At 43.2% G+C, this 288,358-nt stretch overlaps 2 protein-coding genes and 1 long non-coding RNA gene across 19 annotated transcripts; 1 reads left to right on the forward strand and 2 right to left on the reverse strand.

The window, feature by feature from the left end:
- Positions 1 to 4,736: 4,736 nt before the first annotated feature.
- On the forward strand, positions 4,737 to 23,309 carry LOC146766220 (uncharacterized). The gene is made up of 2 exons (XM_085590278.1): positions 4,737 to 8,819; positions 9,469 to 23,309. The coding sequence occupies exon 2, from the start codon at positions 20,315 to 20,317 to the stop codon at positions 21,248 to 21,250; it is 936 nt and encodes a 311-aa protein (XP_085446404.1). The 5' UTR covers positions 4,737 to 8,819; positions 9,469 to 20,314; the 3' UTR covers positions 21,251 to 23,309.
- Positions 23,310 to 55,717: 32,408 nt separating this feature from the next.
- On the reverse strand, positions 55,718 to 73,213 carry LOC110469859 (uncharacterized). Its single transcript, XR_002465326.2, has 3 exons — positions 62,667 to 73,213; positions 57,206 to 57,278; positions 55,718 to 55,734 (listed from the first exon to the last, which is right to left on the reverse strand). It is a non-coding gene; the product is annotated as an uncharacterized LOC110469859 (long non-coding RNA).
- Positions 73,214 to 93,166: 19,953 nt separating this feature from the next.
- Positions 93,167 to 233,182, reverse strand: CHL1 (cell adhesion molecule L1 like). 17 transcript variants are annotated; one of them, XM_085590279.1, is made up of 30 exons: positions 232,581 to 232,732; positions 198,812 to 198,892; positions 167,720 to 167,784; positions 163,702 to 163,842; positions 150,287 to 150,476; positions 148,269 to 148,374; positions 146,436 to 146,626; positions 137,800 to 137,922; positions 136,749 to 136,919; positions 134,324 to 134,371; positions 132,350 to 132,470; positions 129,157 to 129,341; positions 123,286 to 123,417; positions 122,581 to 122,718; positions 121,123 to 121,234; positions 120,302 to 120,468; positions 118,560 to 118,725; positions 117,285 to 117,409; positions 115,441 to 115,542; positions 115,047 to 115,244; positions 113,844 to 113,914; positions 111,312 to 111,534; positions 109,988 to 110,103; positions 109,592 to 109,796; positions 109,240 to 109,362; positions 107,669 to 107,848; positions 101,589 to 101,750; positions 100,832 to 100,963; positions 100,039 to 100,111; positions 93,167 to 98,185 (listed from the first exon to the last, which is right to left on the reverse strand). In XM_085590279.1, the coding sequence occupies exons 5-30, from the start codon at positions 150,375 to 150,377 to the stop codon at positions 97,969 to 97,971; spliced, it is 3,678 nt and encodes a 1,225-aa protein (XP_085446405.1). In that variant the 5' UTR covers positions 150,378 to 150,476; positions 163,702 to 163,842; positions 167,720 to 167,784; positions 198,812 to 198,892; positions 232,581 to 232,732; the 3' UTR covers positions 93,167 to 97,968. The 17 variants fall into 17 exon arrangements, with proteins under 17 accessions (XP_085446405.1, XP_085446407.1, XP_085446406.1 ...); XM_085590281.1 differs by lacking the exon at positions 167,720 to 167,784; XM_085590280.1 differs by lacking the exon at positions 163,702 to 163,842 and having other exon boundaries at positions 167,689 to 167,784.
- Positions 233,183 to 288,358: the final 55,176 nt, after the last annotated feature.

Consider the following 288,358-nt stretch of genomic DNA (forward strand, 5'->3'; position numbering starts at 1 on the left):
GGGGCAGGACTTGTGTTTTAAATAGGTTCATTTAATTCAGGTTAATTCAGGTTAATTCTGGGCTGTGATTCTCAGGGCTGAGCTGGGTCTCCTGATCCAGGAGGTGGGAGCAGGCTCCTGGTTTCCCATTGTGCCAGCTCTAATGGCAGGGTTTAAGAGGGGGAGCACATTTTCCCTCTAGGAGGATAATGAGACAGCTAAAATCCACAAATCCACGTGTTCCTTCATCAAGCAGAGCAGATCCTGCTCCAGGTGTATTTTAGCAGGTAACCTTGGTTAATTTTAGCAGATAACCCAGATGGCATTTTCTTGGGGAGATAGAATTCACGGATCAACTCTAAATCAAACTCCTCACCCTCTTCCATCAGGTTTGTGGGGCCTGGAGGGGAGGAGCTGCTGGATTAGGAGCAGCTGGCACAGGCTGGATTTGGGGAAGATGGGAGTGATGATGATGATGCTGAGGGAGGAACTGTGCTTTGGGCACTCAGCCAAGCAGCAGAGCCCAGGATCTGCTCCTCCAGTGCTGGGAGGGATTCTGGAGAATTAGGTGGCACCAGCTTGGATAAATGCCCTCCAGGAAAGTTTTAGCTCTTCTTTCAGGTGGAATCTCTGCACAGCCACCCACAAATTCATCATCTTCAGCCTTCACCCAGCATTTTGGGATCACCAGGTATGATTTGCTCCTGGTTTCTGCAGTCCCAGCTCCACACACAGGTGCCCGAGGAGAACTGAGCTTTTCAATCAGGCTTTCCATGAAGCTCTGGGGTAATTCTGTGTGACACAGTTTGGAAATCCCTCCCTGGGCACACTGGAGCAACAGCAGAGTAATAAACTGGACAGGAAACATAAAGAGTGAAATAGAGTTGGCTGCACAGCACTTTGAGAGGAAACAAGAGCACTGCTCCACTCTGTCCTGGGAGAATCTGTATTTATGTCTTTGAGGGCTCCTGCTAAGCCAGGAATGGGATTTTAAGTTTGAATGGCTAAATGCAAATAGGGGGTAGATGTTCCTCCAGCTGCTTTCCTTCTGCTCCCCTCTCCTGTAAAAACAAGGCATCAAAGCTGAAACGATCCCCCAGGCCCCCAGGTTTTAGTGCTGTAGGACAACTGGTGCCTAGAGAAGACAGATCTGTATGGCAGCAATAGTAATGATTTTTAATTTGCATTTCAGCACTCAGGTTATTGCATATATAAAACTTCAATTATAACTTTAAAAGGCTGTTGGGATGTGATCCAGCGCGTGGTGCAGAAGAGGGAACAGCCCTTGCCCCAAACCTGTTGGTGCTGCAGGTGCAGCTTTCCCTCAGGAGCCAGCAGGAGGCAAATCTTGGTGTTTCTGGGATTTTGGGATCAGATGTTGATATCTTGTATGTTTTACAGAAGAAGGAAATGTTGTTACCCAAAGGAGGAGGAGGAGATTTCCACTTTACAGTTAAATGCAGGATATGCCTTTCCAAGGTGGCCTCAGCAGAGATAAAGTAGTTTTTCTCTTTTTTATTCCCCAATGTCATTTGTTACCACGTGCTCTAGTTTTGATATTATAAATACCTCTATCTCCCCTTTCCCTTTGCTGGGATTGGATTCTAATTTGAGATAAGTGGATAACAGTGAGACCTTCTTCTTCTTAAAGGCTTAGTGAATCCATACGTGGGTATCTCAGCTTTCCAGCACATCCTCCAGCATATCTGATGGACAGCAGAGAGTGCAAAGCTATTTTCCAGAAAAACAGGGAGCAGGAATAAAAACATCTCCCAGGGGTGGTTGTGGCACTGAACACTAAAACAATTCTGTTTGCAATTGAAATATTTTTATTAAATGGAGGAACATCACAAGGTTTATGGGGTTTTGAAAGCTAAAATGTTTTGTTAAAAGGCTTTTTATGTTGTATCCATTCTGCCACGTGTGTCTCAGATTTCACAGATTTTATGCAGCAGTAAAAATCAGAAAAAAATGCCATTGCGAGTCCCCACATTGTTGCAAACACCACCCTAAATAAATAACTTACGGGGTAATTAATATAATTAGGATTTTTCATAAGGTAAAGCAAGACTAAAGCTTGATGCTAAAGAAGGTGAAGAATTTTTTATTTAGGCTAGAACTTCAACTGTTAAACTCCCAAAATTCAGGAAAAGAAACTACTAAAATTTAAGAATATTTTACAAAAAGAAGGAGAGGGGATTTAGATGGTAATTTCATTTTTATGTTTGATTAGCAGGAAGACCTGGAGGGATTTATATCCTGATTAAACCTCATTTTGTGAATTGCCCATCAGAAGTTCATGGAGTTGTTTTTATTATTATCATCACTAAATTTTGACTGTCCTTCAGAACCTGATTCAGTTGGGATTTTCCTCCTTTTATACAGAATATAGCATTTTATTTGTTACTTAATATCACATGAAGCAGAGCTGAGATGAGCAAAAAATAATGGCCAGATGCCAGTTGCACTTAAAATTTAATATTTGAATTGTATCTACTACATCCATTACATTCCTGAGTTCATCTCTTTGAACAAAGTGTGTAAAATACCTTATTTTTGTGCTTGCTAGAAGTAACTATTGGCTTGAAATTTCAACATAACTATCCAATACACACTTCATATTGCGTAATTAATACTACAAAGAAGCAGGGTGGAGGTGTGCTCAGTAGAAGTGAGTTTAAAACACATTATTCATTAAGAAAAAAAAAAATTCCAGTCTATTCCATTATGTAACTGAAACAAAAAAATATGCTATTTCTTATTTTATCAATTTTTATACTGAGCTAATTCATGGGGAAATTTATTAATTGAACATTATTATGAAAGAATGGAAAGACTGAAAATACTGGGATTCAGAGCACTGAAACACAGTGGACTATTTTTAAAATATCTTTTAAAAAGAATTTCTGGTTAATAATGGCATATTCCCCTCTCAGAAGCTGTTTGTGTATTCCAAGTCTGTGACACACAAATGGAGGTTGATGTGTCAATATGATTCATTAATAAAAATTATCTTGTCTGTGGGTACAAATTGAGGCTTTTTGCAGGCATCTCTAAACAACCCCCATCTACCCAAATGGCTGCAAATGTGGCTGTGAACAGATCTTAAACCTTCACCACCCAAATCACAGGCTGGAAAATTCCACATTTTCGCATTTAATGGACTTGCAGCAGATGGGAAACTTTTCTAAGTTGTGCTGTTCAAGACATCCCTGTGGAATGCACTTTTTCTGGATATTTTTTTTCTACAGATAAATGGCAAAACTGGCTTTTGAGAAGCCCAACTCAGCAACAGCTCTTTTTATCAATATAACAGCAAGCCTGAAAGTGAACACAATTGGAGTTCTCACAGATGTTTTTCCTGAAGGGCAATAATAATAATGGTAGACTTTGAGCAGCTTCCATACCTGGGAGCTTCAAACATCCTTCCAGAAAATCTCCTCAGCTGTGCCACAAGTACTGTGGCACCTCTGCCAAAAGATAAGCATAAAAAGAAAAGATGGGAACACAAAGCAGCGACTTTTTGAGTGAATTCTGGGGCAAATTCAACATTTGAAGCTTATTCCATCCCTTGCCCAACTGGCTCCCTAACCTTTGGTTCGTGTAGGAGTTGTACTGATGGAAAACAGAAAATCTGGTAATTTATTTTACCTTTTCCTTGTCTTTTTTTCCCAGTGCTTTCCAGATTACCACCCTCTGCTCTGCTTAATTAAAACCAGGTGAGGTATTTTGGAGGGTGAGTGAGATAAGGGTTTGTTCCTTGGTTCCTCTGCAGATCACATCTGGCCTGATCTTTGGAGCAGCATGGTGCTTGAGTTACTGAAATTATTTTTGCAAATAGTTTTGCTCACCTGTGTGTTTGGGAAGGGGATTTCTGGTTGTTTGTTTGTATTTTAGGTGTTTAAACTGATGCCTCAGGTTTTAGATTTTATGTTTTTCACATTCTGTGCTGCTTTAGAGTGTGGGTCTGGGATTTATACCAGGGCACGGTGAGCTCTCTGCACAGAGCAGGGAGACAAAACAATTCCTGCTACAGCTGGGCACCAAGGACAAATGATCCAAACCTCAGCCCAGGAGCACAAACACCGTGGGCTGGAGAGAGAAAAACAAGCAGGGTGGGACTGATGGGCTGGAGCTGGAATGGGACAATGAACTCCAAGGTGCCAATGGAGCAGAACTGATCCCAGGGAGAGCCCCGGGAGCGCTTGTGCATTTTGGGACCATTTTGGTTCATCTTGGGCTCATTTTGGGACCATTTTGGTTCATCTTGGGCTCATTTTGGGACCATTTTGGTTCATTTGGGTGCAGCCCTGTCTGGGCTCTGGTGCTGCCCAAGGTGGATCCATGGAGGAGATCCTTGAATAAATCCCTGCTTTATTCTGTGACTCTGCCCAGCCTCTGCTCCAGGCCAGCCTGCACAAGGCATCAAAACCATCTGTGGGCAATGACCACAAGTTCCCAAAGGATGCTCCTTCTCCAAGCAACCACAACAGAAAACAAACATCTCACAGAGAGCCCTGAAGGTGCAGGAGGTGGCATTTGGCACTTGGAATAATTCCTTCCATTTTCTGGAAAGGAGCAAGCCAGCAATATCCATTTTTTTTTTCTAGATTATCACTGCTGCAGTAATTTCTGATGCAATGCAATTCCTAATAAATTTCACAGAGCTGAGCAGTTTGGGGCTGCAGTGGCTGTTGTCACCCAGCCCCAGGCTGAGCCACTGTGCTCTTCATTCTTCCAAAAGTGAGGGCTCTGGCACGGGAATTGTTTTTGCTGGAATTAGACAAATGCAGGTGGCAAAAAGAGTTAATTATGTAACAGTGGGAATGCGAGAGCTCCTAAAGGATTTGAGCATTTTCCAGTGATCCTAATCTGCTGGGGAGCAAGTGGCACCTGTGAGGGAACATTTCACAGGAAAATGAGACTTTGGGGATGCATGTGGCCTTGTCCCAAATTTTTTTTTTTTTTTTTTTTTTTTTTTTTTTTTTTGTGCTGAATTTGAGCATGAAAAGTGGGAGAAAACAGCTGGACAAGGACTACAAAAAGTGATAGCACAGAGAAAATCATAGAAGCCTTTATGTTTACAGGAAAATAATCTAAAATACATCCCTGGGAGTGCTCAAGGTCAGGTTGGACAGGTCTGGAGCAACCTGGGACAGTGGGAGGGGTGGAGCAACCTGGGACCATGGCAGGGGTGGCACTGGGTGGGATTTAAGGTCCATTCCAACCCAAACCAGTCTGGGATTCACCTCAGCAGCTACAGAATCAGTGCTCCAAGAGCTGCTGTGAAAGAATTCATGTTAAAGCAGTAAAGAATCATTCTCGTGTGTGTGTAACCTTGATAAACAAGAGCCAAAGGTGATCAGAAAACAGGAGCTGGTTTTTGGTACAGGTAACAGAAGGGTGCTTCCACCTCTGGAAATGGAAAACACCTGGAAGTTTGTGACACTGACAGGAAAAAAACTCTTCTGCCAGTGCTGCTGTCACTGCCCTGTGGTGTTCAGGGTCACTGCAGTGTCCTCACCCCCAGCATTCACCTCCTAAATCTTGTGCTGTGCAGCACCCAGTGTTTTATGGCCACCAGCTCTGCCCTGGCAGTGGCTGTATAGATTTGAAGTCTATTTAGAGCTCTGGGCAGTCTGCTTCAGCAGCTGATAAATGGGTGCCAGCAGGACCCTCTGCAGGCTCGGGGTCAGCACTGCTTGAAGGCAGTCCCTGAATCAACCTGGATTTCAGCAGCTTTAGGACATCTTGCTGCAGTCCTGCTTATTCCATCTGCTTGCAGATCTCAAACCTTCCATTCTTGCTGCTGCTGCTTCTGAATCTCCATTAGGATATAAAAATGCAGGGGGAGTGTAGGAATATAAAAAGGTAAAAGATTTTAGAAAGTGTAAAAAGGTTTATAGAAAGTAGACATAAAGCTGAGAAAGTTCTTATTTTCTTAACTTCTCACGAAAATGTTTTAAAATTTCCCAATCTAAGTGAATACATTTATATTTATCATAAAGAATAAGAAAGAACAAGAACTTATTGCTAGTTTGAGATGTGAAAAATCTTAGGGTGCAGTGGCCCCCTGGCTGCTGGGCAGAGATGCCCCATGAGCTGTGGTGTCACAGTGGGCTCAGTGTTTCTGTCACCTGCCAGTGTAAGGCTGCCCCCCTTTGGGGAAAACTGCTGATATTTCTCCCAGGATAATTGGCTGATTTCTGCTTTGCCAGTACATAATATTGAGGGGAAAGTTACTTTTTTGGATTATTTTTTCATTCTGGGAAGCGGGTAAAGCATTGCTTCTGTTGCCTGAGTCTGTAAATGACAGTGTGGCACTTAAATCAGTTTTTTTATTTTCAAGAAAGGAGCATCTTGGGATGCAGAGATAGAAATTCAGAATTAGACCTTTTTAACCCTTTTATCATAAAAATGCACTTCTTCCTTCAGTGCTTTTCGTTTTTTTTTTTTTTTTACAAAAATCATCCTCTTTTTGGCACCTGTTTTTCATGCTGGAAGGAGGAATGGTGCTAGCTGACAGGGAGTGTAAAGTCACAGCTAAAAAATGGTTCTACCTCCTGTTCAAAGGATTATCAAAATTCTTCCTGAGAGCTCTCTCTGTTTTTAAAACACCTTTTTGAAAATCTTTTGAAATCCACAGTGTTTTTTCCTTAGACCCACTGGGGAGATGGACCCTTAATGGTGTCAATTTTATTACAAGGACACAAAATGCATTAAAATCACAGAATGAAAAAGGTTGGAAAAGTTCTCCAAGATCATGAAGTCCAACCTTCACCACCATTTGGCAGCACAGGGTGAGTTCTGCCAGCAGATTTGTTGTTACCTCTTCTGAATTGTCATTTTTGAGGTGACCAGCACTTAAAAGCCACTGCCCATGATCAGCCTTCTCCTACAGGTACCTCACACTTGTTCGGTTTTTTAAATATTCACATTTTCCTCAAAACTTTTTGATCAAAATGAGTAATTGGATTTTCCTGGAAGCTCTTGGAAAGCTCTTGATGACTGCAGCTCTTTGGGAAGCCAGAACCTCCACGCAGCCTCTGCAGAGGCAATTCCAGCACCTCTCTGCCCTCACTCATGAGATTTCTTCCAGCTTGATCATTCTCTCATTTTCACAGTGAAAGAATATCCTTCAACTGGTTTCCCAGTTTTTCCCAGTTTTTCCCAGTTTTTCCCAGTTTTTCCCATTGTCTTACAATTAAAAAAAATAAGCTTTTGTTGGTGTTTCTGAGAGCGGGAAACATCCAAACTGATGTAGTTTTAAATGGGGTAAAACAAATTTTGCTCCAGCAGCGTTTAGTGGTGGCACTTTGTGAGGTCAGGACCCCAAAAGGTCACAGATAAGAAGTGGGGAACACCCCCCCTGAATCCACAGAGCCAAGTGTGCATTAATAAATATTAAATCATGTTTCTGGCTAGGAGATGATTTGTATTCCACAGCTGCATTTCTTTTATTCAAGACAGAGAAGTGAATTTGTATCCCATGGAGATGTTTTATTTATGCTTTCTTATTTCCAAACTTGATAAACACAAACACCAAACTCAGAAACATAGAACTCCTCTTAGTTCATCCAGCTTTTAATGTAACTTTGCTAGAATTAATAGTGTGAGATGAAAATAGAAAAAAATCCCCAACTCCTTGAACTTGCCATGGTCTGGGACTGGAAATCTGTGGGGTTTTTTAGCATCCACTAAAGACCAGACGACTAGAAAGGCCAGGAGAATTTTTAAAATTCCATATTGCAGAGAAATGGGGAAAACTTTAATTAGAGATGAGTCTCCTCACAGATTTTGGGTTCATTGCAGCCCAACTAAAAATTTCAGTGGGCTTAACCCTGTTTTACCATATTGCAATTAAGAGCAAAACAGAAAAAAACAACAGGGGCTGGCATCCAGCACTGGAGGTGCTCTTGCTTTAAGGGACACCTCTGTCTATAATATGTTCACATGGACATGATGTTCATCCCTGGTCTTCAGGGAAATCCTGAGGAATATTATTCCCAATCCAGCCTAAACACAACATCTGGCCTGATGCTTGGAGCATTGTGGTTCCTGAGTTACTCTGAGTATTTTTACAAATAATTTTGCTCACCTGGGTGTTTGGGGAGGGGATTCTGTTTGCTTGTTTGTGTTTGAGGTGTTTAAACCATCTGTGGGCAATGACCACAACAGGGCAGGGATGCCACTGGTCCCAGTTTAACCTGCTTCACTGGTTCTATAAAATGGGAGAAGTGTTCAGGATTGGAGCTGGAATAGTGGAAAGTGTTTCTGTCCTTGGCTGGGGGTTGGGATTAGATGATCTTTAAGGTCCCTTCCCACCCAAAGCATTCTGTCATTCTGTGATATGGAGGGTATTTAAGGGATTTCTTGCTGTTATAAAGCTTTTCCTGGTGTTAGGGGGTGAATGGTGTCAAATAGCCTCACTGGAAAAAAGGCTGGGAGCTCTGGGAAGGAATGATAGCAGAGGATGGAGCAGGAAAACCTGATGTGGTTTTTTTTGTTTTTTTTTTTTTTTTTTAATCTTTTTAGGACCTCAGATTTGGAGATCTGGCACCCATCAGCTGCTGGAGAGCCACAGAACCACCTCTTGCACATTGCAATTCTCCTGCAAAGTGCACCAAGCATGGCCTGTGTGCCTCCAGGTTCCTGGGCTGGCTCTGAGAGTTCCCTTGGCTGCAGGGAGGAGTCATGGCTGGGACTCAGCTGGCCTCTGACTGCCTGCAGGTGGCTTGTTTTCCAAAATATCCTTGGAACTGGAGCCTGCACACATCTGCCTGATGCTTCCCCATAACAACTTCCCAGTTCCAGTGATGCTCTTTGTGTTCACATCCAAGGTGAGGCTGTGGACAAGTTGTTGGGAGGCTGGCCCAGCACAGAGTGGAGATTACTTGGAAAATGTTGAACCATTGGTCATCTGCAATCCATTCCATTCCTAGCAGGGAAAGGCAGAGCAGAGAGCTCCAATTAGCTGCTGCTCATTTGCAACCATGTCAGTTAATTAGCTGAAGACCGACCAGATGGGGAAGGATTTCTCACAGAGCTTTCAGAGGCACTTCTTGTTGCCCAGTTTTGAGCACTGGGGATTTTAATTCTTTCCATTTTTCCAGGAGGCTGAACACAGGAAGGGAAATTGGGCTCCCAATCCTTTTTGGGAAGGGTTGGGTTCTCCAGGCTTCAGTTTGCAGGGCACTGATGGAGCCCAGGTGACTTTGGGTCAGCAGAGATCCAGCCCTGCTCTCTGCCATCATGGATGGGAGCTGGGAATGAAGTCAGTCCTTCAGGTCAGCCTCTGCCCACTGCCCTGGTGGTCCCAGAGCCAGAGGGGACAGACACAAGCAGGCAAATCCTTTCTCCCAAGCTGGCCATTGTGCATTCCAGGGCACCTCTGTGATACAGATGGGCATGGAGCTGTCCAGCAGCACTGGGGCAGGATTTGGGGATTGCAGAAGGAGCTGGAAATCTGTCTCCTCTTTCCTATTCCAGCACAGCTGCAAGGATCTTGGGGGAATGGTTATCTTGGACTGTGGATGCACCCAGGTGAGTCCATGTCCTACATTACGATGATACGTGAATCGAATGTCACATTGGCAGTGTCACCCATTCTGATACCTGTCTCCAAGAGCACTGATCAGGCCTTGGCCCCATGGCAGAGACCCATCTGCACCTTCCTGCCCCATATTTACATTTTTAGAGAGCTCTGTTTTCCAGCCTGTGCCCTCCTTCCCCAGACTCTTGTTTGTGCCTCGCTCAGCTCAGGCTCCTCCGCGATTCCTCGCTTCCTCTGACATTTCTTTTATTGCTCTCCCGTGCAGCAGCTCACATTAACACATGTTAGAACAGCAGCATCTTTTTGTAGCACTGGTTTTAATTAGTCTGCACCTTCCCCTGGGATGGCTGTTTGCTCCACAGCTTTCTGCAGGTGCTGTTCTGTGCTCTGTGACTGCATTTCCTGTAGGTGATACAATACAGGAGGTGGTTGTGCTTTAGGTGACTCCAAAATTCCTCCTCGGCGTGCAGAATCCTCTGATCTTGGCTGATGACAACCACTGGCAATGTGGAAGAATGTTTTTAATGCTGAGGGAAGGGAAGGATGAAGGTGGGCAAAGCCACTTCTGTGGGTTTGGTGTTCAGAGCCCACTTGTTTGAAGGGAGCCGGTGTCTGAGTGCCATCGATGTCTTTCAAGGATTCTTTGTTTCAAAATGTGTTAAGAGCAGGACTGGAGGAGCAGTTTAGAGGATCAATAAAGCAGGAGCTGATACAGTGCAAATAGGCTGCTTTATCCACGTTTTGCTGTGCTTACAATGACTAATCCCAGGAGTAACTGCAATGAAGTTGTATTAGTTGTGCTACGAGGCCTGCACTTCTCTCTCTGAATCTACCACGCCACATTTTCCTATTATCACACCCTGCACAGAGCCTTTGATAACTCCACAGTTCCCTGGGTTTCGCTGGTGGGCTCCATAAACCCTGACTAATTATTTTCACGTCCTGCATCTCCTAATTACAAGGTTTGCCTGACTCGGTGCCGTGCTGCTCGCAGCGAGGTCTGTGAAACACATCAGCAGCAGTTCTGCTTCTCCAAGCCATAGAAAACCTAAAACTGGCACTTCTTTCTCAGTTTGCTTTCTAGCACCTGGGATCTTGACTTTGATTCTGTGAGCTGTATCCTGTCCTAGTTAATTATTCTTCTGATTGTATGGAGCTGATGCTCAGCTGTACTCAGAGTATTTATTACAACTGACCATATACCCCAGTTCTGTGCAGGATCCCAGAATGGTTTGGGGATGGGAGGGACCTTAAAGCCCATCCAGTGCCACCCCTGCCATGGCAGGGACACTTCCACTGTCCCAGGTGCTCCAGCCCCAATGTCCAACCTGGACTTGGGCACTTCCAGGGATTCAGGGGCAGCTCCAGCTGCTCTGGGCACCCTGTGCCAGGACCTGCCCACCTCTGGAGTAAAGATTTTCTTCCCAAAAACCAATCCAAACATGATGTGAGATGCTGTAATATTTCCTTATGCCAAATTCCTGTTGATTTTAGCAGGATTTTCCAGTAGATTAGATGAGGATACACTTCCAGCAGTATGTGGGGAGGGTGCAGCTGAGTTGTCTCTAACAGAGCTTGAGTTGTTTCTAAGACAGAGCCACAGAGCCAATATTTCCATTGAATTATTGCCTTCATGAAGATTAATGTTGGTTTGAGGCAAGGGTGTAATCCTGGTTTATTTCTGGCTTAATTCATAATTTACTGTTCCTTCCTTGCCTGGTGGTATCTGCTCTGTTCTCTTGTTGCTTCCATGAAAAACAGATGTGAAAACCAAAACCTGAGATTGGAATTTAAGTCTTCACTGCTGCTCCTTTCAGCATTATTGATCACTTCCATTAATGCCCTTCCAGGAATGAGGCCTGGAAAGGCTCAGAGCAGCAGCTGAGAAGGGGTAGAAATGAGGCTTTGAAATTTTGAAGCTTTGGGAGTTTTCTCCACGAATAAGGGTCAAAACCAGTGTTTTCCTGGGAGGCAGAGTCCAGGAGTAGGATTTTGTCCTGTCCTCCTCCAGGAGAAGGAAACAACCCCACACGTGAAGCATCCTTCAAAAAATTTCACATTTCCTTGGCATTCCCTGCACTCTGTCTGTGCCACACCTGGGGAATGTGGATTGAGCTCTTGCCTGCACAAGGGCACCTTGGAGACGCTCAAACACTCAGGAAAATCGGCATTTTTCGACACTGAATTCTGAACCTACACCTTATTATTCATCTTGGATGTATCAACTACCTTTTTAAACTATTGATAAACCACCAGAGGAAGGAATGTGCTTCGGGCTGGACTGGGGTGCAGGAAGGTGGTGAGATTTGTCCTGAAATACAAGCACCAACAATTTTCCTGCACATCCTTCAAGAGCATTCTGGCAGAAGTCCCATGCCTGATTTCAGCAAGGCTGCCTCTCCTGGCTCTCCTAAGGTGGCTTAGCTAAAGCTGCATTGTGTGTCCCCTTGACAGGGCTGAAAAGGGAAAAGGCTGCGAGCAGACAAAGAATGAAACAAAGAATTAAACTGGCTGTGTCATTAAGCCTTCAGCATTTGCACACAGAGCTTTGGCACAGCTTGACTTCCCAGTGCTAAGCACTTCCTCTGCTTTTGGTCACTGAGTGACTTATTAAAGCCCTCAAAGCTTTTTCAGGATTTCTGCTTTTGTTCACTTCTGTCACACAAAGTGTTTTAATGCTTTTCTCTCTTTTCCCATATTATAGCCCTGCAATATTCAGATTAGGTGAGTGGAAAGAGCAGTGATTTAATTATGGATGTGGAAGAAGAGTTTGCAGGAGTTCCCCGTGACACGCAGACAGCAATTTTCCTGATGTGAGTGGAACATTAGTGAATCTGCTGTTATATTTAGAGGTAACCAAACCTTTTCAGCTGAGGGAACCTTCTCAGCTCAGCTCCACAATTGTTTTTGTGGGTGATGATCTATCATTTGAAAACCTTGCAAGTGGAAATTAGTCCACAATAACCCACCCACAGTCCAAAGCAGCTCTGTGGCTTTTTAAAATAGCATTTTAGCTCTTCTGTGATGGGAGTTGATGGGGTTTTGTCTTTGGACAGTGTCCACCCACATTATTTTTTGTCATTCAGACACTTAAACACCAGCTTGCTGGGGCAAAAGTGTAGCTGAAAGACTTAGCTGGTGCTTCAGTGATTCTTCATTAATAAATGCAGCTGGGATGGGCCTGTGAGGGAGGTGAGAAGCTGAGAGGAACTTTGCCTTTCCAAGTTCAGTGGGAGCAAAGCCACATCCTAGGAGGGCTGCAGATCATGGAGAAACTCTCTCTTCCTGAGAGATTTCCACCAAAAAAGGCTTTTTGTCCAGCAGCTTTTCTGCTCTCAGGTGAGGAGGGCTGATCCCAGGGAGGGCTGGGGGTTGGGGTGGCTCAGGATGGGTTATCCCTGCTCAGGGCATGGCTCTGCCTCCATCCTGCTCCTCCCTGGCTCTCACTTTGCTGGGACACTGCAGCCTCATCCCTGTCACTCCCTAACTCCAGGGAAGGGATTGTGGCCACCACCACCAGACCTGACACCTTCAGAGCATCACCCTGCTGGTTTAATAAGGATATTTTACAGATCTTATTCTGTGGTCTACAGCAAGCAGCCACAAAAAAACCCAAACCACATAATAAGTCCAGAAATATTATATACTAGGTGTTTTAATTAAAATTTTTATTTATTATATTTTAGCCCATTTGAAATGTTGAAAGTAGCTCTGGGTTTAATGCAGGAAGGATTTTTTTTTTTTTTTAAATCTGCATATTAAAAGAAAAAGGAAAAGTGTATAGTTGTTCTAACATTTTAAGTGCATTTATACCAAGTATAAACTAGAATCCTGGATTTTATTTTTTAATGAAACTTAATTCAGCCTACTTAGGAAACCAATAACCATATCTCCTAATTCAGTTTATTAAAGTAATAAACACTGCTATTCCAGGAAATGAAAAAGTTTCAGGGAATGAAATACAGAGTTCTCTGAAGAAGATACTCAAGTGGGGGTACCAGGCATTTCACAGCTATTTTGGTACTGATCAGAGTTCTCTGTGTCTAAAGATTCTGGGTATCACCTGGTCTCGCTGGGGCTGTGGATGTAAGAGATTCTCAGCATTTTGAGAACTCCTCTGGCTTATTTGGGTGTGTAAGGTGGATTTAGATGTCTGATTTTAAGCAATGAGACATTCAGGTGCTTGTCTTGGGCCCTGACTTTCAAAGGCAGCGTCAGCTGCTTTAAGCCTGACAAGACAGAGGTGGAATTATGTTTAATAATGGACTAAACTCTTCCCAGGCTACAGAGCAGGAATAGCAAATGGAGCAGATTGGGTAGGAGAGGCCATCAGTCAGTGCAGCAGTGTTTGCTCTTCATCCTCATCAGCAGTGTTTGCTCTTCATCCTCATCACTGGATTCCTGGAGATGGAAGAAACAGCAAAGCTGAAAACACAGAAATTGGTGTTTTGCCATCAAACTGGAATGGGAATGTCTGGCGACTTTCTCAGCTCATTAACTTGAAACCATCAAGAATTGTTTGGGTTGGAAGGACCTTAAAAATCATCCAGTTCCTTCTGTGGGCAGGAACACCTCCCACTATCCCAGGCTGCTCCAGCCCCAGTGTCCAGCCTGGCCTTGGACACTCCCAGGGATCCAGGGGCAGCCCCAGCTGCTCTGGACAAAACCTGTTCCAGATTTTGCAACTTTATCTCCCAGGTCACAATGGTGTTTTACTCAGTCTGGCATCTTGGAGCTCAAAAGGAAAGGGGGAGAGAAGTCCAGGGCTAAGGATGAGATGAAAATGTTTCTTTAGGAGCACAGGCAGCTTTAACCTGCTTTCTTATAAATCAACACACTGATAATGGAGATAAATCATACAGCTATGGAGAGATCAAGACAGCATTTATGGACCCATATTGATTTTTGAGTATTGATCCCAAATCAGCCAGTTCTTGATATTTCCTGCCTTCTTTTCTCTTTCTCTCATTCCAGCAATCCAATCGTCCTAGACGGTGATGCTGCGGTTTCTTATCATGCACATTAGACAGCTATTAGCAAATACCAAATTAAAATTAAAAGTGAGCTATGGAGAAGGGGATTCCATGGTTGTTGAAGAAGTTTGTTTTCAGCAGAGGTCACTTTCACTTGCCTTTTCATATTTTGAGGGAACTGCAGCTGCGAGAGACATGAGGTTTCCCAGGGAAGCCGCATTGGCGGCTCCGGAGCCTTCCCGGTGCTGCTGTTCCAGGTGGCTGATCCTTCACTTCTTGTCTCAGGAACTGGGCTGGACTTGACAACCTCCCATTCCCCAGGACCTACAGGAGCTGTGGTTAATTAATCTTCTCTTTTTTTTAGAGGTAATTACTCTGCTTTGTAATGAAGGATGTTTGGAATTTTTTTTTTTTTTTCCCCAAAGAGGCACCGTTTGATTCTGGGGTCCCTAGCATGGCAAGGACAAGGGGCACAGCTTCCATATGACAAAAGGCAGCGATGGATGGGATATTGGGAAGGAATTATTCCCTAGCAAGGTGGGCAGCCCTGGCACAGGTGCCCAGAGCAGCTGTGGCTGCCCCTGGATCCCTGGCAGTGCCCAAGGCCAGGTTGGACAGGGCTTGGAGCAGCCTGGGACAGTGGAAGGTGTCCCTGCCATGGCAGGGGTGGCACTAAGTGATTTTTTTAGAACATTTCCACCCCAAACCAGGGATTCTCTGGAGTTCCAAGCTCCCAATTATTTTCTCCCTCATAAACCTCTATTGTTTCATCTTCTGGCTCTCTAAGATTGCTTGATTTCCTTTAAAAAAAGAGAAGAGGGAAAGGGAATGAGCAGCTCTTGCCACGAGGCAGCAAAATCTGTCCTGGCAATGCAGCGTGGCACAAGAAAGCTTTTCCAGCTGCAGTGAGCAGAAATATTCAGCAGAGCTATGGATTTGGATCATCCAAGGAGACTTCCAGTTATTTCCAGGGTCAGTTACCAGCCAGTGTGTTTTTATGGCAATATTTAGGAATTCAGTTTTCTCTCCCCCTCTAGGCAGAGCAGATCACTTGAGTGTGCTGGAGAGGAGCACTCAGAGGGAAATGGGAGCAGAGGCAGTCACGAGGAGCAGGCACCTGGAGAAAGGGTTTGAAGAGAGAGCTCGCAGGAAAAATGATCCTTTCTCAGCAGCTGCTGAATGACCCAGCCCTGCTGCCAGCCCTGCAGCACCTGCTCTGCTCAGGGCAGTGCTCAGCAGTGTCACTCGTGTCCCTGCAGCTCCTGCAGCAGTGCCCTGTGCAGGGAAGGATGCTCTGCTCCCAGGAGCAGCACTTTGACTGCATTAGGAATTTCATCTGGCTCTGGTTTTTCCTAACCTGAGCTTTGGCTTTTTACCCCAGAACTTTCTAAAGCCCCATGCTGAGGTCACTCCCTGTTTGTGTTTGGGTGTTTCTGTCAGTTTATGTTCTAACAAACAGCATTAACGTGCTGTAATACATTGGAATAAAAGTGCTTTATTTCCTACTGGAATTTCATGCTGCTTGTGGATTTATGAATTGGATTTCCAAGGGATAGTGCTAAGCTCAGAGCCATTTTCAAAGGGGCAGGCAGAAAGTCATTAGCAACACTTGGATAATAAATTCTTTCTGTTCTGCATCAGTGAGATTTGTGATCCCCTTTACATATATATTATTATGATCATTCATTGGTTATCTTTCTGGCACTATTAAAGTAATCTGGAAAAGTATATTGCGTATTATGACCACTACTTTTTTTATAGCAGGCTCCTAAGTAGGAACACAGGAACACTGAAGGGGAAATAGAAGAGGGAAAAGATCTCCTGGGCTGATATATCCTGTCTCCTGCTGGCACATCACATCACATAATTCCTGTCATAAATACAAGTAATCTAAAACTCTACAGTTTTGTTCAGTTTGGAAAGAAAATGTTTTCCTAGTGTGTCTAAAGAAGATTAAAAAAAGCCAATCATAAATGTAATTATTGTGAGTTATAACAGATAACAAGATTTTAGCCCTGTGGTTATTTTCTTTTGGGGTTTGGGGAGGAAGAGTTGGTTTTATGCTGTTTGGGTTTATTTCTTTCCCTGGGAGGGTTTTGTTCAGGAAGCTGCAATAACTTGGATCATTTTCTCTTGCACAGCCAGGCTGGCTCTGGGTGCAGTCAGGCTCCTGCAGGTGCAGCCTGGGGATGTTGGACCTCCAGCCCAGCTCTGTCCCATGAAAAATGGAATTTCCTAGGGAAGATTTCTGCCCTGTGGCTGCCCCTGGATCTCTGGCAGTGCCCAAGGCCAGGTTGGACAGGGCTTGGAGCCACCTTGGACAGTGGGAGGTGTCCCTGCCATGGCAGGGAGCTGGAATAGGATGGGCCCCTTCCAACCCAAACCATTTTGGGATCCTATTCTTCTATTTCTTTCCTGTTTTCTGATTTTTTTTAATCTATTTTTTATTTTTAATCCAGAAGCACAAGTGATGTTGTTTATTACCAAACAGGCATTTTTTGCCGTGACATATTAGAGATATTAATAACATTAATTATAATTTTACTTTGGTGTGCCCCAACACCTCCTTTTCATTCCAAGACATAACTTTTTTTTTTTTTCATTCTCTAAACAAAATTCAGGTGCTGCCTGCTAAGCAGCCTCCCTTCACGAAGCTGAAATATTTTGTACCATTCTGCACAAGCCTGAGTGGCACCAAGAAGGCTGAATTCATTCTGTCACCACACAATGCACAACACCATCTTTTAGCTTTTCACAAACCTGATAAATCCTTCACAAACCAGCCCAAAATAGAAGCAGCCATAGAATTCTCTGAAGCTGTCAGCAAGATTTCTTGAATGAATTTAAACACATCTCTCTTCCTGGAAAAGGTTTCTACAGCAAAGGTTTCTGCAGCAAATTCCAACTTTCCACTGCCTATTAAAAACAGCTTGCAAATATGTATATTTCTATATGAACACAATCATACATTTACATGTCATTGTTGAGTAATCCACTTTTTGTCTTTTTTATTAGAGTAGCTTGCACTTAAAAAGCCAAGTCTGGATGTTCCCAATTGAAATGCAGAAATTCAGGAGGTGAAGAGTTACTGAAAATATCAGTTGAATTAATATTTTTCACGTAACATTAACTCCAGCTGTCGGTTAGCATTTTAAAAATAAGTTTCTGAACAGCCAAATGCTCAGACACACAGATAAGCACATGAATAATTCTGGTGGTTGCAATAAGGAAACTAATTAAGGATGCCCAAATCCAGAATGTAACAAGCTGGAGCAGGAGTGATCATTACTAAATTAGTGTTGCTTGATGGGGTTACAAATAACAGAATGGTCACCCTCCACAAAAAATGAAGAGAGACAGAAATTCAAGAGGATATTAGCCCAAAATGAGTTTGTTTTTTTTTTTTTCTAGATTGATCCTAGAAGCAAGATTTGGTAAATCTGAGCTCTTAGGCACTTGAAAACTTGAGCAGCTGAAAAAAAAATTCCAAATAAACCAACGCTGAAGTTGCAGCTCCACAGAAATTAGAGGGAAGTCAAATTTCTGTTTTTTCCATGATGTTGGGGTGCTCCATGCTGGAATTGCAGGTGAAATGTTCCACCAGACTAAGGGTTTTACTCCAGGTTGGAGCAGAGGAGTTAAATTCACCTCAAGGCTCAGTTCTGCACCAGGATTGTTCCTCCAGCTCCTCCCTGTGTGCTGGCAGAGTTAAGTCAAAAAGTCGTGGGGTGTGCATGGAATGTTTAGGGACTTTGTACTCCCTGGTTTCAGGGTTTTTCAGGTTTTTCAGGATCGAAGCAGCTGCTGATTGCTCAGAGCAAAGGCAGAGGAAAGGTTGTTCTTGATTTGTCACTTCCCTTTGGAAGCACATTCAGCCTCCAAACCTAAATCAGGTAAATCGAATGAATGGAGGATTTTAAATACATTTAAGTGAAATGACAGCTAAATTTCCTTAGTGCAAAGAAGAATCAACCAGCATTCTTTTCATAGCATTAGGAACAATATTTGAAGTTCCATCAGCTGCCTTTTAATTAGCAACACTTCAGGCCAATTCTGACGTGTAAAACTCACCTGGGATTGTTGTTGAGCTCCCAAAATGGGTGCTGTGTTTTTCCTGCTGCAGCTGGGACTTTGACTACTTTAATCATTGATGAGTAACCTCAATATTGGGGGTGACAGCGGCCTTGAGTGGTTTAATAACTCAGAGGAGCCCTGGCTTTTGAGTGAAGTTCAGAAAAGTGCTGTAGAGTTAAAGAAGTTATCTCCAGATGAATATAGGCCATAGCCTTGAAGGATAAGGAAAAGCAGCTTAAACAGGGAGATGCTCTGGAGAAATAAAATTTAGTTTGGGATTGTTTATGTTACCACAGCCCCAGATGCATTGCTGCTCACAACAGATCTCTTCCAACCTGACGCTGAATTATTTTGGCTTTTTATGCTGTCAGAGGAGACAGGAAACTCTACTATCAGAAAAAATGCTTTTCTATCCCCACGTGTGAACATCTTTGTGTAAAACTCTGAGTAAGGATGAAAAGGCATTTTCTGAGTCTGCATTTCTAGCCATGATATATTATTTAATTTATAAATTATGCAGCCTCTGGGTATTTTGAGGATGTTGCAGCTGGTGGTGCCATGGCACAGGGAGAATGTTCATGGCACATTATTGGGTTGGGAGGAATCTTAAAATTCATCTCATTCCACCCCTGCCATGGCAGGGACACCTTCCCCTGTCCAGCCTTCCAGGGATCCAGGGGCAGCCCCTGCTGCTCTGGCAATTCCATCTCAGCCCCTCACAGGGAAGGATTTTTCCTCAATTTCCCATCCAAACCTGTTCTTTCATTTTACAGCATTCTGGGCTGGTTTTCATTGCCCTTGTGCTGATCTTCTCTCAGCCTCGTGTTTAAGTTCTTTTTAAATCTCATCTTCCCAGGCTGCTTCTGGTGTCCAGACAATTGATGATGATCGTGTTTAAATAATAAATGCAATTTCTCAGTTCAAATAAAACCCTTCACCTCTATTTTTCCATGTTACTGTTGCTTTTGCTTGTAAATCTCATCTTACTCAGCCTAATGATTTTGATCTTGATAATTTTGTCAACAAATAGAATGGTCAAATAATCTCTCTCCATGATGTGTTTCTGCTCTGAGGAGAGCTGTGCTTTGTGGGGTTTGTTGATACCATTTTTTTTCAGTGTCAGCACTACATGTTGCTCTGCTTCCTCCTTATTTTTAAAATAATTTTAAATACTTTTAATATTTTAAAATCTTTGTAATATTTTAAATTTATTTTAACATTTTTAATGGCATATCAAAAACCAGATCACAATGGTTGTACTTAGTGATGTTTTATTTGCTTTTTGACAGGAGTTTTTCTATTTCATTGACAACCTGATCTCTTTAACCTTCATTTGCTGAAAAGCTTCTGGTATCTTGTAAAATACACTGGGTTTGGTTCAATGCGTATGTGCAATCTCAACCTGCATATACATATATTTATATAAATTCATATCCAGTGACCTGTACATATGTTCATATAGAAATGTTTGTGTACAGTTTCACAGCACATCTCTGGGGAAGGCCCAGAAGAGAGCAGCAGAGCTGAGCAAGGTCAGAAAATCAGATCCTTGGAGGCAGCTCTGCCGAGCTGCAGATGGGACTGGACCTTTGGGTGAGGAGAAGACTCAGGAAGAGGTGAGGTGCTGCAGGAGGATCTGATTTGGTGGCTTTCCCTTTCAAATGAACTGTGATAATTCCCCAAATCCCAAGTTTTCCAGCTCTTTCTGTGTCTGATACACATCTTCTGTTATGTTATGCACAGCCTGTGTTTTACACAGCCTGTGTTTTACACACACTGCTTTTACACCCTCTCTATTTTGCATGCCCTGTATTTTACACACCTTACCTTTTACACCCCCTGTATTTTACACCCCCTGTATTTTACACCTCCTTTATTTTACACACCCTGTGCTTTACACCCCCATGCATTACACACCTTGTATTTTGCACGCCCTGTATTTTACACACCCTGTATTTTACATTCTGTACTTTATACACCCTTTATTTTTACGTACCCTGTATTTTACACATTGTGCTTTACACCCTCTGTATTTTACACACTCTGTGCTTTACACACCCTGTATTTTACACCCTCTGTATTTTACACCCCCCATACTTTACGCACCTTGTGCTTTACACACCCTCTATTTTCACACTGTACTTTACACCCTCTGTATTTTACACACTCTATACTTTACACACGCTGCATTCTATACCTCCTGTATTTCATACACCCTGTGTTTTACATCCCTTGTATTTTACACACCCTTTATTTTACACCCTCTGTATTTTATACACCCTGTACTTTACACACCCTGTATTTTACATACCCTGTACTTTACACACACTACAGTTCACACACCCTACATTCTAACCCCTTGTATTTTATACACCCTATCTTTTACACCCCCTGTACTTTATTTTACACATCCCTTATTTTACACGCTGTGTATTTTACACTCTCTGTACTTTACACACCCTGTATTTTACACACTGTACTTTACACACTCTACTTTACACCCCCTGTATTTTACACCCCCTTCATTTTACACCTGTATTTTCTGTCCCTTCCAGCTCCTCTCCACAGACTGGGACCCTACAGCCTCTCCCTCCATCACTGGCACATCACTTTGCTTTTAGATTTTCATCAGGTGAGTAAAGAAACATCAGCTGGTATTTCTCTGAAATGATTCTTTCCTCTCATTCCACCAGGTTTTATTGTTAGGAAAATTGTCATTTTATTGCTTGTAGGACTGTGATGCTGCCTAAGGGATTGTCCATAGGAAAATCTGAGGTAGCCATGGGAATTTTGGAGCGTAAGGACAGTTGGTTGTTTTCCATGCTCAAGAAAAAACAGATTTATAATCATATGGAGTGTAAAGGTTGATAAATGCTAATAGTCCACTTTCCCCCTCTCTGAAGTGCTCAGGAAAAGATCTGTGGAAGTCAAAAGACGTTTTGTCACTGCTTCCATGATTGGGCTCCCAATAAATGGTGATTCATGAAGCCACTTAATAGGAAATGTGAAAATTAAAAATGATCTCTCCATTAACTTCCTCCTCACTCCAGGAAAATCAAGGGCTGGATGGGGGCTGATGTTGTTGTCATTGGGGTCTTTTTTTTTTATTATTTGAAGGGCCCAATTTCTACAGGTCATTGATAGGAAATCATTCTTTAAAGTGTGAATATTGATGGGTGAGTAAAGTGAGTCTGCAGATGGATTTAAATAAATTTAAAAAAAACCCAAAAAACCAAATTATGGGTCAAATTCTTGTCTCACTCGAGACACTTTAAATCTGAAGTCATCTGTTGCAATCATTGACTCCAGGGTAAATGAGGGCACAGCCCTCACTGGAAGGAGCTCCAGGGTTTTATCCTCACGGAGAAGAGCAGAGCAAACCAAAATTTGCCGTGATTTTGCCAAGGTCCTGATGGAAGCAGAGAGAAAAAATCAGAGAAATCCCTTTAGAACCTCCAAGCCTCACCCAGAGAGGAGGGATTATGCTAGGGAGTGTTTTAAGGTATTTTTGGAAGTTTAGAGACAGGGGCAGAGGTGAGCTTTTAATTTTTTAGTTTTGAGAACCAGTTAGATCTAAATATATAATTTTAATAAATATATATTATATCTAAATATAATTGTAGTACTTAAAATACATTTAAAAAATACATATCCCCAAATAGGTCTGGCTGTTTGATATTCAAATATCATTTTTACATGAGAACAATCCCCCCACAAAAATAAGAGCAATCTGTGCTCGCATTTATTATGTGCTTCTGTTATTTCTATGAGACATTTGAGCTTCTGTGGTTTCTATTAGGCCTTGAGAATATATCAATATATTTTATTTGCACATTATTAATAAGTATTTATATAGATATCATCCAGATTTATAGATGTAATATCCTCAACAAAATCTTACACAGATTTTTAGAGCAAATGTTTACGGCTACTGGAAACTTGTGAAGGATGTCGTTTGTAATATTTTTGTGACACAGCCTCAGCTGTCAGAGCACAAACAGTGCTACTAAAAATCACCTCCTTTGGACTGTGATACCTGGCAGAGAGAAAAAAATCAAAGAGAACAACCAGGAATGAGATAAAAAAAAAAAAAAACAAACACAAGTAACAGCTAAAATAAAATCTATCCAAAAAAATTAAAATGATGCAAAATAAAAAAATAGAGTAGGTCAATTAAGTTAGTCCTGAGGAGAATTTATAGCCCTAGTATCCAGCTCGTCTCCAGGCAGAAAAAGAAGATAAATTTGCCAACATGATGGGGAAAAAAGTGTGGATCAGTGATGGGGGTGATGCTGTGTGATTGCAGTGCCAGAGGGATGGAGGGCAGGCTGGGAGCGGGACAGTCAGGGAGTGTCAGAACTCAAAATGTCCCTTAGACATTTTTGGATGTTCCAGGCCCAGGTCAGAAGCATTTGAGACCCTGGCAGGCAGCTGGAAACAGCTGTGATTTTGGGTTTGAGCCATGGAACGATTTACCAACCTTGCAGGGAGAACAAGAAGTCACAAAAGTTTAGATATTAGAGTAGAAGTAGTCACAAAGTAGAGGGAAGAATTTCTGAGTGCTGTACAGGGGGTTTTGGTTTTGTACATGGGGGTCAGAGGTTTTAAGATGGATTTGGGATTTGGGCCTGCCCTGTCCTCCCTCTTTCTCCTTCCTCACCTCCATGTTCTTGGTGATGTTGGCACTCCCAGATTGGTTTAGAGTAGAAAATCCCCATTTAATATAGGTAATAGGCATTGGGGAAAACTGTAACCATGTAACACGTAATGTACCATATAAAAGATAGAAAATCACCATTTAATATAGGTAATAGGCATTGGGAAAAACTGTAACCATGTAACATGTAATGTCCCATACAAAAGACAGCAGCAACCCTGGGTGGGAGAGAAGAAGCAGTCGGGGTCAGAGAGGATGTCAGGGTGTGTGTGTGCCTCTGCCTGAGCTGTGAGCAAACCACAGCAGCCCCAGGAGAAAATCTTTGAGATAACTTGCAATAAACTGCCTTGAGACCAACACCAGAGACTGCTGAGCCTTTCCTTGGAAGCTCGGGTTGGAGGATGGATTTTTCCAGCACACAGAGGTGAGCTCCGGCAAGGGAGGAGCTGGCAGGAGCAGGGATTGTCACCCTGAGGAGTGGTGACAGTCTGAGAAACGCTGAGCCAGCATCCAGCAGGCACAGACAGCCCCAAAAGAGCAAGGCAAGGGAGCTTGGCAGGGACTGAGCAGATCATTCAGCCAGCAAAACGAATGCAGATGGCGTTAAACCAGAGAGAAAATCCAAACCTGCTCTTCCCCAGGCTCCTCCTTCCCAGCTCAGGCTTGCAGCAACGTTCCTAAGGCAGGGAAACAGGAATTATTTTCATCAATTCTCTTTCACCAGTTTGTGGCCAGTCCAAAATCCAAACCTGCACTTTCCAAGGTACCTCATTCCCAGGTCAGGCTTGGAACAGCTGGGTTTGGTAGGGCAGGAAAACACAAATTAACTTCATGAATTCTCCTCCACCAGTTTGTGGGAACTCCTCAAAGACCAGCAGATGATGCTTTCAGGAGTTTTTACTACACAACACTTTGGTTTGATTCTGGGAGCAACACTTTGTGCCAATCTTCCGAATAGTTGTGAGAAAAACCTCCAAGCCTTTATAGAATGCTCCAGTTTTATCAGCACTCCAGTGTTCCCCTCCTAGTAAAATTTCTTATTAATATTGAGCAAAAACCTACACAAAACTCACAATTATATTGGGTTTTTGCAAGTTAAAACTTACTTAGGCTTAAAAAATGCTTCCCATGTAACAGTTGCTTTGCAGAAATCCACTTCTCAGAAACAGAAATGCTGTTTCAAATGTAAATAGCTGTTTGTTGTAAGAGGAAAGGATAAATATTGATTGACTGTTTTTCATAAATGTCTCCCTTTTACTACAGGGATCAAATTTTCCCACAGAATCTGGTCAAAGAGCACCCTCAAAATCCCTGCACCTTTGTTTTTCTTAGGAAATTTGATTTTGGTTACTAAAAAGGGCCTTTTGCCCATTATTGGTCAGAAATTCTATTTTGTAGCTGCTGATGCAGAGCTTGTCTGACAAATAGGAGAGAGTAAAAACTTAAGAGGGAACTAAACTCAAGAATAGGATTAGCAGCATTGTAATTTTAATTTGATTGAGATTTCAGAATTGCCATTATTTAAAAAAACAAGTAATATTTGATTTAATCTTTCTGCCCAGAGGAGATCCCTTTTGGTCATGATTTTGGTGCAGAATCACCTAAATTTGAACTGAATTCACTCATCATACACTTAACACAACACTTAGAGACGAGCAAGGAGCCTGCAAGCTTCAGTTCATTTTCAACGTGACTAAATCTGCTTTTCAGGCACCTGTAAATATCAACAATCTGATTTTGCCACAATTTTGAATATTTCTGTTTGAATTAAGACAACTGAGCTCACCCACAGGACTTGGGGTGGCAGTGGCTGTGATCCCACTCGAGTGAGAGCTGCAGCTCAAACAGATTTTGCCTCCCTGAAGCCTGTCTGGAATGACTTGATACTGATTATTATTTTTATTATTCTTAGGCTGTCCTGTTGGCCTTTTTCCACTGACACATTTCTGTGAGTGCAAATAGAAACATGCAAAATGTTTAACCTCCTCTCCAAGCAAAATCCCAGAGAGTTGTCTCCCATTCCATCCCTGGCTCTCCCAGCCTGTCCTTCACACCTAAACCATCTGTTTGTCATCTCTTGGCTCTGCCACAAACCAACCATCTGCTGGGAGCCTTTCAACTTCTATTTACAACCCAGGCTCTTTTATCTATCTTACAACTCCTTGCATATGTCAAAATTTTAATTACACAGCCACACATTAGGATGTCGTGGGCTCAGGGGGCTTTTTCTAACAGTGATGGGCTGGAAGGCTTTGAAAATGTGGTTTATGGCTTGTTGATGGATGGTGTTCCTGAAGAGTGCAACTGGTTTGGAAGGGAGGGAATAGCTGGTGCATGAAGTCAATAATTGTTCCAAGATACCTTCAAGTAATTGATGTCTGCATAATTCCATAAATGCCGTGGCTTTATTAAAATACAATAACAATATTAATTTATATGAAAATTCGCCCTGGCTAACGGCTAATGCATTTAAATTTCAGATAATTTAATGCAGTCCTTTCTCTTGTTGGGATGGGGAGGGAAAAAAAGATGATTCTCAGTAGAAATTCTCTACATGCCTCAGATCTCATAAAATATAAGGTTTGAATGACTTTTATAAATGCTATAAATATGATTAAGATATCTCCCTCCCAAGGCAGAAGGGTGAAACGGATCTCACTGAACAAAAACCAGCCAAGAACATTAAAAATTACCATTTCAATTATGAATACTGTACATAATATACAGATAAAAACAAAGCCTTGCCTCTCTCCTGCCAGCTGGAGGGACAGAGGATGAATCCCCAATTTTTATCCACAATTTTGATGCAAATTGCTGAGGAGTGTTCCCTGTTTTGTCAGGGTGAGTTTGCCGAGTTGATACCATTTTAGGGCAGAGCCTATTTTGCATGGAGATGGAGGATGGAAGGGAATTTTAATAACACGAGATGAGAGAGGAGAAAAGAGCAGCAGGGCTTTTGCCACATGGTCTAAAAAACTAAATAAGGGAATTACTGCGGATTAGCAGAATCAGATCTCCTTTCCCTAGAGCAGCAGGGCTTTTGCTTGTGTCTCTCTATTCTGCCTTTTCTGGTCAACTTCTCTGTAAAAAGTAAGGATTTTCCACACTGAAATCCAAGAACACACAGAAAACAGATTGGTGGGGAAGTGTTACAATTTCTGGCCTTGAAAAAAAACCACATTAAACAATTTTGAGAGAGCCCAAAGAGGTTCAGCATCACCAAAAGGGTCCCAGTGCAGCACTGGTGATGAGTCTGGTGAGGCAGAGCTGGTTTGATTGATAGGAAATCATCCTTTAATATGTGAATATTGATGGTAAAGTGAGTCTGCAGATGGATGATGCAAGAAAAATGCTCATAAATTAAAAGAAACAAATGATGGGTTAAATTTTTGTCTAACTCAGGACACTTTAAATCTGAAGTCATCTGTTGAAATAATTGACTCCAGGGTAAATGAGGGCACAGCCCTCACTGGAAGGAGCTCCAAGGTTTTATCCTCACAGAGGAGAGCAGAGCAAACCAAAATTCACCATGATTTTGCCATGGTCCTGATGGATCAAAAATCCCTTTAGCACCTCCAAGCCTCACCCAGAGTGAGGGATTGTGCTAGGGAGTTGTAAGGTATTTTTGGAGGTGGCCCAGCTGTGCCAGCTGCACCCAGCATTTCCCAGAGCCAGGCTGTGCTCCAGACTCCTCTGAGCCCCACCTGCCTTCAGGAGCAGATCCCAATCCTTCCCTGGTTTTACACCTGGAATTTCTGAGAGCACAGGGAACTTTGCTCAAGGCATGGAGAGAAATTAAGCATTTTTATGCTTTTTTGCCTTCATCCAGCTCTATACACAATGGGGTGCTTTTTTTTTTCTGTGAAATTTTATTATCTTGGTTAGAATGAAGAGCTGTCTTAAGTCTAAAACTACACAGAGTATTGGAGCAATTCCAAAAGATCTGTTGGAGGAGACAATCCCACCTTTTCTTTTTTTTTCTTTTTTTTTTTTTTTAATTGATTAAGGTAAGCAGCTAAAGCCTGGAACAACTCGAAAGGAGCCCCTTCCCTTTTAATTAAACCTCTTTTTAACAATGTAGGTTTTGAAATCACTGCTAGGAAGTTTGCTGTGTGCACCTGATGCTGCTGTGGAACATACCTGCACTGACAGCTTCTTTAGAGAAATCAAGGTACCCAAGCTCCTGAGAATATTTTTAAAAAATCTTTTAAAAGATTAGCCCTCATGATCCCTCAATTTACCAACTGCTCTTCTGCCACCAAACCGGGGCTGCACAAATGAAGAACAGCTTTAAGTCATCTCCAGGCACTGAGCTTGCTCCTCTCCACCTCTTCCAGCAGTGGGGATTATGCTCATAATGCAGATCAATACTGGCTGCTTTCATGCTCTGTGTTCACTTGCTTTCAAATCCTCCAATTTAATCATGCAGCCTGAACGAGCAGCTTCATTGTTCTGGAGAAATGTCAATGTTTTTAAAAAGACATTGGCTTTGGAAACAGGCTTGAGGAACAAGACAGCACATTCTTCACGGAGAAGATCGTGTAAATTTTCAGCTGAAGGGTTTTAATGTGACTGTGGTTTAAATGATTGAGCTGGAACTGCTTTTCTGGTTTTCTCTTGTTGATAAAGAATAAGAGATGACAAATTTAATTTCGTTCAAGGTGGCATTGTATGCTGCAGATCCAAGTGGAGAAAACTCATTAGGCAATAGCTCTTCCTGTGGTCAACATCAGTTACCCAGTGCTTTTTGTGCTGTTCCAGTCCCAGAAAACAGTTTAGAATCAATTGATCTGTATTTTCTCACCAAAGACGACACAAAAATATGATCTGCTGTGATATATCTGTTCTCCTTTTGCTGTGTGTATACAGTGAATTCATACATATTTTATGGAAACCTTTCACCAAACCTCCTGCAATCCTATAAAAACGCTGGCTTCTGGAGCATGCTGAGGTGCAGGAAGATTGATATTTGGGAAAATGATTGACTTCAAAAATAACTGTGGGTTCTCTGAGCTGCTTCTTTCCTTCAGGGAGGGGGGAAATTCCAAGGAAGGGAAGTTGGAGGAATGATCATGGAATGAGCACGACCTGCTAACCCTGGTGAGAGAACACATCAGCCCCAGCTGCCTTAAACAAACAAATCTCAGCTTTTAAAGCTTCTGTCTCCTGTTTTCTGACTATTCCTATCATAATTTCATCATTTTCCTGCTTTCAAGCACTCTGTGATCAAAGAATCATTTGTTATTAATGTTTTTTTCCCCAGACATTCAGGTTGCCACAATAGCTCCATCATCACCAGGCTTGAATAAGGAACAATTAGATCATGATTTTCTTTAAGCCTGTCCCAACCATCACAAAAATCCAGCTGTGTGAATAAAATACAGAATCCTCTTGGAGAGCAAACGCTGTTTGCATTCTCACAATTTGCAGACTAAAAATTAAATGACTATTTTATCCTCCCTTTTCCGCCAGACATTAACTAAATTTGTCAATGTTAGCATGCTTAGGATTAAAGTTTTATTGACTTTTTAAAATGTTATTTTAAGGCAAACTTAAGATAGAGAACATAAAGTTTTCAGAGATGCATTAGAAGATTTCCTGGCCTTGATTCCAGCTTCCAGTTCTGCTGCTCCTGATCCAAATCCTGGTGACAGCTTCAATCTGCTGCTACCTGGCTCACAGCTTGGACACAGCACCCAAATTTGGGCTCAGAAAAAAGGGGAAGTGAGAGAGATGGAGCATGAGACAAACTTCTGTCACAGAAAAAGGAAGATCCAGTGGTGGAAATCATCCACAGGTTGATGGGAATGGTCCCCTGGAATCATTCCTACAGGGAAGAGGTTGTAATCATGAAGGAAAATTGGTTTATTCGCCGTTCACTCTGAAAGGCTCCTGGCAGGTTATTTTATGCTGCACTCCTGTTTTTATCCCTGGGTTTGAGGCATGAATTAAGGCCTTTCTCTGTGTTTCCATTACCCCTGGCTCTCATTGCTGTGAGTTCTCCACCCATCCTTAGCATTTGCCACATGCAAATCTGCAGCTTTGAGGTCAGAGGAAAAGCAGAATTATTTTAGGAATTGCTGTTTTAACACGTTCCCTTGCTAAACTGCTTTCTGAGGTCATTACCACCCATGTCTATGAGTTTTTAATCATATTTTCTTTTATTCAAGAGAGACCCCTTGTCTTCAGTCACCCAGACTGACCAGGCACGAATTTTTAACTGTTTCGCTACCTGAAATATTCCAGTAAAGGCTTAGATAACTATTTTGGTCATGTAAAATTAATAGATTTTTCTCATATTGTCATTTATTTGTAATTAATATGATAGAATTGGGCTGGAAGGGACCTTTAAAGACCACGAGCAGGGACACGTTCCTCTAGACCAGGCTTCTCAGAACCCTGTCTAATTCCATAGTGAAGGGGTAGATTTTAAATTACAACTTTTTACCTGTGTTCCAGGAGATGAAAGAAGAGTCCTTGACCCTTTTATGATGTATTTCACTGAACACAGCTGAATTCCTGAAAATTTCTGGGAATTTAGTTGTGTGGGATCTGTAGCCATAGCTGCTAAAGGGTGAAGGGAATAAATAATCATTTTATGGTGTTATTTGGAAAAGATAGGAGAAATTCTTGGGGCTGGCCTGTGCAGGGCCAGGGATGATCCCTGTGGGGCTCAGATTATTGAAAATCAGGTGAACCCAGTGGGAAAAAATAATGATGTCTGACTCCAGCTCAGAAGGCTGAATGATTTCTTTATTATAACTATACTATAATACACTTAAAGGAGATATTTAAACTACAAACCTACTTTTTCTAACTCCCATATCTAACTCCTCACAACTCATGCCCCTCTCTGAGAGCCCAGCCTCAGGTGGGTTGGATTGGCCACCAGCTCAAGCAATCCTCACCAGAATCCAACCAAGCATCACCCCAGGTAAACAATTCTCCAAACACATTCCACATGGGAAAAACAAGGAGCAGAAATAGAAATTGTTTTCTCTTTCTTCTCTCTGTGCTCCTCTATGAAAAATCTTGAGAGAGAGAAGAATGTGCCTGCCACACTGAGATTATTGGGAATACTCTGATTTTGTGGCTTTTGGTGCCATCCAGAGAGAGGCACCAATGTGCAGCATCTGCTGAGCTGCCAGCTCCACCTGCAGCAAAGGCTGTGTGTGGCTCTTGCACAAACAGCTGGAGCAGACACTCAAAATATCAGCCTGGCTGTGGATGCTGGAGTTCAGAGCCATTCCACTCCTGTGAGGAGCTCCAAACAAGCAGCACATTAAAGAGGACTGCAGGGAATTACCCAGGACTCCATGGAGATGAATTTTAACAGCAGGAGCAGATCACTCCCAGGAGGTACCTGATTATGTGGAGCAGGAGAACACCATTTACAGGTCTCCTTCCTGAAGCAATCAGAACTGTTGCTATTTCTGCTGCTAATTGAAAATAAGATAAACCAAACCCCACAGTCTGCCTGTTGGAATCCAGGGCTTCCCTCTGGCTGCCCTGGCAGGTCTGGGACCCTGGCAGGGGTCAGGAACCCCCCTGGACAGAGCCCCCAGAGACACTGGCTGTGATCTCTGCCCATGGAAAAGAGTTTGCAATCTTACAGGATCAATTACCAGCTCTGAGTGTTTGATATAAGGAATAATTAAGTGTGGCACGGGTGAAAAAGTAAAATTTTAGGATTCTAGATGAGGGACCCAAAGGGGACAAGCTGGAGGAAATTGGGTGTGCCTTGTCCTTTTTCTCCTTCTTCATGCCCTCCATGTCTCACTGTGGTGTTGGCATTTTTCTGTTGGTTCAGGCTGGGGACACACTGTCCAACGTAGGTGACAGATATTGGCACATTCTTGTAAATGCAGCCCAGGGAGTTTCTGGTATTTAATGTTTGTCACATCCCACTGAGGGCAGAGCCCCACACGCTGCCCTGCAGGACAGAGCTGGGCAGGGCAGCAGAACATGTGAGAGATAAACAGAATAAACAACCTGGAAACAGCACAGACCAATTATGGCTTCTGCTTTGGCAGGGGGCTGAAAGACAGAGACTTTCTACAATCTCAGAATCATCAATACCTCAGATTCCGACATCTGCCCACAGCAGAGCCCCAGATAATTCCATCTCATGAGCACTGAGATAATCTGAGGTGTTGGTTTTGTTGGGTTGGGAAAGGAACTTCCCATGCAATGATCCCAAATCTCAATTTCCAATGCTGCATTTACCTCCTGGTGCAGCTGGGAGTGGAGCAGGCAGCTCTGTCCTGCAGTCACAACGTGTCATGAGCACATCCTCACACACAAAGCCCATCGTGGAGTGTGTTTGATTTCCTGGCTGCCTTATTTGTTTACAACAATGCTCTTAAAATTGTCTCTCCCATCTGTGTAGTTCCTACTTGTCTGAATGAGAATGAGATATTAAAATGCCATCCAGATGTCTGGATGCATATCAGCATTAACATATTATGCAAATTGTCACCAGGATGGGGCTTTTTTTCCTCCTTAAACAAAACAATATTTGGAGGTGGAATGTAAAGAAAGGAAGCTGTGAAGGATGACAAGTGAAAAAAAAAATGCACTGAGCATATTCAGCTGAACTTTTCAATCACTTTGGATGAAAGGGTTATGTACAAAGTGTCCTCAGTTGTTTTCACTGTAAATCTAGAGAAGGACAATTGGATGAAAACAATCTTGAAAAGCAAAACACACAAATAAGCAAGGAAACAACACCAAGCCTGAAGAGCTCATAAAATTAATTCAACAAAGGGAAATATAAAAGTTGCCTCTGATCTCATGAGAACAGGACTTTATAAAGAACAGTAACAAATATTTGTTGCCTACTAGGCATTTAATTTAAAGAAACCTTTGTCTCTGCCTCTGCAGAATGAGTTACGTCCATGGAATTAACAGTGCAAGATCATACATGAGTCTTCATTGCTTTAAAAGTAAAAAAATTAAGATCAATATCTTTAATTGAGGTTGGGTTTGAGGGGATCCTTCCAACTAACAATAAACATGGTGTCTCTTGAGTTTCCCCTAACAAAATAGAAACCACCAAAAATTTTAGATTTGTTACTTGGCTTCAAATATTTTAATTACTCCAAACTTAAGCTGGATGTCAGGGAAAAGATGAAAATGCGTAGAAAGCAGGGATAATAGAAAAACATTTTTTTTAATTAAGTCACTCACATTATATTTATCTCAAGATAACATAAACCAGACTTAAATTGTATCTGGCAGGTGTCTGCCTAACCTGGCCTTCCACAGATCCTACACTATTTGCTTCAGTACCCAACTGGCCTTTGGGCTGGACATTTCCCTGGTGTTTAACCTCAATTTCCCTTGCAGTTTCATCATGGAAATCCCCCTGTTCCCTCACTGATGGCAGGACACTTCCCAGCCTTCCTCCCACAGAGGACAGAGCTGGAAGTGATGCCATGGAGGTTCTCAAAGAGCTTTCCACATGTGAAGATATTTCCCCTCCCTCCCCACCCCCCTTAGATTAACCCAGCTCCATCCTGCCTTTCCTCATGCTCCTTTTTCTCTGCAGTTTTGGCCACGTTGCCCCCGGAATTCCCTTCAGTCCGAGACAAGGCAGATATTCCAGCTGTAGAGTAAAGTAGCCTTGAAGAATTGCCTCACATTGAAAATGTGCTGTTCCTGCTGATTTATCCCGATTTCCTCTCTGCTTCTCTGTGTTACTAACCCACCAGCACAGCTCCTGTTCACATCTTCCCTTCTTCCCCATCACCTTATCTGCAGAAGGTAGCTTGATGTGATTTGTTCCCAGAAGATCCATGCTGGTTCTTCTCTTATCATCCTTTATCTTCGGAGTGCTTAAATGCATTGGCTGACTGTTTATCCTGGTGTCTTCCTGGGCACAGAGCAGGAAATGATCAGGCTGTTATTCTTCACCATTTTTAACAACATATCCCTTCATTACTGTCATTTTTTTTTTTCTTTATTACCAGAGGCACATTATCTTCTCAGAGAGTGTCTATTATGTGTGTCCCAGGGTTTAATCCACAGAGGGATGGAGAAGAAAGGATTGAATTTCAGCTGCTCCTGAGTGAGGATGACAATCCCAGTGTGCAGGGGATCAATGATATCACAAAAATTGATCTTTAATAAATAGACTGAGAGCTTGACTGTATCCTGTAGCAGACAGAGAAAGCAGAGGCACTGTTATGTTATGTACATTATGGCAGAGGATATGCACAATCCCATCCTGAAAATAGATTTTATATCTTTCACTTCCCTGCGGTTCCTGGGATTCAGCTCCAGAGACTTCCAATGATAACTCTCAAATGCCAGTCCAATGTCACAAGAGAATAAAAAGAAGGAAATCTATTAATATAGTTTAGTTTCTTCAGTCATTAATCCAGGAAAAAAAATGCTGGTTCAAGGATTGCTAAGTAGTCAGCGAATAAATCTGTTTGTGGATTATTAATCACAAAGCAAAAGCTAATTTTCCAATGGGTGAACAAGATCTGCTTTTTGTGTTGGTGTTTTTGGAGTGGCTGAAGCCAGAACTACAAACATTTGCAAGCCATCCCTGCATCCTGCCTTACTTTGAATTCCCGTGAGTTATGAACTAACACCAAGAGGATAATAAATAGACCACCAGATCATTTTCTACATCTGATTCTTGCATGGAATTAATGGAGTTTAGTCACACTTCTTTAACCAGAAGGGTGAACATTAACTGCAAAACGAAGTTCCTTTTGGTGGCACCTTCCAGATGCTAAAAGGAGAATCCCAGCTCAAATAGACTGGAGCAGGGGCCAAAACTCAACACATCCCGAACTTCTGCAACCCCAACTTTCACAAAGAACCTGGCAGGGAAAATTCTGGTTTAGGAAGGAACCAATGGAAAAAGCTTGCTTGGATCACAGCCCTACAGTCTGTAAGGAAGGTGAGATAAACCAAGCCCTGCTGGGTGGCAGCTCTTATTTACAGGATAATATTGTGCTAAAGCTTATTTACAGGATAATATTATCCTAAAACTCCCATCCAATGTCAGCTCGTTCAGCTGCAGTGGGGATGTGATTTTTGATGTGTGATTACAGCAGGACAATCTCTGAAGAACAGTTTCTTCAGTCTCTGAAGAACATTTCCCACTCCAAAGACCAGGCCAGGTACTTTGCAGCCCCTCACATGAAATTTTGGATTCATCCTCTCCCAATTCTGAAGCGTGAATTATACAGTAAATTCATTATTTTAGTTGTGATTCTCCTGGGGTTGGTGGTGGCCCTTGGTGGCCAGCCTGTTTTCAGGGGCTGCAATCTGCACTCCCACACCTTTCCACCCACAGGAGAGCTTTGCTCTGAGCTGCTGTGACACTTCCAAGACTGGCTAATTATGCACATTTAAAAGTATTTCAAAGCCTTACCCAAAATTTATTGATCTCCCTTGACTCTCATTGCCCTTCGTAGACTGGGGGCAGCCAGGCTGTTGCTGCCTGATTTGATCTCTGCTGCTTGCCAGAAATGCAGTTTCTTCTCCAAAACAAAGATCTGGACACACTTTGCATCTTCTGTGCTCCTGCATTCCCTCAGGAGATCTTTTCCCTGCTATTTGAACCTCCTGCACAGAGACCTTTGAAAGAAAAAATGGAATTACATCAAGGGAAATGAAAGATTTGCTGTAATCTGGAGGCAAGTTTAGCTAAAGATGCACAGTTGGTGTTGGAGCAGTGCAATATCTGGATATTTTCTACATCTGAGGTGATATTGTCTATCTCACAAAGCTGTGACTCTGCCAATTCAAGCAGATCTAGTGACAGCAATCATTTTACTGGCATATTAAGAAATATTTAAGTTTTACTTGGCCCTGAGTCCTTCACAATGACTCTCCTCAAGAACATCAGTGAGCTTCAGGTGCACAAAATGGTCCCAACACACTGATTTTAGCTATAAATATTTTCTCTGAAGCTATTTCCTAAATATTTCTCAAAAACTACCTGGAGAGGTAGTATTAGACTTCCTCAATTTACAGCAGTACCTGTTTGGTTGGAGTATCATGAGCAGATAAAATATCTGCTGATTTGTTTTCAGGTACCAGTACTTTTTACAAAGGAATAGTAATAAATCTAGCCAGGAACATTTCACAGAGTAAAAGGGATGAAATTAGGTTAATACATTATTTATAATGAGTGATTTGCTCAGCTCTATGCAAAATAGAGGACCATTTTTAACCAGTTAAATCAGATGAGGAGAGGTGAGAGACATTGTTTCCCTCATTTTTCTCGTTGTTGTGGCAGACTGTCTTAATTAATTATTAAGCTCTAACTTTGCCACTTGTGTGGCAGCTGACAATAAAAATCTGTGCCTGAGCAGATGAGCAAACATCTGGCCAGCCCTGGGAGCAGTGGCATTGCTGCTTGTTCTCATCCCCTTTTTTCAGCCACAAACTCCTTTCCTTGAGGTTTTCCTGTCTCCTCTCCTCTTTCATTCCCTTTGTACACGGTTCTAACAAAGAAATTGCAACTGGAGGAGCACTGGAGTGCAGAGTGGAGAATGGATTCTCATTAATCTTGCAGGTACAGCTCACTGGATAATTCATAGCACATCTCCCTGCCACATGTAGGACTTCAGAAGTGATTAACCAGCAGCTCTCTCTGCTGTCCCACCACATAAGAAAGCGTGGCAATAAAAGAGGATTCAGCTTCACAGCACCACAGAAGCTTAAATTTCCCTGATAATAACAACGTGAACATGGAATGGGAGAGATGGGGAAAATATCTCAGGGAAGGGAAAAAAAAAAAAAAGAAAATAAAACAGATAACAGTTCTTCAAACCTGAAAATAAAAATGCAGGAGAACATCGTACCAGGAAATGTAACAAATTTCCAAAGAGAGGCTGCAAGAGAAAACATTCCAATCCCACAAGAAGCAATTAGAAGATCCTGTGGAAATGGTGCATTAAAAAGATGAGTCTCCAAAGGAATGAGCTGCTTTTTTCTCATCTCTTTTTTTTATTGTTGTTCCAATGGAATTCATCTGCCTGCACGCTCTCTCCGCAGCGTTGGAACAGTGCTTTCCCCTTCCAGAGGATTATCTGGCCTCTGTTGTCAGGGGCTGTGAATAAGCAAAAGCTTTCAAGGCTGCTGAAGAGGATGAAGCACGTTTTTATTTCTCTTTGTAGAACACAAAGCCTGTAGGAGGGAAATTGCAAAATATTTTTCTTCTCTAGCAGGCGTTAAAAGCACTTGGTTTATTTACTCATCTCCCACCTGAACCAACCTCCAGCTTCATTTCAACAAATGAGCTCCCACTTTGTGGTTTTTATGTGAGGAGTGGGGCAAAGAGAGGAAGGGAAGTGAAGGGAAATGATTTTGTGGAGTGGCTTGTACCTCTCCTTCTTTCTCCCCCTCCTTCCTGGTGTTTCTCTTGCCTTGTGGAGAGGCTTTGACCTGAAAGAATTTGGGTGTCTCATAAACCAGGGCACTCAGCCCTTGGGTTCAGACATCCATCACCTTCTAGATCAGTTCATGTCTTGTTTAAAATGCAATTCTTCAGTTCCACTCACCTGGAATCTGAAAAAGCCTTTACAGAGTCTGCTCCCTGCAATCCTCAGTGATTCCTGCTCCTCCTTGGAGGGAACTGAAGGCAGCACAAATCTCAGTTAATGGGTTTTATGATCAATCAGCTCATACCTGTCCTATTAATAATGTAAATGGGATAGGATTATTGAGTTATTAGGAGCTTATACACAAATATTAAACACTAATACATTCATTAAGCTGACTAAAGTATTAATTAGCTTTGATGCTGCTGGATTGCAGACTACCAGATAGTTTTACCAAGGCCTGCTCAAATTGATTAGAGTGATCCCATGCTGTGCACTGTTTCCACAACAGAATTGATCTTTCTCCTGGATGAAGACAAACAACATTCTGAACCACATCTGGGGATGTTTGTGACTAAGCTTGGTTAGGGAAATTAGGAATGGAAATATCCTGCTGGAGTGGCTTATCTTGGATGGGATCTTATTCTGAAGGTAATCACTTTAAATTTGATGTGATTTGGCTTAGATCCAAAGGAAAAGCAGAATAAAAGATCCTCCCATTTCACTGCTGTAGAGATTTAGGCCCATAACTAAATGAGCTTTAAGGTCCCTTCCAACCCAAACAACTCTGGGATTTTTGCTCTCACCCTGGAGAAATAAAGGCAAAAACCCTACAAGGAAAATCATCATCCTAATGAGGTGGACACTGTGGATTTCTCTGCAGGTGAAAATCAAAATAAATTGGCGTTCCCAGCATGCTCACCACAACTTCAATGAGAAGGGTCTAAATATTGATACTTTACATTACAGGGGTTTAATAATCATGATTGATTTTTTTCGTGTGTCATTGAAAGGGTCCAAGATAAGCCAATGAAAGATATTTTTAAAATATCACTGGCCTAAACTGCCATGGGGTCATTTCACTGCATGTCTGGAGGGTTAGGAAAGCTCTTCAGGGCTTGATATGAGTATTCTCAAAAGGGTCTTGATCAAGGAAAAATTCAGTTTCCCCCCCAACTCTGGATGCTCATTGTCTCTGTAATATTCTCTCATTTCTCTGACTTCTGAAAGTGCCTTTTCCTTCGCAGCACTTCACTGACAGTGAGTGGCAGTTGTTCATTAACCATTATCTCTTCTAATTTTCTGTGAACTAATTGCAAGGAGCATAGAAAAGCTATTAGAATAGCAAAGCTCTGAGGGATAAGAGGAGAAAAAGAGCAGGTCAAGATCACTGCAATTTACAGCAATATTTCTTTCAAGAAATGTGGGGGTCTGAAAGTCAATTGTTAAAAAGAAAGCAGAAAGAGACCTGCAAATATCAATTCAAAAATCAATAGGAATGTCCAGTTTGATACAAAGTTTTACAACAATTTCTAGGGGAAAATGCTTACCTTATGACATGACAAGCATCTTTATTGCATCGGGTAAATGAGCCAGTAAAAGCAAAAATATTGGGAACATATTGAAGCAGAGCAGTAGGACTGAAAACCAGGAATACTCAGGCACAAAGATAACATAGGGAAAAAAAAAAAAAACAACCAAAACCAGCTCACAAAAGAAACCCCATTTGAGGTAATTCTTGCAGACCAAAGCTGTTTTCTGAAAGAGGGAACAGGCTTGGTAATCAAAAGGCATCATTATCTGGCTAATGTTTCCCAGAATTCGGAAAGAAATAGAAATAAAATTATTAAAAGTGCCACAGGTTATGAGCAAAGCAATTTTGCTCCTGTCTGTGTTGATGTGTAAGCCCAGCAGGAGATTCCTTATAACCTGAGCTGCTGATGATTACAAATCATCAGGTTCATTTCTGCATCACTCGTGGTTAAAATTCACTTTGGATAGCAGTGAAGGAGGGCGGTGAAAATTGTAAATTAAAATATCTACCCGAGCTGTTTTGCCAATACAACTTCAATAGCTCATGATAAAAAAGGTAGAAAAACTTCAATGAACGTTGTGGAAAGAAAAATTTTCATATTTCCCTCTCTTAAAATTGTGACTAATAGATGGATGTAGCATGCAAAAAACCAAGAGTGATGAAAAAATAGCTGCACTGGTCACATGTAGGCAACAAGTAAGATCCAGGAACCTTCATAAATCACAGCACAGACAGATTAACAGGTGGTGAAACAACAGCTGACACATCCAACGTGATGGGCAAGAAATATGACCAGGGTGAGGAGTTCGGACAAGCTTTAATTCAGCACAGCACACTTTGGAAAATTGATGGCTTCTCAAATAACTTGAGAACGTTTCTGCCCTCCTCATGGTGCCTGCTGGCCCTTGGGGCTGGGAATGAATCCAGCACCATTGCTGGGACAACAGAGGGAAGCTGAGCAGGTGCTGGTGACCACTGGTGCCAGTCTGAGATGATTCCCATGGCCAATTATTCAATTACTCAATTAGAGCTGGTCTGACGACACCGCCGGCTCAGGAGTTAAAATAACGTTAGGGAAAGGATTTATTGGCATGCAAAAATCCTCCTGCTTGGGTGGGGGATAGCAGGAAGGGTATTCCTGAATTCCTTGTGGATGAGAATGAAAAAACCAACCTCTATTAGCCTTGGAGCAGATGAAGGGCAGGTAAACAGAGCATCAGAGAGATCCGTCATCGGAAGGACACGGCTCTGCCAGCTTCGTAACCTTCAGCAAAGAGATGCAGGATGAGATCGTTTGAACACAGATTGGAACAATTATGAGATGAAAAATTAGTTAAATAAATCAGCAGGCGTGCCAGGTGATCCTCTGCACCAGAGATGGATGTTTCTTTTTTAATTTACTGAAAAGGCACAATCCCGTGGCTTGGACTCGAGGCTCTTGAAGGTCTTTTCAGCCTCAAATTTTCTGATTCTCACAGGGACTGCAGGTTCAAGCAGCCACCTTGGGAAAAAATAAACTACTCCAACGAGTTTATGAAGACTTTGTAGCAGTTGAATTTATGGAAGCTGAATAACTTTGAAAGATCCCTGAGAAGCTGTTGGTGACCTGGTCCATGGAGGACATCCAGAGGATGAAATTCCATGAAGCCCATGGGTTGGATCCTTCAGGAATCACAGCTGGGGGATTCTTGCTCTGTTTCAGGCTCATCTGCATGGCCATGTAGCACCCAGTGACTCCAGGGCTTGGTGGCATCTGAGCTGAGGCTCTGAGGGCTTTAATTGAAATATTTCATCAAAACCCACAGTTAAAATTATTGAAATCCTCCAGTGGGTCTAGCAGGTGGCACTTAAACTGTATAAAAGTTACTCTTTTGGTGATGCAAGTAATACAGATAAAAACTAATCCAGGAGAAAGAAGTAGTAAATCTGTCTGGGTTATTACAATTATTTTCTAAGTCCTTCTGCAAGCTGTAGACAACTCCACATTTTTACGGAGTTCATTTTATTTTCCACAATCCCTTAACTGTCAATGAAAATCCAGGCGAGCAAATTAAAATAAACCCATGTTATCACTCAGATTTAATGATTTCCTGCTGGTCCTCTTTAATGTTCAGGACTGACCTTTTTTTTTTAAATACTTACAGCAAATTTGCTGTCAATCTTTGGTTTCTTCTCCCCTGGAATGGTCACCTTTTCCTGCCAGGTGTTGCTGGGTGAGGCTGAGCATTCCCAGCACGAGCAACTTTTACCTCTCCTTGAGCTCAGAGTTTGTAAATATTGTCAGCCCTGAAGTCCTGGAACAAGGGGAATAGTCAGCTCCAGAAATTTCCATTCCAGGTGATGTCAACTTGCTGATTAACTCTGTGGATGAAAAGAAGTGCTTTAGTGCAGTGCTGAGATGACAGCAAATTAAAATCTGTCCTAAAATACAGCAAAACCTGCAGGAAATTCCAGGTACCTGCTGAGGAAGCAGTGTTCTCATGAGCTGAAATGTTTAAATTAGTCTTTTTGACTCTTACTTTGCTCTTCTGGGGTGGAGGAACACGGGTCCATGTGGTGGCCATGGCACCAAAATGCCCCTATTAATCTGGATTTTCTGCTCCCTGGCTGCTGGCAGGAAGGACAGTTAACATTCCAATATCATTTCCCCTTCAAGGAGACTGAAGAGCATTGGAAGCATTAAGCTCTGAGGTCGGTAATTCACTAATGAGAAAACTGATTCAAAGAGAAATTAGGAGCTGATTCTCTCCTCCACTGAAGCCAGTGGAAATCACTTTGTGGTTTCCCTGGGCAGACAAGTGTGTGGCTTGTGAAAGGTCACACAAGAAATCACAGAAAAATTGGACTTAAAGTCCAACACCTTTTTGCTTGTTCAGCACAAGAATAATTGTTCCTTATCCAGAGCCTGAATCCTTTGTATCTGAATCCCTTTTCCTTAATGCAGCTTAGAAATATTTCAATAAATGCAGATTTTCTAAACCTACATTTTCAAGTTCTTGGAAGTAGTTGAACTTCATTAAAAAGCCGCTGCTCAGTATTGCGGAGACCTTTCTGAGGTGTTCAGTTTTCATCAGGACACTGAAGAAGACACAATTTAATTCTTCAAACTTGTTCCTTTAGAGGTTGTGCTCTCCAAGGGGCTGATCCGAAGGGTTCTGTACTCAGCAGCCTCGAGGCTCCTTGGGATATTTTTCAAGACCCTTCTCCCTGATACTTCCAGCAGTTGTTGTATTTTCATGCATTACTTGTGTGGCTGGAAACATTTTTATACCAAGAGTACAGATAAATGCTAGTTCTGCCATCATAATACACCTCAACCCAAGTAAGAAACACAGTGTTGTGTTTATAAATCTGATTCATGCAGGGCCTGGAGCTGCAGTAATTCAGATATAGGAGAGTTTATGCACAGAATCACCAGAGCATACACAGAATTATTTATCAGCATGGCCTGTGCAGAGAGCTGGTGTGGGGCATTAGCACCCACCTGACAGAACAGGAATAAACATTTCCTGAAAGGACTCTGGCAAGGTTTATCACAAACACAGCTCTGTAATGAACCCGTGGAATATTTATGCTGTACATTCCACGTGAAATATGTGAGAGCTGGCCAAGTAAAGCCCTCCCAAAACAAGGCAAGCAGGACACTTTTATAATGGTGATAAAACTGCAGCAGCATTTCTGGACTTTTATGAACCTTATGCTTCCTATCAGTGTTCCTTCAAATTATTTATCACTTAAACATCATTCCAGCACAATTGAAATGAATGCATTTCCATGGCAGACAGAACAGATTAGAGTTTTTGCTCTACTCTGGGCTTAACAAATTCCAGTGTGCAGTGAGTGGCAAAAGTATTATTCTACTGTGTCATATAAAGGATTATTTCAGATGTTTGAAGTAATGCATACAGTTAAAGGTTATGGGAGAATAATGTTAAAGAAATTCATTGTTTCAGGCTTGGCTGGTAATCTGAATGATAAAAAGGTGATGACTGTTACAGCCTTGAAGCATTACAGTCATTTGGCTATGATAATAGTTCTCAGATTTGGTTATGGCCCTAATATGTTACCTGAAAGTTAAAATCAGATTCTCAGCTCTGTTGGCACATAATGATCACTTATTGTCTAGAATGTAATTTCTGAAAGAGAATGAGAGTTGATCTTGAGGATAAATCCTGGTTTATTTTATGGTTTTCTTTTTTTTTTTTTTTCTTTTTCAGAAGAGCTAAACATGGAGTTTGTATTTCAGAGAAGGAATCAATTCAGGATCATCATTTCTTGAAATACACGGAGATAAATCTGTCTCCTGCTCCCTGCTTTTATAGCTCTTTGTTCCAAGCTGTTATGGACCATGGGCTGGCAATGTTTCTGCTGCTAGAAGCAATCCCCCAGAGCTGTGAGGTGACAGAGCTTCAAACCAGACCCTACAGATGGTTTGGGCTTTGCTTTTGGAGCACTTTAACCACACAAATGCAAAGGAGCAGCTCACAGAAACCTGCCCTGGCTTTTGGGCTTGCCTGGGGGCTCAGTGGGAAGGACACAGCCCCAAGGTGATTTTGCTGTGAGTGAAATAATCCCAGACTGGTTTGGGTTGGGAGGGACCCTAAATCCCACCCAGTGCCACCCCTGCCATGGCAGGGACACCTTCCACTGTCCCAGGGTGCTCCAAGCCCTGTCCAACCTGGCCTTGTGCTCTGCCACAGATCCAGGGGCAGCCCCAGATGTTCTGGGAATTCCATCCCAGCCCCTCCCAACCATCACAGGGAGGAATTCCTTATTTCTATCCCACCTAACCCTGCCCTCTGGCAGTGGAAAGCTGCCAGAGCTCACCCTAGGTCAGGGGTGGCTCCGTGTGGTGGAAAAGTCTCTCCTCCAGCCCGAGCTTCCAAGGAAAGGCTCAGCAGTCTCTGTTGTTGGTCTCAAGGCAGTTTATTGCAAGTTATCTCAAAGATTTTCTCCTGGAGCTGCTGTGGTTTGCTCACAGCTCAGGCAGAGGCACACACACACCCTGACATCCTCTCTGACCCCGACTGCTTCTTCTCTCCCACCCAGGGCTGCTGCTGTCTTTTATATGGGACATTACGTGTTACATGGTTAAGGTTTTCCCCAATGCCTATTACCTATATTGAATGGTGATTTTCTATCTTTTATATGGTACATTACGTGTTACATGTTTACAGTTTTCCCCAATGCCTATTTCCTATATTAATTGGTGATTTTCTATCTTTTATATGGTACATTACGTGTTACATGGGTACAGTTTTTCCCCAATGCCTATTACCTATATTAAATGGTGATTTTCTACTCTAAACCAATCTGGGAGTGCCAACATCACCAAGAACATGGAGGTAAGGAAGGAGAAAGAGGGAGGACAGGGCAGGCCCAAATCCCAAATCCATCTTAAAACCTCTGACCCCCATGTACAAAACCAAAACCCCCTGTACAGCACTCAAAAATTCTTCCCTCTACTTTGTGACTACTTCTACTCTAATATCTAAACTTTTGTGACTTCTTGTTCTCCCTGCAAGGTTGGTAAATCATTCCATGGTTCAAACCCAAAATCACAGCTGTTTGCAGCTGCCTGCCAGGGTCTCAAATGCTTCTGACCTGGGCCTGGAACATCCAAAAATGTCTGAGGCACATTTTTAAAGCCATTCCCTGTGTCCTGTCCCTCCATTCCCTGCACTCTCAGCCTTCCCAGAAGTCCAAACTTTCCCCTTCCCTACAGGAACAGCAGGAAGGAGTCACAGTCAAAATTTTCACTCTTTTCCCACCACACTGGGTCTTTGTCCCAGCTCTGTTCAAACAATTCCCACTGTTGTCATAACACCAGCACTCCACAATCCTTAATTCATCATTTTTAGGATTCTCAAATGACAAACTTGTTAAGCCCATGGTCACAGCTACAGGTGAACAGCTCAGATTGAGATTTTAGCCACAGCAAGGTCACACAGCAAAGGCCAGATCAGAAAAGAGATCAATAATTATTTGCATTGTTTGTTGTAAGTATAGAATAAAGTTTAGCAGTAGAAGAGCTGTGAAAGTCAAAGCATTTTTCTGTTTGAGTCTCTCTCTAGAAAAAGACCCATCCCCAAAAAAAACCAACAGCAACCCAAAAAAATCCCCTCAAAACCCAAGAATATCCCAAAAATCAAGCAAAAAAAAAAACCAACCAAAAAAACAAACAAAAAAAACCCAACCCAACCAAAGAGAAAACAAAACAAAACAAAAAAAAAAAACCAACCTAACAAAAACCCAAACGGAAACAAAAAAATTAAGCACACAAAAAAATCCCACCAAAACCAAACAAACCCCAAAAAACCTAACCAGACAAAAAGCAACCAGAAAAACAAAAAAATCAACCAAATAGAAAAGCAAAAAACCAACCAACAACACCAAAAATGTCAACAAAAACCAAAACTAAAATCCCTAAACAACCCAACAAATTCAAGGAAAAGGACAGAAAATAATGGGAATATTATTCCAGCAAAAGCTGCTTCCAGACAAGCTGAAAAATAAGTGAAATGGTGTCACAATTATTAGAATCCAGACTGGAAATTCAATATTTATTTGCAGTTTGTTCTCTGTTTTGTTTTATGGGGCTGGGAAGTGTTTGATTAAAAAGGGGGCTCTGTTTGCAGGGTGTGTTAATCTTCCCCAATTTCCCTTTTATAACTCAGGGTAGTCCAATAAATTTCTCACCCCAGAATCTTTCTGGTGCCCCTGTATTTCTGGAGCTTCACAGGGATGAGGATTGGAAATCAAACATTCAGGGGAGATACTGCAGTTAAGTATTAAACCTGACAGCTTTTATATGGTGAGTACAATAATTGATTTCATGTTATGCTAACCTGCTCGGCAGGTTAAAGCAGCCAGGAGAGTTCCATTTCATAGAGTGGGCACTGAATTATTATTTTTTTTTTTTTTAAGGTTTTAAAAGCACTGAGTCCATTTACATTTCAATTTTCCTTTCTAAACACTTATATAGATGAAGAATACAATGATGCTTGTGCGGGCAGGAGGACAAATTCAACCCTGATCTTCCCTCTGAGGAAAAAAAAACCCACTGAAGTAGTGAACAAATCAGCAAAATATTGAAAATTAAGTCAAATTCTTGAAGGGAGTGGTTATATCTTTATTTACTGTCTTTTTTTCTGGTCAATTTAGCACCCGCTGGTGGCATTTGGGAGTGGAAGAAGTCTGAGTGATTCCTGGGTTTTCAGAGTTAAAAAACCTGACACTCTTTTGAGGAACATGGTACCAAAATCCACCGGCATAATGTCATTGCTGAAAAATTTTGAACTCAAAAACTCTTCTTGCTCAGAAAGGGTCCAGAGAAAAAAACTGATATTTCCAACATCCTTGGTAATCCTCAGACTGGAGTGAACAATTTGTTGTCATGCCCCCCAAATGGAAAATAATCTGTGTTCTACACCAGTGCTTTTTTTAGCACATATATATTAATATAAGGAAATAAAGGTGGGATCCACAGAGTGTTGGTGGACATGAAAATTGCCCAACTTTCCCTCTGCTTCAGATCATCTCAAGCAGTCAGCAGAGGAGTATAATGTGTCTCTTATTTTTCAGGAAGTCCCTAAACTGGAAATAAAGAGCTCTGGGAGGAACTGCCTGTGACTTTCTCTGCAGTTTCACTGCATTTACACATTTTACCCCAGGAAAATGTGTACCACAGGCTCCTCCTGTGGGCAGCTGCTCCAGGATTCACATCCTGCTCCTGCCGTGTTCTGCCAAATGGAAAGTCTTCAACTTTGGGATTAATTGGTGAGAAACCACTTTTTTACCCACCCTTAAGGGTCACTGCCATGCCCCAGTGCCTGTTGAGGTATCAGAATTTTCAGTAAGGACCTGTACATGGCCAGAGACTTCTTTTTCCAGGCAGTTTTTGCTGTATTTATGGTGAGAAATGAGTGTCACTTCCTTTCTGCACATTAGGGCTGCTGAGCTGAAGAAAATGGGTATAACTTTTCTCTTAATTCTATAATCTTATTATCCCAGCTCCAATAAAAACTGATAATGAAATCTGAGGATATTGAGAACTTGGATTTTTTCCATCAAGTCTAACTTGGTATTTTTTTTCGAGCGCTCTGGTACTTACCATAGTCCAACTCTTTTTAAGACCATCCAGGGAAACATAAACCCTTGCAGCGAGCCATTTTCTGTCAAAATTATATCTGACCTGCATATTTTTGCAATTCTCTGATGCATTATACAGTCAGATCAGGTTGTTCCTTGACCACTTGTTCACCCCCATCAATTGCATTAGCATTTAACGTGTCAGTTTAAATTACAAAGGTAACAAAGGTTTGGGAAGGTTACAATAGATCCAATCTCATGCAGAAGTGGGGAAAAATAATCTTAAATCATCCTTGCATGGGAGTGTTATTTTTCCTCGTGACATACATTTACTCACCTTCTAGAGCATCACTGGGCAACTTTTTATGGTGAGGACTCCATGGGATCAGCACAGCCTGTAAATGAGAGAAGCAGCAGCCCTGAGACAAGCAGGGATATTTTATTTCAACTTAGATTGCATCTCCCGTGTCTTTACTAATTTTCCTTTCTATTCTCTGTTCGTTTTCAGGGCTAAATTCCCTCTTTTTCTCTCTCTGGAGAGTCTGTTCTTCTTTGTGTCTGATCAGTAAATTAGGGCCTATTCTACAGGCACATAAGAACATCATCAAGGATTGGAGTCTTTTAAGTTCTTAATCCTTTAGCCTTGAACAGAATCAGAGAATCATTAAGGGTGGAAAAGACCTCTAAGCTCATCAAGTCCAACCATCAACCCTAATCCCTGTCCTCAGCTGCCACATCCACATGTTTTTTGAGCATTTCCAGGGATGGGGACTCCAGCACTACCCTGGGTGGTCTGTTCCAATTCCTGACAGCTTTTACATGAGGAAATTTTTCCTGGGATCTCATCTAAATCTTCCCAGTGTGAAGATACCTGCAAGAGGGACAGCAGTGCTTCTCCTCAAAGCACCCATCATCCTGTGCTGTGGATTTTTCACTCTACCACATCAAGGTTTGGGGCTATATTAATAAAAACCAGCCTGGAATTCCAGTAAACGTAGGGAAAACCTCTTTAAAACAATTTCATACATTTGGGAAAACCTGAAGGTCATGTTAATTTTACCTGGGATTTTTTCTGTTTATGCAATGACTTAATAACACATGGGCAGTGATGTCAGAATTCCAGCTGTGAGTTGCCTGAATACAAAATAGGACATAATTCCTCCCACATTTACTCATTCCAACCTTTCTGTGCCCTCCCAGCACCAAGCCAGGCAGCTGAGTAACATAAAAACACTGCATGGCCTTCTGAAAAATAAATCAGCACATGAAGGGCCAGAAGTGCCCCTGAGTGAAGAGCAGGCAAAAATACAATCACAAAAGCAAAATTTGGATAATTTATGAATTTATGTATTCATTGATTTATGTATTTATACATAAATATGTGAATTTATGATACACTATGCAGATGTATATATACATCATGAAGTGCATTACAAATACAGGTATTTCTTTTTTAATAAAGGTGGAACAAAGGGCTTCTGCCAACAATATTCACATGCACAAAGCTGCCATCAAATTTGCCTGCATGGAAACCACAGCTGTAAGGTGTTAAAGCAGGAAAATTAAAAGTAAAGCCAGATTGTGGCTGTTACTGAGCTCAGGAAGCATAGTTGTAAATTTAAAATAAGCAGATATTTTCAAATTCTTGATTTCAATGTGACCAGAACATGTTAAAAAGGCCCTAAACCAACAATGCCTGCATTTTGAGTTTGAGCAGTAGCCAAAGGCTAAAAATAACATTGAAAAAGTAGTTTAAGGAGCTATCTTTGCTACACAAACGCCAGCATTTCCACAGGCAGCTGTGGCCCGTGAAGTGTGCTGTGATGAATGGGGTTTAATAAGCAGCAGAGCAGAGGCTCCATTTGGCTGGAGTGGGGATGTGCCACTCGCACGTCCCCAACCGTGGAGCAGCTGGGCTGAGGGAGAGGCTCCAGGCAGGGTTCCTGTGGGGCAGGACAGCTGCTGGCTGCAACCAGCCAGATGGAGTCAGCAGATCTGCAGATTTATCTGAATACAGTGATAGAAGTGTGGGGTGAGAAGGGACCACCCAGTGCCACCCCTGCCATGGCAGGGACACCTCCCACTGCCCCAGGTGCCCCAAGCCTTGTCCAGCCTGGCCTTGGGATCCAGGGGCAGCCTCAGCTGCACTGGGAATTCCATGCCAGCCCCTCACCACCCTCACAGGGAAGGATTCCTTCCCAAAATCCCATCTAAACCCACTTTTTGGCACTTTGAACCCATTCCCTGTGTCCTGTCCCTCATCCCTTGTATTTCTCTCTCTCCATGTTTCCTGCAGCTCTTTCAGACCCTGCAAGGCCAAAATTCATTCACCCCAAAGCTTCTCCTGCCCAGGTGAACAATCCCAGCTGTGCCAGCCTTTCCTCCCAGCAGAGCTGCTCCATCCTCTGATCCCCCTGGAGAAGTTTCCTTAAGTTCATAAGCTTTGGTCCTGATCCTTACATCCCAGAGAAAAACAAGACACAAACTAGCAAAAGCCAAATACAAGCATATTCAGAAGTTGTGTTACCATAGTTTGACTATGCAGATGTTATTTTGAAGCAACAAGAGCTGCTCTCCCCTGATCAGAGAACTCTTCTTAAGAAAGAATTAAATACTTCTCCTATTTCAGATAACATCCTGGGATATTTCAAAGGAAAATGAGAATTTAAGTAGAAAACAGGCCTTGTAAAATAATCTCATCAAGACCTGTGCCTGTGTGCTGTAAAACTTCAGGAATTTTTGGTCACTAGTAAGCCCCAGTCTGTGTCCAGCTTCTCTAAATATCATCATCAAACTCATGTGGAAAGAATCCTGTACCTCCATTTGAAACTCTAATTTAAACTACTCCTTGTAATATTATATTTTCATAAATAAAATCCCCAGTTGTTTCATTTCTTGTGGCATAAACCCCAACGCAGCCCCCGGTGCTACCAAAAATAACCCTCAATACCATTTGGTCTGTTTTCCCAATGAATATTTATAGCAGCTCAGGTGTCAGGGACTCCTTTCAGCTAAGAAAAAGACCTTATTCAGATTTTATTGATGTAGCTCACGATATTCCTGCTCTTGTACAACACAAGGTCACGCTGAATTTTGATGTCACACTTCATTAAAGTGTGCACTGGGCACCCTTGGCTCCAGACCCCATCACCCTGCAGTCCATGAACATCAGCAAGGCTTTCTCCTGCCACATTTGCAGCATTTTTGCAGAGTCAGCCAATCAATATTGGTAAAAAAAAAAAAACAAAGCCTACCCAAAAGTTGCCTGCCTGTGATTATCCTTGCAACATTCCCAACCTGATGGTGCTGTCAGCTCTGGGTGCAGCCTACACCTGCACGTGATGGGTTTGAGTCTTTCTTTGGCTTGATTCACAGCAAGAGATTGTAAATAGATATTTCCAGGAAAATAATCCCGTTGGGAGGATGTTATCTTTTAAGCAGAACCCATGAAATCATGGATCAGAGAGCTGGGCTTTGAAACTTCCAGCAAAGCTGAGAAATTTATACAAAATGAAATGGTTTTATTTCAACAACGTACTCTCCCTTCCCCAAGAAATAAATAAAAAGGAAAAAAATGTCTTGAGTTTCCTGTATTTCCCATTGCTGCTGTATTCTCAATCCCCATGGAATTAGGTGGGGGATTTGATCTGGCACAATTTATGGCCTGCAATCAAGCTGCAAGCTCAGGAGTTCAGTGCCACTGTCTGTCACCGAGTCAAACTGAGGCTAAAGAACTTCCCATCCTGAAATTTGGTACCCTCCAATTATTGCTGGAGAGCACCGCCCCAGCTGAAGGCTGCAGTGTCATCTGTGAGCAGTGCTGACCTTCCTTTGAGGCATTGCTGGCATTTGTCACCATTCTGTTCACAATTGCAGAATTTTTGCAAGTCTCAAAATCATCAAGTCCAACCTTCAATCAGATCCCACCTTGTTGCCTTGATTTTTAAACGTGTTTTCTTTTATGGTTCTTTTGAAAGTTTCAAAGTTCTTTTAAAAGTTTTCTATGCCTTCTGATGTTTAAATATTTCTACTGGAGTTCTCACGCATGTTCATGTAAATAATGATTGTTTTGCATTCTTCTTTGAGGGAGGAGAGAATTGATGGGCTGTTGGTTTGACCAGTGTGGTTGGAGAGGTGGCAATTCCATCCTCCAATCCACTGTCACTTTTGGAATTCTAAATATTGTGAGGTCAGAAACAAAATTTACTCTTTTTCTCTTTTGAACTTACCAAGCTTCTGTGTCGCTATAGGACACGTGAAAGTACAACACGAGTCACTGCTATTTGCAAGGTGAAAAGAAGGAAGGTTTATTTTCTGACTCCAACTTTTATACTTTTCCAAAGGTGACAGTGGATTGGAGAGTGAACGTGCCACCTCTCCAATGACATTGGACAAACCACCAATACATCAAGTTTCTCCACCCCTATGAAAGAATGCAAAACAATAGGTTGTTTACAGAAAGTTGTGTGAGAAAATTGTAAACTCAGAAGGCTTTAGAAAATCTTAAGAATCGGGGCAACACTTCGGTGTACTCATTTCGTGTCCAATACTGACACCACCTCACGCACGAAATCCCATCCCAAAGGGCCACATCCAAAAATAAAGTGATTTTCAGAACAAACAGCCAGCGCAGAAAGGCTTGAGCCCAGCTTCACTGCAGGAGCAGAACGCTCTGAATTGTGAGGCTGAACTAAAGCAGCTCTGCAGGAGCCACCTGCAGCTCGTACGGCTGGGGAGAGGCTGCATTTCCTGCACAGGAGGCTGGGGAGAGGCTGCATTTCCTGCACAGAGGGGCTGGGGAGAGGCTGCATTTCCTGCACAGGAGGCTGGGGAGAGGCTGCATTTCCTGCAGAGCGAGGCTGGGGAGAGGCTGCATTTCCTGCACAGGAGGCTGGGGAGAGGCTGCATTTCCTGCAGAGCGAGGCTGGGGAGAGGCTGCATTTCCTGCACAGGAGGAGGCTGGGGAGAGGCTGCATTTCCTGCACAGGGAGGCTGGGGAGAGGCTGCATTTCCTGCACAGGAGGAGGCTGGGGAGAGGCTGCATTTCCTGCACAGGAGGAGGCTGGGGAGAGGCTGCATTTCCTGCACATAGAGGCTGCATTTCCTGCACAGGGGGGCTGGGGAGAGGCTGCATTTCCTGCACAGGAGGAGGCTGGGGAGAGGCTGCATTTCCTGCACATAGAGGCTGCATTTCCTGCAGAGCGAGGCTGGGGAGAGGCTGCATTTCCTGCACAGGGGGAGGCTGGGGAGAGGCTGCATTTCCTGCACAGAGGGGCTGGGGAGAGGCTGCATTTCCTGCACAGGGGGGCTGGGGAGAGGCTGCATTTCCTGCACATAGAGGCTGCATTTCCTGCACAGGGGGAGGCTGGGGAGAGGCTGCATTTCCTGCACAGGAGGCTGGGGAGAGGCTGCATTTCCTGCACAGGAGGAGGCTGGGGAGAGGCTGCATTTCCTGCAGAACAAGGCTGGGGAGAGGCTGCATTTCCTGCCCAGGGGGGCTGGGGAGAGGCTGCATTTCCTGCACAGGGGGGCTGGGGAGAGGCTGCATTTCCTGCACAGGGGGGCTGGGGAGAGGCTGCATTTCCTGCACAGGGGGAGCCAAGGCTGAGCCCAAAATGCAGCGTGGGGAACAGGGAACCCGGAGTGGAGTACGGAATGGAGCCGGGAAAGGGGAAAACCGGAACGGATTTCAGGTGGAATCTGGAATGGATTCGGCAAAATGGAAAATCCGGACCGGATTTTGACAGAACTCCAGAATGGAGTTGGCAAAATGGAAAACCTGGACCGAATTTTGGCCAGAGTTCAGAATGGACTCGGCAAAAAAGAAAACCCAGACTGGATTTCTCCCGGAATCCGGAATGGATCCAAAGCCGATGAAATCTTATTTTCTTAATGCTATTGGTAAATTAAAGTTCCTGTAGGCTTTATAAAAATTCCTCAAGCTGGAATTCAGCAGAGCTGATAAGCTGATTTCTGGAGATGCCTGTAGAGTTCAGCTGTAATATTAGACAACAAATTTAAATATTTTAAGTTGTTTGGGATATCTGAATTGACAGGTGTGTATCAGCGGTGTGTATCCTTTTCACAAAAGGACCCCTGGGGGTAAAGAAGATTTTGCTTAAAAACCATGGAGATTATTTTCACAATTTTAACAATTCATCATGTTTCAGGAAACCACAACTCCCATAAAAGAGACCCACTTCTGGTTGAATACATAAACTGACATGCCTTTATGGAATTAACTAAATTAGGTGGATTTTATACCTCCTTAATGAACCAATACAAAACATGGTTTGAATCCCCTTAATTCAATTCCAAGCTGGATTTATTTGCTTTCAGAGATGTACAAATAGAAACTCAATCAAGTACAAACATCTCTGGTCCTCCACTCTGTCTCCAACTGGTATCTTTATATTAATTTAAGTAATTGGGGAAGGAGAGTCAAACAAATAAAACTCTGCATTTAGAGGAAGGCATATTTTTTTTATTAAAAGGTCTCAGAGAAATAAGAATAATATTGGGGACAGAAAACTGATCAACATTCCTCTCAAACAGGACTGGTGAAGTGCACTAATTAAATTTAAAAATCTGAAATTTATCATTTCAATAGAAAAGCAGAAATTTTGTCCTCACCCACCTGCCAAGGTGAGGGATTTCTGGATAACCTTAGGGGTCAGGTGCTTTATTCCCTTGGGAATGGTAAAAAACAAAGGAAAAAAAATAAGAAACTATGGAAAAAATAGGAAAACTTGTGGAAAGAGGCAGAGAAAATAAAGCAATAATTTCTGCAAATGGGGAAACTGAACAGTTGTTAGGCAGAACTGAAGTAGATAAAACACATGTTGGCATCTTAATGCTTAAGTTTTTCTTTCTTCCTTTTTCTTTATCATCAAAGGAAGAAAAGCACTTCTGCTCCTATCTAAGATCAATCTATCAAAGAGCAGAGCAGTAAAACTGTGTCAAAAAAGAAAAAATATTTCCACAGCAATGGAAATCATTGAAGAAATACCTGTATTTTTGCTTGATAAATTATTTCTTCATTTCTATATTCATACAAAGCACATGTATTTTCCTGCTCTGTTGAACAGAGAAATCCTGTGAGTTCCCAGAGAAAGCTGCTATTAGGTTATTTTTCTCTGTCTGAAGAAGTTATTTGCTGTAGTTTTCAAATCCTGGTGAAAAGCTTCGCTGTTCTTCCTGTGCCCTATTGAGCACAGGTGCAAATTAATTTTTTTAAAATGTTATTTTAAATGGAAGATGCTTTCAAACTTTAAATTCAAGTGTTTTCTGTGAACCAGATTGATTTCAAACTAACTCGATAGGATCCTGATGTTGCAGCAATGCCAATTTCAAGCGAAGTTGTGATTAAAAATGGATCAGTATTGTTTAGCACAAAAATTTGGTGTTCAGTAGGATTGAGGCAAAAAAGGAGAATCTCAGGAAGGTCCCAGCAAAGTTAAACAGGATTGGGGATGGGCTGGGATTTGCCAAGTAGAGATGAGAGACAAGCAGGACCCCAAGCTCGACTCTGGTGATGGAGAAAAGCTGCTCCCAGGAAAGCAGAAAACACCAAAAAGAGAAAACACAGGCTGTTAGTGCTGATTTTCCCTTTAAATTCCCAAGTTTTCTCTAAGTTTGGAGGATATCAGCAATGCTGCAAGGAAGTTCCCCACCGAGTGTGGATTGGTTCTCCCACAGGTTTTCAGCACTTTGCAGGGAAGTTCTGTAAGAGACTTGTAAAGCTGTGATCTCACATTGCCACCCTCCAACACTCCTCCTGTTTTGTTGTTTTTTTTTTATTGTCAGGTCACTCAAATTAATTGGTTTCAACTTCCTTTTTTTTTTTTTTTTTTTTCAAGTGGAAGTTCATTAAAATGTTGAAAAAATTGCCATCACAAGGAAAAGCACAATATCCTGTTAACAGTGTCAACCTGCAACTGCTCTGGCTTCTTTTTCTTCTTAATTGGATCTGTTGAATTCCCCATTCTGCTTAGCAAACAGCTTGGATTTGGGCAAATCAGCAGTTTTTTTCCAGTGGGGGGGACAAAAAAAAAAATTATCAAGAAATTCCCAACCATCCCAAATAACTTCCCAGATGTGGTGTTACCTTAATAAAGTTGTAGCCTATTTAAAACTTGTTTCTTGTATGTTGAAGTCCTTGCTGAAGTGCCAGGGGACAATCAGTCACCACTTGTACTCAATAAACTGGGAGATGATACTTCAGGAATCGATGCAGCTCTGCAGAGATTTGAAAGATGTGCATTTATTGGAGGAAGCAGTAAATAAAAATAAAGCCTCGCTGGGATTTAATTTCAGTACCCAATGGGTGAGTTTGTACTTGTGTGCATGTATAAATAACTTTATTATAAATAAAAATGCCAAAGGAAAGGGAAAATTGTAAACTTAGCAACTATTGACCAATTTGCAAAAAATAAGACCAATGTCATCAATTTGAACTTTGCTATTCTAATTCTGCATTCATTTGCATAAAATCCTTGCTGATTTGATGCAGATAATTCCTGACTCTCCACTTCATCAAGAAAAATCGATTTGTGGCTATTATAGACTAAATCAACATTTTCCTGGCTTTTGTTCCCCGCCCCAAGCTCCACTGCTCTCAGGGGTGAGTTCCAGAGGTGAGAGAAGCAATGCCTGGCACTGTGAGTACACAGAAAGTGCAAGGAATAATCTTATCTCAATATTGAATTAATACTATTAAAGCTATTAAAGCATTTTAAAGACTTCTTGGCCAACTCACAATTAACACTTCTTCAATCTTCTTAAATTATCAAGCACTATGAGAGTAGACAAGGTCATTGTTTTATCTGCAATAAAGTCAAAGGAATTGCCAGAGAGTCTTACACGTATAATTAACAGTGTGCAATTTATTCAATAAAGCTCTCATTTAATTACAGGAACCTATTACACTGAGTGATGCGTTAGGGGTGATTTATATCTCAGATGTAAATATTCAGAAAGAGGCCTCCCATAATGAAAGCAGCTGCTCCCTGCTCTCCATCCGTGTTCAACTTCAGTGTGTTGGTACAATATATTAAATATTGAGAAGAAATTCTTCCCTGTGAGGGTGTGGGGCCCTGGCACAGGTGCCCAGAGCAGCTGGGGCTGCCCCTGGATCCCTGGCAGTGCCCAAGGCCAGGCTGGACAGGGCTGGGAGCAGCCTGGGATGGTGGAATGTGTCCCTGCCATGGCAAGAGTGGAATGGGATGGGTTTTGAGGTCCCTCCCAACAATCCCTCCTGGGATTCTGTATGGATACCAGGCCCTTACAAGCTGGCAGCAATTATTTTGGGAAAATTTAGTGTTACCTGTTGAAATTATGGCTGATGCCTGCTTGGTCTTCTTCAGGAGTGTGGCCTGGAACAGCAGTCACAGACACAAGCTGGTGCTGAGCAGTGCCAGATGTTAAATCTGTTTTTGTTGGTGTTCCTTCCACCAACAGCAAGGTTTGCCAGTGATCCTGTGCTCTTTCTGCATCCATAAACTGTGAACCCACACCAATTTGCACTGTTAGAAATACAAAAGTCAGTTTGGTTTTCTTTTTTCTTAGCATGGAAAAATAAATATTCCTGATACTTGCTAATAAAGCATTCCTTGTTGGGATAGGATTATGCACTTGTACCTTCCCTGTGCTCCCAGGGCCTGTCTGCCTTTGGGTTATCCAAAATCCAAAAGAGATTCTGCACAAAGCTTTAAACCCCAGGGCTTTTAAACTGAGAGGCATTCAGAGCTGCAATAAGTCACTGCCTCTGTGAGAGCTACACCTGTGCTGTTTTAGCACCAAAAGCACTGCAAAACACTCTATTACTTAAGTATTTTCCTCCACAGATCTCAGAGCTTTCACAAAAAAGCAGCTGAATGAAGCCGTTTATATGTGAACAGAACACATTTTTCAACATCCATTCCTCAAAAAAGCACTCACTCACGTTATCACAAATTTAAACAACAACAAAAACTTCAAACCCAGTCAAACCCAGCGGTGTCAGGCTGACAGGAGTTGATGACACTCATAAAAGGAACAGCTTTCTAAAGAGACATCTCTCTCGTGGAAAGTGTTAGCCAATTGATAACACAGGTAATATTCAGCACTCCAGATCTATGCTGATGTATAAAACTGCTGTCAAAACCACTGCCTTTATTGACATCAGCATGAATACTTTGCTCCCAAGGTAAAGACATTATTGTCAGGAGGAGCTGAAAACATTAGAGGAGCTATTTCTCAGTTTAACTATATAAAAGTCTGTTGTTAAAAATCTTTACGAGTCTTTAACATCAGAAAGATTGTGGAAGAATCCTGCTCACAATAGAACGCCTCACTTGAAACCTTGAAAGGGTATTTTAAGTGGAAAAATCAGTGGATTGGTGGCACTGGTTGGTGGCAAACCCAGCTGTGCCTGCCCACACCACATCTCACACCCTCTGCACAGCCCTGCCTGGGGCTCTGGCAGGTTTAGAGAATCCAATGGAAGGAAATTTCCTCATGAGGAAACTACTCAAGAAGTGATTTCAAGAGGCCATAGTAAAAAGTCAATCCAGCTGCACAGATCCCATCACATGGAATATTGCAGCACATCCTGAGAGCAGCAGGGAACTGTGGAGGGGCAGAATAAGATTTGCTGTGCCCCATCCGAAAATCGATTCATTTTCACAATCATACTTTCATTAAATGTTTTGAACTAGAAGGGACCCACAAGGAGCATCAAAATCTGACTCCTGGCTCCTGCACATGCCACCCCAGGAATCCCAGCACATACCTGTACAAAAAACCAAAACACTTGCTATGATTTGGCAGAAAAAAACGAGTCACTGAATACCAAATCTACAAAAACGTTTCAATTTGCCACTGAGTGGAATCAAAACCCCGAGGATGAGCTCATGTCCCTCTCCTGCTGCCCTGATGTCCCCGTGCCCCATCCAGAGCTCAGGGCCAGCACGTGCTGCCCTGTTTGGCCCCATCACTGCCCCCAGGACATCTCACCCCACTCAGCTCTTCCCTCTAATGCAATGTGACTGAGATGAAGAAACCTTCTGCTCTCCAGAGATCGATTCTCCTGAAGCACAGCACATAATGAATATTTTACAAGCCATATAAATGCAGCCCTTTCCATTTTTCCTTTCCAGTTCTGCTGTTTGAAGATAGATGCTGGTGCTAATTTACAAAGTTCCCATCTCAGGAGCAGGCAGAGATTCCAGCCCCTCACCAATATCCCCCTCAGAGGTTTCACTCACCAGCTCCAAAAATAACACACCACTGTTTGGTGGATAATTTTGACAGAATACCAATTCCTGCTTAGCTGTAACAGCTGAGTATTAAAAATGTGGGATGTGGCAAGCACATTTCTCTCCCTCTCAGGATTTTTCATAGAGGAGCACAGAGAGAAGAAAGAGAAAACAATTTCTATTTCTGCTCCTTGTTTTCCTATGTGGAATGTGTTTAGAGAATTGTTTACCTGGGTTGATGGCTTGGTTGGATTTTGGTGAGGATTTTTTTGAGCTGGTGGCCAATCCAACCCACCTGGGGCTGGGCTCTCAGAGAGGGTCACCAGTTGTGTTAGGGTCAGAGAAAGTTATATGTAGCTTTAGTATCCTCCTTTTATAAAGTATATTAATGTATTTGAGCAAAGTTATAGTAAAGAAATAATTCAGCCTTCTGAATTGAGTCAGACATTGTCATTTCTTCCCATTGGGTCCGCCTGGGATATTCTAGAAAACACCTTCCTGAGGTCCTGGGTGTCAGCGACCTTTTTGTTGTGAAAACTCAAACTGCACCAACACTGCTGAGTGTGAAACCTTCTTTAAGAAGAAAATCCTCTCTATTATGGTTTAATTCTTTAGCATCCAGTGGTCAATAGCTAATATGCTGTCCCTTAAACGTGGCTATAGGGAATTAACACTCGGCACCTCCGGATCCCGCTGCAATGGCCCTTTGCTTTGGACTTCAAAGGCAATAAAAAAGTAATATTGAGATCAAAGCCTCCCAGCACAATCACACTTTTTGAAGTTTGCAAACCATAGAAATTGGAGGCGTTTTAGTTCTCTGGCTCTTGTCATTTTTTTTTAACTCCTGAGCACTTTGAGCCACTGTTCAAACTTTTGATATAAACTCGTGTTTTGATGCACAAGGATCTGAAGATGCCAGGGAATTCCAGATTAATCCATGCTGACAGCAAGGGCCCTCGTTACCTTTCTATTGATTTTGCAAGGTCTGGAAAAAAACCAAGCAGAGTCTGTTTTAAGGCTTTCTTGTGGCACTGGCTGCATCCCACATCCAGTTCTTGCTCAATTAGCATGACATGTCCATGCTTGATGCTCCAAACTATAAAACTTCAGCAGCAAACATTTTGATCAGGCCTTGAAATCTGTATTATTTAGAGATCCAAAATCATATCAGACAGTGCTGTAAGACTTCAGTCAAACTCCTCTTAAAAAGCAAAATATGGGCAAAGCATGAGCCAGGCCTGAAGTGTCTGGAGGCTGTGGAACAAAAGCTGTCAGCATTCCTTGTTCAGAATTCCTGAAAGTCCCATTACAGCCCATGCTGAAGTGTTCAGTTTGGAACCTAAATTGCTTTTCATTTAGGAGGGATAATCTTTGGACGTGGCAGAGCACGTTGTTAACTTTGTGCAGAGGACTGTCCTGGGCAGGTAAAGTGATTTTAGGTCTTAGCAATACTCTGAATATCCAGGGTGCTGAAGGAGGGCGACATCCTCTTCCTACACTGCAGGGCCCTTGTAAAACAGGCTCTGTATAGCAATAAATCTGTTTATTTTTGTTATGGTTCTCCCCTCACTCTCTTGCTGCTTCTGTTTTCTCTTTGAAGGCACTTGATTGTAGCATTCTCTGTCTGTTTGCAGCATCATAAAGTGAAATTCACTTCATTGATCAGAAGATGACCTCTATCCAGTGCCTCTTAGATTAGAGATAACAGCAGGCTGCTGTCTCACTGAGAAATAATTTCTTTGGCCCCTTTGGCTTCTCTTTATTATGATTGCTTCCTAACATATCACTTAAAAACTGGAGTGGAAAACAAATGAGGATATCTTCTCCACTGTTTGTATTTTGACTTCCCAACAAACACAGATGCACACACACTGCAGCACTTGGTGCACTAGAATAATTCATATTTTCCTGTGGAAGATGAAGAAAATATTTAACTGTAGACAAACGAGCTGAGGAAAGGGGTAAAAATGGATTGACATAAAACCTACATTTTGCCTGAGAGACTTTACGCTTTAAAGCAGGAAAAATGGGAGATGTACACTCATGTGAAATTTAAACTGTGCATATTCAGGAACAGGTTTTTAAATATCAGCAATAAAGATCATGTTGGAATACATTATCACATTCTGCACTGGAGCATGTGTTACATATTTATAACAAGGAAAGCGTGCAAGACTAATCATACACTATGAATAATGCCATGTTTTTCCAGGCAGATTTGCAAAGTGTTATCCCAGACATTCCCTTCTGCTGGGGGCAGGAGGAAGCAGAGGCTGCTCCAGCCCTCCCCACTCGGCTGCTCAGCATCCTCTGCAGGAGGATCCCACTGCCAAGTGGGAGGTGTGCGGTGACATTTAGAAAATAGGCAGAAATATCTGTATTATTTTGGCTATTTCAGGCCTCCTGCTCAGCTCAGATCTTCAGTTGGCAGCAGTTTGTTCCCAGGGCCCTGGATGGTGCTGCCTTGGCAAAGTGCTGGGATTTCTGGAGGGCTTGTCAGCCTCAGGAAAGCCCCTGAGCTTCAGTCTCACCATCCTCCACTTCTCCAGACTCTTCAGGAATAAAATGAACTGCTCTTTTCATCCCCCCAAAACAAAACTTTGAGTGTCTCAGACACTGGAATGGGCTTTTGACAGCTGACCTTATTATATCAAGTAATTTATAATTAAAGCTCCACAAATCCAATCGTGTCTGACACTAATACAGCTGAAATACTACATGAATATATAATTCAAACCATGCCACTTGTTATGAGTTGTTTGCCATAGCATGAGCTACTCAGCACCAGCTCTGCCCAGTCTACTGAGCTTTTCCTGCTTGATGCAAGCACAAGGAGCTTTCAAAAGAGGGAGAGTGGAGAGAAAATGTGTTTATTCCTGGCTGTGGTGTGTTCCAGGGCTGCTTTCACAGGGTGCAACAACCTGCTCCATTCTCAGGCATCTTCATGGAGATTTCTCTGCAAGAAATCTCAGACTGGCACTAAAATCCCAGTTGTAGTTGGGATTAGAATCCCAATATCAAACTGGGATTTAAAAAAAATCAGCAGGAAGACACAATCTGGTGGTACTTCTGGCCCTGGGCTAGTGGAAGGTGTCCTTGCCAAAGGCAGGGCATTAGCAGGAGATCATCTTTAAGGTGTCTTCCAATCCAACCCATTCTGTGATTCCATGATGAATTCTTCAGGAAGAGAATGTGCTCAATGGGATTCAGGTTACCCATAAATATCCTCAGTTTTTATCAATATTCTGCACCAGTAGACAAAAAAGCTTTTGAAAATATTGATAGCACACCTAATATGAGCCTTTTGCACTTGGCTGGGCAGCTGTGACTTGGTTTAAGCTTCAATTTTGTAAACAAAATTTAACTTACCTCAAAACATGGCACGTTCCCAAGAGAAAAGAGCAGCTTTTACCAAAGGTCAGTCTCAACCATAGACTGGAATGGAATAAAGAAAGTCGGAGCATCCTCCATCTAGGAAAACATCATCTGGGAATCATCTCTCTTCTGTCAAGAGGAGAGTCCTTGGGAAAGGCCTCTCCTCTGCTCTGGGGTTGAGGCTGTGCTATGGATTTGTTCCCTGACATCCTATGGAATGGGATTTTGGATTCTGAATTACCCAACACTAATTCACAAATTAATCAATGTTAATTCAGAAAAGGTGTTCAGCACGAACATTTCTGTACACCCAAAGATGGCATCAAGCTCCCTTGTGCTCCCTTTGCAAAAAGAGATGGATTAGTGCCACCTTCACTTCCCTCTGGGTGTGAGGAACCCAAATTCTCCCGTGGCCAGAGCTGTTTTGAGCTGGCCAATCCACAGGGCTGGTGGCAGACACGTCCCAGTGCAGCTCTGCTGTGGTTCCAGACAATTTTACCCAAGCTGTGATTTTCAGAACTCCCAAAAACACCCAGCTAAATTGACAGACACATTTGCTGTGTGACAGTGGCTCTGTGATGCTAATATTGGCTGTTGCCTGACATTTTATATAACAACATTTATATAACAATTTCCAAGGTCTGTGGTGCACCACGCAATTCAAACCCAGCCCTTCCATTTGCTGCCCTTATCAACGTAAAGCTGCTGGTGTATCAAGTAATATCAGAGAAGATAAGTTATGCCACTGTTTATTTACAGTTTACATCCCTGCAGTCAATGTACCTCATGCAGGAATTGACCTGTGGAAGAACTATAGCAGCCCATTATTTGTGCAGCAGTAAAATTGATGGAAATTGATGATGCCTGAAAAACACACAATTATAGTGTCTTGATTAAAAATGGAGCACATTTCAATGAACTTTTTCCCTTCTCATGATTATGATACACAAGTACTAACATTAATGGTATTTTTTTATATAATGAACCATAAAATTACAGTTGGCAGTCAAGAGCACTCTAGCAGATAAGTAAGGCAATTTTCCTCATCATTTTTCCCTTTGTTGTCAATCTTGTTGCATAGCCCATTGCCTTTTCAATGAGCTGTAATGTGAATATTCAAGATCTTGCTTTTCCCCAGTGTATACATTCCAGTTGAAATAATTTCGTTTCATGGCGCCCATTTTAGTATGTTTTATTAAGCAAAATTCATATTTTTTAGGTTTCCCATTTGTACCAGAACTTGCCTGGGCATTGACAAAGAGAATAATGACATTTAAATTGACAGGTTTCAGGCAGATCAGCAAAAGTGTTTCTTGAGCTTGCTGTGCAAACAGGCTTAAAAGTTTGGGTTTGATTTTGCTCTGACACTTCCTGTCTCTCTTTCCAGCAGGTTTTATGAAGTTTAGGCATGTTTAAATACTTACCCATGTAAGTATGACAATCCAATTAACTCTCAGTTTAGACCAAACCAAGCTACAAGGCACACGCACATTAGAAGTATTAGCTCTCCTATTAAAGCATTTCAGGAAATATTTACTTCATGCTATTTCCTGTGGTCTGGCAGCTTACAGCTCTTGACATAAATTATTGTTGCTGCAGGATGAGAAATAAGTGAAATGTTGTATAGCTTCATCTGTGTCTTCCTTGACATAAAAAGACAATAAAAATTAATATATTATAGAGTTTTGAGTTAGGAAAAAGAAGATGTGAAGTGCTCTTGAGAGAAATTATCATTCTCACAAGTAAACAAGTGACTGTGGTTCCTGCCCATTAGTGTTGGGACTAAATAATCTTTAAAGCCCATTCCAACCCTTCAACTTCCCATGATTCTATCAGATACTCACAGCTTCCTCTGGGTCCAGCAAGAAGGATAAAATCCAGGCTCCACTGAAGACAAAATTTGGTGGGTGTGGCTTCTCCAAAGCTTTCACTGCTGGGTGAGATGGATCTTTCCCAAAACAAGTTAGAAAATAGAACTTTTTTTGTGCCTTTGCTGCAGGAGCTCAGCAGTCAGGGAAGGAGATTATGCAGATAACTCAGGCAGGATAAAATCAACATTTTATCCTCACAGTACAGTCATGAGAAACTCCACTTCTGGACATGCCCATGCTTTGTGCCCTTGACAGTCACTCTGATTTTAGGCTCCTGCAAACTGCCAGCTGTTCCCTGATTCCCACTCGGATCTCTCCTGATCAGCTTGCTAACCTTCCTCTATTATTTGGGACTCACCAAGGGCAGATATTTTTGGTTCTTTATCCATTTAGAGAGGAAGAACCATAAAAGTAAATAATCTGTGGAACAACAATCCAAATTTACGAGGGGAGCCTTATTTGCATTTTGGGTGTTTGTCACCATGTGAAACACAACATTTATCCTGGGGAGAGAAAAAGCCCTCCAGGGCCTCCTACATGGCTGATTTAAGTTTCTTACAGTTTTGAACTTGATTGATTTATGGCTAAATTCTGTAATATTTCAACATATCCAAATATCTTTGACTTCAACAGTTTTAAGCTTTACTCGAATAACCACACAGAAATCTATGGCTCATTAAGATTTCTAACAACACAGGGCAAAACAAAAAGGAAGAACCAGCTTACAAAAAAAAAAAGAAAAAAAAAAAAATAGAGAGACCTGAAAATAATCAGCAGAGTGAAAACGAGACATCAGGACTGAACAGCAGAGATTGGAGAGGGAAGTGCTGCGTTTTCAGGGCTGCAGCTGTGATTCACCCATTAAAACCAGAGCATCTGGCAGCCAAACAGCTGCGTGTGGGCTCAGGGATGAGCTGAGGCTGCCACTGAGCTCCCTCTCCTCCACGAGCTGCTCTTCATCCCAGAGCTGAGCCACAGATAAATCTCCCTGCTGGATAAATCTCCCATGGATAAATCTTCACCTGCTTTCTCCCAGTACATGCAATCAACATTTTTGTTTTCATGTTCCCTCAGCAGCTGATTCCCAAATGCTTTGGGTCTGCACAATTTACCTGAGACCTTTTCAGGCCAAGATGTTTTTTAAGGTTTGTGAGTTACCATAGAAAATGAGCCACTCTGGGATTCCCTGTGAGCAGGGTCATTGTGAATTTGGTTTATTTGTTTGTTTCTTGAATAATGTGGCTTTTTTTCCCCCCTCCCATAGGTTCCTATCTGCAAGAAAATCAGACAGGCAACATTTACTGACTCACAGCATCATTCTTCTGGAGAGACAACTGCTGTTAGAACTCCCTGGTGCTATTAATTCCCATTAGGAGAAAAGATGAGCCTCAGCCTTTGAACATGCAAAGTTTGCAAGAAATGGTTGTGAAGAAGTGAGGCCACCTTCCTGGTGAAAAGAAACAGATGAAACCTTGCTGGCTTCCTCTCCAGGAGGCTTTGGAACAGAGGTTAGTTTTATCCAATTTAAAGTGAACATGGAATAAACTCCAAGCACTCATGGTAATACTTACACAGCCGTATCAGCTTTAAGTCACACAAATTCCTCAGTTTTCTGCTCCAAAGCTGTTTCCTTTCCTAAAATGAAGGCTATAGATTAAGTTGAGCAAAGCCAATTTTTAGAAGAAACCACCAGGATGTCCTTGACAGGTAACTCCTGATCACTGAGTTGCAAAAACTCACTGCTAATTTCAATGGCCCAGATTTCAAGTGTAAAAGTTGGTTGAAAAACAAAGTCTATAAAATAGTGAAGACAAACAGCAATGAAATTTTGTTATGAGGTGTGAATAGTGAGATTTTTGTTTCTGATCAAGAATACAATCTGGTGAAAACAAGGAGTATGATAAAAAACCCCTGTAAGATGGCTTTTGATACCTGCCCGTACACATTTCACAAGCAGTTGTGGCAAATCCTGGCTCGGAGAGCTTGGAACAAGCTGTGGGGCTGAGAAATGAAGAGTGTCAGCTTTGCAAGGAGCTAATGTGCCACAAGGTCAAGGTTGACAAACCAGCCCCAGCCTAATGCCTCAAATATGTCCAGGGCTGCGTTAGCCAAGAAAGATAAATGAAGAAACTGTCAGCCAGCTCCAGTCTAAACAACAGAACAATTTAAACTGGAGGGAATCATAATCTGAAGCAATTTGTTTCATACTGTACCATCATGATAAAGAAAATCTCAATTTTTCGCCATCAATTTGGGGTGTAAATGGGAGTCTCAACCAAAAAAAAAACTTAACGCAGAATAAAAGTCACATTTCAAGGTATCCTTAAGGACAAGAGCCACGTTTTAAGCGCAGTGGAACAGCAAATATGAGAAAACAATTTTGGTTTGTGAGACTAAATAAAATACTGCCAGTTCTACTGTTTGGAGGGAGACAGGAAAATGAAATAAACAATGTGGTGCTCAGTAACAAGTCAGAACATCCTGGAAAACAAATTCATGCACATCCCCTGATGAGGTAAATCTGTTTCTAGAAGGAGGAAAGGGACTTTGAGCTTGTAAGGGATCCCTAATGAGAATATCTCCTCTTTTGGCCACCCAGGTAATGAGAGCTCAAAAATCATGATTTCTCACAGAAAGGAGAAAGGAGAGCTCAAAAATCATGATTTCTCACAGAAAGGAGAGCTCAAAAATGATTTCTCATAGATTCACTAGCATTGGTTTTTCTCTTCTTTCAGAGACACCAAAGGGGGCTTCTCCTTGAGCTACACAAGAAGAATGAGAACACACCCAAAGAGAAGACCCTGCAAAAATAAAGTGGAATAAATAGGTTGTAACGTGTACGTTCTGCTCCATAAAAGTGGTGAAGTAACAGTGTGTGATAAAGCCACAAAGTGAAATAAATTGAAACTTAAAATTCTCACTGATCCACTCTCATTTCACACATCAGTTAGAGATTTTTATTTCCGCTCGTCTGGGAGTCTCATATCTTAAGATTTTTCTCTCCCATTTTCCAGCTTTTAATGGGTCTATCAAGACATTTGTATAACTCTGAGGAGAAGGTTATGCAAAGTTTGAAGTAAATTCAAATTGATTTTGAGTACAAGGCACTTTAGCTTAATATCCACCTCCCGCTCCTAAAACAGTGTTTTACCTCTTCACACTTCCCATCACATATATTTAAATAAAACAGGTTCAGATCATGTTATGTTATAGGATGGACTTGGTTGAAGGGATTTTAAAGCTCATCCTGTCCCTCCCACATCCCAGTGTCCCAGGCTGCTCCAATCCCCAATATCCAGCCTGGCCAGGGCTGCCCACCCTCCCAGGGAACAATTCCTTCCTAATATCCAATCCTTTTATCAAATCTAATATTCCTCATAGGATAAATAATCCTGGTGATGCTGCAATGCCAATCTCTTGTGTTCATGAACGGTGATACTCATGCACAATGTTCCCGTTGCTTCTTTTACACTATGAAAATCTTGTAATAGAATATTTTTTAATGTATATTTTATCTTTTCACTGCTCATGTACTCACAGTACTGAAGCAATATCACAATAGGTACAAATATTTTGGGAGCTGGTATCATAAAAAATCAGAAGTAACAATTTCTTACATTATTTTCAACATTTGTTTCATTTCAGCTTCAAGCACAGGTTGGAAAATGACAAAAACAGTCCTTGACAAACCTGTACACCATCATCAATGTTTACAGTAAAGTTCTAGCTAGCATTAATGAAATCTATGAAATTACTCACATGTTTAATGAGATGCATGAAATTAAGCAGTTTTTTGGACTGGAGGAGCCCAGATGTGATGGAGAGAAACACCACAGGTGACTTCAAAACACTTGAGATGCTAAAATTAAATTTCCAATCCCCAGCTGACAAAGCTCACTCATCCCTGGGCTCTGACCTAACTGACATTTCCAGGTGCAACATCCATTCAGATTTTATAATTAATTCTATTTTCCTACGATTCTTCAAGGAAATTGCAAAAAGGGCAAAAAACCACTGACAAAACCTGAAACAAGAGAAGCAAAAAAGAGAAAAAAAAAGGAGGAAGACAGAGGAGTCTGCTGTGTTCTAAGCCATGTCTCACAAAATGATTTGGAGGCTGTGGTGGTGTAAACCAAGCACCACTATTGACAGAACAATGAGAGATGATCAACTCGGGCAGGGAAGGATCCAACCACTGCACATCACATCCCCCTAAGGTTACAGAGAGTGGAGTCTATAAAACCCAGCCTAAAAAGCTTATTATTTCTCAGAGGACACAAATGTAACAAGCTTCTCCTGATGGCAAAAATCCAATTATTGTAGTAAAGGTTGTGCTCAGTTATTTCTCACTTCATGTCAAAGCAAATTGTAAAATGAGGTGCCTGGGAACTCTGCTGCTCTACCTTTACTGGTACATAAACTTGCACTCTCCCTTTTTTGTTGTAGTTAGTAAGAAAACAGAAGGAAAAACTAAAGGGGAATGTCATCAAATACTGGCCAAGAATGTGATATATAGATTTTTTTTTTCCATTTTTATTTCTCAATAACTGCAAAGAAAAGTTTAGTGTAGATTGGATCAAATATATATTTTTCTTTGCTGACAGAAATAAAGTTATCTTCATCTCTATTGGATTTTTTTCTTAGATAGGAGTATATGTTAAACCAGTCCAACTGCTTTTTCTATTTGTTTGGCAGAGGAAAAGAAAAAATTCCACTCAAAACTAAAGGCTAAAGCAATTATTCCTGGCTATATCTTTGTTTTCTGGGAAACGGCAGTAGGGCTGGCGAGGAAAAATAAGTTATTTTTTTTTAGGAAATCACATACAGTAAGAATTGCTGAATTTTCTGCACTGACCATTGAAAATGATGGATGCCACAATTCTCCCCTTCAATCATAGAATCAGTGGGATTGGAAAAGATCTCAAAGATCAACCAAAGAGCCCAAACTGTGCCAGATCCCCACCTTGTCCCCAGCCCTGAGTGCCACCTCCTGTCCCTGGACACGTCCAGGGATGGGGACCCCAGACCTCCATGGGGACCCCATTGACCTCTTTGGACACCTCCCTCACATTCCTAACTTAGTGACATTCCTAACTTAGTGACATTCCTACATTTGCTGTAAAAAACCTTTTCCCTTCTTTTTCTCCTTTTCCACCTTCCTTTCAGATGTTAGGAGGGTATTTCCCATCTGGTGCTTCCAGGTTGGGCTCCCATACCTGAAACACCAAGTCCTTTTCTCCTTTTTTGGACCATAATAAAGAATTTTTCTTGCTTTTGGATTCTGACACACAGAATGTTGTTTCTCTTTCTGCAGTAGCTGATATTTCAAGGTTGGATGAGGCTTGAGAAACCTGGGCTAGTAGAAGGTGTCCCTGCCCATGGCAGGGGTGAATGAGATGGGCTTTAAGGTTCCTTCCCACCCCAAACCATTCCAGGATTCTGTGGTATCTGATAAACCCCTCGCATGCATCTCTGTTCTTCAGGCTTTCATGCAGTGTCTACATTAATTCTTCTGCTCAGGCATTCTAAAGCTGGGCTCCCCACTTCACTCACACTAATCAAATATGGAAATCCATCTCAGGAGGTGTCTCACACACATTTTGAGCAAGTCCAGCCCAGATCCTGCGGTGGGACTTAAGCTGGGAAGCAATTCATGGACACCACCAGTGCCCAAGAGTAGCTGGAGCAGCAGAAAATCCTGGAATAAACTAAAACACAGCTTAAAATCAGGGATTTTTCTGGGCAGCCCACTCTGACTGACCTCACTTGAGATGACCTAGCTCAGTGGAGGAAATTCTTTTTTGGCATTTGCTAAACAAGACTAAATCAAACAAACAAATCAGAAAGCCACCATGCATTAGAGTCTGACCTGCTGCCTCTCAGACTGAACCAAAGCCAGATTCTGCTTCACATCCAGAGTCATGAATAAGTTCTCTGTCAAATGGGCACATATAAAATGTAATTAAGCACAAAATACAGCTGCCTTCATATTGAGGCGATAAAACATCACCCACTGGAGGAAAGGACAAAAAATGGGCCCAAACCTTATATTTAAAGCAGTTTACTTAAAAAGGTTATTTAAAGAAATGACCATGTAATGTGAATATTCTATTTTGAAAAGTAGTTAGGGCTCACAAAGCTTCACTACCTATCAACTGGGAAGGTGCTACATCCATATTTGAAAAGAATATGTTGGAACATATGAAGTGGGCATCTGTTTTCAGCTGGAGAGCACTAATTTGGTATTATTCTGTTGAAGCTGACAGTTTTGTGCTGCCTGCTAACAGCATGACCTCTATTCAGACAGGAATTTCCCAAAACAAGCACTAAACATGTTGCTTTTAGCATGTTTTGGGAGGTGGGTAAGTGTTGCTGTCAATGCAGGACGGGAATGAAGAGACCTAGTTTAGAAGGCTGCGAGAGTAAAACTCTTATTTATTCAAAATACACTTCTCTTTTATACAGAGCTCCGTGAGGACCAACTCCATTGGTTCTGAAGTGAAAACAACCCACAGCATTGGTTCAGAGTGCTTCATGCACAGTGATAGAACTTAACTATAAACAATGTGAAAAACAAGAGAGATAAAGAATTGTTTACATTCTTCTCCAGTTCTTTCCCAGGTTTTTGCCTGGCTAGAAATTCTCAGTTTCTTTTTTGACTGAATCTGAGTCCCACAGGTAACCCTGCCCCAGCTATTCAAGATGCTTTCCCACTTTAATTGTGATTAGGAAACAGCCACAAGGGCTGTCATTAGTGGTCCCACTTAAGTGTCCTCATTTGGATTTAGTTTTGGGGTTTGATCCCAAACAGCTCAGAGTGAGATCCCTTTCCTGGTTTGAGCCTCAATAGTCTTTAACCACCAAAATGCGCCTTCAGTAATAGGATTTTTCCACTGAAAACTCTTCCAAAACCAACGAAGCAGCCAAATCTCAGGAAGCTCTGCAGGGTACAGCTCCACCTGCCATAATGCTCTCAGTCAGACTAACACAACACAGACAATAAAACACCATTTGTAGGCAGCCAGACCTCAAGGCTACCTCTACACAAGTGTCCTTTGCTCACCCTGAAAGGCTTTTAATAACACTGTGACACTGCAGACGTGCTTACAGCAGCTGATATTTATTTACTGACCCCAATTTTGTGACACAGGTCGGGGCTCTTTGTCAGACACAAGACAGGGCCTTGCCCATCGGCGGCTGTCAGAGTCCTTAAGTCTATTTTCATTTATCTTCGCAAAAAATCTTGCCCAAGTCACGAGCTGCAGGGCTTGACTCGCCAAGTTTAGAGCAGGTTCATTCCTCAAATTAAAATTTTATAGGGCCCTGGCTGTCAGAGCAATCTGCAGGCACGCCGAGCTCCATCAGTGCTGCTGACACCCGCTGCCTCCAGCCCTGTCTGCAGCCCCCAGCCCTGCTCTGCCCCGGGCTGGGCAGCACCAGCAGGAGCTGCTGCCCCTCTTTGCCTCCTCCTTCACCCCAGCACATCCATGCTGGCCTTTTCCTTTGGATTTTGTGCCATGTATTTTATGCAGCCAGGTTTACGATGGCTATTTATGCCAAGTCTCCGTGGTGGGTGCATTTATCAGCTCAGCTGACAACAGGTATAAACCATTCCTTAAATACACTTGTGAGTGCAGAGCCAATAAAAACACTGTAATCCTGAGAAGAAAGCATCTTTTTGGAGGCAAAAAAAAAAAAAAAAAACCCAAAGGAAAGAGACGAGTTGATTTGAAAGTAAACTCTGAAAAATAAAATTATTCCCGTGGAAAACTCCAATAATCTGGTTTTAATATTTAGACTGCTTTAAACAGCATGCAGATTAAATTTGATATAGATGGAACTGCAGCCTCTATTTATTTGTATTCATACATACAAGAGCAACATAAAACCCTCAGGAATTTGTGGAGGAGTCTGTAGCGAATTTGCAAATAACCATATCTGCAGCAGCAGAGTATAATGGACCAGTATAATATACTGGGGAAAGTTGTCACTTGTTTGGCAATTAACACTGATATAGGAGGGAAAGGAATGAGAGGATATTAACAGATTAATCTTGGGGCCGTTTAGACGGCGCCGAAGCGAAATGATGATTTTTCTCCCACTCCTGTTAGATCAGTGCCCTCTGCTGCTCAGTGCCTGGCGCTGGCAGCTCCACTCTGCAGCACTCAGCTGAAACCCACAGAAACACAGGCTGGGATTTACACTCAGGGAGGAACCTTGCAGGGATTTGTGCTCTCAACACCATCTTTCCAAGGAAATACAAACAGGGATATTTAGCAACAACCTCTCCTGACAATATCACCTGGAAATATAAGCATCTCTCCATATCATCAAATCATTTCATCGTTTCCTATCAGAAATCAAACCCCCTCTGGTTGCTGCTAAACTTCATCTTGTTCTCCCTTTTGATCAAGTGGAATGTTGCTAATGCCTTATGAAAAAGGGATTTGCATGTTCATATTCTACATTGAACTTGAGATACACAGTCTCACTTTGAGCAAACAGCTCCTGCCATGAGATTTGGCTGCTCCAAGACTGAGGAAATTTTTTAGGAGAGCAAAACCAGCCCAGGGATTCCTAAAGAAATGGTGCCTAACTTGCTTTCAGCACTTCTTACTCACAAGTCAGGATCTTACCTGCAATTGAGTGATGCCACGACTGGAAAAAGTTGCAGAAAATGATGAAGATTCTACTAGCTTAAAAGTACCCCAAAACCTTAAAAAAACCCCCCCACACACACACAAAAAAAAAAATAAAATAAAACACACACACACAAAAAACAACAAACCCAAAAGCAAAGCATTTACCAAAAGAGAAAAAAAAATTATTTGGTAAGTTTGAGAGCATACTGGGTTTAAACACTGACTGGGAGAAGTAACACTACTCCATAAAGAATACAAATGCACATAGGAATTACTGGCATCTATTAATAAAATTTACATTTTATTCCTTCTTTTTAGATTGAATTTTCACCTTATAAGCTCTCTACAAGTCCCTGAAAGGAGCTTGGAGCCAGGTGGAAGTCAGGCTCTTCTCCCAGGTAACAGGTGATGGGATGGGAAGGAACTGCCTTCAGTTGTGCCAGGGGAGGTTTAGACGGAATATTTGGGAAAAATTCTTCACCAAAAATATTTTTAAATGCTGGTAGAGAGTGCCTTGGAGATTTTAAAGGATGTGCACATGTGGCATATGTGTTAGTGGTGGGATTGGCAGTGCTGAAGGAACAGTTGTGCTCAATGACCTTGAGAGGGTTTTTGAACTTAAACAATTCTATAATTCCGTGCCAAAAAAACATATATAGAAAATAGAGAGGGTCTTCATAATTGTTTTTCCCAAGCTTTGCTACTTCTCAAGTCCTCTTGTGCAGGATTCTGAGCACTTTGCCACTATTTTCCCTTCTGTGGCATGAGAATGCCTTGTGCTTGTTGTGGGGTGTTGATACTGCTCTGGAAGCAATCGGGAAAAGAATCACTGACCATTAACGTGAGGGGTGGAAATGAAGAGCTGACAGCTTCTTTACCTGTCAGGAATTCTTTCAAATAGAGTGAACACACGTGGCAAGGACATTGGGATGCAGGGACAAGTCTCAGTGCCTGGTTAGACATCACAAAGATCAGACCCTGACCCACCTGGAGCATCCCAGCATCAGGCAAAACTCCCCAAAACACAGCTGGAGGGACAAAGGGAACAGGTCTTACACTTCTGGGAATAAATGGGACACCCACACTGGGCTCTGAGTGTCCTGGATGTCACCAGCAGGCAGGAACCTCAGCGCAGAGCCACAGCCTGGAGCCGAGCCAGCGCCTCCCGAATAACACATCCTCAGCAGCTGTGGGGAAACCTCAGGAAAACACAGGAAATAACCTCTCACCGTGCTCTTTTGTACAACATGCCACTTTTTTCTGCACTTCCATGCTAATTAAGCTCCTGGCTGTGCCTCTTCCTCCCCGATCCTTCCCCTTCCCTGAGTGAAATGTCAGGATTAGCGCTGATTCAGTGGTGCCCGCGAGCCGCGCTTTCGGGAGCTAACATTTAAACACAGCCCTGCTGCTGGCAAGGCCCTCCCTGGCACAAGGAGAGCCAGAAGTTTGGCAACTCCAGGCCAACATGGGCAGCAGATGTTTTTAATGCCAGCTTCCCTCTAATTGCAAAGCAGCAGCAGCAGCACAGCGGGAAGGGAGAATACAATAAATCTCCAGCGCTGGAGTAGCCCACGAGCACATCAATTGTGCCACTTGTTAACAGAATTTGCTGACAATCTCCGTGTGCTGTTGAGGAGTGCAGGGTGTGCAGCCCCATTTGGCTGCCTGAGGACAGGCACAGCCTGCTCGGGCTGGGCTGGCATGCCCAGGTTGCCACGGGAGGATTCCTGCCCCATGGAAAATGGCAGGGGCTGGTTTGGAGCACGCAGGTGAATCCTAAAGAGAGCAGGGCCTTGGTGCCAGGCATCTCTGCTCAACAGCACAGGGCTGGGATCCAAATTCTGAGGATGCAGTGTGGGAATCCAGGGCTTCCCTCTGGCTGCCCTGGCAGGTCTGGGACCCTGGCAGGGGTCAGGAACCCCCTGGACAGAGCCCCCAGAGACACTGGCTGTGATCTCTGGCCATGGAAAAGAGTTTTCAATCTTACAGCATGAATTACCAGCTTAGAGTGTTTGATATGAGTAATAATTTGTGTGGCACGGGTGAAAAAGTAAAATTTTAGGATTCTAGATGAGGGGTCCAGAGGGCAGAAGATGGGGGTAATTGGGTGTGCCTTGTCCTTTTTCTCCTTCTTCATGCCCTCCATGTCTCACTGTGCTGTTGGCATTTTTCTGTTGGTTCAGGCTGGGGACACACTGTCCAACGTAGGTGACAGATATTGGCACGTTCTTGTAAATGCAGCCCAGGGAGTTTCTGGTATTTAATGTTTGTCACATCCCACTGAGGGCAGAGCCCCACACGCTGCCCTGCAGGACAGAGCTGGGCAGGGCAGCAGAACATGTGAGAGATAAACAGAATAAACAACCTGGAAACCAGCACAGACCAATTATGGCTTCTGATTTGGCAGCAGGGCAGAAATACAGAGACTTTCTACAATCTGGGGATCATCAATACCCCAGATTCCGACAATACAGCAGCCCCAACATCTGTTCCTTCACCTGAAAATAAAGCCCCCCGTGCTTCCACAGCTGTGAGGATGGAGTCGATGGAAAAGTGTTCATCCTACAGACATAATTACATCATTCTGACTTTGTGTCTTCATTTCCTCCATGCAGCCATCCACCACCTACTTTCCTCCATCCCACTGTACAGACAGAAGCTTTCCTGGGTGGACAGAGGTGTTTTGGTCCTCACAGAAAGCTGATGTGGCCCCTGTAGGACCAAGCTGCCTCTGCTCCAGGGTGAGGAACCTGCTTTTGATGGATTTTCACAGGGGTGGGAAAACATTTCCTCAGATTTTTCTACAAAGTAAATCTGTGTGATTATATTCCTCATTCTCAATATTATTGTATCAGTCTTGCATATAGTTTTTCCTGGCTGGAGGCATTGATGCCACAACTACTCCCAGGAGCACGGATGTCCAGGAACATCCCCTGCTCCTTGTGCTGCTTTCTCTAAACATTAAGGGTTAAACCACCAACATAAAATCATGGCTTGGAGCTGACCTGGAAAGCAAAGTTTATGAAACATTTATTTGCTGCTCTGACATCTGGAGGGAGATGCATCATTTAGGTCATGAATTTTTCTGTTTGGATCCAAGCTGATTGCTCACCCTGCCATACTCCACCCTCTGCTCCCCTGCACCTTGCATCACACAACTAATTTTAAAAAGAGGAGAGGCTGGCCCTTGGAAAGGCTTGGAAAGTAAAGTGCTTCCTTTTATTTTTCAAGCAGCAGGAAACAAGACTGTTCACCAGAAGAGAAAAGGTAAGGAATGAACATTGGAAAAGTGAGGGGTCAATGGGAAGGAAATAAAATACTGCATGTTTATGATTAAAATGACAATGTGTCCTTTTGAACCTTGCAGGCAGAGTAATCTGAACTGAATTAATCAATCAGCAGACTATCGATAGGTTAAAAATAAGTCTTATTAAAAGCAGGTGGCAAAGGAGGCAGAGGGAGAGCAAGACACACCAGTCCACCTTGTCCAAACCACCCAGGATACATCCAGCTAATTTAAATCCACATTGCAACATCCTGCTCAATACAGCTAAACTGAATTCCTCAGGCTAAAGATATTGTTTGTCCAACTTTTATTATCCTTGTTTATAAAATTGAAGGATTTGACTTGCTGTGGTCAGTGTCACTGTGAGACGTTCTCTCTTTGGCCGCAATGCACTCTCAGCCCCCATAAATGTTATGGGAAAACTGCAAGGGTGTTTGCAAAGGAAAGGGTGAAAACTGCCAAGAAAAGTCAAATCCCATCCACTTCTGCCTATTACAGTGCTTCCCAAGACAGAATCCCCTCAAGGAAGATACTGTGTGAAAACAGGAGCTGCTTCTCTCTCTGACAGAGAGAGGATTGACAGATGCTGTATTTATTTTTAAAAAATGCCTAACTAAGCATCATTAGTCACCCATCATCCATATTTCTCTCCCTAAATGAAAGTGCACAAAGTTACAGTCTCCAGAAAAAACAATTACAATATTAATTTTAACTAAATGACAACTAGGAGAAAGAAAAAAAAAGAATCAGCTGGTTTAAGGAGTTCTCTTAGATCCTGATAAAGAAAACAACTTCAGCACTGAAAACCACCAATCACCAATGTAATCTTTAAATGTTTAAATGAGCTCCCTGGAAGGCACTGCAAGGTGTGAAATCCTTCTAGGAATACATTTCAGTAGGAATGAATGTGCAGGTTTTTGAGTCTGAGTCACAGGGTTTGAGCAGGAAATAGGATCCTGGAGGTGGGGACCAGGCACATGTGCACAGCCAGGCTGGAGATCCAGGGAGTTCTGCTGGAATCCTGCCACTGAAATCCATGGAGATTTAATTTCTACCCTACTCCTGGGTCCGTGATCCCTTCCATGCAAAGTCTCACTGAAATCCTAAATGACTCTTGCCATTAAAATCCCACAGACTCACAGAATTCATGGTTGGGAGGGACTACAGGAGGTCACAATTTCCCCATTTAAAAATCTTCCTGCTGGGTTAAGTGAAGTGCAGCTTCTTTCTAATTAAATTGTGAAAATCTCCAAGGATGGAGGTTCTGCAGCTCCCTGGGCAGTTGGCTGCACAGCTCTGGAGAAAATTTGGAGAAAAGGCTCCCCATCCTTTCCTAAACTGGAGATCTCAATAATGAGAACTAATTCTATACCACCAATATTTCCCTTCTGAGTTTCCCTTCTCAAACATTTCTTTGGCCTCCCATCCTCAGAACAACACCAAATATTTATCCCAATTTTTAGCTGCAAAATACACCCTTAAATATGTTCCTACAAACACCAAGACTGATGTGATGTTGTATTTTAACTACACTGACTTGTTCTTAGGCTTTGCTGTTTTGTTTTTTTTTTCCTCCTGGCAAAGCAGCACCCACTAAAAACTGGAATAATTATAAAACAGCCTGGGGAAAAAAGGACAAAAACAAGAATTTTGAAATATTTCAAGGGATTTCCCATTTCAGACCAGCCTCTTAGATCACCAAGGCCTGCTTAAAAGTTGTCTTCAAAAGCAAATACCAACAACCAAAACAACCCTCAGCCTCAGGAAGGTCCAGAGATCCATAATTTGTTGTGGAACTCACCCTTCTTTCCAAAGACTGCAAATGCCCAATTCCTCTCTCTACTGGGTTAAATTGCACCTGGTTGAACACAATTTCTGGGACACAGTGCAGCTGAGAGAATTTCAGTATTTTTGCAGGAGCTGTGTGGTATTTGCTGTTGGCTTGGAAAAAAATAAGTGTAAAATCTGTTTCATATCCCATCATTGTCATATAATATCACCCAAATGAAGATGTCATTAGAAGGAGCCAAATAAGAGCTGTATCCTACTTCTTAAAACTTCTCTCTGTGCCTTCAGATGTGGCAAATTCAAGTTTCTGACTCCAATTAAGCCGCTTCATCTCCATGCTTCAACCCAGGAAACAAATAGGTAGAAGGGGCTACCATATGTTTGGGGTTTCAGTTCATTAAATCCTTGATCGTGCAAAACTTTTTGAGAGCTACTACCCCATAAAATTCATATAAAGCCATAGTTTGTGTTGTTTGGAAGAATCTTATTAAACATTTCCTCCAAAGAAATATTCCAGCCTTTTGAGAATCAGCATGACACTGCCATGAATTATTCACGCAAGGCTCTGCAAGATGGGCAAGTTTCCTGCCAAGACGTGCACAGTGAGGGGTGGCATAAAGCTGAAATTGGAATGGGGAGAGAACTGATGGGAAAGATTTCAAAGATCATCTCTTTTGGGAAAAAAAAAAAAAAAGGCAAAAAACCCCCACAAAACACAACTTCAGACCTTTAACCTTGCTCCTTCACAGAGCTTCATAAATGTCCTGCTTCACATCCACTCCCAAATTCCTCAATTTTTCCTCAATTTTAGGCTGTGCTTATACACAGATGCTTGTTGTTAAATGAAGCCAAAGGGTGAGGGAGATCTGATTTCTGAGAGATTCTGGCAAAATTTATTCCAGGGTTTCTCAATGAGGCTGAATCTCAGGAAACTCTGCTGAGGTTTCTTCTGTCAACTTCATGTCCCAGCTGTGTGTGCCAACCCCAGAACCCCCCATGCCCTGGGCTGGTCCCTGCAGGAAAAAAGGGAATTCTGTCCCTCTCAGGTGAGCCCCACCTGCAGAGCTGCCCCAGCCCTGCCCAGCCCAGGGAGGAGCTGGAGCTGCTGGAGGAGCCCAGAGGAGGCTCCAGGGGATCAGAGGATGGAGCAGCTCTGCTGGCAGGAAAGGCTGGCACAGCTGGGATTGTTCACCTGGGCAGGAGAAGCTTTGTGGGGAGCTCAGGGTGGATTTCCAGAACCTGAAGGGGCTGCAGGAAACATGGAGAGAGACAAATGACAGGGGATGAGGGACAGGGAATGGGTTTAAACTGCCAGAGGGCAGGGCTGGATGGGATATTGGGAATAAATCCTTCCCTGGGAGGGTGGCACAGGGTACCAGAACATCTGCGGCTGCCCCTGGATCCCTGGCAGTGCCCAAGGTTGGACACTGGGGCTGGAGCAGCCTGGGATGGTGGGAGGTGTCCCTGCCATGGCAGGGGTGGGATTTAAGGTCTCTTCCATCCCAAACCATTCCATGACTCACGGAGGCACTCCCTGATGATTCCACAGGGCTCCTCCTAAATCACCTCAGCCATGCAGATGGAGAACCAGAAACCCAATCAGGCCTAAACCCAAAATACAACCAAATTAGCTGAGCCTAATGCAGAAACTTACAACTAGAAAGAACCAAATTAAACTTATACTCAAAAACTATTGTTTTTTTTAGACTGATATGTCCTGGTTTAGATGCTGATGCAAATGAATCAGGGTTTACTTTGTCCCACCAAATGCACTTCACTGAATTACTGATGAAAGGCACATTTTAAATAATACAAGAGGCAGGAGGAGGTTTGGCCATCACTACTGCAGAGCAACCCAGCACCACCTCTCTTTGTTTTGGTGGTATTTGCACAAGGGGAGAAACAGCCCTGCAAGCACAGGGAGTTGATGTGAGTGATTGCTGAGCACATTTTAATAATTAATTCCACAAATAAGTGAAGTCTATTTTCATTTCACCTTAGACAGCATTGCTGTCTCAGTGAAGGAAACTGCCAACTCTTCTGTTACTGTACCCAACACTGACATTTTGGAAAAATTACAGGAACAGCAGGAAAGTAATGAAAAAAATATAGAGAGAGCTGAAACTTCTGAGCTATCCAAAGTGCTCCTGAAGATCCTGCAGATAATCTTTAGGGAATAATCCAAGCAGCTTTGTTGTATAAAGTTACATTAAATGACTGAACATCACGCTGTGATTGAAAAGTCATGCTCAAAAATGCTGATCAGTTTGATTGGACATGGATCCTGTTCCAAGGCCTGTGAAGAACAGCTTAGTAAAGAAAAACAGAATGGCTAAAGCCACCAAAGTGATCATGCTTGCATGTTCCAAACAGCAATGTAATGGAATTATTTATCTGTGAAGGAACTGCTAAGGGGATTGGGGGAAAAAAAGAGTTTGGAAACCTCTGTTTTCCTTCAGCTCAGATAAAGCTGGTTTTCCTGTATTTTGACTTCTCAGAAGTTTCTGTAAAGGCCTTTGGCATCATGGCTAAAACCACAACAGTGCTTTGCAAAGCTCTAACGTGTCCACGTTTTGGTCAAGAAGGATTTCATTCCCACAGAGCAGCTGAGGTGCACACTTCTGAACAGATAATGTTTCTGCATTTTCCCAGCTTCTTCCAAAAAAATAAGAGTTTGGAACTCACAATTTCCAGACATGGGCCCTTTTCTTATTTGGAGAGGTAGGGTTTTTTTTCTCCTCCTTTCTCCCAAAGGAAGTGGAGTTCATGTTGGGAAATTGCACATATTTGGGGGAAAAGCTTCTTCACCAAAGCAAGTCCTGCTTCCAGAGGGAAGGGAGTCCACTTCTGGAAGAAATGAAAGTATTTTCACCAATTTCACTGTTCAATTAAAGTATTTAAAGTATGAGGTCACTAATGGAATCACTCTGATACCTGAGAATTCATGGTCCTATTCCAGTTTCAAAAGAAGAGTCTCTGTGGACAGGAGAAAAGCTGCATTTTCTTACAAGATCTTTGCATTTGGAACCAAAAGGACTTATAAACTGATTCATTATTATTCTGTCAGGTAAAGATATTATTCCTGCCACTCTGAAATATGCACTTTAAATACTCAGATTGTACTGGGGACTCTTGTCCTCTTTCTGATGTAAGACCTTTGGCATTTCTCTGAGATCAATCCACATAAGGAAAGGATGGTATAAAGGTGTTACTGAGCACTCCCAGCCTAAAGTATATTCTGCAAATACATCTCCTGGTTCTGTAAATAAGGTTACTACATAGAATCCCACTGGTTCCAGTATTATGTGTACATAATAAAGCTGCAGATCTTATTCAATTTCCAGGTATTTTGTGAGGAGAGCTACTGGCATATCCTCAAGGGCCAAATATTTCATTCAAAGGCAAGGAGATATTATCATACTTTGAATAGATACAGTAGTTAGTTTGTACAGCATCTCATAAAAGGGTAATTTGCAGACTTGAAGAAAAAAAAAAAAGCTGCTTTAAGGAACACAGGGAATATTTATGTAGCTACACAAATTACTTGGTTGAGTATTATTCCAGAGACTTATTTTAGAAACTGAAATTACTCCTTACAATGTAACTTTTGCCATTATTATTATCTCTTGCACTTAAAGATATTAAATCCTTGCCTTGAAGTTTGGCTCTTGAACAGGCAATTATGATTAAAGCATTTCATCTTCTTTGCCCCTTAATACATCACATCAACTAGCCAAATTCCTCACAAAGTCTGGAATAAATGGAGCTGGCCCAGGCAGCCTCAGTGCAGCACAGCAAATCCAACCACAAGGTGAGAACATCCTTGTTTTTCTTCCAGTGACAACATCCCTGCTGCTTAAATGTTCATTTTTGGATCTCAAGCAGCACCTTGCAAATAGCAGATCAATCAAGTTATCTGGAAAATGAAGTGATTTTCCCATTTATCAAACCAATAGTGAAAATAAACTTAATTATTAATGTGAAGGAAACAGGTTTTCCTCACACTTAGTCCAAATTGCTCAGGGTGGTGGTTTCATTCCTCCTCGCTTTCCCTGACTCTCAAAAGAGCATGGAAAATATTATCCCAAAGGTTACATCATTGGAAAACTGGAATTAGAGCTCAGTGAATACAAGATTGAAATGCTGCTGCTCACACAGGGAGGCAGAGGGGCTGCACGACTCAGTGTTAATATGTTCACTTTAATAATCAAGTTAATGCAGGCCATTGCTTCAGACAAGATGTGCCTATCACGGTTGTATCTTATCTATCTTTCATACATTTAGTCAATATACAATGATGCTGAACACATCTGGGCAAACATAGCTAATTTTTTACCCTGAAAGCTAATCAATAATATTTCCTTTCACAGGTCTCAGTTAACTCTTGGAAACAAGGAGCTGGCAACACATAACTGGTACTTCTCTCTGCCTGGCATCTGGGGGTTCTAAATCCATATTAAGATTATTGCTGAGCCTCGTGGTGACACCTCTGCATCATGCAAAGACTCAAGAGTTGTTCTGAAGATATTACTGGAAAGATATTGTCTCTGCATGAGGCATTTTAGAAAGTTGGGATGATCCAAACTGGTTTTTGATCAGCTTCCAGTGTATCACCACCCAGGAGACAGCAGGATCTATCCAACCACACACAGGCAGCAGAAAAAACGACCAAAATCTTCAGCCTCCAGGGCAAGCAGGAAAAGGCTCTCCAAAAAAAACCCTAATTTGTATAGCAGCATGGATTGGGAATCTGTGTCCTGGGCTGCAAATCCTCTCAGACCACAGAGGTGAAACACCCCAAAATTCAGGTGGTGTCATTATTTTATCTGTGCCACAGCATCCAGGGGATGCTGGAGAACACAACTTGGGGAAGTGACTGGACTGAAACCAAACAAACCAAAGCTGCCTTCACACCTTCCCCCTCGCTGCTGTTGTGTTGGCCACAAACAGGAATTGCAGGACAGAGATCCCACTGGAATTCTTCTGTGAAGAACATGGAACAATGCCATCAATTGAAAATGACTGGAGCAGGACCATGAAATAATGACCACCGTGAAATAATGACCACCATGAAATAATGACCATCTCCTAGGGAAAACAGACAGCAGAAATAATAACTAGTAGAGAAGGAAACAGAAGGAATATATTCATGGATAAATGAGAGCTGTGGCTGGAGCCTTTGAGCTGAGCTCACGTCCCCGGGTGAGCTTTGATCAGCAGCATCCCAGCCCAGGGAGTCTTTGCTCTGTCTCTTTTTAATGCCACATTTCTTTCTCTGCTTTTTCCTGGCTGAAGTAGATCATGAGTTTGATCATTCCAGCACAGCAGAAACCCCCAGCCCATCCCAGCAAGGAGCAGAGGAGCCGTGGTGGGACATGCTGCTGATGGCCAGGACACAGACAATCCTCACTCCTGTTCTCCAATTTATAGCTCTAAAATGTCACAGTTACACCAGACACCACAGAGATCCTGCAGGACTGACATTCCTTAGAAATCCCTTCCTGATGATCAATGCACCCTGTGAAATAATTATATTTTATTCATTTCTCTGGGTTGTAATTCTCCCTAAGGATGAAAGAACCCCAAACAAACAAACAAAACTAAAACAGGTTGCATGATCAAAGTTCCATATCAAGTTCCTGATAATTTCCTCCTAAGTCACTCAAGTGGGAACCAGAATTCTTTATATAAAATTACAGCTCCTTGGAATTCACAGCCATTTGCCAGCTAATGTATTATAGCACAAACAAAAACCAACCTGACAACGCTCAAAATATGGACATATTACAATAACAAAGACTTCACTAGAAACCCCATAAAATGTGCTTTCTTTATGTTTCACAAAAAGTGGGATGTGTGCTCACTGATCCCATGTTTGCCCAGTTGTGGAAATCACATTTGGAAATATTAAGAGTTAAAGAATACATTTTCTCTTTTTTAGGACTTGGAAACTGAGGACAATCTGTCAGCTGATCAGTGAATATTTCTTTTGTCCACAGTAACCCCAAGTGACCATTATTTGACAAAATTGTCTCCAAAAATAACCCTGAATGTTGCTGGTGTCATTGGGAAATGCTGTAGTTGCAAAAGAGCTGACTTTTGGCAGAGGTTTCTTTAATGTTAAGAACAAAGAAACACTCATTAAAAAACAAAGCCAACAAACCAACCACTGTTAGATAATTAAAAGAATGCTTGTTTTCTTAATTTCAACACTAAAGAGCTACAGAGCACACTAAGAAAAACATTAAAATAAGATTTGTAGGGTGGTGAGAAGTCAGAAAAAGAACAAAGGTGTTTGATAATGGCTTTGGATTAAAAAGTGATATTATCCTGCCAGTTGTATCCCATTGAGTTGGATCCTGTGGATTAAAAATTAATTTAGAAATCTGACTTGGCTCCACCCAAGTCAATAGAATTCCATTTACTTGCTGGTGAAATATTGATAATCAGGCTGATTAACTTGAAATTAGAAGAAATTGATTTACCAGGCAGGAGGAGGAGCCAAACCAGACTCCCAGTCCTTGGAACCCTCCTCAGGGAATTTTCCCACTTGAAGGAAATTCAAGGAACCCAACAAATACTATGAATAAAGTGAGGAAACTTCAAAGTATAATTTCCCCGGAGAGGGAGAAAAATGGAATTTGGAAGGAAGGGAAAGAAAGAGTCAAAGGAGAGTCTGACAAAGTGAATTTTTGGAAGCCAGCATGTTCTGGATGCTGCGGCAGATGCAAACCCAGCACAGCAAAGGAAAGGGTTTGGCAAAGCCTTTAGGAGCCATTCCCTCTTTCAGAGATCCACATTCCAACCTGACTTTCTGCTGCTCCCAAGGACCTCCACCTCACAGAGTGGTTTTTACTCCTAGCTAGGTGTAGGAAATAAATATACGCCTAATTTGTGAGAAATATCAATATCAAATTTCAGCTGCTGAGGAATGAAATGAAAGGTTAAAATCTTAACCTGGGGGAAAATGGGAAAATGGACTGCAAACATTGCAGCCTGGAGTTTTCCCCCAGTGAATGATTTGATGGACTTCATTTAGGCTTCTTTTTCTAAAAGATGGATTTAAATGCCAAACAGAAATTGTCATTTAAACCCTGAAAATCAGATCTTAAATACAAAGTCAAACTATACTTTAAAAATATAGGGTTTTAACAGGGAAATTGGTCAAAAACAGCTTTCTTCCCACCACACCATTTATTTCCACATTTCCTTAACTCCTGGTGGGAAATAAGGGTGGGAGTACCCAAGAAGATCCAGCTGCTCTGCAGCCTCCAGAAGCCCTTTCAGCTCCTACTGGACTATAGAATTTTAATGTCTTTTTTTTTTTTCCCCATAAAGGTATTGGCAGTCTCTTTGAAACACAAACAATTTATAAACCCAACATTAAGGTGTGAAGTGTATTGGTAAGACACAATTCAAGCCCCCAAAATCCAACCACAATTTCATTCAGAAGATCCAATAAAGGGGAAGAACACGGCAGATATTCTTGTTGCTAATTTTGTCAATTAAATAAGAAATTGATTTGGAAAAATATAGAAACAGCACAAAGCTTTGATGATTGCTTTAGAACCATGAAGCTCATGAGCTTTTGAAGAGAAAATAAAATGAATAAAACCTTTCCTCCGTGTCTTAAGCAGACTCCAGTTTTGTATGGTGGACTGCAAAACCTTTCATCATTCTGGTGAATTTCCCCTGAATTTCCACCTGTCCTTGTGAATTGCAGACACAAAAGCAGGGCAGCAGCAGCATCCCCTCAAGGAGTTCCCTGTGCCAGAGTGAGGGGTTCTCCCCAGCCCTGCTCAGCATTCTCCTGTTGCCCCATGCTGCTCCTCAGGATAAGATCTCCTCTCCTGCCTGCACCAGCTCCATCCATTATTCCTGGATAGATGACCTTACATTTGGTGCTATCAAACACATATTGATTGCACGCTCATCTGACAGCCTTGTAATTACTCAGGTCAGCCCATTTACCCTCTTTAAATAATGGCAGAGCACCAGCTTTCTTCCAGCCATTGGAACTTCCCCTGCGAGCCAGGACTTATTAAAAATAAACATTAACGATCCAAAGAGTAGCTCAGATGGCTCTTAAAAATTGTAGGTGCCAGTTAGGCAGACTTACTGATTTAACAGAGTCTGGTGAGAGGAGCTGCTGTTTAACTGCCTCTTTATCACTGCTGGGAGATAAATTATTCCATCCTGTGAGGCAGCAACATCACTTTCCTCCCTCCCAGGGACAGGACAGAGGCACAGCAGGCCTGGGTCCTCCTGAAAATGGGCCGGTGCACTTTGGTTCACTCCTATCACACTTAAAGAACATTATTTAATAAGTTTAAACTCACTGCTCATACATTTTTCTCATGTTCTCCGTTCTCAGTCTTATCCAGCTCCTCACTTCCATTCCCTGCCATGGGCTCCCGATCACCCCACTTGCCATTTACAGAGTATTTTTCCAGGGACATGAGGAGGGTGGAGGAATCAGGGCACTTTGATTGTTTTCCTCAATGTGAAATTGGATCTTTTGAAGAACAGTAAATAGAGATTTTTTTTTTTCCCTGTTAGCATAAGACAGGCATAATCAGAGTGAACAGCCATTAATTTTCCATGCATTGCTCAATTGCTCTCTTGCTGTGGAGATGGAATCCAATCTAGAGCTCCATCCTGCTGGATGGAATGCACCTTGAATTAGGGAAATATCAGCCACAATTTTTAGGAAACACTCTGGGCAGTCTCCCACCAGCTGCTCCAGACCGTCTGTGATGGCTTCCCAAAAATTCCCACAAAGACCATCTCCTTCCACCCTGCAAAAAGGGAAGACCATCCTGTGGGGTTTGTTTCCTACCAGCCATGGCCAAGTGCCCCACCCTGGATTCCAGCTAGCAGAAAGCTGACCTGGAATGCTGATGGTTCATTTGTATTAATTGCCTGGGACTGACAGGCTGCTCTCTGTTCCATTTTCCTGGGCCTGCTTCCTACTTGCTGCTCCCAAAAGGGCACAAAGAGCCACTAATTGTTATATTCAATACTCTCTTCTTTCCTGCAAGCAATACTAATTTAATTAAATTTACATGGTTTTAAGTGACCAGCTACAACTCCTTTCATCTGTTTATACAGGTCACTAGAATTGATAAATCTCCATTTCATTGCTGCCATCTTCTTTTAAGTGCTCCCTTATTCCCCTCCTGACCTTTTAAAGCTGTTTTCTACCCTTCCTGCCCAGCTGAGACTGGTTGAAATAGAGGTTCTCTCTTTCCCTAGGAGGCAGGACAGCAATCCATAAACCCCCAATCCCATTGTACACCATCGCTGCCAGGGGATTTTCTTTAATACTGAGTATGAAGTGCCTTTGAAGAGTAAATTTGAATATTTCTCTTTTTTTACCCATTTTAATCCCCTAGAGGCATTCACAGCTGAAACCAGAGCCTGCATTGCCATTACCCGCTACAGAATCCATCATCGTTGTCACCTGGCACTGCTGGTGATGCCCAGCATGGCAAAAGCTGAAATAACAGCAGAGAATTCTATTACTTTGAGCCCCAAAGCAGACAGGATGGAGCTGTGGGCAGCTGTGCCCTCCTGGGCCACCAAGAGCCCTCTGGTCCCACTCATCCAGCTCTGATCCTCACCCACACTCCAGCACCCAGCTGAAAGCTGATCCCACTCCCTCTGCTTTTTCCAGGGCAGCCAGGACCACACTTACACAATTCAGACACCCAAAAATCAGAGTAAAGGAGCTGAAAAGCTGCTCCAGTTCTGTTCCCTCCCAGCAGCTGGATCTGGTGTTAGCTCAGCTCTCTTCTCAAACCCAGAGGCAGTACCCAACCTCAGTCCTTGTCCCATCCCTCCAGAACCTGAATCCACAGAATGGCCAGGATGGAAGAGACCTCCAGGATCATTGAGTCCAACCCCTCAACTCAACCCTGGCACCCAGAGCCACATCCAGGATTTGTTAAACACACCCAGGGATGGTGACTCCACCACCTCCCCAGGCAGCCATTCCAGAGCTTTATCACCCCTTCTGTAAAAAACCTTTTCCTAATATCCAATCTAAATTTCCCTTGGAGCAGCTTGAGGCTCTGGTTCTGTCAGTGCTGCCTGGACAGAGAGCCCAGCCCCAGCTGAGCACAGCCAATTTCAGGAGCTGTGGGGAGTGCTGAGGTCACATCTGAGTCTCCTTTTCTCCAGCCTGAGCACCCCCAGCTCCCTCAGTGGTTCCTCAAACCTTTCCTTTGGGTCTGGGAGGAGAATTCCTGCATCCCTCCCACCCTGCAGTCAGTCAGGGAGCGGGGTCACACCAGGAAGGGCTCTGCTCCCAGCACCAGCCAACAGAAGGTTGGCTTCCAATGGTGGAAGGAAAAAATGAAATAATCTTCAGCTTCAGCAGCCTGAAGAAGGAAGGGAGGAAGAAGCTGAGCAGCACAAGTCCATCCTCACTGCCTGAGCTCAGGGAGCAGCTGGTGGCTGCTCTGCTGCCAAGGGCTCCAGAGTTGGACCATGGGGGAATGGCTCAGCTGGAAGTGGAGATTGGCCTTAAGGGTTCCACACACTGAGGAGGCTCCTTGAGCTTTTGAGGCTGTCCCTGGATCCCTGAAAGTGTCCAAGGCCAGGCTGGATGAGGCTTGGGGCAGCCTGGGACAGTGGGAAGTGTCCCTGCCCATGGCAGGGTGGGAATGAGATGATCTTTAAGGTCCTTTCCAACCCAAACCATTCTGGAATTGCACTGCCACCACTTGAGATCTCCATGACTCTTTTGCAATTAACAGGAACAACATTTTCTTGGGATGTTTTGACATTTTTCATAAGATTTTATGTTTGGATTTTGTTTTTTCGGGCGTGAGGGAGAAAACATCAGCAAAATTTATAAATCATTTTTATCTTAAGGTTTTAAAGCATTTTTGCAAAAGGTCTCTGGCCCCTTTTTCCTCACCTGTACAGGGAGATTGTCTTCAGAGTGCCCCATCTGCCCTGGAGATGTGTTTGATATGGAGCAGACTGATTATCCCACTGCTCACTCAGAGACACAACTCAAAGCAGCCAAAAGGCAAAACTGGCCCAGTTTCTCCTGTTTCCCTCTGGGGAGAATTCAATCAAGAATTGATTAATGCTTGAATTCTCATCAAGAATTAATAAGTTCCTGATGTGGTGAAAATGAATAGTCTCAGGGAAGCAGCTAAGCTTGTTGTTTTGTACGGGGGAAAAGAAAAAAAATTCCATTTATTTGGTAACTGATGCAGTGGTGAAGTTAGAGAGGGGGAATTCTGAATTGCCTGTCTCCTTACGACATTTTAATAACCTAATGAATGGATTGACTGAAGGTTGACTCTCAACTCTCAGAGATGACTTGGGCTGCTCCCACCACTTCCCTCAAGCTTAGGTGCAATTCTCAAACTCCATACAAACACATCAGGTGGGGAGCACAGGGGGTGTAGCAGTTTAACATCACCCCCACAGAAAAACCATTTCCTTGTCCCCAAAAAGATGTCCCTAAAGGCTAAAAGCAAGAAAAGCACAAAGTCAGTCCTTCCTCATCAATGTATCTGTACAGACAATAAAATGAGACTCAGCAGGTGCTAATAGTGATAAAAGTAAGAAAAATTTAGTAACATTTTTTATACTTCCTTTGATGGGCTGGAGAGCTAAAAGACCTTAAAAAAAAGAAGAAAGAAAAACCCATGATGCTCTAAGACTAATTGAACCAATAATCAAAGGCTGTCTCTAATTCCTGGACCACGAGGTCAATTACAGAAATAAAGCTGACAGCAGATAGATGGGAATGGTGTGCAATTACCAGTTAAAGACTTGATAATTATGGCAAGAATTAGTCTGCATTTTCAATGGCAGCAAAACCCATCCGTTCTTTGCAGTTATTATCTGGATTGCAAGAAGAAATGGGTTCAGCTCTGTCTCAGGCTGACACAAAGCTCCAGGTACAAGGGGAATTGAGAAGTGGATGATGAGCCCATGGAGTTGGAAATTTCCTTAACTGCAAACTTCAATGGCAGATGTGAGAGAAAAAATAATATTCAGCAAGGAGGGGTGTGGAGAAATTTAAACTCAGAAGAGGACTGGGAAGCATATATTTTTATGAGGTTTGCCAAAATCAGCCCAAATATGGGCTTTTCAAATACTCAAATGCTCAATCTTGAAAGGCAGAGTCAATGAGAGAATAACAATCCTGAATACTTAAAGAATTAGCACGTTGTTCTTCCATTCCCCCATGGCATTACGTAGTCAAAAGGAAGAGGTTTTGTAACTATTTCTTTTTAAAAAGTGTGATCTGCAAAATCTGTAAAAATCTCAATAAATTAGACTAAACTTGATGACCTTTATTCCTTGAGGTAGGTTGAATTTATATTTCTTCCTTATTGAAATAATCTGAAAGCACAACACTTAAATTCTTCCTCTTATTCTTAATTCTGTCATTCTGGGACTCCAGGAGCTGGGAAGTTCAGAAAAGTTGGATCCAGGTAAAGGCAAGGAGATGCTGCTGCCCTGGGAGAGTGAAACCTTGGCAGGAGAGTGACTGAGCCCAGCAGAGGAAAACAACACGCTCAGAAAAATGACAAAAACCTGTCAGCTAAAAGGCCTTAGGACAGGAAATAATTTGCAGTCTTGGAGTCATAAAACATGCACTAAGAATGTGAAGAGTTTTTGGGTTTTCAGTAAATATTTTCCAATAAACCAATCAGTAAGTTTTAAGTTCTCAACAACTAATGGTTGTGGGAAATAAAACAAAGAAAATACTTCCAGGAGACAATTTCCTCCTCAACTCATCCTGATGAGGTAGCAATGAAAATGAGTGGCTTTAGCAGCTTCCATGGTGTTCCCCCACCCCTCAGTATTCCAGAGCTATTCCCATTCAATTTGTCACTGCCACTTCCATATCCCGCTGCTGACACCCCTCTCTGCAGCAACTCTTTTTCCTCAAAAATTTTTTATAAATTAGGTGAATTACTGTGTCAAATGATCTGATTTCACTGCATTTTATGTAAATTTATTTACTTAGTGGCCTCTGGGCTCCACGCTGAGCTTGGAAAATGTACTTTTCAAAATGATAAATAATTAACCAGAGCTCCTGCACCACTGGAAGTTGTTACTCTGCTCTCATTTTAAATAGTCCAGGAATATTTTTTTAATGCATGTTTCATATAAATTGCCACTTAGAGGAAAATAAATGCTCGGAACGTTGACTGCCTTTAGTCATAAAGGCTTACACATAGCAAGGTGATTTTTATTAGAAACTGCATTAATGCTTTTCATTATTTAATAAATAATCATACAAAGAACTCATTTCAAAATAGCAGCAGGCTTATGTTTCCAGCTCCCTACAGAGATGCACAGGAGGGAGCAGTGCCAGCAATTCCCAGGTTAAATCCCACCCCAGGACCAGGCTCAGGCAGGTCCCACAGCAGTAACACACTGGGGAGGGCCTGAACTCCTGCCAGATCTTCTCTTCATCACCCTGAGGAGCAAATGGGAATTTATTTGGACAAACTCTTGTGTTCTTAAAAAAAAAAAACAACTGATTTTTTTTTTGAAGTACCAAAAAGGCTGGAAGCTCAGATACCTCCATCCATGCTAAATTCAAAATCCCAGGTGCAGCTGTCAATGAAATACAACTGCCCAAAGAGATGAGGGAGGTTACAGGTGATTAGAAAAATGCATGGGGAAGAAGCAGTCTGAACACAGCACAGACACAAAACAGGCTGGAACTTTTCCAAGCCCAGGAATGGAGGAGTTGAGGGAATAACACAGATAATTCCTGGTAAGAGTCAGGAGGGGGAAGAAAACAACCAAGCTTGTGCAGGAGAGGCAGCCTGGCTGTTTTGGGGACAAACAAACTTAAAACATTCCAGAAGAAAGACAGCAGAGCAGCCACATCATCCAGCCAGGGGAAAAATGGGAAAAAACAGCCCTGGGTCAGCAAACCACACTGGGAGGGATCATAGCCCTCCAGATCTCCTCAGCACGGTCTTCTGACATTTGTGGGGGGCACAGATTTTAGGCAGCAGCAACTGCTACTCCAACACCTGCATTTTTTAATTGGCGCCCAATGTGGGGCCTGACCTTGAGGCTTTATTGAGCCTTTTGAAAGTGTCTCCATTGGATCTTCTCTGGATTTCAAGTCACAGTCACTGTTCCAGTTCCCTGAGAGAAAAAAGCCAATTTTCTGGGGGATTTCTCTGGGGGTGGTTGACAACCCTCAAAGCTTCAAGGGCCAGCCTCATCAGCAAAACCTCCTCTGAGAGTTTTTTTCTGACACACCGAGGTGGTGAGTATAGCCTGGTGACTGTCACCTTTTTGTATATTTATTTTTCACAGACATCCTTTTCCAGGTAAAGCAGCACCATACCCTTGTTCCCACTGCTGTTATTCTCACCTGCTCCGTCTTTCCATAGGGTTCCAGCAGCTCCAGCTCCATCCCAGGAAAGCTGTGGGAGCCACAGCCTCTGCTCCTGTTCCCACACAAGGAGCTGCAACACCAATGCAGTTTCCCCATTCCAAAGCTGGGAAAAGTCACTTCTCAGCCACAAAGGTAATTCCATCCCAAACTGGAAGGAAAAGCTGATTTGCCACCAGGATAATTAGCAAAGAGGTTCTTCCTGTACCTCACTTCCTGCAGGAGGAGCAATTAGGAATGACCCAGTTCTGCTCCTGTGCCAGCCACAGGTGCCCCTTGCTCTCACTCCTCCTCACATCCCTGTTTCTCACCCCCATCCCAGGTGAAGCACATCCACCAAAACCATCCATTTTTAGAGTTTTAAGTCAATAAAACTACTGCAAACAAGTTTTGGGACTCCCAAACAAAACTAGGTAGTAAAAGCAAAAAAAACCCAAACAACCCACCCAAACTCAGGGTACTGCTGCCTATTTTCTGGTTTGAGATATTCCTGCCCCAATGTTCCAAACAAATGATGAAGAACATGCTGCAACCCCAGGCTGGGAGGGATATGAAGCATAAAAATACAAACTCTACAGAAAAAGTAAAACCTGAAATGCAAAGAATGGTGTTTTTTGTACAGAAATGCCCATTTCTACATCCAGGGCATGGGGTGGAGCATCTCTCCTGGGTGGGTTTAGCCACATCATGTGGGCTTCAAGCATGGTGAAAACAACACCCAGGTCTTGTTAAATGAGGCTTGGAAATGTGCAGAGCTCAGACATTTCAGCAGAGTGAAACGCTGGTGTTTCCCTGGGGGACTCCTCTGTGCTCCCAGCTGATGAACAGATGCTGAAGTGGAAAAATGATGACATTTCCTTGTGAGACTGAGGAACAGAGTGAAATGTTTGAGCATTAGAAGGAATGCTCTGCCCCCAAACTAGGTCTAATAATGACAACTTTGTCCCAGGAGCAAAACATCAAATCTTTTCAAAATGATACATAATTAACCAGAGCTCCTGCACTCATGGGAGTTGTTACTTCACTCTCATTTTAAATAGCAAAGGCATATTTTTAAAATGCATGTTTCGTATAAATTGAATTTTATCCCATATTTTATCCTTAAACTTCTGTGACATCTGCTCCCACACACCTGCTGGTGGCAGCAGCACCTTTATTCGCACTCCAGTGAAGCACATGATTGTAGGACTTTCTCCTCGCCATTATGCTACTGGGAAAAGTGTAAATCTCATTATTCCAGGATATGAATTATAATAAAACTTTCTTGGGATGCCCTTGATGCCTCCCTGAAAGGTGAATGCCTGTTAGCACAGGCCTACATTCCCACTGAGGTTATTCAGTACTTGCAGGTGAAGAATGCATTAAAAAAGTCCTGAAGCCTTCCTGCTGAAGTGAAGCAGCTAAAAACATGTGGAAAAAAAAAAAAAAAGGATAATTTCTTTCACTGAAATACAGTGAATTACACTCAGAATAGCACAGAATATTTCAATGAAATACACTCAGAAGAGCACAGAAGCCACATCAGCATTGAGGGTGATGCTAAGTATCAACCAGATCTTTCACATTCCGGCTAAATACATTAAAAATGGATTTTTCAGCAATATCAGCTGCCACAGGTTTGTCTGCTATCTTTTATTGGGTCCTCAGTTTGGATTCCAGGAATCAGGAGGGTGAATTTATGTTCACCTGCAGAACCTTCCCATGGGCAGACAGAGTAGAATTAATCCTAGAACAGAGCACTGGTGATGGGGAGAAGGAAGGGAGTAATGAAAGAACCAAGGTATTTTCCTTGGAAAACAAAGCCCATTTGCTAAATTCCTATAAAATGAATCCATATAGATTTCAGACTTGAAGCACAAGTGTAGTTTTCCCTAACATAAAAACAACCAAAAAAGGTATTATTGGGTTTGTATGAGCTGGATATTGATAAATTACCAATATTCTGGTGATCTTTAGTGAAGAGGAGTAGAAAGTCTGAGTGCTGGGAGATTTTGTGCTGCTAGCAGGGTGAGTAAAGCCTGTGAGAGATGCTAACAATATACAGGGTGATAGTTTGGCCCAGGAGAGGATCTCGTGGAATCAATGAGGAATTAAATTCAGGCTGTTTGCAGGTCAGGTCCATCCTGCTTTGGTGTCATATCTACAGGGCTGATGATCCATGGTGTCCAAAAATCCCTGTGAAAGCCAAGGGCAGCTAAACCTTGGTGTGAAACAAAAAAACCAAAACACATCACAACCTAGAGAGGGCTGTGAGCCACAGTTAAATCAGATTCCCAGCAAATAAACAGTGTCAAGTAAGAAAAGAATCAAACAAAACCCCCAAATCAAATAAAAGAAACTTGCTGATTGCAGCCAAGGCTTTTGAAGATTACATCAAGTCAAACTTTTATTAGCAAAGTTGTATTTCATGTAAAATGAAAATATCTTTTCAAACCGTACGTGCACATCTGCGTGGTACAAACAGCAACTACAGTACAACACGTTTCTCTAAACTTTAATCAATGCACACTAACATTTAGCTCCCAAAAAAGTAACATTGTGATGGTGACACCACATTTGCTTTGATCTTTTTCTCATGAAATTACAAAGTCTCTTGTTTAAAGTCAGAACCATAATAATAAAAAAAATGAACAGACAGAATGCTTTGGCTCAAACCCCCCGAGGGGCTCCTGCCTGAAAACAGAACAAATCAGTGCAGATCGCTTGAGATTTGACAGGAGAGATCCAGAGCTGCAATGTAAACATGTCCTGCTACTCCAGCGTGGTTTGTACCTTTATTTTTTGTCATAAACACTGACAGAGATGCAGCTGAGGGTGTGATCCATTGGCAAACAAAGGGAATTCTGCATGAAGAATTCCCTTTCTGTCTATCTGTTCTTACAGGTAAGCAAAATAACCTAAATACACTTCTCATCTGCAAAATCTTGGCTATGAAAAACGATGCTGAGGTTTCCTCTCGAAAGCTCAAGGAGTAGTGAATTTTATTCTAACTTTTCTTTAAAAAATGTGGAATCACTGCTTAAAAATCCCACCTTTTTTTTTTTTTAATATATATATATAGAAAGATTGTGCTACTATTTGTTTTCATGTCAAAAATAATATTGGCCTGAAAACTTTGATGAAAACCTCTCGTGCACTGGATTGAAGCCATTTAGCCAATGGAAGCAGTTCCCAGGAAAAGAGCTACTCACTGGAATTTGTGTAACATCAACACAGCAGAACAAATATCAATCATTAAATGATTTGCTAATCAGATCCATCTAAGATGTGACTTACAACAAATGTTTTTAAAGTTTTTTATACATGAACACACAATTTTATCCAGAGGGGAGAAGTAAATTTTCTGATTTGATTCCTAATTCTGCTCTTCCTAAAAATCCAGCCCCAGCAGGGCTTTGATGCCCAGTGCTGTACTTTTATCATGCTGGAGTGCAGAGCCATGAGGGTTTCTGGAGATTGGATCCCCTAATTTTGATAGAGAGGGAAGCTGGGCCTGTTCCTGCAAATTCTTGATAATGCTATTAAATTTTTATATAGCTGTATGTATATATATATATATGCATGTGTTTGTGTGTGTGTGTGTGTGTGTGTGTGTGTGTGTATGTGTGTATATATATATATAAATAAGAGAAAAATTATCAGTATTATTCTGCTCTGGGAATCCAAACAGCTTCCTTGGAAGAAAGGAGAGAGGGGTTTTCTTCCCATTATTGAAGAAGAGTTGATTTTATTTGTTTAATGTTATGCACAATCAAAACTGCACAACTTTTTCAGCAAGAGCCCTCTCTCTCTTCTTCCAGAGGCTTCTTAAATCCCCCAACCTGGATCTGTGGGGCCAGGGAAATGCCTCCTCCCTGATGGGTGGAATTACATCCTGGCTTGCCTTGGATATCAAGTCTGAAAGTGCCATTTCCCCTCTCACACTTCTTCTGAGGCAAAATGTGTCAGAACCAAAGGGACCCAACCACAGCCTGGGATGGGATAATTCCTAATTCCCTGTTCTGCTCCCATGGCTGGACTCCCTCCTCCCAGCAGGCAGGCTGGAATTCCCTGCTAGGTGTTAATTAATGGAATCCCCACGGATTTCCAGGAGCTGATTTTAATAAACACTCCTGGCCAGAGAAAGAAAAAAAAAATAAAAAAAAAAAATCCAAAAAGTCCCAAACAAACCAATGCAAAGATTTAATGCTCAATGCACTATTTCAGAATAGGGTGCGATTTTTGGGGCTGTCCTGTGCAGGGTCAGAAGCTGGATTGTGATGACCTTGTGGATCCCTTCCAACTCAGGAAGTTCTGTAACTGCAGAGCAGTTGGTGACTCTTTTTCTGAGCTACATGGTCACATTTCCTCTCACCCAGCACAGATCAAGACAAAAACACAGCCCAGCTCCCTGCAATGACAAAAAACTCCCCAGGAAAACCTCAGCTTGCTCTGTTAATTTAATTTTGAAAACAAAATTCTCTAAAAAACTATCACTAACCTGCACTTTCCAGGGTACCTTCACAGCAGAAAAAATCACAGTGCAGAAGAAAAAGGAAAATAAGTGACTGGGGAAGAGGAAACAGCTCAGGTGAGTGAGATTTCCTGGGAGTTTAAGCCTCTTGTTAAATATTCACTGGGCATCTTCCTCAAAACCCGTGTTCAAAAATCCAGGTTCCATTGCACATCTTTTCCTCCCTGTTTGATTTTTAGGTCCTGAGGCATCGTGGAACACCAACACAAAGATTTAAGGCTGTGAATTAAAATCTGAGTGGACAAAAGCAGCACATCACAAACACCTCTTAGCAGCGACAGAGCAGGAGCTGCACGGGGGATTTATATCCATTATTGGATCATTTGACACTCACTAATATGGTCTGAAATTGAACAAAGGAATTGAATATTGTTTAACAGAGGCATTTTCTGGGATGAGGGGTCTGGTTTATCTGCAGTGCTCCACAGGAAAACGTGATGGGTGTGTTCAGGCACAGCCCCTCCAGCCCAAAGTGAGGATTTAGGGGAGCCCACCCCCATTTTATTCCCTAATTTTCAAAGAGCTTTGATCCCTGCAGATGATTCCCAAAGGAAACACATTAAAAGCAGCCCAAAGCAAGCAGTAAGTTGTCACAAGCCTAATCAGTTCTTAGATTTTATCTGGCTTGGGCTGCAGCAGACACGAGTCAGCAGATAAAGATGCTGCTGGGAAATGTCTCTGTTGATGAGATGCCAATTTTCACATTTCTCTAATTCTAATTCTCTAACTCCCTTCTTTGGAAAATTACTTTTTTTTCCCCAAAAAATACCTAAAAGACTTTTGGACCTTTTCAGTGTTTCGATTGAGTGAAGTACAGAAAATAGGACTTTGTAAGTAATAAAAAGTGAATAATGTGGGTCACTGCTATGGGATGGGATAATTTTTGATTGAGGGCAGATTTCCACTCACTGTTTTATATTCATAGTCTGAATGGGGCTTTTGGGGTGGCTGTTTGGGGTTTGCTTTTCCTAAATAGAGGTTACATAAAAAGCCCTTAAAAGCTCTAATTAAAACCCCAAAAAGAGGCACAGATAAGCAGAAGCTTGAGCACCAAAGGCTTCCAGAAACTGCCAAGCTCTGAGGAGCAGCCCCAGCCTGGGGGAGCTGTGTGGGATCCACAGCCCTTCCACTGGGAAAAATCTGCATTTCCCTGGGCTTAACTGTAGCCCTTGCTGGAAACTCAGAACCACGTGAGTAATTCTTGCTTCCTCTCTTTATTCCACTGAAATCATGGGGGAGCCATTTGGGGATATTTGCCTAATTGCTATCAGGATGCCAAACAACTTTTAGGATCTATTCCTCCCCTGCAGGAACTACTGAAAAACTTTTATAGTGGGAGTGTCAGAAGAAATGAAGCCATGTTGATGCTCTACTCAAACAAGCAGATTCAAAAATACAAATGCTGTTAAAAAGAGATTCAGGAGATTCCAATACAAAAAGACCAAAAAAATGTGCTGTACAGCTCGGCTGAGTTAGTGTTGGAGAGGCAAAGAACCAGATTGAAACCAGCATTCAGTCAACAAAATAGGAAAACAAACTCTATTATAATATTTTCTCTTTGCTTTTGCTTTTTGTTTATTTAACAGTGATTAGGTTGAAAAGAAATGAACTCTTGAAATTCAGGTAGGTCTAGTTTAGATGCTGCTTGAAAGGTGAGAGGTTTGGATGATTCCTATACACACAACTCCTCCTCAAAACTAATTTTGCTGGTCCAAATCCATATTGAGAAGCAAATCTACTCATTCCTACACAGCTATACAGACCCATGCTAGCAACATGTCTCAGTTCAAAATAAAACCAGGCTGCTCTGGACTTGTGTCAATATTAATATCATATGTACAACGTCTCCATGAAATGTTGGCTAGCTCACAAATATACAGATATGAGACAGACACCAAAGAGTTTGCTTAGAAATGCAGCTTGCAGCTGGGAAAAATTAAAAATCTTTCGAGTGATGGTGGATGGGAACCCTGTTTTGCCTTGCCACAGGAAAGAGCTGCAGCTTAACTTATTTAAGGAAATAGTGCCAGCTACTGGGCAGCAGCTTCACCCACACTCTCCTGTGGGTAAAGCTGCATTTCTAAATATTGGTAATGGAAGTCAGCTGTAACCACTAAAACATTTTTTTTTTAATATCATACACAAAGGGGTTTAATTCTTTAGGAAAAAAAATTATACAATATATAGAATATATTTCTCTGGTATTTTAAATTGTAATATTCCTTGTTATGTCGCTTTGCAGAGTAACCTGGTTTTGTTGGTGCCGTTATAACCAAGGCCATGAGGGAATTTTACACACACACCTGTGACAACACCCATACAGGGCAAAAATACTACACAGAGAAACATATTCCAAGCCTAAGAAACACCTGGAGCAGCAGGCAAGGACACAGATGTACCACCAGAGCAAACTCTGGTTTGCTCAGACTAACACATCGTGTAGAAAAGAAAGAATTACTCCATTTTATTGAGAAGAAAACACATAGAAATTAGGATGGAAAAAAATCATCTTTTAGTGGCAGTGACTCGTTTTTTTATTACCTGGATGTCAGGATTCTCCTGACTGGCTCAAGTGGCACCCTGCTCCCCAGCACAAGAGTAACTGTGGAGCTAGCCAGGATGAACACCACAATTAAACACCAATCGTTTTAGGCGTGCAGAGGAAAAGTCGCCGTAGAACTCCCAGTGCTTTCCACTGATCCTTTCTCCTTAGATCCAGAATAAGCTCCAATAAATGAACCATCTTCATTGAACATGCCATGCTCCCCTTCTCCATAATCTACCAGACTATCAGCACTTCCAGTGGCTTTAATGTCCCCGTTAAGTGACTGGAGGCTGCCTTTCAGCGGCTTTTCATCGCTGTCACTACAAAATAAAGAGATGCCTTTCCAAAAATCTGCCTTGCACTGGCAAGGAGGGACACTGCTCTCGCCTTGGGAATGGGGGAGTGAGGGACCCATGGGTGGTAGAGTGAGGATGATCCCTGCTCCTCACACACCTGAGCTCCCCAACACGGGATTTTGTCATGATTGCAACAAATTAATTGGGAAATGGGCATTATCAATACCCATCTATTTGGATTGTTCTCTTTTTGCCTTGGGCAGACAGAATGGACAGAAAGGGAGAGGGAAGGAAAAAGGAATGCTGGAAAGGATTGGAGGGTTCTGTTCCAGCCACCAGGGCTGATGTCAAGTCTTTGGACTTCTCATTTTACAAAACACTGGACAACATTCAGGGCCTATTTATTTCATTTTCCTTTTGAGGTGGGTGAATGAAGTGGTATCACTTCAGTGGTCACAGCTCACTGCTTTGGGAGCATCCCTTTGAGTTTATATGACCAATAAAGGTGCTTTTTCTCTTTTTTTCTGCTCTTATTTTATTTTACCAGAGTAAAACTGGAGTTTGCCTCTGCTAAGGGGGAAGAACTGGGAAAAAAACAAAGTAGAATCAATGTTTGCACTAGTGAAAATTCCAGGGAAAAGGGGAAGAACTTGGAAAAACCAAAGCAAAATGAATGTCTGCAACTGCAGACTCTATTCTGTGAAAATTCCATGAAAAAGGGCAGGCCCGCCACAAAAATTCTGGAAATAAAAGGGGAATTTTGCTGTCCATTTCTCCTAATGGCACTACAGAAGAGGAACAAGAACGGGACATTTGGGGGGATTGGCAAAATATTAAAAAATATAGGAAAAAAAACCTAAATTAGGCCTCTGGATTAGGGACATAATTACTGAAGTTCAGCCCTTGCTGTTAATACCAGCTCAGTTTCAATTTTTTGGCAATTTTATCTAAGCAGGGGCAGACAAATGAACCCGAGCTTCATTTCTCCAGGATTGACTCAATATGTGCATAAACAACACAGAAAAAAAAATCACTACTTTTCTGCACAGGGCACTTCTTCTCAGAAAAAAAAGACAAGTTTGGATTTCAGGGGGAAAGGAGGGGGTCAAAGTTATTAACCTCAGGGCTTTCTTACCTTTCTAAATATTTGTCCCATTAGAAAGCATTAAAAATTAAATAAAGATGAAATTATGCAGAAAAAAAAAAGCCCTACTCCAGTACAAATAATGTAGTATATATAGGTGGGATTTCGACAGCAGTTTTATGCCCTTAAGGGCAGCAACACCAGTTTTCCAGTATGGCTCTTATAATTATGTATTTTCCTTCACATCATAATTACATATTGCTAGAAGTTTTAGTTATTTTAAAGCAGCCAAAGTGGTTATTTCAATTCTCCTACAGGGATTTCTGTAGAGAGATGTTTGGTTTTTTAATATTTTTTTACCATATTCCAAACTTTTCTTTGTTTTCTTCCCCAAAATTCCCCATATAACATTATTTGGGTCTGAGTTTCAAAAACCCACTGAAGACATAGAATTCAATCCATTGACTTCAGTGAGCTTTTTAGCAGGACCCCAGATTATCATATATATTTACATTATTCATACAATGCTAATTAAAAAAAAACAAACAAACAAAAAAAAAAGTGAAAAATAACCACCAATACATCAACATTTCCTTATATCCCAGCTTGGATGGATTGAAATATACTGGATATACCTTTATATTCCTACTCTTATCCACTCCTATGAGGTTTGCTTTGAAAATGAAAAACAGCATTAATTGCATGCCATAAAAATGTCCCAAATAATGATGGCATCTGGAAACAAACAAAACCCCAAGAAATACAAAGGCTTGTGAAAGCAGGTCCTATTTACCTATATTCCCCAAAGATTTCATCTTTTATTGATTGAGCTTCGGGATCTGGATGCAAATCTTCTTTTTCTTTCACTGTACAAATAAAATAAAGGACAGATCTCTGTGTTGTGTTCTGCCATGGGTTTTTTCTTTTCCCAGGGGCAATCTGCACTCACCTCCAGCCTGGCCTGGAGCTGGCTGGACACAACCTGGGAGCTTCCAAGAGTTTGGGATCATTCCCTAATTGATTATAAGCAGGTATTTATAGACTCATGGAATGGTTTGGGTTGGAAGGGAACTTAAATCCCATCCAGCACCATCAGGGACCCCTTCCACCATCCCAGGGTGCTCCAAGCCCTGCCCAACCTGGCACTGAATGTTTTCAGAGATGGAGCATCCACCACCTCTTTGGGCAACCAGATTTCCACTTCAATACATTTACCTAAATCCTTACTCACTGCTCGGATAGTGACAGAGGTAATTTTTAGCAAAATATTCCACTATTAAGCTGCCTGTGGAAGTTCTGTCCGTGTGTCCAGCAGCAGTTCCCAGGTGGAAAGCAGGCAGAGAGTGCTGCCAGCAAGGATCTTGCTGGATTAAATGCTGGAATATTCCAGGAGTGCAGGCTCTGTGACCAGCACGCAGCACAGCTCCACTTACATTCATTAAAACCCCTTCCGTGGATATTTATCAAAAGCTACAAATCCTAATTGGATGTTTGTGCTCGCGGCCTTGCGGGCCCCAGAGAGAAACCTCTGAAGGATGTTAGTTATTAACATGTGAACATAGGGAAAGGACAATAAATCCATTTACCTGAATATTTGCCTCCTTTATTTCTTCTGACAAAGCAAATTGTCAGCAGCAGCAGGGTGAGCAAGGCGATGGCGCACATCAGCCCGATGAACCAGCCCTGGGTGGAAATCCCCTCGTAGATGCCAGCGTAGGCTTGGGGAGATGGCAGAGGAGCAAAAAATTAATCAGAGGGAAAGGGCAGCACCCCACAATAACACAAACACATCACGTTCCTCTCTGGACCTTAATGGACTCAGTCTATCGCTACTGATGGTGCTCAGCTTCAGCGCGAGGCCGGAATGTGTCCAGAGTGTGACATTTGGGACTGGAGGGGAGCGTGCAGGTGACAAGGGACGACACAGACACTTGGCAAGGCGGCTCTGAGAGAGCAGTTGACTCACAGGATTAGCACCACACAGGAAAGCTGAGCACAGAGCTGTTAAGCCTCCCATGCAAAAGGAGTTTTGCGAAAGAGAGAGAGGTAAAAGTGCCCCCCAGTACATGCAAATCACCAAACTGGCCACTTAAGGGCTTTATCCCAGCTGCCCTCTCACATTGCACAGGTTTGTGAAGGTTTGGGACTGTCCCAGGCTGTTGTAAAGCACAGGGCTCAGCCAAGAACGTGGGACGTGTTTGTGCTGCCATGGGATTCAACTGCAAGGGCCAACCTCAACCCCACGGCACGGAACGATGAGTCTGGGACACTCACACAGGAACCTCAGCATGGATTCACAGGGAAAAACAAACGTTCAGCACCTCGAAGGGCTTCGTGGCTCACCTCTCCCCCTGGTCTCAATTACATCTTCAAAAATGCTATTGTTATCCACCCAGTTCTTAGTCACTAGGCGGATTGTGTACTCAGCGCCAGGCTCAAGGGCCTCGCTGGGCTGAAACTTTGGGGTGGGCTTTACTGCGTCTGAAATCCTGCCGCTGCCTTTACCTACGGAATGCACACATTCAAGGCATAGGGATTAATGGCATTCGTGGACAAGAAGCCTAGGAAATGCACAGTTACAAATAACAGACAAATACAACGTGTCATTTTAAACATTTGGCATCAGGCAATCTGATTTTCCAAAGCAAAAAAAAAAAAAAAATACCCCCGAACATTCCCTCTGTTTGATTTTTAGTCTTCCATCAGATGAATCAACAGCAGTCCAGAGTAATCCTGATGTTTGTACAACTTTCCCAGGATGAAAGTTAATATTGATGGGGGATTATGGATCTGCTTTAACTAATGCCTGCTTAAAAAATTACAACTTGCAAACGGGCTTGCTTTGTGTGGATAATCTAGGGTTTGATGCTTCTCCCGTTGAACTGAACTCAGCAGGGAGGCACAGGCAGCTTGTTAGCTGGATATGGATCCTTACATGTCTCCCAGAAAAAATTAACATTGGGATTTGTGCTTGCTTCTCTCCTGACAGTGATTTTCTGTGTCCTTTTAAATTCCACAATGCCTGCACAAAGCACTGGTTTAGAAACAACTCAACAATTTGCCTGTAAATGGACATTTAGGCATTTAAGTGTTGCTGATGAGTTTAATATTTGATTAGGAGAAGGTAAATTCCACTAGTTCTGGTTATGGAACCTTGTTATTTGCAAAACACCTCTGTAGCCCGGTCTGCATTCAGATTGTAGGCATTAAATAAGATTTTTCAGAACAGCTTTTGTGGAAAGCAGGACATTACAGCAGTTGACAATCACTGCCTGGACACAAACAGCATGTTCAGCAAATTCAGAACTGTGTGTGACATGGAGGGGTCTCTTACAACATGGAAATATCCCTGTCCTCGATGGCAGGAGAGAAATTTGGGGGGGCTGCACTTAATAAAAATAATTCTTGAATTGTTCTTGGTTGCCTAATTTGCCTGTTTTGTCCAAAGCCATCTAAAAGCACAAAGTATAATCTGAAAACTACTCGGCCAATTAGCACTGACAGGGGAACAATGCTCATTAATACTCTAACTAGTAAATAAGCAAAGCAAGAAGCTGCTGGAGATTAAGGCCGAGTTGACAGCTGAAGAAAAAAAAAAGAAAAAAGATTAAGATAAATCCAAGCACAGTCAAAGCAGCAGTTCAGGATAAGTTTTTCAAGGGAACTCTCCATGTATTACAAAGAGTTAAATGAGCAGACCACTGGGACCAGAGAGAAACATCCAGCTGAAACACTGCTGATACTGAAGCACAGCTCATTAGTATAAATTAATCCATCTATGGGTAATTTTTGCTAAATGAAGTATGTGAGACCCAGCTATAGTTTTTAATCAAACCAAAAATTAGGCAACAGGATAACACAGGTACATTTTAATTACATGCTCTAAAATCAAGGCATCAGAAAAATGGGAATATTATCCATAAAGGAACAGGAATGAGCATGAACCTTCAACCCAGTATCTGTTAAATACCACTAACACTTGTGCATGACATGGTAACTACACGACCCAAAGTGTTCACAGCACCAACCTCCTAAGGAAGAATTTTTCCTGAATTCCTGGAAAGAAAATCCTAAACCTTGAGCTCCTGGCAGGTGGTTTGTGGTTCATATTCTTAAACCAGCTTTACCAGTCCCTCTCTGCCCCTTATTTATTCCAGCCTGTTTATGAACCATCAGCTCTTTAGAGAAGCAGAAAGAGGGAAGTGAGATGGTTGGAAAAAATCCCTTTTTCTGTCTGCTTATTGCTCAGCTCTGTGTGATGCTGCAGCTGCCCTGGCACACGGAGCAGCTTAGGACTGGGATGGACCTTTTGGGATGAGGATGAGCCCAGCCTAACCTGGCACTGGGGATTCAACAACAACTCTCCATTTAGCATCTCCTATCCTAAAATACTCATTTTTCCCTTTAAAACTCAGAACAGGTATCCAGTGCTGGGTGATTACAAGGTTTTTGTTTGTTTGTTTGTTTGTTTGTTTGTTTTTTCCCATGCCATTTCTTCCTGGTCTGTGTGACACAGCCAACAGGAGCCCTACAGAGCAGAAACTTTGCTAATGGGGGCAGGGTTGGTGGCTGGAATAGAAAAAACAGTGCGACCTCCTGAAAAATAAAAGCAAAGATACACAGATAAGGCAAAGCTCCACATTCTGGAAGGCCAGGAACATCCTGAAAGCTGCAGGAATTAGCTGCAGAAAATTGAAAGCAGTTGGGTTGGGTTTTTAATCTCCAATAAGGGAGAAAGGAGCATTAGTAATAAAGGCATATCACCAGCACTTCTCATCTTCCCCCACTATTTATCAGCCACACCATGGGACTTGCATGAACATTAAACACTGAACTGCAATTTTACAATATTCCTACCGGGCTCCAAGATTTATGAGGAGAACAAAACACACATTTTTTATAGAAGCTTATGGTATAAAGGGAAAAACAATAGAAAGCACCCCCGAAGATTTTCCAGAGTGTTCTCCAAAAGTTAGCACATCTGTTATAAGATATACTTATATAAAAAATCCTGGCAGTCTGAGAGCTAAATACTAATTGTGGGCAGCATCTTAATTTATAACCATACCTGTCTAAATACATCTGCTGCAATAAATGCAAAGCTGAACTTCCATTAATTTTCCACTGCTGCCTCGCTGTTAAAAATGTATAAATATGCAGCACAAGAATCCTTCATTTTCAGGACTTTTCAGTGCAGGAGGTAATTCATGTTAAATTTGGATTATTTTATACTAGAGAGATTAGCCAACCTGTTGCACATAAAATTTATTGAGAAAAATTTATAGGTGAGGTGGTGATCAAGAAATTTGCACCGATTTCATTAGATTTTCTTGATTGTGAGCTAAAATATAGGGTTTGGTGCTAATAGCATCAGTAGTTGTATACAGGAAAGGTATTTTATTATTCATTTTATACCATGCCCAGGGCAAAAGAAAGCTGAACCCACATAGCTTATTCCAAATGGTTACTCTGGTCCTGAAGGACAGGAGCCTCTCCCCAAGATTTTGCAAAAGCCTTTGGGAATTACGTGCCAACAGCCCCTGGAATATAATGAAATTGGTGAACTTTTATTTCCTGGCTTCTCTGGAGAATAAACCTACAACTGCGTGGCTTCATGTGGATGAAATTCTCATTAATGCTTGGATTTCTGGACACACAATGATAATTCTTGACATATAATATGTGTTTGGTAATCCCTGAGCAACACTGGTGACAAGATGAAAAGGAGCTTTGTGTTAAAGAAGGGCCGCTACATTAAATTAATCTTTTCACTTCTGGAAGAACATTATTTTGTGTTCTGTTTCTGAGGGCTAATGATCTTGGGGAAATTGACATTTTCAAGGAGAAAATTAATTAGTTTGGAGGTCATTTAAGACATACTGCCTGAAAATACGAAGACAGGGATTATAGTAATTTTCTTAGGACAACATATCTTCTTCTGTGGAATGAAACCAAGATGAAATCACAGAAATTAAGCTATTATTTATTTTGCAGTACAATCCAAATCCCCTTTTGCTCAGGTTCAAGAATCATTTTATCAAGAAATGATAAAGATCTTAAGTTGCCTATAAGGGTTTCATTTCTGAGTTGTTTTCCCTGTACAGATTTGTTTTCAATGGTGGTACACGAATCCTTGCATATATTAAATAAGGAAATTCCTTTTTCTTTCTAATTCCAGACAACAGTACCAGGGATAACTGCAAATAAATTAAAGCAACAGCAGTGATGGAGATCAAGTTAGGAAAAAAAAAAAAAAAAAAAAAGTGAATGAATCCAGAGCTGCCACCTTAACATCTCCACTTTCCTGGCAGATTGCATTGTGAAATTCTGAAACACCCGTGGCAAAGGCTGAATTGCAGCAGTGGAAGTTTCCAGAGCCTTAAAATGAACAACGAGAGCTTTATGGGTTTATTATTAAACTGGAACAGAGTGGTTATAGAATCACTGAATCAACCCCCAAAGAAACGTGGAGTGCTCCATCATGGAGTTTCATTTCAGAGGGCACCACATTTTATATCTGCCATTTACGTGGGTCATTTGAAATTATAAACTTTGACTTCTGAAATCACTCCCCTCCTTCAAAAAGAGAGATTGTTTTAATTTTGAGCAATTGCCTTGCTCCCCAAACCACAGCTTAAAACCCCAAGGAGGTCACTGGAAAGAGTGATTTTTAATTTTTTTTTCAGCCTATCATGTTTAGGTGAAAAATATCTGAACAATTTAACCAGCAAATAATGACACAGAACTCTAATGGCATCTCAGTGACAGATGCACTGCCCTAATTTAGGGTGGCTTGAGAAGCAGCAAGGAGCACACATAAATCATAGAACTGAACCCTTGCAGCTTTCATTAATTATACTGCTCTCGTCTAAGAATATTTCACAAGAATCAGGTGTTGCCACCGCTGGAACAGAGTTTAGGAAAGTAGAGAATGAGAACAAAATGAATGTCAGCATCTCTAAACCATGACAAGGTTATTTCAAGGAGTCAAAACACATTATTCTGGTCGCCCAATGAAGGCCAGAAAAGGCAGCTAATGAGGGGAAAATAGGGTATTCTTATCTTGGAAAAAGAAGAGATATTTTTCTTTTCTTAATGAGGAATAAATCATGGTGATTAATAGTTGCTACCAAGTGAGTACCTGTATCCTACAGTGAGACTGGAGGCCAAAAGAGAGTTGAGAAGGAGTTTTACTACTTGGGAAAACAAACAGCAGTTCCTGGATGTGGAACTGGAACATGAAGGTTTAAAACACATTTTTCCTGTTTTACCAATAACTGAAAAGAATTCTGCAACTTAGAAGTCCAACAGCACATGGGCAATTTTTCTATTTTCCATCAACATTGCTGCACACTGTTATCTTTGCTAAAAATGATGCAGTCAGGACTCTTTTGCTTATCACATTCTCTTTCTCCTTCCCCAGGGTAAGTGCACAGCAATGGTTTCTGATTAATAGCAAGGAGCTGCTCCTCAGCACTGTGGAGTTCTCAGACTTGCTGAGCACAGTACATTTTATTTCATTTTGGCTGAAAGTGAAAGATGAGCTATCATAGAGTGCTTGGGATTTTCCTTTAAATCACTGAACATCACTGTTTCAGCACAGGGTGTAAGTGGCACACAAACACTCATTCCTGGTCTCTGATAAAATAATCATAAATAATGGAGCAAATGCAGTCAACTTGATGTTTATCTGGATTTTCCATGTCAAACTGCTGACCCTAATGTTGCTGGCATTCCCCTATCTTCATGCATGAGCAGAATTTGTTTTTATAATATTACTGAGAACAGATTATCTGCATCTTCAATTTTCTGTTTGTGTCTGAATGCAATTCACTTATTCCAGCACGGCTTCAGGAGTTGATAGGTGGGAACAGAAACAGGTCTGCACAGCAAAATGAAACAGATGAGCTCTGCTTCCCTGAAGAACACCATGGCCACATTAAAAACTCCATTGACTGCTCTCATGGCAAGGAAAACAAACTTCCTTCCCCTAATTACAAAGGAAACGTCAAGCCTGGATTATTCCCGATGGATTTTTCTATTACAGAAAAGCAGAGTAATGCAGAGTCCCCAGGCAGGTGTGAAGGAGAACTCCTTATTGCACAAACCAGGCCTTTTAAAGCAGCTAGGCTGTTACCAGCTGCATTCTGTCAAAGCACAACAAATGTAACTCAACCAACCACCATAAACCACGATGTGTCGTGGCTCTATAACTTGTTTTATTACCTCCAATTCAAGCTGAGTCACTTTCCTACCTCCAATTCAAGCTGAGTCTCTTTCCCACAGTCCTTTCTTAGCTGAAGCAGCAGGCTCTAGCCATGATTTTACATGGGTAACAAAGCCCTAATTCCGTAAGGTTTTACCTACAATTTTCCTGCTATTCTCAGAGCTCCTCCACACCGAAGCGGGTTTTGCGGACTTACTGCCTTGGGCCAGCGTCAGCCCCTCCTCAGTGGCCGCCTTCCCGCAGCCCTTGGCCGTGCAGGCTTTGATGTAGAACTTGTACTTGGTGCTGGGGCTGAGCCCCGCCAGGCGCCAGCTCAGCGCCGAGCGGTTGGCCACGCTCACGTTGCTCACGGCGCCCACCTCGTGCGTCTCGTTGACTGCAAGGGAAAAACACCTCGGTCAGAGCCACAGAAAGGTGTCCTGGGCACCCCCAGGAGGGAGCAGTCGGCAGGGAGAGGGGAGGAGGAAGGCTGGGGGAGTGTAGGCGCCCTTCCCGTTGGTGTTAAATGGGATTTGTGTCCTCCGTGCCCATCTCCCGATGGTTCGGGGAGATATCACTGCTCTTGAAAAGTTCTCTGATTGCACATATGCACAGCCTCAGAGGGAGGTAAGAAGGACTGTCTCCTAGATCATTAAATATCCATTCATTGCTTCTTGCTTTGATTCCAAACATCTGCAAACTTTTACCGGCAGCTCAGAGGGTGGTTGGTGTGCTGTGAGCTGCTCTGGCTCCTCAGAGCTGGCAGCTGAAGGAGCGATTGTGAGAAAATTGACAGGATCTTATAAACACACAGAAATAGCTGAAGGGAGGTGTCAGAAGATGGACCAGACTGTGCTTGGTGGTGCCCAGCAATGGGCAGGAACTGAAGCCCAGAAGCTCCACCTGGACACGAGGAAGAACTTCCCTGTGGAGTGTCAGAGTACTGGAACGTATCCCCAGCGAAGTCACCCTCACTGGGGATACTCCAGAGCCATCTGGACACATTCCTGTGCTGTGGGATGGCTGAGATGACTCTGTGTTCCCTTCCAAACTCAACAAGTCTAGAATCCTGTAAATAGATCCACTCTCTGCCCTTAATCGGCAAAAGCAAAGGGAAGATCCAGATGCAAAGGCATCTGAGCAGTTCTGCTACCAGCAGAGAGAAGTGTAAAGTACAGGGGTGATTTTTTTTTTTTTTTTATATAATTATGGCACAGAATCATCCTTTCCACTCTCAAAGAACATGTAAAATACACTGAATTATCATCACACCACATAACTGGTGTTGTGACAGTTTGGGCTAAGTACTGGGTCTTGCCTGAGGCTGTTTTTGTTTCTCATTTCTTTCCTAGGCAGAAAGAAAGAAGTCCCCTGGTATTTGGTTGTTTTCAGTGTGATTACTCAACACCATGACTCAGGTGGTCCTTTGTGTTTCTGCTGAGGCACCTTAGCGGGGAGAAACCCACTGATATAATGTGCAGATCTACATTAATGTGGCTTCATAGAGTGATCTCATCACAATTCACTTTGTATTAAATGAGTGTCACTACAGTAAAATGCACCTACAATTTATGGGCCTTTTTAGCCACTACATTAGGTGTAATTCGCCAATATGAAATAATTGAATCAGCCCATAAATGTGGGATAGGGAATGGCAGCAGTGGGAGCTTCCATGGGAAAAAAAAAAAGCATGGAAAACTGCAGGCTGCCCTCTGGCAGCCTCTGTGCACATCACAACTGGGAATTTTCTTTAACTAATTCTGAACTCAAAGCCAACGAGGCACATACTTATCTGGTACTGCAGAATGTAGCCAGTGAGGTGGCCATTGGCTTTCTTGGGAAGTCCCCAGGACAGAGTGACTGAGTCCTTGTCAAAGTTCAGGATCCTGAGAAAACGTGGCTGTTCAGGGACTGGAAGACACAGGGATGAGCTTTCAGAGGAGAGTGAACAGGTCTGTCTCTAAAAATCCGTGTTAAATGAGGATATAATGTACCTCAACACCCACAGCTCCCTTTTGAGAGAAGGGTTCTACAAATAGTGGAGTTTTTACTATCCCCTTAAATAAGGGAATCAACTCACCTTGTCCCAAGGACAATTTCAATTTATGACCCTCCATCCCATATTTTCCTCTTGTCTTACCTCCTTCTGGAGTCTCAAACACCACAGGGGAGCTCTCAGGGCCATCTCCTCTGGAGTTGAAAGCCAAAACTGTCAAGTGGAATTCACTGAAGGGCTCCAGGCCAGGAATCATTCCAGAGTTCCTGTCTCCTACAAACGTCAGGAAATGTTTCTCTGGGTGATGCCTCTTTCCATCCAGCATGCTTCTTGTTTTCCACCAGCTGACCTGCGAGGAGATTGGGACTTCTATAATTATAGATTGTATTTGTATTGTATATTGGGATTATATTGTATGTGGGGATGAGCATGATCATGATCTCTCACCTTCCCAAAAGCAAGAGATTTCAATCTGCAATCATTGCAATCATTTGATGATTTATTCAACTACATACAAATACTGATAGAGAGATTCATAACCTTGTAGCCTCTTAAGTGCCCACGAACTCTGTCCCTCGGTATCCCAAACCAGAAGACTTGGACCAGGGTGCTGTTCACAACCTCCACCGACACGCCCGAAGGAGCAGCATCTGGAACTGTAAAAACAAAAGCCCCAGGTGTTAAAAACACTTCCAAACCCACAGATTCACACTGTTCACAGCTCCAGGGCTTGGCTTTCCAGCTCTAGCTGTGCCACTTCATACAGTCTCACTGTGGGCAAGCAAAAAGCCATTCCACCTGCATCCAGTGGGTGGAATGGGCCAATAAACATTATTTTTCTGTATTTTTCTGCTGAGGGTTGAGATACATGTGTACTGGGACACATGAATTTCTGCACCAGTATTTATGATTTCCTGTTTCAAGCAATGCTTACAGCAGTGAGAAGAATAAAAAAATGATTAACACAGCACTCAAGAAGGCAATCATAAAGGTTTTTTTTATAATCAATTTCATTTTACAACTCAGCTCATTAAACAGTAGGATTTTAATCACTGCATAACACAGAGAGCTATTACAGTGCCTGCAAAAAAGGAGGCCTTGATCCATTGACAACTAAATTGCGAGGAAGATTTTCCACTGGTAGATGCAAAATTAGACACATCACAGAGAGACAAAGAAAATAAACATGCTGTGGAGTTTCTATCTCCTCATTCTCACTATTTGCCACCCCTTCTGCACCACCAGACCTTCCTGCTCCCACCCCTGGGTGGGCAGAGGGGATTCTCCTGTCTGAGCACCACTGAGTCCATTTCCAGCACTGACACTCCACCTGGGAGCCATGGAAAACCCAGGGGCAGAAACCCAGGCTGGAGACGATGACACATTCTTCAGGGACTCATGGACAAGGTAACACCATCGCACGTGGGAACATGGCTTTGTCTGCAAATTCACTCAAACACTCAGTGCCTGCGAGTTTGTCCCTAATTGTCCAAGTATTTAACTTCTGACAGCATTAAACTGCTGGGTCAAGCCTCACAGAGCCCAGAGAATTTTTCCCTACCAAGTACAACCCGACTGCTACACTTCAGAGACTTCTCATGGACTGTGGCCTTCCAACAAGTACCCAGACTCAGCCAACAACTGAGATTAATGAGAGCACAAGTGACCTTTCCAAAAAAAACCCTTACATTCCAGCAAGCTGGAGTCCAGGCACCCAGCACGGGTCACGTCCATGCCTGATGGAGCCCATCAGGCTGAGCCCTGTCACTCCAGCAGCTTTGGGCTGCCCAATCCATCACTCCACACCTGAGCATTCTGCAGCACAAGAAACCCCCATTTTTACAGCCAAGTTCCTGCCACTCACCGTCCTCTCCTGAATATCCAATGGTGATGTTTGGTTCCGGGCCAGATCCCAAATTATTCACGGCCTGGACTTTGATCTCGTAGGGCACGAAGGTGGGCACGTTCCGCACGCTCAGGGAGTGCTTCTTCACCAGCTCCTCGTTCCAGTCGGTCTCCACACCCCGCTGCCTCCAGCTGACCTTGTACTCCAGCCCCGGCCCGTTCCTCTCCGTGGGCTTCAGTGGCTGGGGAAAAGTTAAGAGAGATCTTGTCTGCCTTTGCTGTAATCACAAACCAGCAGCCAAAGGGGAGTGGGATGGCTTTGGAATGTGTGATACAACACTGGGACAGAAAAAGGGCTAAACACCCAATCTTTGAGGTTTTGCTGTCCTTTTAATTTTAGGATGATTGGAACAACATCGTGACTTCAAGAGAAAGGAGGGTGAAAGGCTTGCATTAAAATCCAGATTAATTTCTGTCTCCTACACACATCAGGCTTTGTTTTGCCACAGGTTTTCCTGTGTGAGGTGAAACCACACGCCTTCAGCACTACTGAACTGCACAGTTTGGCATAAGGCTGTGTGTGCCTTTTAGCAGAGATAAAATTTGCATTTTATCCTAGAATTTTATGTAGCACAGCAAGTTGGGTCATTAAAATTTAGATTTGTTCTAACTACACACCAAATGGTTGAAATTACGCCTGGACATTTAATGTGCAACTGCTGGGCCACTCTGCTTTTACCAATCAGCTGGAGAATTCATCCCAGCAGGGTTTCCAGCTAATTAACATGAATTTATAAAATATTAGGAGATGTATAGCAATAGCTTGTCATGAAACATCCTCAAGATGAGTTTTTTTTCTCTGAAAATGCTCTACTTTAATTAAGAAAATTAAATAACCACCTACCCTTCCAAAAAAGCTAAACACTGGAACAGCTGTGGGTGTTTCCCACCATATAGGCTGTCTTTAATAATATTTGAATATAAGCAAATATGAAATATATAATAGCTGGTTTGTATCCAAGAGGTCTGACAGGAAATAGCATCAAATACCAGTAGAAAGTTATTCCCTTTTGATGCTCCTCATGCGCAGGGAGACCTAATTTTGGGGGATCTGCAAAAAATTCCCACTGATCTGCTCTGCTATGGGGACCTTTGGGATGTCTGAAGCAAAGGAATTGGGAGATTGGGAGATTTCTCACAGGCACCACCTCCACAGCAGATCCCAGTGAATGGGATTTGCAAGAGAAGATGTAGAAGTAAGTTTCCTCCTAAACATCTGATTTCTTGTATAGAGTTAAATTGCAGCACTGCTTGACTTTTATTTTGATCTCCCTTAAGGCTGCAAATCCTTGGCTGAAAATCTCAGTCACTAAAGCTCAGCTGGTCTCTTAATCCAAAATAGGCAGATTGACATCATTCTGCAGCCTTTGTCTGTCAGAAATAGCCTGTGCAGTGCCCAGCAGTTCCTCTGAAAAGCGCACAGGAAATGCCATGAATAAATGAATATCCTTTTTAACAACATTTTAATGATTCAACAAGATTTAACCAAGCTTTTCCATCCCATTCTCTCCTTTCAGACTCAGCTTTCACTTCCACTTTTGCTCTGTCTGAGCAGTGATTATGAAGTTTCTGGTTCTCAAAGGTGCGTTGGCCATCCCAGTATTTCCCAGTAAACATACTGGGTACTAAAACTGTGTGTTTTGTGGATTCATTAAAGTTGGAAAAGACCTCCAAGATCAAATCAAACCTTTTCTAATAGGCAGAATTTTTCTCTCCTGACCCTGGGGTAAAAATCCCATTTAAATCCAAGCCCATGGATCTTGAGGGACATCTCCTTTTGGATGCAATTCTACCCCAAACCATGACTTCCTACTGGGAAAACATTTGTTGTTCTTTGCTGGGAGCAGCAGATTGAGGAGTAAATCTCATGCAAGTTGGGTGTAATTCCAGCCTCAACAAAAACCTGCTTCCATCCACAGTTGTGGATATTTGTGCTAAATGAAGGAATACATAACTCCACTGCTGGCACAGAAGCTTGAGGCTTAAAACCCAGGAAATTTGAAGTCTGGAAACCATCCTCAAGACTTTTACATAATTCCTTTGATGCACATCACAGGCTTTGGAGTTTACACACGTTTGGAGTTTATCCACATTTCTTTAGCTCATGGTGTAAAAATTCAAGCTCACATTCTCTTGGGCAAGTGATCTCTGGCATTTTTAAACTTCCAGGCTGGAAGGACAGAAGCCATGAGCCACCCATCCCCTCCCTGGGCGTGCCTGGTAATTTTAATTGCAGAGAAGGGTAAAACCACAATTATTTGAATTAGTTTATTGCATAAAAGAGGCAGAGAAGAGCAAATTTTGGTGAATTCTCACTATGCTTTACTGGAATTCCATATTTTTTTAATATCTTCTGAAGTCAGACATAAAAAAACCAGTCTTTTGAAATAAAAATGATACTGGGGTTGAAAATGCAGAATACACATAAGTCAAATTCACCTTTCAGAAGAATAAAGGATAATTCTTATAGTATTTGCTAATCTTGCCTTACCTCCCATTTCATCACCATTTCATTGGGTTCAGAAGCTTCAACTCGGATATTCTCTGGGTTTTTATCTGGAGCTGAAACCACACAGGTGACAAGGTTAGTTTGCACATCCCATTTATTTGCATTTAGCATTTAAATGCCAGAAAGGATGGGAAATTCCCCTATTAGTGACAGACTCTTAGACAAAAAACGTTCATGAGATGAATGACTTGGATCAGCCAAGCTGATGGGACCCAAGCATATAATTTATGAAGTTTGGATTCCTAAGTGCCCCTGTTGGTTGGAGCCATCAGCTAACATGGAGCTGTGACTTTTAGATTTGAAAGCACCAGATGTGGGGGGATTATGAGGAAGAGATTTTTCTCCCTGTGGGGATAGCAAACAGAAGGTGCATCATTAGAGGTGCACACACAGCTGGAAAGCTGAAGAGGGACCTGAAATTGGTTCAAATGGGGGAAAAAAGAGAGAAAATGCCAAGGAATGCAAATGCTGTGCTGAACAGTTGGCCTCTAAAATGACTTTCAGGGAGACAACATTTTCTGCCCCAGTGAATGCTCTGTAAATGGAGATTTTTGACAAGATTAGTGCTCCTGAAAGGTTCTTTGTAAACCCAGGCCTTCAGCAGGAGCTGTTTGTCCATGAAGGTCTGCAAAGGGTGGAAAATCAACAGCATGAGGTGCTGGAAGTGTAGGAAAACTCAGCAGCGTGGCCCCCTCCCTTTGGCATCCTTGGGAATTTTATGCAGAGCAGCAAGCTGGGTCATTAAAATTTAGATTTGTTCTAACTGCACATCAAATGCTCAAAACAAGGCTTGGGCATTTGATGTGCAACTGCTGGGCTGCTCTTTTTTACCAATCACTAAAGAATTCAACCCAGAAGGGTTCCCATTTCATTAATATCTACAATATCAGAATACGGCTTGTCACGAGATATCCTCCAGCTGATTTTACCTCTCTGACTTAGTTAATACAGTCCATTTAAATAGTCCCCTGCCCCACCAAAATTACTGAGAGTTATTCCAGTCCACCAAACCATCTGAGGGGTAATTCCCACCACAGGACCTACTTTTAATAATCCCTGAGGCTGCCACTGAGCAGCGCAAACTACCTTGAACGCTCTACACCCTCTGGAGCATGGGAGGGCACAGATATTCCAAAAAAAAAGCACTGAAAATACTAATATTTAGGAAACCAGAGCCAGGTTTACCAGCTGGAGGGGTCGCATAGCGCAGGGATGGTGTGCTGGGCTGGCTCCTGCCCACGGCGTTGACGGACACCACGCGGAACTGGTAATTCACATACGGGGCCAGGGACAGCAGGGCTGTGGTGACATTCCCTGGCACTCTGCTGAGCTCCTGCCACCTCTCCGGCTCCCAGCGGTTCTCTTCAAACTCTATAATTGACTCTGGGCAGGAAAAAGGACAAAAAACAACGGAAAAATTATTTTAAAAATAACTTAGCGTGAACAGCGCGGGTGGAAATGAACTGTCATAGTAAAAGTGAGTAAATCTGGCCGTCAGCAGGGTTTGTGTCCTGTGACAACCAGGATGTAACAGAATTCTGAACAGCCCCAAAAAGTTATGCTAGAAACCTCTTCCTACCATTAACAGGGCTGTTATGGCTGGCCCCAGCTTTCCAGGAGAGTCGAACGCTCCGGTTTTGGTTTTCTGAGAGCTGGAGGTCTTCTGGTGGGTCAGGAACATCTGAGAAATAAAGAAGTGTCATGAGCACAGCAAGGTATTTCTGTTTGTCCTGGCATCTTCCAGGGTGTTGGAACAGCACAGTCAGTCAAGATGGTGGTGAAATGTGGATATTCTCAGGTCAGTCAGAGATAAAAGAGAAATATTCCTGCCAGGCTAAGACTGAGAAGAAGTCCAAGAGGAATGTAAACAATCAATTATCTTACTTTCTGTTCATATTGTTTATAGATATGTTCTGCCACATTGACCTAAGTCCAGTGTACCAGTCAGGTGAAATATTTTTCTCCAAGACCAATGGAATTAATGATCACGATGTTCTCTATAAAAGAGAGCAGTGTTTATATTTGGATTATTTTTCATTTTCTTTTTATTTTTTTCCCCATTTCTCTTGTATCTTGGAAAATATCAGGAAAACACAGTTTAATCTGCAGGCACGTTTCTGCTCTATCCTCGGAGTACAGCTGTTTAAAATTCAATATATTAATTTCAAGATGGTGATGGTGCATCTTAAATATTCTCACTCCTCTACCAAATAAATACTTAGAATTATTCTAATAGAATATTTATTTTACTCTTAGTTGCCCCAATCTGATGTCTCTATTTAGTTCTTCAGTCAGCCTACCAGTCCTTGACTGCAAAATCCTGAATTTTTCACTTGGAAAATAAGATGTAGTTAATTCACCAAGACCTTTCTCATATGCAATGAACAAGGGAAAAGAGCACAAAACTGTTTTTCTTATTCTGCAAAGCACCTTTTTAAAAAGCAATAAAATGCTTTATGAAATTTTCATAAGTGAAGTAACGAATAATCTACAAACATTTTGAATTATGCAGCACTGAAGGACACACCACCATAAATAATGTGCACAGCATCTTCCTAATTTACTATTTACTGAAAAATATCACTCCTTTAAAGTGGAAAAACATCTTGAAGGGCAGATTGACTTATTTCTTGCTGCAATCACTGCCAGCAATAAAAAAACATGTAAAATGAAGCAAAAATAAATGTAATTAAAATTATGCAAAGCTGTTAGAGAATCATAAAATCACAAAATGTGTTGGAAAGAACCTTACAAATTATCTAATTCCAGCCCCCTGCCATGGGTAGGGAGATTTTCACTTAGACCAGGCTGGCCAAAATTGTGACCACAAAGCAGAATTTTGGCTGCTGCCCTTGGACACAGAGCTCTATAAGTTAATTCCAACTCTTAATTCCAAGGGGTCCTTCAGGGAGGGATGCAGGTGGTGAGGATGCTCTCAGAAGGCCAAGCTTCAGACCCACGGGGGTCCAGGCTCTTCTCTGCTCCTTGCCCCTGGACGATCTTTCACGTTCAGGTTCACAGATAGAATTAATTCCATTTAGGTGCTTAACTCGCACTGATCTTCTGAGGAGCTGCACAACCAAATATTGGTCTGAAGGCCTTCAAAAAACAGCCCAATTCTTGTGAAGGACTGGCCAAAGGCTTCAAAGCAGCAGCAGAAACATTCTTAGTATGTTCTCACACCTTCCAGCCTGGGCAATTCCTGCAGCCACTGAACTGAGGCAAAAATGCTGCCTCATCTTACTACACCAACAATGCAAATAAATCGAGTTTGTGTCAGCATCACCATTCCCAGAGATAAGGGACAGCACAGCTGAGCTTAAGGAGTGAGAGACTGTGAAATTGGGTTATTGAGGCTCTGTGAAAAGAAGCAAATAAGTGTGCTGCAGTGGCAATTCCTGCTGCAAGGAAAATCAACCTTACCCAGAACGATCAGCTGTGTCTCAGCCTCAGCAGAGTCCAGGGCAGTGCTGGCCACACACCTGTAAACCCCCTGATCCTCCAGGAGCACACTGGAGATGAACAGGGTATCCCTGTCCAGAATTATCCTGCAGGGCAAAAAAAGAAAAAAAAATATAGGTAATAAGGATGATAAAAATATGTAAGATGAGTATGACACATAAATGTTGCTCTCTGAAAAATTGTTCAGAATAGAACTTGGCATGTTCATTAAATGTTGCACACTGGACCTGCTACATTAAAATGGAATTGTGGCTCTGCTCTACACTGTGCTGAGGAGTTTTATTTGTATTTTCTGGCAATTTAGCCTCCGTGGCTGGAGGTTGGCCTGTCAATCCTGCTCTGAAAAGAAGCACATTGACATGCACTAGATGATCTGGGCCATAGGATTTTGGCACGTCATTAATGAGACCAATATATGGGGTTTATGATAGAATTGTTGAAAGGTTGAGGGAAACTGAGCATTCCCAAGGCATTTGTATCATGTCAAAAGCACCAGGGAAGCTGCCAAGGATCCAAGGCCGTGGGCTCCATGGCAGACATGGAGTTTCCATGGCACTGCCTCACCATCCTACGAGGGCTCAGCGGGGTTTTCAGCCTCCCCAGTATTTAGGAAATATCTCTCTCCTGTGGTAATTAATAAAGACATCTGATTTGCCCCTGTGGGACTCCTCTGTAGAATAAAGGCTGAGCTCCAGTCCCCTGAGGTCAATGAAAACCCAAAAATAGGGCAAAATTCAGCCTGCAAATCCTAAACTCATATGTAGGAAAGATTCACGGCAGAATCCCTGAAATCTGTTTGCCATCACTTCAACATTGCAAAGACTTTGCTTTGACCAAATAAGTGCAAACTGTAAGAAAATCCTGGTTCCACTGAAGTGGAGAAACAACCTTCACTGGGGTCAGGGTTGTGTTCTTGGGTTGGGCCAACATTTATATTATACATAAATATATATATATATATATGTAATGTATATATTAACATATAACTTTATATTCTGCTATGATGGCAGCAGAGTTAATAAACCCAAACCCATTTGGCTCAAAACTCACACTGCTGCATTTATATTTAGATGTGTATAAAATGCAGATCTACTCCCGTATCGCATGAAGAACTCTTTGCAGACATAAATTTGCATTTCAAGCTATTAAGGCTCATGTTTAATGGAGCTCCAGCTCCAGCACCACACCAGATTATCCAGCTGAGATCAAGAACAGCCTTGTTCCTTCCCCACTCACCTGCCACCTTCCGTGCTGTTGACTGGCAGCTCATCTCCATCCTTCCTCCAGGATAATTTAAAACTGTGTTTCAAGTGGGAATCATACTCAGCCTGGCATTTCAATAAAATGGAATGTGATTTCAGCACTCGGGGGTTCTTCGGAGTAACAACAAGTTTTGTAGCATCTGATTGATCACAGAAAAACACTTTGATTAGGTGAGATAGGGGCTATTATATCAAATTTTCACCAAGCACTTCATCTACACAAATCAACTTCAGGAGCAAAAATCATGTCTATTTTTGTCATATATATAAACATTTCAAGTCAAGGATGGTGGGGTTTGAAATAGACATTTGCCAGGATTTCTGTTTTTTTAATCTTGAAACATTTTTTTTATTTTCAAACATTTTTTTTCTTGAAATATTTTTTAGTTCACTCCAAACCAAAGAGCTCCAGAAAAAAAAAAAACCACAAAAAAAAAAAAAAAAAGGTACAGGTGAAAATCCTTGTTAGCAGCTTGTCATGAAATGGATGATAAAAAAAAAAAAAAAAGCTTGAATATTATTTTTATGTCTAATTGCCATTTGAAATAAGCTTTGGCAATGATCCAAGAAAAACTACAAGCCTATTAAAGTCAAGTGAGAAAAAATTATTGCAATCAAGTTTGTTCTTTTAATTGACTATAATCTGAATGCAGAAACAGATGAATAAGTAAGAAGAAAGCGCTAAGCTGAATTTATTTCTGCAGTGAAATGTTGCTCTGTGAGATTTTCATTGTACATTTTCATGTTTATTACCACTGTAAAATTCCCAAAGCCAATGGAGTGGGTGGAAATGGAACACAAAGAATGGGCTTTTTCCTCAAGTTTGTCACAGCAAACCTACATCAGAGAGCTTTGCTAATTGAGTATTTAAGTGGGGTTTTTTTTGTTGTTGTTGTTTTTTTAATTGGCAAGCCCTAAATCCTAAGCAAATTTGTAGAAAGCCCACTAAATGCCACCTGTGTGCCCAACAGGAGCTGCCCACTGCCACCACACCCTCCAGGGAAAACCCCTCCTGCCAGCCAACCACACAAACCCCTTAAAGCAGAGCTGCAGCACAAGGGATGGATCTCAAATTTCAAAGTAAACGCATCTGAGGATTTTTATTTGCCCTGTTTAAAAATATTTATCAACAAAACAGGCAAAACCCAGTGCAAAGTCCTTCAGCCAGCAGCACCCTGCAACGTGTTTGGTGCCCAGTGTGGGAGTTACCCAGTTTGGGATGTGCATTCTGATCAACAGATCAGGAAGGAATTTTAGGGAAAGGAATCCCACAGCTGAGGGAGGAGCAGGAACACATCTGGATCAACAAGGACCCCACCAAGCCCAGGAGCACAGGGAAGGCTCCCAAGGGTCAGCCAAGAGCCTGCCCTGAGTGTAACAGGGCAGTGACAAAAAGGAGGCAAAATCCTTTCAAGATAATGTGTAAATGCAAATTTTTGGTGGCTTGTGCACCTTCTGCAAGCATCCAGAAGTAAATGAGCACCATGTGAGAAATCCAGCTGAAAAATTGGGACTGTTTTAAGGGCTCATCTATATATGAGACCTGTGACAATTTCAGGTTGTAATATCCAGAAAATTCCTAAAGTCACAGAATAAATCTGTACCCAGGACCGAATATTCACTACTTCCTGAAAAACATAAAATCTTAGCATAAAATACATAAAAATTGTCATAAAATCTTAGCAGCTGTGAAAGATTTTTTTTTTCTTTTCTCACCTCTTATATCCAGATTAGCAGTGATTGCTCTTTTCCCCACAGAATTTGCAGCCCAGCAGGCATAGGACCCCGAATCCTCTTTTTTTGCATCCCTGATCTCCAGGGTGCCGTTCTTGTTTAACTCGTAGCGAAATGTTGACAGGGGCTCTATGCTGTCATCCTTAGTCCTAAAGGTGATAAAAACAGGCCTGGGTTACTGCAGGAAGAGTTAGTTCATGGTTAGGGGTTATTGCAGGGGAATTTTAGGACTCAGCTTTGCCACTGAGCAATTAAAGACAGAATTAGTGAGATAATTTATGCACATGAAGCAAATCATAATGGGACTTAAGAGTCCTGCACACCAAACCCACAGGGACAGAGCCTAAAAAATTCTTTAAAATACTCTGTCTTTAATCTACAGCTGCCACCTGCAATTTTATTGCACCTGTCAGCTGCTGTGACAATCCTGTGATTTCCAGGCCTATGGAAACATGTCCAGGCAAATGTGTTTTTTAAGTCGCTGCATTTCCACTTCAATAGTGTGCCCAAAATTGAAGGGTTGCCAACATTAAACTGACAAAGCTGCAGCAGGATTTGGCTATAAACAGCATGGTTTTGCTTAATGTATAGCCTGGCATTTGTCTCAAACAGGTAATGGGGACTTCCAGGAAATCTTTTTTTCCAAACCAATTCTTCAGAATTCTTGAAAGCGCATTTAAACACAGATAATTTGAATTATATAGTTTTGTTGCAAATTTATATTCTTAGCTCTGTAGAAATAGCAACTAGCAGACTTTTCAAACTTGTTTCACATGAAAAAAAAACAATTCCCAGTATCCTACCATCTGACATCTGCTGCAGGTGAGGCAAAGATATCGCAGTGCAGGAAGGCGCTGTAACCCACGACCGTGGCGTAGTTTTCCTCATCTGGGGTCAGTATCAGGGGGGCAATATCTGCAGGAGAGAATTCAGGGTGAGCAGCACTGCATTTCAGAATTAGGAACATAAATACTGGCCCTGCATGCTGCCCTTTTCCAGCAAGGGTGAGAGGCTGGGGTGTTTAATGGGAATTTCACATCTGTTTGGAAGAGTTGCCCTGAGCAGCTGAGCTCTCTGAAGCTTCACTGACAGACATAACAGGGGTTTCCTGCTGGACATGTCAGAAATTGAAACATCCAGGAGAGAAAATAGACCCAGTTCTGCTGCCTCCAGAGATGTTTTTTATTGACTAAATTACCCTCACTCGCTTTCTTCAAGGAACAGACTGAGCATCACAACTGAAATCAAAGATTAAAAACACACTTAATAATTCAAAACCAGTGTTGTGGTCACAAGTCAGTCCCCAGTGGTTTCACTGTGTTTGAATTCAAGTTTTTGAGCCCAGCCACAACCACATTTTTAAAATATATCAAAGCTCAGGGGTGCCTGTGCTAAGCACATAACACTGCCCATGATAAAAACTGTGGCATCAATCTGGACATTTCTTAAAATCTGGGGCCAGTACAAAGGAACCATGAGATGTTCATGACAAGGCAAAGAAACCATGGAACCCAAAGGAACCATGAGGAACCATGAGATGGTGACAACCCCGAGGCTGCTCTGAGGATTCAGCTTGGGTTGTTGATGTGCTCTCTGGGAGGGGACAGCCCAGGGTGTCAGAGCCCAGCACATCCCTCTGGCTGCCCTGGCTGGCTCCAGACCCTGGCAGGGGCTCAGAGACCTTGGCACGAACTCAAAAACACCTGTGGCTTTGATTTTAGCCCGTGGAAAAAGCTGCCAACTCTGTATGAGGAATTACAAGCCACAAGGGTTTGAGCAGTGTGGGAGTTGAGTTAACACAGGGTGGAAAAGTAGAAATCTGGGATTTTTAGAATGGGGTTCAAGGGAGTACAAGATGGAGGGATTTGGGTGTGTCTTGGCCTTCTTTCCCTTTGTCTTGTCCTCCATGTCTTGGTGTGATGGTGGCACTTTTTTATTGGTTTAAGGTAGAGATTCACAGTCTAACATAGATGATGGAAATTGGTAATAAATTGCAAACACAGACATCTAGTTTTGAGTCTATAATGTGGGAGCTGCCCAAGGCTCACAGCAGACTGCCATGGCCTCCTTGCTAGCCAGAGCTGGGCAGGTCTGAGAAAGAATGTTCAGAGAGAAGAAATAAACAACCTTGAAAGCACAATTGGAGCATTCCAGGCTCCTTCTTTGGCTGCATCAGGCCAGGCAAGCAAAGACTCTTTTTGATCTCTCCTGGGGTCATCCTGACCATCAGAACCCCAAGAGAAATGGACACGGGGACTCACTGAGGACATTGATGTTGGCGCTGGCCAGGATGGTGCCGTGCTTGTTGGTGGCCTCGCACTGGAACACGGCGCTGTCCTGCAGCTGCAGGTTGGTCAGGCTGATCTCCCTGGTGGAGATTCTCCCTCGGAAGGTCCTGCCTGGAAAACACCAGATTGTTTCAGGAACACCGTGACTGGGGAGCTCCCAGGCTCTCCTCACTGCTCGGAAGTCAAAGGAAAGAACATCTTGAGGATCCAACCAAGACTGTGCAAAGAGCCGGTGAGTTCCAGGGCTCTGCCTTTGTCAGCAGTCCCATGGCTTGAGGAACGAACTCCAGAGCACCAAATTCCAGCAAATTCACCTCAGAGACTTTGTGAAATTATAATAATAATAATACTGCTACACCAGTGCTCCCCAGCCACCTGGGCTTACTCCAAAGCACAAAGGAGCCCTCAAGCTGTCCCAGATCCCCAAAAGATGGGAGAGTTACAGGGCAGCACCTCAAAGGTACCACAGCTCCACATGTGCAGTGTTCACCACCACCCTCTTCAAGAATCCTATTTAAATATTAGTTTATTTAAGTAAATAAACAATTCATATCTAAAGGGGTGCCACACCAGACATCACTCAGCGTGTTAGGACTTGTGGGTCCCCCCAAACTGGGTGCTACAGAGGCACACCCCACCTGGGCAGGGCCTGGAGGAGCAGCCTGGCTCTGCACATACCATCGATGGGCATCCCGTTGAGCTTCCACTGGATGCTGGGCTCGGGGTTCCCGATGGCCTCGCACAGCAGCACCAGGTTTGCCCCCACGCTGTAGACCCCACCTTCGGGCTTCTTCAGCCACTGGGGAGGCTCTGGGGAAAGAGACACAGCAGGGATCAGTTGATGCCTTTTGGGACTACCTAAGGATAGAGGCCAGACAGAATTAAGGGAATAAAAAGTTGTTCTATTTATTGCAGGGCCTTCAGGTACATTTAGGACAGCCCCAGGGCTACACCCAAAAATAGATGATGGGTCACAGTTTTCACATTTTTATAAGTTCGGTCCATTTGCATATTGGGGGTGAATCTGCCAATTCCAGCTGCAGCTAATGAAGTCACTGACCCCAGGTTTGCTCCCCCAACTCACTTTTGTTCCCATCTCTCTGGCCTGAGGCAGTGAGGGGTCCTTGACTGCCAGGCCTGGAGAGGAATTGTTGTGTCTGCCCCAAATGGGAAGCAGCAGCTCACACTGTGTGTGGAGTTTGGAGTTACACACTAAAGAACTGCAGGAGTACAAACAGATGGGAAATAGAGAAGCTGAAATCCTGAGGCACCACAGCCACAGCCCAGCGTGTGCCTCTGCTGTTGCTGGAATTCTCCAGGAGATGGCAAACGCCACCAACACTTCCCAGCAGCTGCTCACAGCCCATCCATCCTGCAGCTGAGCTGGATTCCTTGTATTTCCCATGTAAAGGAAAGGTAAAATTAGCATCAGCACAGGCCAGTCCTGTCCTGGTGGGTGTCAGGCAGGCTGGGGGAATGGGCAGCCTTCATCCAAGTGGGAAACGAATGGACAGGGGAGGGAGAAGCTGGGAAGGAGGGAATGGGTCAGCATTTCCACCAGGACCCTCAGATGTGATTGTGAGCTATGATTTAAGGTAAGGCAATTGCAGCAAGACAAACAAGGTGGGAATATCCATCCAGCTCGAATTCCCTTCTCCAGGCACGAGCAAGTGGCTCCCATCACCTTCCCTGGGAGCTGACAGAGCTCCAGGACAGCACTGATCCACCTCCGGTCCACCTGCCCCTCTCCCTTGCGCTGAGGAAATGCACCATCACCTTGATTTTCTGTTTCCCCGTGGTGTATTCAGACCAGAGACTGATCCCCAACACATTTAGGAATAGTAAAACATTCTCCCATCGCTGGGGATGCCACAGGGTGGTGGTAGAGGAGCAGCCATGCGCTGCTGCATCCCCGTGCTCTCCTTTCCCAGCTGTTCCAGGGGAGCTCTGGGAAAACTCTGCTCTGCAGAGCAGCCCCTGAGCATCAGGCACCCAAACCTCGTGTGGAACAGACCTCCATAATGAGGGAAGGGAAATGAAGGGGAGAAAAAGGGAATTCATCTCATAAATGCTTAATTCTGACTGAACGCTGGTCCCTGAGCTCCCAGTGGGCAGCCTCAACCCAAAACACAGCTTTGAATTCATCATTTCCCCTTGAAAGGCACCAAATTTAGAGATTTTAACACCAGACCTGCCACTGCCTCTTCTGCAAGTGCTGGGAAGATCATGGGGCCTCTTTCCCTATTAAAGAGGTGAGCTAATGTAGGGAAAACCTGAGGATTCATTAGTTAATGCTCATAAAATGCTTTGAAGATTAATGGAGCTGCTGCCTGCTAATACAGCAACAGATGCTATCAGTGAGATATGCTAAAGCAAAACACCACTGCTTACATTCACACAGATATTTAAAAAAAAAACACCCCTAAAGTGGGGTGCATTTCAACACCCAGACCAGCATTCCCACAGGAGAGCACCCAGGAATGGTTTAATTAACATATAAGGACTAAAGCCAAATTCAAACCACTAAAACTTATTTAAAATGATAAAATCATCCTGCTTCCTTCACACAGCAGGGATTTTTCTACCAGCATCCTCACTCAGTGCTTCTTCCCATCCCACAGTGACATGACCACATCTGTTAAGCTTCCTGGTATTTGGCTCCAGGGAAAAACTCTGCAAACACCAGAATATTTTGGGTTTGCAGATCTTTTTCCTTCTCTTTCATATAAACCATGGTTTCATCAGGAAAAGATGAATCAAAGAAGTGTAGCAGTCCTGATTAAATTGCTGGTTTGGAATTTTTCCTCTAAATCTGTCACAAACTGAGATGGATATTTCCTCAGTTTGGAGACACCCGGCACAGGCTGAATAAAAACCACCTGAAGGATCTCTTCCTGTCTCCACCTGTGCCCAAACTCTGGAGCTCTGAGCTGATATTTGATGTCTCTGCTCTCCTTTCTCAGCACTGGAATTGCTATGGGTGCTCCAAGGAAGTGAAGAGGCTGTGAAGTCAGAGGCAATAAGATTTTGCCAGGTGTGAAATGCAATTTCACAGAAAGGCTGAAGAACCTCTTTTCCACGTGGCAGATGTGCTACACTGCTTAAATATACAAAATATAACAAAATGTTCACAAATTTTTAGCAGTTACAAAATGCAGGGGTTGGATAATCAAATAGTTAATCTGGAATGGCAAATATTTCCTCATTTATTCTTCCTGGTAAGAGTTATCGACTGATTAATGTTCTTATGGGAAATACTGACAGAACCAGAAATGAAAGGGATCAAAAATGGGCATCTCCAGCAGAGCAGGATCATCTGCAGCTAAAATACTCAGAAAGGATCCAAACCTTCCCCTCAGCCTCTCCCACTGTGTTTTCCCCATGAGCAGAACAATTTTGGGATATCTAATCAGCTTCTGCCTTGCTGCAGTTTAACTCTCCCCTGGCTTCCATCACCCCCAGTGAACTTGGTAGAGAATCTTCCATTCCTCTGAAGGCTGTTGTGCATTCCCCAGATGTAATTTCTCCTAAATTAAAGATACCTGTATTTTTTACCCCAAATGCCATGATTTTGAGCCTTGTGACCACCTCTACCACCTTCTCCTGACCTTTCCTGCAGAAGGTGAAGTTGTAAATCTGCTTACTTGAGGTGAGACCTTCTCAGTTCTCAGCAGGCTCTTACAACAACACTTTCCCTTCTATTTTCCAGGATGATTTTTGCCTTTTCTGCCAGACTAACACTTCCCAGAGGTGCACCTCTTAACATCCAGTGGATAAACCCAAGGAGGCATTTCCCAGCCTGTGCTGATGAGGCCAACCAGTGCTGCCTGCTGTGAACTGCTCTGTGCTTGTGCTTACTGAATCCATCCTTTTTATCCCAATTTGTCAAGTTCTCTCCAAGTTTTCCTCCCAAAGGCTGGGAATCCATCCCACCCCAGGGCCAGCAGCAGCTGCTGTTGCCACCTTGGGCTCTGCATCCCTCTTGGAGCAATTTTCCAGTGAAACAGAAAGCATGAGCCTGATTAAAACACCCAGTTCTGCTTCTGCTTCCCATTAATTTAATCTCTTTTCTTTTGCTCTGGATGAGTAATAAAAGTATTACGAGACATAACTGCAAAGCCCTTAGCTATTACATTATTACTATAATTAATCATTATATTGTAACAATTATTTCTGTTAAACCCCACCTAGGAGCCTCAGTCGAGATCAAAGTAACTTTAGATCATTATGATCCTGCAAGATCTGGAGGTTATGTTTTAATTTTCTTTCAGGTTTGGTGAACTACAGACAACAACCAAATAAACACTTGAAGTCAAAACAATTTGTAGGCTTCCTTTGCTATTTTTTGAAAAAATAATTCTCTCTCATTTTAATAACAACAGTGGGGTTTTTGTGTCTGCTCAGGTATTCCAGGCTACACCTTCCCTTGCAAAGAGAGATTAAAATGCTCAAACAGTCAAGCAATTTGCTTGCTGAATATTTTCATATGTTTGGTAATGATTGCCTGAATCTTTGCCCTCGGACTTGGCAGGATTAGGAAGTGGGCTGCATGCAAATACCATTAAAACTGGTATTTAAAAGGATGGGGTGTTGGTTTGAGGTCCTCAACTACCAGAAAGTAGAACAGAAAACATGGCACAGTGACAGAAAAATCTTGATTTACCCCCCAGCACACCACTGAGGATGGCTGGAGGTTAAAAAAAAAGATAATTTTTCTTCCATGTTTAATTTTCTTCTCCCTGCGTTCATCCTGTGAGAGGAACCTGTCAGGTGTGAGGAGCCCAACAGCAGCACGAGCTCCCTGAAGCCTCCTGAAATTAATGCTCAGGATGTGCCCTTGTGTGTGCTCACAGGAGCTGCTGCAGGAATGATGAACGTGTCCCTCTCTGATTAACGGCAGCGACATTTGCTGCTCAGGAATTGCAGAAGACAGCAAGCTTTGGGCTCAGGTTTACCTTGATACCTTGGATGTGAGGTGACTCCTAATAGGAAGAATCCCTGCTGCTAAAGGAGCCACCTTTAGTTACACACATGGAAAATGGATTTAATAGCAATTGGAAAAAAGATTTTTTTACGTTGCAATGGCTGGAGTGGGATTTTTTCCTGCTTTTTCACTTTTTCTAAGTTCTTGTTTATTAATAAGCAGGAATAACAATTTGCCAGGAAGTTTTCCTTCCTCTGAAAACTGTGGGAGGAGAAGGTCAATATTCTAAACTGCAAAATTAATGCTATTTCTCTGGTATTTTAGTTTTTGCAGCTCCTGCAATTTCTTTGAAGGAAATTGATTTTCGCAGACGAGAAAATCATAGCCAGATTGTTAAAATATTCTGCTACAGCAGAGAGGCTCCAAACCATCTGGAAGGATTTCTAGGAGTCAGCACTTCCCCTCCACCACAGCTGAGAACTTGCCATGCCTCTGCCACACTCCCAGCAAGGGACAAGGTTGGGTTCAGGGAATGGAGAGGACTCAGCAGCCACTGGGAGAAAATACTTTACTTTCCTCAGCTGCTGAGCAAACACAGAGCAGGGAGCCCAAAGTGCTTTTCTCCCATCAGAAATGTGGTGTCCACAGAGGGATGAGGAGCCCTGATGGAAATGAAGCACTTGGAAGGTTCTACCAGGATAAAACTGCCAGGGATTTATTTTTTTTTTTAAGTGCAGAGCGGAGGTTGGAGAATTTTTCATCAGGCAAATGTTTTCAGCAAGTTTTCCAGCTGGGCCGCAGGATTCTCAGTTTGGAGCTATTTATGGGCAGGGAAAGTGGCAGGGGGAGTTCTTGGCTCTGCAATGATTCCCCAGAGCTCTGCTGGCTCCTGGGAAAGGGCATCTCCACCTGATGCACACCTGGGGGTTTGGGCAGGAGGAGAAGGGAAAGAGAAGCCTTGGGTGAGGTGACAAAAAGGATCACATTTCCATTTTTTTAACTGCTAAAAAAACAGTAGAAAGCACCTCTTTTACTTTGTTTCACAGGTTTTATGACACTTTTCAGGGATTCCAGAAAACACTCCCAGATCAGGTTGTGCCTATACAAAAATCAGAGCAAAGGAACAGGTGAAGGAGGCAAGGAGTGGCACCTTGTCTGCTCATTGAATTTTCACAGCCCTCCCTAAAAGCCCACTTTTGGTGGAAAACAAAGAAAGGGATTTGAGCTAAATGACCCTCTGATCCAGCCCAGTGTAGCCATTTTCACAGTTTTTAAGAGCCAAAAGAATAATAAGATCTTTCTTCTGACCTTCAGCTTAGTACAAGACATTTCATCAACATCTGTGCTTGACTCCCTCCCATCTTTAGAGTATTGAACCTGCTCACATATTTATATTGTTCCCTGCTTTTTTAAGGCCTTCATGGTTCAGGGGGAAAAAGCCAAAAAGCATTATTTACATTTTTGTTGCTGTTGTTTTGGACTTTAGTTTACTAATTTAATTTGTGTAAGCCTTCCCAAATCCAATTGGTGGAGTTTCTTGAATCATATTCACAAAGAGCCTCCTTCACTTCCCTTTTCCCACGTTTTAGTCCCCAAACAAATATTTTAGTAAAGAGTATGAGCACCTTCCACACGCACGTGGAACTCGTGCCTGGCCCTGCCCATGGGGTTGCTGGCTGTGCACTGGTACGTCCCCTCATCAGCTGCTGTCACTTGGTCAATCTTCAGCATCTTCCCAAAATTCTCTGTCTCTGGCTCATCCTTGGGCATGTTTCCCGTGACCTTGACCCAGCTGAGATGAGGAGTTGGGCTGAGAACAAAGGAAAAAATAAAGAAGATTTTGAGTTGAATGCAAGAAGCTGCTGTGATGCTTCACGTGGCAGAGCTGCTGTTCACACCCAGGGTTTGGGAGGTGCTTTTGGAGCATTTTGAGCTTTTAAAGCTTTGAAAATCTGGGGCTACCTAAAGGTTATGCTATACAGCTGCTCTGCTGCTCCTGGTTCTGCACTACCCCTGTGAGTGAGATTTCCACCAGGGCAAAGCTGCATTCCTTGGATGTGCCTTGGCATGGACAGCGGGGATGCGGCTGGAGCTCATTCCCTCCCCAAAAAGGCACCTGGGGACAGCCAGGAGGGCCAGCCTCCATTGCAGTGCCACTTGGGAGGTGGCTGAGATGCTCTTCACACCGCTAGAAAGAGCCAGAGGTGACAGAGAGCTGGGGACAGACGTGTTGGTGGCCCTGACACCGCGCAGGACACGCGGCCGCCGCGCCAGAGCCGCCTCCTCCCGTGCCCATCTGTCCCCGTGGCTCCACGCCCAGGCAGGGGACACAAAACCCCAGGTGCCCAACAATTCTGGTATTCCACCAGCTCTGCAAATATCCCATTATCCCCTCCCAGATCCTACTCTTGTCCCAAAGCCAGCCCCGAGGCCATGCCCTCCCGCCACAGCCACTGCACAGGGTATAAATCTTTAAAAAAATGACAGGCTGGAAATGTCCCTAATTCCCTATTTTGCAGTCTGGTGCCCCTGATCTGAGTTCCTTGAAATCCACTTCCATGGTCTGTGGACATTTGGCAGGATGGATTGGCAGAGATGTAGGCAAAGCTGAATGCTTTTCTGCTAAAAATAGGAATTTTAACAAAGAAAAAGAATGTTTATTCTAAAAGTTGCATTTTTGAAGGATTTCAATGAAGAGATGTGCTTGGTGATAAGACAAAAAACTACTTTGTGTTCTTTCAAAAGTGATTGCTTAAAAAAAAAACCCTTTTTGTTCAAAAAATTAATATTTTAAAGAGTTTTCTGGGAATTTTTGAGTGAAGCAAAAATATTTCTTTCTTTTTACCTTTTTCTGAAGGGAGAGAAAGACTTTTCTGGCTTTCCCTTCTTGTATCTGATATTCATGCTTGCACATCGAAATTCATATTTGAGTATTCCCAAGGTGATTTTCCTATTAAAACCCCTTGAAAACCCTCTGAAATCAGAGTTGTGGCTTTGGGGAGGTTTGTGGGCTGGCAGATTCGCTTGGTGGGGAGTGAATTAGACAAGGAAATGTTGCAAGAGGGAAGCAAAACTCACTGCAGATACCTGGAGCGAATCCAACAGAGACAAGTAATTCACCTCCTTTCAGGAATGCCAACTCAACTCCGTGCCAGCTTCCACCAGCAATGCCCTTTCAAGCCCATATGGAAAAACAAAATGCCCTAAACATGTGCAGGCAGATAAATATCCTGACTTTGGAATTTTATGGAGGGAATATAATTGCAGAGCCTTTAATAGGAATTATCTCGGTGTCTGCAGAGTCTGCAGCTCCACGGCCAGCACGAGGGGCTGGTGATTCCAAGCTCTGCTCTGCACAAAGCTCTGTCCCAGCCAAACCAGAAGGGGCTCTGCTTTCCCTGGGGATTTAGTGGGTGCACAGATTCTGTTTCTCTGGTGGCAGCTCGACTTTTGCAGTGACAGGCACATGGGACAGACTGGGGAACTGGAAGAGCAAAGCAGGGCTCGTGGCTGAGTGAGCTGGAGCAGCAACCCTGAGACAAGAATTACCTTTCATAGGTCCTACTATAATACATTTTCATAGTTCTATTTATCTAAAATATTTAGTCTCTTTTACAAAAGCACCTTTTATAACTTATTTCTAGTTCCATATCTCTCTCAATAATGTCTGTCTTATTCTAAAATATTTTTAAATCAGCATTTCTTATCTCAAAATTTGTATACAAATACATGGTATATGAACTTTTTGTCAACAAATTCAACAAACTTTTGTCAACAAACCTTTTCTCTACAAATTCATTTCCCATAAAAATTGTCCTTATTTCTCATCATAAAGCAGCTATTTTAACCCTTCCCTGTATTATCCTTTTACCACCTGAAGGGATTCAGCAAGATAGAGAGAGATTATTTAAAACATCTTGGAGTGACAGGACAAAGGGGAATGGCTTCAAACTGAGAGAAGGTTTGGAGGGGATTTAGAAGGTTTTTTAGGAAAAAACTCCTCCCTGTGAGGGTGGGCAGGCCTGGCACAGGGTGCCCAGAGAAGCTGGGGCTGCCCCTGCATCGCTGGAAGTGCCCAAGGTTTGAGGTTTGCCCTTTGCTGCTGGATTGATCAGGATCACACTAATACAGCTGATACTGGTTCACTCTATTCCTACACAGCCATGGATTTGCTCCTCAGTATCCTGTCCTTTGTGAGGACACCGTGGAATGAAGATCCTTTATGGAAACTCTGGGTGCTGGGGAATGGATACCAAAACCAGCCAGGGTCACATTCACACCCGAGCCAGCACCTCCTGCTGTGACTGAGATTGATGATTTCCCCTCAATGGCCCAACTTTCCTTAAAGGATGTCTTGTGTAACATCACTCAGGAGCTTTGTTTTATAAAATAAACTGAGATCTTGCACCTGGAAAATCTTAAATTTTGAGCACTGAAGGAAAACTGAATTGGCAAAACCAGAAAAAAAAAACAAACAACCAAACATTATGGGTTGTGAACAAAAGCATTGAAGCCGATGCTGATATTATTTAGTTTCTTGACATCTCAAAAGTAGCACTACTGAAAAAAATTCAATTTTTTTAATAGAAAAAAAAAAAAAATCCATACTTACCACCCTGTGGTTTTAATTACTTGTTTACAAGCTACAGCAATAACTAACACACTACTGTTGCCTGCACTCTGTGCTGCTTTACAAGTACAGCAAGCTCTGCACAGGAGTTGCATTTAAAACTGTTGCATAATTTGTAATATCCCTTTTTTTTTGCTCATTTGTCCCTCCAAAGGTGGTTAAGTTTGTGCAGCAGTTCCATTACTCACAGCCCTTCAGCAATACACTCGAGGAGCAGGACACCTCCCTTGATGACAGTGACTGATGAGCTACTGCCAGCAGATTCAGGAGGGATCAGCAGTTTGGGCTTCCTTTCCTTGATAAAATTTGCTGCAAGATAAAATAAAACAGAAGTGAAGTGAGAAATCTCAGATATTCTTCAATAATGCCACAAACATCACTGCTGCCAGAAGGTTTCTGGCAGCCATTTGTGTGCTTTCTTTTTTGTTTATCCACTCTGAGACTAATCCAGGAGCCCTTATTTCCCCTGATAACAGCCAGAAGGGAGGTACAGAGATATCAACAGGCAGCAATGCTGGGAAACTCCTTTTCCTACAGTTTTATATCCAGTTTTCCAAGCGCTGGCCCTTCCTATCACCCCTCAGACAGCCAGATCCTCTCAATTCCTGATCTTTAGGTTCACTTCTCCTTTCTTAGCTCCTTTCTCCTGCACTGGCTCCATCACCTTGTAAACCTCAGGTGAATCCTCACTTTTCCTGACTTGAGCATCCCACAGAATTGTCCCTCTTGTTTTTTTCCAGTTATTAAATCTACAGTAATGGAGATACAATTTGTAAGGAAGACTATAAAAATAATAAAACAAGATTGACCTGCATTTGATTCCAACAGCCCATTTGTTCCAGCCTGCCAAACAAGGGTTTTAGGATGAAAAATGCAGGGTTCAGTGGCTGCCCAGTTATCACTATCATAACAATTAGCACACTAATGAATCAGTCCCCAAATGGTGCTACTTCTTTAAAAAAATAGCCAGTTACGGATGATTTGGTAAAAGACCACATAGATCTCCTGAAGCATTTTCTCATTTTTAATTTTAATTTCCCCTTGCTTTGCATCTCTGCAGATCTGTGTCACAAGTGCTCGGAGCTGCAGCAGGACACGTTGGTGCCTCTGGACACGCTCACACATTTCCCATCTGCCCTCCACCTCCTGCTGCCAAAGGCTGCCAGGGCCCCTTCCCAGCACGAGTTCAGACATCCCTGGGAGGGAAAAAATGCTTCTGGAGTGACAGCCACGGTGCACCAGCCCTGCCTGTGCTGCTCCCAGGGCTCAGCACCACGGGCAAAGTCAGGGAGCGATGAGTGCTCTGAGTTATCCATCCCAAAGCACTCCAGGATAACAGGATAACCTCCTTTTCAGAAACCTCAGTGCTTGTCCGGCAAAAAAAAAAAAAAAATCCCCTAGAGGAGGTTAAAATTGGGCATTAAAAAAAAAAAAAGGGCTCTTAAAAGGCATAGAAATGAAGAGTGAAGAGCTACAGAGTCAAAATTTCATAGATTTGAAACAAAAGGAAGCAGGTGGAGAATTGCAGGAATAGGCACCTGCTGCCTTCAGGATATTTTCAGGATCTGCTCCACAGAGAGGGGCAGGCAAAGCAGTGGGAGATGGGAATGCACAGGATGAGAAGGGCTGTTCTGAAGTGTCACCTCTGCTGGTGACACACAGGGCACCACAGAGACACAGCCACCTCCCATCTACAGCGAGGTGATGGGGACAGCCAACACAGGGACCCAAACTCCATAAATCCACCCTGAGCTCATCCTGCAGCAATGCAGCCCCCCAGGGTGACGCCTGGGACATGGATTCATGGTGTCAAACCTTGCCTGTCTCATCTCTGAGTTCTCTTCACTGCCAGAAAAAAGATTTGGAGCATCCAGCTCTGGCTCCTGCTCTGAATTGATAACACGGGAAACCCAGGACATCAATCTCCTCACTTCCACTCCCTTACAAAGCTCCTTTCTCGAGTAAAAAAACTGCCTTTTTCATTAAAAACCCTGCAGATTGCTCTCAGAAACTACAAGATGAGCCAATTGTGCTCCCCGGACTGCTTAAATACATCCCATCACATTCAAGAGGCTTTTGTGATGTGTTTTTGAGCAGCTCCCATTTCACCTCAGCTGGTGGAGTCTCAGTTCAAAGGCTAAAAACAGATGTGTTCAACTCACCCTTGGTAACAGCAGCGTTAGGTGAGCCTGAGTCATTAGCATGCTTTACTGAAATAAATAAAAATGACAACCAAACAAACATGCAGGGTTGAGACAGAATCAAAAGAAACCATAAATCAACCAAAACAAAATCATGCCACTCCCCACCCCCCAATTTCTGTCCCAGAAGAAAGAAAGAATGAAAAATATAAAAGAATGCAACAGATGAGCAACAAAGTTTTGAAAATACAATGAAAATGCTCCAAAAATTTGTGTTATTCTGAAAAATACTTCATGGGTGTTATAATCAGCATTTCATCCTTGCTATCTATAATAATAAAAATCACTAAGTATCCACAAAGAGAAATGTTATAAAATGTTATCCATTCTCTTGATTCTTATTGCTTATTTTTGTTCTGTTTATTTTTAATGCAGTCCCACACCAGGCCCTTGGCACAGAGTGAAGTGGGCCATGTCCAGCCGAGTGTACAGAACCCGTTCAGTTCATGCCTCTCATCTTTTCCTGGCCCAAGTCCTGTGGCTTTGATGACAAGATGGACACACTGAAGTGGGTTTTTGGGCCACTTCCAGGGCTACCAGCAGCCAAAACCCATCTCGTTTTTCTCTAATCTCTGTGTGCATGTGTGGGGGACTGAACCCATTTGAAAAGCCATGGAGAGCAACATTTAATTTGGATGTTTTTCTCACAATTATTACTCCAAGATACAGTCTAAGCAAGCATTAAACACACAATGCCGCTATTAATCCTTTATCTTTTGATCCCAACAAGAAAACTCTCAAAAATCACATATTAAAAATGAGGGTTTCATTCATGAACACAAAATTCTGCTTGGCTTTCTGGGCTTTGTAGGCCCAAAAGAACAAAGATTTTAACAAACAACTGAAACCTTACATTCCCCACACATAATTTCATCGAGGAACTGGAAACACCTCTTGTGTTTCTGATGCTCCAGGCTGCCTGGAAAAACCTGGAAAACATCATCCTTCAACCTCACTGCTGAGGCTGGACCAATGCAGGCCTTGCCCAGGGAAGAGGCAGCCACAAAGTTCTCAAAACCCAGCCAAGTCCCATTGCTGGGGGACCTGCTGGACTCAAGAGCAGCAGATTTCCCTCATGCATCCTTGGCTTTCACTGTGGGGACAGCAGGAGGAAGGACAGGGCACTTTTGGGGTCTGACAGTGACGCCTCAGGACTTCAACTTTTCTATTTTTCAGATCCTGTACTGCTTTAGTTCTATTCATCATATTCAGTGTCAGCTTCTGTCTTCACATTTTGGGCAGACACAACAATTCCTCTCCAGGCCTGGGAATCGAGGACACCTCACTGCCTCAGGCCAGAGAGATGGAAACAACAGCGAAGCTGGGGGGCAAATCTAGGGTAAATTGCTTCATTAGCTGAAGCTGTAATTGGAGGATTAATCCCTGATATGTAAGTGGACCAAACCTATAATTGTCTGAAACACTCATGATTGTCCAGCTTGGGTGTGGCTTCTGACTGCCCAAGGTGTGCCTTTAATAAATACCCATTTTATTCTCTCAATCTTGTCCAGCCTCTGTTCTAGGCAGCCATCCCAAGGCAGCAGTTCCTGGTGACCTGTTGGAGTCCAGCACATCCCTCTGGCTGCCCTGGCTGGCTCCAGACCCTGGCAGGGGCTCAGAGACCTTGGCACGAACTCAAAAACACCTGTGGCTTTGATTTTAGCCCGTGGAAAAAGCTGCCAACTCTGTGTGAAGAATTACAAGCCACAAGGGTTTGAGTAGTGTAATAGGTGAACTGACACAGGTGAAAAAAGTAGAATTTTGGAGTTTTTAGGATGTGATTCAGGGGTATAAGATGGAGGGATTTGGGCGTGTCCTGACCTTCTTTTTCTTGTCCTCCATGTCTTGGTGTGATGGTGACACTTTTCTCTTGGTTTAAGGTAGAGACACACCGTCTGACATAGGTGATAGTTATTGGCACATTATTGTAAATATAATAAACGTAATTTTGGATATAAAATGTAGACGCTGCCCAGCAGGGCAGGCAAACTGCCATGGCTTCTTTACTAGATGGACCTCAGCAGGTCAGAGAAAGAATGTTATAGATTTGAAAATTCAACCTTAAGCATTCCAGACTTCTTCTTTGGCTGCACAGGCTGGGGAACAAGGACTTTTACACTCTTGGGGTCAGCCCAGCATTGAGACCCCAACAGTGACCCAGATGGGACAGGAGAAACTGATGCCATGGGATGGCTGCCTAGAACACAGGCTAGAGCAAGAAGCTTTTCTCAATGGAATTTAGCCCCAGGAATGAGGTTAATAATGCAGGAAATAAACTCAGCAAGGTGCCCTTTGTTGAGAGAGCCAGGGCACACACATCTGCACGCCCTGCTGCCTGGGGAGCTCAGAAAGCAGCAGCAAAGCAGGAGCTCAGCCCCACACTCACAGCGGGAAACCTTCAGCGTCATCGGCATCTTCTGCACGATGGTCCTGAGCCTCGGGAAGGCTGCAAAGCAGCAGTAGTCACTCCTGCTGTCACTCTCCTCCACGTTGGCAAAGTAGAGATCTCCCTTCAGGCTCATGGAGACCCTCTCATCCTGTGGGATGTGCTGCAAATCTGGCAAGGAAAAGGAATTGTGAGGTTGGGAACAACACAGGGGCTGTTTCACCAAATGTTCTGCTCATGTGCTTCCTTCCAGATACAGAGAATGAAACTCTGAAGCAAGAGAGGCAGAAAATCCAGCAGAACATATGGGTTATTTAATCAATATTCAGTATACAAGAGATTAAAAATATTTAATTATATCTATATCTATCTATATCTATATCTATATCTAATCTATATCTATATCTATCTATATCTATATCTATATCTATATCTATATCTATATCTATATCTAATCTAAATCTATATCTATATCATAATCTATATCTATATCTATATAATCTATATCTATATCTATCTAATAATTTATACCTATATAACTGGTAAGGAAAACTTGATAATTAAAAACAGAGTTATTTTGCTTCCCTGAAAGCCAGAAATTCCTGCAGAAACCAAATGCTGCAGACTAACAGCACAGAAACCCACCAGGAGCTAATTATATAAACCTGATGGATTATTTTTCCCTTAGTATCATCAATCAATCATCAATTTATGGAAAGAGGAAAACTGTGATGATAATATATTGACACGTGATATCCTCTCTCCTTTAAATGCAGGACTCTTCATCACTGACAGACTCAGCAATATATAAATTATTTGGTATCATATTTAATGAGATGCTGTGTCAATGCACTCAAATATTTAACTTTGGATCATGTCAAACCAGATCTCCACCCTCAATTTTTAAAATTTGTTCTTCAATATTCCGATATTTCTCCCAAGCACTTGCACAATTATAATTCCTGTCCATGGCAAATCTGCAATGAAGCTGCTCTGAAAGACAAATACTTTGAGCCCCCTTGTATGAATTGTGCAAAAACCATTTACTCACCAATATTCATCCAGTAAATATGCAAAGGGGGGATGCCTTTTGGGGGGTTGCAGTGCAGGATCACAGAATCCCCATGCTCCACATCCAGAGGCTCAATTTTTTCTTTGGGGAATTTTGGTACACCTGCACAAAGAAGCAAAGATGTTTCCTCTATTATTGGTACCTTTTGAAATTTTGCCTTTTGCTTTCCCCTTGATACAGTTTTAATAAATTATTTACTTTTACTTCGTCCTTTGCATTCTCTATCTTTAATACTGATTTTAATTTACACAGAGGCAAAGAATAATGTTGAGTTTTACTCAGAGTAGGAAATCCCTGCATTCTGCAACACTCAGAATAGGAATCCCTTCATTCACAAATTTCTTGGAGCATCCTATCCAAAGCCAGGCACTGAATGGGGATGTTTAACACTTGTTTGTGATGTCCTGTGCTTTGCTTTGGCTTTATTTTAACACAATTCTTTTCAAACACTTCCTTTAGCTCCTTTGTGCTGTCTGGAAGGGACCACTCAAGGCCAAAGGGTCCCTAAGGACAAGCCTGGCACCAAGGGCTGTGCACTGGTGGGGCCCCAGCTGCTCCCAGTGATGCCTCAGGTTTGAGCTTTTATATTTTCAGATTCTGTGCTGCTTTAGTGTGTGAGTCTGGGATTTATATCAGGGAATGCTGAGCTCTGTGCACAGAGCAGGGAGACAAAACAATTCCTGCTCCAGCTGGGCACCAAGGACAAATGATCCAAACCTCAGCCCAGGAGCACAAACACCGTGGGCTGGAGAGAGAAAAACCAGCAGGATGGGACTGATGGGCTGGAGCTGGAATGGGACAATGAACTCCAAGGTGCCAATGGAGCAGAACTGATCCCAGGGAGAGCCCCCGGGAGCGCTCGTGCATTTTGGGACCATTTTGGGTCATTTGGGTTCATTTTGGGACCATTTTGGTTCATTTGGGTGCAGCCCTGGCTGGGCTCTGGTGCTGCCCAAGGTGGATCCATGAGGAGATCCTTTAATAAATCCCTGCTTTATTCTGTGACTCTGCCCAGCCTCTGCTCTAGGGAAGGCATCAGTAAGAGATCAGAAACCAGCCTGGGAGTGTGGAATGTTCTGGAAGCCTTGAATAAAACATGTTCCTAAGGACTCACTGCAAGTCCCTGCAGGTGAGGACAGACATCAGGCTCCTGCCTGGAGCTGTCCCAGCTCTCCTCCAGCTCCAGGATCAGAGGAAGGCTGGTGTGAAGCCTCTGTTGCCTCCTCAGGCATGGAAGATGAGCCTGGATTCCTGCAGGCTCGGGGTGCAGGGATAGGCTTGGCACAAAGCTCACGGGGCTGTACCAGGGCTGCTCTAGCTGGGCTTAAATACAGGATAAATGGTTAATGGATCAATGTTTCATCACCCACGGCACCTGATGCCAGCATTTTGTTCAAAGCCTGATCCGTGCTTGGCACACCTGGGGAAATTTGGATGCCCAAAATGCCACTGGAGCTGATGTGGGAAATGGGAGTAGAGCTGGGCTGGAGCCCACCCCAGACCAAAGGAGGCTCAGCTTGGAGATGATCCCAGAGAAAGCAGCCTGTAAGATGGAACCACTCCTTGAAGGAACTGAGCTAAGGCAGTTTCAGGGCTGACGTCGCCTCCTGCTTTCATTTCAGGCAAGTTCAAACTGGCCAAAGTTTCACTTCACACCAGCATCAACCAGCAAAATGAGCAGCAATTAAACAGCAAAGGATGGAGAACGTCCTGGCTGTGCAGAGTCAAGCTGGCACAGCCAACGTCACCTCCCTGGTGTCCACACCATGACAGGGAGCTCTGAGAGCAGCTCCACATCTTGAGACATCAGGGGTCCAGCAGGGAATTTGCAACATCCCAGGGGAGGAGACAGAGGAAAGGAGAGGGGGAGAAATGTAGGGACAGGACTCTGAGGACACTTCACACATCTCAGGATTAGTAAACATGAAAAGAAGCAATCACTCCAGTGCTGACTGCCTGAATGCAGACTCTGCAGAGATTTTATCTCCAGGAGGGTTATTAATAGGTTGGGAATTCTTAGGAGAGGCAAAATGCAGCTAATGAGCATCACCCACTCTGTAGGTGAAATTTCAGGTGAAAAAAAAAAAGAGCTGCCTATTCATATCCAGTACCTTCAGTAACCTGCACTCTTCAAGCCCTGGGAAATACATCTGCTGACTGCAGAGGTGGAATATTTTCCAGCAGGAAAAAGCCAATTCCTTGATCTAAAGCTTATTTATTCCCCAAAGCACGTCGCTCACAACAAAACTTGAAATAAGCTGGATCAGGGAAGGATAAAGGGATTTCTGACCAAACCAATGCGATCAGCAAATGGACTAATATGGGGTCACTTATTTAGGACATTGGAACCCCTTGTTCAAACCCATTTTTTGCCTCATTTAGCAGAACTCAATCTGGGTTTCTGATATCCCAGCTGGGTGCCATAACCACTGGGCTCCTCAGTGAATTTCTGTGGCCAGTAATTACAGAATTATACAGAAATTTACTGAGTCCCACCAGGAGACAGTGACAAGTCACAGTCCTGGTGTCATGAGCTGGCAGCACAGATATCCATCTCCAATGTGGGGGGCAGATGTTGGCAGCTGGACTTCACTGGGGGAAGCAGCAATTTGACCCCAAATGTCCTCCACCTCCAACAAGTACTTGCACCACAGGTGATCAGGGCATTTGGGTCCTTCCATGCTGGCTTTTGTTGATTAGTTAACCATGAAAAGCATTGAAAAGCTTTGATTTTCATCCTCATAATGGATGAATTTGTCTGGTTTAATCCTTGAAGCTTTGCAAGAGATGAAAACTCATGATAAATTCCTGAGCCAAACCCTCTGACAAGCATAATTTTTTTGCTGGGGTCCCACTGGTCTCAAAGACTAGGAAAAATACTTGCTTCTGAATTCAGATTTATTCAAAATAAAAAGCTCCTGTCGCATTAGAATTTGCCTTTTGCACATCAGTCTTCAGGACATCTATGCAGGCAATATTTTGGATATTTTTGCAGGGCTCCTATGCCCTAATTAGAGGACATTCCAGAATCAATCACCACTGATTTGTGGTTGATCACAGAAACTATCATAGCTGAGTTCAACTCCATAGCATTGCACAAAATAAATTGTGCCATGGAAGTGTTTGATATTGTACAGAGTTCTCAGTGCAGCACATGGCCACTGAAAAACTCAGCTGGTGTTTCTGCAGATATAGCAGTGACACTGTTCCATCAAAATTCCATGGAATCCCCCACACAGGGATGTGATGGGAGGGGATCCAGCACAGCTCTGAGTGCTGCTTCCCAAATACCCAGAGCAGAGGGATTTAGTGACTCTGAGAAAGCCCCAGGAGGGCTCTGACCACACACAAATCATGGGGTGTGAGTGGGACAGTCACAGGGAAGATGGAAACCTGCACTTCCAACTCCAGCTATGGAGAATCTCCTAAAATCCTCAAATACCTCTTCAAAATACTCCTGGGAAAGGCTTCGCTGACCAAGGGTTTATTTCTTGGCAAGGCTGCACTCCAAACCAGAACTGAAGTGCTCTGACAGAGTGTGAACCATGGAAACAGAAGATTATCAGTGGCCAAGTCATTTGTGCAAGGAGCCAGGATCTGTTTAGTCCCTGGGGTGACTCAAAGTTCAGTGACTGAGCTGTGCTTGAGACCAGGCTGAAGCACCAAATTTGGGGGGGCTGGCAAAAAATCCAGAAAGGGGCCAGAGTCTCTCCTCCTCATCCCTTCAGAAAATGCAGCTTCTCAACCTAAAGCAAACAGGAGAGAGACCAATAGGGTGCAACAGAAAGGCTTAATTTGAGTTTAGCAGAAATAGAGATTCAGAGATACAGCAAGCAGAGCTGGGAACTCCAGTCCCCAGAATTGCTCCAGATTTACTCAGAGATCCATTTAGGACATCTTGTCCTACAGCTCAGTTTTTGTATTGCTGCTATTACAGTGACTTCACACTGAAACTGTATCAATTATGGTAATTTATTCCAGTTTATGTGAGAATGGAGCCCATTGCATCAGGTATTTTGTATGTTTTGGGGTCAAAGTGTTGAGAAACTGAAGAACGGAAAAACATTTCTGCAGGTAACATGTCCTTGGGATCCCTGTGTCTTGTTTCTACCAGTATCAGGTGTAAAATGGGAGTGAATTCAGGATGATAAATCAGCAATTAGCAAATACATTGTGAAATTATTGTAGAAAAGCATCACTGTAACCCAGGTCTGGTTTTATAACCTTCCCTGTGGATTCTACCAAAGACATCCTGGGATAAAGGAGAGTTTAGCCTGATCCATCATGGGTAGTCTCATATTTTTCCCTGCAAATAAACCCTTAAAGTATGTAACAGTGAGGCAAAGCAGGAATAGTCAAGAAATTTCTATAACTTCAAAATTTCCAGCTCCTTAGTCACTTAAATTAGCATCTAATTAGGATTTTTCATACAGATCTGTATCTTGTACAGCAAACAGCCCAACATTTTAAGGAATCTGAACCATGACTTTCAGTCCCTGATGTTGAGCTGCACTGAGTGAAGCTTGGGAAGTTTCCAGAGCTCATCTCCGTGCCTCAATTGATATTCTGATCCATGGAGCAGGAGCAGTAGTTAAATCTGTAATTTCCATTGCAGCCTTTCAACTGTTTATGAGATGGGACCCTGCTTGTTTATGGATTTTTTAATTGCTGCCTTAAATTGAAAAAGTTAGCAAAGCCTTGGTGTCAGGAAGAGCATGGCTGGGAGTCCTCTCACACCTGAAGATGTGGAATGCAATCAGTGACAGGTTTTTTCTGTGTCAGTCTCTGGTATCCTTTTTAAAATGATGGCCACAGGCAAGAATCAGTGTGCCCAATGATTTAGGTGGCCACAGGTGAAGGTCACTGGCTTAGGAAGCAAGAGAGTTACATTTCATCCCCATCACCTGCAAAGTCTCAGTGAATTGCTCTCTTTTGTTTTATCTTCCATAAAGGCTACACCGAAGCCTTCACAAATCTGAGACCTCCTACTCAGCTCAGTATCTTTTACTGATTTCAGGATATTCACACCTGAGTGTTGGAATATTAACTCAGGTCTGGCTTTCTTCGGGAATTCTTGCACTAACATCACATCAGAGCACAGCCTGCCACGGGAAAATTTTACATGCAGCCAATTTTTCCATCCTCAGGTCTCTGGTCTTTTGGAGCAGCAGCTTTAGAAATACCAAGCATAAATCTTAACTCAGTCTGCCGTGAAGAGTCTTTTACAGCACAGTTAATTAAAGAAGTTTAAACTGTACTTCTTCTCCTTCCTCTGGCATTGGGCCTGCTCACCAATTCAAGCAGCAGATTCCCGAAATGCTGGAGGAGGGGAGCTGAAGTCTGTGTTCTCACCATTTAAATTCATTTTCATGCTGAATGTATCTTGTAACAATCTGGCCTTTGTTAGTGCTGCAAACACATCGAGATCCTCAGAGCCCATTCTTCCTCCTCTCCTTAATGTCATCCTACATAGGGGAGGTGGGGTATTTTCATTGTGTAGGTGAGATTTAATGATCATTTCTGCTGACATTTCTATTGCTTCCCTGGAATGACTACTGTGAGTAAACACTCTTTTGTTCTCCTTTTCAGCAGCAGCCTTGCAGACCCAGCATTCTGCTTCTGCAGTGGAAATGTAATTTATGAAAGAACCTGTCCTGCTCTGCCTCACTGGGGTTTTCTTCCCTTCCCTGGCACGGTGACTTTGCCAAGGAGCTTTACATCTGACTTGAATACAGCTGGCACAGCTCTGCCACCTCTGCATCATCATCATGAATGCACGGAGTGATCTCACATGTACCAGTCTGTGCTCCAAAACCTGGGGGTGAATAGAGGTGATTTATCCCCAGCCCTGCCGTGGCAGGCTCTGATTTGCAGCAGATCCGTGCACCAGCAGCTCTTTCACTGGGGCACAGTTGTAGAGCACTTTAGAAAATCAAAGGTGCTTCTACTCCTCTCTGAATCCTGATTTAATTTGCAGCTTTTACACTGCACCAGTAAATGAAAGAACTGATGGCAGAAGAGTTCTAATAACAGCAAATGTGCTTCAAAAGATGTGTGAGTTGGGTAAATCCCTCTAATACATTATCTGTAGCATGTCTTTTTCTTGCTGGGTTTAGGAATTTGCATATATTAGCACTAAAATTCCTCTTGCTTTTGATAACAGCCATGTTTGTAACCTCTCCATAAATTCATTGCCATCCACTCCCAATGTATTTAATATCTACTTAAGCTACTCTAGACTTCTTCATTAAAAGCAAAAAAAGTCCTCTCTGAATACAGATCCAATAATCCCAAGTACAGACATCAACTCCTTGTTTCCCATCTTTTTTAGTTCAGTAGCAATGGAGTATCACAACATTCTGCTGCTGGAGGTGCAAACATGACACTGGGCACTTTAACTCCTCTCACATGTAATGAGTTTGAGAAATTTTGCTGAAGAGAGGTTGTATTAACCCCACTGCCCTGGCCAGACTCCAAAGTGAAAAACCATGTCCTGTCTGGAGTTAAACTGCATCACTCCTGTCCCTGCCTGAAACTCCAGCTGCCATCAGCTGCCCTGTCCTACCTGTGGAGCCTGAGGTTCAACAAACCTCAGCTTACTGTTCCAAAGCTTTCCCCAATTCTCCTCTGCTCTGGAAAACTCTTCCCAAAAACAGCTGCAAGGTGGTGGAGACTAAACCACAGAACAACACCTGGAATGCTGCTAATTCCTCACCCATCACCAAGCTCTGGCATCAGGGATTACTGTGCAGCACATTGCAACATAAAATAGATTTCCCAATGGAAAAGAAATTCATAAATCTGGATGGAAGGAAATAAAGTGTGTCATTTATGAGGAGCACTCATAAAATACATTTACATGGTATCCTCAGCAGCTGCCTCCCAGGAACCCCCCCAGCCCTTGCAATGTCTTGTTTTCCATGTGCCCACAGCACCACGACTCTCCCAGCCCTGGCTATGGCTGGAATGTTTCTCAGGATTATTTCCTGTGCTGAAGACAGGACAAAAATGTTTATTCATGTTTCTCATAGCCCATTTCCTCTGCACTGATCTGCCAGAAGTGTTTTTTGTACAAAAGCAGCCACCTCCTGTCACTGTGGGGCTGAGAAGGCTGTGGATGCATCCCCTGACACATGGATTCCACCTGAGCACGGAGCTGTCAGATATTTCATAACAAAATATTGTAGGAGCTTGGAAATGCAGGATCTAATCTGAAAAAATCCACTGCACTGCTGCTTTTCTCCATTCCTGCCACTGAACTGATGCCTCAGGTTTTAGCATTTATATTTTTCAGGTTCTGTTCTGCTTTAGTGTGTGGGTCTGGGATTTATATCAGGGGATGGTGAGCTCTGCACAGAGCAGGGACACAAAATAATTCCTGCTCCAGCTGGGCACCAAGGACAAATGATCCAAACCTCAGCCCAGGAGCACAAACAGCTTGGGCTGGAGAGAGAAAAACAAGCAGGATGGGACTGATGGGCTGGAGCTGGAATGGGACAATGAACTCCAAGGTGCCAATGGAGCAGAACTGATCCCAGGGAGAGCCCCGGGAGCGCTCGTGCATTTTGGGACCATTTTGGTTCATCTTGGGTTCATTTTGGGACCATTTTGGTTCATTTGGGTGCAGCCCTGGCTGGGCTCTGGTGCTGCCCAAGGTGGATCCATGGAGGAGATCCTTGAATAAATCCCTGCTTTATTCTGTGACTCTGCCCAGCCTCTGCTCTACGGCAGCCTGCACAAGGCATCAGAACTGCATCATAAAACCTGCTTCAGGTTCTCACCCTGCTCCATCATGGAGCTCGACGAGTTCCTTGTCCTTTCTACTCCCTCTAGGAAGATTCTGCTTCTGATTTTCCTCTTCTCATTTCGTATGTTACAATCCTGAATTTAGAACCAAAATGCGTGCTCATATTCCAAACTACAGGTGATTAAATGGATTGGTACAAAGCAGCTGTTTCAGCTTTGGGACACAGGTGAATGCTGAACATGGCTGGGCTGGGTTAAGGGTTGGACTCAATGATTTTTAAGAGCTTTTTGCCAACCTTAATGATCCTTTGATTCTATCCATAAATTTCATGCCACTTCTACAAACCTGGTCCTTAATCCCTCATTTCCCCCTCTGCCCTTCCTCCGTGCTAATAGTGGAAGCACAAATTCCTAGGATCAGTAATTTTCCCTGTTTTATTTTTAAGCTTGTTTTCCATTTAGTTGCAGGGCTTTATTCTTCTCCCCATCAGTATTTATCCCAATCCCTGAATGCTGCTGACATCAGATTAATGAACTCACAGCTGATCAAATCACTTCCCCTGGAGTTTTCAAACATTTGCATCCGTTGCTATTTTGCAGTAATAACCTGTGGGAGTTGATAGTTCAGTGGTCTGAAATCCTGCATCCAGATTTGGTTTCTGTCCTCAAAACCAGGAATTAAATTAAATTATTCCAAGAAGAAAATACCACTTTCTTCTTTGAATGTTCACTGAATAACAAACAATTCGTGTTTTGCCATGCATCACCTTAGCGAGCTGCTTCTTTCCCATTAATTTTGAGGAAAGATAGTTCTTATTTAAATAATAATAGTAATAACTACAAATTCAAACCAAAAATAAAGCTCTTACTTGGAACAATCAGCTCAATTTCCTCTGACATGGCAGTTCCCAGCACGTTGGAGGCAAAGCAGCGATATTTCCCTTGGAAATTGTTGATGATTCCTCGGTTTTGGATCACAAAAGTTCCAGAGTTGTTAGATGTAACTATCCTCGGGTCAGATGATAAATTAAAGGGTTTTCCATCCTTAGTCCAGTTAAAGCTGGAAAGGAAAAGAAATGTTACAGTGGGCAGGCCTCAGGACAGCATTTTGGTATAAATGAGGGGTAATTATCAGGCCAAGAGGGTTATTTAGCAAATAAAAGTTAAATATATATTTATGTATATTTTTAATTTATATATTTATTTTAATTTATTTATTAAAGTTATATATATTTATGCATATAATTTTAATTTATATATTTAACAAAATAAAAGGAAAAAACTGGATGTAAGAGGAGAGAGCTGAATGGCAGAGCGACCACTGCGCTCCTCTGCCTCGTGCTGCCCCTCGGGCACATCCCTCTTTCCAAACTCTCTGCTTTTCTTGCCTGTGACATGGGACAAGAGCCCAGGGCTGGGAGCAGGGGCAGGGACAGAGCACCTGCAGCTCTGCAAAGCCTGTGGAATTGCTGATTCGGAATGGAAAAGATCCACAAGAGCTTTTCCCGCCCTCCACCATGGCTGAATCAGAAGAAACTGAGGTGATTCCATTGAGGTTCTCCTTGCCATAGATCCATTTGTAGTTTTGATGCTGCTGGGGGCTGATTTTGATAAATGCTGTGCCTGCAATTCTCAGATGGATTGAAATTTGCCTAAATTGATTTAAAATCAGACAGCTGGGAATTACAGTGTATCATCAATTCAGTGGCAGATGTACCTTTCTTTTTGGTTTTAAGAGAATAAATAATTAACAACAAAACAGTTGTTTTGGTACTTCACTGGTCTTGGCAAAACTGCCTTGCTCCATGATGGGAGGAATATGGGATCCCCTTGCTTAACAGGCACTACCACATCATTGAAATACATCAGGAAACTTTTCATTGATGCACTGACAAACAGTGAACAAAGGGAATTTGTTATCATGCTACAAATCCCCATTCAGAGCTCAATTAAAAATTACCAAATTGCCTTGATCTAAATAAAAGAATGTCTTTTAAAGTTTAAATTGTATTACAAAGAAAGGAGAAGGGAAGGATTAAAGGGAAAAAAATTACATTCAAACCAGCTATTCATTTAGCCCAAACACCATTCAGTGGTGAAAGCCTCTGGAGGAGTTTTTACTGTGTTATTATTACACTCTTGTTAATCACATTTTCATTAAAAATCTTTGTCTTTTCCACACTGGTGTAAAATGCACAGAGCTTATCTTTGGATATTTCTCTGAAGAACTCCTGTGTCTATCTCTACCATCACCACAGCCCTGCTGATGTTAGGTACAGACAAGATATCTGATAAAATGCAAATGTGGTGTTTGAATACACAGTTTAATGTGTTTGGGATTTTTAGGGTTGCTGTGGAAGAGGCAGAGGAACAGCTGGGAACTTTGATTACCATGACACTGCCCATCTTTTGCAGCACAACTCAGACAAGAATTTATTTTCTTTTTTAAACCACGGGGTTTTTGGCACGTGCCAGAGAAATGAAACATCCCCCAGCAAGGAAAACCATGTTGATACCTATTCACAGGGTGAGGGGAAGTGATGGAGCAACAAAAGCTGAATGGCCTGAATGGAAAGCCAAACCTTAACCCCACTGAGGATGATGAGCAGGATTTTGTGCAGCAGCTCCAGACAGACACAACAATGCCTGGCAAAGGTTAAAAGCAAGCTCAGCTTCTGTTTGCTTCTCCAGGCAGTACTCACGTGGGCTGGGGGTTTCCTCTGGCTTCACATTTAATGGTGAAGTCCTCGTCAAAAGGGTAGGCAACCTGGGTGTGGGATTGCTCCGTGATGGTTGGAAGCTGGGAAACTGAGCACAAAGTGGAATTGGGTTAAAACAACATTCCAGCCAAACTGGGCTCCCCTTGAGTGGAGAGACAATGGCAGGATTGCATTATTCCTGCAGAGAGTGAGGCTCACCTTGGGAAAAAGATGAACATCTCCTCCCTGGCACTCACAATACCCTCTGGCCACTGCCACTGCCTCCGTGGCCACAGAAAGGCCTGGCAGAGGGACAGTGCCCACCCTCATTCCCCTCCAAACCCACCCGGGCAGAGGGGAGCTGGGACCATGCCAGAGCTCAAGCCAAAGCACAGGGCTGTGGCAAATTTATTCATAGGTGAAGTCAGTCACTGGATTTAATCCAGACTCAGATGCACACATGTGAAGCAGCAAACTGCTGCTCCATCCTGGCTAAAATTGCCAGGAAAACCCATGGACTGCCAGGAAAATCCATGGGCTGCAAGGCTGCTTTCATATCTGCCCCAGGGTGCAGCTGCACGGTCACGCTTCGAGGCTGCACAAACTTTTTGGTTTTTTTCTGAGGGAATTAAAGTGTTACAAAAGCCTGTGTAACAGAGGAAGGAGAATGTTCCCTGCAGTGGAGCTGGTATAATAGGATCACCCCATTGTTATAAACAGCCAGGAAGAGAATTAAAATGCTCTTTGGGTGCTGCTTTAAGTCCAGGGAGCTGAAAGCTGGAGCGAAACGCTATGTATTGTCATATCATATGGTCTCAAAGGTGAACACCTCCAAGCCCACCAGCTCCACTGATGAGAAATAACTTTTTATTATAATATAAAATGCTTCATTACAGCTAATTAAGGGTTAGGTGGTTCCCTGGGGTAGGTTCATAAAAGCAGTGGATGCCCAGAGGGTCTGTCCTGTGCTTTACAGTCGCAGCTCCACTTTGGCTTTATTGAAACACAAGGAGCCACTGCTGTTCCTTCCTGAAAAAAAAAAACACAAACCTCTACTTCCCAATGCAAATATGGATTGTTTTACAAAAATATCCTATAAACCTGCTTGGTTGGCTTCCTCTTTGCAGCCATGGCTATTGGCAGGCTCCAGAGTGCTAAGAGCTCATGGCAGATCTAAAGGATGCCCTGAAACCAGCCCATGTCCTACTCTGAAAAGTAGGAGAGACCCTGAAAACTGCCTAAATTTATTCCTCCTTAGGTTTACTTCTTTATTTTTCCCCATCATAATAAATAAACTCTAATATTGTTATATTATTGAGTTTTGCTTTGTTGCCTTTTTTTTTTTTTTTTTTTTTTTTTAACAGGAACAACAAAGCAAAATGCAGTTTTCGACCCTCCTGGTCCATTTTGTCTGAAAAATGCAAAGCTGGGGAGGTCTGGGCTGTACTCCAGGCAGAGGGGTCCTCAGGCTTTCCTTGGATTGATCCCTGTGAGCCTCATCCCGTATCTTACACGTGTCCTGGAAGCTCATGATCCATGTAAAACAAGCAGTTTAAATTCCTCCCAGCCGGCGAGGGATGCAGGAGCTGCTCCCTTGGGCAGGGCACAGAGTGTGAAATCCTCCTCTGGGGACCAACACTGGCCCTGAGACATCCACCTGCTCCTTCCCCAGGCTGGGATGGCAGCTTGCACCACATGCAAGGAGGGATTTAGGCACATCAAACAAGCTTCAGGGGCATTCAGAGCCAAAATGAGGAACTGAAGTGAAGGACAAACCCAAACCCTCGGAGCTAACACCAGAGAGATGTTATTAGACAACTTTACTGCTCCATTTAAGCAGGCCCAAACACGACAGCTTAGTTTTTGATCAGACCTGAATTTCCCAAAGGCCACATTGTGGCGAGATTAAATTCCAAATGGAACACAACTGGAAAGGAGGATTTAGTATTTTTCCTTCAGGGATAGCTGCAAAGGAATACCAAACAAAACAGCAAAGTGCACAGCAAATAGCTACAACTCACCTGATAATGGTATTTCAATAGCTGCTGCCAAACTCAATACAAAGAAAAACAGGCATATGGTGATGCCTTTTGTGCTTAATAGCATCTCCATCACTCTTCTGTAAACAAGGAGTCCAAACAGAATGAGAGATACCTTATGCTTCCGCTCACTGTCACTTCAAATCAGGCACAGGGTTGTGAGAGTGGGAGTCTGGTGAGAAGAAAAAACAGTAATATTAGCCTGCAAGATCAACCTGGGTCTGAGACAGTTATAAAATTAAAGCAATGCTTCAGGTTTGCAGCTAAATTGCACTAAATGGTTCATTTTCCTCTCGCCTCATCCCCTGGCTTCAGGAACAACCTCTACTTAAATTCTAATAAAGAAGCCCATGCACAAAAGTACAGCTCTGTTGTAGCACAGAAATATAATTGTTTTTTTACCATTTGGCAATTAAAAGTAGGGATGGTTTAGAGTATGGTGTATTTGTAATCATTCCAGTTCATAAATTTTTCTAATGAGAGTTGTGTAAGTTGGAAAGTAATGTTACAGATCTAATGAGAGAAATTTGGTACACTAATGACCTCGTTCATAAATCTCATCTGTCTTTTATCTTTCATTTATGCTCAAAGAAGGACACAATCTCATTTAGTTCATTACTAGGAACCAGAACATGAAACCTTTGCTTTTTCCCCACAGTCCCAGAACTACTCTGAGTGGATTTTGCACATTCCACTGGCCATCCTTAGGTTCTGAATTACAAGGTAAAAATGTTGTGTAGCGGCAAAAAGGAGACAGATCCAGCTCTAATGAGAATTTAAGTGAAATTCACAGAGAAGTAAAAGAGAGAATTCTGATTTAGATGAAAAATCAGGAAGAAATCCTTCCCTGGAAGGGTGGGCAGGCCCTGGCACAGGTGCCCGGAGCAGCTGTGGCTGCCCCTGGATCCCTGGCAGTGCCCAAGGCCAGGGTGGACAGGGCTTGGAGCAGCCTGGGACGGTGGGAGGTGTCCCTGCCATGGCAGGGGTGGGAGAAAATGATTTTTAAGGCACTTTCCAACCCAAAGCTATATACAATATATATATAACTATAGATAAATAAATAAATAAATAAATAAATGGTATAAATAAATAAATAAATTTCAGAACTGTATAAATAAATAAATAACTATATTTAAAAACTAACTAACTAAATAAATAAATATATGTATATATATATATATAAAACTACATACTATATATAAAACTAAATTCCGGGCTTCTGCAAAAATGGGTCCATGGAGGAGGATTCTAGTTTCAGTCTGGACTTCCAACTGAAGTCATCAACTTCATCCACGACCCCTGAGTGAATTATTAACCAGCACGAGCTGTGCTTACCCGTGCACCCTCTAACAGGGCTAAGGGACATCAGTCCCGGGAGAATTCAGCCCTCAGCTGTCAGGATAGCTGTGAAAGAACAATTCTGAAGACAAGGCCACCGTGCAGGAGCCACGGGCCCAGCGGGCAGCCCAGGCTGGCACTGCCCGGCCAGCTCGGCGCCACGGCCGCGAGCCCAGGGGCAGAGCTCGCCCTGCCACGCCGAGCCTGCCTCACACACAGCCCTTGGATCTTTGCACATGCCAGCCCGTTAATCCAGGGATCAGAAAAGCAATCCTGGGATCACGGGAGGGACAGCAGGAGGGGGCTCTGCGGTGGATGTGCTCGCCCAGCACAGCTGGAGCAGAGGCAGAGCTCAGCCACGCCACCACAGCCTCCACCCATGGGGGTTTGCTCCTCATGGCTGCTTTCCCCTACAAACAGATTTTTATTTCCTCCAGCACACTCCCTCTCACATCATCTCCAGGATGAGCACAGCTCGTGCTGTGGCTCTCCCTCCAGGATGAGTTGTGTTCACACCATCCCATGGAAACTTCCTGGAAGTTCACATCTGTGAGACCAAAATCCACGGCTGAGGATTGCAATTGGCCAGCGAGGGGCAAGCGACAGACACCATAATCACATAAGCCTCATTTGTTTAGAAATGAGGTTAAAAACCAGATGTCTTTTAAGTATCTTAGGCCTGGAGTATTTGCTGATGGAAGAAGCCGACTAATCTGCTTAGTGCCCCGCTCTGCAGAAGGGCACTGGAGGGGACAGGGACAGGGGACAGGCTCAGCTGGCACCCCCAGGTTATCCTGGGGGTAAATCAGCCAGAATCAGGCAATGCCACTAGTTCTGTTTGTGGCAGATATTCCCTCAGCTTGAGTCCTCCTGGCTCTGCCTTTTGAGCAGTGGAACTTTCCAAAGCTCAGCCTGCCCAAACCTGGGCTGTGTGACAGCACAGGGGACACGCAGGACACACAGCAGCCCCAGCCAGCAGCTACCTGATGGCTGCTGTCACTGCTCTGCCCCTCCTCACCTGCTCCTGGCACACGCTCAGCCCCAGATCTGTGTCATGGCAGTAAAACAGATGCTCTGACAGAAAACCCTCTGGATGCAGAATTGCAATTTAGGCTCATAAAAACCTGAGCATCCTCGCTGCCTGCAGATGGTACGTTGGTGGCAGTGAGAGCCTCCTCTCCCCCATCTGCTGACAGCTCTGGGGACAGGAGCAGGCAGGTCAGGATGCCAGCCAGAGGCAGGGCAGCTGGCATTACAGGAGGTGTGCAGCTTGCTAAGGTCACAGCACATTTCGCTTTAGATGAGTGTCACAAAGCATTGTATAAATTCAGATTAAATCCAAGAAAAAACACCAGAGCACAGCTCAATTCTTTAACCAAACCAATTAGCTCACACCTTATTTTATTTATTTTTTTTTAAATGAAGTGCCACAGCAGAGCAGCGACGTTCCAAGTAAGCAGGATATCCTTCATCATGTGGCACAGCCCGACTTGCCTCTGCAGGCTGCTGTAATTAGCCGGCCTGTCTAGCACCTCACTCCTGTTCCCTGGCTTGAATACTAATGCTGGGGGCTGGCAGCAGCAGCCCTTGGAAGCAGGCAGCACAGGGGGACCAGCAGTGATGGGCTGGTGCACACCCAGCAGATAATTCCACTTGGGAACCTCCCTGCAGCTGCCTTGGACCTGGGCTGGCTTTTTGGGAGGGGATTCCACGAGGTGCAGTCCTGGGGTGATGGGAATCAAGCAAGAGGCTCTCTGCAGAGATATTTATCGTGTGACAACCTCGCAGTAAGATAAACCTCATGCTCCCATGTCTCTTATCCCTGGTGGAGTAGCTGATTATGGAATGCCAACACCTCACCCATCTCCCCTGACGTGCCCCACTCACTTCTCCCCCCCTCTGTGCCCTGCTCTGGTGCTCAGCAGGCAGCCAGGTGAGGCTCCTCCTCCCTGCAGAGACCTGGACTAAGCTCTTCACCTTTTTAAGGTGGCATTTAGGCAGGGCTGCCAAGCTTTGGGTGTTTAGGATGCCTGTCACACCTCTGGCTGTCCTCAGGTGAAACTGCAGAGATCCTGATTAAATCCCCAACCTGCCCTCTCACCTCCAGCACCCAAAACACCCCAAACCCCTTCCTTAATGAGCAACATCCCCCAGACAGCCCATCCATCCTCCTTCAGACACAGCCACCCAAACTCCAGGCAGCACAATCTCTCACTCCAACGATGATTAAACTCCAAAGCCAAACTTCCCAACGTCTGCCAGCTCCCAGCAAATGAACAGTTTCGCTGCCTAAGTAATTTGGAGAAATGGCTGAGGGAGCTGTGCAGGCACTTGGCAGCCGTGGGCAGGTTTTGGTCTCGCTGGTGCCAAAGCACAGCTCTGTCCTTGGGGTAGGACAGTGCCAGGGACCCACTTGCAAAATCCTGACCTTGGAAAAACATCAGCCCTGCTCTCCAAGCAGAGTCCTGATTTTCACAGAATTACAGGATGGGTGGGTTGGAAGGGGGCTTGAAAATCATCTTCTCCCAGCCCCTGCCATAGCAGAGACACCTTCCACTGTCCCAGGCTGCTCCAAGCACTGTCCAACCTGGATTTGAACAATTCCAGGGATCCAGGGCCAGCCCCAGCTGCTCTGGGCACCTGTGCCAGGGCTGCCACCCTCCCAGGGAAGGATTCCATCCCAATCTCCCATCCATCCCTGCCCTCCTTCATTGGAAAGCCATTCCCTGTGTCCTGTCCCTCCATATCCTGTCCAAAATCCCTCTCCAGCCTTCTTGTAACCCCCCTGCAGGTACTGGAAAATTTATAAGGTCTCCCCTTTATAAAGCCTTCTCTTCTCCTTTTCCCCAGGAATTCCACATCCTCCATTTCTCTCACTGCAGCACCACTTGCAGCAGGGATGGGGGCACCAGATTCCCAGGAAAACCTTTCTTCTGCACCACAAATGAGCATGGATTGCTACAGCAAATGTTACATTTGCAACCCCTCCGTGCCCTTCTTCTTCCCCCCTCCTCCTTCTCTTTCTGACTTTCTATTTGCTTTTCTCTGCCTCAGGCTTAAGTCAAGTAATTTGAATTCACTGCAAATACTTATCTGTAGTTCCTTACCTGCAATTCATTATTTACTGTGCTGTTCAGTTAATAGTAAATACTGATTGCTCTAAGGACAGCTCATTTGTTTGTTTAATGAGCTGCCTTTAACTTACACTGAGCAAATCTTTCAAACTATCAGTATTTCCAAGGAGCAACAGAGTTCCAGATTCTTTTATTATACCCCCTTGCTTCCAGAAGGATGCCATAAAAATATTGGACAACCAAACAAGAAAAAAAGATTAAATTTCCATCTATCTCATCAACCTAGTGAACAATTTTCCCTGCATGTAATTACTGCATTAAAATTGCTCATAAATAGGAGCAGGATGACAGCCAAAATTCCCAGATTACTGGTCTACCGCTTCCAAGAGAAATTATAATGCACTACTAAATATGGCATCAACCTCAGCTCTTTGCTTCCCTCTTCAAATATTCCTTGTTTAAGTCCTGTGCAGCTCAAATCTTGAGGAAAGCAATGGATCCCCACAGCTTAACACTGGTGCATCCCTTGGCTAGGCTTTTCATTAGCTAAACCAGGTTTAATTTCTCAGTGACAAGGAGGTGACAGGACTGGTAAATATTTGTAATTAGAAATTACAGCCTCCCATGTGGCCCCAGTTATGGAACAAAAGGAAAAAAACCTGTGGGGGAAAAAATTATTTTTGGTAGGAAGAAATAAAAGTTTGGTTGTTTATGATTCCATATGGAATTGTTAATTGTTAAACCCTAGATATTGAAAATTTAAAACTTTCTGTATAGAAAAACATAGTCCCTTAAGAAAACACTACATTTAACCTGAAGCTATAGAGAAGACTTCCAAAATTAAATAATTAAATTAAGATTATAAGTGCATAGTTTAAATAGAAGTGTGTAATATCACATAATAGAAAACTTAAAGTTTTAAAATATAATAATATATATATAACTGAAATAGAAGTTTTAAAACAATAACTAGTCCTTCTTCTTCACCTTCTTTTTCATAAGTTTAAGTAGAATTTTATAATTAAAAAAAAAGTCCACATTATGAGACATAAGTAAATAGTTATTAAGTTAAAAGTAAAAATAAATGTAATTTCTTAATTAAATAGTTTTTCCTTAAAAAAACCTTACAGAAATAAATACAAAGCCATTTTACAGCTTGGGAGTAAAACACCGTAAAACTCACAATTCATAAAATTGTAATATAAATAAGAAATAATAAACATCTAAGTCCAAACACAAAATACCATCTCAAGAACTGTAAATCCCAACGCTAACCCCCCCCACCAGAAAAAAAAAAAAGGAAAAAAAATCAACAGTTAATGCAGGAAAAGATGAGTTCAGTGCTATAGAGCACAGGGGCTCCTCTTCAAAGTTTTCCAGTGAGTGGGGCGTGGAAAATTCACCAGGTAAGGAAAGGAAATGTGCTCCAAATGTAGAAATGTGCTCCAGAGCGTTCCCAGAGCCGCTCCCAGCAGAGGGATGGCAGCCCTGGGACCCAGGCAGGGACTCACAGAAGGAATCCATCACCTCGGAGCTTCTCCACACCTCACTGAGCTCCCTGCTTCACCAATTAGCTGGGAAAATGTGGAGATTCTGCTGCATTTCTGCTGTAAATGCACTGTGGGAGCCCAGCACATCCCCCTGGCTGCCCCAGACCCTGGCAGGGGCTCAGAGACCCTGGCACAAAGTCAAAAACACCTGTGGCTTTGATTTTAGCCAACTCTCTATGAGGAATTACAAACCACAAGGGTTTGAGCAGTGTGGTAGTTAACACAGGGTGAAAAAGTAGAATTTTGGGGTTTTTAGAATGGGGTACAAGGGGCCAAGATGGAGGATTTGGGTGTGTCCTGACCTTCTTCTCCTTCTCCTTGCCCTCCATGCCTTGCTGTGCTGGTGACACTTTTCTGTTGGTTTAAGGCACAGACACACTGCCCAACAGAAATGACAGATATTGGCACAATATTGTAAACATAGCACAGGTAATTTTTGATATAAAATGTAAACACCGCCCTGAGGGCAGACAGAATGCCATGGCCGAGCTGCTGGAGAGAGCTCAACAGGTCAGAGAAAGAATGTTCTGGATAAGGGAAAATAAACAGCCTTGAGAAGCTGATCCTACACATTCCAGACTCCTTCTTTGGCTGCACGGGCTGGGAGAACAAGGACTTTTACAATCTTGGGGTCATCCCAGCACTGCAGACCCTGAAACTGCTCCAGCACCAGTTTTTATGCAGCTATAGATCTTTTTTTCCCCCCAGAAAGCCCCCAAGGTGCAGAGTCACTCAGGAGTTTGGAAGAGAAGGAATATTCATAAAGACCCCATTTTAGTTCAGTGTTAGCCATTGCTTTTCCCCTACAAGCTTTTTGACATCCCAGTGTGAGTACCAGGGAGAGGATAACCTTCACTTGACTCTTCCCCAGTCACCTATTTTGGGATGTTTTCAGTTCTTAAAAAAGCAGCCCATGCATATGCTGGAGGTGATTAAAATAATCACCCAAATCAGAAATCTGCTCTTCCTTCCATGGCAAAGTATTTCCAAACCCACTGCAGCACACAACAGGCACAGAGATATTTTTGGTGTAGATGCAATTCCACTCTCAGGAGGTTTAGTGGGAAAAGTCCATGCATTATTTATCTTGCCAAGGACTTCATAAACACTATCAGACAGCAGATCTAAAGGAAAAGTTTTCAGTCTAGTTACACAACTTCAGCATTATTTCACTAAATTTATGTGCTTCAACCATGATTGCAACTATTGCACCTTCCCAATTTTGTAATCCATCAGCCTCCCAATTTCCAAACCAAAACACCACTTTAAAAATCGAATGTATATAATCAACAAAGAAATACATATTCAAGGCTGTAGCACAATGCAGCAGTAAAACATTCAATTCAACAAAGGGCACAATGGAATTAATTTCCCTGGGCCAAAGTTTTAAGGAATAAACAAGGAATTTGGGAGGCCAGCTTGCCAGGTCTTGGGTGTCTGGGAGAGCAGGTCAGCTATGGGCTGGGCATGGTGACAGATGGTTTTGTCCCCCTGCTGCACTGATGCTCTGTAAACCCAGTTTCTGGTTTCTCTGCTGGAGAGCTACCCTGAGCTGAGGGGAAACAAGAGGTGCCACGAGCATCTTGGAACACAAGGGTGTGACCCCAGGATAAGGCAGCCAGCACCAGCTCTCCATTCCCACAAATAATCCCTTACCTGCTCCCAGCTGTTCCCAACAAAACCCTGCAGTGCAAAGCCCTCAGGTCTCATCAGATCACAGCCTATGCTCTGAAATGGTTGAAAGGAGCAATAAATGATTTCTCCTGGTCATATCTCTGCCCACATAATGGCCCAGCACCTGGGAGAGCTGATTTAATTGGTTTTGTCCATCTGGCAGCTGAAGCACTGAGCTCAAGGACTATATTTCTTGCAGTTTCGCATGGCTTTTACCACAGACAGGGATGGAAAGATGAGGAAATGGGGTTTGTAACCTGCAAAGACGCTCAGGAGCTCAGCTTTGCCAGCCCCATCACACCTGCTGAACCTTAAAAGGCCTCTGAACAGCCTTGGAATAAATACTCCCAAAAAACCCAGAGTGGAAATCAACACCTGCTTTAGCCTCTTCATGGCCCAAGGAATAAATGTGAGCTGTTGTGGGAACCCAGCACATCCCTTTGGCTGCCCTGGTTGTCCCCAGACCCTGGCATGAAGTCAAAAACTCCTGTGGCTTTGATTTTAGCCTGTGGGAAAAGCTGTCAACTCTGTATGAGGAATTACAAGCCACAAGGGCTTGAGTAGTGTGGGAGTTGAATCAAAAAGTAGAATTTTGGGGTTTTTAGAATGGGGTTCAGGGGGACAAGATGGAGGAATTTGGGTGTGTCCTGACCTTCTTCTCCTTCTCCTTGCCCTCCATGCCTTGCTGTGCTGGTGACACTTTTCTGTTGGTTTAAGGCACAGACACACTGCCCAACAGAAATGACAGATATTGGCACGTTATTGCAAACATGGCACAGGCAGTTTTTGGTATAAAATGCAAACACCCCCTGAGGGCAGACAGAATGCCATGGCCGAGCTGCTGGCCAGAGCTCAGCAGGGCAGAGAGAGAATGTTCTGGAGAAGGGAAAATAAACAGCCTTGAGAAGCTGATCCTGCACACTCAGACTGCTCCTCTGGCTGCAGGGCTGAGAGAAAAGACTTTTACATCCTTGGGGTCACCTCAACACCCAGACCCCGAGAAGATGTGGGTGGGCTGTTGCTGCTGATGGCCACCTCATCACACTTCAGTGATAACATTACTGACATGGCACCTGCCAGTAAATTGAGATAAGCAGCCACGTGGCCACTCCTTCCAACAGGAGCACACAAAGCTGCACCAAATTCTGCCCTGATGGAAATCAGGTAAACACCAACATCTGTATTGATCTGAAGAGAATACTGGGAAATGGGACACCAGGTGACCCCACAGTGGCTCAGAACAGAAATCCTCTGTCCTCCTGCAGCTGTTTGGGGACTTTCCAAGCCAGATCTGCTCTTTAATACCAACAGGTCTTTCCTCCAGAAATTTAAGTATCTTTTTCTATTAATTAATTGCTTCCCTGCCCATCCTCACTGCACATAAAACTGCTCCTTTTCCAGTTCATTTTTGGTCTGGGTTAACTGGGCAGCAGCTCTGAGCACGGAACCACTGCAGCAGCTCCTGTGACAGACAAGTTTAGATCACTAGACACAATCTTTTCCTGAGTGTAAACGAATCCATATTTTTACATTAATCTCCTTTAATCCTTCTTCCAGTTCTACTGTGGCACCAACCTCTCTTTCAGGGGAAAATCTGGATTTAATGTAGTGTACTCGAGGTATGTGTATTACCACATCCTGAAGCACAAATTGCTTGCGGAGATGTTGTGCAGACTTCTGAGAAACCCACAAGTATTTAATTAGCAAGTTTCTAAGGTATTTAGAGTGGAATTAAAAGTACCATGCTGAAATTTTAGACTGTATTCCTTCACTGGACTATAAAATGTACTTTGCATGATTCCTGTACAAGTCACCATAAAATAAGGGTCTGGCTTTACATATTCATATTTACAGATGTAAGAGTAGCCTAATCCCCACACTGTGTCTGGTTTATCCCCTGCACCTGAAGGCTTGGCCACACATCATTCCTTTTTTAAGCTATGGAAACACAGGAATTATTCCAGCACGAGGAGATAACGCTGTAGCAGAGGAATGCCATGACCTACAAACACACAGTGACCACCATCCTCCCTGCTGGTCACAAACCAGCCCAGATCTGAGCTTTGCAGACACACCTGAAAGCACAGCCTGTTAAAAATTCCACTGTTGTCCGAGGCTTTTGCCATTCTGCATTTCCTTGAGATGCTACATCTGCTAAACGAGTTTAGCACATTTCTGGCTGAAACTAGTTTTATATTAATTGAGATTTTCAACAGCCGTTAGCATTTCAGCTCACAGGTCAAGCATGAAGCAGAAAGCAGAGGACAGCAGCAGGTGGGGTGGGTGATGGGGATGAGGCTGTGGCAGCCACAAAGGGAAGGGAAGGAAAAGAAAGGAAAGCAGGCTGCAGTTTGTGCTCAGATGAGACTGCCAATGACAGCCTCTGCCAACAGAGGTGATGCAAATTCTCCGAAATTTCAACACGAATTTGCAAAGGTGCCTGCTTCTTTTGTACTCTCATCCTGCCTCTTTCAAAATGCATAATAATGGGAAAAATAATGTGTTTTCTCCTGTTAATACAAACAAACATGAGTTCTAGTAAAGCAACATCTCCTTGAAGCAGCCCTGCCTCGCCTGGAAAGGCTCTCGGGGAGCCCAGCACATGCCACAGCCAGTCTGAGCCATTGCTTGGAGCACAGCCTTGGCACACACCGAGCCAGGAGAGCTCCAGTGCCTGGGAAACGTGGGCAGGGAGGTGCCAGGCAGGGCTCTGGCAGGCCTGGGGCTGGTGAGATTGTTCTGTCAGCAGAAAGCTCGGGGAGAACAGCACAAAACTCACTCCAAAGGCACAGCCAAGGGGGTTCTGCCACGGGAGGAGCCATGCACTCTCTCAGGTAGTAAAGGAGGGGGGAAATTTTCACACCCAGCCCCTGATGGGCTCCAGTCCAGGCACAGGAGCCACCCCAGTGCCAGGAAAATCCCCTGACAATGGCAGAAACCACTGCAGGGCACCAAGGGCTCCACGTGGCCATTCTCACAGGCCGGTTTGTGTTTGCTGGAGAGCTCCCTGTGCTGCTAACGAGGTGACATTGAAACGTAAATTTTAAGGAATTTAGAGATTTTAGAGGAGCTATGGTTTTAGTTAGAAATAAGCCTTACTAGAGTTAATTAAAATAATAATAATAAATGAGTAGGCCTAGATGAAGTAAGGAGTTAGTAGTTAACTAATAATTGATTGCTTGTCAGCACAATGTTGAGTTAGGTGGGTTTATAATGCAGAATACACAAACTGACAAAGAGCTTTTAGGAACATCAGACAATTGTGGAGCTCCTCTGTTCTGAAACCAACTGAAGACAAGGAATGGGAGTTCCACCAAGAGTTCATTTGTCACATTTGCATTGAAAAGGTAGAAAGGTCACAATGAGGAAGACTTCATTGACTTCCTCATTTTGGGACCCCTCCCCATGGAAGGGACACTGACCCATTTCAAGGGACAAACCACGCATGCTGAATGGCTTTTGGAGTAATTAGCATATGAAGCGGGGAATGGGATGTACCAAAATTATGAATATGTATTTATGTTTTGGGTATTCAATACTTATAATCACCTGAAAGCTGCAGTGTGTATTTGGGAGCAATCCCACACACAATAAACACACACTTTCTAACTTTAAACTGTTAGAGAGTTTTTGTCTGTCACAATTGGATATTGGTACTAGATCAATATCCATATTTTTTCAATAAATCAACATCAACAGGGGGGAAAAGGGATTTAATTACAAATTAATTACCTCTAGAAACAGCAGAAAACAGTTATTATTCCCATTCAGGATCATCTTTACCTGCTGCATGCCAGGCAGGTGAACTCACTCAGATGTACAAAGCTGGCAATGTTGTCAGATATCAAACCCCCTAAATCTGAGCTCCCTGTGCCAGGAAAAATGCACACTCACAGAGCTTTTCTGCCTCAGGGACTCAGGAGATGCTCAGTGGATTCCCAAGACCATGAGAGAAAAATCCTGGCAGGCTTCACAGAAAAAACCTTAAAGAAAAACTGACCCCAAAAGTGCAGCAAATCTCCTCTCTCAGTTTTACCCTGCATCTCAGCACAATGGCACTGAAAGTCACTGGGACACGGCGTGTTCCTAATTTAAATTGCAGCCAGTGACTCGTGACCAGGGAGAGTTCCACAGCAAGCAGGCTCTGAACTCTCTGCCTGCCTCTGATTCTCCTCCTTCTGTGTAATAACAGAGATTAGCTCTTCCAGCTTCCTGGAGGATCTCCCCACACTTGCTTTTCCTGATAAGTCAAGGCCATTAAGTATCCAACATTTTCTACGTTGCCAAAGATACAAGGGATTACTTGGGAAAAAAAAAAAAATCGAGTGAAATGTAGTGATTTCACACAGACCCTGCATGGGAGCGTTTAAGGGTACAAGTGAAATAATCCACATCACTCTGAAGTCCTCATGTGCCTGTGTGGACAGCCAGCAGCATCCTTAAATTTCAGAATCTTGGTCTGATTCTACCAGGCTCCAGTGGAACTCGCAGTCTGCCAAGGCAGTAGCACCACAGGAACTGATTTATGGCAATAATTGTAGGATTTGGCCCAGTTTGTGCATTAGGAATCTGAGTAGCTGAGCAAACAGGATGGAATTAGAGATTCATGTATAATTCATCCTGATTCTGCACTTCCTGCTTTCCCTGTTTTCACCTGGAATCTCCAACAGTTTCCTTTTTCCATTAAGAACTTCACATCTCAACAAAACTCCCAATAAAGCTAAATAAAAACACACATTCAGCAGCCCACCCACCAGGGGAAACACTCTTGGCTCACCTGCATTTTTTAGGAGCTCGTTTTTAGAGACTCATGAGGAAGATGGGACAAATTTTTCTCAGGATCTCCAGAGAGGAAAAGAGCTCAGAATCATACCAGGAGTACCTGAGACATTCTCCTCAGTAGCATATAATACTGCCATTTATCTGGTCATCATTTTGCTCCTACAGCTTCTGTTAATGGAAATGTTTCTTGGCAAAGCTTTCAGGGAAATCAAGTTGTTGATAAGGTGAAGATTATTTCTGAGCACAGCAGCAATTTTCTGCACTTGCTCTGGTAGTTTTACCATTGTAAGGGAAAAGCATCATTCAAAACACTCCAAACCCCAATGATTTTCTAGCTGCAACAGTTGCTTTTCTCCATTAATACCTTTTTATTTTTTTTTTCCTAAGGCACTAAATCAAAACATCCATCAACAACACTGAAGACAGCTGGCTGACAATATATTGAATATATCTACTGTGAAATAAAGGGGAGAGACTCTGTAATTCTGCTTCTCTCTCCTCAGGATCCACATTCATCATCCCTTTCAGCACTGTCAGGGACTGCAGTGCCTTCAGGTGATCACAGGAGATGTTTCCTCAGGCACACCACAAGCCCTGGGTGCATTTTAAGGCACAGTTGATCTTTAGAGGTACAATTTGACTCCAGCTAGGTGGCTGAGCAGAAAACAATGAGGAAGCAACACGGGCAGCAAAACACACTGTTCAAACAGACCAAAAGCCTTGGGAAACCAGGAGTGCTTGGAAAAATATGATTTACCTGTTTACTCAGTAGCCAGGGGAAAATGTTTTGAAGGAAATGGAGCAAGACTAAATCTATTCCCTCAGCTCCTGAGGGGTTGGTAAAATATCTCCCAAGGCCACACAAGAAGGTTTAGAAAGAACCCAGAGGAAATGCCCACTAACTGGAGAGCAATTTAGGTGCCTGCTTTTCCTTTACTTTTGGTTTTTGCTTTCCATAGGAGCAGCAAAATCCACTCACCTGAACCTCACCACTGAATATGAAATCTTTGTTTCAAAAGCTGGAGCTGCTGCTGGTTCCCCATGATGTGACTTTCTGAACACTGAGCACAAACCCATCATTATCATCCCCCACTTTTGGAAAAAACTCCACTCCACCTTGCTGGAAATGAAAGTAAATAAAATCAAATTAGAAATACAGCGAGCAAATATCAGGAGTGGAGAGTTCTGCCTGAACAATTAAAATCTGCTGAAATAATGTAAAACTGCAAGAGGAAGCTTCAAGTTGAATGTCAAACAGGCAGGACCAGGATTTCACTGCCCAATCTGTCCACAGCACCAAGTTCTTCAGAACAAGGGTGGCTTTTGCTCCCCCAGCAGAAATGTTGTTCTAATCAATGATTTGCACAGTGGGAGAAGTGCTTTCCATGCCACATGCATGAAAACTGTGTTATAAACTTCATCCAGAGCTTCTACAGATGAAAACTGTGCTACAGATTTCATCCAGAGCTTCTACAGATGAAAATTGTGTTACAGACTTCATCCAGAGCTTCTACAGATGAAAACTGTGTTACAGACTTCTTCCAGAGCTTCTAGAGCATCACAGACATTGCTCTGCCATCTTCTTAAAAAAAATTAAAGAAGAAATGGTCTATAAATTGTCAAATTGTTTATATCTCATTTGTGTCACATCATGGGTAAACTTAATGTCCTCTAATAATTATCTCACAAAAAAATAATTATGTTCCTTGTAAAGACTAAGCAGAAAGTGGTTAAAAACTCCTAAAAAATCATAGAGAGGAGTCAGTTATTCACAAGGCCTTTCATGCTCTGGTCTCTCAAATACCTTTGACTGAACTTCTGGTCCTTCATGCTTCCCTGTTGCCCTGATTTTTAAAAGGGTTCAGTTTTGTTTTATAGTTCTTCTGAAAGCTTTAAAGTTCTCATAAAACTTGTTTAGCCTTCTGATAATGTTTACATGTTTGAGAGAACGAGTTCCCACACCATTTCATGTATAATTAGAATAGTTTACACATTTCTTTGTAGGTGGAGAGAAATGATTGATTGATCTTTGGACCAGTGTGGTTGGAGAAGTGGTAATTCCATCCTCCAATCCATGGCCACCTTTGGAATTCTATAATTACCAGATGTTTGAATAAAACTGGGTCTTTTTTTTTTTTTTTTTAGCTTACCAAGCTTCTGTGTATTCATTTTGTGTCTAATAGCAACATTTCCCTGCAGCCCTGAGCCTGGAAATGTCCCAGAGCATGGCAGAGACTGATGGATTCACTCCTGATGGATCTGAGCATTTCCAAGAGCTCTGCTGGCACAGACCTTGCATGGACACCTCGCACTCCTTTCTCCTGCCCAGCCCACCTGGTTGGTCAAACAACATTTCTTATGGAGCTGAACTGCAGCTGGGAGCTTGAGGGATGCTCTGAGCTGCTCCCTAAAAAGGGGATTGCATCATTATAAATAACATTTCATGTTCAATAAAAGGCATGGAGCCTTTAGAAATCCAGGACACAAGGTGGCAGATGCAGAAGGTGCAAAGGGAACTCAGCAGGGGTCTGGTATTAAATGCAGAAAACTCCCCACAGCTGGGGCAGCTCCCTGGCACGAGGGCACAAGACGGGTTTTACTAAGGAGTTGGAAAACCTTTGAGTTTCAAGACAGAAATATATGAATTGCTATGAATTTATGAGGTTAAAATTATCTGGAAAAGCCACGCATTTATAAATCCAGAATCTAAAATGAAGAAGTGTCCTTCTTTAGTCCTTATTCCAAGATAATTTCATGTAGTTTATGCTCTGAACCTCTCCTTTAGTTCCCTGAAGCTAGAAAAGCACTGATTCTGTACCAACCAAACTCTGATTTATTCTACATGGCAGAAAAGCCTTCCTCATGAGACCCTGTACACCTCAAATACAGGCAGCAGGTTTTCTTGACATTCTCCTCTGTAAAACTCCCAGGGCTTGAAGCATCCTGTTTTTCCAGACAGGCAGAGAAGGAGCTCATGGCCACTGAAGACACCAAAATGCAGAAATGAAACCCATTTGCAATTACAGCACAAGCCCTTGGAGCTTTCCCCTCCACTCTCATTTTCCTCCCTTTATTTAGCTGAAGTTATTTAGAGGCCAGATCTCTGTTTAAGCAGCTGCTGCCACAACTAGTTGGCCCAAGCAGCTTTTTTAATTAAATATTTGCTGCTGTGAGAGTTTTCTCTCCCCTCCCTGCTCTCCTTGTGGACAACATTTGTTCTTGCCAAGATAAGAGGAATCAGCCTCCAGCTTCGCCTGCAAGGCCTCCTGCACTCCAAGCCCTGCAATGGTGTGAAATCCCCACAAAAATTCATTTTTGTGATAGGCATCACGACATTTTCCTATCAAGGACAACCATCAGCAATGAGGAAAAGAAATAAAGCTTGCTGGGATTTAATAATGATTATTAAATTATGTCATTTACATAATTAGACCTCAGTACTAACTATGGCATATCTCTTTTATGGCATGGTAAATTGGCAGAGCACTTCATAAAGAGATTTTTGGGGTTTTTTTTCCCTTCTCTTCCACCAATTACAGGGGAGTAGATCAGGTAAATGATATCAGAACCCATACTAAGCAGGTTTACACAGAGGCAGGAAATAGAGGTGAGTTTCATGACGTGAATGAGAGAATTCTTGAGGAATACAGATTTCAAACAGGTTTCTTAGACATTTGTTGCTCTCAGAATTTCTTCCTAGTCAGCAGCCAGGTCCAGCAATGCCTCTGGGATGTTCTGTGGTATTTCCCAAGCAGGATCAGGGAAGCACTGGGTTTGCTCTGCCAGAGGTGTGCTCAGAATTGTTCCCTCTGTTCCTCCCAGCAGGAAACCCTGGGAACAGCATTAAAGGCAATGGCTTGACCCAATGCCAGCAAAGGCTTGACTTGCTTGGGGAAAAGCTCCAAGTGATGTTTCATACAGCAGAGGTGCCTTGACTCATTTTTACCTGGTCCAGGTGTGACCGAGATTCTCACCTGTTTCCAACCTGGAAACAGCAGAGCCAAGGCAGTGTGAAGAAAAAAAAACCCCAAACTCTGCATTGAAGCCAGTTTGACACTGGAGGTAAAACAGAGAAGCAAAAAAGTTTTGCTTTTTGAGCAAAGCTGTTTCAACAGCTGGTCCAGACACTCGGGGTCCCCCTCCAAGCAGAAATGAGGAAGCAGCAAGGGATGAGCTCCCTGTGAGGATGGGGAGAGGCTGGGATGGGATTCCCAGAGCAGATGGGGCTGTCCCTGCATCCCTGGAAGTGTCCAAGGCCAGACACAAGTCAGGGCTTGGATCAGCCTGGGACAGTGGGAGGTGTCCCTGCATGGCAGGGGTGGATGAGCTTTTAAGTCAAAAGCCAAGCCCAAACCACTCCACGATTCCATGAGGCTGAAGGGATAAAAGTGCTGAGCAGCAGCAGCACAGAGGAGCACAGGATTTGGAGAAATGGAGCTGGAGAGAGGGAGGTTTCAGGAAAAAGGAGGCAGCAGGAGGAGCACACAAGGAAATGAGAGCAAGACCAGAGGAGGCTGAGGCAGCAACTCCAGGCTGGGAGCAGCTGCTGCTCCACGTCTGTGAGCGAGGAGCACATCCTGGGAGAGGGATGGAGCTGGCAAAATCTGGGAATGCAGCTGGGCAGGTATCAGTGCTGAGCAGAGACAGGCAGCACAGGGACTTGGGAGAATTTGTGAGGCTGGAAAAGGAACTGGCTGGGGAAGAAATGAAAGAGAGTCTGAGTCTCAATCCCCGAGCAGGGAACTGGGGAGCCTGTGATGGCAGTGGCAGTCTGGGGGGATCAGAGAGCAAAGCAGCAAATTCTGCATTTGAGAGTATTTCAAACCTGCCTGAACTCCCCAGGCTGGAGCCACGGAGGGAATTTATTTCAAAAAGAAAAACCATTATCATATCACCAAGCAATTTTAAAAAATACATATAAAAAAGATGTATTAAGGCAGACAAGACTGTACAAACTGTTCAGTACCTGGGCACAGGAGGACTCAGCCCTTACTTACTCCAGTCTGCACCAGGGTGTATCCTCTGAGGACAGCACAGATGCTCCTGACTGACATCAGCTTCACTGGCAAAGAAGAAATAAAAATCTCTTCTTGTGTTTCCATGGGAAACCTGTCAGATTCCACTCATGCACCACAACACCTCGCTGCCTTTCCAGGAACAGAAGCAACTGGTGAAGAAAAACAGGGCTGGGGCCACTCTCTGTTACCTGTCTCAGGAAGATCTTTATTGGGGGGATTTATTAATATGATTTGCATGTTTATAAACATCACCAAAGAACTGCAATGCTGTGTGCTTCCTGAGAGGAGCAGGAAACAGCAGTGTCCCCATTCCCTCTGCCTCCCTCACATCCATTCACCACACACCAAGCTCACTGGCACCAGGCAGGTAAATCCAAGTCTAATAAATGCTTCCAGAGGAGGATCTGCCTCTTAAGTTCTTGAGGGGAAATACACAAACCACAAAAAAGAAAACCCAAAACCCACTCTGGGATTCTCAAATTACCCCCGGAGATTGGGCTCACAGGTTACTGGTGGTATTTAATGTGAGCAGAGCATCCAAATCCCTGGAAGTGCTGGTCCCCATCATCCCTGACAACACACAGAGATCTTTCAGATCAGTGCAGGAATCAGGGAAGCTTGAGAGCTGCTCTAAAATGCACCTTACATTATGGAGCAGCCAGAAAATGAAAAATTAAAGAGTGAAGTCTCCAGGTGGGCTTTCACCCCCAGGAGACCTCTCCAAAATCCAAGCACTGTCAGGCTGAGCTCACCAAAGCAAAGACAAACACGATTCCTCCTTTGGAGGTAATGCCTTCAGCAGCTCCTAATCCAGGTACACATGGAGTTTGTGTTTCCTAATTGTGTCTGCTTTTCTTTTGTAATAACAGCATTTCTAATTTTGCAACTTTGGCTTTATTAGAGTGAAAGTTGTTTCCATTCTCAACGTGGCTAATGTTTAAATGGGCTCCCAGAAGCTTGCTGGGTACAAAGAATACCACTTTCACTCTCAGAGGAATCAGTGTTTTCAACAAATACTTTAAGCTTCTATAATCCAGGACAAGTTGGGGCATCCCAAGCGTCTGGGAGCGGCTCTCACCTGCTGCAAAATCTGCTCCAGGGCTGCTGAAAGGAATCTGCAGGTGAGGAGGAGCCATCCCAGGAGCTCCATGTTGTCTCCCTATCCAAAGGGACAATCCAGGACTCCATAGAAGATCCAGGCTGGTGCAAAGTGTGGCTCATCTGTTGTTAGAGCTGGTGGAGAAGCATTGGCAGGGGCTGCCCAGGGAGGTTTGAGTGCCCATCCCTGGAGGTGGCACCTGGAGGTGGCACTGAGTGCTCTGGGGACAAGGTGGGGATGGGGCACAGCTGGGACTCGGGGATCCTGGAAGGCTTTTCCAAGCTCAGTGATTCTGTGGCTGCTGTGTAGATGGGAATGGGGTCACAGAACAGATCCCAGAGCCTCACCCAGCACCTCCTGCTGAGCCCTACACCCCAAAATATTCAGCTCAAACACATACCTGCACTCTGGGGCTGACCTGTGTTGTTGAAAAGCCCCCTGAGCAGCAATTCAACCATGAGCATTGAGAGGGTGGCTTTAATTTCACTGGAAATCTGGCAGTCCCCTGCCCCAGCTCCTCAGGGATCACAGGCTGAAGTGTCTCCTGCAGGGAGGAATGACACCAACCTGACCCCAAAGCCACCCCAGCTGCCCTGCAGGTGACAGAGCCAGGGTGCCACGTATCACCCACTCCAACAGCTCTGCCAGGGAACGTTCCACTAATCCTGAAGCACAAAAAGGCTTCAAATATCTGTCAGTCAGGCTGCTCCCTGCTGGCCTCCCCGCAGCCCCCGCAGCCTTGCTGGGAGGATTGTTATTGAGATCACCAGCGCTGCCAACGTGCTGAGGAAAATTAAACCCCAGCCGTGGAAACAATAGCTATTACAAAGTGTGCAACCAGCAGGAGATGGGATGAATGGTTGTAATTCCAAGGCGTAGAAAGCTTTTTAAAAATGTCTTTAATCTCCTCCATACTTCTTTAATATTTTGCTGCCTAATCGTGGCGTTTTATAGCCGGGCCGTAATTTCAGTGAGGTACAAACTTGTGGAGCATAATGTCAAGCTATGTGGTAGAGTCAAGTAAACATTTGTAGTAATTATATGCCCAGGAGATTTCATCACCTCGCAGAATTAACAAGCAGCTCAGTAAATTACATATCACTCCATCTGCAATTGCTGCATCTCCAGCAAAGAGCTCGGCTCCATCTCCAGCAGCCCTGACACGACGTGTCAGAGCACAGTGCAAACCTGTCAGCCTGATACTGTGCACTCCCATCAGCCACCACCTCGCCTCACAAAGCTGCTTTTCAAAGGTTTGGAGCACAGTTCTCCTTCCAGAGAAAAATCACAGCCCGATCCAGTAAAAGGAGGCAGTTTGCTCACACCTTGTGATTCATTCTAGAATTTGTTTCCACTTCGGACTCGCCACGGAGCAACGTTCAAAGGGATGAGCTCGGGGTAGTGGAGATCAAATGGGTGTCTGGGAACCCTGAAATGCTCCAAGCTCAGGAAAGGCAGCAGCAGCCAGGTTCTCACTGCGCACACATGTTCCAAAAGCTCTGCACAAAGCTCACTAAGCACCCTGACAATCATCCTGATGGAGCAGGAGCCAACAGCTACTGCCTCTCCTGTTGGAAACTCAAGGAATGAGAATGGCTCTGATGATTTCCAAGGCAGAAAATGCAGATTGCTTTTAAATGTCTCTTCCTCGGCTCCCCCAGCCATGCCAGGGTTACCAGGCAGAGCGATTACAAACAAGCTCCTCGATTAGGAATTCGGGCACAGCAATAAATTGCCCAAGCAGCTGCTGCACTCTGGCTCAGAGATGAGTGCCCTTTAGCGTTTGCTAAAGTGATTTCCTACAAAATCCCTGCCATTTGTCAGGCCACTACCTGGAAGGTGGAATACACTTACACGACTTGCAGATTCATCACCGGCTAATTCTGTTCTCTGAACAGCACAAAGCAAAAAGGAGACAATGCTCAGCCATCAGCTTCCTTCATGTCTCACATCAGTTTTAAAGACAGTGGTTACCACCTTCCACACAGAATCACAGAAGGGTTTGGGTTGGGAGGGACCTTAAAATCCATCCAGTTCCAGCCCTGCCATGGCAGGGACACCTTCCACTGTCCCAGGCTGCTCCCAGCTCTGTCCAGCCTGGCCTTGGATGCTTCCAGGGATCCAGGGGCAGCCACAGCTTCTCTGGACACCCTGTGCCAGGGCCACCCTAGGAAGAATTTTTTTTCCTAATATCCCATCCAAACCTATTCTCCTTCAGCCTGAAGTCATTCCCTCCAGTCCTGTCCCTGCAGGCCCTCCCAGAAGTCCCTCTCCAGCTCTCTTGGAGCCCATTTAGGCACTGAAAGGCACAGTTAGGTCATCCCAAAGCCTTCTCCAGGCTGAGCAATCCCAATTCTCTCAGCCTTTCCTCCCAGCTGAGCTGCTGCACCCCTCACATGCAGCACACCTGAACCTGGGGCTCCACGTGGGAGATGCTGCTCCCCTCCAACCCTCCAGGGATGAGCTGAGTCCAGCCTTGCCTTTGTACCATCTGACCTCCAAGGGGACAGGAGCTAAAAGACAGGGACACAGGCAGGGATGTGAACAAGCTGTAACACCAGCGAGCTCTTTTCTGACACAGGAGTTTATCTGTTCATTTATTTCATCTCCCTGGCAAATTTAATCCTGCTTCTAACTTTTCTCCTTGCAGGAGCGATGTGCTGGAACCACATCTCTGAGCACAGTCAACATTAGCACTCGAGCATTGTTTTCTTTCCCTAAGTGACTAATTTATATTGTGCATTCTCTAATACCACTGCCATCTGCCAAAAGGTGTTCAAACCATCCACATTGCAACAGACTCTATTAATATGTATTAGAAATCACATTACAGTTGACATAAGCCATTTCTGTACATGCATATGAAAAATACGACTATTATGTTTAAAACTTTCAACTAATCATGCATCACTGGTTTTCTCCCTCTGAGTTTATAATTTAAATCTTTAAATGTTTCATACCCGCCTCATCAAGACAACATTTTCAATGGCTGAGACAGCCCATTAGAGTAACAACAGGAAAAGGAAAAAAGAAAACAAATATGAGCCTGGTTCTGGAGAAGGAAAAAGAGAAATTATTTATAGATGGCAATAAAGTAATAATAATTAAGAAATAATGTGCATCTGCTTCCTTCATTGTTTCCTATGACATTGGTCACGGTGCAGGGATGGGTGTGACATAAATCTGTCCAGAAGGACATGGATGGCCAGCAGACAGAGCAGCTGTGACAGATGACATGCCCAGAACAGACAACCAGAGGTGACTTTGTACAAACCAGCACAGGACCAGTCCTGCTGAAAGCATCAGACCCCATCCAGCTCCCCAGCTCAGCTCCATCTTCTGCAGAGCACAAGAAACATTCCCTAATTTCTATTTCACTCACAATTCCCGGGCTTTCACTCAGCACAGCTCATTGAAAACCTTGGGACTCGGCAGGCTGAAAGCTCGGAGCAGCTGAAGCCCAGAGCAGAGGCACAAAGTCCCCAATCCCTGCAGGACAACTCCACCTGACATGATGGGGACCAGCACTTCCAGGGATTTGGATGCTCTGCTCACATTAAATACCACCAGTAGTAATCTGTGAGCCCAATCTCCGGGGATAATTTGAGAATCCCAGAGTGGGTTTTGGGTTTTCTTTTTGTGGTTTGTGTATTTCCCCTCAAGAACTTAAGAGGCAGATCCTCCTCTGGAAGAATTTATTAGACTTACTGAGCTTTTTCCCACCTGAATTACCTTTTGTGAATGTTAATCGCTGTCATTACATGGTTCATTGTCTGTCAAACACTCACCTCCATTACCACACATCCCCCCAGCCAAAGAAACAAATTAAAACAAAATTAAAACAAGATTAAAACAGGTCAGGAGAGAAAAAAAGGAACACAAAACTGGGTGCCATTTCATAAAGTTTTTTTTCCAGAGATTCAGATCCCTTCCCTCTTTGCCACATTCCTCATCTCCAAACTCTTTCAACCACCTTTTCCTATAATTGTCTTCCAGAACAACTCTCCAAGAAGGGTATAATGCTTCTCTCCATGAGGTGGATAAAAACCTCTGGATTCTCTCCTGAGCCCAAATTTCAATCCCAGCCCTTCTTGCAAGTTACTGAATAAAGCACCAATTACTGGAATCCAAAGTGCTGCCAATAAATTATTGCATTTAGAGTTGAAATGTGAACTGGGAAAGGGGATGAGGACAACAGAAACAGGTTTTTCTAAGGAGTTGGAAAACCTTTGAGTTTCAAGATTGAAATGTATTAATTGCTATGAATTTATGGGGTTAAAATTATCTGGAAAAGTCATTGGTGTATAAATCCAGAATCTGAGATCAAAATGCTTCCTTCTTTACTCCTTATTCCAAAATAATCTCGTGTAGTTTATGCTCTGCTTCCTTTGGTGACCTGGTACCTATTGAATTTTCCAAAGTTGTTCATTGCCCTTAGCAAAAAATCCAGTCCAGTGAGGAATTCTGACAGCTGCATTCAGGTTTGATGAATAAAATACATACCAAAATTCCAATCCTCCATTTTTTTTGCAATGTTAGTTGAAGCAATTTACAGAACTGAAATACTGCAAGGAAACAAATTTCAAATGAATCTGTGCTAAAGAACCTGTACCCCAAAAATCCTGGGGTCACAGCCGAGGGCAGGCTCTGCTGCTGCCCTGTCACCTGAAGCAGCAACACAAAAGCAACATCCTCTGAATGCTAGAAAAAAAAAATCAAAAACCAACAACAACAACAACAAAAAACCCCATACAAACAACAATAAGAACAAAACTCCACCCCCCAAAAAAGCCCCAGCAAAACAAAAACAACAAACGAACAAACAAAAAAAATCCCCAAAAGCAAACCCCAACTCCTTTCAAATGTATTTCATTGCAGATATTGATGCTCTTTTCCTTGAATGTGTGCAAAAATGGACATAACACATTGGAAATGCATTTTGAACCACAAAACATCAGCTGATGTTCATGTGGGTTTCAGATCCATTGTGTAAGGAGCAGATTTTAATTTCTCCCCAGCATCCCTCCAGACAGACAGGTAATACTGTGATTCATTTTCATCCATCAGAATAATGTTTAAATATTAAAAACACTCATTGCCAAGTTCATTTCAATTATTAACACTTGATTATCTATTAATTGATTGTATTATTTTTTCATCAAGTGCTGGAGTTTGTCCCTAGGATTGGTGCTATTCCAGCTCCTCCCTCCACCCTGAGTTCACCCATGCCCTGCTGCTCCTGGTTGTAAGCACAACACCCAGGGGTGAGAAATCAGCACTCGTGTCAGAAATCTGCATTTTGTTGAAGATTTTTTATATGAAATGAAAATATTTTTCATTCTATCACTTGTTCAACCTTTTTTTTTTTTTTTTTTTTACTTCTCATGGCCAAACTGCAGCCCACCAGAGAAGAGCCATCACCTCCCCAGGTGTCTGCTGCTCTGCATGCCTGCCTTTGCACAAACATAACAGTTCGCTGTCAAATCAAACTTTAAATTCAATCATTTTGCAAAATATTTAATCACACAGAAAGCAGAATGTGCAGTTCCTTTCAGGGGAGATCATGTTTCTGATGAAGAATTCTCTTTAACCTGCCTGTGAGGAACTTTGGACTTGAAAATGGCCAGACCCATAGGATGTAACTTCCATGACAAGAATCTATAATAACAAGCCAACGAACACAATACTCATAAATAATGGTTATACTTCATAAATAAAATCAACTTTTACACCTTTTCCCCATCTTAAAAACAACATTTTCAATACTGATTTTCAAATTTCTGCTGTCTTCTCTCAGCAGAAGTAAGACCACGCCCTCAGGGAGTTACACAACTGGTAATTGTGGTATCTTGGCATGAACTAAGTAAGGGTAAAACACAAAAATTTCACACACAATAATAGAGAGTGTGCTCCTGTTCTGGGGAAACTGTCACAGAAATGACATTCAAGTGCCATTTTCCTGGAAAATATTTGGCATTAAAGGACAGCGGGCACACTCAGAAAAAAAAATGGGATTATTTGTAAAAGCATGTGGGGTAGCACAAGGGGGATGGATTCAAACTGAGAAAGAGCAGGGCTAGATGAGTTATTAGGAAAATATTCTTTACTTTGAGGGTGGGGAGGCCCTGGGGCTGCCCCCAGATCCCTGGCAGTGCCCAAGGCCAGGTTGGACAGGGCTCAGAGCAGCTGGGACAGTGGAAGATGTCCCTGCCATGGCAGGGGTGCAAACAGATGATCTTTAGGTCCCTCACATCCCAAAAAATTCAGTGATTCTGTGAGCACATGACAGCACAAAAATATTCCATCTGAAGGGGAAAATTCAGGATAGCAAGTTGCATGAAAGCCGATTTGGGATTATAAAGGAGCAAGGCGACAATCCAGACACACAACAGGGCTCTGAAGGTGAAAGAGAGGATATAAATAGCTCTGAGAAACAAAATGCAAAGCCATCCCTGTCACCTTGGCTGCTGTTTTATCTGGGACTTGACATCCCCTCCCTGCTCCCTCCTGCCACCCCAAACCCCCCTGGCACACTCAGTGCCCAGGGCTGGCCAGGGCTTCTCTTTTCCCTCCTAACACAGACAAGGACAACGAGGCTGGAGAGGGCTGGGAACACAAACCCTGTGAGGAACCCCTGAGGGAGCTGGGGGTGCTCAGCCTGGAGAAAAGGAGACTCAGATGTGACCTCGGCACTCCCCACAGTTCCTGGAATTGGCTGTGCTCAGCTGGGGCTGGGCTCTCTGTCCAGGCAGCACTGACAGAACAAGAGCACACAGCCTCAAGCTGCTCCAAGGGAAATTTAAGTTGGATGTTGGGAAAAATATTTTTACAGAAAGGGTGATAAAGTTCTGGAATGGTTTCCTGGGGAGGTGGTGGAGTCACCATCCCTGGGTGTGTTTAACAAAGCCTGGATGTGGCTCTGGGTGCCAGGGTTTAGCTGAGGTATCGGGTTAGGTTGGACTCGATGATCTTGAAGGTCTCTTCCAACATAGTCAAAAAAGCCCAAACAAAAACAACAACAAAACCCCCAAAACAACAACAAAAAAAAAAAACCCACATTTCTCAATATTCCATGAATTTTAAACACGGGCCAGGTTGCACAGGGCTTGGAGCACCCTGGGACAGTGGAAGGCATCCCTGCCATGGCACTGGATGGGATTTAATGACCCTTCCAACCCAAGTTACGTCAGAGTTCTGTGGCACAAACAGTGACAGACAAGTGGCTTGGCTCTAGGGAGGAGAGAGCCCAGAGCCAAAGCTCACCCAGGGCTCAGGATGCATCCCAGAGCCCATCTATTGTAAATGCAGGTGAACCCGGTGGGAAGAAATGCTGATGTCTGACTCTAGCTCAGAAGGCTGAATGATTTCTTTATTATAATTACACATTAACATACTATTTAAAGAAGATACTAAAACTACAAACTTAGTTTTTCTAACTACCAAATCTAACTCACAACTCGTGACCCTCTCTGAGAGCCCAGCCCCAGGTGGGTTGGATTGGCCATCAGCTCAAACAATCCTCACCAGAACCCAACCAAGTATCACCCCAGGTAAACAATTCTCCAAACACATTCCACATGGCAAAAACAAGGAGCAGAAATAGAAATTGTTTTCTCTTTCATTTCTCTCTGTGCACCTCTATGAAAAATCCTGAGAGAGAGAAGAATGTGCCTGCCACACCCATCCATCAGCAGGGACAGCCCCAGGAGCTGCTGAGCCATGGAAGGAGCCACAAGCAAAGCCCCGGTGCCCTTCACACTCAGCAGCTAAAAGGGTACAAGTGGAGAGCAGGGAGAAGAGTTTTTGAGTTCCAGCACATCAAAGGCTTGGTGACATTGAAGTAATAAGAAATAATGAATATTTAACTCCCAGCTCATATTAAAAAACCTATTAATGTTTTATTTTGTCATCCATAATGAAACAAGGAATTGGGCCAGTGGCTCTTAACGATATCTGTGGTGCACGAGGAAAATTGCTGGGCCAAAAGCAAGGCAGGAATGGGGAGCTGAGGGTCATGGCAGCCTGGGCTTGGGCTCTGGCAGCCTCAGCCACAAACCAGCACTTCTCTGCATTCTGGGGGAGTTTGGGAAGGCAGAACAGGAGCTCAGGGCAGGATGATGTGGATTACAAATTTCAAATCTGACCCTGTCTCTGCAGCCCTTCCCTTTCCCAAATCACTGTGGTATCTTTAATTAAACAGATGGTTTTGGAAATTCTCAGAAATTCAAATTCCAGCTTTCACAGACTTTACATATGACCTTAGTGAACTTTTCTGTGTCATGATGCTCCTTCTTCCATCTCTTGGACACCTGCTCGTGTTCATGCCATTATCTGTATGGGACCTGTGTGCAATGAATGTAATCCCAGGAATTCCCATGTCTATTCTAATAACAGTACATTAAACCATAGCCTTAAAACACTATTAAAGCCTTACTTTGAGCTGCATTTAACCCAAATTTGCCAGGAAATACAGGCTTTTAATTACAAACAACAGGATGCTTGAATCAGCCTTGTCAACCAATCAGTTATTAACCAATTCACAACTGTGTCACAGAGGTGTAAAAGACTTGGCAGCACCTGTGATCCTGTACAAATGATTAATTTAATTGTGCAAATAAGATGAGTAAGTGCCCAGGATATTCAGCAAGGTGAAATGAATGGACTCTACACTTTGGAAGACCTGAGCAGGGCACACATCTGCTCTTCACTCAGCTCCCAGCCTCCACGGGCTGCCCAGTGCAGCTGAGGTGACACCAGGAGACAGGAGGGCACCAGTGACAATCACTGCCACTGGGGCTCCTCACACTCTGCTGCTCCCAGGGGTCTGGGGGAGGACCCACAGAGGAGCTCCAGCCACAGCTCCAGCCTGGAGGGACGGACAGGGGCAATAAAACAGATGAGAGGAAATCCAGGGTTGTCCCTCCTGCAGCAGTCAGTGACAATGACACAACACAGGGCTCTCCCAGTGAAACCTCCCTCCTGGAAGAGGTCTAAAGTCACACTGGCAGGACTCATCCTCCTCGCAGTGCAGCGTCCCCTCCCCTCCAATTCCTCAGACAGGGAATAAAAACCCTCCCTGTTCCTCATTCCTTTCTCTCATTGCAGGACCCAGACAACAAAACTCCATCCATCCCTCCCTCCCTCCATCCATCATCCATCCATCATCCATCCATCCTTCCTTCCCTCCATCCATCCATCCATCCATCCATCCATCCATCCTCCATCCATCCATCCTCCATCCATCCTTCCCTCCATCCATCCATCCATCCATCATCCATCCATCCATCCATCATCCATCCATCATCCATCCATCATCCATCCATCCATCCATCCATCCATCATCCATCCATCCCTCCATCCTTCCCTCCATCCATCCATCCATCCATCCATCCATCCATCATCCATCCATCATCCATCCATCCTTCCCTCCATCCATCCATCCATCCATCATCCATCATCCATCATCCATCATCCATCATCCATCATCCATCCATCCCTCCATCCATGATTCCATCCCTCCATCCATGATTCCATCCCTCCATCCATCCCTGGCAGATGCAGCAGTGTGGATAACCAAGCCTTGGGTACATCTGAGTTTCAGAGAATTTCTTCCAGCCGAGCTTTCCCTTTTCCTGCTGGAACTCCATCATTTATTGCATCCAGGCCAAGCAGAGCAGAGCTGCTTTTCATATCCAATTCCTCACAGAGCATTTAGCCACAGGAGCCTCTGGAGAGCACATTACCAAAAATTAGGGATTAATTTGACCAAAGGCTTCCCTGGAGAGCAGCAGTGCTCCAGCACAGGAGACACAACTGCTGCTTATCCCAAGTGTCAGGGATGAGTAGGGGAAAGGTTAAATCTTCCTGCTTTGGGTTCTCTCCATTTGAAACCAGCCACTAATCCCTAATAATTTAATTTATTTGTATTAATGGACCAGGGAGTCAATATTTGAGTTAGACTATTGCACTAAATAATTTGAAATATTTCTTCTAAATCTGGTTCTATTTCATTTCTTAATGCTAAAGCACCTTTATTTCATGAGATACCAGGAGCCTAATTAATATTTCATGCTTATTTGGCTCAGCCTCACAATAATCAGTTCCTAAACCCAGCTTCCCCAGGACTCTGCTTGGAGTATTTAATCTTTTGGTATCTGTAGTGCAGCTCTGATTTGCAATGAATTTACCTCAAGCTGATTTCTTTCTATTCTCATACCTGAACCCTTCTTGTTAATTAAAAGAGAAAAATCAGTGTAATGTTGTCTCTGCAGTTGGGGTGTTTATTTCCTCTCCTCCTTCTCACGTTCTTCCTCTGCACTTTTTTGCCTGCAAGGCACAAAGTACTGAGTGATTTCCAGACACAGAGTTCCTGAATTTAATCTAAATTAAGCCCCACATCCAATTTGATAACAAATCCTTGCAATGGAAGTATTCACACTTGGTAAATACAGCATGATTATAATTACAAAGCTAAAAATCATAACATGAAAGTGTTGATTAATGCTTCAAAGCTGATTTCCCAGCATTCTGTACATGGAATCCATCTGATTCATCCTATATGTGATTGCTCTGTTTGGCCTCAGGCTAAAAAATCAAATTTTTCAAACTATTTCTGTAACTGTAAATGTTTCTGCTGGGAAAATTGGCCACTTTCTTTCTTTCTTTCTATCTCATTTAAAGGTCTTTGAATTCAAGCCATACAGCCAATAAATACATTTGGAGTTCATTATGTTCTGGGAACACCAAGGTGGTTTTTACTGCAGCAGACATCATCCCTGAGTGGGAATTGTGACTTTGGGAAGTTGAGTTGCTAAATTTCAAAGGATTCTCCTATAGGAAGGATCAAAAAACAGCTATTTTTTTTTTCCTAGCTGAAAACAGCCTTTTCACCTGCTAGTGAGGAAGAAAACTACAGCTGGAAATGCACCATTCCTACTCCCAAACACTCTGAGAAAGATGGCTGAACCAGAGATACACTCAGATTTGTTTCCAAGCCTAAGGCAGAATAAAATCACCTTTCTGGAGCTGCAGGAGCATCCTTCCAACCTTCCCTCCTGGGAAAGAGCTGGATTCCCTCAGCCTCCTTTTCCAGGAATCAGCTCTGAGGATGAGGCTGAGCTTTCCACCCTGCCAGAGCAAATCTGGGCAGCTTTAACCCACCCAAAATGCTGCTCCTGGAAGGGGTTTGGGACCCTGCACTGCTGATAATTAACATCCCCTCGGAGCTGGAGCATCCCTGCTGACTTCCCCACCACAGGATGCAGAATTTTAATATTAAACAGCCACAGGGAGGGGGAAAAATAGGGAGGGGATGGGAAAAAATTCTTAAATTTTGGTGCCTGAAGGGGATCAAGTCCAGTCTGAAAATATCAGTTTGGACAGTTATGGACAGCGCTCTCAGAGCTCAGTGTCAGCTCAGACAGATGAGCTGAATATTCACAAATTCCCCACCCACCACTCAGAAATTACTTTAGCCCTGCAACCAGCAGCTCTTCTGGCAAACTGTGGGGGAAAATAAGATCCCACCTAAGAAGAGCTTTTCCTGTACTTATTCTATGGATTCTGGGCAGAGTGTGCAGTGAGGGAGTGAGGAACCCATGCTTTCATCAAATTTCATTTTTTTTGCAGCTGAAAAAGCCTGTACAAGGAGGACTAAAGCTTCTTTTATGGAAGCAGGAGTGGAAAAAAATCCCAATCACCCCAAAGCTCATGGAAAATAAGGTGAATTCTATTAGAAAAGTCAAATCCATAGGCACTAAAATTTCCCCCTCAGTGGTATTTGCCAGGCCTTCCACAGATAAATGGGAAAAATTCATTGATCTAATGCACAAAATTATTGTCATTAATATGAAAACCTAAACATGCCAATGTGGGACATTCTGGAGTTTTATCCTCCTGATATTCCTGTGAATATTTATCCTGTTATTTCTTTGGAGAAATGTCAGCAGAGGACTGAGCAGAAAGGAAAACTGGAGGACTGATTAAACCACATTTAAACCACGAGGACATGCAAAACTGAGAATTTTCCAGGCTCATTAAAATAAACCTTAATTACAGAACCCAGGTTTATCTATGTCATCCAATGTCACAATACTTCAAGGCAGGTGATGAGGAGAAAAAGGCAAAAATCCCCAACAACTGCATCCAGCAGCAGAGCAGTATCTGCATTATTCATCATCAGTCGTGCAGTGACAGATCCAAAATAATTAGTATTATTCACATTAACTTATGCAATTCCCCTGCCTAAAGAGAAGCCATAAAGAAATGTAAAGTAATTATAAAGCAGAGGTGCTCTGGATGAGCTGGGAAGTTCTGGTGGAGCAAAGCTTGGAGGGAGGAGGAAGAGAAAAACTTGGAGTGGCAAAAAAGGCAGTTGTCAAAGGAGAAAAGTAAATTAATTGAAAATTCTGGTGTGTACCTCACAGATTAGGGAAACCTGTGACTTTGCAGCAAAATAAAGGTGTGGGGGGGAAGAAAGGAGAACAAAAAAGAAGTAAAAAGGAGAAAAAATAACACTGGAGAAGAAACAGAAAAGAAACAAAAAAATCAACAAGCTATAAAAAAAGAATATAGAAAATATTTTAAAAATATATATCTTATTCATGTTCTTTTAGTCTGAGTTTTCATTCTTGACAAAAGCTAGGACAGAGTCCTATTAAATGTGGCACAGAATCCTGAATAGTTTGAGTTTGAAAGGACCTTAAATCCCACCCAGTGCCACCCCTGCCATGGCAGGGACACTTCCACTGTCCCAGGTGCTCCAGCCCCAGTGTCCAGCCTGGCCTTGGGCACTGCCAGGGATCCAGGGGCAGCCACAGCTGCTCTGGGCACCTGTGCCAGGGCTATCCACCCTCCCAGGGAACAATTCCTGCCCAACACCCCATTAACCCTCTTCTCTTTCAGCCTGAAGTATCCTATCACTGTTTTTTTCCTGATTAAAATCAGAAACTTTTATCTCTACAATGATCCCTGTCTGAAAAAAATAATTGACATTTGCTTTCTCTCCAAAGGTAGAATCACCACTAAAGTAACATCAAAGAGATTCCAGCAGAGTTTGACTCTCACCTCCAGAAGGAATTGCAGGAAACTCCAGCAGAGTTTGGGTAAATCTTCACAATCTGGAAGGGCACTGCCTTGATGTGCAGCTCTCCCCATTTATTACAAAGACAGAAAGAAGCTGCTTTCCTTCAGAAGGAGCCAAAAAGAAAAGAAAAAATCTCTGCCAGTTAAAAAAAAAAACTGACACATCCCAGGGCAGCCAAATCTGGAGCTCATTAGCCCGGACTCTGCACCTCCTTGTGCCAGCTGGGAATTTCAACCTTCCACATGGCTGTGGTAGGACACTCTGAAAATCCAAGCAGTGCTGGAGAGAATCTGATTTTCGGCAGAGAAAGCCAGAGTTTTCTGCCAGGTCTCCACAAAGCACCTGAATCTGAGTTTTTCAAAGCTCAAATGCATCAGAAACACACTCAGCAAAGGAATCCTGGTGCATCTGGTCAGCAAACATGGCTAAAAGAATCTCATTCCTCTCTGAGCCAGAAGACAGAAAAGGTAAAAGGAATGGTTCCAGTAAAGGTTGTTTTAGATGTGTTTTAAGAAGCAGAAGGTACCAGGCACTTGAGAATAAACTCAGATGTCTCAGCTCTGCCCATCAGCCCTGAGGGAACACCAGGCACAGCTGAGAGATTGAGAAAGCAGGGTTTGTAAAAAGATAGAAGAAAAAGGAAAAAATTCACAACAGCAACAACAAAACCCACAAGACGTCTGGGCTAAGGCCGGAATTCAGAAATCCTGGCTTTGTAGGCAAAAATCCTGACCTTACACTGAGATGAGCAATAACCAAGGCTCTGAGCTGCACAACTGCAAAGAGACCAAGAGAAGGTGGGGGGACAGACAAAACTCAAAAAACACCAACTCAGTCTTGTGGGGACATGTCACAAACATCTCTGACACCACCACAACTCCCAAAACCTGCCCTGCACACCCTGAACCAGACAATATCTCACATCTGCCCCTTTCTGGTGCCACCAACCAGCCAAGAGACCCCCAGACCAGCTCAGGAATTCCAGACCTTCCTCGGTTATCCTCTGTGCTTCTCCTCCTCACTGCTCTGGATGGCTTTGGGACCTCTCTTGTCCCCTCATGCTCCTCCTGGGTTGATGCCACCTCCGTTCCTCCAAGGTTTCCAGAGCAGCTTTCCCAAGGAACCCTGACAATTGCTGGGAATTTAGTCTGAAATGCTCTGCAGATGCACTGAGTGGCCATTTAAGCAGTGACTCATCTTTTCTGGGAGCCTTTTAAGGAGCTGGGCTGGCACATTTTCAAGGCACATTTCTTAATCCCGAGTTTTGCAATGTGCAGGGTGATACATCCCGGAGCTGGGAATATGGATCAGATGGCAGCAGAACCTCTTTTATAGGGGAAAAGTGTTTAGCACCAGATTTTCCTGTATGTGGCACTTGCAAAGGGTGATCCTAAAATATCTGAGTTTGTCCTTCTGCCCTATCTCAATTAATTCCTCTTTAAAGAGAGTCAGCTCAACTTGGCCAAGAAAGACATAAATTCTATCTTCTGTTATAGCTGAGCTAATGATATTTAAAATATTTTTTGCAATTAATTCCTTAACTCTGCTGATTTCTGTCTCTGACTCTCAGAGTTATCTGAAACTTTTCCAAATATTTTTGTTTGGTTTGGTTTTTGTGGTTTGTTTTGCAATTATCAGCATCATATTCCCTACACCTGCCTTCATTTTCTGGGGGGTTCTGTTAAGATCAGTTTGTCAATAAATTTTATGTGGCCAAATTACTGAAAACACCGTGAAACTCTGAGTAATTAGTGTGTAAACAATTAACACTCAAGTAAGATCACTTCCAACAAGTCCATCCTAGGCTATGAAGGCCTTTCACAAAATTTCTCTTAGATCATCATGAAATATTTCCTACATCTTCATTTTTCCACACTGAACCAGGTTCTTTCCAGGAGGATCTCAGGATTCACCCAAGACCCTACACCAATTTATGATGTACAGCACCTTTTTCATCAATTACATCTCCAAATAGTAAATTATTTTTGATTGTTCTGAATTTTCTAGCAGAAATCAGTGTGCACCTGCCTTTGCTACGTCACCAAGCTGCTGCTTCTCTGCAACTTCCTGGTGAGATAAAAGCCTGGAAGTTCTTTTATCCATCTTTTCAATGGATTGCAGATGGGTAAAAGTGGCAAACTTGGAGACAAAAAAACCCCCAACCCAACTGAGTCTGAGAAATCTGATGATTCATCCAAACCCAAGGGAAGAGAAACAAAAGAGATTTTCTCCCATATCTTGCTGTAAAACAAGTAAATAATATCCAGTGCATCCAGGTCACTAATTTTGGACAACTCAGCAGGGAACTGCACAACCTCCTGCACAGAAACAGTCACAAATTAACAATCACTAATTAAGCTAATGCCTTATGTTCCACTTCTCAATGAAATGAGGTATGATGGGAGTCTGGAGAGATGAATACCAAAATAAGATTCCTGAAGGAACCCCCAGTAATGGAGCAGGGATGAGCAGCAGCCTTGTCCCTAAGGATCAGGGTGCCAGCCTGTGCTCTGATGTCAGAGCTCCTACCTGAGCACCTGGGACACAAGATTTATTTTTTCTACATGTAAATACACATCTGTGATCTGTAAAGAACACTTAACTCACAATATGGTGAAGAATAAGTGATACTAATTAGATATTTCAAGACTGAAAATCCCTGTTCTTGGCAGTTCTACCCCTCTACAGCAAAACACTCCCTTACCCTTTCACACACACAGAAAATACCCAATTCCTTTTTCACGCTGATCCTTTCCTGATGTATTTCTCCCCAAAAAGGTGGCACACACTCCTTTGCTGCCTTGTGGCACAATCCTCCTCCATCAGCAGCATCCACCCCACCTCTTCTACAAGTGGGAAATGACTTTGAACAGAACCAGTGCCACGAGAAACCCAAGCTCAGGTTAATCCTAACACCAGGCAACCTTCACTTTAATAATTCCTGCAAGGAGGGAAAACAAAGTTTCAGGGCTGGCCATTGCCAGCAATGCTCAGGGAGTCAAAGGCTTCATGATGGGAGCTCCAAAAAAAATCTGTCAAAAGCATCAGCAGCCCTGAGGAGACAAATGTCCATGTTCCAGCCCCTTGGCTGAAGAAATCCTTTCATGAGTGGCATCAAGAGCTGCTCTTCATTGCAAAGCAATGGACGAGCAGAATTTTTTGCCAGTGCTTTGTGATTTTGGTTGTTGTGGTGGAACACCAAAAGGCTAAAGCACAGAGAGATTTGGTAGAGCCACTCCTTCCCAAAATGCTGGTTTTAAAAGTAAAAATGCCTTGTTAGGATTTTCAGGGTGAAATGATCATTTACTCGGTTCCAGGCTGGGCTTTCAGAGTTTTACTGAAAATGATGAATTGTCCAATCTCTGCCCCAGCAGCACTCAGCCCCAGGGACTGACCCGTCCTCACCCAGCCCTGGGGACAGGACACAGCACCCAGAGGTGTTGGGAAACCCCAAAAACATCATTTTCCCAGAAGTCACCAACATTCTTGAAGATAAAAACTCAAATATAACCCATTTTCATTTCTCTGAAATTTTCATTTCGGAGAAATGAAAATCATGTGTGATGAGCAGAGGTTTGGCAAAAACTGCACACTTTGGGGTATAAAGGTTATAATGTTGAAATGGACTGGATTAATGAGAATTGTAGGGATTTTTTTTTCCTTTGGCAAAGGGCAAAAAAAGGAAATGCTCTTTTCTGGGACAGCTTGTTGATAAAATGAGGCTTTTGACACTTGTGCAGCCTGTCCCAGCTCTCCAAACCCCTCCACCACTGGCAAACAGGGGAGCTGCAAAAGAAAGAAACTCCAGCTGGTGCTTCCACTGAGAAAAAAGACATTTTTCAAATTCTGTTTGAGTGCAGCTGACTGGCAAATCTTGGAGCATTTGCTGGCAGCTCAGGCAGGCTGTGCAGAACACGGGCTGTGAGTAACCCTGGAGTATCTCCTGCCTGCTGGGGAAGGCAGAGCAGGCACCAGCTCTGCTCCGTGCAGGGGATGTCAGGCAGTAGGAAACCAAAACAGCCTTTTAGGTACACAGGCTGCAGAATACCTTGTTTTGTCAGAAAAGCTCCATTTTTAATTACCTGGAGAGGATTGCTTTCCCTGTTATTTTGTGCTCTAGGGTTATTATTAACTTTTTAACATAAATCTGCATTGAAGAACTGTAAATCTGAATTGGTTAATGAAAACAACCACCCTGTAGGGGCACGGCAGCTCAACAGATGATCAAAAAGCTTTTTTTCGCATCATTAATCTGCAGGATTTCATGAAAGAATTAAGAAAAATAAGCATTTCTCAAACACAGGCATGAAGTTTTCCTTGAAAATATCAGTCTCTCCCCCAAAACCAGTTGTCCCAGAACCACTGCCCGGCAACAAAGAACCCCTCAAACCCGAAATGAAATCATTAAGCAGCAAGAACTCAGTGGAGAGCTCTCTTTGACCAGTGGAAGAGGTTTCATAGCCGTTCATTAATTCCCAAATGAGGGATGCTGGGCACAGTGTCCCTTTGTCTCCTGGCTGAGTCCCTCGTTAGTGGTGTCCCCTCAGCCCTGTCCCCATTGTGCTGTGGTGACACAGACCTTGTGGGCAGCTCCAGCCAACGCCAGAAGGAGCCCTGGACGTTCCTCACAGCCTCTTCCCAGGGAAAATCCTGCCCATCCTGGTGGCTCCCCGCTTCCAGCAGCCCCAGTCTGTGGCAAGCACGTTTCTCTCCCTCTCAGGATTTTTCATAGAGGAGCACAGAGAGAAATGAAAGAGAAAAAAAATTCTATTTCTGCTCCTTGTTTTTGCCATGTGGAATGTGTTTGGAGAATGGTTTACCTGGGGCGATGGCTTGGTTGGATTCTGGTGAGGATTGTTTGAGCTGATGGCAAATCCAACCCAACACAATCCAATCCAACCCAATCCAATCCAATCCAATCCAATCCAATCCAATCCAATCCAATCCAAACCAATCCAATCCAATCCAATCCAATCCAACCCACCTGGGGCTGGACTCTCAGAGAGGGTCACCAGTTGTGTTAGAGTCAGAGAAAGTAGTATGTAGTTTTAGTATCCTCCTTTTATATATCATATTAATCTATTTCAGCATAGTTATAATATGAAATAATTCAGCCTTCTGAATTGAGTCAAACATTGTCATTTCTTCCCATTGGGTTCACCTGCATTTACAATACCAATCCCACAGCTCCAGCCCTCAGTCCATGCAGGGACCCACCCAGGATTCCCCTGGGAACCAGAAGATTCCAGGAAAAGGAGCCTTTGGGAAAGCTGTGGCCGATAAATCTGGGAGAGCCATAACAGGACCCCAGTCCTTGAATTTAATGAGGCAACAGCACTTCAGGCTGCCTCTTCCTAAATGTATATATGGAAATAATTCCCTTGTAATGAATTCCTGTGGCAATTGGCTTTGCCCTTCCTGCTAATGAAAATAAATTCCATCCAAACCATTCCAGGCACTGAATAGTCCCTGTCCTGTCCTTACCCTTGTGCAGGGATAGAAGAACAACTGCACTGAGGGGAAAAGGTGTATCAGGCCACTAAGCAATAACTCAATATCCTGCTTTGCCATGCTCACACACAACCAATGATTTTGTTCTAGGCAGGATTAAAAAAAAATGCCAAGATTGGCATGGAAGTGTTAAGAAGAAATTGATTTTTTTTTTTTTCAAATGGAGTAGTGAGGAAATATGTAAAGTGAGAATTCTCCAAGAGATGGAAATCCTATTTCCAGGCAGCCACAGGAGATGGCACAGCCAAATAAACAGATTAAAACCCACAGGCTGTCAGTACAACTGAACAACGATCCATCCATCTTAGAGCTGCTCAGGAATAACTTCTGCTGCAGCAATTTATGATGTGGCCTGACAGGAAGGGTTTGGAGGGAACATGTCATTAGCTCGGCAGCATTTAAAGAAAACCCCCAGGTCATTTGTCACATCTCTGTCAGGCCAGTCTCGGTGAGGTGTTCCATAAGGAGACAGCAGCTTTTGGAAACAGGAGCTGCAGTGACTTCCAAACCTCCTGCTGCTGCCAGGTGTTGATTTGGGCAGGCAGGGGACAATCCTGGGAGTCTCCTCAGCCCACGCTAGTTTTGTAAATGCAGGTGAACCCAATGGGAAGAAATGCTGATGTCTGACTCAATTCAGAAGGCTGAATTATTTGTTTATTATATCTATGCTAAAATATATTAATATGCTATATAAAAGGAGGATACTAAAACTACATACTACTTTCTCTGACTCTAACACAACTGGTGACCCTCTCTGAGAGCCCAGCCCCAGGTGGGTTGGATTGGCCACCAGCTCAAACAATCCTCACCAGAATCCAACCAAGCCATCACCCCAGGTAAACAATTCTCCAAACACATTCCACATGGGAAAAACAAGGAACAGAAATAAAAATTGTTTTCTCTTTCTTTCCTCTGTGCTCCTCTATGAAAAATCCTGAGAGGGAGAGAAATGTGCTTGCCACACTCTGTGGCACAGAAAGCAGGGATCCATCCCAGGCATCCCTAAGGAGCTCCAGCAATCACAACTTGTGCGAGGGTCTCCTTGTCACCACGCTGAGCACTTGGCACAGGCAGGAGAGATGGGCACGGAGGGGCAGGGCTGGTGCTGCCAGAGCTGGCACGTCCCCAGGGCAGGCAGGGAATGGCCAATGCATCATCCCCGTGCAGGGACTGGGGGTGTCAGGCAGTGGGAAACCACGACAGCCTCTGAGGTTCACGGGTTACACAATACCTTGTTTTGCCAGAAAGGTTCCATTTTTAATTACCTGGAGAGAATTGCTTTCCCTGTTTTTTTTTTGTGTGAAATACTCAAAGAGAGAAAGTCAGATAAACTTTTCCAAGCCTTGTTCTGGGGGAGCTTAAGAAAACTCTGAGAAAATATTAAAAAAATTTTTCAACTAGTGTTTTAAATTTGTAAGATGTTTACAAGAAAAGTGTTGTTCCTAATTAACCAGTGGTATGAGAGGTGTTGATTAAGGAGCAATCAGACCCAGCTCTGTCAGAACTGTCTATAAAAGATGTGTGGTATCTAATAAACTGATATATTTTACCTTCTGAGAACCTAAGATGCTTTTTGTCACCTTATTAATGCATCCTTAACACAAGAGTGACAATTTTGTGCTCCAGGGTAATTATGAACTTTTACCTCCCATTATTAACTTTACTGGGCCACCTCTGCCCCAGCTGGAGATGCACGGTTGGGATATTCTTTCTGGAGAAAGCTCAGCTCAGGGAATCCCACATGGATCAGGAATCCCATCCAGATCAGGGATACCACCTGGATCAGGAATCCCACATGGATTAGGAATCCCACCCGGATCAGGAATCCCTCCCGGATCAGGAATCCCACCCAAATCACGAATCCCACCTGGATCAGGAATCCCTCCTAGATCTGCAATCCCACAAGAATCGGGAATCCCACATGGATCAGGAATCCCACAAGGATCAGGATTCCCACCCAGATCAGGAATCCCACAAGGATCAGGACTCCCTTCTGGATCAGGAATTCCATCTGGATCAGGAATCCTGTGTCCTGTGGTTAACATCTGGTAATATTCCCCCAAATCCCATCTGCACACGGTCGCTTTTTGGGGCTTTCCAAGTTACCACAACTCCAAAGAAAATTACAATTCTAATTCCTACACTGATCATCTTCCTGTTATTCACTAATTTAAGATTCTACTTGATACGGAAAACAATTAACACTAATTTTTTGGGTTCGTTTTTTTTCTATTCTTCAACTGACATTTCTGGGTTTGCCCCACTGACTTCGTTAGGGCTGTTATTTATCTGAAATGGCTTCCAAAATAAATGCCATTGGTAAATTAATTCTGTAATCCTCCTTCCATCACTGCATGCAAATCTGTATACACAGCATTTGCTCATCTACTTTTTTCTATTAATTCTAACATTTTAAATCACTTTCCATTCTCTGGCATTTTCTTATGCTCTTCTAGAAAATAATAGTAGCTCAGTCACTTTCAGAAAATGAATTTATATTTCCATTTTATGAAGGGTACTGTGCTGTTTTTTGCTTTTAAAATATTTCCTTTATTCCAAAGCACAGGACTGAAGGTACTTCAATATCACATCTGTCTCAGAAATCCCTAAGTGGAAGGTGGCATTGCAGAAAAGAGGAATATTCTTCACAGCAGAATGAAATACATTAATGTTCCAAACCTGCAGGGGCAGGACTTGGAATAAACTGTTGAAGCATATCAAAAAAACACACTGCAATTTCTTTGAGAGGATCTCAGAATATGTGGTTTATCACTCTGTTTTAATGCATTTAGCTGATTTACCCTTTATTTATTATTCCAATATGCCTTTTGCCATCCTCATGGGAAACAGTGCAGTGGTGCCAAACTCTAAAAATCCCAGGATGGGTGAGATTTCCACTTTAACCATTCCCACCCCTCTAAATCCTCTGTGTTGGATGCTTGATCTGCCCAAAACCAACTCTTCCTCCTCCTGCTGCTGTTAAACTGGGCTCAGAGGGGCTGACCTGGGCCTGAGCAAGGATCAGACACCAGGACAGCAAGAAAAGGCACATAAAAGAACATATCCCCACACCTGCAGTGCCCTTATAATAAAAATAATAACAAAGCTGCCTGCATATTGTGGCTTGGGTGAGTAATGCAGAAATGTGCACCTTCAGATCTTCCAATCCAACTAATGAAGACTAATTAAGCAATAAGAAATCGTTCATATAAATCCTAATGAGCTTTTCTAACCTCTCAGTAGTTGAATTAACCATGATTAATTAAAAAAAAAAAGATTAAAAAGATGGTCACTTACAAAAGAACCTTTTACTTTTGGTGATAAGATCCTTTCTTCCTACCTTGCCTGCAAAAAGGGATTGTAAAGAGTAACATTAGTCCATTATCTACCTGGAAAAGAACTGCAAAGCACAAAAGGCTGGCATTTTCTACATCTTTTTTAACCTCTTTCTCCACAAAAATATGTTCTACAGTGACCAGATCCTCAAGAGAATTAATTTTAACTTGGAGCTTGGACCACAGTCTGAGCAGAGCTGAGAACTGCATGGGTAAAACACAGGTGGTTAAGTCATTCAGGATTAAATTCCTTTTATTTTGAAATCCTTCTGAGTCTGCTGAAGTTTTCTTTAAACTACCAGGAATTAGTTTTCAGCATTCTCTGGGAATGACTGGGGACAAGAGATGGTCAAACAGAGCAGCTCTTTTTACAAATGGGAAAAAGGAAGTCTCCATAAACCTAAATTCAGATAACTGGAAGATCCAGGAATAAACAATTAAATTATAAGTGCCTCCAGGAATACAGAGTGAGAAGAAACTGCCAAGATGTGAAGTTCTAATCGTGTCAACCCAACCTTTCCTTTTTTTTAAATCAGGATAATTACCCTATCACAGGAGGGAATTAGATTCTGAATACATTTTGAATAGACAAACAGAAGATGTTTGTCACAGCAAGGTCCAGTCAACAACTTGTGAGTTTACACTGACAATAAACACACTCAAAGATTATTTTTTGTCTGTCCACTTCCAGACTGAGGGCCCTCACCAGCACACCTGCACAGTTTTTTGACTTGGCCCCATATTTTCATTAGTCATACACAGTGTGAGGGATTCACCGGGACCCTACAGGACAACACTTATGGTGAAAAACAACCTGAAATGATGAAGATAATTTAATAAAAATATTTTTAAATTATAATAAAAATAATAATTTCATATATGTATAATTTTATTAATATATATTTCATAAAATATTCCCTATTTATTTTGGGAATAATCAAGGGCAAACTTTAAATATTGTTTTTTTCAGACAGGCAGTGGGAACAAAGTTGGAAAGGATAAACCCAAGCGTGAGTCAGGAAGGAGAGGCTGCTGCCAGACACAAGTGGTGTTTGGGGGAATATGACCAGATGTTAACCACAGGACACAGGAGGTATTTATCCAAGTGAGATTCAGAAAATGTGACCTGGAAAGGAGAAGCTTTGCTCACTCCATGAAGAGAAGTCTGGAAAAGGGACGTGGCAGCAATATTCCAACACATGGCAAGCTTTAATTAGGAAGGCTCCAATCAGCTGTGCTTTGGGAGCACCACCAGTGGCTGCCTTAATCCACTGAGAGGGAAATTGAGGGTGGATAGTATGGAAAGCTATCTAAGCTTTACAATTGATCATTTTCATACATTATCTCCAAGAAAGCTGCTGTGACCCATTGCTGGGAGCTTTTACATTGACCTTGGCAGGACCACCTCTGCTGGAGGCAGGGGGTGCACTGGGCTCCAGAGGGCTCAGCTGGTTGACCCCTTCAAATTTCTGTCAGATTTGCATTCTACCCCTTACTCTTTAGTGTCAAAACCCAATAAATAATGTTTTATAGAAATGTCATTATCTCCTCTGGAAGAAAACCATTTAATTTGGCACAACAAACTGCTGCAGCACCAGCCTTGTAATATTTTCCTTTTCAAATTCATATTGGACACCTTCAAGACAGAGCAACTATGGACAAGAGGTTGTCCATACATGAGAGTTCCCAAAGCATCTCTCCCTAAAGGCAGCTTTTTATCCCAGTGCTCCCAGTTTTATCTTTTCCAAACAAACACGGTGACATAAAACCAAAATAGGAAAAGCTCCCCTGTTACGCTTCTGACCCTCCTTTGTACATTGGATTTTTGACATGATCTTCTCCAGATTATCCTCAGGGAAAAGCCTTCAGGAGGAAAAGGGTGGCATGCAATAAACTCCCTTCACTGTTATGTTTGTATTACATATTCTTACTAATTTTTTCCTTAATTTTCCATACATTTGGTGGTCCCATGTAGTATCTTGCAGTAAAACAAAACTTCAGCATCAAAGCAGAATTTTATACTTCAATTTACTGAAGTAACAGATGAGCTTTGCTGATGCTGAACCTAACTTTGTATTTTTATGTGATTTTATTAACTCGTTTATATAAAACTGGATTACACTCTATTACCAATCTATTTTCTCTGTGTCTACAAGTAGCTGGTAATACAGCAGATAAATCTGAAATAATAGGAATAACAAAAGTACTATTGTGCACAATTATAGCTTGTAACACCCAAAATCAGACATCATTAGTAACAAATGACGATATTATATAAAAGAAATACCATCTGAAAACTGATTTTACACGGCATATTAAAGACTTGATGGCTCAGGAGATGGGTAATAGAATAAAAAGCCTTTTATCTCAAGGTCATCAATTCAAATCCAAGTCAGACTGATAGCGACTGAAAGCCATTTGATGAGAGTGCTAATGAGCCCAGCCTCCTTACTGGGAATTTAAGAACACCTCAGCATTTGCTGAACACCACCCTAGGTCAGGGTGGCTCCGTGTGGTGGAAAAGTCTCTCCTCCAAGAGAGGAGAGAAAGGCTCAGCAGTCTCTGTTGTTGGTCTCAAGGCAGTTTATTGCAAGTTATCTCAAAGATTTCCTCCTTGGGCTGCTGTGGTTTGCTCACAGCTCAGGCAGAGGCACACACACACCCTGACATCCTCTCTGACCCCGACTGCTTCTTCTCTCCCACCCAGGGCTGCTGCTGTCTTTTATATGGTACATTACGTGTTACATGTTCACAGTTTTCCCCAATGCCTATTACCTATATTAAATGGTGATTTTTCTATCTTCTATATGGTACATTACGTGTTACATGGTTACAGTTTTTCCCCAATGCCTATTACCTATATTAAATGGTGATTTTCTACTCTAAACCAATATGGGAGTGCCAACATCACCAAGAACATGGAGGTGAGGAAGGAGAAAGAGGGAGGACAGGGCAGGCCCAAATCCCAAATCCATCTTAAACCCTCTGACCCCCATGTACAAAACCAAAACCCCCTGTACAGCACTCAGAAATTCTTCCCTCTACTTTGTGACTACTTCTACTCTAATATCTAAACTTTTGTGACTTCTTGTTTTTCCTTCAAGGTTGGTAAATCGTTCCATGGTTCAAACCCAAAATCACAGCTGTGTCCAGCTGCCTGCCAGGGTCTCAAATGCTTCTGACCTGGGCCCGGAACCTCCAAAAATGTCTGAGGGACATTTTGAGTTCCAACCAGCATTCAGCTCCCTGTGCTCCCCGAGAGCAGCAGTGGAGGCTGGAGGAGCAGATCCAGCCCAGCAGGCAGAGCTGTGCTTCTCTCCTTCTCCACCGCCAGCCCTGGGCTGCCCCTGCTCCAAAATTCACAATTCACTGCTCAGTGACCACTTCAAATGTGCAGAGGCAGCACAGCTCTGAGCTGTAACAGTTCCAGGTATTAATGCATCACTTTTTATTTGATATCTCACTATTTTTCCTGGCGTGGATCAAATGATGTGCCAAAGCAAACCAGTGCAGGGAGAGAAAAGAATCCCTGTGCAAACTCCAGCAACTGCTCAGCTGCTCTGACACCAGCCAGCAAACAAAGAAGAGGACATATTGCATGGCTTGACAAGCAAACTCAAAGTATTCTCAGATAAAATCCCTGGAATAATTTCCTTTGTTCTGGTATAATACCTGCACTACTCATTGCTGGCTCTGGTATTAACATGATGCAAAGCACTGATAAGAGCCCCATTGATGTTGTCCTTTTTATGCTGAATGAGATTTTTATTAAAAATACCCTTCCAATAAAAGCAACAAAGCACTAGAGATGCATCTTCAATTATTTTCAAATTAAAAAAAAAAAAAAAAGAAAAGGAAAAGCATCCCAGAAGGAATTTGCTTTCATATCTTTCATAGGCAAAGCTCAGTGTTAAATCAACACCTACAAATACCTGTGTGCAGGTGTAACTAAGGAGGACACATAAAAGCACCAGTGTGGCATAATCATTATAAATTGAGAAATCTGGGCTGGTGAAAAATATCAATCAGATGATCTTTGAGGTCTTTCAAACCCAAACCACTCCATGATTCTGCAGGAACAGGGCAAGTGTTCCCCATGATCTCTGGAACCCACAGATTCCTTTTTGAACCTCCCCAGTCCCTTCCGGCCTCAATTATTTCAAGATTCTAAAATTTAGCCAACTCATGGCTCGCTCACATGAACTCCATCTTCAACAGTGCCTGGGTTTAGAGGAACAGGTTTGGGTTTCAGGAGTGAATAATGGATTAATTTTAAAGGTACCCAGCTGCCTAAAGATGCATTTTACAACCAGCTTTGGCTTACCATGTCTGGATAATTAATTCCCTTAATTCAATTTTTCCCCAGTGTAATAACCATGAGAAACTCAGCCCTTACCCAGGGGAGACAGCAGAAATCCCCAAACTCACTTCTCTGCTGCCTAGAGATGCCTCAGCACCTACAATTCCTCAACTCAACCCCTATGGATGCCTCTTATTTCAGTGCTGAATTTGGTGACTAATTCCTAAATCCTCAAGATCCCACATTTATAACAGTGGGAACAAAACCTTCAGATTTATGGAATTCCCCCCAGATGGAATCTCAGGCTGGTTTGGACTGGAAGAACTTCAAAGCCCAACTCATTCCACCCCTGCCATGGCAGGGACACCTTCCACTGTCCCAGGCTGCTCCAAGCCCAATGTCCAACCTTGGGCACTGCCAGGGATCCAGGGCTGCCCTGGGTACCCTGTGCCAAGGCCTGCCCACCCTCACAGGGAGGAATTTCTTCCTCATATTTGATCTAAACCTACTCTCTGTCAGTTCCATATAAATTCTGTATCCCACATCAGCCCAAGGTGTTCACCTCTGGTGCAGCTGTGCAGCCTCCAGCACTGGATTGACAATTTTTATCCCTTCCAAGAGCTCAGGGTTTCTGATGACCTGAGGTTAAAACCAAAGCTTCCTCCCCAACTGGCAGAACAAGAGGATACAGTCTCAAGCTACATCAGGGAAGGTTTAGGTTGGATATTAGGAAAAAAAAACATTCACTGAAAGAATAATAAAATACTGGAATTGTCTTCCTAGGGAGGTGGTGGAATCACCATCTCTGGATAAGTTTAAAAAAAGACTGGACATGGCATTGGTGCTATAGTCTAGTTGTGGTGTTAGGGCATAGGTTGGTTGATGATTTTAGAGGTCTCTTCCAACCTCATTATTCTGTGATTTTGTGATTCTGTGAACTTGCAGCACCACATGGCCCATCTTACTACACGTCTATCCAGCAAACTAACTGTCAAAAATTCAGAAATATGGGTTTGAGTGGATTTTGGAGTGTGGAAAAAACCCAAATCCATCAGTTAAGGTCATTAGCTCATGTGACACACCTCGCTAAAGTCAATTTTCAAGGATAAGCCTGTGACAAGCTGACTGGAGGAATTTTCCTTTAATGCATTATTAATTCATTTATTATTACAGTTATTATAATCTTTATGCAGGGCACTGAAGTTTAATTTGTTCTCTATGAGCTAATCTTTTTAATGAGCCCTTTCTTCTCCTCAGGATGGGAGCTTCCTCAACCACTTATGGAGCTTTTAAGCAAGTAGAAAATGACAGGACCGTGTACCCTCCTCATAAACACAGCTTCACATATCATGCCCTGAATTTTAAATGAAAAGTAACGATTACCAACTTCCCCACTGCCAAATATCTTTTAAAAGGTTTCAGATTCAGATTTTAAAAGGTTTCAGAAAGGAAAAGATTCACCAGTAATGCTCTAAATAGAGGGAGTTAATCACACAATCAAATCTTAATTGCAATTCCTCTCTCTGACAAAGAGGGGGAATGTATTTAAATAAAAAGCCCCTGTGTGAGTAAATGCAGTTATTTGTGGGGCAGCACAGATGAATCCCCTCTGAATGGCCCTGGGTTCATCCTCTGGTCATGCAGGGCCAGGGGGTCACGGGGCTGATCCCTGCCCTGAGCAACGGGCTCAGTCAGAGAGGAAACGGCACAAAAACACAGGAGTGGGTGCTTTGAGCTGGGCAGAAACACCCCAATTCCAAACATCCCCACTGCAGGCACAGCTCTAAAGGCTGCAGCACTTTAGGACTTCCTTGAAACTCAAAAACCCTGTGGATGTGGCACTTGGGGACACGGGGACATGGCTGAGTGGTGGCCTCAGCGGTGCTGCAGCAGTCACTTGCATTTGATGGCCCTAAAGGTCTTTTCCAACCTTAATTGTTTTGTGATTCCATGCAGGAAGCTGCTCAAGGTTCACTTGGAATGCTGGAGCTGCATTTCCAGTGTTCCTCCCTGGAAATGGAACAGCTCAGCCCATGGGACACCCCCCAGAGAAAAGGCTTGGGGGATAAAAGGTAGGAGAAGGTTCTGGAGGAGTGCAAGGAGAACCAACACAGATTAGCCCTTAAGAAAGCAGAATAAATACTTCAGGGGAATATTTGGGGGATGAAAGGTAGGAGAAGAAGAAACAAAGACAGTCCCCCAAGAAAAATGGAGTAAATATTTCTTCTTTTTGATTCATACCCCAAAACCTGCCAGCTTTCCATGGTGACCTTTCCCACTGGATGGGCTTGAAAGAGGGAAGGTTTGTCAGCTAACTCACAAACACACAAGGAAGTCAGCTTTTCAGGTCAGAGCTGCTCCCACACTGAGATAAATGGAAATATAACCAGATTTTATGGAGTTCTGGACTTACACAGCAGCTGGATCCCAATGCCTGCCTGATTAGCTGGGGTTAATCAGAAATTATTAAATTATTTTCTACTTGGAACAATTGCTGGCTGTAATGGAAATAAAGCCATTTATCAGTGGGTATAGGAAAAGAATTTTTGAAAAAAATCCTAAAATATGTTATTCAAACAAACTACATTTTGTCAATAACTTTATCATTCTGATTTTTACAGACCACCAAATTTCACAAAATTAAATTCAGCAGCAGATACGTAAGAAACCTGCTCTCTACAGTAGTCAAGGCCAGCAAGCAAAACACAAAATGCTAAAAAATGTCAGCTTAAAAGGAAGTTATGGTGTAAATAATTCCCATTATAGACAAAGCTGTTAGTAAAAGTCCATGGGAAATGCACATACTGGTAGCCAAGACACCCTTTTCAGCAGCCACACACAAACAGAAAGAAAACAGAATTACAGGAGGGTTGGAGGTTTTTTCTGTTTTTTTTTTTTTTTGGTGAGTCTTTTGTGGTTTTTTTGTGTTTTTTTCTTTTTTTTTCTTTTTTTTTTTTTTTCTGAATAGGATTTAAAAATAGTTAAAATAAATAGTCAGAACCCCCTTGCCAGTGTGATTATTTCCTCCAGGCACATCTCCCTACAGGAAGGGTCCATGGGCACTGAAATCCCTTGGAAACAAACTGTCCTGGAGAAGTGCAAGCCATAAATAACTCCAGGGCTCCAAAGCCTTTTTTCCCTGCTGAACGGCTGCTGGCAGCCCCAGCTCTTCCACTATTTCTCTTCTACTTTTAGGAATCCAAGGAAATCCATCCAGCCCCTCCCTGCCCTGATGGCCACCAGAAGCTGCTGGAGAGAAGAATGGGACACTGACCTTGAAATAATCAGGGTAGAATGATCACAGCACCTTTTTCTGCAGAACTGAGGGGATTTTTTAAAATGTAAAATCACGATTTCCTCACCAATTAGTTGCTACAACAGGATAAAGCCTGGCTTAGGGCTCAGCTCCACACACAATAACAAATGAATGTTTGCTTGAGCTGCAAAAAGAGAAGACAAACAAGCTCCATCTGACCTCAGAGCTGTCAGGCTCTGAAAGCATGTCCACACCCTCCAGGGAATTAAAATCACAGGGAAGCATTCCAGAACCTGCCTACCTGCACCAACACATACACACACACCTTTGTGCTTTTATAGAGAGATTTTTTCAGACAGAAATGGTATCAAACGGGTCCAAAATGGTTACAGTGAATTTAACTGTGATGATTCGGATAGAGAGGGAAATCAAATCGACATCCAAACCAGAAATATTTAATTGAAAAGAAAAATATGCATTTCTAACCAGTACATGGGGCTGTTTCCTCATCAGTGCATGGTCAGGCTGTAGTTTTACATCTGAATCCTTCTCCCAACTTTACTGCATCTAGAAAGAAAAACAGAATTGTGAATTGTGTAATGGCATGTTATATGTTGAATTTATCTAAAACCAGCACCTTTATCAGTACAATTCCTTTGCTTTATTTTTTTTTCCCTGTATGCTGAGTTTCTGTCTGATCTCATTCTCCTTGCCCTTCATTTACCTGGAAAAGGAAAGGTTTTTCCATATTTGAATAACAGAAGCAACACCCCATGGAATAGAGGGAAAAATGGGCTGAAGTGAGAAGATCTGATTTTTATTCTAAACCTGGTTTGTGGCCCTGGAAAGAGGCACTTTTCTGTGCATTTCCCCTCTCTTCCTTTGCCTTTCTTGTCTGCTTACATTACAAGCTCTCTGAAGTCTCTTAGGTGTTTATACAGCACCAAACAGATAAGATTCAGCTTTCCTCAGAATCACAAGATAACACAAACCCAGAAACAATAAATCTTATCAATCACCACCTACATTATTGCTCTCCTAACATGAGACACGTTTCAAAGTGATTTTCAATAGTTACTTTTCTTTAAAGGAAAAGAAACAGAAAAAGGCTCGTGGAAGAAAAGCACATCCAAGAGGAAACAGATCCCTTAAGTGGTTTTTTTTTTTTTTTTGTTTTTTTTTTTGTTTTTTTCCAAAACATTCTACCTGTTTTAAACACATTGACCAAAAGCTGCATTTCTGTATCTTTACTGCAAGGACAGGACACACCTCTGCCACTGACCTTGGTATTCCCACCTAGAGCTGGGTCACAGGATGCTCCACAGTGTGCTGGGAGCAGCAAAAGCCTGGAAAAGACTTGGGAGCTCTAATCCCACTTTTCCTGCTCTCCCAAATGTTACAACCCACACAGTGCAAGCACCAGACCAATTCCTGTGTCACCCATGAGCAAAAGAAGCATACAGGCACCATTCTGGTCTGGTTTTACCTCTGTGGGTCACCTTTAAAAATTATTTTCTTACCAGCTTCTCCATGTGAATGACAAGGTATTCAGAGATGTCTTGAGGGAGGAGTAGTGATAAAGAGGAATTCAGCTAACCTATTTTCTTTCTTGTCACTACTTGATAATCTCTTTATCTGCTCTCATCTCACCAGGTGCAGACAGAGTTATTTCCCCATGGACAGGGCCAATCCCCCTCCCAAAGTGCCCACGTGCACCTGGACTTCCTTTCCCAGAGCGTTTCAAATTTATATTGCAAAGTGTCCCTGATCTTTTGGGGTAAGCAGAGCCAACTTCAGATGTAAACATATAAAATGTCAGTGCTTCTTGCCACACACATCTTTAGCCTTTCAGGGAGTTTCTGTGGCCATGGGCACACAGAGAACATTTATAAGAATCTCCCCATCAATAGAAGTTTGCAGTTTCACTGAAACACAACTCACTAGCACATATATATATTTAGAGTTTGACCCCTCTGTGGATAAATTATGGTTTTGCTGTGAACAGAAGACATTTTCTAAAACTCTGTGGTGATTTAGGAACCCCAGTTCTACTTTCAGCTGCACCTTAATCCTTCTTGACTTCTATTGAGGCTTTGGCTGAGCAATATTTGCTCTCCTGCTGGCACTGCGGTGCCTTTCAGAGAGCCTCCACCTCCCCAGAGCAATGTGACTGCAATTTGTAATGCCAAATGCAAATCTCCTCAGCCACAGCCCGTGCCAGCTGGGCACAGCCCAGCCAAGCTGTGCCAGCCTGGTCCAAGCTCTGCAAGACATGCCTGGGCTGGAAAAGAGAGCAAACCCCAGGCCAGCCTCACACAGATTCACCAGGGCCGCAAAGCAGAGTGGAAAAATCCTTCTGCCACAAACCAGGGCAGAACAGGCGATTTCCAGGATTTCAGTTTAGCACAGGGCTGGGTTCAGGGAGTTCAAGACAAGATGCTGTTATTACCTCAGGTCCAGACTTCTGCCATTACACTGCCCCCACTTAGCTCTGTGTTAAGCCAATTCTCCTGCAATTGAGTCAAAGCTCTCCTCCAAATAAAAAAAAATCACCTGTTTATTTAGAGACAAGGGAGGAAAAAGAAGAAATCCAACACTATTTCAGCCCGAGATTCTAAGGGAGGAGGGAATGATGATTTACGTCTCTCCCCCCTCCTATTTTTTAATCTCTCTCAGAAATCACAGCAGAGAACAGTAACTCAAATGCTTTATAGCTGAATTCATTTTTATCAGCTGTCTCCTCTCTTTACCAGCTGTTTGTCTGCTTCTCCCATTTATGCTGTGCATCTTGGACTTATCGATCTTGTAAGCTTTAAATTACAGCTATCCACGGGAAAAAAAAAAAAAAAAAAAAGGCAAGAGGCAAACCACAACAGGAAAAACCAGGCCTGATAAAGGATTTCTGAAGGTCTGGTCACTTTTGCTAAAAGAAAATCTTAATGGCATTTCCTGGAGAGAAGGTCTGTGGGGCTGAAGTTATTAGTGGAGAGAACACAGGCAAAAAAAAAAAAAAATGTTTTCAGATTGAAGGGTTTATATCAAAAATACTTCCAGTGAAAAGTGTAGGAAAACTTGGGGGATAAAAACCCAAGATTTATACAAGTATCAATCAGCTGATTTATAGCACTGGGTTTATTAGAGCCAGCCAATTTATAGCAGTTCTTGTGGTTTCAGGATGAGTTTAAGAAAGAAGAACTCACTGCTCCCCAAAACCACTGGAAATATTTCCCATGACAAAGGCAGAGCAGGGGCAGAGCTGATTTCTGAGCTCAGTGCACTCGCTGCAGCCTCAGCTCACAGCCTGCTCAGGGGCTCCCTGCAGGCTTCTGGGCCTGCCAGAGAATCGTGGAGGCACAGAATGCTTGAATCAGACCTTAAAATCATTTAATTCCAACCCTCCTTCCATGGGCAGGGACAGCTTCCACTGCCTTCCTTAAAGAGATCCATGAATCCAATACTGCTGCAGTGAGGCTGCAATTCCCCAGGATAGTTTATCCAGTGTTTTGTCCAAGACTCTTCTATAACATGAAGGAAAAATTAAGATTCAGAAGCCTCTGCTCCAGGTGTTCCCACCTGGGGTGATGCTGTAAGGAAGGGAAAAGGGAAGGGGAAAGGGAAAAGTGAAAAAAAAGGGAAAAGGGGGAAAAAATGGGAAAAAAGGGGAAAAAGGGAAAAAAGGAGGAAAAGAGGGGAAAAGGGGGGGAAAGGGGGGAAAAGGGAGGAAAAAGGGAAAAAATGGGGATAAAAGAGGAAAAAAGGGGGAAAAAGGGGAAAAAGGGGGAGAAGGGGGAATAGAGAGGAAAAGGGGGGGAAAGGGGGGAAAAGGGGGAAAAAAGAGGAAAAAAGAGGGAAAAGGGGAAAAAAGAAGAAAAAAGGGAAAAAAGGGGGGAAAGGGGAAAAAAGGGGGAAAAAGGGAAAAAAGGGGGAAAAAGGGGGGAAACGAGGAAAAAGGGGGAAAAAGGCAAAAAAGGGGGAAAAAGGGGAGAAAGGGGGAAAAAGGTGGAAAACGGGGGGAAAAGGGGGAAAAGGAGGAAAAAGGGGGAAAAAGGAGGAAAAAGGGGGAAAAAGAGAAGGACCATCACTCCTCCTGTGGAACAACAAGGCACAGCCAGCTCTGGCTGGGCTCTCTGGCAGCAGCAAGTTCCTTAAGTTTAAAAATCAACCATGGGGTTTATTTCACTGAGGAATAAGAGAAATCAGGTCTGTCTTAATGAGAAACCTGTCTCCAGTCTGCAGTGAAAACGTAGCCTGTCGGATTTTCATGCCTTGGGTACAAGGGAAAAATCCCTTCCTGATTGGGATTTCTGACTGTCCTGGAAACCTTGTGGCCTGAATCAAAGTGAGGTTCCCAGGTATGGTAAATCTGCTGGGATTTTTAAAGCCAAGAAATGAAAATAGAATCTTTCCCTCGGTGGGTATGGGCAAAGTGTCTGCATGTCTGGGTTCCTGCAGAAGCATTTTATTGTTCTGATGTCCCACAAGGACTCCTGCCTGGCAGTGAGCTCTGCGTGGCACAGCAAGGGGAGAGGCAGCAGGGCACAGAGGTGCCCTGGGGACACCCCTGATCCCCGTGTCCTGCTGGGGCTGCTCGGTGTCTGAGCAGAAGCAGGAGCAGGGCTGGCATCACCCACTGCCTCTGGCCATGCCACAGATGGCACCAGCAGCTTCCCAGGCTCCTGCACCTCCGGCTGGCACAGGAGGAGCAAACAAAGAGGGATGAGCAGCCCCTGCTGCAATGTGACCTTCACATTCCATCCGTGCATTGCTCCTCAACACAGACACAAATGACAAAGTCAAAACCTGCCACTCAGGCTCAGATAATGTTCTGGAAATGACAAATAAATATTTAAATGTTACTTGTGCTGTGCCTGCTGCAGATCCCTGAAGAACAGAGGAAGGTAATCCACAGATTTGTCCTGGAGGACTTGAGAAAGAAGAATGGCATCAAAGGAGAGGAATTCTGGCCAGGATGGAGCTTTGGCACTGCTCTGGCTGCTCCTGAAGCCAACCTGCTCCCCCAGCACTGCTCTGTACATCCAACCTGCCTTGACTGCTCTCAGGGCACACACCAAGGCTGATCCTATTTCAGGGAGGTGTGGGTGGCAAAGGGATGAAAGGACCTGTGACATTCCCATTCTCTGGACAGAGAGACATAATTCTGTCTCTCAGGAGAAGCACAGACAGAAAGAAGAAGAAGAAACAATCTTTATCTCTGCTCCTTTGTTCTCCCCATATGGAATGTGGTGTGGGGATTGTTCACCTGCAGTGATGCTGGGCTGGATTCTGGTGAAGTTGTTTGGGGTCAGTGACCAATGGACCCAGCTCTGTTGGGCTCTCAGCAGAGTCATGAGTTTAAGTTAGGTAAGTAAGAAGTGAGTATGGAGAATAGGATAGTATCTATTTAAATAGTATATTAATGTGATATAGTTTTAATAAAGCTATCCTTCAGCCTCCTGATCTGGAGCCAGATATCATAATTTCTTCCCTGAGCTGGGGTTTGCCTCATTTTACTAAGAGGACCTAAATCCCAGCACCCAGGGCTGGGCACTGTCCCCATCAGCTCCACCAGGGAGGCACGAGCTGCCCTTGTGCCTGTTAACAGCTGAAGGGTTTGCAAGGAGGAGGTTCTGACAAGCAATAAAAAGATGCCTTAACCAGCTTGGAAAATAGCATGGGGTGAAGTGGATAAACTTTCCCAGCAAAAGGTCAAGGTCCTTACAGCTTATGGATCCCAGAGCAATGCAAATGTGCTAAGGGGAGTATTTACAGTGATGTCTTCTGACTAACACCAAGTACATAAAATTAATATGGGTTGAGAAAAAGAAAAGCAACAGAGAAAAGAAACTCTTTAATAAAGAAACAAACATCCCCGATGTAATTTTACCCATGTGCATTTTGAACACAACCCAGCAAAGAGGCAATGTGCTGAGAAGAGTCAGCACAAGCATTTTTATGTTCCTTAAATAATATGATTATTTTCTTTTTAGCAACAGTAGTAAATATTAATTTTACAGGAATAAAATTAAGAAGTCTAGTTTAGTCGACATGCTTTGCCCATATTTCAACTTTTCCCACCAGGAAAAAGAAAGTAATAAAAATATGTTTCTACTCTGTGGGACATATAAAATAAGGTAGCTCATAATTACTCCGAGCACAGTGCTACAAGTTGCTCAAATAACTGTTTATTTATTACTGGAATATGAAGAATATGAGGAGAGCCTTGCAATACTAATCACAGCTGTCTGGGCCCACCACATGATGTTGGCTGACAATTCCTGTGATTTACTGCACCAGTAAAAGAAGGCAGCCGTGAACACATTTTTGTAAATCAAGTCTATTGGGCCAGATTTGGGCCCTCAATTGCTCAGGCATAAGAAATGTTATAACTCTTTGCCAGTACATAATTCAGGTGTTGAACTTAATCATATGGATGTCGGGCTTTAAAAGCTGTTAGAATAGTTACCAGGAGAAAATCACCTTGGCTCCAGCGCCCATGCAAAGGCTCATTGCTGCACAGTCTCTCTCTGAGCCTTGTCATTTCCCAGCGACAGCAGAACCATTTTTCCCCTAAAGAAATGTCAAGGTCTGTGCAGAATCACCCAGGTTTCATGTTCACACCGTCAGCGAGCGCTCAGCAGTTAAATGCCCTGCCACGACACACACGAGTTGAGTTTAAATTTACAGAGCACACCGGGTGCTCTTATTGCCCCTTCAGGGAACCTGGGAGTGGGGCAGAATCACCTCTGTCAGCGTTCCCCTGCTGGGTCAATAAATTCTGATAGTCCATAAAAGTCAGCGAGCAAAACCGACAGCACGCGGCAGCCTGCCGGCTCTTTGGGGTAAAATTTGGTGCACTTAGCACCTATCAGTCAGAATGATTCTGCACTTCATGTCCCCGAGGTACAGGAAGCACTGGCACTGGTTTTTAACAACCTCCTAATGCTCAGAGCTGTGTTACAGCCCTGCTCTGAGCTCCTCACCACGGAGGATGTGCAAACCCAACAGCACGTGGGCTGAAAAAAGGATTTCCCCAAGTGGGGAAGGCAGCATCCCAAGTGTTTGCACAGCAGCTGAGAAATAGCCACCGTTTTCCAGGAGACCCATGGAATCTTAACATTATATTGGGGTTTCAGGAATGAAAGCCGACAGAAAACTTTGTTCTGTGTTTTGGAAGGTATAAAATCTTAAAAAACCCATTTTTTCAGCTATTGACACCAAAGTCATGGTCATCCTCAGGCACTCTGGAACAACTCTCAGCATAGAGAAACAGAATCCCCAAAAGATTTGTTTTGGAAGAGACCTTAAATCCCATCCAGTCCCACCCTGCCATCCAGGGTCACCTCCCACTGTCCCAGGTGCTCCAAGCCCCATCCAGCCTGGCCTTGGGCATTGCCAGGGATCCAGGGGCAGCCCCAGCTGCTCTGGGCACCTGTGCCAGGGCCTCACCACCCTCACAAGGAAGGATTTATTCCCAATATCCCATCTAAACCTTCTCTCAATTTGAAGGCAAATAGTATTCAACTCAAATAAATCAGCGTAGGCTTTTGAAATTATATTTTATTTACCCCATTACAAACCATTTCCTTATATTTCCTGGTTAAAAATTGCATGCAAATTGAACTGAGGATGTTTTTTTCTCCAACTCTACAACCCAAAAGTCAATCCCATGCAAGCTGTCATGAGCATGAACTCTGAAATATCACAAGGACCTAACCCATGGCACTGAGTGAAAATAACAGGCAAGGAAGTTTAAAAGCATTTTTTAAATTATCAGTTTTCTGCTGCCCTTTTCATAAGAGATTTAGAGCATAGTTTTAATGAAGGATGATTTTTTTTTCCTGTTATAAAGATAGTTCACTGTTAAGCTATAATTTTCACTGTTTTTTTTCCCCAGGAAATGCCCTTTAAATGCACTTGACAATTGTCAAGTATTGAAATTGGAAACTGAACCTTATAATATGTGATTCTATGCTGAGATTGCTAATGATCACACAAACTAATAAGTAACTTATTTGCCATCTAAAATGATAAGCAAATGATGAAAGAAGTGAATTAAGATTTCTATACCAACTGGAAAATTATTTACAGGCTAAAAAATCCTCTACAGACAGACATAAAAAAGTGAATGACTTTCAAGCAGAAGGAAAAAATGAAGCCTATAGTCTGAAGTTGCTCATTATCCCTCATTTGTTCAATTCTTATCTTGATTTGGTCATCAACTCTCTGCTTGCTTGTTAAGATGGTCAAGCCATGCAAACAAAGTGATATTTGTTCCCATAACAACATTGAACCCTTATATAGCATTTTTCATCATCAAATCTCCAAGCCTTCTGCGAAGAAGGAGAGCTTTGTTATTTATCCCCAATCCAGATAAGGAAATTACAGCAGTGGGATAATTGCAGAGCCAGAAATAAAACTTCCGAGTCCCAGCTAATGGCCTAAGTAGCAGCACAGGGCATTTGATTAACACAGGAGACAGCTGAGGTCAAGATGGGCAATTTGGGCATCCCAACTTCTGAACTGCTGGAAGCACAAGGAGGAAAGTGCAGCTGGAAAAATCATCAATTCAATGTGCTTTACACTGGCACTCGAGGCTTGAAGTGTGCTGTTAACTCCTTGTGCCCACAGACAGGCACCAAGACTCCACACCAACAATCCCTCAGCAAGAAAGGTCATTAAGAAGATGCTTAATTTATTATGGTACTCCAAGTACTTGGTGTCCAATAGGATTTTTTTTCCCATCAGAAAAAAATACATATTTCTGCTGGAAAAGGAATTCTATAGGAGTAAAAGGAGCCAAGACAACAGGGTTTTCCTCAGAAGAGATTACTGAGTCCGAATTATTTCTCAGGAATGTTATGCTGTGAAACAGGGCTGTTGGGAGTTAATTCTTGGGGGCCAGAGTGAGAGGCCAGCAAGGAGGATACTGCTGGGGGCTTTGCTGCCCATTAACCAGTTAAGAACTGGAAGTGGATAAAGCTGGAGCCAGCCTTCACAAAATATGGTGATGCACCAGCAGCTGAAATCTCCTGAAAACACTGAAATTCAGGGAGAAATTTGCCTTGCCCTGGGAGGTGGGAGCTGTAAGGCCATGGCTGACTGCCCAGGGGGCTAAAGGGCACAAATTATAAAATGGTTTTGTGTTTATTTTATAAGTTTGGTTTTTTAAAAAATTAATTAAGGAATTATATTTAAATGATTTTTTATTTTTAATTTAATAATTAATTACTTGTGGTTCATAAAGTGGACTTTTTTGTCTAATTATAAAATATTGTTCAAATTTATGAAGAAGGTGAAGAAGAAGGATTAGTTAGTGTTTTAAAACTTTTATTTTAATTTTATAGATATTATTATATTTTAAAACGTTAAGTTTTTTATGATGTGATATTATATACTTTTGTTTAAATTATACTCTTATAATTTTAGTTTTATTATTTAATTTTGGAAGGGTTTTTTTATGGTTTTAGGTTAAATGTAGCTTTTTTTGAGGGTCTGTTTTTTTATAACACAGAAAGTTTAAAATTCTTAGCATCTAGGCTTTTAATAATGCAGCATGTAACCTGGGAGGAAAACTGGGAGAACTGGGTTTGTCCAGCATGGAGAGAGAAGCCTAATTCCTGTTTTCAACCCAACAAGGCCCAGAGCATCCAGATTTGAGTTCAAAGTCATCCCAACATTCAACAGGAGGACCTCCAAAGGTCCCTTCCTACTTCCATCCCTCCACAGTGTTAAAGGTTTCCCCTTCACTTGTGCCCATCAGAGTGCAAAGGATCGTGTTAAAGAATTATTCTGACTTTGTGTGACGCTTTCAGACGCAATAAAAAATTCCATACATATTTGAGAAGCATCCAACTGCAGGTGAGGAGCAGCATGGCCTAGAAGCAGTCAGCTGGAGCCAATTAAAGGCTGATCAACCTCCCCTGGCACCAGAAGGCCTAATTGAACTTCTCCCCTCGGTGCAAGATGAAGATTTTTGCCTTCTCCACAGCAGCCCAGAATGAGGGGTTTGCTGCTTGGAGCCTCTGCAAAGCAGGATCATTACCACAACATAACCATCAAAACAGGAGATGTCTGCACTGATTAAAATAACGCTATTCAACCCTCTCAGAAAAGGAAAAAGAAACCCAAACACTTCCCCTGCGAAGAGCCCACCTCAGATGTTTAGTCCCAGACACCCATTTTTACCCTCCTGGCAAACAGAAAATGTGAGCAGGAGCAAGTGACACACAGAGAGATTTAGAATTATACTTCAAAAGCAAGTGGTTCATTAAGGAAACCAAGGCATGTTTGAATGATTGTTAGCTACAGTCTTATAAAACCTGAGTCTGGTTTTAAAGAGGAGGAAAAAATAAGGCTAAAAATGCACGTCGACTGAAATATATAAACTTACAGTGGAAATCAATTGGTATTTATAGCTGCTGAATAATGCACTCATTACTATTCATTCTCATTACTGTGCATTTTGCAACTGTCACAAAAAATACAGTGACTGACTGACAGCTTTTAAAATATTTTTATGCCTCAAGAACCAAAATAGCTGAAAGAGAGCTGGAATTTCAAATTCAGAAAGACTGGACAAACTGCCAGTAGTGCAGCAATCTAACCATCTCTTAATTCCTGGTTTTCAGTTCAAAACTCCCCAATATTCTATGTTAATTAGAATAATCATTTTGTTTTTCTTCTTTTTTTGGGGGGGTGGAAGCACATTTCATTTCTTTGTGGCTTTGTTGCATGAAAAATCTCTGTATATCAGGAAGACTACAAGCAACATTTTCCCCTAATTAGTCCATAAAAATGCTAATTTCTCTAATGAATCAGATTGAAATATCACAGGAGTAGGTAATAGCACAAATACAGAGTTTGCTTATGGGGTAGGCTTTTGCTAATCACTACCACAGCATTGGGCAGCTCACAAAGCCAACACACTAATGAGGTTAGAGAGGCAAAACATGCTCATCTGAATTTTTTTTTGGTATAAAAGAGAGACAGTTACTTGCCTGTGCAGTCACAGCACCTTTGAATTTGTGTCTGTATGTGAAGAAAACCAGATCCCCAGGATTTACATCCCAGCTTTTCCATCCCCACACACTCAGGTCCTCTGCCTGTTTACTCAAGCTGAGGATGGGGCCATAAATCTTTATCCTGCCCAATTTCATTGTTAACATAATCCATTTCTGAGACAGATAAAATAATACTGCCCTCTTTTTTCATGGACCAGTAGCTAATAATGTCACCAGTTTGAATGATACAAGACTGAGATCATTGTCTGTCTGCCCCACAGCATCTTTCTCTCTCATTTTTTTCCTGCCCTTACACTTTGGCTCCTGCCTTCTGTGCTGGCACATACTGAGGCACTTGTATGCAAGCTGCAGATTTAGGAAGGAGTGGTCTCTCTCCAAGTCAAAAATCTAAGAGAATCAATGAGCTCTTAGAGGAAATCTCCTAGGGTTTGACCTTCAGGGTGGCCTTTTACTCTTTAAACCTCATGTAAAACAGCGATTCTGCCAGTCAATCCTTAGTAAAAGATTTAAAGAAAGGGACTGTTGCCTATTGGTGACACCAGAAATCTAAGCAGGAATTAAGCAGCTTGAAAAAGCCTTTAAATTCAACTCACCATTCTCCCCGAGCTCTCCATATATTCTTTATGGCCCTGTGTTCCCCCAGCCCTTTGATCATTTTATATTGAAGTAGTCTCTTGTTTAATACGCAGCTAAGATGACTGCAGGATAACATCAAAACAGGGGGGAACAGAAAGAACATGAAAGAATATGAAGTCAATGGCTTTGCCAATCACAATCCACAAACAGGGCTGGTTAAAAGGCTCGGCATTACAGAGCTGCCTTTATGCTCTCACAAAGCTTCACGCAGCGTTAAGACCAACGACAAACTGAGACTAATGATTAAAACTACACTGGGCTGCCTTTCTTCTGCTTTAATTGTTGCTTGCTTTGCTCAGAGGTAACAGATCTGCAAACCCAGCACCTGTCTTTGTCCCACAGGTTCGCTGCACCAGCTGGTCTCACCATCTTTCTGTCGGGAATCAGAGTTTCCAAGCCAGGGTTTCCAATAAAACATGGTCCATCATCCTTGTGCCATCACAGACTGGTTTTGTTTGGAAAGGGCATAAAATTCATCTCATTCCAAGCCCCTGCCATGGCCAAGGACACCTTCCACTAGACAAGGTTGCTCCAATTCTCATCCAAGCTGGTCTTGAACACCTCACAAAGGAGCTCCTCTAACAAGTTCCCAAGGTATTTTTGACAAGAAGCAAAAAGAGAGAAGAGTGTTCATTGAAATCTCCCTCATGCTCCTCTAAGAACATCAACCCACTTCCACAAACAAAAAAAAAAAAAAAAAAAAAGAAGAAGAAACAAATCCCAGTTACACAAGACTTTGACTTCTTGATCCACAAAAACTTCCTGGTGAAGTATTTACACAAAAACCCACAGCATGTTTTGGACGCCAGACAGACGGAAAAGTTGATGTCTTCTGTCTAGAACTCCTCTCACACTTTCATGCCATATTTCTTGGCTGCCTACACTCATGTTAATCTGCTAAAATCACTTTACCCACTTGGAAGGCAACGTTTCGCTTGTACTCAGTTCTATTATTCATCAGACAACCAGCTCCGTGACTGACTGCTAATTATCCTTCCCTGCACCGCACCGACAGCCGCGGTCGCGCAGCAATTTATTCCTCCTCCCTCGGAGCCACGAGGTGGGAGCTGAGGCCCACTGAACTTGGTGACAAAGGCCCCAAAGGTTCCAATTGTGTTGGGAATTTCTCTTTTAATAGGAAGAGACCTGTCTTAAGTGTTATTTAGTGTATGATGTCATCACCAGCCCGAAATAACAACTGACAGGAGGGGAACGTGCGCGCTGCCAGCGGGGCCAGGATGGGACGCAGCTCTTGGGGGCTCTGCTCGCTGTCACATCCCTGTCACAGGGCCAGGCAGGATTGTCCCACATCCCCTCCTAACAGGGAACAGCCTCAGGTCTGCTCAAGCCCAGTGTGAAGTTCCTGGGAACTTTGGGGGTGATGGAGAAATCCCATTTATTTATTTCATTTTTCAGATCCAGCGTGTAGCAGCGAGATACAATCCCTGCTGCAAAGGGAGTTTGGAACAGCTGTGGCAATGTAAATTCCCAGTGTAAATTCCCACTGCTCCTGAATTTCTTTAATAGAAGCAAGAGCTAAAAGGACAATAAATGAGATGGCAAAGCAAACTTTCCCTGACTTCTTTTCTATTCACCATCCTAGACGTGCTGGCAAAGGAAGGAACACAGAGAACATGAACATTGTCCAAAATGCACACTTGTTACACAAGAAAATGTTTTGTGTATGTAAATGAGAAACGGAAGATGAAATCCTGGTGTTGATTAACACATTTTCTGAATCACAACAGGCTTTGAGGATAATTTTGCTGCTTTGTGTGGGTTTTTTTCCCTTCCAAATAAGCCTGACTTGTCCTTTCTCTCACCTTGTTCTACTGCCTTAACCTTAATTTTTAGCATAAGGAAAAATGTTTGTGCTGGCGGAAGGGAAGGGAAGGGAAGGGAAGGGAAGGGAAGGGAAGGGAAGGGAAGGGAAGGGAAGGGAAGGGAAGGGAAGGGAAGGGAAGGGAAGGGAAGGGAAGGGAAGGGAAGGGAAGGGAAGGGAAGGGAAGGGAAGGGAAGGGAAGGGAAGGGGTCTCCTGAGGGCAGCAGAATGAGGAGCCAAGCTGGGAGCAGTTTGGAGCAGGTGCTTGGGGGCAGCAGGTTTTTAGCAGCTGCCCTGCCCAAAGCAAGCTGAGGGATATTGTGAGAAAATCCATCTTTCTCATGTGGTTAGAAAACCACAGGCATTAAGTTCAACTTGATGATCTTAAAGGCCTTTGTGAACCTGAATAATCCTCTGGTTCTAATGCAAAAATCCACTGTGTGCAAGTTACATTTCAATAACTTTACCTTAAAACAGATCCTCCAGATATATTAAAAAACCCGTTCAAGCCAAATTCGCAGCCCAGTCCATGAGATTTCATTCAAATGTATTTTTCTTTTCTTCTGTATCAACTTGCTGGTCCTTTGTTCTGTGCAAGGCTCATTTTCCCTGTGCTATTCCAGTGCCACCAAAGCAGCCAGGTGACCTCTGAGGACAAGGAAAATCCAAGCTCCTCACTCAGGATCTGTCTCTGGAGCATCTAAACCACTGAAGCCTTAAACAATCTGAATTTGCTTTCCTGAAACCTCCTTATACTTGGGGTTTTTTTATGCAGGAAATTATTGCTTAAATGACCAGCAATCCTTATATGTTTGAAGGACAAAAAGAAGAATGATAAAAATAAATAATGATTCCTATGTGATATAGGCTATGACAAACTGGTGTAAGTAGAGATGTGTTGTAAAGACTACCTTGAAATACAAAGCAGAATCCACAAGAGTAACACACCAGATTAAAAACAGACAGGGAAATAAATAAATAAATAAATAAAAATCAATGTGCACTGTACTGGTTGTTTGCGAAATTAGACAATTAATTCTGTGTAAACTAACCTATCAGGAAGGCACACTGTGGGGATTCAGAGAGCTGATATTGCAGTACACTGGATTAGGAAAGAATGCTTTAATGAGATCCCTGGAGAGTCTCCATGGACTTGGACCATCCTCTCCAAAAGATCATTTTTACCCCATTTAACTGCCAGTCTGTTGTGTCTCTGATACACACATGAACAAAAAGAAAGAAAGAAAGAAAAAAAAAAACCTGAAGAAAACCTCCAAATAAAGAGCACTATTAACACAATGACCAGGACCAATGAGAATGGTGCTTTTTCAGGCTCAAAAAAGACATTATGTCATTTTCAACACACAGGAGCCATCAGAAAGAACATCTGTATATTAAAACACACTGCACTTAAAGCCATTTACAGCCAGAGTAGCAGCAGCATAAAGAAAGCTTTTACACACAGGAGGGTGTAAAAAAAACTATAATAACAATAATAAAAAAATAAAATCACATTGTGCTCGCCAGAACAATCTGCAACCTGGCTTTTATTAAAATTTGATTTTTCTTTAAGTAAAGACCTAGTGTAGAGCTTGCCAAGTGCAATAAATGCCCCAGTTTAATGTGTGATTTTTCAAATAAACTGGAGAAAAACCACCTTGAGCTCCAAACCCAAAATGGTTGTATTTCAAAATGATCACTTGCTGTAAAATAACAGCTGGAAAACAGCAAGGCAGAATGTTTTGGTGAGAGGCTGAGTAGGAGGGTTAGAAGCTGTTCTTCTATTTGCAGATTCTCTGTAAAGACATGTATAACCACGTTTATGTCTTCAGTCTCAACAATCAATACTCTCAGCTTTCAGAAAGCTTTTTCAGGGAAGCCTGTGGATTTTCCTTACTGTTTTTTGTTTTACAGAGGTGTTTCTGCCACTGAGGGGGAAAAACCCTGAAAAACTGAAATGAAATGCAAATAAATAAACCAATAGAGAAACCCTTGGAAACATTTAAGGCAGCCTGTACATTAAGATTAATTATTTTCTCTCCAACTCTACTATTAGACTTGATACAAGGACCAAGTCTCTGCCTCAGCAGCAGAAGGTGCTGGACAGCTCTAACTGTGAGATGTTTATTTCCAAATAGTGTCGTGTTTTGGAAAGTCAGCAGGTTTGGGAGTTAATGGGTTAAGGAGTTGATAGGAACACCCAGGACTGAAGCATTGGGCAGTTAATTAATGCAATCACATCAGAAAATCCTGAATTTTCATTATGCTGCTGCCATTTTACCTGGCCAGCTGATGTGACACCCCCACCTGGACCATGGGACACCCCAAAATCCAAGCTGGGAGAAGCCAACAGGAGACTGCCCATGGACAGCCACCATCAGAGCCTGCTCTCCACAGGGAAGTGCACTCCAGCGTGCTTTAATCACCCCTAATTGATTTTACACCACCAGGAAACTGAGAAAGAGTTCAAATACAGTCTTTGAGTCCTAATATTTACATGGGCAAACATTTGTTTATCTGTCAGCTGTGTAATCCCAGGGCCTCCGCAGAGCCTGGGACAGGCTCTTAAGTAGCTTTCTCCAGTTTTGATTAGCTGAGCCAGCCCTATAAATATTCCTAACATTTGCACCCAGTGGACCAAGTATTTTGTTGAGCAGACTAATTGGTTCACAACCCCTGCTAAATATCAGCCCTATCATCCCCGACTGCCATGGGCTACGATCATCATTAGCCAAGTGACAATCTCCTGGAGAATTTGGGCTCCTTAATCTCCCTTCTCCCCGAGGACATCAGATTTATGATGGGTTAAAGCTCTCCGAGTTGGCTCTCACTCCTTTCCGAGGCTGGATGCTCGGCACTGAAGGGAAAAACCTCCTGAAGGTGGGGCCACAAAGGAAATTCGTGGCCATGTCTCACAAAAGGTGCTCCAGAAGGAGGAGAAAGAGAGATTTTGGTGCAGAGGGACAGGTCTTGCCTGCCCACAGTTTTCTGCAATTCCACCATTTCCAAGAGGTGCATAAAGTAATAAATGCCAGGTGGAAACAGTCCTTAATCAGCATCAAACCACCCTGACCCCAAAATATCCTGGGTGGAAAAACCCCAGGGGATGCAGAACCACCCCATGCCCTGAGATCCAGCACTGCTGGGGATAGAGGCATCAAACCACACTGGCCCCAAAATATCCTGGTTAGTGTGATAAATGCATATTTTATGATTGGCTTTTCACAAATATTACAATGAATATTATATGTGTAATGTTAGAAAGTGATGCTGTATTCATTCTCTTATGTAATGTGTTAAATGTAGTTTTAGGTTCCAACATAATGTTAAAATAGAGACTATGTATGTGGGGAAGTTTTTTTTTAGGGATGAGATACTCACTTTGAGGAACACCTAAATCTTCCAAAGGAGAAGAATTTATGGATTCTTATCAGAAGAAACTAATTTCTTCAGGCCTTGCTCAGACTTGATGGTGCCATGGGGATTAAACGAAACAGTTGGCATACAACAGACAGAGTTTCTTGTTTTAAATAGAATGGATGCATAACCATGAAGGATGTATGAATATGCAACAAGTGTATTGTTTTAAGGGTGATTCCTTTGTTCACAAGAGATGCTTTTCGTGACTTAGTGTCCGAGAGCATCCAGATGTCTGTAATTCTTTGCTTTTTATTGTCTTGTAATTGTCCTAACTCTAAACTTCATTATTCTAATTGTATTATTATGTTTATAGCCATTTTATTATTATTAAACTTTTAAAATATTAAAAACCAAGTGATTGGCATTTTTCACATTGGGAAAGCTCCAGGGGCTGCAGAACCACCTCCTGCCCTGAGAGCCAGTGGTGCTGGGGACAGGAGCACTGCAGAGGGAGGAGCAGAGTGAGAGGTGAAACACAGGCCAAATGCTGCAGCAAAAGGTGAAAAAGAGAATAAAGGTGGGGAAATGAAAGGCAAACTGTGAGGAGATATCATGTCCTCAGTCAGGCAGAACCCACACAAAGAGGAGCAGCTCCAGACAATGCAAACCTGACCTTCTTAGGGCTGGGACAGGAATCTGGAGGTTTAGGCAAGGAACACGGAGCTTCCTCTGTGCTCTGTTTCATCAGGAAGAACGTTCTGATCTTAAACTTGGCAAATCCTTTCACATTTTAGATCCTTTCATGTTCTAGATCCAGAGTGTGAAGTTTTTTTCCTTCAAAAGACATACAAATCACAGACACCAATTTCCTGAAATAGCTGCGAAAACCCCACTGGATGAAGAGGCACATCCTCTCCTCATTGCCCTTCTCCCCATCCAAAATGAGAGCTTGGCAGGGACAAAAAACCCTTCTTGACCCTCTGAATTCCTGTTTTGGCACCAAATTCTTCCTCTTAATAACATCTGTGCTCACTGATGCTAGAGAGTCACTGATAAATAAGATATTAAAGCACCAGTCACCACCTGGAGGTGAAAAGGAAAAGGTAGAAGGGAAAATCCAGCTGTGCCCCACTGGCTTTTCTGAGGTTTCAGCAGGGAAATGTTGTTAAAGAGTGAAGTGGAAGCAGCTCAGTGATGGACAGGGCCTCTCTTGTGTCCAAATTTGTACGAGGAAATAAACCCAGGCTTTGGTACCAGAACTGCCCCCTCCCATCACAGCAGCCCATCTGCATGGAGAGTTTTATTTCTCCTTGAGCCACGCTGAGAAACCTCTGCAATTTGGAGCTTTGGAAAGCCTCAACATTCACATTTAATTTGAAATTATATCCTCCCTGTCAAAAAATGCCTGGGGGGCAAGTCACTTATGAAAAAAAAAAAAGAAGAAGAAAATATAAATCTGAATTTTCTGAGTCATAACATCTCCCACTGAGAGTGCCAGTGCCAAAGATAGGATGAAGTTATGAAGTTGCTCCTCAGAGAGGAGCACCCAAAATAAAACAATATCCCAAAACAGAAGGAATCTGAGCCACCTCTCAGGCAACACCTAATTATTAATTATTAGGAAGAAATAAACTTTAGTGTATGAGCTTTTCCGGTACTTCTCATGTGCCCACACAAGGCAAAAACCCAATTATCTTTATTTATAAAGAGAAGGTATAAAAGTAATTGTAGGGGAACAGTCATGAAAACACATCATAGGGGTGTAATATCAAATTTCAGAGTTCATAGCTCAGGAATAATTCAAAACATTTCATATGCTCCATATTCAGCTGCTTTACTTGTGTTTGTTTCCCTTTCAGGCACATCAGATGTTGATGTACTCTGATTATTTTCAGGGAAGATAAATGTAATATCAGATTCAAAAGCCCAAGGCTAAAGCTACTGCCTGTTGCACAAAATGGTTTTGAAACAAAAATAAAGATATATCTATAGATGTATCTCCCAAATTATTTTATTTTCCATGTACTGCCATGATAGTTAAACAATTCTGTACAAAACCATACAAATACAGTAATTTAACTAATTGTGTGCACACAGACATATATAAAACCATAAATATATAACCATAAATAGATATATATTTTATAAGCATTTTATCCACTCAAATTTCAGCCTGTTCAGAAATGACCAGGCCACTCAGTTCAAAGGAAACTGAAAACCCTTGCAGGAGACAGTTACAGGATCATCCATCCAGGGAGACATTAATTTCCCATCCCTATATTTAGAAGCAACCTATGATCTAAAACATGAGATTTCCTCAAGGGTCAGAATGGATTTGTTTCATTTGATGTAACTGAAGTTAAATTCACCAATAGCCCCTGGCCTTCAGGAGGCTGAGGGAGAAGAGGGATTCAATTGGATTGTTTGCTTTCCACAAAAATGAATAAAAATCACTTCAATAGGAAGCATCTGCTCAGCAGCCCAAGGTGCTCAAGATGCAACTGAGATGAGGATTCTGTACAGAATCCTTTAGAAAGGATTAAAAGAATTATTAATAATAATTATTAGCAATTTACATGCGCCAATTTATTTTCGCCTTTGACACAAAGCAGAACTGCATTCAAAAATTAGAGATAAAAAGGACTAAATGAGGAAAAAACCAAAGGAAAATATTAAAAGTCCCTTTAAGAAAGGAATGAGAAGAATCCTCAGGATTTCATGCACAGATGAAGTGTTTCAAGGAATGGACATGACAGAACACAAGCATTTATGAAAACAGGTGAAACAAGGTCAAAGAGCCACTCCAATGATCACACTGGAATTAAGATACAGCACGTTTAAAACAAGAGAGAAAATCACAATAATTAACTTTGCGACCTGTCTGACACGAGAAAAGTTATTGATACAAAGGGCAGGATGATTAAGAGAATGATTAGGTATTTCAAGTGCTAATAATGATACTTCCCCAAGGCAGGAGAAGAATTTATATAAGAGCTATTGATCTCATGTTTCAGGATGGAAGCCAAGCTGGAAGTGCTTGGGAAGAAGGGAAAAAATAAGATAAGTTAAGATAAAATAAGATAGGATAAAATAATAAAATAAAATAATAAATCTTTAAGAGACTATTTACTCGTTAATTACGATCAAAGTTCAGAGGAGAAAGGTCTGGGGCTTTTCCCAGGGTGTTGAGCATGTGGTATTGGTTACTAACAGAGAGAGGATTCCAACTTAATTGGATCTTTAATCGGATTGAATAGGGTAATTCCTACCTCCCTGCACTCCTAATGGATGCCACAATGGCAGGAGTTAAGTGCTGAAGGGCTGCTCTGATTTGAGAGCAGCTTACAGGAGATCCTTAGGCAAAGGCAATTGTTGGGATGTCCACTGAGAAAGAAAATTATCAAGGTTGATATATTCCAACAGGATTTTGGAATAATTACTGCCCACTCAGCCAGTTCTTACAGGTAGGACACACATCCTTTGCTTCCCCAATAAACCAGTTTATTCCCATTTAGCAGTTTTCCTAGTTCCAAGCAGAACATGGCCATAACCAGCCCAATTCCACACTCTGTGCACAATGTCCATGGCCATCCAAGGCAGAAACAGAGCTGCAGGTAATTGCAGCTCTAATTGATCCCAAAGAGTTTATGGTTTTGTTAAATTGTCCAAATAAAATCCTATTTCAACTGAGAAGATCCTGAAATAGCAACTATCTCCCAGAAATAATACAGGAAATGTTGCTAAACAAAGGTAAAACCTTTGGGATGGAGTTGTAAAAAAAGAGAAATGTGAGTGATTTCCCCCCCAGATAATGACAGAATATTCTCTGCTGTGGAGGTAAAGAGGAGTTTTAGAAATTTTTCTGGAAAAGTGATTTCCAGTTTAGAAATTTTTCTGGAAAAGTGATTTCCAGTCCTGGCTAAAAGCTCCCATGATAGCAAAATTACTGACAGCATTTAGGCATCTGTTTCACTTTCCTTATAGCTGAAGATGCACAGGAAAAAAAACAGCAACAAAGTCACCTGGAACACAGTCAGGACTGAACCACTGCACTGCCCCACGGAAAAAGCACAATATTAGGTGTAAATTAATAATTATCTCATTATTAGGCACTGTAAGGAGTTGTAATAGAGTCGTTTCTTGGAAAAAAAAGAAGTCTCAATCACTGGTCTGGTGAAACAACTTCAGAGGACAAACGTACAGAGAGAATACATCAAAAACTCTGCCCAGCCTCTGTTCCAGGCAGGCTCTCAAGGGATCATCCTGAAAATTTGGTTAGATATGAGGTTCTTAATTTCTTCTAGCACTTGTGTGTGTAACACTGATGCCACTAAAGCAGGGGGCACACAGGAGACCACAGTTGTGGGAACCCAGAGCTTCCCTCTGGCTGCCCTGGCAGGTCTGGGACCCTGGCAGGGGTCAGGAACCCCCTGGACAGAGCCCCCAGAGACACTGGCTGTGATCTCTGGCCATGGAAAAGAGTTTTCAATCTTACAGGATCAATTACCAGCTCTGAGGGTTTGATATAAGTAATAATTAAGTGTGGCACGGATGCAAAAATAAAATTTTAGGATTCTAGATGAGGGGTCCAAAGGGGACAAGCTGGAGGAAATTGGGTGTGCCTTGTCCTTTCTCTCCTTCTTCATGCCCTCCATGTCTCACTGTGGTGTTGGCATTTTTCTGTTGGTTCAGGCTGGGGACACACTGTCCAACGTAGGTGACAGATATTGGCACGTTCTTGTAAATGCAGCCCAGGGAGTTTCTGGTATTTAATGTTTGTCACATCCCACTGAGGGCAGAGCCCCACACGCTGCCCTGCAGGACAGAGCTGGGCAGGGCAGCAGAACATGTGAGAGATAAACAGAATAAACAACCTGGAAACCAGCACAGACCAATTATGGCTTCTGCTTTGGCAGTGGGGCAGAGAGACAGAGACTTTTTACAATCTCAGAATCATCAATAGCTCAGATTCCGACACACAGTGACACCTCGGTGCTGGAATGGGACATCTCAGCAATGCCCAGGGACACAGGACGTGCCCTTTGCTCCCGGGGAAGGTGGCACAACCCTCCTGGTGGGATCCGACCCTTGGGTCCATCCCTGCTCTTGGCAGCACCCTCCTCTCCCCCAGCACCAGCACGTTGCCAAAAGCCAGACCACAAATAGGAGGTTTCTTTATCATCATTAACAAAGCCCAGAATCCAAAATTGCTGTTTTGACTGGGAGACAGATGACTCCAGCTCTGCCAACACCCAAGGTACTCCCAATGCCAAAACTCACTTTGCTCACACATATGCTCCAATACTCCTAAACAGAAGCTCTCAAACTCCTTTCTTTGTCCTTTCAGTGCTTCTATTCCTCCTTTTTGTGCTTCCCATGTAAGTTCCTCCTTTTTCTTTCTCCTTCCTTTGACTGCCCTTTCAACTCTCACACATTTTAAGCCTTTGCACCTTTCTGTACAGCACATTCTGTTGTGTTTTTTCCTATCCTCTGCAAATCATATCCAGCAACTCGTGTTTGATGGTGTCACATGAGGTATCCAGTCTTCATCTGAACACATCACAGTTCATTACAGTGGTTAATCACAGATTAAAAAAAAAATTGTCTTTAATGTCTAATTTAAAATTGTCTGGCTCCATCTTGCAGCTATTGGATCTGGTTTTTCTCTTCTCTTCTTGATTAAAAAGCTGGATATGCTTTCCCCATGAAAATACTTGTCCCTGTAATCAAGTCCCCTCTCAATCCTCTTTTTGATGAGCTAAGCAGATTGAGCTCTAAATCTCTTCACTGCAGGGAATTTCCTCCACTCTTCAAATCAATATTGTGGTTATTTCCTTGACTCTCCAGGTTTGTAAACCCTTTCTTTCGGCTGTTGACACCACAACTGACCCTGGCTTTCCAGCACTCTCATGGATTCAGATAAAATCCCTGTGTGAAAGGATCCTATTTGTCCTTCAGCCTGCTGGGCTGCCCTTGGATCCCTGAAGTGTCCAGGGCCAGGCTGGACAGGGCTTGGAGCAGCCTGGGACAGTGGGAGGTGTCCCTGCCATGGCAGGGTGGGACTGGATGGGATTTAAGATCCCTTCCAACCCAAAATGTTCCATAATTCTAGGAAACAATATTGCTGCCAGTTCCACACACTGGCTTTGTTGGGATTGTTTGGTTTTAACTGAGGTTTCACCAGGAAACCCGGACACAAACCTCAGTTATCCTCACTTATCAAACCTGTAACTCCTCCCTTTCTAGAGAGGCCTAAATTATCTCTATTCTTTAACTCTATTTTAATTCAGTCCTCTATCAACTTTTCCATTACTTTTCTGGGATTGGTGCCAAGCTCTCCAGACAGTCATCTCTGACCTCTTCTGCCTTCCCCCTTTGCACATGGGCTTCTCCTGTTTTCCTGCAGAACATACACAGGATAATGGAGCCAAAACCACTTTGCCATCCTTGCATGAGCCAGCCTTTCCCAAAGACCACAACCAAGACTTTTCCCAACAGATGTGGACAGTCTTGCCTTTCCCTCCCACACCACTCCTGCCCACCCATCCCAGTTTAGCTGAGCAAACCACAGCAGCCCCAGAAGAAAATCTTTGAGATAACTTGCAATAAACTGCCTTGAGACCAACAACAGAGACTGCTGAGCCTTTCTGTGGAAGCTCGGGCTGGAGGAGAGACTTTTCCACCACACGGAACCACCCTGAACCAGGGTGAGCTCTGGCACCCAGGAATTCTCTCCTCCCACCACATCCCTTGGAGCCCCTGCTCCAGGAGCACATTTAGCATCAGGGATTGATTGAATTTGCAAGTGGCAGCCCCACGCTGGGTGATCCTAAGTGGGCTGGACAGGCTCTCCTCTCCAAGGTGTGCTGCAAATCGCCGGATTAGCGGCTCAGCAGCGCCCGCAATCTCGCCTGTCTGACATCATTTACCTGGGCTGAAATTACAGTTCAATTACTGGAGTAATATCTCATTCAGGCAGAACAAAGAGAGGGAAAATATGCAAATGAGCAAATTTAAATTCACTTAATTTAAAGCCCTAAAATTTTTAAGGGCACATTCCCTCTCCGGGGACATTTGGGTTCAGGGATTATAAAATACATAAATCTATAAATGGTTAAATGGATTGTCATTGCCTGAGCATCCAAACTTTGCATACATTATTCTTTTCAGTGAGTGCTTTATGTAATTAGTAGGGAAAATTCACAACATTCCTGACTATATCTTAACCAGTGATGAGAAATTTGGTCTAACCACTCATTCCAGGGAGCTTTGTGCACAGACAAGCTCAGCATACATTTTGGAGGATCACAGTGGAATAGGTTTGGAGGGAGAATATTGCTTATCTGCTGAATGCAAAGATTATTCCAATTTTTTTTTTTTTTTTTTTTTTGTGATACACATGATAAGATTGTGAATAACCCTCCAGGTTTGCTGCCTGTTGTGGTTTTCATGGTTGTTTTTTTTCTTTAATGAACACTGAGGCATAATTTAATGTACCAAAGACAAAATTTTCCTCTTGCTATGCAGCTGGAATTTTGTGAGGTTTCACTGCACAGGGATGCCTGACAGGGGGAATGGCTGACAGGGAAAATGTGCTGCTCTGGCAGGATAATGAGGTACAATGCTCCAAAAGGCAGCATCCTGCTCACAGGGAAGGAAACGGGAGAAATTTCTTTTTCCTTGGGGGCTGCATCACCAAATAACTATTACAAAAAAGACAGAGAGGGAATACTTACAAGGACATGTAGTTACAGAACAAGGGGGAATGGATTCCAACTGAAACAGCAGGTTGGGATGGGACATTGGGAAGGAATTCCTCCCTGTGAGGGTGGGCGGCCCTGGCACAGACGCCCAGAGCAGCTGGGGCTGCCCCTGGATCCCTGGCAGTGCCCAGGGCCAGGCTGGACATGGCCTGGGGACACCTGGGACAATGGAAAGTGTCCCTGCCATGGCAGGGGGAGGGTTGAGATGAGCTTTAATGCCCCTTCCACCCCAAGCCACTCTGTCCCCCTGTGATGACTTTCTGGTGCCACCACGCTGATCGCACTTCACCTTTAGCAAAGCTTTGTTCTGCAATACACCTCAAACAGCTCCATTTGCAGCTGTTCCCTGGGATATAATGAGAAACGCCAGCCCAAGGCTCTCCGAGCAGATGTGGGAATCCAGGGCTTCCCTCTGGCTGCCCTGGCAGGTCTGGGACCCTGGCAGGGGTCAGGAACCCCCCTGGACAGAGCCCCCAGAGACACTGGCTGTGATCTCTGGCCATGGAAATAAGTTTTCAATCTTACAGGATCAATTACCAGCTCTGAGTGTTTGATATCAGTAATAATTAAGTGTGGCACGGATGCAAAAGTAAAATTTTAGGATTCTAGAAAAGGGGTCCAAAGCGGACAAAATGGAGGAAATTGGGTGTGTCTTGTCCTTTTTCTCCTCCTTCATGCCCTCCATGTCTCACTGTGGTGTTGGCATTTTTCTGTTGGTTCAGGCTAGGGACACACTGTCCAACGTAGGTGACAGATATTGGCACGTTATTGTAAATGCAGCCCAGGGAGTTTCTGGTATTTAATGTTTGTCACATCCCACTGAGGGCAGAGCCCCACACGCTGCCCTGCAGGACAGAGCTGGGCAGGGCAGCAGAACATGTGAGAGATAAACAGAATAAACAACCTGGAAACCAGCACAGACCAATTCTGGCTTCTGCTTTGGCAGCGGGGTGACAGACAGAGACTTTCTACAATCTCGGGATCATCTCGGAATCAATCTCAGAATATCTCAGATTCCAACAAAAGGTAGGCACTGTCTGGACAGGAACCAGCCAAAAATCAGGGTGAGTAGAACCCCTGGCTGAGCACTGCACACACACAGCAGGGAGGCTGCAAATCCACAGGCTCAGCAGAGATCATCAAAATCCCAGATTTAGGTGGAAGCCTAAGTCCAGCCTCACGCAGTCAATAACAGAAAGGTGCATTTGTCATGCAGGTGGTAAACCCTGAGCAATTACTGTGGATTTCAGTGCTAACCCTGTCAGTTTAATGGAGCAGGTATGGCTTAGCTCTGTACAGCTGGGACAGCCCTTTAATCACTGTTCCTCCTTACCCTACACACTACTGGTGTCATTTGTGTGGCTCAGAAAACAGGAATATTCAGTGATCTTCGCTGGGTGTTTGTTCCCAATCACAACACAAGACATTTGAGAGGAGGCAGTCACAGAGCTCCCAACTCTCCTGCCTGCAGAGTCCACGTGGATGGTGGGTTCTCCAAAATCCCACAAGGATCCAGTCAGGGAAACTCAATCACCCTCAGCTGGACCAGCCTCATTTGTATCAGTCAAGGACCTGAGCCATTACGCCTCCTCCTCAAACTGGTTAGGCTGTAAATTAGATTTTCATCACTCTTGGGACAAAAAGCTGACTCTGCTGAGGTCACTGGGAGTTTGAGCATCCATTTCAGTGGTGCCATGACTTCACCAGGGGTTTGCCTGGGCAATATCCAGCCTGGAAGTCACCATGGATTATCCTTCAAATATGCCAAATAAAATCTGCCACTAGAACTGGCAGACAGTAGTAGTTCAGTTCTGTGCCACTTTCTCTGCCCAGATGCAACAAAAGGAATATTTATCTCAAAGAAATGGGGATGGTAATGACCAATATTACTGCAGTTTTGACCAATGCCCTGGCAGAACTCAAAGCAAGTCCTGAATGCAGTTTATTCCTGTAAAATTGAGTAATAAAAAAAAAAATCAGGATCTCCTCTGACTTACAACAGAAATCCTCGAAAATCTATCATCTCAATGACGTTTTACTGGAACAAAGTCATTGGTGGAGTGATATGAAAGAATAACGTGTGAAAAATAAAACACTCAGTTCTTATTCAGTAAAGCACTTGAGCAATAACCCAAAATTTAGGTAATAACTTCACTGAACTCAGCAAGCAGATTGTGGTTTGGTGAGTTTTGCTTATAAAGAAGTAAAATCAACAAAATTAGACAAACAACCATGGATGCAAATGGACATACAGATCAACCAACACAAACTTCCCAGAGGGAAGGATTTTAGTCATGGACAGACAGACCTACAAAATCAACCTTGGGAAAAACATGTGGCTGCTTCCAAACCTACTGACAATCTCTTCTTATTAACCATTCTTTGACTTCAATAAACTGCAAAAATAATGGTGCCTTCTGTACAAATGCATGTGTTAAAAAAAGTCCATTGAGTTAATCACTCCTTTAGCTGAAAGCATTATTGGGGGGTTTTTTGAACAGAAAAAAATCTACCCCCAATAATAATTTTCCTTTCCCTATCAGCAGGACTGATTTTATTTCAAGCACTGGGGGTGCACCCTGGCACTGGGCATTTTTTACTGAGACATTGTTCCAGGTTTCCATCGGTTTAATGCTGGAACAGCACGTGACAGGAGGGAGAGCTGCATCTTTCAAATATCTTTTAAAGCTGTGGGAAGACTCTCCTTAAAGGCAGCCCTCTCTCCTTTCAAGTGCCACACAAGCACAGCAGGCAGCATTCAAAGCCACCTCTTCTGTGTCAGCCAGCAGGGAAGGCTGACAGGGAATTGCTTGTGTCACACTCCAAAAGTCACCAAAGCAGACACGCACTGAAAGGTGGATGGGCCCAATTCTGCCCTTTTTGTTTTGTTTTCCTCCTCCTCTCAGTAGGTTTCTGCCTTTCCCATTCATTCCAGCCAGGATGCTGTTCTGAATAGTGACCAAAACCTTGCAGAGTCATCCCATGGGCCTCCCAAAAAATGGACAAGTTGAACTGAGATTTCTGAAAGTACTAAAATCATCCAGCTAAGCTGTATTAGGAGGTCAGAGGGCTTTGGCTCACTGCAATGTTTAGATTCTCTGGGACTGCAGCCCCGTGCTCTCGCTGCTTGGCTTGTTTGTAGTTACACTTTGCATTCCCCAGGAGGGCACAGAGACTCCCCAGCCATCAGAGCCCTTCTCATGGGCTCATCCCACCTTCAAAGCCCCCTCAGGAGCAGGAATGAACAGCCCAGGTGCAGCCTTTGATGCTCTGAGGAGGAGGAAGAGGAGGAGGAGTGTCAGAATCTGAGGTATTGATGATTCTGAGATTGTAGGAAGTCTCTGTCTGTCAGCCCCGCTGCCAAAGCAGAAGCCATAATTGGTCTGTGCTGGTTTCCAGGTTGTTTATTCTGTTTATCTCTCACATGTTCTGCTGCCCTGCCCAGCTCTGTCCTGCAGGGCAGCGTGTGGGGCTCTGCCCTCAGTGGGATGTGACAAACATTAAATACCAGAAACTCCCTGGGCTGCATTTACAAGAACGTGCCAATATCTGTCACCTACGTTGGACAGTGTGTCCCCAGCCTGAACCAACAGAAAAATGCCAACACCACAGTGAGACATGGAGGGCATGAAGAAGGAGAAAAAGGACAAGGCACACCCAATTTCCTCCATCTTGTCCCCTTTGGACCCCTCATCTAGAATCCTAAAATTTTACTTTTGCACCCATGCCACACTTAATTATTACTGATATCAAACACTCAGAGCTGGTAATTGATCCTGTAAGATTGAAAACTATTTTCCATGGCCAGAGATCACAGCCAGTGTCTCTGGGGGCTCTGTCCAGGGGGGTTCCTGACCCTGCCAGGGTCCCAGGGCAGCCAGAGGGATGCTTGGACTCCCACAGAGGAGTGGGGACAGTGACACAGGGCCAGGCTGGGGACCCAGAGCAATGCAAAGGCCCCTTGGTGCTGCAGTGAGGATAAATATCAGGGCAGGTGTCACCTCTCCACAGCTCCCTGGCTGCAGCCACGGGCAGGGCTCAGCAGGGACACTGGCAGCTCTGCTTTTGGCACAGGGACAGGCTGGGCTGTCTCAGGTCACCTGTCTGCGGCTCTCTCAGCCAGACTGGGAACCAGCTGGTGAAAATCTCCTCAAAAGCTGCTCTCTCACAGAAAAGCCCTGCCCAGACTCCAGCTCTGGCTCAAGACATCTCAATTCTGCTGTGCCACAGACCAGGAGCAAAGGTGGGGACGTATTCATGCAGGCTCATCCCTGTCCTCCCCAAATTCCTCTTCACCCTCCCTTAACCTGAATCACTTCCTCACCACACCTCTCATTTAACTCTCTCCTGTTGCAAGAGAAAAAAAAAAACAAACAAAAAGAGAAAACCACCTGAAGTTGGTAATTTTCTTCATAAATGGAGAAAAAAGAGAACTAGCAAGGGACAAAGGAAAATAGGAAGAAAATCTCTAATGAAGAAAGCAACAAAATTTTGTCCTTCTTACATGGAACAGGATCTGCACTTGGAAATCACACTGAAAACCACAAGCTAGTTAAGCTGAAACAACAAACACTGCTTTTAAAGATAAACTGTTCTCCATCTGTTTTTTTTTTCTTTTTGATCTTCACACATCCAGGTGCAATGAAGGAAGAAGGAAACATCTGCTAGGGAGTGCTGAAACCCCAGAAAATAACATCAGCACAGCCATCACTCACTGTGTGCTTCATGCAGGGTGCCTGGACATGCTAGGAGGAGAAACCTGAGGCACCAAATATCACCAAGCACCTTCGTCTGTTTATTGTGCAGAGGCAATCACTAATCAACATCTGGGAATGCAAATGCACTTACAGAAATCAATGAATAAAACAGAAGAGTAGCAAGGGAAAAAAAGAAGCTAAATACAATAACCTTGAGTTTTGAGCACTGACTTTGTTACACAGAAACAACAGGGGAAAAAGCAACCCACAGCAAAGTCAGCCAAGCTCAAAGGTCTTCACCTAAGCTCTTCAACCAAGTCTGAGCCTAGAAGGACAATTAATTACCAGTACACAGATTTTGAGCTACAATAATCTTAGCCTAGGAGTAGTAACAGCAAGCTGGGATTTGGTTCAGTGTGGTCTTAGTTCTTGCTACAACCCCCTCATACACAGTCAATTATTCAATACCCAAGTTCTTCAAAGAGAAGAACCTGGATTCCTTTTTCTCATCCAGAGGGAAGGAATCTTCCCTGCTATTTCAGCAGAATGAATGCCACGACACCCTGCAGTTCTCCCAGCCCTAGCAGGCTTTTCCTAGGTGCAGTTTGAGCAGGATGAGGATTTGTCTGTATGAACACAGAGTTCAGAAGGATGGAGATAAGTAGAGCAAAAGGGTGCTGGGAGCCCCAGGTCCACCCACACACACTGCAGAGATTTGCTCCAGCTCAGGGGGCCACGGATGAAAAGCCCATTAGCAGCTGAAGTGCTCAGAGGGAGCTCCTGAAATATCCTGGCTCAAACTCACCCGGGGGGTTCCCTGTCCCTGGTACTCCAAAAAAAGCACAGAGAATGGGGATGATGCAGGATTCCCTCCCAGGGTACAGCACATGTGGAGCCAGGGATGTGGGAATCCAGGGCTTCCCTCTGGCTGCCCTGGCAGGTCTGGGACCCTGGCAGGGGTCAGGAACCCCCCTGGACAGAGCCCCCAGAGACACTGGCTGTGATCTCTGGCCATGGAAAAGAGTTTTCAACCTTACAGGATGAATTACCAGCTCTGAGGGTTTGATATCAGTAATAATTAAGTGTGGCACGGGTGCAAAAGTAAAATTTTAGGATTCTAGAAAAGGAGTCCAAATGGGGACAAAATGGAGGAAATTGGGTGTGCCTTGTCCTTTTTCTCCTTCTTCATGCCCTCCATGTCTCACTGTGGTGTTGGCATTTTTCTGTTGGTTCAGGCTGGGGACACACTGTCCAACGTAGGTGACAGATATTGGCACGTTCTTGTAAATGCAGCCCAGGGAGTTTCTGGTATTTAATGTTTGTCACATCCCACTGAGGGCAGAGCCCCACACGCTGCCCTGCAGGACAGAGCTGGGCAGGGCAGCAGAACATGTGAGAGATAAACAGAATAAACAACCTGGAAACCAGCACAGACCAATTCTGGCTTCTGCTTTGGCAGGGGGCTGACAGACAGAGACTTTTACAATCTTGGGATCATCAATAGCTCAGATTCTGACAAGGGGAAACAAAAAAGAGTCCACTGACCAAAATATAATTCATTGAAGCCCATGTTGGTACTTCAGGTGGATAATCATGATAACATCTATCTTCCTTCTGCTCTTTGAGTTATTGCCTTACCCAAAAGATCTGCTAAGGACCCAGGGTCTGCTGCGAGGAGAAGCCAGCAGAGTTCCCAGCCCCGTGGGCCATGGGATAATTCAGACCACAACCAAACCACACATTCCAGGTTTTGTTTCAAAGCGGAGCACAGGAGAACCCCACAGATCTTGCAGGATCTCTCAGCTCACAACAGCACATTCAAACAGCACCTGGTGGATTAATTTCTTTGATAGAACTCGTCCCACTAATGATTTGGTGTTTTTTAGGAGTAGGAGTCTAACCAGGAAAGGACAATAGAAACTTGTTATAAAACACTGAGCACATCACCACCAGAATATGGTCACAAGATTCCTGCTCTGTTTTCATTCCCATGCTGCTCCCACACTCTGTGCTGGGACATCAATTTTCATTTTCCATGATTTAGGGTCGTTATAGGGTGGGCTTTGTGCTAGCAAAGAACCCATGATCTGTGACAAAACTGAATTTCTACTTTACTGGACAAATATACCAAAAGAAATTGTGGCATCTTGGTGGGTTGCTAAGCAACCAAGAGCTCCAGTGTCACTTGTTTGTGATCAATTCAAGTCATTCACAGGGCTCTGAAGCAGCAGCTCAGGAATTCCAACAAAATCTGTGCCTTGGGAAAGCATGAGGGACTTCCTGACACACAATAACACTTTCTTTCCCCTAAGATAAACTTTGTAGATGTTCTTTTGATCTGTGTGATATGTTAATCCATTATTCTTAACATGCTGCTAATGGGAAAAGCTATAATTAACTAAGTACAGCATTGTACTGCAAGCAAGATAAACCGATCTAATTAGTAGTGTTTAAAGTAGTCCCTGTCCTCTCCCACTGGGGAAAGGAGCAGATCCTTTCTGATCACAGGAGCAACTGTCCCCGGCATCGTTTTTATGTAAAGAATAAATTCCTTTTTGTTCCAATTTTTTTCTCCCAAAGAGAAGCAATAAAGTAAATTTTTACTGGCAAACGAGGTGGCCCCAGTCCAAGCCACTCGAGGTACACATCCAAGCCGTGAATAATGTAATCTTTCATTTAAATGAAGGCTGATCTGTTGGCTTTCTTGGGGCAAAGAAGTGGACTGTTATATTTTCACTCATGAAGTTTAATTACTGAAGTAACTCATCCTGAATGCCCACAATAACTGCACTCAGTGAGTTAAAAGTATATTGCTGAAGTACAGTCTTTTTATTTCATCCCATCCCTATTTTGATGAAAATCAATAATAAACAGGAAGAGTTTAGAAACAAATTCATTTCCAAGCTGTGTGCTGCATATGGCAAAATTTCAGCTTCTTGATTGCTGGCAGGTGGTTTTTTTGCTAAAGATATTTAATGATAATTTCATATACACTGGGCAATATCTCTAAAGAAATTACCTTCTGCAAATCTCGGTGTCCTATCCTGTGCATGTCATTTTAAAATCACATGATCTGGACTTGTAGTTCCTCTGCAAGCCAGACTCCACCGGCAGCAGATGCTCAGCCTCAATGAGCACCAGAAACTGGTGACCCAGAATTTCCTAATTTTTAATGACCCATTGAGAGAGGAGCTTATTTGGTTCGGTGGGTTTTTTTTTTTTTGTTTGTTTGTTTGTTTGTTTTTTTTTTAACACAAAGAAAATTTACTACTTTTAAGCAAGAGAGAAGTGTTATCACAGCAGGAGTTGTGCACTCTGCTGTTTCATATCAGAAGATAAGCAGAGGCACGTGGGTAGCAATGGCCACAGGATGGCAAGCACAGCTCCAACAAGGTAATATTTCACGTTTATAAATGGCAAAAAAACCCCATATTAATTTAAATTACAGCTTTTCACCTCCTCTCCTTTCCTCCTTATAAAGAAGGAGGAAAGGTATGTAAAGGTAGGTATCTAAAGTCATAATATTTATTATTTATGGCTTGTGGAATGTGATTTGGGGGAGCTACACAGCACATATCAACTCGGTCACACCAAACAAACCCTTGCCAAGGACACAGAAATGCCACCTGTCACCGCTCTGGTCAAACTTGCCAAAACTGCAATTCAGACAAAATGTAGTAGTGCTGAACACCTGTACATAATCCAACAAAACACAGTTTAGTTCCTTTCTACACCAAAAGAAGCCAAGTATCCCTAAGGATGGAAGCGGCAGATGCAAAGCCCACGTACATTGGCCGTGTCTGACTACGGGAAAAATTCTGTTTTCTGCTCCTTGGGCTGCGTTGCCAAGCTCCCCGATGCTCTCTGATCGTGCAACACAAATCGATAACACACAGCCCAGACACCGAGCCTCGGCCGTTCCAGCAGCTCTCCTGCCCTGCAGCACATCGCTTCCCCGGCAAAAAATAATAATAAAAAAAAAAACCACCCTGGGGATCTCGCTAATTATTTAGGAACTGCAGCAAAACCACCCCAAAATCGTTTGGAAAGCACAAACAGGTGTTCGCCGAGATGCTGGACATCCGGGCTCGCAAACTTGAGGCCACCTAAAGGAACACGAGACTGACCTGCCAGCCCCTAAAACAACACGGGACTGACCTGCCAGCCCCTAAAACACGGGACTGACCTGCCAGTCCCTAAAACAACACGGGACTGACCTGCCAGCCCCCCAAAGCGACAAGGGACTGACCTGCCAGCCCCCCAAAGCGACAGGGGACTGACCTGCCAGTCCCTAAAACAACACGGGACTGACCTGCCAGCCCCTAAAGCGACACGGGACTGACCTGCCAGCCCCCTAAAGCGACACGGGACTGACCTGCCAGCCCCCTAAAGCGACACGGGACTGACCTGCCAGCCCCCCCAAAGCAACAGGGGACTGACCCGCCAGCCCCCAGCCGAGCCCCCGGCCGGTAGCTCTGTCCCCCAGACCCTCCGGTCTGTCCCCCAGACCCTCCTCTCTGTCCCCCGGACCCTCCTCTCTGTCCCCCGGACCCTCCACGCTGTCCCCCCGGACCCTCCACGTTGTCCCCCGGACCCTCCACGCTGTCCCCCGGACCCTCTGCTCTGTCCCCGTCCCCGTGGCTCTGTCCCTTCGCCCGTGGCTCTGTCCCCCGGTCCCTCCGCGCTGTCCCCCGGCTCCGCAGAGCTCCGCATCCCCGAAACTTCCCGCGGGCAGCGGCTCCTCCGCCCGGGGACCCGAGTGCGGCTCCCCGAGAACCCCCGGAGCCCCGCTCGCCCCCGGACCAGGCTGAGCCCGGCTCCGCTTCCTCCCCGCTCCGCAGCAGAGCCGGTGTTCAAATCAATGACCACAATTAAAGAGCGCTTTGGGAGCCGGGGCGGCGGCAGGGCAGCCCCCCGGGCGGACACCCCCGACCCTCCCCGGTCCCTCCGCCGTACCTTGAGCCCGGCCGGGCGGAGGGGTCCCGGCGGCTCCGCAGCCCCGTCCCGGCGCTCCGAATTAATCGCTCCACCCCGAAAAAAAAAAAAAAAAAGGGGGGGGAGGTAGTGGAGGAGGGAAGGAGGGGGAGCGGAAAAACCCAACGCAACCACCCCAAAGCCAGCCCCGCTCCACACCCACGAGGAGGGAGAGGGTCCCTCCGTGACTGGCATCGCTATCTCCTCCGGCGGAGCTTGCAGGGAGCCATGGCAACGAGCCCCCGCGCTCCCCGCAGCCTCCCCCGGGGCACAGCCACCCCCGCCCCGGCCCCGGCCCCGCTCCGGGTCCCACCTGCCCGATCCGAGCCCCCCCGGCCGGAGCCGGCTGCCAGCGCACCTCCGCGCCCGCTGGTCGGGATGCAGGGAGGGAGAAGAGCCGGGAGCGAGGGGAGCCCCTGCCCGCCCCCAGCCCGGTGGGGCTGTCCCACAGCCGGGCAGGTGCCGGGGAGGGTCCCCAGGGCCGGCCAGCCCAGCAGCGGGGCGGGAGGAGGAGAACGGGATGGCAGAACCGAGGGCGCTGCCCCGCCGGAGCAGGGATGCTCTCGCTCCCTCGGGCAGCGGCTCCGCCAAAATCCAGGCAAGGAGGAGCGGGGAAGGGACGGTCCCCGCCTGGTCTCACCCCTCCCTCGGGTGGAGAATTGTCGCTGCTTTTCAGGGGAAAGGATGAAGACTGAGAAAACCGCAACTGGGTTTCTCCCTTCCCCCATCTCCCACTACTAAACCCTCATGTACCAAATCATCCCAACACCAAACCTCGGAAAACCCTCTTCCCACAGATTTTTTTGTGGGTTTTTTTGGGGTTGTTTGTTTTTCTTTTTGGGTATTTTTTGGTGTTTTTTTTTGTTTTGTTTTGTTTGGTTTTTTTTTTTTTTGGGGGGGGGGGGGATGGGGTTTTTTTTTGTGTTTTTTGTTTAATTGCAAATGCTGTCCTGTGTGCTGTAGATGACCACAGCACCAGCTCAGGTTCACGTCGTGTGCGCTTGAGCACCCGGACTCTCCCTGGGTGCTTCATGCTCCCAGCCCTGTGAGGAATGGGCTAAATATTTAAGTGATTGGTAAAGACAGTCGTCACAAATCTGCCAGTCATTGTCTTAAGCACTCCATCCCGAGAGGTGGGGAAGGTCAGACACAATCATTTTCATGAGGGCTCGGACTCCTCAGACATTTCTGTCTCGCTGCTGACCTTTGGTGCTTTTCTTTTCCCTGAGCCTTGCCTAATGCAGTGAACAATAATCATAAAGCAACATTCACGGACATTAAACCATAAACCCACCCTACCGAATCACAGTGGCACTCCCGGGGATTATTAGCATTTGGGTTAAAGATTTTTGGGACAGTGGCAATTGGAATTCATGGATGCAGTGGCCAACTGGTGTTGTTTATCTCCTGCAGATTTAAGTAGGTGAGCTTGCCTTTTGGATGAGAAGTAAATAATTAATGATGGCAGCGAAAGAAAAAATATCTGAAAAGTAGAAGGGAAAAGGGCAGAACAGTTTAATGTATTTGTTAAGTAAATGAAAAACAGTTCAAACAACGATAAGTTTGCAGTTATGCAAAGTCAGGCAATTAATAGATAGCATTTTTATATTCAACCATGCATGAGTGAACCAGCACCAGTATAAATGCATGGAGCAGAGCATGGAAAGCTGCTGAGGAAGCTCTGCAGTTGGGCAGATTTCCGTGTGGCAAATACCCAGCCCAGAGCACACCAGAGGACTGGGAATCCTCCCTTTGGATCCTGCCTTCCATGCCAGATCCTGAATTGAGCCACTGTTCCATCCCAAGACAGTAAAATGTTATATTTACAGCACATTGCTTTCCAAAGCAACCAACAGCTAAGCAACAGACCTGTGCCCTGTGAGCGGAAACTCGGGAAATAAATGGACAAGGAGGCAGCTCCAGGGGAATGTCTGAGGGCTGCCCGTGGATTGAAAAGCCATTTGACCCAGTACCCACGAGCCAGCAGAGATTCACTCCAATCCAGAGGTTTGGAGATTCACTGGAGCCTTGGCAATAACTCAAATGCCAAGGGTGGGAAGCTGCTTGTCTGGAGGCAGAGATAAGAGAGCTGGGAAAGCCAGGGAGAGCTGGCATTGTCCCTCGTGCCACTGCCAGGAGGATGGAAAGTGGAGCCAGTGACTCTCACCCTGTTGGAACCCTGGCTGCTGAGATTTTTAGACTGTGTTGAAAGGCACAGAAACCCTCAAGAGAATATTACATTTGACTTGAGGCCGTGGAGAAGCTTCCAGAATTGATTAACAGGACTGGGATTACAGGTATGTAGTTCGAATAGAAGTGTGTAATATCATATGGTGGAAAACTTAGAGTTTAAGGTTTTAAAATACAGCAATATATATGGAGCTAAAATGGAGGTTTTAGGGTGGTGGCTGGTCCTTCTTCACCTTCTTCTTCATGGGTTTGGGTAGTATTTTGTAATTGGACAGAAAAGTCCACATTGTGCGGCATGGGTGATTAATTATTGAATTAAAAGTAAAAATAATTTGTGTGTCATTTCTTAATTAGAAAGTTTTTCCTTAAAAGACCTTGTAGAGAGAGCTATGAGGCCATTTTGTAGCTTGTGAGTGAAGTGCAGAACTCACAGCTTGTAAGACTGTAATATAGATAAGAAATAACAAAAACCTGAGTCCAAACACTGCCCCACCAATGCTGGGCTCCACCTGGGATACCTCAGGAGTTTCCAGGTTGATTTTTGCAGGGCTCTGGCAGAAAGAAGAGAGGCACCAATTTAATGACCTGCAGGCTTGCAAAATGCAGCCTCCCCTTAGACCTTCATCTCCCTGCTCAGCTGGCTTTAGATCCTCCCTGCCAATGGGATTTCCCCAAGGTCTTCCCCCATGTTCAGGTTTGAGGCCACACTATGGAAAGCATCAAATGGTTTTAATTTTTCACACAGAAACACGCACAAAGTTTTTCTTCTGCTAGGAAACCAGCTGATGGCAAAGCCCAAGTACAGCAGCTTCCCCCGTGCTGCTCCACAGTTGCAAAATAAAATAAAATGTGTTCCTGTTAATAATGATAATAACATGGCACTAGCTAAATCTATTTGAGAATAGGGTTTGCCTTAAGTAAAGTGTAAATAGACATAATCAATCGTGCCTCACATTTCACTGGGCTATGAAATGGGGCAAATGTCATGGCACTTAAGTCTTCACCAAACAAAAATAAAGACAGAGAAGCTCAGTGTGGTCCTCTCTGTGTCTCACAAAACTGTTCTTTATTTTGGGATTTCCTGCTGAAAATCAAGGGGCCTTTTCATCAGACCCTCTGCTTGATGTGAGAATGAGAGAGCAGCACTGCTGGAAACACTGGAAAAAAATTAATTCTCTCTAGGTTGGTACTGATCACATATTTAAAATACATGCTAAATGCATAATATTGTCTGAAATCAAGTGCTAGAGAACCCCCTCAGAATATTTACCTCAGGCACTGTCTGAAGGAGTCAGAAGGAACAGCAGGTGGGTTTTGCCAATCCCAGCTGTAACTTGTTACCTGATTCCCTGAATGTTCTCCCTCAAGACCATCTTAAACCCAGTTCCAGAGTCTGGTGGCAGGCTCAGAAGATTCCCAGTCCTGCTCTAAATGCCATTTAAGACACGTGAAATACTCAGGACAAAAGAACAGATTGGCCAGATTTTCTGTGGAGGAAATTAAATTGCTTGTAATTGCCAGCACATATCCCATCAGCAGTGCTCGTCAATAAAGATGCTGTAATTTTCTGAATAGGTAAATATGCAAAAAGGGGAATGTATTTGAATATAAAGAACCACAATTTGATATGGACTAAAAAATAAAGCTTCTGGGAATCTAGTTTGGTCCTGGACAAATTAAGTGGCTAAAATAATTGACATGATGCCATGTAAATTTTGAAAGGATGCCCTGCTGCAACGTTTTGCAGTATTTTCCTTAACTTTTGAATTTTTAGAGTATTGAAGTTATACCAGCTGAGATGCAGCTTGAGAAGCACTGAGCTGTTTTGGGAGCTTGGAGTTCACAGTAGATTTGGACCATTAAGGGAAAAACACAGAGACAAGGTGATGCACATCCTGCTAATGGTTTATTAAACACAGATCTGAGTGATCTGATTGTAAACACTCCTCATCAACACTTAGCTTTGAAATGCTGAAAGCTGGATGGGTCCAGAGAGAAACTCCAGGCATGCCAGAAAATTCTCATTTATCCCTTCCTAATGAGAGTCCGGGAGAAATCCACGTGATCTAATTTAAAGAGAACTGAAGGAACTACCACTTTTCACAGTTCAAAGCAGTCCCAGGAATTCAGGCTTGGAAGAAGCTGGAGTGAAATGTTGGGACTTTTTTTTTTCCCTAATCTGATTTTTTTTTAAGGCTGGGTAACTTTATGACTACTAATAACATTTGTAACTATGCAAGCTAAGATAATAACAATGGTAATCAAATCTCATGCTTCAGGGCATAAATTGATTGCTTGGAGGGGTTATGGAGAAATTTCTGGTTTTCCCACCACCGAGTCCATGATTTCACAACTGACTAAGTGCATTACAAGGGGGGGAATTTGCTACTGCAGCCAGACAATTGATCTGATCTGTAATAACAAATCTGACACCAAAATACAGCGAGCTGCCTGTCTGCTGTGCAAACACAAAGAGATTTAAGCTCAAATTCAGGGAAATATTTGGTTCTTATTTTCCAGTTGGTTTCCTACAGTCCTTCTGAAAGAAAGCAGCAAAATCTAGGTTGAAAACAAATCAAAGAAAACCAAACAACTCCACAATATTTAAGAGCAGGAACGTAGCAGTGCAGCTGAAAGATCATTTAGGGAATGGGGCTCATCCACAGGTTCAGGTCCAAAGATCAGGATGGAAAACAATTCACAGAGTGGGCTGACTCGTGTATCCTATGGCCAACCACATATTTCCATATGTTTCCATCAAAAAAGGAGGTCGTGGTGCCTTTTCCTTGAAAAACAGGCACAGCAGGAGATGAGAGAGCTCAGCCTGGAGATGAGGATTTAGGTTTAATTCCCAGCTGGACCAGCAAGCTCCACACAAGTTTGTACTCTGCTTCAGGACAGACAGACCGAGCTCTGGAGAACATTTCATCCAGCAGAAAAGAATTGAAGAGTCCCTTGAGCCAAGCTGGGGCAAAACTGGGCCCCACTTTTGTTACAGAATTTATGGAAGGATGGTTTGAGCTGCAGTGATGCCACAACAGAGTATTCCTGATTTTCCATAGAATCCCAGAATGGTTTGGGTTGGAAGGGACTTAGAGCTCATCCACTCCATGGGCAGGGACACTTTTCACTATCCCAAGGTGCTCCAAGCCCTGTCCGAGCAAGCCTGGGACATTTCCAGGGATCCAGGGGCAGCCACAGCTTCTCTGCACCTCTCAGGACAGGATAGGAGAGCAGCCCCCGTCCAGGGCTCTGCCATGCAGAGGAACGAGGACATTTATTAGGAAAAGTGAGTGCACCTCACAAAAACAGCTGTGTGAAAACACATCTTTGGTCTCTGCAAGAACTGGCACAAAGCCCAGGAGCAGGGAGCTGCAATATTTGGAGAAATGGAAGCGTGACTCACGTCAGGACAACGGCATCGATCTCATTCCTTTGTGGAAGAGATGAAAGGGGCCCAGGAATAAAGATTTCCTATTCCTGAACAAAAGCTGCTGCTCACTGGACAAAACCTCAGCAGCAAGGTCCTGCAGTGGTTCTGATCCCTGCCCAGTGTGGAGGTGGGATTTGGAGAGTGGAGCCTTTTCCTGGGTAATCCATGAGCACAGTGGTGTTGTTGCAGTGATGTGGGTGAGACCTACTGCTCACCAACTGCTGAATAAAATGCTTTGTGGCAATTTTTCTTTTCTTTCTACCTGTCAAGGTCAACTGACATAAATTCCACATAATTTCGACTGCAAAAAACCCTATGCTGATACAACACAGAAAAAATAAAGGCAAGGATTGTAAAGAAATGGTTTGTGCACATTTTTAGCTGGGAATCAAACCCGTTTGGATTGCAGTAACAGAGGACATTTGCAGAATTACTGTAGCTACCTTTGAAACTGAAAAGTCACAGTTGTGAACATAAACTGCTAAACCAGAATTACCAGGCACCCCCTCCCAAATCGTGCAGACATGTGGACAGGATGATTGCCTTGGGCTTCATTTGGTTTTTATGAGAGGAGAGGAAATGGCCCTGATCTCCTCAGACAGGGACCAACAGTGGGCTTGGCTAATGCTGTCATTTGTATTCTCCCATTTTTTATGTCCATGGAGCTGATTTTATTACAATGACCTGCATTAAAATCCACACAAAAGCCCCCAAAACAATAGATGGGTGTTTGCTGAACCAGTTGGTGCTGCCTGTGTTCTTTTACCAATTTAATGTGACTGGTGGCTCGCAGCGTGTTCAATAGGTCACCTGCATCAGCAATTTCAGCCCAGACAATTTGCCTCTAAATACTACAAGCTATGATACACATTTTCCAATTACAACTCAGACTGCTTTTAAATTCCACCAGACAGACAAAGTTATAGAAGTCTAGAGGTCTCAGGAAAAACAGCATACAAATAATTCAATATTAAAGCAATTTTTTTTGCACAGTCAGGCTATGAGCAGTTATACAAAATTATTATGCAAGCAGGGAAGTGATAGCTTGACCAGCACCGTGAGGCTTCTTTAAAAATATTGGCAATTCTCACATAACAGAGCACATAAATGATTTATCCTTCTTCAGTGTCCTTCAGACAAGACATTCAATGAGAAAAAAAAAGTCTCGTAATGGAAATATCAAATAGAATAATTGGGAAAACACTGTTAAAAAAGCAAACCCTTCTACCTTTTATACATATGTATAAATTCATGTTATGGGAAATCAAGAAATTTTATTAAAAATAAGAATTACCCAGTAAATACTGAAAATGTTGTCACTAAGGCACAATGATGAGTGTGGTCAAAATTATATCCATGCAAGAATGAAAGTAAGGATTTAAAGTCCTGGGGATTACCCAATATTCAGAATTATATTTGTAATGAATGATAATATATAGTAATAATTTCAATAGACTGTGCAGGCAGTCTAGCATTATTTTTTTCAGTATTTAAATAAACAAAATATAAATACTTCCAAAACTTTCAGATCAAATCTAAGAATAAATTAGGTGGTGCAGGGTGACTTTAGCCCCTTGGTCAGCTGGCTGTGAGCAAGCAGGAGATTTTTCCAGAGTATCCAGAAAATGCAACAAGGAATGCAAGTCATGGGATTTGGATCCCTACAGAGATCCTACACTCTGAGTGGGACATAAATCAGAGGGATTTCAAAGCCACAGGTTTAACCTTGTCTGTTTGTGGGCTACAAAATCCAAAACGGAATGAGTAGAGAATATGAAATAGGTGTAAAAAGTCTCTATTGCTTTTGTATTTTATGACTTTTTTTTTTTTTCAGTTAATGAAATGCTCTGCTTTGAAATATTTTGCTTTAGCAAAATTTTCATACTTGTGGTAAATCATTTGTGATGGGCCATGATGACACCAAGACCAGATATTTTTCTTTAAAATACTTTTTAGCTCGAGAAAAAGGATTGAATTGGGGATGTAGAACATGAGAAGCTCCTGTCAGCTGATCACAAAGGCTGATGCCCAGCAGTGGCAAAAGCCCAGCTCAGCACAAGATCCAGGCCAAGAGGAGCCTGCAATGAGCCAAGGATGCACAAAGGTGACCTCAAAAGAAAACCATTAATCCAAGTCCTGTCAACAAAAGGAAACTGGTTTTGAGACTTCCCTAACTCTGAAGTGGCTGCAGCTGAAGCAAAACCACATCTTGCTCCTGCTGCATTGTCCATGTTGCTGGAGCAGGAAAAATCCTGTTAGAGCAGCCACGTCCTGCTTGAGGAACTCAAAAATCTCCTCAGGGAGGTAATTTGCTCCCTCAGAAATCCACAGCAAAGAGAGATAGATGTAATCCTACAAATACATCCTTGTTTGGGTAATTCCAGCAGGGAGGGGAGGCAAAACCAGGGAAAAAAACCCTGTCAAATCCAACCTCCAAATCTGTCAAATCTCTGTGCAGAAGTACACACTTTATTTAATGATTTAGAATTTCCATGAAGTCCAAGCAGAGCTGACTTCCAGCTCCTTGAAGTGAATCTGGCTCTGACACTTCCCATCAGCTGGAAGTTCAACCTGAATCCTTTTCTAAGTGTCTCTATCATCTCTAACAGCTCCCAGATTCCAGCTTTGGTGAATCTGAACTCTCAGTCCTTCTGCCACCTGCCTTTTTTGCTGGGCTCACAGGAGTTTCTCTGGAGAGCACACTAAAGCACTGAAATGCACACCAGAAAGAACATTTTAAAAGTGTCCTGCCTCCTTTGGGAGCTAAATGCACATGTAACACAAATGGGTCGTTGTGGGAATCCAGAGCATCCCTCTGGCTGCCCTGGCAGGTCTGGGACCCTGGCAGGGGTCAGGAACCCCCCTGGACAGAGCCCCCAGAGACACTGGCTGTGATCTCTGGCCATGGAAAAGAGTTTTCAATCTTACAGGATGAATTACCAGCTCTGAGTGTTTGATATCAGTAATAACTAAGTGTGGCACAGGTGCAAAAGTAAAATTTTAGGATTCTAGATGAGGGGTCCAAAGGGGACAAGCTGGAGGAAATTGGGTGTGCCTTGTCCTTTTTCTCCTTCTTCATGCCCTCCATGTCTCACTGTGGTGTTGGCATTTTTCTGTTGGTTCAGGCTGGGGACACACTGTCCAACGTAGGTGACAGATATTGGCACGTTCTTGTAAATGCAGCCCAGGGAGTTTCTGTATTTAATGTTTGTCACATCCCACTGAGGGCAGAGCCCCACACGCTGCCCTGCAGGACAGAGCTGGGCAGGGCAGCAGAACATGTGAGAGATAAACAGAATAAACAACCTGGAAACCAGCACAGACCAATTATGGCTTCTGCTTTGGCAGCGGGGCTGACAGACAGAGATCTTCTACCACCTCAGAATCATCAATACCTCAGATTCCGACAGGTAGCCACTGAAAAATGGCAGACCCAATAATCTACATTTAACTCCAAATTTCCCTGCCTGCTGTCAGAACCAAGCCCTCCCCAGGTCCATGGCACAGCCCTGCAGATAATCCACACTGAGGAGTCACACACATCCCTTAGAGAAGCAGCAGAAAAAGAAATCCCCATGCCAACACCCAACCTCTGGGCAGGAATGCAAGCCAGGCATCATTTTCCCAGGATGACAGTAATCACCACTGTACCAAAGGAACTTTTGTAAAAGGAATTGTTTCCAGACAGAGATATTCAATCCTCTGTAAAGCTCTGAACACTCAACTGTTGATGTTTCTCTTACCTTTGCTAAATGAGTTTCCTTCCCTGTGCCATCCAAAATACATTAAAAATCTTACATGTTTGCTTGGTGGGGGGATTAGGAAGGGTGAAGTTAGCATTCTCTTTCAAATTATAAATAAAACAAAAAAACTCTTTTGAATTTGACTTTTTCTGACTTTTCTGCCTGACTACATCTCATTCCAATCCAAATAGTTGCAGCATTCACTTGTTAATTATCTCCTAATTTGTAGGGGACTAAGGGACTGCATTTTCTCTTCTTGCAATAGTCAGTCATATAATCTTATACCTTTCTTGAAAATCAATTTGTTCTCCACCCTTACTGCCAAGAAATTGAACCGACTGAAAATTAAGAGAAGGATGTTAAATAATGCAGCTGCAGCAAAAGCAAAGCCAAAAACCCCTGACACAAACCACTGAGAAAGGAAATCCTTGTAAGCTAACCTGTCTCTTCCAAAGCTGGAGTAATCAGGGATGAAAAGACAAAATAAGACCTCAAAAATAAGCAGGTCCCTCTGATCAGAATTGTTTCACTCCTACAAGTTTTAATTCCACACGAAGATGCCTTTCTGCAGGCCCAGCAGTTGGAACACTACAGGGCCCTTAGGTGGAAAATTAGAATATAAAGGCAATTAACTGCCAATTAATCTTGTGAGGTCAATGGGAAACAGCCTGAATTGCTGTTTCCAGATGGGCAGAGGGACATGCTGGAATTTAATTTCTGCTGTCACCGCTGCTCTCTGGCACAGCTCCGAGCTCTCAAAACAAGGCTCTGGAACACCCATGAGCTGGCAAAATTTGGGGGCGTTTCAGCTTCTTCTGGTGCCAGACTGGAGATGTAATTCCACCCCACATGGATTTGGTTTTTCCCCCACTGTGCCACCCTTAGGTGACACTTTAGCGTGGCCTGAGAAAGTGTCACCATGTGTCCAAAGGTGACGTGTGGATTAAATTCACCAGAGAATGATTTGCTGTTTAATGTTATTTAAATTTCAGTGAAATATTCGCAGTGCTGGTTAAAAAGCTCTAAGATTTAGAAATATACTCCATTTTACAAGCAGGTTATGTTTAAAAGGAAGACAGTATTGACTTACCTGAAACACACTCTTAATGCTCCACATTGAAATGCAAAATGGGATAGGGAGTTGTGTTTATCACAAGCAGCTGAGAGAGAATAAAATTTTTAAAAAAATAATGTCTTCAAACTAAAAAAAAATCAAAAATCCCTGAAATATTCAAAGCAATGGCTGGAGGTGTGAATGCTGCCAGTGATTCATACACTGAGGAAGAAAAAAAACCCCAAAACCAGTGAGAAATACTTACACTTCAGTGTTTTGACTCACATTTTCTCATTAAAAGATGTTATTTGGACTTAAAACACTGAGCAAGCTGCAGCAGTGGATCTCTGGGGAGGGTTTTGAGGGCTGTGACAAGCCCAGAGCTGACAAAGCGTCCTTTAAACCAGGCCTAGATGTGGTCACAGACCACTCAGCCAAGGCTGGGTTTAAATACTGCTATAATAAAGCCAAGATAACCCCTGGGGGCACCTGTGATGGTTCCTAACCTATTAATTGACCAATGTAGCTCAAAATTGAGAAGTCTTAGATAGGAACTATGTTTTCTCTTTAAAATATGTTGTGTTTTAGCTCATTAGAAACTGATCATGACAAGGGTAGAGTCGAAATACAATATTTTTCCTACAGTTTTATGGCAAGTATTTATCCTTCAAGAGAAATAATTATCTTTGTCATAAGCATTAGTTCCTTTCATGGCCAGGGAATGTGTGTACCTCCCAGAAAATCTATTTTCCACCTCCACCAGAAAATCTAGTTTTGGTCCACCAAAGAAAATGAGGTAATTAGGTGGAAAAGTGGGAAGCCAGAGAGTTCCACTCACTCTGTGGGGTGACTGCAGTGGGATAAGCTGTGCAAGGCCATGGAGAAACTGCAAGTTCAGCCTGCAAAAGACAAGAGAAAGTAAAATATGGCTTAAAGTGTGATGAAGGGGATAAGGAAGCTTAGGGGTGTTTACGCTGATGAGGTTATTGGCTTGGAGTGCGACCCAAGGAGAGGATAAATGGATTTCTGCCACTCCAGGGCTCTGTCTGGGCTGGGAAGGACAATGAATTACAGGAATTTAATTGGCAGCTGCCTTTTCACCTGTGCTGAGTAAGTGCTCTCCGGAGTTATGGATGCCAGAAAGGGCAAAGACAAGCTGGAGTGGATAAAAAAAGACAGCTGAGTAAGAGAGGAGCATGTTTTGAGTGCTGGGATAAATCAGGAGTGATACCCCTGTGAGACTGGCATGCGCTGATCAGAATGAGACCCCTGCTCATTAAGTGAACAAGTCACTTCTGAACCAGGAGAAGAGCACCAAGCTGCCTTAAATTAAACCTGCTAGAGAGGCATCTTCACTGTCCAATTTGCACAGGCTTTGTTTTGCTTGCAGAGTAATTTATTATTATTTCTGTTGCAGTAATGACCAGGAGTTCAGCGTTGTGTGGGCTGTGTGCTCACTCCTGAGACAAGATCCAAAAATACAGAGATCAGGCAGGGGCTGGTGCAAGCAATGACAGTGGGATGGGGAATGTTGGCAATACAAATGTGTGTTTTATAGAATAAAGGTGGGGTTTGTTTTTTTTTTTTTTTTTTTTTTTTAACCATGCTGCGATTCTGTTCTGTGATTCCATGATGCCCTTGGCACTCTGAAGGTCCTTGGGGCTCTCAGACACCTTTTGGGTGCTCTTTAAACACAGCTCAGGGTCCCCAAGGAGCACGGGGGGATTGAGTCTATTATTGCCCTGGGGAGAGGGGGGAAAGAGGATGCACAGCAGAAGGATAATGGGTAAAAATTAACTGAAAGAGCTGAAAGGCATCAGCCCCTCTGAGCTGCTCATTCCAGTTCCCACCTCGACAGAGCTGAAGTTTCCCTCAAGGGAGGTGGGAGGAGAAGGAATTCTCTGGGGTCTCCTCCCAGCCTGGGGGGGTTCAGGAGCCTAATGCCCCTCTGGAGCATCACTCCAACTGCATGCAGTTACCGAGTACTTCTCAGGTTTCTCCTCCTCTGTTGTTATGGAAACAGGCTGTCCAAGGGCTGCCGAGCTTCTGCATGCTGGATGTGCAAGGAGGGCAGGTAGACAGGGAATCCCTCTGTGCAGCTCCAAAGCTGAATAAAGAAGAGGATGTTATTTTGGAGATAGAGCTTTTGGCTTTCTGTGCTTATTTAATCTATCCCAGAGGCATTCCTAGGATGGCCATATCCGTAGGAATGGCTGCTGGTGTGAATTTCTGTACCCACCTGTTGGCATGTGCAGCATCACCCTGTGAATGAATGCCAGAGGTTTTGCCTGAGGGGATGCCTCATTACATCCAATTTTCCCTGGTGCACATTTTGTTAGGACATTCCTTATGTTTCTCCATTTGATTTTCTTAAATTTAATTTCATTCATTTCCTGAAGTTGCAGGATCAAAGACCTGAAGATATAAACCAGGATGACAGTGGTGATTTGGAGAAGGACACCTGAGGATATTCAACAACTCTCAGTGCTCTAAGGCTGGAGATAATAATTCCAAGTCTTATTTCATCTGGGGTAACATGCATCCTCTAAACCTCTGCTTCCAGTTCCTTGCTTGGCAGATCAGAGTGGTTTTTTGGGAGCTCCAGCCGCTGTGGAGTCAGTCTGATGTTCTGAGCCCGTGAGCCAAGGCAGTTTTCTCAGAAAGACTCAATGACTTCTTTCAGAGCTTGCAAGAGGCAGCTGGCAGACACATGGACTCGTGTGAGCAGGCCAGAAAAATGTGTCTGATTGCAAAAAGGGCAAAAGAGATGATTAATCTCCCCAAGGGCTTTCTAGCCCACCTTCTCTGCAGTCCATCCATGGAGCAGCTCCTCTCTGCTTCTCCCCAGTGCCCTGGGCTCGCTCGCCGCTCCCTCCCTCTTTATTCAGCTGCACAGTTTGCCTCAGACTGTTCAAAGGCCGTAAATCAGATTGCAAGGTTTAAGCAGAGAACAAAACCATCACAAGCCAATTCACAGAGCCTCGGCGGGAGACCCGAGGAAAGGCAAATTCCCGGCGCTCTTTCCCTAATGGAGCTCACACCTTTGTGTGGGAGCGAGATTGCGGCTCCCTCCTCGTAAGGAGCTCTTCAGCTCTCTGCTGAAGCTGCTAATCAATGCTCTGGGTAATGCCAGCCTGGAATGGCAGCCTCTGGAGGAGAATTTGGTCGCTCAGTCACACCTGCAGGAAAATCTAACTCGCTCAGGATGCTGCAAGCTCTCATAGGTAAAACCCCGGCGTTTTCGAGTCACATCGTGGGGTGCTGCTGGACATAGGAATGAAGGAAGAGAAAGGGTTGGACTGTAGGAAATTCCAGCCCTGGACTGCACTGGGACAGAGTCAGGGCTTGTGATGTCCTCTCCTGGTGCCAGAGCTCCTCCGTGGCAATTATGGTCATTGGTGTTGGGCTGACACCAGCTACTGATGCTTGTGTCTGTGAAAACCCTGAATTCAGTCAGCAGAGCTCCCACACCACGAGAGAAGGGGTGTGACCAACCCGTGAGGTGTGTCACTGTTGTTATTGGGCACAAAACGAGTACACAGAAGCTTGGTGAGTTCAAGAGAGAAAAAAAGACAATTTTATTTCTGATCTCGTAATATATAGAATTCTAAAAGTGACAGTGGATTGGAGGATGGAATTTGCACCTCTCCAACCACACTGGTCAAACCAACAGTCCATCAATTCTCTCCTCTCACAAAGAAGAATGCAAACCAATCATTATTTACATGAACAGTGCGTGAGAACTCCAGTAGAAACATGAAAACATTATCAGAAGGCTAAAGAAGTTTTATGAGAACTTTAAAACTTTCTAAAGAACTATAAAAGAAAACACTTTTAAAAATCAGAGTAACATATCACAGTGCCAGGGCTCGCAAGGCAATGAGTGATGCTGCAGTGACCCACAAGCTCATCATTCCTTCTGGAAGCACCACAGCCACACATTCTGGCCTGTGAAATGATCCCAAGTTTTTAGCTGGCACAAATTCTTTGGATGTCAAGCTGGATTCTTCCAGGCTGGTTTTGTGCTGCTCTGCACTGCCTGAGGTTGATAAAACCAAAACCCCTTTCTAGGTCTTGTGGAAGGAGTCTCCTGAACATCAGACCTGTCTCCATGGGGGAAGTCACTGTGGGAGCTTCCTAAATAAATAAATCCACATTCATAAGACCCTCAGAATAGATATCAGGGTCAGAGCTGTCCTGGGAACATAAAACAAAACCCAGAGAAGACCTTTCTCTGCAAAGATTGTCCTTCCCTACAGCATACACAAGCTCTTTTCTCAAGCAGTGTTCTGTCTGGAGAAGACACAAAGGTTTGGTGTGGTCAGCTAAAAACTTGACCATAAACTCCTAAATTCACAAGAGAAGAATTGGGTCACTATGGCACAGTGACAGAACAAAGCCCTGTGATGAACAGACAGCTTTTTATTCCTGAAAAGTGCATCAGACCTCGAATTCCAGTGCAGAAAAGGAAAAATCTGGAATTCTACTGTCTGTCTCTCCACCTAAAAATTAAATTACATGGTATTTTTGCACCAGTATTTGCTCCTGAAGGTTACATCACTTCCAGTTACCCTGAAGTCATCTGAGAGCCAGTTCTCTTCTAAGTGCACTTCTCAGAGCTGGCAGCAGCTTGGAGAAAAGATTATCATGCAGGAGCAAGATTGCACTAATTGCAGAAATAGGTGTTTCAGCTGCTGCTGGTTTGGAATATTGGAGTGAATTAAAACAAATGAAGCTGACATTAAATAAATATTTAGAAAAAGTACCAAGGCTGGGGAAGCAGAGCTGTGCAGGAGATGAAGGAGGTGTTTTATGATGTGCAGTGATTCGTGATCTCATCGCTGTTTGTGCCACTGAGTGCACAAAGTGACCTGAATCTGCTGTAAGGCATGGGATAAATGTCCTGCTGTCCCTCTGCAGCAGATGCCACCAACAATCAGCCAGCCCTTGGGTCAGCAAGACATCTGGAAGAGAGCAGGGTCAGAGAATCCCAGAGTGGTTTGGGTTGGAAGGACTTTAAAGATTTTCCAGTCCCACGTCCCAGCCCTGCCCTTCCACCACCCCAGGGTGCTCCAAGCTCTGTCCAACCTGCTCTTGGGCACTTCCAGGGATCCAGGGGCAGCTCTGGGCACCAGTGCCAGGGCCTCCCACCCTCCCAGGGAGGAATTTCCTCCTAACCTCTAATCTAAATCCCTCCCCTTTGAGTTTGAAACCATTCCCTCTTATCCATCATTGCCTGCCCGTGTAAAAAAATCACTCTGCAAGTCTTGTCCCCTCCCCGTGGCTCGTGCTGCTTCCTCCAGTCCCCCTCACACAGAGCCACCCTCAGATTCCATAGGAGCTCTCATCACCTTGCAGAAGTTTAATTCATCAGCTGGAGCTTTCTTCTCCTGCAGGGCAGTGCCTTCCTCCCCAGCACATCCAGCCTCACGTGCATTACTCAGGAGATGCAGAGATAGTCTCCAGTCTACAGCTGCTCCAACAAAAGCTGTTTGGCTGCAGGAAAGAAATAAACTGGCAAAGCAGAGATCCAAGATGAAGCAGAGCATTATTCCCCTCCACAGGGCTCTCAAAGGCCATGACTCTAAGCAGCATCTCTAACAAATTCATATTTTTGCCTTTATCACTTGTTTTTGAACCAAAACAAATGCACAGACTGGTATTGCACGTAAACTCCTTTTTGTATCTAGGGTAAATTCAGTGTGTGAGCATTTTCCAGAAAACTCTGATAAAATAAAAGCATCCTCAGGGAGCCCTATCCCTTTCCTTCAGCTGCTCATTTCACATCTTGCACCAACAGTTCATCCCACTGAATTTTGAATCCCAGGTGCTGATGAGGACTAAAACATTTTGCCAAAACCCATTTTAAAATCAGTGCCCAGAAATTTATCATCAGTGTGCAACATTTGTGAGGCTCACTGAGGTAAAGGCAGAACTGGATCCAAGTAGGTTGAAAGGTGTTACATGAAAAGATTCAGAGGATAAGTTGTTAATAGGGTGGGGGAGAGGGGCTTTCTCAGCATTCTTGCTTATAATCTTCCCTTTACATAGTGGAATAATCTCAAAATAGGGATTATTATAATGTATGAAGGCCTAATTGAAAGAAGGTGCTGTGGTTGGCTCAGGAACCATTTAATTTCAAATGCTTTTATCATCCCCTGATGTGAATCCACATTTAAACATGGAGGAAAAATACGTGGTGTATTCAGGAACAAACAAAGGTATTGTCTGACATAAGAAGCTTATGTAAATGTGGGATGGCAGAGCTCGTTTTGCCATAAACCTTTCATATACCTCAATAAATCATGAAGAAAAAAAATTATTAAAATTGTCTCTTAAGGAGGTTTGCTATGAGATTTCACCTGTCCAGGACTGAGGACAGCATCCTTCAGAGTGAAAATAAAAAGAAAAATATTTGCTAGAATCTTCCTAGACAGCAAATTGCAAATAAAATACCAACTTTTGTGTGCTTCCTTTATGGATCCACTGACAATTTGCTGATTTTCAAAGCAAGGTGACATCATGCAGGGCTGGATGCACCTGCATGGGTGTTTGACCTCCTTTCAGTCCCCCTTTACAAGCCAGAAGATTTAGTTTTGCTTTTAGAGGCAGAGAGACATTAAAAAATAAATTAAAATGTGCCTGTACTCCAGTGGCTTAAAGCCTTTGAATGTAACACAGCAAGGAAAACACAGGACCAGAAATCCTGGCTATTTCCATTCTACACAATACAGCAGCTATCCTGAAATAATCCCAGGAAAATCCTTCACCTCCTTCTTCCTCTTGCTGTTCTCATTTTTTAATTTTCCTTTAAGACCACAAGTACTTTGGAGAAGGAACCGTGTGCTCCTAAATATGAACAGAATCCTTTAGCTCCCAGTGTTCTGCTCCCAGTTGGAAGACCAACAATTCTAATTACATGGAGGCAGGATGCATGTGGATGCAACATTACTTTGTTCAGCCTAATCAGCTCAATTCCATCACTGGAATCTCTCTCAATTATAGGAGAATCCATGTGTGCCACTGAGACAGCAGGAATCAATCCTAATTAATCCCCACTGCCTGCACCATTCTCCTGTGCAAACAGAGAAGGGATGTGAGGTGCTCCCAACGTGGGTGGGAATTGTGAATTCCTTCTTCTGGGAATCTCTTACTTCCCCTCCAGGAAAAGCTTGTGCTGTGCCAAGCAGGAATACCAGCACTATTTGTGACAGCAAGAGCAATAAAATGGGAGTTTCAAGCAGAAAAACAGTTGGAAGAGTGATCAGAGGCTTTTCTAGAGAGAGCAGGGTATGACCCACCTCCCTTCTGAGCAAGGGATTCATTCTCATTCTAAGAACAACTAAAGAAAAAATATTGAGTTCTCTGAGTTCTATACCAGTGAGAATTTCATAAAATAATTTCCTCTTCCTGGCAGAAGAGATGAAAGTTTGTGTTCTTGGTAAATCACATCACAAATCAGCACCAAACCAAAATTCCCCTGAGGGTGAGCAGGGGGTGTGGAGCAGGAGGGAGCTGTGAGCACTGGGTGGAAGGGGCAGGATCAGGTCACCAACAGTGCCCCACACCTGGCAGGACCTCCTGGCTCACTCTGCAGCCACCTCCAGGCTGCCCAGGGGGAAAAAGGAGCTGGTTTGATCCCAAGAGCATCCATGACATGCACAGACAATTTTAGAGTGCTGTAAGTACCTCTTGAGCATCCCTGGCAATCAAGCTTCAAGTCTGAGCGTACTCTTACAAAATGAGGGAGTGAATGGGTTGCAGTTGTTCCCTTTAATCATCTTTATTTGGATATTAGGCTCCTGAATGTGCTAGTTCCTGCACTGAAGTCAATTTGAGCTGCAAAAGACATGGAGCTCCCCAAGAGGGCCATGGAATGGGGTCACCCCGTGCTCCCAGCTCTGACCCCAGCACTCAAACCTGCTCTCATTTTTATCCTCCCAGCTCTGAGTGTCTTATCTGCCACAAACCCACACAGGAATTAGAAAGCTGCTGCATCTGAGAGAATTGTTTTTCTCTGCAGTGTTGACACAAATCAGAAATGAGTTTATTCGAAATTGAAATTATTGAAATTATTCAGCAGAGTTGAAAAGTCAGGAGTAGAGGGCAATGAACCAGAATGGCACCCAAAACCCTCCTGCAGCACAGCACCCTCCCTTTATTTGGTGCAAAGACAGAATGCTGCTTATTCCTGACAGGAATTGAGCTCCCAGGAGTCATACCCATATATCAAAGAATAGAGAAGGAAATATAAAACAAAACTGGAGGAGACAATCTGCAAGATTTTGTTTCAAACTTACAGTTGAGATCACAAGATCAATTCAGATTTCCAGCTCTCCTTGTCCTAAGGATAAGCTGAATGATGCCACTCTTCTCCAGGGCCAGATCTGGAAAATATACAATTCCTTTGTTATAATTTGACCTTGCAAAGATCTTTCACAATGGGGATTATGGTGTTGGCAGAAGATTATTCTGCACCTGTTTCCCTGACATTTGTCCCTCTCAGAGGAAGTGCAAATACTGGTGACATCAACCCTCAGCAGTGCCTTGTCACTCCTGTGGAGACAGAGCTGGGATGCAGAGAGAAAGAAGGGAAAAGGTGATGAAGAAATAAAACTAGAAGCAGAAAGTAGAAAGCTTTTTTTTTTTTTTTTCCTATCCAGCACTTCTACCAACAAAGCAAAACAAAAGATGCACAGGAAAAATCAATACCAGGCAGTGAAAACAAAACCACGTTGAAAACGTACACAGGGAGAAGCAGGAACGCCCTGGCATTTATTCTAGAGTCATATAAAAAACTGCATCTCTCTTTAAAATATTGGGAAAGCCTGGATGAAACACATCTGATGTAAAGGGTTGCTGAGATGGAAGTGACTGACAACATCCAGGGGGAAAAGAGACAGATGAAAACCAGGCTGTTGCAGCTGGATGCTCTGACTGAAGTTTGATGTTTCTTAGCAGGAGAGAAATGTAATAACTTTGGAAAGAAAAATGAATAAAGCTGGAAAAGGTCCTCTGAGGAATGAGTGAGAGGCTGGTGTCACAAGCACTGACAACAAAGCTGAAAGCCAGCTTGGAATCTCAGTTTTCAAGTGGGGTGAAACTCTTCCTTTTCCCCCTGTTAACTTCCAACCAACCATAAATGGGATGAAAGGACCTAATAAAATTATTACCATTTTTTGGGGTTGTTACCTGTGTTTTCATACCAGGCTATTCCTGGTGCTGCAATATTAAATTCTGTCATCCCTTGGCTGCTGATGGGAAGTGGGAACTTCTAACAAGTTATTTTGCAGGGCTGTTATTAAAATCTCATTCTGTCTCTAATAAATACTGTCTTTAATATGGATCACATCTGTAACTCTCAAAAAAAAAAGATCTCTCCTATGATAAAAAGTGGGTTTTATCAACTCAACAACACAGTGTGCCACCAGCAAATCCCTAGCTTAAAAATCTGAAATGGACATATTTCTTTTAAATAACCCTGAATCTTTTAATCCCATCTCAGTAACAGCAACATGAAAAGAAATAAATCTAAGTTTTGCACCTATGTGATACCAAAATCTCCTTGATTTTAGCTAGACCATAAACACATCAGCGACCCAAATCCCTGTTTCCAAAAAGACAGGTTGAGATTGAATTTACAAAAAACATAAGCTCTTTTTAAAATACTCCCCGGTTTTTCATCTTCATTCATTCTGATGCACATATTTAAGCAGTTTCCAGTTTTTCAGTGTTCTTGGCCAAGCAGAAATATTTATTATACTTGTAAAGTCTATATTACCCTGTAGCAAAGCAATTTATCATTACTATACATGGGTGACTTTGCTGATTATTAAAATACTGTTAAAGTGAAAACTGTTCCACTCACCACTCTTCTCTAATTTATTCCTGTTGCTTGACTTCAATTGGAATAATTCTGAAAAATAATACATCAGAGTCAGAAAGTGAGACAGGGGATGGATAAGGCAGGAAGGTGAGAAGTGACTGCTTGGTGATGCTGAGATGTTCTGAGAGGTTTAGGGGCTGGATAGAAATGGAAAATGGGAAAATGAAGCTCAGGAGAACCTTCTGGCTCTGCCCAAATCCCTGAAAGGAGAAGGGGGTCTGGCTCTGCTCCAGGGAACAGGGACAGGAAGAGAGGGAACAGCCTCAGGCTGGGCCAGTGGAGGTTCAGGGGGGACACCAGCAGGAATTTCTCCATGGAAAGGGTTCTCAGGCACTGGAACTGAACAGGGAGGTTTGGATCCCCATCCCTGGAAGTGTCGGAGGTGACATTCACTCCTCAACGTGGGAATCAGGCACAGCTTGGGCTTGATGGTCCTGTTGGGATTTTCCAACCTCGGTGATTCTGGGAAAAGTTACCCAGGGATGAAGGAACACACCAGGGCAGCTTTCACAGCTCCACTGCAAACACAGCACAACCACACAGGGTGCCCAGAGCCATTGTTCCTGCCACACCTTTGGTTTTCTTTGTCTGGAGAAGGTTTTGGAGAAAACAGAGTAATTTTTAACAAGCTCATGGGAGGGAATTAAAGCTCAAAGTGTATAAAGAAGAAAATAAGATAAATATTCTAGATTTTTTTTTCCAATCCAGTAAAAATCAAGGAATTATTAAAGCTGGAAAAGCCTTCTAAGATCACTGAGTCCAACCATCATCCCAGCACTGCCAGGGCCACCACTGAGCTATGCCCCCAAGTGCCACATCCACAGGTTTGTTAAATTCCTCCAGGGATAGTGGTTCCACCACTTCCCTGGCAGACTGTCTCAATACCTGGCCACCCTTTAAGTGAAGTAATTCTTCCTAATATCTAAAATTCCCCTGGTGGAGCTTGAGGCCATACCAAAACGTGTTAGGTTCCTATAGCCCCACTGAATGCAGGAATAGATAGGACAAATTCTTCTTGTTTAAAACACCTCATTTATATCTCATTTTGCAGCCCCTGTGGCTGAATTTGAGCTGGAATTTTGCACTCCAGGTTTCCAACCAGCAGGGATTATTTATGGCTGAGTCAACAATTTCTCTATGCAAGGGGCTGCGATGGCAGCCCTGTGAGAATGGGTCCCAAAATCTGCAGCAGGTTCTGCTGGAATTTTTGGGTTAAGCACCATCCCTCCTTTGGTCTGGGAACCTTGTAAAATTAAAACATGACAAAATCCAAATGCTGGTAAGCAGATCAGAGCACTGAGCTCATTATTCTGGTCTTTTCATTCCCCAGCAGTTACATTTTCCTCTATCGTTTGCTGTCTTTGTAGCGATAACTCACATCATTTTAGAGTTGCACAAAATGAAATTTTCAACAAAACACTTATTTCTCAATCGGAATTAACCATGTTTTTGGTAATATTTCCACATCCTCTCTTTTTCTTGGAGTTGAACCTCAGGTCAAGTTGTAGACTACTCTTCTCTGACAACAATTGCCCCAATCAGAGTGGTCGCTTTACTTCTTAATGAGCTGATTTTTGTTCTGTTTCTTCCTCTGCCTTATCTTAAAATGCAGAAGATGGTAATTTACTTTAGCGCACAGCAAATCCCCTCCAGTAAGAAACACATTCTTCTGAAGCCAGAGCGGCCAATAGCAAATAAAGTTCAGTTCTTTGGGTGATGTCAAAACAATGCCTGATGGAAACAAAGGCAGCTGCTTTGATTTATATTGCCTTCCCCCAGCACTACAAGCCAGCGCTCTGCTTGCCCTTTTCTCTGCAGTTGCACATTAAGCTGAATGCTTTAGAGATTTTCCCCAACAACTCCCAGATCTCTTTCCTCATCAGTATTCGGCACATCTTTCCCTCAGCAGATGCGCCATTTCCCCGCTTTGTTGCAGGATTCATTGTTCTCCATTAAGTGCAGTTGCCATTTATTAGTCCAGATGCGGGAATGATCCAACGACCCCGTGCGGGTCGGGGTGTTCACACCCACCCACCCACCCACCCACCCACCCGCCTGTGCTCCACGGGCCCTGGCATCATCACGTATTTAAATGTATGCACCCAAACCGGCGGCTGTTTGCGTGAGATTTATGATGTTCCCCAAATGTGCATATGACGGCAAAATGTGATTTTTCAGCTCAAAGGGAGCCATCTTCAAAGATGGTTTTTGAAGATTTGCTCTTCCCCGGCTTTGAGAATGCAAAAATTCAAAATCCACAAGAGCAGATGCTCAGCTGGTGAGAAGTCTTGTTAGGATTAATGCTGCTTGGGTTGATTTACACCAGGTAAGGGTGTGATCAATTAAATCTGTGCTGTGAACTATATAATTTTTAATGAAAATTTAAATGTAGTCATGTTAGGCCACAATACTCATTTTAGGGGGAAAAAGGAGACAAAGAATTAAGTATGGGAACACTGGGAGAATCCATTCTGGAAATGCAGAAAAATTGGTAGGAAATGGAGTGTGTCATGCTTAAATATTCAAACTGCTGATAATATAAACAGGTGGCAATCATATAATATACAGTACATCAACTTGGAATTCTGTAGACACTTGGATGATAGGAAAATAGGATTTCACATCGTATTAGCCCACTGGTCCATGAAATCCTATATCCTTCTTTCACCACTGGCTAGTTAATTCCTCAGTGGAAGACAATCCCACCTCTCAAAATGTGCCTCAGAAACACAAAATGCCCCAAGACACAAGAAGCAGGGAAATAAAGTGCAAGACAGCCCTTGAAAAAATTTAGAAAAAGCCAAAAATGAGAGCTCATAGTTTAAGTAAGAACCAAGATTTGCTATCGTAGAGCCAAGCTCAGCGGGGTGTTGGGTGGCTGGAAGTGAGCGCTGCTTTCCCCCCTCGGGTTATAACCCAGCTCCCCATCAACCCTGCCTCAAATTTATGATCCCAGTGCCCTTTGTAAATAAAGATGTTTCCACTTCATAAAGCCACGGGTATTACTGGCAGTCACTCTTCCCTTTCTCCAAGGGGGGTAGAGAGGGTGGCAACTCAGTGACCCTTCCTTTGTGACAGTCCCTCAAGCCAGATCTGGGAGTCTCAGTTAGGGACAGGTTCAGATAAAATCTGACAGATCATGTCAAACCCAGTGAATATTTTCTTGGCTGCCACAGAAATAACTATGGGTTTGAATTAAAATTAATATATGGCATGTTATGGCTGCATCTCTGGAAGTCTCCAAGGTCAGTTGGACATTGGGGCTTGGAGCAACCTGGCATCCAGGTGGGAAAGTGACACCATGGGAAGGTGACCCTGCCCATGGCAGGGGGTGGAATGGATGATCTTTAACTCCCCTTCCAACACAAACCATTCTGGAATTCTGTGATTTATTACCTCAAAGCTGTGTTCACACTGAGAACTAAGCCTGGAGCATCATCAGAGGACTTCAAAAGGAGCTGCTCCTCCTTCAGTTGGGCAGACCCCATCCTGCATTGTGTCCCCACCCTGCCCCACACAAAATTTGGGGTTTGTACCCTCTTTGAGAGAAAGCAAACCCCACAGCAGCCAGGGGAAGCATCTCAAGAGCCAACACAAAATCATATCTTTGTACTCAAACTGCACCATTTTCCCACTAGATCTGGGTATGGATCCTATAACACAGCATGGGCACTTCCTTCCTTTGTTCCCAAATGATTTTTTTTTTCCCTAATACACACCAATAAAATGACAATTTCCAATGAAATGTTTTCAGAACTGTAAACTGTTCTAAAAGCTGAACTCAGGCAGGAGCTAATGATGCAGTGGATTTACTAAGCCAGGTCTAAGAACACAAGAGTGATGGGAAAAAATATCCTGTCCGATACTTTTTTAATAGACTTTGGATAACAACAGTACACAGAAAAGCATAATTTAATATCTTAAATGATCCATCTTGTCATGCTATGGCTTCATCTCACATGATCTATTGCTTTACAGCATGCCATTATGTATATAGAAAAAACAGCTTGTAATAAATTACCACAGCTCTATTTACTCCTCAGTATCTGCTTCCTCTCCCATTTAACCCATGCCAGTGTAAGCCCATTTCCAAAAACATCTTTGTGAGCCCTTTTTAAGCACAGATATTTGTGATATCTCTCCTGGATAGCAAATATTCAGGGTGTAACCACTAGACCTCAAGTCTTACTGATAAAAACCAGAATTATAAATAATTTTGATCCATTTTTGAAGATGATGGGCAACTCAAATCCTACAGCTACGAAGAAAGGAACAAAATACTTTGGAGAAGCTGTCTTAATTCCCCTCACGTGTTTTGGAAACCTTCCTGATAATACTTACCTTGAAACATCTTGATAAAGATCTCAGACCTGGATCCTCCTCGTGCTCCTGGTGCCATTCCTGCACTGTGACGTTGCCAAGAGCAGATGGGTTTTCCAAGGTGGGTATTTCTCCTCCCCATGGCTTGAAATTTCACAGTGAATCCCGGGAATCACAGCTGGGCAGAGTTCAAAGGAGATCTGGAGATGTTCTAGAAATGAAGATCCCACAGAAAAGCCAGAATAGGGCGGGCACCAAACGCTTCCTCATTTCTGGAGCACCAATTCATGTGCAGATCCCAGCACAGCTCCAGATCAAGGCTGTAATCTCCTGCATTTGTCAGTCTGGAATTCCTAAGCAGCTTCCTCTCTGCTCTTATAAATGACATCTTTTGATATGTGTTATCACATTTTTCCATTCCAATTCCATTGAAACTGTAAAGCAGCATAACAAAACACTGAATTATTCCTGCTAGATTCAGCAACTGGATTTAAAGAGGGTTTTTTCTTTCTTCTTGAACATAATTGTAATATTTCATATTCCTTCTACAAAGAGCAGGATTTAATGGCTGTTATGGATTTTTCACCCCCTTAGAGAATTTCTGAAAAATTCAATTATTTTTGGGGACTGCTTGAGTTTCTATCTCCCAGGGATGATGAATTACCCATTGTAGTGGCCGACTTAAAAACAATACACAAAAATCAATTGTTTGACAAAAGGAAAGACACAGAGAACCTGGGACTGGCACACACTGCCTTTGCCTGAGTTTAAAAATGCACTAATTTCAATCATTTTGCCATTTTAAACACTTTCTGCAGCAGCATCTGATTACATTGCAGATTTTTGCTTTCCCATAGAGAGTGACTTTGCCAACAAGATGATTTGCCATCAAGAAATTATAATTAACTTAATGAACTTTGTCTTTTAAACAGTTGGAGTTTTGAGAGCTAAGAATAATGATTATTCACAAGTAGCTGAGTTTGGTTTCAAACATACATATTCAGTGCCAGATATCAGCAATTTGCATCTCAACATTTTCATGTTCAGACCTGCTGACTGGCTAAAGAATAATGTTATGCACCAAATAATAGCTTTAGAAATAACAATAAATAACATTGAAAATGGAATCAAAGGGATGCCTCTTGTAATGAAGAGTTTTAGAGCTCAAATGTGATGCTAAAAGAACATTGCACCAGGCCACATCAAGAGTCCTTCTGTGGAGTCCTGAGATCCAGTTGGAAGCCAACTTTTCATTCTGTCCATGAATCTACAGACAAATTATATCTCTTACTTTGGGCTGAGCAGCAGAAATTGTCAAGAAAAAATACAGTTAGCCTGGAGCTATTTGTAAATTGTTGGGATGCCAAGTGCTGCAGCTTTGAGAACCAGCTGATTTTCCTTCTCTAGGAGTATTGTGTATTAATCTCATGCTAAAGAAACCCAAAGTATTGCATTGGTGAAGTGTGACTGGGATTTCCCACTGCACACACTCAGCCTGGCCTCATCCCTGCACCACCAGATTTTTGGGGAAGGGGGTTTTGGCCATAGATTTCTCACCAACTTTGAAGACAATTGTGACTTTTCACAGGGAGTAAAGGAAATGTAAGAAACACCTGCAACGTTCTCCCTCTCTGAGGAAGACTCAACATCTTCTCCAGGAGAGACCCAGCTCCTTGTTTCTAAAATTCATTACAGGGAACTCTGGCTCTGAGCAGGACCCTCTACAACATCCCCAGTGGAAAAGGAAAGGTGTGAGGGTTTAGAAGTGGGTTTAGATGGAATATTAGGAATTCTTCCATGTGAGGGCAGTGAGCCTCTGGCACAGGGTGCCCAGAGCAGGGCAGGGATCCATTTCCTGGATCCTTGGAAATGTCCAAGGCCAGGCTGGACAGGGCTTGGAGCAGCCTGGGACAGTGGAAGGTGTCCCTGCCATGGCAGGGGTGGCACTGGGTGATCTTTAAGGTCTCTTCCAACACAAACCATTAACTCATTCTATAATTTATCCCTCTTCTTGAAGCAGTTACCAGTGTAGAATTGTCCCGTTGGCACACACCTTTTAAGCAGACATATAATTTATCCTAAAAAAGCAGCAACTGAAACCCTGCCACCAGCCCAATGCCTATTACCTATATTAAATGATGCTTTTCTATCTTTTATATGGTACATTACATGTTACATGTTCACAGTTTTCCCCCAATGCCTATTACCTTTATTAAATGGTGATTTTCTACTCTAAACCAATCTGTGAGTGCCAACATCACCAAGAAGATGGAGGTGAGGAAGGAGAAAGAGGGAGGACAGGGCAGGCCCAAATCCCAAATCCATCTTAAAACCTCTGACCCCCATGTACAAAACCAAAACCCCCCTGTACAGCACTAAAAAATTTTTCCCTTTACTTTGTAACTACTTCTACTATAATATCTAAACTTTTGTGACTTCTTGTTCTACCTGCAAGGCTGGTAAATAGTTCCATGGCTCAAACCCAAAATCACAGCTGTTTGCAGCTGCCTGCCAGGGTCTCAAATGCTTCTGACCTGGGCCTGGAACCTCCAAAAATGTCTGAGGGACATTTTGAGTTCCCACAAAATCCTGTCCCTGCAAAATGCAAGCATCTGACAGCATCTCCTGACAAGTTCTGTAGGGCAGAAATCAGTTCCAGCAGCTGGGTGAGCTCCCCCTGCTCTCCCTCACCTGCCCTGCCAGCAGCCCTGTCCAGTCCTGCATCCACACTGCATATTTCCACTGATTTAATTCAGATTAAATTCCACCTGCAAATGCCATGGCTCAGTGACTTTCTGCAAGGGTTTCTAAAATCCAGGACAGCTTTGATGATCAGTTCTGGGCCAGAGCTGTTATTAAGTGCATGTGCTTCTTGCTTTTTCCTGGAACAAAATCATGGAGAAAATGCTCTGCACAGATATAACTGATGAGGGCAAGCACATTCAGAGACAGGCTCAGCCCCTCCACGTGCTGAAATAGGAAAGATCAAGAGTTGTTGTGCTCAGGAGGTGGAGGACAACGTTGTCACCATTCAGCAACATCCCCTGCATTGCCAGGGGCACGAGCATTTCCATACAGCTGGAAACAGTAATTAATTAAGGTTATATTTTAGGGAATTCCTTAAGGGTTCCTCACTAAGTTAGGCACTGCCTCAGCAGGGCCATGCAAACAGAGCAGTTTTTAAAGCAGTGAGGTAGAACAGCACCTCACCTACCCCAAAATAAGACATGAAAGAGAAGAAACGAAGGGACAGTGAGAAAAAAATATTAAAATATTTTTCTTTTAGCACCATATTTACTGTGTGCATCACATTTATAATGTATGCGAGCTTTATGGCGCTGTAAATGCCCCAGCCTCTACCTGATTGTTGTCCTTGATGTTTCACTAAATGAACCAGTGCATAATTCTGAAAATAAAAGCAAAATAGACCTTGGTGAGCCCTGCAAGCAGCATCCACCTGAGAGAGGAGATAGCTTGGGACACTCCATGTTTCGGTCTGCACCCTCCACGTTTCTTCTTTCTGTTCCTCACTGAGGCCTTGATGCCTCCTCCATCTCCAGTTTCTCATTAAACCCCAATTTGGCAAATATTTCGCTCCAGTGTGTCCTAATTTCTTCCATTTTTTGGAAATTTGGAATTTCCACAGGCTGTGTGCACACAACCAACCTCAGGAAGCGCCTGCAGACACGCACAGTTTGCTGCAGTAATTTTGCACAAGTGTCGCTCACGGTGATGAACTGGAAATTCCATGTGTTCCTCATCAAAATCACACTTAATTGCAGCTAATTCCAGGGCTATCAGAGGAAGTGCTTGCACATTGCCTTATCACAGCCCCACTGGCAGCCACTTGCACTTGGTTTCCCATTTATTTCATATCCAGTTCAAAGCTGCCTGCCTTGGAATTCTCCACGGACCATTTCCAGCCATCTTCACAGATCTGGTGCCCACGTTCAGTTTCATTGAAATCCCTGGGAAAATTTCCATGGATTTTAATTGAACAGGCTGTTCAGCTTTTTTTATTTTTTTTTTTTTTATTTTCCCCTCTGGCAATGAAATGTTCCAACCACAAAATTCAAGACCATGGGAGTGTGGGTCTCCTATTTTATGGTGAAACTGAAAATCACCCTGGATTTTTTCAGATTTGCAAGTAGGAAACATTTGGTGTGTTTTCCTGCTGAAACACACACCACTTGTGTAATGGGTCTGAGTGTGAAACTGCTGTGAATTATGCACTGAGGTTTGCTAGAACAGGACTTGGGAAAACAAAACTTACTTTGCATTTTATGTTACATTGTCAATTTTCTTAAGTTTGTCTTTGCTTTTTTCTTCCCTGGCGTGGGGAAAATCATCATTTCCACATGATTGCTAAAACAGTGGCTCATACCATGATTTGAAACAGGATTTCATGCAGGGCAGATTTATTCCTGTCTAACCTACTACTGTTTCCAAAGAATCACTAAGGTTGGAAAAGACCTCAGAGATCATCAAGTCCAACCACTGAATGAATACATACCAGAATATTTGAGCCTCTAGATCTGCTTTCTCTGCAAAACAAAACTATGAAAGATGACAAAGGGACATTGGCCATGATCCTCATCCTTTTTGAAGCAGTTGGGAAGAAAAGAACAGGATGTGGAGGCAGCCAGATAAGACTTGTTGGGTGACAGTCAGCGATGGATGCTCAGTGATTTCCAAATAACTGTGCTCCAATTCCAGGCATGTCCCAGGGCTGGCACTCACCTCCTGGGATTCCTTCCTTCTTGGGCAGGATAATTCCCTCCTTATCCTGGTCAAATTCTGTGATTATTTTGCTTGCAGCATTAAAGTTCTGCTTTTGCCCAGGTGCCCATTCAGGGGGGCTGTTATGACTTCAGGAGCACTGGCCAACTGTGAGATGCCTCCCGTGGCAATGAAAAGAAATCTACAACAAAAGAAGTCCAGAAAGTTCAAGTCTACCTCAGGTTCACTGGTTTCTGCTCTATTCTTTCTTGCTATTCATCTCCTCACAATGCACGGCTGCAGAATTCAAATACGTTTTCACCAGGCTTCTTTTGCTGCACAAAAAAAAAAAACGTTGATTCAATTTAAAAATCCCCCAAATCAAAAAAAAAACTCCAAAATATTACATGCTCTCCCTCCAAAAAAACCCCAAACCATACCCAAACCACCAAATAGAAGCCCAAACCCAAACTGCCTTTTACACTCAAGTATCCTATACACAGAGGTCCCCCACACCAACAGCCAAGTGAAACCCAATAATTACCTGGATTCATCATAAAGTGAAGTCCTGACAGCATCAAATTTCAAAATTTTTACCCCTGTCAGAGCAAAAAACAGCCCCTCCTCCACGCCTGGCCAGGGCAAATAGGCATTGCTTAATGATTGGCATTCCCCTCCAGCCAAGAGAGTGTTAATTGAATGGATTCCATTACCATAGGAATAGCAAAAACCAGATTGAAAACCAAGCCAGCTGTAAACTGAGCCAATGATTTTAATGGGAAGAAAATAAAGGCTGGCAATTGCGTGGCGAAGTGCATCAAAATGTTAATTGCTTGCAGCCACATCCTTCTGAACTAGTGGAGAGGGTGATGGAGATAAGGGCTGATAAACTCAGCAGAAGTTCTGCAGTGCTGGTAATTGGTAATTCTGCAGTGGAAATGAATGGGTACAATGAGGAATAAATATCTGCAGCAGTGTGGAATCAGTGCTGGAGTAAGTTCCAAACTAGCATGTTTGGCTTTTAGTTTTACATCTGTATAAATCTATGTACATCTATCTCAATGTGGAAGTTGAAATAGATGTACACAGATTTTTATTCTATGTATTTGATCTATTCTTGCTTTGATTTTTAAGCAAGGTTCTTCAGTGCAGCCAAGCAGGGCCAGCCTGAGAACCAACCATGACTGATACCGCTGGTTTCTCCCCAAAACACAGTTCCCAGGACCAAAATTTGTTGCACATTACATCAACACATTCACAGATGAGCAGCAGAACAATCCTTCCCAGGGTCCACCCCGAATTCCTCTTAGAAAATTCATGTTTTCTGTGATCCACAGAGGAGAGCATTTTAATCAACAGCCACCTGAGGCACAAGAAACTGTAGAAAATCCAGCTTTAAATACAAATTTCAAGTTGTTCCAAAAATTCTCACCTTATCCAGACCATCCTATCCAGGTGTTTTATAGAGGGCTGAGCACACCTTGAGCCTGGTCCTGACCCTGTTTGATTTTAGGAACTGGCTGTAGGATAAATGTCCTTCTCACTGGTAATGTGAAGCAGGACACAGAAAGAGAGTGATTAAAGAAAATCCTATTGCATTCCTGATGGAATCATGGTTCTTACAGCCTCCCTAAATGCTAAGGGATTGAGTATTGATTTTACTCAGACAAATCCCAAAATTACAGGAGGCTCTCCAAGCTACAGAGAGCACCCTGATGAGATCCTCTCAGCTCTCATTCCTTACTCATAACCACAGAACGTCCTCAAAACTGCCCTGACGGGAGCATGGAGGAATGAGAGTCTGGGGAATTTTGAAATGTCAGAAAAATGCAAATATTACGGATTAGTATTCCACAGAGAGCCATAATTTCCAGTGTTTGCACTCATTTTAGCATTCCTTTTAAATTAAAGGCACAATAGGTAAGCTGGAAGCATGCAGATGGTTTAAAGGGTTTGAAACCTCCTTATTCATAATTTTGATTTTTTTCTATGAGGAGCTATTTAGAACCCATTTTTTTGTGCTCTTTCAAAGGTAAAAGGATTTGGTCTGGAAATGAAATTCAGCAGGAAACCAGCAGGTAATTCAACTTAATGTGTTTGCATATTTTAAACACAAATAATAGGAGTTAATAACATCCTTTCAGAACTTTTAACACACCTTTGATACTCAGGCACCGAGCTGTGTGGGGAAGATTGCAAGGGAGCAAAGCTGAAATGCCCAGGGAACAGGCACAGGAGGAATTTGCCACTTAGGAGAGCCCTGAAGTGGATCTGAAGAGCATCACTGGGGGCAGATGAGGGATGTCACACTGGCACTGCACTGTGGTACCACAGCTGCCAGGGATGCCCTGAGAGGCTGGCCTAGAACAGAGACCAGACAGAGCTATAGAATAAAGCAGGGATTTATCAAAGGATCTCCTCCATGGATCCACCTTGGGCAGCACCAGAGCCCAGCCAGGGCTGCACCCAAATGAACCAAAATGGTCCCAAAATGAACCCAAGATGACCCAAAATGGTCCCAAAATGAACCCAAGATGACCCAAAATGGTCCCAAAATGCACGAGCGCTCCCGGGGGCTCTCCCTGGGATCAGTTCTGCTCCATTGGCACCTTGGAGTTCATTGTCCCATTCCAGCTCCAGCCCATCAGTCCCATCCTGCTTGTTTTTCTCTCTCCAGCCCACGCTGTTTGTGCTCCTGGGCTGAGGTTTGGATCATTTGTCCTTGGTGCCCAGCTGGAGCAGGAATTGTTTTGTGTCCCTGCTCTGTGCACAGAGCTCAGCATCCCCTGATATAAATCCCAGACCCACACACTAAAGCAGCACAGAACCTGAAAAATATAAAAGCTCAAACCTGAGGCATCACCAGAGGTAGTTCTAGAAGGGGAAATGCAGGAAAGGAATCAGACATTTGGTAAAACACATTAAAAACATCCCCAGACTGAGGCAAGGGTGGGTTTAGAGCCAGCCATCAGCAAACACTGAACGCTGATCATACTCATGCTGCTCTCTGACCCACAAAGGTCTCCCTTTCCTGGGGAATTTTGGGTTCAATTTCATCTTTAGATGCTGACTGAAATGCAGACAAATTGCTGCAGATCTGGCCCAGAGAGGGGAAAAAAATCCATATTCTCTTTGCCCCCATGCCTGAGGAGGACCTGACACACATCAGAGCAGCACCACGGGTCAGCCTGGGGGGTGTAAACCACAAACCTGGTCAGCAGTGCTGGAGCTGGATATCCTCATTCCCCACATCCCACTGGATGTCCTGAGCTCTGATTTATCCTCTCCTGATTTTTTCCTGGCCTGAGGACTCCCACCTTTGCTGTGCCAACCTCGAGCAGTGAGCGCTGCTTGCTCTGACCAAGCTATGAACACACATGCTACAGAATAAAAGGATGTTGGATGCTCCAGTTCATCCCTCGGCTCTCATGGAATGGATTCTCTGCTTCCCACAGGTTCAGGGGTCTCCTCCTGTCCCAGGCACAACTGCTTTGCTGGCTCCTGGCATGCAAGCCCAGGAGCTGTGCCTTGTTGAGCTGCCCCCAGAGAAAACCTGTTGCCCAGCCCAGCTCAGGTGGAGCCCATCTGGCATCTGCAGCTCCTTTGGGGCAGCTCCAGCAGCCAGCCAGCTGGGAATTTAGATGTCAAAGAGAAGATGAAAGACATCTATTTCTCCCTCTTAAAGATGTTTGTCCCTTCCCCCGTTGCTTCAAGGACTCAGTCCTTGTGTGCCCAGCAGCACATTGCTGGTAGAGCCTCAGCAGTTAATGGATTTCCCCTTGCTAAGCAGGGGGAAAACACAGAAAAACACAGAAAAACAACCCAAAGAAACCAAAGCTTATCCTATTAGCTACTTGCAAATTATCCTTGATGGGTGATTGTGCCAGTGGCCAGGGGGAGATGCTGGCAGGTGTAATTACTGGCTCCTTTTTGCAGGGTTATAACCTCTGACTTGCAAGGCCTGTCTTCAGGTACAGAAGAAAGAGAAATCACTGAATAAATTATGATGAGCGTCTGCCCTGCATAAATAAGGACGATTTCAACGGAAATTTTAATTGCAAAAGCATTTTACTCTCAGTCCTTCACCTCTCATGCTGTGTGATGTGAGAAAATATCCTCACAAAGAGTGGGACTCATGTTAAAAAACGCAGGCACAGGGACAAAGTGTTACAAGGGAAAATATTTATGTAGAAAAATATTACATGTCTGGTTGACAAGAATCTACTTGTGCTTGTTACAAAAAGCTACAGCGCAGTTGAAAACTGACAATCCATTACCCAAAATCCATCTTTTGCTTAGGATGATAAAGCAAGATTGAATTATAGATTTCACAGCAGCAATTCTGACATTCTGCATTTCAGCTCACACCTTTTGCTTTCCCAAAGCTTTCTTAATCCGTTCATTTGAAATAAATGGTCACGCTCAAAAAATTGCCTCAATTCGTGAATGTTTTCATTATAGGAAATGTAGGAACACAATCCCCAAATTTCCTCACAGACCTCATTAAAAAAAGGCTTTCTCATCAAAACCTAATTTTTAGCATTTATTCAGCTTTTTATGTTTAATTTGATTTGTGAACAAGCACTTTCCCTGAGTGCATGGCAGCTTGTCCTATTTAATTCAGATTTGCAGAGAGGGCTCAGATGTAGTTCCATGTTGGGCAGGATTCTGATTTCCCACTGCCATTCATACATGAATATTTAGTCACACATGAAACCCATTAATCCACGGATCACATTGCCACTGAATAGGGCAAGTTTGTTATCCCCATTCTTCCACTAAATTAAACCTCTCTGTCTTGTGTGAAGCCATTTAAAATCAACATTCCAGTTCACTGTACCTTGCTTAGTGCTGTGCCCCAGCGTTCAACAGCTGGAATATGGGACCAGCTCCCTCAAACTGGTGTTATCTCATCTCTGCTGGGTTCACTTTGACAATTCAATGTCAAATAAATCAGTTAAAGCAGCCAAACCTTGTGTCCCTCCTCTTAAAGACCCATCCCCAGCGTGCAAATAGATGTGTGCATGGGAGAGGGAAAGACTTCCCGACTCAGTCATGAAATCTGAAAAAAATGCAACATTCAAGTTCCAGCAAATGCTAATGAGGCTGCTGGTTTTGTCAGAGCATGAATGAGGCATCCAGGCCATTTGCAGCCACTGATGCGTGCAGCTGTTAATTGTCAGTGCCCATGGAGGGCACCTCACATGAACCCCAGCCTCCCTCCTCCTCATCCCCCTGCCCGGCACAGGCTCCAAGGGACAACAAGAAGTTCATCTGCCAAAATCTTCTCCTAAGCCAGTGTCCTTCAGAAATTATTAGGGGAAAGGAGGAGAGAGGAAATTCAAGGATTTTTTTCGCTGTCATTCTGTTTTTACCTGTTCTCAGAGCTCCTGACCAGGCTCTGTTCCCTTTCCAGCACAGGGGAGAAGGATCCAATGGGAGTGAGAAGCTGTAGCTGCTCTATTATCCCTATGATCAATGTATTTTTTAAAGGATTTTACAGAGATATTCCACATCTCAGAATTTTGCCTCCCTCTTCCTCTTGCGTACTCACACAGGGGTAGAGATAGTGTGCCAACATTTCCACAAGTGTTATTTTATGTGCTTCGAACCTCTGCTTCAGCCCTCTACAGAAATATTTAAGTACCACAATTCAAGGATACATGAAGGATTTCAGCTTAAGCAACCAGCCCAAACAAAGTCCACAGTTTCATTTGCAGAGTGTGAAAATAAGTCCAGCCACATCCAATTGCTGTGCTGAGGCAATAACTCTCTCAGTGGATGCTCTGTGTGAGTGTAGAAGAACACCTGGCCCATCCCTTGGAAGCCCACACGACCATCTGCAGGACACGATCAAATATTAAAAAGTAAAACAGCCCCCAGGGAAAAGCCATGCATCACCAGAAAGAGCCACAGAGCTGCCTCAGGTTAAACCCCATGAAAACGAAACAGTGTTGGTGTCCCTGGGCATGGCAATTTCCTTCACTGCTTGCCTGTGAGGATTCCTGCTTTGTGTTCAGAGCAGGGGGATGGAAACAGATGGAAACTATTGTAAATGTAGGCAAACCCAATGGGAAGAAATTATGATGTCTGACTCAATTTAGAAGGCTAAATTATTTCTTTATTATAACTATGCTAAAATACGTTAATATACTATATAAAAAAAAGATACTAAAACTACATACTACTTTCTCTAACACAACTGGTGACCCTCTCTGAGTCCAGCCCCAGGTGGGTTGGATTGGCCATCAGCTCAAACAATCCTCACCAGAATCCAACCAAGCAATCACCCCAAGTAAACAATTTTCCAAACACATTCCACATAAAAATAAACAAAGAGCAGAAATAAAAATTGTTTTCTCTTTCATTTCCCTCTGTGCTTCTATAAAAAATCTTGAGAGGGAGAGAAATGGGCTTGCCACAGGAAACAGATGGAAAGGATGGAAACACAAACACGGTGTGCAGCCCTGGCCTGGGCAGTGATGCTGAGCTCAAATTGGGGTGGGAAGGGGAGCAGGGAGCTGAACTGCACCAGGGGGACAATGCCAATTCAGCCCACGTCCTCAGCGAACAGCAGAGAGAGTTTAGGGATGCATGGAACAGAAGGCTGAGGCCTTGGGGATCCATAACAAATATTTATCCCGAGAATAAACTCCCAAACCCAGATCCAAACTGGGCCAATCTGCACATGCAGAGTTTAGAAGCTTCAGAAACAGCAGAAACAGCGAGGACAGGAAGGGGAACTTCAGCCAGGCTCAGTGGGGCTCAAGAACCCCATGGATCCACCACAAAACCGGCCAGGACTGTCATACCTATTTCATTTTTATGACATTCCAAACCCTCCCCATTCAGCCTGTAGTTTGTTTTGTTTGGCTTTTTTTTTTTTTTTCTTTAAGAGAATATGGCTAAACTCCATCGCCCTGAAAACAGTAGAAAAAAACATTTTCTTGGTCAAATTTTCTTTCTTTTCTATGTGGAGCCACACTCAGGATCTGCCTCATGGCTCCATTGTGAGCACATCACCAAATATCCTCAGATTCTCTTTCAAAAGCATTGCAAAACATTAAGGGAAAAATCCATAAGAATTGTGATTTTTTTTTTTTTTTGGCAGTTGTTTTGGTAACAGCTTGCTTGCTTTTAATTCCCATCCCTGGAAATGTCCAAGGCCAGGTTGGACAGAGCTTGGAGCAATCTTGGATGGTGGAAGGTGTCCCTGCCCATGGCAGGGGGTTGGATGAAAAGATCCTTTTTAATCCAAACCAATCAATGATTCTATGATGAATCAAGACAGAACCAAAAATAATAATGAGATATTGTAGCAATTTCACTACTACTTTGACAAAAATGCCATGTGCCTTACTGGGGAGAAAATCCTACAAAAGAAAAGTCACCTATCTCCATGTTCAATAGATTTGCAAACATTTTGAAAATTGAAGTGGAATCTATTTTGTCCCAAAATTGAATTTTATCAAAGGATCCCAACTCTGACTTAAAGTTTCCTTTTGTACAAAGCCCACTAAAGATTAGTGGAGGAAGGTTACATTTGTATTAAAAAGAGGATTTTGAATAGGCAGCAAAATGAAATAAAGAGTAGACACCAGTTTTACTTTCTGATCATTCAGGTGGAGTGAAAGATCTTATCCTGCTGCTATAGATGAAGTTGGTTTCAATCCTAAACCAGATTTTATTTCTAAGGTATTCTGTCCTACACCTTTGGGAGACACTCCTAGGCAGCAGCACTACCTTTAACATCAGTTTTTAATCTTCTCACTGAAGTGTCACAATTACAAGCCCTAAACCCTGGCTTTTCATGCAGGCTGATTTAGCAGCCTCTGTTCTTTGAAAATCCTAAATTCCATTACCAAAGAGACCCTGCCAATTACATGATATTACACAGCATGAAATCGCTCCGACACCTCATCTTCCAAGGGTCCTACACGACAAAAAGAATCACAAAATCTACACACTCATCATATCTTGAATTTTTTCCAATTTCCAAGCCTAAACAAGACACGAGGCTGTTTTCTGAGCCCTGCATGCATCAGCATCATTCAGTACAGGGAGCAATTTTCTGTTTGAAAGGAAACCACACTGGGATTCCAAATTAATATTAAAACCAACCCTCACACTTGTTGTCTCCCCAAAGAAACAGAGTTCTGAGCTGGGAAAGGAAAGGAGGTGGGTTCAGCAGATGCAGGCATTGCCCTGAATATTGCTTGCAGGAAAACAGAATAACAACAAAGCCCTGAGGTATCATCTGCTTTCTACCTGAAAGAATAGCAAAGTGGCTCAATCTAAATTCTCCTCACAACATTTTCTTCCCATTTGCAGTGACACAAGACCATCACAACAGGACTACAAGTGACACTGTCAGAGCTCCTGACCTGGCTCTACAGGTGCCCCAGAGAGGGTACAGCTATAATTTGCCTAATTAAAAAATAGAGAAGGAAAACTTAGTCATGGCAAGGTGAACCACAGGAAAAGGCAAAAGCAGATTTCACCTCCTTCAGCATGGATGTTTGTCGGAATCCAGGGAATCCCTCTGGCTGCCCTGGGACCCTGGCAGGGGTCAGGAACCCCCCTGGACAGAGCCCCCAGAGACACTGCCTGTGATCTCTGGCCATGGAAAAGAGTTTTCAATCTTACAGGGTGAATTACCAGCTCTGAGTGTTTGATAGAAGTAATAATTAAGTGTAGCACAGGTGCAAAAGTAAAATTTTAGGATTCTAGTTTAGGGGCCCAACAAGATGGAGGAAATTGGGTGTGCCTTGTCCTCTTTCTCCTTCTTCATGCCCTCCATGTCTCACTGTGGTGTTGGCATTTTTCTGTTGGTTCAGGCTGGGGACACACTGCCCAACGTAGGTGACAGATATTGGCACGTTCTTGTAAATGCAGCCCAGGGAGTTTCTGGTATTTAATGTTTGTCACATCCCACTGAGGGCAGAGCCCCACACGCTGCCCTGCAGGACAGAGCTGGGCAGGGCAGCAGAACATGTTAGAGATAAACAGAATAAACAACCTGGAACCAGCACAGACCAATTATGGCTTCTGCTTTGGCAGGGGGCTGAAAGACAGAGACTCTCTACAACCTCAGAATCATCAATACCTCAATTCTGACAGATGTTAAACTCAGTGTCTGCACTCCAGCCCCACCAGAGCAGGGATTTCAGGGGGAAAAGGCCAGGAAAATCCCCACTTGTTGCAGGGTGGTGTGATCAGCTCTGTCCACGGGGCTTTGGTGCAGCAGGATCCTTCTCTCTGGAACCACCCAGGAACTCCAGGGACCCCCAGGCTGAGTTTAGGAGAGGTTTATCCTTCCCAGACAGGGAAATGCAGATCTCCACCAGCACCACATCACCAGAAGCAAAGTCTGTAGAACAAGTAAAATCTAAGCCTGTCAAGTTTCAGAAGCAAATTTTTTACCAAAAAAAAGTGACCTCAAAACCAGCCTGAAAAGGGCCAGACATTTGTCTCCTCCTCATCATTTCCTGCAGGAGCTCAGCTGAAGTTGGGACAGCTCAGAATCAGCTGTGACACTTTCAGCAGCTGCTGGCATGGAATAGAATTCCCTGAGACAATCCTCAGAGCTGAACAACCACAGTGCCAAGATTGCAAGGAAGGAAATTGCAGATCTTCAAGTGGAAACGAACTGATGGAAGGAAAACTGAGGCAAATGGATCACAGGTCCCTTATTTTCTCTTCAATACTTTGAGCCTGTTAACTCTGAGCCAAAACTCATAACAGGATGTATTTCACATGGATTTTCGTGGGAGAATGGCAATATCCACAGAAATTGTACTGGGAAATCATTTTTGAAAGTTATTCTTAAATTTTCTTTTGTATTACTGCGATCCACACCAAGTAGATAAATAAACCAAGGGTGTAAATAATAAAAATAACCCACTCAAAATAAAATACTACAGGCAGTTTGTTGCTTGGTTACAACTTTATGGTGCACACACCCATGGTTAGCCGTGATATTGTCTGATTCAGCTCTTGGGAAAATATCTAAATCCCAGTAATTCCCCAATAACTCCAGCCCACGCCAGCCTGCAATGAAGCCTTTGCAATATAGAAGCAGGCATGTGATGTATGCCAGGCTGGAGCCTTGAATCTCCAGTAAATACATCATTTTGTTGGGCTGATAAATAAGCTGTGTCCCTCTCAGTCTGGAGAGGGGGATGATGGCAGTGAGGGCAGGGCCAAGGACACTCCCTGCCCCTCAGCCCTTCCCCAACATCTGCATTTATGATTTAAAACATCCCAGGTGATTCCCTGGCCCTTTTTTTTTTTTAATTTTTTTTTTTCAGAAGCACAAAGGAATAACTGGTATTTAATGAACATTAATGTAAGAGAGGAGAAATTCCATTGGCAGATTGCAGCTCCAGCCTTTAATCTTCATTAAGGATTCAAACACAAGCATCTAAGGCAAGATTCAAGTGGGATGATGAAATTCCTTTTGTTTAATGGATAACAATCAAGGAACACATAATCCCTTATCGCAGTGATTCTGCAACTCCTCTGTCCCTTTTATGTGCATTATATACCCTAATGGGTTTTACAGCAATTTAGGCCACAAGACAAAGCATCTGGCAAAGACTAATTTACAACAACGTTGCTCTAAGAGTAACAAATCCCACCCACAACACTGAAATATTTGGTGCTGCAGGCATTTCATCTCCCAGTCCTGTAAATGCCCCCTCTAAAAGAGAATTTCTAGACAACAAGGAAATCTCTTCAGTGCTGTTAGATTCCCTTTTAATTGTTATCTTTTTGAACAGCAGGCTGATTCCTTTTCACTCATTAATAAGATTATCCCCCATTAATAGAGATATTGCCCATGCCCTTCCTCCATGTCCTTGCAGGATATCAATGCCACACAAAGTGGTCGCCGCCTTAAATGGGATTAATTGAATTCAAAGGTAAATAAATACCATCAACAACACAGAGTAAGCCACAGAGAAGGTATGTACAAACAGCTTACAGATTTCAGGGAGGAAATAAGAGGGAAAATATGATCTCTGTGTGTGTGTGCAGGCAAGGCAAGCCAGGAAATGATGAATGTGTGGGAAAATGGGATCAGTGCTCCCTTTTCCCTTTAATGTGAGGCTGAGGTGCATTTGAATTTGGAGATCTCTGCTGATCACAGCTCTGCTCTGCCAGGTAAAACCCTGCAAACACAGGTACAAGCAGTGCCTCCCACCACTGCATTATTGGATCCCCTCGAATTTAAAGGATGCTTTTCCAGTCTTTCCTAAACTATTTTCAGGAGCGCTGTTAAGTTCTCCAGCAATACAAGAAGTTTAGAAACCTTGCTGATATCTACACTCACTCATTCATTTTACCTCACACTGCTCCTGGAAGCTTTTTGAATAAATCCTTGCTGGAGCAAAGCAGATCTTATGGGAGGTGGAATAATTTTCATTAAGAAAAATGCTGTTGAGAGAAAATCCCCAAAAACCATTCAGCAGTTGAAATAGTTAATTGCCTGCTGAGACCATGGCTCCTTTTTTCCCCCCTGACAAACTTCTCCCAGTAACTTTTGAAGGAGTTGATTATCCACATTTGGGTTCTCACAGGGAAAGGCAGAGGCTCATTGGGTGAATTGTTAATATTCTCTTTGCACCTGCAGTCTGCTACTGACAGACAAATTTTCCAAGAACTTCACCATTCCCTGAGTCTTCTCTGCACTCCCTGAAATTTCTAAATTGCATAAATTGTGTGAATACTACCCTGCTCATAAATCCTGAGATGTGTGTGACCTTTTGGTCACTCACATTCATGGGAGTTATTTTTCTACTGATTATTAAACAGTAGTTTTCACTTCATTTTGTGACTATTTTGCACATCTTAACCAACTGTGTATTACTCACATTAATCTAAAAAGACCTGACAGGAAATAAAAATAAAAATTCAAAGCAGTGTTTAAAGGATATTAAATTTCCTGAGTGGATCCAGATGTTGCCCTTGTCTCTTGATTGAGAACCACCTAAATCTGAAGAACCAATCCAAAAGCAGGAATGGCAAATGAAAGGAAGAGCTCAGGTTTTCCTGCAGGATTCAGGGATAGACACCAAGAAAAGTGTGCATCCCACAGATCCCAAATTTTATCCAAGCCTTATTGCACAAGGATACTGTGGTTTTCTCCTCTCACACTGACTAAAACATCCCAATTTTGATTTTTTTTTATTTTTTTGCATTGTCATTTTACCCTTCTAAAAAGCATTATCTGGGAGAAATGTCTGCAAAGAGAGATCACTCTACAGGAATTGTGTCTGAGATTGTACCAGAACTTCTGTCTCTACTTTGTACCTTGCCTGCAAAGGATTTAGCAAGGTGAAGTTCGAACAAAATTATAATTTATGTATATATAAATAATATAGATATAAATAATTATATATTAATAAAAATATACAAATATTATGTAGAATATATAAAATATATAAATATTTAATAATATAATATATATTTTTATATAATATATAATAACTTGACATAATATATAAGAATATAATATAATAATTAAATATACTATAAATTTAATAATTTAATAATTAATCAGAAATATATAATATAACATATAATATATTATGTATAATATATAATATATGTTCTATATTATATATTATATTAAAAATATATAATATAATATAATATAATATAATATAATATAATATAATATAATATAATATAATATAATATAATATAATATAATATAATATAATATCTTAGTATAATAATTTAATAATATTTTATTTTTATGCTTTTATATATATATATATAAATCTATAATTCTCTATATATTATATAGAATTAAATGATCATTATTTTGCCAGGAGAGCTGAGGACTGCAGTGGGGATTGCAGGGTTTGCAATCCCACCAGCAGGGAGCAGGAACTGGGATCTCATTCCCTTTGATCCCCCTGGATCCAGCACCCAAAGCACGACTCTGCCGGGCCAGGCTTTACCTCTCTGCATTATTTGCAGTGTGACTGCTGGCAGGACTTGCAGGGCTAATTTCAGCTAGAGTTTCATTTTTATTTCTTTAATGGCTGTGTGACCAAGCAGTTTCCCCCCTCTCTGCCCAACAGATTTATGTTGTGTGGAGCTACATCTGTTTCAGTGCCTTAAACTGCTCCAATCTGAGCACTATTGACATTTTCATTATGTCTGAGTTGACAGTACATGGCTGTATTAAGGGATTTCCAATCCTGGCAGGGAGGGGTGTGATCTCTCTTTGCAGAGATTTCTCCCAGATAATGCTTTTCAGCAGGACAAAATGATAATGAAAAAGAAAAAAATTGGGATGTTTTAGTCGGTGCAAGAGGAGAAAATCACAGCATCCTTGTGAAATAAGTGCTGGCTGGAGAGCAAGGTACGTGGCATTAATATATATCAGTATCTATATTCCAGAAGGAGAGAGCCAAAGACTATAATTAGCTCTGAAGCTAAAGTATGAGCAGCATAATAATAACTATTAGTCTAAAAAGGAATATAATGAATAAAAGCTCAATTCACAAAGGAACACAGTGTTAATATTGAAATTTGGACATGGGGAAATGGTAAGCTGTAAAAGAGGAGCATTTAATGACACTTTGTGTCCAGGCAATTTATTCAGGGTATATAAAAAAAAGGGAACAATTATCATTTACAAGAACAAGGAGTGTTTTAAACATGTTTGGTCATTGTCTACCAAATCAATCATTGCCTTTGATGTGTCTCCAGTGTGCAGGTGCACAACCTGTGCTGCACAAACACACACAAAATACATCTATAAACATATTAAATCTCCCATTTTCCCATAACAGTTAAAAAGTGAGTGGTGAAAATGTTGGAACAGAGAAAATCCAAACTTATTTCTCTGAAGTTTCTGGGCTCTTTTCTGATATAAACCCAGATTTGTTAAGTCAGTGAGATCTCCCAGATCTGACCTTGAAGGCTCCTCACATGATTGTCAGTAAGTGCCTCCTCCTGTTATTGACCAATTATTTACACATTTCTATTCAAACCTAAAGCTTGAGGAAAGGGGGAAAGGGAAAGAAGATAATGTGGTTTTAAAAGCTCTCTCTTGTTCTGGATGCAGACAAAGAGAAGTTGGTTAAGCCACACAAACACAAAAAGACAAGGAGTGTTGCCTGTGTTGATATTCCCTCAGTGATCCCAGGTTTGTTAGGGGAAGGCAAGATCAAAGTACAAGCATTTCTCATTCCAAGCCAACATCCCAAAGGGGATCAGATCATATTGTAATGTTTCCTGTTAAAACAGTTGTTTTCTGTAAGGTTTGTAGTGATGCCTCAGGTTTGAGCTTTTATATACTTTTCACATTCTGTGCTGCTTTAGTGTGTGGGTCTGGGATTTATATCAGGGGATGCTGAGCTCTGTGCACAGAGCAGGGAGACAAAACAATTCCTGCTCCAGCTGGGCACCAAGGACAAATGATCCAAACCTCAGCCCAGGAGCACAAACAGCGTGGGCTGGAGAGAGAAAAACAAGCAGGATGGGACTGATGGGCTGGAGCTGGAATGGGACAATGAACTCCAAGGTGCCAATGGAGCAGAACTGATCCCAGGGAGAGCCCCTGGGAGTGCTCGTGCATTTTGGGACCATTTTGGTCCATCTTGGGCTCATTTTGGGACCATTTTGGTTCATTTGGGTGCAGCCCTGGCTGGGCTCTGGTGCTGCCCAAGGTGGATGCATGGAGGAGATCCTTTAATAAATCCCAGCTTTATTCTGTGACTCTGCCCAGCCTCTGCTCTAGGCCAGCCTGCACAGGGCATCAGCAGCAGAATCAGTCAATCCTTTTTAATACAACAAAACTTCTCCTGAGAATTCAATTCCTTCCTGCTGAGTTTGCAGAGGGAGTGAGAGGGCAGAGATTCAGGCAGAAAGAGAATTACTCCAACCCTGAGCTGACAAACCAGTCACATTCCTGTCCTATGTCTCCATCATCTCTCCTTTGATTCCACCAGTGCCTCACTATTCAACACATTAAAACATTTCTGCACTAAAGGCTGCCATGCTCTTGACGTGACCCACATGTCTGTTCTTTTTCCTCCACACTCTCCCTTCAAATTTTCCCATTCTTTTCCCTGCTTCTGCATTAATATTTACACAGATTTCTCTGTCATGTAATGATATGTAATTCTCTGTCATCTTGTCACCTGTACCTAAAATAATCTGCTGTTTTTTGCTCCCAATTATGCTATCTCACCAAAAAATTCCTTATAAAATATGAAAAAAATAAACTAATCTCTGTCATAAATGGATGCTCCTCTCTGGTGATAACAATGGGCTTTTAAGATTTACATGGCAGCTTGCTAGAAACTTTATGTATTATTTTTCTCTTGTACCTCACATGAATTATCTATAATTAATATTTATAAAAATGGCTCAAACACAACCCATGCAGGAAGGTTGTAGAGTTGTAGCACCACGGTGCTGGAGCTCACCCTAGGTCGGGGTGGTGGAAAAGTCTCTCCTCCAGCCCGAGCTTCCACAGAAAGGCTCAGCAGTCTCTGTTGTTGGTCTCAAGGCAGTTTATTGCAAGTTATCTCAAAGATTTTCTCCTGGGGCTGCTGTGGTTTGCTCACAGCTCAGGCAGAGGCACACACACACCCTGACATCCTCTCTGACCCCGACTGCTTCTTCTCTCCCACCCAGGGCTGCTGCTGTCTTTTATATGGGACATTACGTGTGACATGTTTACAGTTTTCCCCAATGCCTATTACCTATATTAAATGGTGATTTTCTATCTTTTATATGGTACATTATGTGTTACATGTTCACAGTTTTTCCCCAATACCCATTACCTATATTAAAAGGTGCCTTTCTACTCTAAACCAATCTGTGAGTGCCAACATCACCAAGAACATGGAGGTGAGGAAGGAGAAAGAGGGAGGACAGGGCAGGCCCAAATCCCAAATCCATCTTAAAACCTCTGACCCCCATGTACAAAACCAGAACCCCCTGTACAGCACTCAGAAATTCTTCCCTTTACTTTGTGACTACTTCTACTCTAATATCTAAACTTTTGTGACTTCTTGTTCTCCCTGCAAGGTTGGTAAATCGTTCCATGGTTCAAACCCAAAATCACAGCTGTGTCCAGCTGCCTGCCAGGGTCTCAAATGCTTCTGACCTGGGCCCGGAACATCCAGAAATGTCTGAGGGACATTTTAGGTTCTGACACCACAGAATGGTTTGAGTTGGAAGGGACCTTTAGGATGATCTAATTCCACCCCTGCCATGGCAGGGACACCTCCCACTGTCCCAGGTGCTCCAGCCCCAGTGTCCAGCCTGGCCTTGGGCACTGCCAGGGATCAAGGGGCAGCCACAGCTTCCCTGGGCTCCCTCCCAGGGAATAATTTCTAGCTAATTTAAATCTCTGAGTTTTAACTTGTCTGCAAACCAAAAGAGCATTTCTAAAGGTGCTGATGGTGTTGTTTCCATCAGGTTGAAAACAAGTGTACATTTCCACCTGTTCATTAAATTAAGTCACTTTAAACCCAGAGTCAGATGAGTTCCACACCCATCAAGATTCTCTGACCCACACTGACCCTACAAAAGCAATTTTGTGGAACCTGTACAAAGGGAGAGGGTGGAATTACAGGGAACAAGGATCACCTGTTTTCTACACAACATTCTGCCAATAACACAGAATACTTCAATAACACAGAATGCAACAGCAGTGACTGAACAAATCTGGGTTTATATCAAAAAAGAGCCCACAAACTTCAGATTTTCTCTCAAAGGTTGTGTCAGTTGAGACTAAATCTTACACATACAACACAAAACAACAACATTAATTTGAATTTACAGCATATTTGGAGAGTTTCTCAAGAGTTCACACCAGGTTGATGTGCAAGATTGACAAGAGGGACTAAAAGTGAGAGAAGCTGTGGACAAAAGCAATTAACATCTCTGTTCTGTGCTATTGATCCAGCTGATCCCTCTGCTAACAAACCTCCAAAGCCAGCCCACAAAACGTTTGATAATCATGCAAGATGAAACAGATAACAGCCAAATAATCAATTAAACAGAGCCTTGCAAGGCCTGCTTTGAGGATCAAGAAAGAGCAGGGAGATCAAATGAAGAAAAAAATTATAATTTACAGACAGGGAAGCTCTGTAAGATGTTTATTTGAAGTCCAAACTGATAACACAATCCCAAAAAATGGGACTTCAGCATCCTGAGGGGATGAGAATGAGCCTCTCATGCTGGAGAAAAACTTCCAGACCCTCAGCCACAGCAGGGTCTGGGGTCAGTGGGCTGGGAAACTGAAAAAAAAAAGAGGTTTTTCAGGGGAAAAAAAGGAAAACAGCAGCCCTTTGACTTGTGAAAGCTGCAGCAACTCATGATGGGGTAAAAGAAAGTTATGGGAGCAACTGAGGAGAAAAAGAGTTAAAGTATTCTTGCCTCCATCTTGTAAACCCAGGAAAATCTGATGGAAGCCAGCTACAAAGAATACAAACCCTGTAATTAAATATTATTCTATTTCACTTCATATCTAGGTGGTTTGTGTGTTGGGATAACCTGCTTTTTTCCTAAATAGATGAGATAATGTTCTTTTTTAGTAGTTAGAATAATTAGAATAAGTCATTGTAACATTTCAATCAACATACACAAAAAAAATCCCCCAAATAAAACACACATCAAAAAAAACCCAAACCAAAAAAACAACCAAAAGAAACCCCTAAAATAACCAAAAAGCCCACTAAATCTAAAACCTCTGCCATCACTCCTGTTGGCTAATCATACATTTCAAGTAATAAACACAAGCATGAGATTTGATAAAGAACAGGAATGAAGACATCCAAATCTTTTTGCTGTCCTTCCCTTTTCTACTTGATTCCCTAAACATTTAAATCCAATTTTTTTATTCAGCTGGGACTTGCAATAGTCATTACCCTGTAGGAAGTAATTCACTGGACAAAGCATTAAACAGCAGTCCCACTGGGCCTTTTTTGGTCAATAATACTTAAAAAAAAAATCAAATTACCACATTTGGGGGACCTCAGGCACTTCAGGTGAGCTGTCTTTCTCCACAGAAATATTTTTTAAAAAGAAAGAATAGTTAAAGATTTATGGAGTAAAACTGATTCAGTATCATGCACACTATTATGTCACCAAAGGGTTAAATACCCAATTGAAATACTGCTGCTACTTTATTTCTTCTTTATAAAATATTTAAATATTAACAGTCATTTGAATCTCTGCTTTAAATTTCAGAATGGCATAAATCAAAAGTAATTCTATTTATTTAATTACAGAAAATCAAAGTCCAAGGAGTAAAATATAAATGAATGTACTCAGGACATTTCAGTGATTTTTTTAATTATTATTTTTTGCCCACCTTCCCTGAGGCAAATGTAACACCAGCAGAACACTTGTCCTGACAGGATTTCTGCCTCCTCCCCAGCTGGCTCCTTGGAAAAACATCTGCTGGCCCAAAACAGGACTGGAAGGTTTGTGCAAGGCAAGGAATGGAAGCTGGGGAATGATGGTGATGTGGAGCACAGGAAAAGTGATGCCACTGCATCACCCTGATGCTCAAAAACCTGAAATCCTGCAGGAATTGGTGCAAATAAAAGGAATACAGAGATGAGAAAAGGCCAGGAATGCTTTAATGAGACAACAACCAAGTTTGGCAATCCAGCCTTATAAGGAAAAGTCTCCATCTATTTAGAAAGTTGATATTCCTGTTTGTAAATGCACCCAGTGAGGAGAAAAGGATTTGTAAGTTAAAAAAAAAAAAAAAAAAAAAAAAAAGAGGAAAAAATTAATATAAATTAGCCAGGAATATATTAATTCTAAATTCGATGACAGCCTCTTCCCCATGATTGGGGAAAGGTTACAGAAGAGTCCCAAGAGGAGAAAAATTCTAATTAGTTTTCAAGTGGCACTTGAGCAGCTCATGGAAGGTTTCCCATGGCATGGATATCTCCTAGAGCAGAGGACTGAACCCATGACTCAGCAGATCCCATTCACTCCTGATTTCTCCCCACTAATTTCCTTGTACCACCAAAACCTGACCCTTCCTCGTGTTTTTAACACCTTAGGTTCCATTTAATGCCCAAATTCATGGTTTGGGGAGCTTCATCTATATTTAAATGTTTAGAAAAACACTTTTTTTCTTGAAAGCACCCAAAGGAAAGGTGGCCCTGTGCTGCTTGCACATATGATGGCACACATACTGTTGTGGCCCTTGATGTGAACGTTGTTTAATGAGTGTCCCTGGAGGGATTAGCATGTCAATGTGTGATATTGATTTCCTAATCCAGCCCATCAAAGCTGCCATGATCTGGCAGCACAAGGAGCAGGAGCTCAAGGTCCTTCACACAGCTCCCACAGTACGTTCTCAAGCCTCTTGATGTGAGAATTAGCTCACTCCTGAAGTCCAATTAATCTGATGAGACTGTCAACAAAGATGTCATTCCTCGTCGCATTTTTGGGGATGTGGACACCTGTCTAAAATAGAGGATGAGATCATCAGCTCATTAGCATTTTCCAGCAGATGGCAAAAAGCTGCATTTCCTATAATTTTTGGGCTGCTCCACGTTTTGTAGCCAGACCTCTGAGCTGTGGGACAACAAAGTCAGCTTTTTCCATCTGAGTGGCTGGCAGGCACATATGTACCACCAACAGGATCCTGGAATCAGGATTACAGCACAGACAGGAGGAGTTTGCAGTCTCAATCCAGACATTTCAATAAATCAACCAATAAATCAGAGAAGAAAACTGATCAGAACTGGGGGAGGGAGATCAGCTAAACGAAAGCTTTTCCTGAGTAAATTCAAATTTCATCCAATATTCCTTCCTCTGGAATATTTCAGTGTGGGATGTTTCAGTTTTCTGTAGGGTCACGATCCCATCCCTTTAAGGTCTGTGACCAAGAGCTGTGCCTGGTCCTGCAGAGGACACTTCCATGGGACACAGGAGGAGCTGGGAGCTCCCCACTGCCTGGAGCAGGAGCAGGAACCCCCTGCCAGTCCCTGGGCAGCTGCTGCTCCCCAGCCCCTTCTGCACTCACAGCAAAGCTGTTGAACAAAACTGCAGCTAAACCAGCTTCTAACAAGCTTCCAGCTCAGCTAATTATGGCAAGAAGAGAACTTGTAAGTTGTGGGAATCCAGAGCTTCCCTCTGGCTGCCCTGGCAGGTCTGGGACCCTGGCAGGGGTCAGGAACACCCCTGGACAGAGCCCCCAGAGACACTGGCTGTGATCTCTGGCCATGGAAAAAAGTTTTCAATCTTACAGCATGAATTACAAGCTCTGAGTGTTTGATATGAGTAATAATTAAGTGTGGCACAGGTGCAAAAGTAAAATTTTAGGATTCTAGATGAGGGGCCCAAAGGGGACAAGCTGGAGGAAATTGGGTGTGCCTTGTCCTTTTTCTCCTTCTTCATGCCCTCCATGTCTCACTGTGGTGTTGGCATTTTTCTGTTGGTTCAGGCTGGGGACACACTGTCCAACGTAGGTGACAGATATTGGCACGTTCTTGTAAATGCAGCCCAGGGAGTTTCTGGTATTGAATGTTTGTCACATCCCACTGAGGGCAGAGCCCCACACGCTGCCCTGCAGGACAGAGCTGGGCAGGGCAGCAGAACATGTGAGAGATCAACAGAATAAACAACCTGGAAACCAGCACAGACCAATTATGGCTTCTGCTTTGGCAGGGGGCTGACAGACAGAGACTTTCTACAATCTCAGAATCATCAATACCTCAGATCCCAATAGTAAGTGCTCAACCTAGTCAGGATTACTGCAGGAATACCCAGTGGTGGGGTTTTCTCAGCATCTTGAGAAACTCCTGTCAAATAAAAGGAATATTTTTGAAGGTCTGATGAGGAGCCCTGCTTTTTTTCCTTAACCACACAGCTCTCACTACACAGCCCCTTATTGCTTTGGCTGCTCAGACATGTCACAGCACAAATTGGCATCCTTCCTATTTTTGATATTGTCTAATTCCCTGGGTCATTAGTTATGTAATCATAATCATTTTTCTGCTGGGCTGATTGGTGTGATCCATCTCGTCTCCTTTTCTCATCTCACCTCTTTAGTAGTGTTGGAGCATGGATGGGAACATCCAAGTCCCTCAGGGCACCATCTGCTACTACCCTGAGCAGGGAGGGCTAAATGAATGACATACTGTACAGTACTTCCTACTCATTAGTTACTGATTCCTTATGGTGCTCAGGCTTTTTCATTCATTCCATTACAGATTCGTTCAGTAATTTGTTCATTTCTATCCCCTTTCCTTTCTGCCCACGTCTAAAGGCTTCACAAAGTGGGGGGAGAAGCCTAAAGGGTGAGAAAGTGGTAATAATATGAGCATGGTAACAAAAGAGAGTGTAGGAGATCAGCGTTGAAACGATGAACAGGAAATAAAACATGAAAAATACTCCCAGGCATCACAAAGTAACAGGGATTGAATATAAAAGTGAATTTATCCAGGGCTGTGAGTCACCTGGCCATGGAGTCCTGTTTAACACAACAGATTAATCTTTTATATGTAAACAACACCAACCCCAAAATCTCTTCCTCCTTTCCCAAAAGGATTAGAATCCAGGAAAGAATTAGGAGATGCCTTCTGAAGTTGTGGTTAAGGTGTGTGCAGCTCCCATCATGTGCCTTCTCTGCCCCAGGATAAAGGAGCTCAGAATTTGCATTTCTCCCCCTTTATGTTCATCTCCCTAAAACAGATTGCTTCTTTTATTGTTCTGCATAGCACCATAAATGTAGATGGCCTTTGAAAGCCAAATATCACTCTTGCTAAGTAATTGTCAATTAAATTCAGTATTAATTATTCTTAATAGCCCGATCTCATCTGCTGTTTTCCACGTGTCTCATTTTTGCACGGTTCTAATGTCAGAGCAGATGAGTTTCAGTTTGGAGTTTAGTTAAACCCCCATTTAATGAAATCACTTCATTGTTGGGCAAGAGTGTAAAGATCTGGAATGAAACTGCCAGGACTGGTTACAAACCCCCCAGCCACTGCAGGCACATCCAGCTCTTGCAAGTAAACATCAAATGATGACAGAAGGTGCAATCACTTAATAATCAATCCAGGCTAATAATTATATTGCCAGTCAAAGACTTTATTTCTTTAATATAGAGTGTTGGAATATACAGCTTCCCATCCCCATTAAGGCAGAAACGCATCAAGAATTCAATTTCTGTCTAAATTTCCACTCTCCACCATGGGACAACATGCCTGGAAGGATGCAGAAGAGGTGCAGGGTTCCCTGAAGCTGTGTCCCACCTCCTTCCAGCATGACAGGACCAAGGGTTGCCCAGGACGGGCTGGAGCAGCCAAACCTCCAGGAGATGATTGCAGGGCTGCTGGACATCCCTCTGTCCACGCCTGAGGGCAGGGGTCTCACCTGGCACCAGGCTGCAAACCCCTCTGAGAGCAGCCATAAACAAATTTCAGGTGTCCCCTGCTCCAGGTGGAGCTCAGGGGCTGCTCCTAAGGGGTCAGATTTTCCCTGGCCTCCAGGATGGAGGTGCTGGCGTTGCTCTCCAGCCTTGCTGCCAATGCTCCTGCACAGGAGGCAGCTCTCAGCTTCCTTCACCTCTGCCTGAGCACTTCTGTGCTCACAAATAGCTGCTGCCTCATTAGGCAGAAAGAGGTGGGAAGGGAACAACAAAGGTGATCCAGCTCACCTCTGCCCCCAGTCCTGACCAGCTGCTGCTGAGGGTTTGTGCTGGGACAGGGTTTGTTTCTGCTCCTCCTCTCGGTCTCCAAATGGGCATTTTTTAAAATTTTGTGGTTCAGACTTTGGTCTTGTTGCAGCACAGAGGGAGCTGGTGCATGAACAGGGGGTCAAAGATAGCCCCAGTCAATCTGTCACTTCCTCAGCAGGATGAAAGGAGACATTAAGCAGTGCTAAGATCCATGAAATCCCAGGGAATAATGACAGCCCCCTGAAACGGGGCTGTATTTTTCACACAACAGCCTCACACCAAACAGCAAAACGGGACACAGGGTGAAATTCATAACAAACAAATTTAAAAGGATCCTCAGTTCAGACACTGTAAGAGACATTCTTCAAATGCCTTTCAGCCATTCATTCTTCCTTATATCCATGTGAATGTTCCCCCTTGGCCTTTTGTTTTCATTTTAGCTTTCTAAGCCTCTGTGCCATTCCAGAAGCTGTTTCCCCCCTCTCCCTGTCCCTTCCCTCCCAGCCCTTCTCATTCTACCTCTGCAAGACCCTTTCTCCTGTGTGATTTGGCATTCGTGCTGTGCTCTTTCTAAATTTTGTTTTGCTTCTTAAACCTTTTTTGATTTTTTTCCCCCCTTGACTGATTCCCCTTTTCCATTAAGCCAGACTTTTTTATTTTTTTTTGTCCCCCACCCTTAAAAAGAGCATTTTATCCTGGCCAAGCTCAGGCCTTGCCATGCTCTCATTTCCAAATGTCACTGCAGCAGGGCTGAAATCCTGCTCGGGCTCTGGGAGCTGGGCTGGCACAGAACAAAGGCATCGCAGTGCCTCGCACACCACGGCGTTGTTTTCCCTCATTCCTCCTCCAGGAACAGCTTGGGATGACATTTTAGCAAAAGTCAAGCTCTTTTCTCATCTCCTCCCCCAGCAGGAATTCCCAATCCTTTTAGGAGAAGCCCTGAAAGACTGACCCGGAGCAGCAGAAAAGGAGACAGAGCCCCTCATTCCTGTCTGGCTGCAATGATTTCAGTCCACACCAAGATCTGAGATGTTCTTCCCCATCATCAAATACTTAATTGTAATTTGTAATCTTTAGCTCAGCACATTAACTCCAACAGGGAGATCTCTGTGGGGACCCCAGAGGGGTCAGAGATAACCTTGACATCACCAGGACCCAAGTGCTAAGTGCTCATTTCTAGCATAAATGCTACAAAATCTTCCCAGCAAAAGGTTAAGCAAAGAAATCCACGATTTAATGTGTAAGTAATCACAAAATAAATCAATTTTGACCCCTCCCCAAGCCCAGACTCACTCCTTGGTGCACTCCAAACTTCCAGACCCACCTCAGCAGCTTTGGATTCCCAAAGTCAAGAGAGCACCTGGTGGCATTGCCTCTCTGGCTTATGCTCCTTTGGGTTTATATTTATATTTCCTCACTCAGAATAGAACATGAAAATAGAAAATTAAGTCTGGTAGGCTAATAATGAAATCTGATTTAATTAGTGGGTGGTTTGAGAAGCTGCTGCTGTTTGCTTTCCCTGCAGAGAGGAGCTCCAGGAACACGCTGGGCTGGTGAGCAATGGGAGCATCCCAAGCTCCCTCTGAACCCCCAAGATGCTCCTGCAGCCACCAGCCCTATTTCATCTCATTTATTATTAAAACAACACCACAAATCAGAGCCTGTTTGGCTCAGCCTGCTGGTATCAACCTTGTCATTTTCTCTGAACCCCCTTAAAAATCCTTCCAAGGTGGGGATTAGCAGACAGAAAAGAGTAGAATTAAGCAGGCAGGCAATTTTTCCAAGCCTGATTGCAGAAATCAAGGAGGAAGGAGGGTTTTCTATCTCCAGCACAGGCAGGTTCTCCCTGGGGAAGAGCCAAACCTGCTGCCAGCTCTGCTCTGCAGATAAAAGTGATTTCCAGCAGGAAGAAAAGAATCTTGTTTGGGGCTTCAGGTTTAAATTACCATTTCTAGGCTAAAACTCATTAACTTGTGGTTCTACTGCAAGGTTTTTCTCTGCAAAGGACCTTGCCAAAGAAGAATATTAGGAAAATATTGGAACACTCCCAAATTCATACCTGAGCAGCCAGAGAACAGCTGGTTTAGTTGCACTTGCAGGAGATCTGATGTGGGATCCCCTTCCTCCCAGCTGCTCCAGTGGGATGTATTTATCCCATTCCTGATTTTGTATAAATATAGACAATATAAACATAATAAAATGGAAATTTTATATAAATATAGCCTTTCTTAAAGCTGGAAAAGCCCCCTAAGACCATCAAGTTCAACCACTAACCCACTAATCCACCACTAAACCACGATCCCAGGTGCCTTTTCTGAGCCCTTCCAGGGATTGATTCCACAGCTCCCCTGGGCTACATAACCCAGCATCTCTGCTTTGTGTGCCAAGAAACAGGTGAAAATATTCCGTACCCCCCTAAAACTAACAGCTAAATAAGAAATAAGCTCTCTGAAATCTTTGAGACTCCTTCCAAAAGCCAAGTTTGTCCCAGTTTAACTGACAGCACGGCTCACACAGGAGCTGCAAGGCTGTGGATGCAATAATTTCCAACTCCACACTCCAGTTAATGTTTTGATTGCTTTAGTTTATACAATGGCACAACAGTCAACAGTGGTTAAATGACCATAATTAAATGCCCTACCTATCAAGGAGCTGAAATGATTTATCAGCCAAAAGCCACTAAGTGCTTGATCACTTCACCAGATCATTAATCTGCCTTCCAGGAGCGTGCCTGGCACTTCTGTAGTCAATTATATTAATTTTAAGTGACTGGAAGTCAGTATATATACACAAGTTCAGATCAATATTGGACATAATTCAGTTTATATATCCCATCAGCTATTTAGTGGGGGTTTAAAAAGACAATTTTCTTTCTATTAAGGCAAATTAATAAATAATTTAGTGTGCATAAATGATGGCCAGTGTGAAAGGGGAAATGCTTTCTATTGACAGCTGCCAAGCTCTCCTGACATTTAGTGCTTTAAAATGGTGAGAGATAAGCTGGGTTTGGCTTAAATTCTGCTGTGCTTCCTGAACACATGGGGTTGGAGTGATGCTGCCTTGCAGCAGTGCCTTTGCCTTCCTTTTTGGCTGGAGTTTTTGCCAGGGTGGCTACAAATGTGTACTGGAGCATTCACTTTTTATAAAAAAAACAGTCCTAAAAATACCCACATGCACTTGGAGGGTGTCAAAACCATCCTGAGTGTTAAGCACATGGAAACACATCCTCAGAAACAGCAGCCTGCAATCTAAATTGAGAAGCAAAATAAGTTTGAGCTCTCTTAGTTGTGATTTTCCTGTAAAACTCTGTGTTTCACAGATCCTCCGGGACGACTTGAGCTTCCAAGAGGCTTTGTCTTGTCAGCTCAGAAAAATATTGCAGCAAGTTGGGCCCAGGCAGCTCCAGGGCTTCCAAATCTCTTTTATCCTTTCAGATCCCACATGCCTGGTGGCTCTGTGACAGCTCAGATGGTGAGGAGCAGGCAGATGTTCAGGAGGCTTGATTGGGAAAACCAGACTGGGGGAATCAGAGCAAGTGGACATCTTCTAATGACTTTTTCAATGTTGTGTGTTGGACAAGAAGCCTTCCTTCAGGCCAGAATCTTTAATTTCCCATTTCAGAGGGCTGGACTCCTTCATTCACACTCTGGCCATGTTAACAAGGTGATTTATCTTTATTTAGCTCCACTCTTTTGCTGGGAATAGCAAAGAACTTCTCAGCTCACAGCTTTGGC

The sequence above is a fragment of the Lonchura striata genome, chromosome 12 (genome assembly GCF_050655825.1).
Source record: "Lonchura striata isolate lonStrDom1 chromosome 12, ASM5065582v1, whole genome shotgun sequence".
In the NCBI taxonomy this organism is placed as follows: domain Eukaryota; kingdom Metazoa; phylum Chordata; class Aves; order Passeriformes; family Estrildidae; genus Lonchura; species Lonchura striata.

What these genes read in the sequence shown, in the direction of transcription:
- LOC146766220 (XM_085590278.1), top strand. Translation starts at nt 20,315, where the DNA reads ATGCACAGCCTGTGTTTTACACAGCCTGTGTTTTACACACACTGCTTT.
- CHL1 (XM_085590282.1), bottom strand. Translation starts at nt 150,377, where the DNA reads ATGGAGATGCTATTAAGCACAAAAGGCATCACCATATGCCTGTTTTTC. An exon ending in GACACAGCTGATCGTTCTGG is followed by an intron (nt 115,543 to 117,284) that starts GTAAGGTTGATT and finishes TTTATTTCTCAG; the next exon opens with ATGTTCCTGACCCACCAGAA. An exon ending in CATTCTGCAGTACCAGATAA is followed by an intron (nt 107,849 to 109,239) that starts GTATGTGCCTCG and finishes TTTCCCTTGCAG; the next exon opens with TCAACGAGACGCACGAGGTG.